The sequence below is a fragment of the Plutella xylostella genome, chromosome Z, assembly GCF_932276165.1.
Source record: "Plutella xylostella chromosome Z, ilPluXylo3.1, whole genome shotgun sequence".
In the NCBI taxonomy this organism is placed as follows: Eukaryota; Metazoa; Arthropoda; class Insecta; order Lepidoptera; family Plutellidae; genus Plutella; species Plutella xylostella.
Window position 1 is genome coordinate 2,150,346 of NC_064012.1, and position 288,358 is coordinate 2,438,703.

At 36.7% G+C, this 288,358-nt stretch overlaps 7 protein-coding genes across 17 annotated transcripts in view; 2 read left to right on the top strand and 5 right to left on the bottom strand.

Moving 5' to 3' along the window:
* Positions 1-758: 758 nt before the first annotated feature.
* On the top strand, positions 759-47,100 carry Fkbp13 (FK506-binding protein 2). 2 transcript variants are annotated; one of them, XM_048632361.1, is made up of 4 exons: positions 759-1,028; positions 44,032-44,120; positions 44,599-44,852; positions 45,717-47,100. In XM_048632361.1, exons 1-4 carry the CDS (start codon positions 841-843, stop codon positions 45,897-45,899), a joined length of 714 nt encoding a protein of 237 aa, XP_048488318.1. In that variant the 5' UTR covers positions 759-840; the 3' UTR covers positions 45,900-47,100.
* Positions 47,101-48,599: 1,499 nt separating this feature from the next.
* Positions 48,600-124,928, bottom strand: LOC105382700 (FH1/FH2 domain-containing protein 3). Of its 5 annotated transcripts, XM_048632366.1 has the most exons (21): positions 124,886-124,928; positions 113,633-113,713; positions 109,888-112,961; positions 109,549-109,582; positions 67,737-67,846; positions 62,290-62,348; positions 58,576-58,760; positions 57,845-58,323; positions 57,555-57,661; positions 56,783-57,403; positions 56,284-56,574; positions 55,676-56,193; positions 55,383-55,589; positions 55,135-55,257; positions 54,633-54,890; positions 54,155-54,372; positions 53,712-53,904; positions 53,329-53,471; positions 52,884-53,008; positions 50,803-50,866; positions 48,600-49,299 (listed from the first exon to the last, which is right to left on the bottom strand). In XM_048632366.1, the coding sequence occupies exons 2-21, from the start codon at positions 113,648-113,650 to the stop codon at positions 49,278-49,280; spliced, it is 6,849 nt and encodes a 2,282-aa protein (XP_048488323.1). In that variant the 5' UTR covers positions 113,651-113,713; positions 124,886-124,928; the 3' UTR covers positions 48,600-49,277. The 5 variants fall into 5 exon arrangements, with proteins under 5 accessions (XP_048488323.1, XP_048488324.1, XP_048488327.1 ...); XM_048632367.1 differs by lacking the exon at positions 56,783-57,403 and having other exon boundaries at positions 124,886-124,927; XM_048632370.1 differs by lacking the exons at positions 109,549-109,582; positions 109,888-112,961; positions 113,633-113,713; positions 124,886-124,928 and adding exons at positions 74,237-74,479; positions 105,544-106,024.
* A 14,772-nt stretch (positions 124,929-139,700) lies between these two features.
* Positions 139,701-151,600, bottom strand: LOC105382673 (paramyosin, long form). Of its 2 annotated transcripts, XM_048632515.1 has the most exons (16): positions 151,409-151,600; positions 151,279-151,335; positions 150,052-150,138; positions 149,285-149,451; positions 148,814-149,051; positions 148,586-148,705; positions 148,147-148,413; positions 147,580-147,826; positions 147,097-147,224; positions 145,135-145,247; positions 142,740-142,929; positions 141,787-141,921; positions 141,251-141,445; positions 140,971-141,066; positions 140,567-140,848; positions 139,701-140,398 (listed from the first exon to the last, which is right to left on the bottom strand). In XM_048632515.1, the coding sequence occupies exons 1-16, from the start codon at positions 151,517-151,519 to the stop codon at positions 140,195-140,197; spliced, it is 2,637 nt and encodes an 878-aa protein (XP_048488472.1). In that variant the 5' UTR covers positions 151,520-151,600; the 3' UTR covers positions 139,701-140,194. The 2 variants fall into 2 exon arrangements, with proteins under 2 accessions (XP_048488472.1, XP_048488473.1); XM_048632516.1 differs by lacking the exons at positions 145,135-145,247; positions 147,097-147,224; positions 147,580-147,826; ... (5 more) ...; positions 151,279-151,335; positions 151,409-151,600 and adding an exon at positions 143,220-144,181.
* Positions 151,601-173,989: 22,389 nt separating this feature from the next.
* LOC125491216 lies at positions 173,990-175,552 on the bottom strand. The gene has a single exon (XM_048632677.1). It carries the CDS (start codon positions 175,514-175,516, stop codon positions 174,257-174,259), a length of 1,260 nt encoding a protein of 419 aa, XP_048488634.1. The 5' UTR covers positions 175,517-175,552; the 3' UTR covers positions 173,990-174,256.
* Positions 175,553-183,608: 8,056 nt separating this feature from the next.
* LOC105385471 (epidermal growth factor receptor) lies at positions 183,609-283,453 on the top strand. 5 transcript variants are annotated; one of them, XM_048632865.1, is made up of 6 exons: positions 183,609-183,762; positions 253,818-253,916; positions 276,111-277,511; positions 277,855-277,987; positions 278,343-280,221; positions 280,535-283,453. In XM_048632865.1, the coding sequence occupies exons 1-6, from the start codon at positions 183,702-183,704 to the stop codon at positions 281,333-281,335; spliced, it is 4,374 nt and encodes a 1,457-aa protein (XP_048488822.1). In that variant the 5' UTR covers positions 183,609-183,701; the 3' UTR covers positions 281,336-283,453. The 5 variants fall into 5 exon arrangements, with proteins under 5 accessions (XP_048488822.1, XP_048488821.1, XP_037977701.2 ...); XM_048632864.1 differs by lacking the exons at positions 183,609-183,762; positions 253,818-253,916 and adding an exon at positions 269,209-269,452; XM_038121773.2 differs by lacking the exons at positions 183,609-183,762; positions 253,818-253,916 and adding an exon at positions 269,209-269,452 and having other exon boundaries at positions 278,343-280,215.
* LOC105385472 lies at positions 258,748-260,330 on the bottom strand. Its single transcript, XM_011555858.3, has one exon. It carries the CDS (start codon positions 259,939-259,941, stop codon positions 259,048-259,050), a length of 894 nt encoding a protein of 297 aa, XP_011554160.3. The 5' UTR covers positions 259,942-260,330; the 3' UTR covers positions 258,748-259,047.
* A 2,982-nt stretch (positions 283,454-286,435) lies between the features above and the next one.
* Positions 286,436-288,358, bottom strand: part of LOC105385449 (dnaJ homolog subfamily C member 22) — a 5,220-nt gene continuing 3,297 nt past the window's right edge. Inside the window, exons 5-6 of the mRNA XM_011555834.3 lie at positions 288,251-288,358; positions 286,436-286,735 (exon numbers count right to left, since the gene is read on the bottom strand). The exon at positions 288,251-288,358 is cut by the window's right edge and continues 16 nt beyond it. Coding sequence (XP_011554136.1) covers positions 286,505-286,735; positions 288,251-288,358 — 339 coding nt within the window. The 3' untranslated portion in view covers positions 286,436-286,504. The remainder of the gene's footprint in view (positions 286,736-288,250) is intronic.

Genomic DNA, 288,358 nt, shown 5'->3' on the forward strand with positions numbered 1-288,358 from the left:
CGAAGATATTGGTGCTGTAAGGTCAAGTCTCTGTACTGTACTAGATGTTCCCCTCAAAGAAAGTATTTTTTTAAAGAGTTATAGATTTTTTTTTTTTATCCTTTTTATCACTGAATAAAAATAGATTTGGTTAGTGGCAGATATACATTACAAGAATACTTATTCAGAAGTAACTACCTACCTAGTTACCTAGATACATAAACATAGAGTACTTAAACTTATTTATATTTATTAAATAAACTTATTTATATGTATTAAATAAATAAGTACATAATTACTCACCTACCTACAAATACACGTCATTATTATGTAATAGTAGGAACTTACACTTACACTACGGACACGTCATTCTTACATTTGATTGATAGTTTATATGAAGTTTATTGGGTTTATCGCTAGCAGGTATTATCTAGTTTCTGTAACTAATCTAACGAATAACTTGATAACCACAATTCCGGCATTGATATAAATCAAATAAATTATACACATCATAAAAAATCAAAGCATAAAACGAAACGTAATCAAATTAAAATGTTGGGTGAATTGGAATGTCACCGTCCACTGACGATGGCTACGTCACCGCTAGCGTGGCAGCAAGACTCTGGGTCCAGCGCCGCGCCGCGTAGGCAACTCGACGCAACTGCCGCAACTAGCGCCGTCACCTTCTAACGTACCCCTATCAGCGGAGCAAAAAGAGACAGCGCATACAAGAAACGCAGCGGACATCGCACGGCCACCACACTCGGCGGAATCACTGTTCGTAGAATCTGCCAGTTTAACTCGAGCCGTCAGCAAGAGCGCACGCCTTTCAGTACACCAGTAACTTTTCGTAAGTTCGCAATGAGTTTATTGTGCGTTTTTGTGGTGCTGGCTCTCGCCGGGGCCACGTCCGCGGGGCAGGACGTCAAGGAGCTGAAGGTGGAGGTGGTGAGCGTTCCCGAGGGCTGCACCGTCAAGTCGAAGCAATCTGACATGCTGACCATGCACTACACCGGCACGCTGGACGACGGACACAAGTTCGACTCGAGGTAAGTCTTGGCCCACTTTCTGCTGCTGAATTTTGGTCGCGAATTTAGGTTTATGGAAGCACCGTTTCACTGTTGGTGATGTCAGGGCGATTCCGGTTTCTCTTATAAGGATATTGAAAGCGTCATCGAGCGTTGACTCCGGGCTGCTCGTCGAGTTTGGAAATTCTATTCTTTGCTTAATTATTGTAATAAGTACATTAATTATAGTCTAGGTAAAAAAATATTGTGTTTCAGAGGTGTTGGCGATGACTGTTATTGGTTTCTACAACAATAACTGCTAAACTATAATAACGGATATTGTTGCTTGAATTATTAATTATACTTAATTAATTCGAGCTGCTGCTAAGCGATTAAAATATATTCAAGGTATTAACAATTTTTAGATATCGGCAACTGCGATAAAAATGTTTATCAAGAATGACCCGAAATTTATGGCGATAAAGTAACTAACTGGACAGGATGTTTGAAAATAGAAACAACAGTTTTATATTAAAATAATTAAAGGCTTTCGAGGTGTTCCACCTTCAGTGAGGACGTTAAATATCACAAAAACACTCACTACTTACACACAATTATAAAAACGTGTAATTTGCATACATGCAATTATGTTGATGAACCTCTGACTTACAACAATGCAACTGATGCAATGACAAAATACTGTTAAAATTGTATAAGTAATTCAAAAAGTGCTTTTAAAATTTTCGTTCATTGTCGATAACCCGCGTTACAACAATGGCCGGTCATAATGGCCGATGAAAGCATGAAAAATGAATGAAGATGTTATCTTCAACTAGTAGGAAATATATACTTAATTACATTTCCGTAATTACAATGTCTCTACTTTTCCACAATGTGTGTAGTATAACTCTCTATTTTGTAGAGCTAAAATTCGTGTTGCAAGCAAAATTAAGGTCACAAGAGTCATTAAAACTTCAAATGTTGTAGATAATAATGAATATAAGCAACTGTGGGAGATTACTAAGACGGAACCACATCCAGATGTTGCCTGCAGAGACCCTAAGTTTAACGACGAAGAAAAACTGGGTTTAAATTCCTCTCTGGGAGTCTAGAATTATTTACAAATACAACGTGACTGAAGCACTATAGCGCCATTCGCCTGACAAACACAAAATGGAGGCCGATGTAACTTTCTATTTGTTTAATATACTTACATCTTTGTAGAGTTTCTGACTTGTTAATTACTTTTAAGGATGCTTGAGAAATGTGTTTTTAATTTAACGAAATTATATTAAGATTACAAAAGCTATGTACAGAAAAAATATTTAAGCTCTCTAGATCTGTAGTTATGGCTAGCGAATTCCAGGTTGATAACAAAAAAATAATAAACTAGGTACTACAGTAATAGTAATATGAACTAGGCGATTAAAACCATAGTTCGTAGGTGTAATAAGATGGATATAACTTGGTATTGTAGGTACATCAATCTTACCATACATTGTCCATCACGTTGTTTTTTAACACAGCACAAAGGAGTTTAAAAAACCTTCTGAACATAGTCTGAACTCTTTTTACAAAATTAAGATGCCATGTCCGTTAGATAACTTTTAGAAATAATGTTATTAGTTAAATATTTTTGTGTATCTAATAAGAATAAACCATAACAATATTTGGAGCTATTTAAAAAAAATAGCTTTTTTGTGGGAACAAAAGGTTTTGATTAGATATTTGAAATATAATAGTAACTTCACTTTTTTGTACAGGGGCATACTGTAGCATACCATACTTTCTAGTAATGGTGTCCTTTATCACCCAGTTTAGTTTAGATCATGAATAACAACCCTGTTAGAGGCGTTAGGTTAGGCCGGCAGCAATGGTAGGCAGTTTAGACCTTGGGGATATGCACAAAGGTTCCACTCGAGAGAGCCAGGTGCAGGTTCTGTTACCCCCACCACAGAGAATAGAATAGAGAATAGAGGTGTTAGGTTAGCGACAGGTGATATTGGTATAAAAAGTGTAAATAAGTATTCAAACATAGGACCGGTATGGTGCTCAAAATTAGAATGACCTCGGATCGTGACTGGCAATTCTATAAAGTGTGTCTCTAGGCTGGACTACTTTGAACATCTTTAAAACCCTATTGACCCCAGTTTTTTTCTAGTACTTAAAATGTATAAATAGTAGCTTACGTTTCCAGCATTGAAGAATGTAGGTATTTGCCTTGCCTACTTTAAATTCCATCTAAGCAAATAGCTGTGTGTAGAAAATCAATAAAGCAGTCGACCACTAAACGTAAAGTGTTTCTTTAAGATTCTACTCGATCTCCTTTCCAAACCACGCGTCAATGATTGAAAGCGTAATGAAGAAATCGTGTACGGATACGACGGCTGTTTAAAATTTCACATGTCAAAGCACTTTCTTCCAACCAGGCAGGCATCGAGATACACGCCTTTGCCTCCCTAAAAAAAACTTTCACTGTCTATGGGAGTTAATCTATCGATTTATCGTGCGATTTGTCTCACGATTTTGATTGTTTTAATGTTTACGCGCCTTCCTGCTATTAAAGTGTGGCGTTGACCTCGCGTGTTGATGCCCTCACATTGGTGGTTATAATGTTATTATTCTGAGTTTTGCCTCGACAGTGCGAATTAGTGAGAGGCTTTCACTTGTGTTGGAGTGGTACGCACTGCTAAGTACTTTGATACTTAGATATCGACATGTACTAAGTATTGTTTAGTTAATTATGTCTTTGTTTTTTTTATACTTCATGTTTCCGTGTTAAGTTAAGTAGGTACTCATAAAACCAATTGGTATACATAATTGGATTAAATATTATGAATAAGTACCTGCATAGAATAGAAACCCAGCATTGAAGTACAGTAGGTACTTGGTTGGTACTAGTAGGATTATATAGCTCCCTCGCTGAACATTACTTCGTCAAGTGCTTACTACTTCTCTGATTCGTATCAAACCGCACACACAACGGTTAGCCTAATTCGATTAACAGATCTATTCTATTCGTATGCTCAAATTAATTACGTTTGGGGTAGCCATTCACAAATTTCTAAACCTAATTACTTTTTCGTATCGGGAGAGCTTAGACTCATTAATTTTCCTATCTATTGGAACCCGGGTCCGGCCTGGCAACACAAATACAAAGTAATTTAAATTCTTGATGAAATCGGCAGCCGTCACTTCCTTGCTAGATTATAGACTTGGAAAACTGCATCAAACTGGATTAGCAGTACATATTCGGCAGGTTTCACTACAATCACATATTTTAACGTGTTTCTAATTTTTATTTAACGTAAAATTTACAGTAATTATATGTAAGTATTTGTTGATTGTTAAGTACCAGTCTAAATACCACCATTTCACAAAGACTCAGTAACTGAGGAGAAAAAATGGCGAATGAAACATGTTATTTTATTAATTAGGAAAAACGAATTTTCAGTACCGACGCCGTCATAATGTTTTCAGTTTTTTTTCGTGAAAAAAAAACAATTTCTAGAATGTAACTTCAAGGCATTTGAATGGTACCCGTTATCCAAGAAAAAAAAGTAGTAGATAATAAAAATAATTTTGTAGGTTGCTAGCTTTTTTTTGTAACAATTGAGCAGACAAATAATATAAAAGATATATATTTTTTTTAAATATGAATTATAACCACGCAATTACGTCAAATTTAGGGAGAGCGGAGTATACTCCACAATTTAAGGCACTCATTACAGAGATGGGAAGGACCCCGAAACTTGAGCATAACTTAGATGATCTTATAACACTATTAATGTACACCTCAGAGGGTACACCGTCGTAAACACATTACACGAAGAATAGTCGAGTTCAAAACCTATTTACAAAACTTACTAAGGTAGATGACAATGACATAATTTTACCAGTTGCCTGACTCTTAGGCCCTATTATAACTTGTAAGATATCTCGATTAAAGTTATAAATATTATTGTGAACAAATCATAATGGCATAAGTACTTAAAAAAAATCCCTGCAACTTCGTCATGCAGGTATTGGAATGTGCTTATCATGTTTCATTGACGGAAACATCGCATAACTCAGCCAATTAGAGATGATGGTTGTCTCGTTGGATTTAGGCTTCATAATTAAAATCTGCAAAAACTATGCGACCTTACTATTGTGTTCTCGTGCGAATATATTTCGGGGTTTACACTGTAACGGCGTATTGTGCCAGTTACGAATACCCCATTGTTGTGGTGAAACAAAGCTGTATGAGATTTTCGATAAAATTAAGTTTTTAGTGCTAATAATGCGGCTAGTACGGTACGGTTGTTGTGAGAATTTAATAACATAACATAGTTTGTATGCTTAGTGAAAATGTCTGCTGAGTTTTTACTCCGTTTGAGTAGTGTCGAATAAACGTGAATAAGTATGGCGAGGGAGAGTCCTAATCCTAGTTTTTCTTTTTGGTACCTTCTTAATCTTGAATAGTTACAAAATTGTAACAAAACTGGCAATTGTACATAATAGCAATTAGCCATGCGATACGATATCAACGTTACGGATGCAAGTGATACTTAATACTTCATACGTGTATTGGCGTTGTTGGTCGGAGTTTAATCAAAGTGTAAAACCGCAACTAATTTGTACCGTACAGTAAAGTTTAAGTACTATTGTCGGTGGTGCGTTACTTTCTCGAATGCGGAACCCGACGGCCTTACAAAATTTGTTCATTTAATGAACCATGCATAGTGAGTGAATATATATTCCATGTTCTTTTAACTTATGTATCTTGTTGTAGGCAGTGTGAAAGTCTGTTGGTATATATTGTAATAAATTAAATTCTACTTACCTATTTACATAGCCATGGATTACTTATAGATTATTGAAAAGGACAGTTTCCTACTGGCATCGCTGGAGATGTTTCCAATCCATATGTCTGTACAGTCTGACAATGCGGACTTTGCAATAGAAACAACCTAAAGTTTGCAATGTCTACCCGAAAGAAAGTTTATTATGGCATCAATTTTATTTACTCGGTTCTTCATACTCATTTCCATTCATTTTTTGGCTACAGGGTAAAGAAAAAAGTAATCTTCTATCTTATACCCCTTGCAATGTTGTCGTATCTCGTTCCTAACCTTTCTTTGTCATTCGGATGGTAACTCAGGTCAGTCCAAAAGTTGATAACCCAAATGTCATTATCTATTGGGTAATCGGGTGCAATGAAAAAGTGCTCTTATCTTGACATTGACTGTTTTGGCTATTGACATTACATAATGACAGTAGATAAAATGACTACTATCTGTTGTTTGGCGACTTTGGTGTGACTATTGAGTATTTTGAAGATAAGCTTACGGATGAGATTATAACTAGCACCAGTAAAGTTGACCCAATAAACTACTATATTATTATTTAATATTACATTTATTGCTTTGCTAGCTTCTTCTCTTGGTTTAAATATTTACATAAAAATATGACAAAAACAAAACTTATTTTAAAAAAACAATCTTATTTTAGAAAATGTTGAAACATTTATATGTTTTGGACTAAAATTTCTAGTACATTATATTATACTTCAATGGTTGGAAAGTAAATAAAATTCGTTAGCAAAAAGTAAGTATCAGCTTTGTTTTTCTAAGTGACACTATATCTTGTTCAAATTGTTTATCAAAGCCCTACACTGCCCAGCGAGAATTGCTTGCGTTTATTATATATATTTAAGCAATGCGATTACTGGAAAATCCATACATACTGAAAAACTGTAAACTGCCCTTATAATGTAGAGGTACATTTCTATAAATAGTATGATATTTCTTCATATTGCACAATAGTAACTTTTCAGTGCTCGCCTAAATAAATAATTGTCAACCAGTCACCGCATACGACGGTTTGAGTTTGACAATCGAGTCTGTTTCAATTTCAACCGCCTGTGAAGGCTAAAAAAGTGCATTTCATATCGCTTTTTTAAAATTAGATTTACTGGTATAAAAGTTTAATATTTCATTGATTTTGGACCTTAAAGTTAATAGTAAAAAGTTCCAAACATGGTAGCCATTAGCCATATTTCGATCACTAAATGGTTAAATGGTTTTGTCTCCTGCCCAAAAACCCTTAAAGATTTTTCAGGTAAGGAAACAAACACGATATAATACGCAGGCATCTAATTGAAAATATGTTTTCAATTATCCAACGAATGAAAACTGTTTCGTGAATTGACTCAAAGGTGAATGGGAGAATGAGGGTTCCGCTTTCAAACGAAAAGATTGGTTGGGTCAGATTTATGTATGCGTGTATTTTTCTTGTATAAAACAGGTAAATTCAACCATCTCGGGTTCGCCTTTTACACGTAGCGGGCAACACTAGACGAATCGCATACATACGAACTTTTTAGGTACATTGTGTGCTTATTTTTTTCTCTGCCAATGTAATAATAAAATAATGATCATAATACCATATTAAATTTACATTATTTCCTTCCACACTATACCTACTTATTTACTTATTTGTAAGGAACTATCGTCGGATATAATATTCTTTGATTTGATTGTACACAACACCTTTCAGTGAGCTTTCAATAAACAAAAACAATGACAACGGATGGCTGAGTTACCAGGATAACATATATGTTTTAGGGGCATCGATATCCCAACCGTACACTTCTGTAGGCCAATAAAACAAGATTGTCGGATGTTGTGCACAAGTACAGGCCCAGGTGATACATAGGAGGCGAACTTTATAGCAGCAGCGAGGTTTGCCGCTCTTTCATATTTAATGTCGGAAAAAAGCGATCTATCGTGCCCGAGACATGGTTATTGCAGTATTTGAGATCACGAGTTGTACTCAATCAAGCCGGGGGTTGCTTCGCGGGCGGAGAATCTCCTTCAACTTCTGTGCGCCTGGTACTTTCGCCTGCCAGTTTGAATATTCCTTTTCCCGTCTAGATGCGATTTTGTTTGCGGGAAATTTACTAGACACAAACTGTCAATCTGGGAAAGTTGCAGCGCTTGCGATGAAGTTCGACTCCCGGGAAAATGCGGAAAATGGGATAGTTGCGTGGCGCCTGTTGACGATCTTACAAGTTTAATGCTGTTATTGTGAAACGCAAACAAATAAGTATTTATGGAGTGAAGTATAACGGTACTGTGAATAAAAAGTACCTGCAATATGAAATAAAATTATAGATTGTATTTTTTTAGTAACACTTTCCTTTTGAAATTGAATATAAAATTATTATCTCACAGTTTCCTATACTTTTACATACATATAACCTATCCAAGCTAGCCCAAGGAAAGACTTGGTGCTAACCATTTTCTCCGAGCCTCACAGGCTTTCATATCAGACCGTGTCTATGACACAGACAACATCGTTTAGAGGATGCCACCTGGAAAAGTGCCCTTAATTATTGACAGACACACCGCACTCGGAAAATGTTCCAAGCACGCTACACCCCGACCCCATGCATAATGAAACTTAACTGAAAGCATTAAGATCCCTTTTCGTTTGCCGCTCTTAACGTGACGTTTCAGAAAGCACAGGTATACAATTTTCAACGTGGTTTTTTATGGAAGAGGCATCGGATGCTGGGCACAAAATAAAATATTTGTCTAGCTGAATTTCCTGAAGAACCTCAAGTTTGCTTCAGGCTTTTGGCTAGTCGCAAGTTTTTGGTGATTTCTTAATACATCATCCGTTATTTCGATGGTTATATAATTATTACTTCCTGTAATAATTATGTACGTTGCTAAAATTATTTTCGTTTTCTTAAACAAATCTTGCCATTGATCGATCAAAAGTATTTAAAATGCAAAAAATAGGTAACTAGGTGTAATATTCTACCTGTAAATGATATTTTTTTTTACTTTTTCATTTAGGTAATAATAATTTCCTAATATAATTATTCTACTATAAAATAATTGTCTACGCTAGCGTTCATGCGTTGCTTGCAGAGTCTCATCATTATGAATCTGTCCTTGTTTATTCTTCTTAGCATGTCGGTAACTTAGTCCAGTATTGGTCACCATGGTCACATTATCTGTAATGAAAGGATTATCTAGACAGGATAGCGTGAGCCGCCGACTGACCAAGGTGCGTTGGACCAATATGAAGTACAGTTGACACGTCACTCGGAGAGGCCTCGTTCGGGAACCCCGATGCTCTTTTATCCAACTCTCAAAGCATCTCCTATAAAGTGGCGGGCCGATTGCCGGCAGGCAGTGCGAAGCTCACAAATATCTGAAGTCAACGCGCCAGATTAGGCCGTAACTTAACAGCACACTCAAGGAAGCAAGGAAACTCAAGTAATTTGCGGCCGCGACTCTAAACTCTTGTTTCTGTGTCTCAGCCCAAGTTGTAAAACCGGCAATTTTACTACTTAAACTTTTTAAGGTTAAATATTTAATCAGAAGTAGGAAGTTTCCAGAGAATGGCTGCATGCAAACGCTTTATGTGCCACCATTTAAGCTTGTTTCGAAACTGTCTCCCGATACGAACCGGAGAGAGAGGAAATAAGATTGTCTTTTGTATTTCCTCCTTTTTCGCAGAACGCGTTTTGTTACTTCAACTCCTGCCTTTATGGAATTTAATTTTATCAAAAGGAATAAATAATATGGAGAGTGATATTGGATTGTAACGCTTCTTTGATTACTGTGGCTAGCGTTTTTTACATGTAACATACGCAATTGACTAAAAAAACATTACGTAAGCTATCGGCCTTTGGGGTGTGAAAGTGGGTTCACGCATCTTGGGGCCAATCGCAACGGCACCGGACGGTCGCACTCACGAGATTGGACCCCGGTTTTATAATTAGGAGTTTTGCTGGGCGCATGTTTTTACGCAGGCACCTACGTACGTTTCTGAGTTAGCAGCTTTCACAAATAACCCGTTTGTAAAATGTCGGAGCCCTTGTCTGTTGTAGTTGCACCTTCAGCACTTAGTCCGTGCCTCACATTCACTTTGTCTCACGATGTTTCTATTAGCGTGCATGCTAACATAGTCTAACCTAGTTGCTATAGAACAGTGGACGTACGTAGTAATACGGACGTACAATATTAATTTGTTTATTCCTTTATTTCACAAATATACATATAAATAAGGGTACAAAGGGTGGACTTAATGCTAAAAGCATTTTCTACCAGTCAACCCACAGAAGTGAGTTACAGGCGAAACTATTCTAAAAGCAAAAAATGCTTGCAAAATAATAAAAAATAAGAAATAGCAATGAACAAGAGAGTAGGTACAATATAGAAATGACTGATATAAGCTGGGTCTATATATGCGATTAAAATTTACGAATATAATGATACGAGTGTATAATATATATCTCCAACCCGCCAGCCAAGCGTGGAGATGATGGCAATATCCCTTCAGTTGGTAAAGGCTCATGTCCCACCAACCTATACTCAGTCATTCCATTCTTCAAATAACCTGAGTTTTCCGCCATTGACTTGTAACAATTAAGTACAATAATTTAACCTTGGGTGTAGGTACCTATAATTCTTCAAACATCTCAATTTTCTTCAGCCAAACAACATCTCAACATCCACCGACCCAAGACTCTGACCTAGCGCTGAAAAAACCCGGTTCAAACCTGTAACCCGGACGCACCCTTTCCCGCAAGACAAGCATTTGTCCGGGCCGGGCCATCTCCTGTATTATTCACGCGGCGGCGCCCGGACATCTGGGTCCATCGGCGATTCATGGGGCTCCAGCCGGGTATATCCAGTTTTAACCACACCCGCCAAAAGTAGTCTTGTAGTTTTCTTTACTGACTGAATGGCGTAGTGGTTAGTGACCATGACTACTGAGCCGAAGGTCCCGAGTTCGATTCCCGGCTGGGGCAGATATTTGTTTAAAGGCAGATATTTGTACTCGGGTCTTGGTTGTTGATATTTAAATTTAGTATGTATCTATCTATGTATTTGTGTAGATATATTAGCTGTCCGATACCCATAACACAGGTTCTGCCTAGCTTGGGGTCGGATGGCCGTGTGTGAGATGTCCCCACATATTTATTATTTATTTATTACACTCCATCTGTTTGTATATTGTAAATCTAAAGTACTGCGACTTGCGACAAGTGGTCTAGTGCAACCGCATGTCTTTCGCCAAAAATTTGCACCTTTACAGCTTTTTAGCACTTTTCAACAGCCTTCCCGATTCTTCATCACTTTGTATTGCAGTTACGGGGCAGTTTAACGAATGTGCGAGAGAGATGAAGTACCGAAGTCTTGGCTCTCTCTCTCTGTGCTATAAATTCGCGATAGCCCACCCGTAATGCGGATCTTTTAAATAACTCAACGAAGGACCTATATGTTTTACGTGCTTAACATACGCTACTGGGGCCCTACTCTGGTTGTACGGATACAATGTTTGTGCGAATTGATTGTAACCAAAAACTTGAGAGCTGACAACACAAAAGTTTTGATCAAATAATTTTAGGTTTTGACAGGGATTTCATTGTTAATTTTAAAAATATCGGAACTTCAAAATATTGCTACTTTGTTGGTACCTATCCTAGTACTCTATACACTGCCAAGAAATGAACATTAGTCACATTTTATGAATATAACGAGATCAACTTTGAACCCCAATGTCGACTAAAGCTAATAGACCTTCTTTTACCATATCAGGACTTAAGATATTTTTTTTGGTTATTTTGATTATGCATTATTGCATATGGAAAATCTGTAATAAATAAAATAACACAAATATTCATAATCTGACTGCCCTGAATTCACAAAACTGGAGTAGGGTTCTGATACGATGAGCCTTAAATCAACCCGCTCTCGTATATGTACATACTTGGTACCATCCAATGTATGATGGAGTAATGATGTTATTTCAAATGTTTTCCTTTAAACATAGACATTTTATGAACAGGGGGAAAGTTCAAACTTAAAAAAAATATAAAAAAAACACGCACTCTCGCCTTGTACTAATGTACTCCCTTGCGGGGTAGGCAGAGGTGCATTGCTGCACCCACTTTTCGCCAGAGTGTTATGTTAGTCCCAATGTAATAGGGGGCGGGCCTATTGCCATTTTACGGGCACATCCAAGACCCGAGAACAAGTATCTGTGTTTAAACAAATATCTGCCCCAGCCGGGAATCGAACCCGGGACCATCGGCTCAGTAGTCAGGTATGGTTAGTGACCTATACGCCATTCGGTCGTCATACTCATACTTTTAATAATATTTTACCAACCTATTAAGTTGATGGTAACAAGCAAATTGCTAAAGTAGCCTAGTTGTAAGTCTGTCTTTTCTAGTAAATTTTACAAATACTGAAAGCCTAGGTTGTCGGAAATATGTTACAGAATATTGAGCTCTAAATGGCTGTTTCTAGATAGTTCCTAGGCCGCCTAGCTGCTAGGCAGCTGTTATGGAAGGATTAAAACTTTATGATGACACAAGCTAGAATATATCACATATTATTTACGTATATAGTTTTAGGTACTCTTTTATATAAGTATACCTAAATCAATTATATAAAAAACACACACACACTCACGCCTTTTACTAATGTACTCCCTTGCGGGGTAGGCAGAGGTGCATTGCTGCACCCACTTTTCGCCAATTATATAATATCAGAATTATTATAATTATTAATATACTGTTAGTTCATCTTTTAAATAAATTTAGCCAAACACTGTAATATTTGACCTGTAAACTATTTCACATTCCATGGCAAACCTTACATATAGATATTATTGCCTTAATCATTAAAATGTACTCCAATTTGTGTACGCTCTTGAAGAGAAATCCCAAGGCTTAAAAATAATGGACCAGTGTATTTACGAATATGTTTGCTTTTATTTTCAGGTAAGCACTAAGCTCGCATGAAGTAGCTGTAAAAGTTTTGCTAAGCTAAAACGTAAGTAGATAAATACTTAATCCTAACTAATATTATAAATGCGAAAGTAACTGTGTCTGTCTGTCTGTCTGTCTGTCTGTCTGTCTGTTACTCTTTCACGCCAAAACTACTGAACGGATTTGAATGAAATTTGGTATACATATGGTCTAGACCCTGAGAAAGAACATAGGCTACTTTTTATCCCGGAATTCCCACGGGAAAACTTTTTAAGGCGAAGCGGAGCTCGCGGGAACAGCTAGTTGTACTATAAGGACTCTAGTTTGTTGAAAATTATTACTGCTCGCTGGCAAAGTCACAAAGCTGCTTTAATAAATGCAATGCGGATTTATATTGTCAATACGCGCGAATTTCGCATTGTTTTTTCGTTAAAATTAGGCGTATTTTTTTTGAAAAGCTTTCCAAAACGTCAATAACAGAAGGCCAATCCTCTTGTTTGGGTTTAGTCGTCTGTCAAACGTCTGTCAGTTTGTACAAAATGTAGTATAAAATAAAATGACAATGGGCGTTTTGGGACCTATGTCCAATAAAGATGAGTCATACATCGTTGGATAGCTCTTTTCAAGTGAGCAAAAAAATATTATGACGACAAATCCGTATAAGTTATCCATTTTGAAATATAATATTCGTCGGAAGGAAGTATTTTTCTATGGCATTACAGTTAGGGCGTAATACTCATAAACACGTTTTTATTAAAATGGGAGAAATTACTTTCATATGGTTTTATTTACTGAGATAATAAACAAATATAATATTATAATGAATGATGATTATTTTGCTATAAAAATTAAAAATGAATGTGAAAAAATAACAAAAACATTAAAATTACAGAAATAAAATATAAAAACTTTCAAGGTACGATTATTCTAATTGGACAGTAAATCAGGACTAGCGCTTCAGTTATTCATATTTTGCAAAAAAATACCTTTTCAACGACGTATCATTCATTTCTATTGGTGATGGTCCCAGCTTCCATAGATTTGTGCCCATCATCATTTGATTTAAGTCCAATTCTAAATACGTTAAGCGTTTGTTGATAGCTATCCTTAATCTAAATAAGAGTACCTAGATTATCTAGATATTTTTGTTTATTTTTGCAACAGAATAACGAACGTTGAAAATCATTTACAAAGGGATAGTGAGTAGTATAGCTGCTCTCGTGTGCATTGATTTTTCCCAAAGATGATTGATTCACAGTTTGCTGACACAAATAGAAACAGTGACTGCTAACTGTTGCAAAAAATAAACGTTTCCAATTCAAAATGGCAGCATTTTTTTTCAGCCTGAGCCATTCAACTGTGCTCAGTCGAATTTCATTTCCAGTTTTCAACTTGGAAGCTTATTTTATATACTCGTTTTTATATAATGAAATAACCGCGGCAACTTCAGTTTGTATTTGTACTCAAATCAGTATGTCAAGTCGGCGGCATATTATTTCGGTCGCGTTACGTATTTTTATTCACGCCGTGTATGAGGAAACTGGCTACGGGGTTATTCTAGAGTTTCTTGCCTCCGTTCTTCTCCTAAGACAGAAAGAGCCCCCAAACAACAAGACAAAAACATTTGTCTTTGACTTTGTCTTCTAGCTTGACAAAAACGAGCAACAGCTGCCGTGCCGTGCAGTCGTTACGTTTGATGCTTAGGTAAACTATATGAACTTTACGAATGGTATAAATTAATAACACCCCATTTCTACATTAGCCCGGAATTCATAGTTTTTTACACTTTAAAATAGGTTTAAAATTGACGTTGTGACTTTTTGACTGACGTAAAGAGTGAGCGCGACACTCGTGTGTGTCAAAGACAATTTTGACGTTGTTGTAAATTTATTAATATAAGGAATAGTTTTTCGTAAAATAGAGTGACCCTCCAGTTTTGACGTTGTGCGGTCCCCGCCCCGCTCCCCCCACACACCCCGCGGCTGAATTATTAAAACGAGCCATCTAGTAAGTTGCATACCTGAATTAAAACTTATCTGCGTAACCATTGTGGTGGTATTGAATGAAATTGAAATCAAATACCTACCGGCTTCTTATTTATTTATTTATTTATTTAACTCTTTATTGTACAAATATTACAAATAAAAGTACAAAGGGTGGACTTAACGCTAAAAGCATTTTCTGCCAGTCTTATCTGTTCAAATATACCGTCAGCTGCATAAGTAGCTATACCTAGCTGCATAAGTAGCTATACACTTCTGTACCTTGTCAAACTGACGCCAATACTTCAATGAATGGATAGGAGGTTTGTTAGATAGACAAGGCACAAAAGTGTATAGCTACTTATGCAGCTGACTGTACCTAGATACACAGAAAACTCTTTATTTGTATTACAAAATTTAAATTTTGTAACTTAATTAGGGTCTAAAAGCGGATTTATCAGCTACCTACTAAAGCAATCTATATAATAATGTAAGTGCAACAATCCAAAATCCATAGCACAATTTTACTATCAGCAGAGTCGCTCGCTTGTCAAATTTGACGTAACTTGTATGGATCTGACAGATGTTTCGGTGGTGGTACGGTACCTGTAGGCAGATCTCTCCGGTGCACCGGATTATGTATGTAAGGCCCGGGTCTTCTATTACGCGCCGTAGATCGCGTCCAGCGTCATGCCGTAGGCCGCGTCACGATGCTCACTACGTCTACGCGCCAACGTCGGCGTGTGAGGGAGACCGCATCAGTACATTTCTATAGTGAGCATCGTGACGCGGCCTACGGCGTGACGCTGGACGCGATCTACGGCGTAAATAGGAGACCCGGGCCTAACCGCCATACGTGCATGGACGCCACTGCGTACGATAGGCGTATTCGGCTAAAACGTCTGTAGCCAGAAGGCATAATACCTCGTTGTGAAACCGGAGCTATGAAAGGAACCATCACATGGGAAAATGGATAGAGATTGAAAGCGGATTATATGCTGGGCAGTGGTGAAATTCCGTGCGTAGTGTCTATCACTTAGGTTAGGATGCTGGTTTTGAAAGCAGATAGTTTAGAACTAGCTATTTCACGCACCCTCCGCTTTGCTTTTATTATTATTATTATAAATTTTTTGTTCACATAAAAAAATATTGTAGGTACAAAGGTGAACTTAATGCTAGTAGCATTCTCTACCAGTTAACCATTTACCTGCTGTTTTCTGGGGTAAGGATACTGGTAAAACTTAAACTTGAGTTAAATCAATACACATTATCCTAACTATAATATTAACTGCCTGTCTGTCTGTCTGTTACTCTTTCACGCCAAAACTACTGAACGGATTTGAATTGGTATACCTACATACGGTCTAGGAGAGAACATAGACTACTTTTTATCCCGGAATTCCCACGGGAAAACTTTTTAAGGCGAAGCGAAGCGCGCGGTAACAGCTATATTTTATATAATCCTAAATTCACTTATTGTGCTTGTACACAGCCGATGTGGCGTGTGTGTGATATAATAATAATTATATCTTTCTACCTATGCATTGTTTCTGCGGTACTAGATAATTTACCGCACGTCAAAAACCTTTTTTGTACATTAAAATACCGCGCAGTCGAAAAAAGCGCCCGATTTTCAACATTCCGCATTTGAAACGGTTAACCTAACTTGATTGTTGGCGCGAGATCCAATATTTAGTCCTTTGGGAACCAGGTTTGCGGGTTTATACTCCGCTCGCTGGCAGTCAACTGTTTCGAGGTAAAAAATAAACACCCTGTTTTAGGAAAGTACTAGAGGCTTAATGAAAATTGTTTCTAAAGAAGAGTATCCCGGATAGGCCTAAGTCTGTTTAGGTCTTGCAATTTGTTGTGATCGGAAAATGATATTCTTAGCGTGTCTTTATAAACACTAGAGCTAGAAAAGTGTGTGGAAGAGATCAAAAGCGAGTCAAACATGCATAAAGGGATCCCTGCATAATATTCCTGGTATTATATACGACAAAATGTTACTATATCATTTTACATTACACGCAAAGAGTACACATATTATTTTACAACAGGTGATATTAAACTAGCGTAAAGTCAGACCCGCAAGGTCGGAAACAGCTGTTCTTTCCACTCAAGATGCAGTTTCATCGCCCTTTGACGCGCACTTTTCACCCACGCAATTATGACCTTAAAGCTCTCTATTGCTGTATCCTTTGCAAGGTGTGTTAGCTTTGCCTCGAATATTTCTTTGTACCCTAAGGCCCTGTTTCACAATGTCTGGTTAGTGGCTACTAGTGAGATAAAATACATGCTGTCACTGTCAAAAAATAATAACAGAGAGTGACAGCATGTATTTTATCTCACTAGTAGCCACTAACCAGACATTGTGAAATAGAGCCTAAATATCATTATTTTCTTCTTGAACGTCGTCGCTTCGACTTAAAAAGTTCTGGCACCCCCCACCGGAGAATTTAGGTTTTATACTTGTAGCTTGTAGTTACAGTCGACTACATAAATGGTTGAGATTAACAATGTACGACCAAGATGAAGTCTCAGGGCAAAAGAAACGGCAATAAACAATCTTCAATAATAATAATGTCGTATATATTTTGGACGGTTAATTTTCATAAAATAACATTCGTAGTCACATTATCTATGACCAAAAAACAAATCAAATATTGGTGTTTAGTGTGGTATCTACCATTCTTTTTCGTCGGGGGTTAAAAACTAATTAAATTGTAGCCTTATTTCATGTTAACGTCTTAAGAGTTCAGGCAAGCGCCCATCAAATACACTTCCGTATATACACGTATAGCTACGTAGAGAGAGGGAAAATATTATTGTCAAGACGTCGTCGCAACCAGGCCATGCAGCCTCGAAAAAATGAAAAAAGAAGAAGTCGCGTGTTTGAATTCGCATGGCGGCTTTAGTACAGTATCGTCTCCTCAAAATTTGTGGTTTTGGACTTTTTGAGATGATCGTCTTATTGATGTTTATTTATATTTTGGCGATTTCCCATGATGCTGTCGTTTTAGTTAGGTAATAACTGTAAAAAAGGTGCGTGATGAAAAAAAAGAAGCTCGTTGTTTTTGTTCGGAGTTTTTAACCAAAATGGGTCTTCCTCTGCCATCGTTATTCCACTTTTTCTACCGGAAGGGGTAGTAAGTTGCCACTTTTTCATACCACAGCCCACCGTAAGCCTCTCTTGACAAATGCCTAAAATAAACGGCTGTTTTTTCATCTGTTTACATTTTTTCCTTCACGCAATACCGGTACACTTACCCCAGTTTATCATGACGGTTACAAGCGTAACATTATTTAGAAAGATAGCGAAATAAGATACAGGATTCTAACCGTATTTGTCTTAGAATAATAATATACGAACTAAGTCAACCAAAGCCTCCACCCAAAGGTTGCCTGGAAGAGATCGCTTTTAGCGATAAGGCCGCCTATTGCTTGAACTCAGTGGAGTTTATACAGTGGTATCAATTGTTATTTGTGTTCTGTTTAGTCAATAAAGTAGTATTCTATTCTATTCTAAGTATAGACATACAAAAACAAAGCTAAAATCTGTCCGCTGTATTTGGTTTATCTTCTGTAAAACCGTTGTACTCGTAAGTTCAATCTAGTAATTTATATGTTTATAATAAATCCTAATCCTAACTAATATCCTAACTATATCCTAATCCTAATCCTAACTAATATTATAAATGCGAAAGTAACTGTGTCTGTCTGTCTGTCTGTCTGTCTGTCTGTTACTCTTTCACGCCAAAACTACTGAACGGATTTGAATGAAATTTGGTATACATACGGTCTAGACCCTGGGAAAGAACATAGGCTACTTTTTATCCCGGAATTCCCACGGGAAAACTTTTTAAGGCGAAGCGAAGCGCGCGGGAACAGCTAGTAATAAATAAGTCTAATAAAGTTACAAACTTTCGAACCGATCTAATTCAAAATAAGAGCTCTGTAAAAGTGGGGTATCATATGTCATTTGTCAAAATGCACCTTCCTTTGTGAACAAGTCAATGACAAAGGAATAAAGAGAGGACCTGGCATAAAAATCGGTACTTAAAAATATATCGTCGTCTCTTTTTAACTTATTGGTGTTATCGTACGTAAAAAAGGACAACAGTAGTTTTGTCTTTGCCTAAAATTACAACATTGCGACCGGTCGCCATGTTGATTGACATCCAAACACAAGGTACTTCAGCTGTCAAACAATTTGTTTGTTTACATTTTTCAAGAAAACCGCCGCCATTTTAATTGAAACCAAAGTTTAGGTAAGCGCATTTTTTTTGTGGATATGCCATGTCCTCTCTTTATTCCTTTGTCATTGGAACAAGTTCTATAAAATCAAGAATTAACTAAACAATCAAATCTAAATGCGGGGAATTTCCTGTGTAATACTTATTAACATCTAGACTAACCAATTTGATTTTATTACATGGATACACTAATTTGACTAGGACTAGCCTAGAACATCCTAATGCTAGAATTACGTTACTTTAGCCAAACCAAATTCCATTTTACATTGCATGTGAATCGTCCGCTCTATCATTGTGAAAATTCAACATTAAATTAATATCCTCTTATGATAAAGCAGTACTCTTTGTTCTAATAACATGCGCTTTTCCCTTGTAAAGTTAATAAAACATGGAATGTTTTAATACAAATTCAGTAAAGGCTTTGCATATGACAGTTGAGAGCGTAACTGCATGGCTTCAGGTTTTATTTGAAATTGAACTTAAGAAAAATAAAATTTCCTCTGAAATCTACGATATATAATAGGTATATCAATGAAAGTAGCGTATTAAAAAATTCATAATTCTTCTCAAAATATATTTTGTAGCAATGTAATAAATTTTCACATTTTACAATATGTAAGTACCATATATTATGGGACGTTGGCGATCGATGAAAAAAGTGGGAATTTTGCAATATTTTCGCAATTGGTTTGAACTAGTACAGTAAATGTATACCAAATTGGTGTAATCAAAGATTGTTACCAGAGTAGGTAGTGTAATATTCTGTAGTAGGCTGAATTAACAATATACGGACACGATGGAGTGTGAGTACAAAAGAAAATTCTCGACAAAAACGCGCCATTTCTACCGCTGAGATCTTATTTTCATTTAGTTCGGTTAGGTTAGTTTGAACTTAAAACGGTGTGACGGTAAAAAAAACGGACAGTTTTTGCATTGTTTTTGTGTTTGGTAGGTAGTAGTAGGTACATCGTCTAATTCGTATATTGTTTATCTAAGGTAATGGTAGCACGACATCTGTCATACTGCGGTTGTACTGGGGGCTAATTCTCACCACTACATTAGTTTTAAACACCTAGCTAGTACTAGGTACACGTATAAATATCGATAAAAGTAGCGTTTTATTAAAAAAAAATATTATCAAAATATTCACGTATATGTACACATACTAACATAGCTAATGCAATAGTGGAATAGATAGTGGCATACTTACAAAAAATAACTGAAAATTATGAATTAGCTGTAGATATACTTAAATAATGATTTTTCAAATATATATAAGTAGGTTCCTACTTACAAAATTTTACCGTGAAAAATGATTTCAAAATTATTTCACTGTGCAGTGTGCACTGAAGGGTTAGGTAGTTAAAATAATGTATGTACAAGCTCTAAGCAAAATTTGGTCCGATATTTGAAAGTCTATCCATGGCCTATGCGCAAAGACCTAGATCCCATCCCCCGGAAGTCTAGACGAAAAATAATATATTATTATGTAGCCTAGGCTTGAACACGGCTCTCTTCCGGAATATAATATTAGGTAACGATATTTATATTATATAACACACGACGTAACGTTGCATTATTACAAAGGATTTGCATCACAATAAAGTGCCTACGACGTAAAACTTTTTTTGGAATATACCTAGGTATATTCGAGGATGTATAAATGGTAAGAGTTATGCTCCCTAATACTGATCAAACAGTTGAATAAATATTTTCTATACAAACCATTTAGGTAGTTCGATTTCCCATACAATTTTAATACCAGATGTGGAATTTAGTACCTATGGAAGGTAAAAAAAAATTATGTCTCTGACGGATAGATTATATTTTTTCCATTATACTTATCACCTAGTAGGTATTTAGTCAAAGTTAAAATCTATGAAAATTATAAAAAAAAACCTTCCATTAAAATCACCCCTTTAAAAGGTCCGATATTTGTAATGTCTTAACTTATTTTGTTGTTGTTTCGTTCTATTACGGATCTCTAAAAGGGTTCAAGATAAACGAACAAGCCCGGTAGTATCTGAAAGTGATGGATGGTCGAACGCCTAATCCTATAAATACTAAATAAAGTCACTACCAATCTGCCTTTACCTTTTTGTTTACTTTTTTTTTAACCTGGGTTGTATCCCACTGCTGGGCAAAAGCCTCCTTATGAATTGACCACCGTTCCCGATCCTGTGCTTATTTCGGCCATTGAGGCAAGTAAATATCGAGGTCGCCGGTCGTCTTTTTGAATTATGTAAAATGATAATAGATACAATATTAATCGAAGTCTACCCGAATTAATCCAAATAAAACCTTTTCTACCGATTATTGTTTAACTTGAACTGAAATCTTAATTCGACGTAAAATTTGTTTGTTATCAAAAATACATCAACAACCATGAGAAGAAATGGCACCAAACTTCGTTTCCTTAAGAACTGAAAAAAAAAACGAAATATGTAAGTACCTACCTACTTTGAAAACGTTTAATAACAATCCCATTTCCATACGTCTTCTTTCTGTCGAATTCGAGACGTTGTTTTATTTCACGAAAGAATATTATGCAAAATGCACAATTTTATTCTACCCCCGTGTAAAATGGAGGAGATGCAGCCATCCCCCCTACAACTAAGAGTGGCCGATAGCTTTGTCAACTTTCATAAAAGCTTTTAATAAAACTCTTCTATTTTCTGTGTGCGGTCTGCGGGCATGTTGTGGAATATTCTGGACGATTATATCTATAAAAAACTGCGTCCAACATGCCTGAAACACTTCGCCGAAAAAGGGGCTATTCCACCAGAGATGTGCTATGCTATGTTGCTATATCCTAACTATATATTAATATATATTCATATTATAAATGCGAAAGTAACTGTGTCTGTCTGTCTGTTACTCTTTCACGCCAAAACTACTGAACGGATTTGAATGAAATTTGATATACTTACGGTCTAGTTCAAGACCCTGGGAAAGAACATAGGCTACTTTTTATTCCGGAATTCCCACAGGAAAACTTTTTAAGGCGAATCGAAGCGCGCGGGAACATCTAGTATTATATACTTTTGGTACCCTCTAATCATATTGATTACAATAGCACAGAGCACTGGTGGCAACGGATTTCCTTCGAATCGTAGCATAGATTAATAGCTGCAACTCTGGTGGAAATTGACCCTTAAAGACAGAATTAGATTTTCCCGGTTTTACAGCTTTTTCTTTCATAAGAACCATCTCCTGAAAATAACAAACCTTAGAAAATTATAATTCTCCAAATCCCACTGTGCAAACTTACATGTGTGCATGTCACTGCGTGTGCTGTGTGAAGAGCATTGAAAACCCAAATTTGGCGCGGCACGTCACCTGTACCGACCCTTAAACGTCCGTATATTCTAAGTAACAATAATTTCAAAAACATGCCTTTGTAATATACAAAAGCTCCCAACTAAATCGCGTAGCTTTCTCTATAAATGTCCAACATTTTAACAGTAAAAAGTATAAGTACATTATCATAGTCTAGTGGCCAGAAGCAGTCTCCACAAAGACGTCCACTGTAGTGCACAAAGTCCCCCGTAGCTAGCGCCTCCGTCCATAGTCTATGACAATATTGAGTTACCTTCAAATTCAGGCCTTTGTTGGAAACAAAATCACCCAACATGTCGGCTTGTGAGAAAAAACCGGAAGTGTGAATCGGACGCACATGATAGCTATTACCTACTATTTTACAATACTACTAATACACTACTTACTTTAAAAAAATTGGTTAGCAAACCAATTAGTTTCAAATATGATTATAATGTAATAAATGTGTAATAAATGTTTAATAATTAACCGACTTAAAAAAAGGATGGTTCTCAATTCGTCGGGATCTTTTTTGACTATTTATTTATTTATTTGATACTTTATTGCACAAATATGAAATATAAGTGTACAAAAGGTGGACTTAATGGTAGGTTACTGGTAAAAACCAACTTACCTCTTTCAAACCAATTTACTATGGAACCTCGTAATGTTTTTCATGAAAGTCAATACCGATTCATCAGAACGAATAACATCAAGCACTTTTAAAACACTTAGACATAATAGAAAGTTTATGAATATTGTCGATGTCTCTAAAAAAATCATCTCCATAAAAATGAAACAACAGCTTACAAGCGTCTATTAATAGAAGAGAAAATACCTATACCTAACTAATAAAATATATTATTTCTAGTCTTTTTAAAGTGAAACGAGTTTGTGGCAAGAATTTCTAGACTTAGTACCTCAGTTACTAGAGAGACAATAGCTTAGCTATTTGATGTTCTTCTCATACAAGGATATTGGATTTTTCTAGCGACTTGTGCAGATTATTTTCATATTTTTCGAGCTTTATTCCGCTGCATTCTTTATTGAAGCTGGACCAAGATATTTATCGGAAATGATTATAAAAAGGTGAAATTTTATCACTGAAATTACTACTACACCAGATTGAAACAGTAGACGGCTCTATACTACAGTTTGCACTCATTAGCCCGCAATTGTTGCGCACCGTATAACCGTCGAAAAACAAAAGACGCGTGTTTTTTAGGTTAGAAATTCCAAAATGGCCGTCTGATCGCGTAGTTGGAACAAAAGGTTGTGGGCGCCCGCGATAACGCTGCGCTGAATTTTTAACCCCGCTGTTAGTGGGTGGAAGCAGATGTGTTCCGGCCAACACGCCAGATATACGGGAAATTTAATATTTATAGCTGGCAACACCTTGTTTTCGCGACAACACTGTTTCTGTTATGAGATACAACTCGCCGTCTTCTCGCAAGATGCCCGCTTTTTGCCAATAATGAAGTTGCCTGTTGAATTGAATTCTTTATGTAGTTTGTCGCCGCAGAGAGCAGCCGTAATTAGGGCAGTTTACCCGACCGCAGTAATAACGTCTATCTATGTTGCCTTTAAAAATTATCATCTTCTTCTTAGGCCTGGGTCTCCTATTTACGCCGTAGGTCGTGTCCAGCGTCACGCCGTAGGCCGCGTCACGATGCTCACTATAGAAATGTACTGATGCGGTCTCCCTCACACGCCGACGTTGGCGCGTAGACGCCGTAGGTAGGCCGTAGGACGTTGATTGAAACGTTTACGTCAAAGTCGGACGCCGCATATAGCATAAAATAGGAGACCCAGGCCTTAGTGAGTCTATAGGTAGATGTAGGTATTAAAAACTACCTGCCGAATTCGTAGAGCTTTTTGACACTTTAAATAGGTTTAAAATTAACGTTGTGATATTTTATGAAACCATTCAAAATTCAAAAATTACGCTATAAGTAACTTCTGAACTGCAGCATCAACTTTGATGACGTAAATGAAAAAAAGGTAACACAATGGTATAGTGCCACAATCTTATCTGTTCCGGTGGCGACATCGCTGTGATCGAAACCAGTGATGCCATCGATTAAATTTTGCCTATTTCTGGTTTAAACGACAATGCATTTCTGCTATTACCTATTTTTATAATTAGGTACATTCATAAGTATAGAAAAATCAAAATATAGGGTCGATTCTAAATGAAAGAGGATATAATATATCAAACGACATTTGTTGTATAAAAAATTTGTCCACGGCGAACAGAAACAAAATTAGTCCTGATTATGTTCTGATATACTTAAGACATTAAATCTAGATTTTACAATTATATAGGTAATATCTGTGGGTAGTGGGAATAACGAGATAGATAGACTTAAAAGAAACTATTAAGTACTTAATTATTATTTATTCATTTATGAAAACTTTATTATTTTCATATATTACATTCAAATAACAAGAAACAAGAGCATAAAATTAAAAGAAATTCAGACAATGTACCTAAAATAGCGATCCTTGATTATGAAGGGACCAGCTACATCTGTTATAAATCTGGGGACGTGATGTGTGTAGCAGTGGTGTTTATGTGGATGTGCTTGAGCAGCATGTGAGCTTGAGATCGCTATTTTAAAAACTCCGCCTGTATACTTTTAGGCGCAGGCCACCGTACAAAGGCTAATTGCCAAAAATCTAATTCTTCCAGCCAACCCTTGATACTCGTAGTGGAAGAAGAAGATGATGATCATTAATCATCATTATTTCGTCTAAAATCACTGCAGGTGCGAGAAATTATTCTTGGTATACTACCTAAGGTATAGGTTCGCAGCTTCACTCACACCTGTAATCAAAGAAAAATAAAGCTTATACATATACTTTCATCACGACCCATCCCGTCCCCACTGCTGGGGTACGGGTCTCTCGGGAAAATATTAATAAAATTACATGTGAGTATATGGGTAAAATTATTCGTCATATTTGGCAACACTAACCTGTAACCGCTGCAACTCGTTCTTCCAATTTTTCAAACGGAATTAAAGGCGCCTGAATACGTTATTCTTCTTGCATAAAAGCCAATATATCTAGTATTACTTTTCTTGCATCACTTTTCAGCGCTTTTGGCATTATTACACCCAGAAAATCACAAAACAAATTAAATAACAAATTGACAACTCAAATAACGCACAGAGTATGAAATGACGTTTGACAATGACGTCTCGTTAGTACGCATTTTGACCACCGGAACAGATAAGATTGTGGCACTATACCGATTCTGAAGGCTGAAATTTTAAAATTAGCACTGCCAAAACGTTATTTTAAGTTTTGACAGTCGCTATAATTTATATCTGGTGCCTTCAAAGTCGGCTAGAATATTTCCCAAAAATAAAATCGATTATTATTTTATAAGTAGTTTACTTTTTCGATGAGGACAATAAATCTGATCTACAGTAAATATATTTTGAAATGTTTACCTCAATTTGCTGGACGTCAGCTTTCATGGTATAAATGGGTAAAGTATGTTCGCTCAGAACTGGATAGCAAGTGCAAGTTTTACGAGTTTGAGTAACATCGAGTAAACGCTCTGGTGCCTTTTTGACACTCTGGACAGCTACTTTTTATGTTATTTTTATATTTCCTATATTTATTGACGTTCATTAAATTCAGTATGTCAATACTTAAATGTTTTTTTTATCTTCTCATTTCTATGGCGCGGGAGACTAGTTATTATTCTGTCTCTATACGTTCTGGACTAGCTCCGCGCCATACAAATTTGCGTGTATTTTCACTAGTTGATCCGTTAAGAAAAACCTACACTTCGCCCTCTAAACGAATAAAAGGTTTTCAGGCGACAAAACCGTCGTTTTAGACAAAAAAAAAGTTCTCATCCAGTTTTCGCTACCTTATTATTGTTATTAATTAAGTAACTGAATTGTATTCAGGTTCTACTTGTTTGTGGCAGGCGCATTGTGCCTTGTATCATTGGAAAAATAACATTTTACCTTCAATTTGGAAAGGTGACAAGGCTGACAACTTTGTATGAGAATGGGAATTTATAATAAAACACCTATATATAAATAAATAAGCGTTGAGTTGCCAGCAAATATTGTTCTCTTTTTTTATACACTTAGGTAGGTACCTATGCTATGAATATATTTATATAATATGTAGGTACTAAAACATTGAGAAATATTGCAATAATCACTGACCCACATCAAAAAGGATACGTTAAATACACGTTTTATTAAACCCGTATATCAAGGAAAATAAATACAGATTTATGTTATCTAGCTTTTCTACCAGGTAACCGTGGCAGCCCTTTTCCCCATTACCTATAGGAGTTGAAATTATGAACAATATTGAGATAGGTGACTCATTAAAATGTTTTAATAGGGAGTCTTTCGCAGATAGATAGGGATTTTTCCAGAAAATGTAGGTATATATTGTTTCACAGAATCAGAAATTGAATGTACTGATGTTTATTTTTTTTGTTACAGGTAAGCACAAAATGGCTAGCTGCAATAGATTTTTTCAAAGCGACAAGGTAAAGTACAGCTACTTATAGATAATCTCGTTAGAGTAGCACTGTTAACGGCAATTCTCGAACTCTTTCGCAAAGCTGTTGTTTTATGTTATTATGCAATGCGGATTTGATATTTATTTATACACAATACTTACTCATATTTTTTATATACGTATTATTATTTAGGTTTTAAAAAGTATGTCTATTGTCTATGCCTTATAATCTACTCTTCTGTCTTGTCCCAAGAAGCGTCACCAGTGCAGCGATTATAAGATTCGAAACCTCCGTTAACGTTGCGTATCGACTGTCACTGCCAAAATGTAAGGCAAAGTTAGTTCCAAAATTGACATTTGTTTTTTCCATGCTAGGTGGAATTTCACCAAACGCTAAACGTATTTAGTTAGTACAAAATGTATTAAAAATTTGATTTAAATACTTTTTCATATGCGTTTGGTAAAAGTGACCCTTAGTGTAGTTTCAAAAATAGTATCGAATCCTGTGATCGCACTTCTGAAGTCACTTCGAATACGAAAAAAAATTATAGTTTAATATCGTGGAAATACCTAGACAGCTATTGAAGCTTAAAATAATTAAGATGGACAGATGCAGTAAAAGAATAATGGGCTCCCCCCAGGTTTATGACACAATCAGGTCACTGACCTTCTGCTTCCAGCGATTGATCTGCTGACTTATTCTTGTCTAATAAGACCTTATAATATTTAAAATAGCTGTGCCCGCGAGCTTCGCTTCGCCTTAAAAAGATTTTCCCTTGGGAATTCCGGGATAAAAAGTAGCCTATGTTCTTTCTCAGGGTCTAGACCATATGTATACCAAATTTCATTCAAATCCGTTCAGTAGTTTTTGCGTGAAAGAGTAACAGACAGACAGACAGACAGACAGACAGACAGACACAGTTACTTTCGCATTTATAATATTAGTTAGGAAGTTAGGATATACGAACAAGATGGAACAAAATCATGTGTCATATAAAAAATAAACAAAGCAAAACCTTGAGCGCATTTTATTTACTGTCAAACCGTTTAAGTTTAATCTAATGATAACCATTGTGCTGTGCCAAAGAACAACGTCACAAATCTTCTAGCTGAACCGCGAGCACAGGATTCGAAACCTCCGTTTACGTTGCGTATCGTCAAATGTCACTGTCAAAATGTAAGGCAAATTTGTTAGTTCCAAAAGTGGCATTTGTTTTTCCATATGTTTGTGTAAATTCGAAAATAGTATCGAATCCTGTGCTCGCGGCTCTGAACTAATTCAATATAAGAGCTCAGTGGTGGGAGTTTTTGACAAGACGTTTTTTTTTGCACTCTATCTTGTTCGTATATTGAGAACTAGCTGTTACCGCGAGCTTCGCTTCGCCTTAAAAAGTTTTCCCGTGGGAATTCCCGGATAAAAAGAAGCCTATGTTCTTTCTCAGGGTCTAGACTCTAGACCATGTGTATACGAAATTTTATTCCGTAAGTAATCCGTTCAGTAGTTTTGGCGTGAAAGAGTAACAGACAGACAGACACAGTTAATTTCGCATTTATAATATTATTTAGGATTAGGATTTAGGATCTAATATTGACAATCTAAGGTTGCGGTAATACGCCTTTCGTAGTGCTTACCTTTGTTTCTGTTGCACACAGTTTTAGCAATGTCCATTACAAACCTGTTAATATTCAATTCATTAGTATATTGCATCGTAGGGATACTGAATACCTATTACCATTTCCAGTAGCCCGAGGCATGGAAATTATTTAATCGGATAGTAAAGCCACTTCAACCGTGCGTTGTATTGACGGATTAACATTGGAACAATTAGCAACGGAAGCTGCAAATGCGAATAGTAGACTCAAACAAGTTAATAATAATTGAAATAAGCACTAAACACGGAGTTAATATCGTAACCGACGTTAAAAAACCCCGGCATTCAACAGAAAGTTTTGGAAGGTACGCTACTACAGACAGATATATACAGACACAAAGATACACAAAGACTTTAAACTTATGAAACCCCTTATTTTCCGTCGGGCTTAATAAGGGTATGATTCTAATTATACAGTATATAAGGGGGTCATTCTGAAGTATAGGTAAAATAAGGAAGTCATTCTCCATAGTAAAAATTCACGTGACCAACAAAGTTAGATAGTACCTACATTTCCGTGAATTTTCGAAAGTCGTAGAACAAAAGTTGACCCCCTGAGTTACCCCTTTGCGGCTTAGGGTGAATTCGTCCAAACATCATCTTACACGAGAATAACTATACCGGAATAAAATTTATACGCGAGTAAATATCTGGGATAAGTACATTTGCATTCTACCAAGTTATACCATGATTAATTGAATGAACGAGGAACGAAACTGTAATGCAACTAAAATAAAAATAGTTGCGTTTCAAAGTATGCAATAGAAATGACATGCCAACTTAGTTTGAATGGATTATAATAGTATGAAATTGTTTATGTTTTAATATTTTATTCGCTGTTGTTATTTTGAGAATTTGCCTATTAACTTACTTTTGTTTATGTTTTGACAGATGTGCTTATATGTCATTATGACGGTTTTCTAATCAGCTGATGTGCCGCCGCCATTACAAAATTACTCTCGGATAAGCTCGTTACACGGTCAATTTTGGCGGTATAACATTTTATTCTTGGGATAAGCTACTTATCTTGGTTTCGGGTTTGGTAGAATGCAAAATCGGCTAACTCGCGAGTAACTGCTAGTTTACTCGTGAGTAAAAAGTTACTCGACGTTGGTCGAATCCACCCTTAGTGTACCAATTTTGCAACACCCTGTAGGTACAAATTGTGCGCTTTTGCCTTATATTCCGAGTTAATACAATGTTGCGATCCCATAGGGTAGCCGCGGCGTAGTTGACACAATATTTATGAGGCAACCTCGATGCGTTGACAGCCAGGTTGGATGGTACTGGAGGGTTACTTTACCTTGTGAAATAACTGGAAGTAACAAACGAACGAGATCGCCATGCAGCATGCATCAATCAAATATTGCTAAGTCATGTCAGTATGTCTAGTACGTCTAGTACCTACAGGTTTCATAGTTTGTCGAATGCTATGAAAGTTTACAATTTCGCGCATACAAACAAGCCCATCTAGCTGATAGTATTATGAAACTTTTGACAGATAATGTTCGCAGATAATAGAAGAACATTTTTCGTGTTCCTAAATTGCACCATATAAAAAGTTGTTATTTATCCGACAATTCTAAATTAAAATACGAGATGTAGCAACAGCGCTCCGAAATTCCTGTTTTTCGTATGGTAGAGAGACCCCAGGCACAGTGGGGCTTTTCCGATTGACTCGGTATATATAACTTTGCAAACAACATTGTATTTCTTGTGCTTCATTATTCCTAGTTATTTTATTAACTTTGCAGTTAAATTGTGAAGTTGTTACGTGTTGTGACAGACTTATGTACTACTTTATAGTAAAAGTTTAACAGTACTTATATAAAAACTACTACGTAATAACGGAGGTACTTAAGTACCTATTAAAATGTACAAATTCCTTAAAACTTTCTATTAAGTGAATTAACGTTATTAGGTACATTTCCGTGTAGATAAAATGTGGCCAAGCAACGCTTTTTCTTCTATAATTATAAATTATAAAAGTACATAATACTTAACGCTATAACGATAAATCCATTATAATAACTTATCTATTATGAACCGGCGACCTTTGGTTAGTTTATTACATAAAATTATGTACTGAATGCATTCAACTATAAACGGAAAAGCCATATTAATTTGGATCGAGAGTTGGGACACATTAGCACCATAGTAAACAGTTAATCCGAGGAGATTATACAGAGTGTTGCAAAATTGAGCTGAAATACTAAGCTGAAAGGTCATTAAACGCTGCCATAGTTGATACAATAAACGAATTGAAAGAGAATAATTTTGACGTTTAAAAGATATTTTTTCCTCGAAAATATCCAAAACACAATAACTAAATACATGGATCAGAGTCAAATCTGCTTTGTCCAATAACTGTTTTATCAAGCATTTTAGTTCAGAAGGTGTGTGTGTTATGTACATGGGTGAAATCGCCAACATTTGTATATACGTGACAAAAACGTAACAAAGGGGAAACGTTATAAAAATGTAACAAAAAAAAACTATAAGGCTCGATCACACTACAATGAATAAATAAAACAATTTTTCTATAATTATGTAAATAGAAAAATATATTTATTTACATAGATATTATTAAGATATATAGAGAGGTTATTTTCATTTGGTGGAGCTGCGCAGAGATCTTGCTACGTATAAGTAGACACGGTATATTGGATCTTGATGACATGTTCAGCATAAGGATTCGTTTTAATATCTTCAAGCCCCTGCACTAAGGAACTATTCAGACAGTGCAATTCAAACTTGTCGCTTTGGTTTTGAGTTATTTAGGCCTGGGTCTCCTATTTTATGCTATATGCGGCGTCCGACTTTGACGTAAACGTTTCGATCAACGTCCTACGGCCTACCTACGGCGTCTACGCGCCAACGTCGGCGTGTGAGGGAGACCGCATCAGTACATTTCTATAGTGAGCATCGTGACGCGGCCTACGGCGTGACGCTGGACGCGACCTGCGGCATAAATAGGAGACCCGGGCCTTACCGGTTTTTAGTGCCGTAGCAGAAACGGAAATACAGTCGCGAACAATGGATATTATTATTAAATGTTATTATTTCTGGTTAATAAATGAGAATGGCCATTTCTCTAAGGCGCCATTACCCGCCAGAGCAGCCATTGATAAAACATATACTTACTGATACCATGCTGAGCCCATGACTACAGTAGGTATATCCTGGTGTAGGTGCTGAACGATCAAGTCTTTGTACTGATTAGATGTTTCCCTCATACTTACTTACCCAGAACACCTTTATCATTAAATAAAAAAAGGTTTGGTAAGTGGCTGCAAAGCGGGTCAGATTTGGCCATTCTCATTTAAATCAGTTACCCTCACTTCGTAGTTTCAGTGTATCGATAACATTCTTCGAAGTCTACGATAAGATACTTTACTACAAGAGACTCGCTCACTAACTAAGATATCATAAGTTTCGAACTAAACTCGCACGACATGTGAATGTACAGTCAGCAATACAAAAACATTGGCCCCCCAACGCCTTAATTTTATTATCTACTGTGTGATACCGTGACATGAAAGTACTTAACCGATAGAGAGATTGTTTGTCTGTATCGATAAATATTATTTGATTCATCTTTCTTCCATCTAGAAGTCTCATGACCAAACTGTTTGCGATGGGGTGGTATACATATCCCTTTTGTGGCCTGTAACACCTAGGTGCTTCTTGCGAGTAAGGATTTTACAGTCCTAGGACTCTCTCAATTATTTACCCTTGGCGGAGCGCTATGTTCTGTGATGAAACTTTCAAACTAAATTTTCTTTTCTTTCTTATTTTGTTTTAACGCCTGACGAAAAATGGAGGTGTTATAAGGTTTACGTGACGGTGTATCTGTCTTTGGTAGCACCTAAAAAGGAACAGTTGCTCCGAGTGTTCCTACCATTGACATACTATAATTATATTACTTGGTTCTTAGACATATTTTATCATAAATCGAAATCGGTGAAAATCTCCCTCTTCAACTCCGTGGTGAAGTCGGTTCTGCTGTTCGGTTGTGAAACGTGGAGAGTGACTAAGGGATTGATGAACCAAATACAAGTGTTCGTCAACAAATCCCTGAGGTCGATCTTCCGCGTCTTCTGGCCGAACACAATCCGGAACGTTGACCTGTGGAAGGTGTGCAAACAGTCGCCCATAGAGCAAGAAATCGCATTGCGATAATGGAGATGGATCGGTCACACTATAAGAAGGGGAGCCGATAATATGGCAAGCATCGCTTTCGAGTGGAAACCGCTAGGAGGCCATCGGAGACGCGGTCGCCCTGTGCACACATGGCGGCGCACAGTGGACGGCGAGCTGCGAGCGCAAGGCCTGAGCTGGACGGAGGCCAGAGCGGTTGCTGAGGACGGAGGACGGCGTGGCGCACTCTCGTGAAGGCCCTCTACTGGGGTACCTTAGGACGACAACAAACTAAGTTGGCATGTCATTTTTATTGCATGCTTTGAAACGCAGCTATTTTTATTTTAGTTGCATTACAGTTTCGTTCCTCATTCATTCAATTTAATCATGGTATAACTTGGTAGAATGCAAATGTACTTATCCCAGATATTTACTCGCGTATAAATTTTATTCCGGTATAGTTATTCTCGTGTAACGAGATGTTTGGACGAATCCACCCTAAGGGTGAATTCGTCCAAACATCACGTTACACGAGAATAACATGCAATAGAAATGACATGCCAACTTAGTTTGAATGGATTATAATCAAATTATAATAGTAGGAAATTGTTTATGTTTTAATATTTTATTCGCTGTTGTTATTCGGAGACTTTGCCTTTAAACGTACTTTTGTTTATGTTTTGACAGATGTGTTTATATGTCATTATGACGGTTTTCTAATCAGCTGATGTGCTGCCGCCATTACAAAATTACTCTCGGATAAGCTCGTTACACGGTCAATTTTGGCGGTACATAACATTTTATTCTTGGGATAAGCTACTTATCTTGGTTTCAGGTTTGGTAGAATGCAAAATCTGCTTACTCGCGAGTAACTAGTACTTTACTCTCGAGTAAAAAGTTACTCGACGTTGGTCGAATCCGCCCTTAGACGATCAAAATGTATGCGACTGTCATGTGTGTGTGTTGTATGACGGGAGTTTTTAACGTTGGTAATGTTATAAATTGTAAGCTACTCGTTGAAATTAAAAACTGGCACATTTCACTATAAACTAAAATTTCACAGTGTATTTTATAGTGTATCCGGATATCCGGTTAGAACCGGATCAATGATAGCCGCCCAGGCTTCCCTGTAAATGGGCGTGGCTGCCTGTGAGCTGGGATTCCTTTCAGTGGCTTTCATTTTACTGTAGGATTCAAATCCTTGCTCTATTGGACAGGTCACTCGGCTCAGGCTATTTTCAGTCTTAGATTAACAATATACGAGCTGGATGGAGTCTCAGTGTAAAAGTAGCGTCTCGAGAAATGACATCCCATTTTTCTACCTTTAATTTTTACCTCTTATTTTGTATTAGTTCGGTTAAAAGATTTGTGACTTTATTTATTGGTATAGAATAGACTACTTACTCATTATTTTGCACCATAAAAGAAAACATTACAATATCACAACTGTAGAATGGTTTGACAGTAACCAAAATGTGGACAGTTTTTTATTTTGTTTTTGTATGTGACACACCATGTTCTTCATTATCATCATCAGCCTATATCAGTTTACTGCTTGCACTTAGACCATCTAGTTCGTATATTAGAAATCTAAGTTCTTGGTCCACAAAAGCCGCGGCTGTGAACCGAGAATTCAGGTAACAATCGAACCTTACAGCTCAAAGAACCATCCCTTTTTGTCTCTTTATTTACCTGTTGTCAGCACATACGGTATACCCAAATGTGTGGGACGCCCTCTGGCTCGCTTAAGACCTTATTTACAGTGAACGATTACTGGCTGATGATGATGATAATGAATGACGAATATGTAGAACTACTAGAGCTTTATACGCCAACTTGATAATGTGTTATTTTGTCTACTCGCAACGCATTACCAAGGTTGCATATAAGAGATCGCTCTTAGTGATAAGGCCGCCTATTGTTCATTGTTTATAAGTATTTTTTTGTATGTTTTTATACTTGTAGTGACCAATAAAGAAATATTCTATACTACCAAACAATTTTGCTGAAACAAACTTGAACTCGAGTCGAATAGTTTGACTGGCTTCAGGTTCCATATTAGTCCTTTCCAGAGAGTTAGTTTATTGTAAGGTCTCTGTGCAGGTATCCTAGGTAACCTAGGTATCCCAGCCGTCTGTTTGTAGCAGCGACAGCTTTGTTAATCCTTGCGTCAATTGTGAAGAGAACAATGCCGCTGTGTTTGGTTCAATTAAATTACAATAGTGAACAATCTGATCACGTGTCACTAACAGCGTGTTTCACCCTGTATGTGGCTGAGTAGGGATTACTAGTGATTATAATTATACGGGGTGTTGGCTAAATTTGTACACAGACTGATAGGTAGGGCCATTCTGAAACACTACATAATAATCAATATTTATTTTTGCTCTATGATAATACCTAATATACCTACTAATTGACAAGTTATATATGCCAAGCTTATGCCAAGTTATTCATCCAATATTTTGTTTCCTGTCATATAATCTATTTTATTTCGTGGTATGAGTTGGTGTTTAGAATAAACATTGTACTTACTTAATTTTTATTATCTTCTGCATCAGAATGTAATGTGTAAAGTTTTATAAAACCAACTTCAGAACCTGTCGAGATCGGGATGCTCGCGAAGTAAGGCCGCCTCCTCAACGCCAGCGGGCGGAGCGGGCGATTTGAGCGGTCATAGAGTAATCCTAACTTCCTAACTAATACACTGCCGGGCAATGAAAAAGTTCCACTCACAAAATTCCGACCACAAACAACCCCAATTTTCTCAAAGATTGAATTTAAAATTAGAACAAAATATTACCGATTTTAGATGGTAATATCCTGATGCTCTATTAAATGTACTCCAATGTTGCAGAAGACGGCATTAATGTAGCCTTTTCCGTTTAGAAGTAATTTTGTGCTTTTCTCAGTGGAACCTTTTCATTGCCCGTGAGTGTATTATAAATGCGAAATGAACTGTGTCTGTCTGTCTGTTACTCTTTCACGCCAAAACTACAAGACGGATTTGAATGAAATTTGGTATACATATTGTCTAGACCCTGGGAAAGAACATAGGCTACTTTTTATCCCGGAATTCCCACGGGAAAACTTTTTAAGGCGAAGCCAAGTTCGCGGGAACAACTATACTATAATAATACCGGTGCGGTTAACCTACAAACTCAGTGTTGCCGGCACCGTACAAAGCTATTATTAGCCATAAGACCGGCTTTTCTACCCTAATTAAGCTATAATGTAATTTTGTTTTATAGCTAGTTGTACAAAAATAAAGAGTAGGTATTCTATCTATCTATGACGACCGAATGGCGTAGTGGTTAGTGACCCTGACTACTGAGCCGAAGGTCCCGGGTTCGATTCCCGGCTGGGGCAGATATTTGTTTAAACACTGATATTTGTTCTCGGGTCTTGGGTGTTGATATTTATATTTAGTATCTATCTATCTATGTATTTGTGTAGATATATCAGCTGTCCGACACCCATAACACAGGTTCTGCCTAGCTTGGGGTCGGATGGCCGTGTGTGAGATGTCCCCACATATTTATTTATTTATTTTATATTTATTTACTTAACCAAGACGCGTGTACTATCCGCTGCCGTCGTGGACGCGGCTTTACTGTACGAAGTGGAGTGAAAGGATCCTCAACTACAACTTGAGCGAAGCGAACTTGCGCCGACAGAAACATACACGCAACAGCCCATCTCATAAAATTTAGTAAAACTGACTAAGCTTGAAATTATAATAATCTTCACATCACGTCACATCACGACCCATTACGTCCCCACTGCTGGGGCACGGGTCTCCTTCCAATGAAGGAAGGGTTTAGGCCTTTATAATAATCTTGCTTTGAGTCAATTCAGCCAATCGCAGCATAGCATTGCTTGTTTGAGTTGTACTTATCTTGATTTCAAGTAGAAAACTCAAGTAAGAAACTGGGTACCCACCCCACGTGACTTAATGTCACCTTTCAAAAGGGGATTTCTAATTTATATATTTTTTTACTTACTTTGGGCTTACTATATCACTTTTATAACACCAATAATATAATTTAGATCTAATTCTATCTATTAAAATTCAATTAGGTTGCAGTTAAAAGCTTGCTAATTATAAGTCACTTTGCCACGTGTATCGATCTCTGCACGTCTGGAAATATATGTATTACTTTTCTTGTTTAATTTTATTGGTATGTTTAAAATATGTCGGTGATAAGGAAGGATTCTGTAACAAATATTTCGGTGATTCTGTAACAAATTCATCGTAGGCTCATCATTGAATGACAAATATGACTTTTTCATAAGTGGCATTCAATCATTCAATCAAGCCTACGGTAAACATACAAATACTCTCATACATAAAGTTAGCAACATACGCACACTGACTTTCTAGGACTCTAGGATATTCAAGAATACTAAAATCTGCTGCAAGCGATTCGTGCAATATTTTACACAGGCACGCAGCCGGAAAGTCACCTGAGCCGCGAACACAGGATTCGAAACCTCCGTTTATGTTGCGTATCGTCAAATGTCACTGTCAAAATGAAAGGCAAATTTGCTAGTTCCAAAAGTGGCATTTGCTTTTTTCCATATGTTTGTGTAGATTCGAAAATAGTCGAATCGAATCGAATCCTGTGCTTGCGGCTCTGAATTTTTCCATGATTTTTCTTAGCTTAGGGTTCAGTGAGAAATAAATAGCCTTTGTACTGTAATTTAAATATAAGGAGATGAACCAATTCGATGAACTCTGATTATAGCCAATACAGCGTGATTTTGAATTTACATGTTAATTAGAATTAGCTATTAACTTCACTAGAGCGGATATAACTAACTGAGGCCCAGTTTATCATTTGATTAAATGCATCTAATCATGAACTAAATAAGTCCTGCTTACTGTATGAAAATTCAGCCTTTCAACATAGGTCATACTTACCGCGATTGAGATTTCACTATAATAGATTTATTTTACAATTATACAACTAATAGGTAAATCAATAAAACACTAGCTAAAACCACTATTGAGTTTCCGCTTTAACATTTGTTAAAGCGGAAACTCAATAGTGGTTAAAGTTAATATTTATTAGCAATTTTTTATTTATTTTATAATTGTCGGGTCACTAACACCTATTTATTATTAATATAGCCACCTATTATAGAAACAGCCAGTCATAAGTCACCACTGTTATCAAAATGCCATAGGAACAAAAAAAGAACGTATGCCAAAGTAGGTACAGTGCGACAAACTTATCTTGTTCCGGTGAGAGCGAACTAAATTGATCCATATCTCGTTATTTACTAGTGAATGATATATTGATATAGATTAGATAGGTTTATTAAAACCGCAAGGGCTATTTACCACTACTGGCAAACTTAAAATCTTAAAGAATTAAAAAATATTAGACATTTACGTGAGCTCTCACCGGAACATATAAGTTTGTGGCACTGTATATCCAATTGATTAAAACTTTCCGTTTGGCAGTCCCATACATCTTCAGTTACGTCGGTAAACACACTGGCAAGCATTTAAATCGATTAAATCAACTCACGTGTAGTAATCGGGTGAGTCGAGCCAGTGAGAGTGAGTACAAAGGTTTCTAGTCTGACCTCACGACTTTCCAATCGACTTTGCTGGATGGGTATTGTGTACGTAACTGCATTAGGTACAGTCGGCCAAAGATATTTATTGCCTCCCCATTACAAGTAAAAGATACATCCTAACTAATATTATAAATGCGAAAACCGTGTCTGTCTGTTCGTCTGTTACTCTTTCACGCCAAAACTAGTGAACATATTTGAATGAAATTTGGTATACATATGGCCTAGACCCTGAGAAAGAACATAGGCTACTTTTTATCCCGGAATTCCCACGGGAAAACTTTTTGAGGCGAAGCGGACCAGCTAGTAGATGAATAATAATATTAAATTTTATACATACAAACAATTGTCTATTCTATAGGTTAAAAGTATTTTAGACACGTACCCCCCGTCATTCAGTAGATAAAGTGTTTGCGCTGGGATGGGCTACGTCTCTTTAGCTGAATGTACACTAACAACACTAGATAATGCCCGCTGATTTTTGTTCCATCATGAAAAAAAACTGTGGGATTTACGGGATAAGAAGTAGCACAGCTTTGTTAGTAATTAATTAATCATGAAATTCATTTGGAAAATTATGAAATCGGTTTAGTCGTTTTTAAATTTACCTGTTATAAATCTTTTGTATGATTACTGTATTGTATATGATATTTATGTAGCTAATAAACTAATAATCATAAAAGTAAAAATAATTCGTTTCGTTTCGACATTGCTGATATTTAATTAGGTGCCTTCGAAATCGCTACCAATTGCGCACGTAGTTAAATATTTAATTTACACTATTGTGGTATTTACATAATTATAATTATTCAATTGTATTATTAATATTATTATGTATCCGGATAATGCTGTGCGAAATAACTGAAAGTTAAACAAACAATATTATGTTTGGACAACACTATTTAATCATATAATGAGCAAACAAAACCAGTGAATTGTATTGACAAATGCGTTTATGTGTGAAATAGCAACCTGTGATCTATATTCAGGTTATACAGGGTGGTGTTTTATCAATGGTTGATTCAAAGTCAGGTCATTGTACCCGTCACCAATCCTAACTAATATTATAAATGCGAAAGTAACTGTGCCTGTCTGATACTCTTTCACGCCAAAACTACTGAACGGATTTGAATGAAATTTGGTATACATAAGGTCTAGACCCTGAGAAAGAACATAGGCTACTTTTTATCCCGGAACTCCCACGGGAAAACTTTTTAAGGCGAAGCGTAGCTCGCGGGAACAGCTAGTATAAATAAAATTGCTATGCTTAAAGGTAAGTGGCCACCTTTCGACATCGTACGAATCGCATTCAGTATTCTTTGTGCGACTTCATCTGCATTACCGACGCCGTTTCTCTGTGCATTTATGAAGATCCGTTTGATCCGATACGTAAGATACAGATCGGTGGACGCTTATGTTATATCATCATCAGTGCGTTATCTTTAAGATATTTATCATCAACTGCTAATAGTTGCCAAAAAAATATACTCTTCTTCATGTTCAGTCGCTCTCTTTGTAAAACCCCATTAATCTTTATTTAGATAAAAACTGCCAAGTACTTACCTACCAGTATATTTACCATAGGTAACCATACAATCGCATAACACTATTTAGCTCTAAAAATACTTTTAAACTTAATAACCCGCATAATGATTGCAAAATTGAATATTAAATATTTTTAAATCTACATATTAAGTACTTACATACATATCCTCCTTTCTTAATCATTTAAGAAAGCAGGAAATGTTTGTAAATATAATACTGTATTTATTATGATCTCAAAACTTAGGTATATTCATCTTACACAATACCTACCTATGTGCAAAATTTTATACAAATTTAATTTACATGTGGTACCTATTATTGATTTTTTTCTTGATATAAACGAATTACTAATATTGTAGTTTATCTATATTGTTGTATCTGTATTTTAACTTGTATAAAGTGGGATGTAATATTTTTCAGGCAATGTATAATAATATACAGTTATACATATATTCCCTTAAATAAAACCAATGTCACTATATTTTTTTACTAAGTATGCTCGCGACTGTTGTGACTGTTTTGTAAGTTTGTGTTATTAGGTATACATGTAATATTATATATATGCATGATTTATCAGATTAGGCTATACAAACTTAGATTAAGAATATACGAACAAGATTTTTTTATTCATAACTAATTAAAACAAATTTAAGAATATTTATATACATTAAACTCGACAATAACTTTTATTGTCTTCGAAAATTTATTTATTTATTAAGCTTACATATTAGTTGTAGTTTTACAATGAGTCCCACAAAACTGTTTGAATCCCACAAAACTGTTTGAGTCCCACAAAACTGTTTGAGTCCCACAAAACTGTTTTATTCAGTTCAGTGTTGGCAGAACAAGATGGTATTTCATATACAAAAAACAAAGCATAAAAATGTGTTGCATTTTGTTTACTGCATTCATTCATACTTGGCTTGAATGTATTTCAAAACTAGCTTTTAAAATAAAATGACAACCAATGAAATACAAGCAAAAAAATATTAATTTCGCTATGAAACTATACATTTCAGCTGCAGTTTATTTTGTTAAAAAAAAATAATTAAAAAGACTAACATATACAGAGTGTTGCATCATTTTTTTTTTCGCGAATTTTCAAATTCTGATTTCAGTTTCGGGCTTAGATATACCATGCTGCACATGTAGGTTTCGGCTTAGTATACCCTTTTTGCAACACCCTGTATTGTTTTCCTTTTGTGCCAAGTATGAATGAATGCAGTATAGGTACCATCGTCTGGGATGCGCTGACGACGACACCGACGTTAGTGAAAGTAGATTCATTTCCAGATTACGTTTATGACCTAACTGGTTTTAGACTTAGCCAACAGCCGTCGGAGACCTAAAATTTTAAATAAACAGCATAAAAAAATACATGAATATGTAGGTGTTTGTATAAATTTTGTATTGCTAAATCATATAGGTACCTAATAATAATGAAATGCTAAAAGAGAAAACCTACCTAAATATCATCACGACCCATTACGTCCCCACTGCTGGGGCACGGGTCTCCTTCCAATGAAGGAAGGGTTTAGACCTAGTCTACCACGCTGGCCAAGTGCGGGTTGGTGGACCTAAATATAAATGGCGACAAAGCATGAAGTCATTAAAAACCTTAGTTACTGCCGCATTTTAGTCGTTTTTATTTACAGCCTGACGTCATTGTCTCAATAAAATTTATTAAAATCGCAATATTAATTCTTATTTCTTTGGCCCTTAGGACCATGTTTCTGTGCACGCGACCTTACATCTGTTAATGAAATCCTATGATGGAGAGCCCCGCAGCGAAAAGTACAGAGTAATTATTATTCTCTGTTGGATAATACTTAACTAGGTATACCTATGTCTTTTATAATGTGTTTTGAAGACAGTATTGTTATTCTGTACGGTTTCAAATCCCTGTTTGATAATCGATTTACTTACTTAAAAAGAGCTCACCTAACATTCTGTCCTCAGCCTTACTGATAAAAAAAGAAAATTTAATAAAAATATAAAATACCTATTAATTTAACTATGGGTAAGAATTGATTTTATAATCAATTTTTCCTTTTCTACCACTACATTTTTAAAATTTCAATTATGATATTGTTTATTGTCAACATTATTATCCTGTTAATCATAAAAAAGTTATTGAATGTTTTAGCTATTGAGAACTGTTGTTTTGTCGCTCTCTGGCAAATAACTTAGTGTATTGTTATTTGTGTGTTAGTGTTGTTATAATATAATTATGTATAGATAGATAAAATATTATTTATTTGTACACAAGAACAGATTATACAAAGTTTATATACAAATACATAGGTACAAAAAGGCGGTCTCATCACTAAAAGCGATTTTTTCAAGACCACCTTTGGGTGGAAGAATGTTTACGTTCAGATAGGGTCAAGTGTACTAAGGAATTTATTAACTTATATAAGTATTAATTAATGAATACCTACGAAGTAAATAATATACTTACGTGACTATACTTATATATACCCATAACAATGATATATATCATATAATAAACTACATATACCTACATAAATATAATTTTACAAATGTATATAGTTTTACACAACCTACATATTGTAAAATATCTATGTATGTATACTTAGTTCTCTGTGTTTGGTTCACTTTGGATGTGCCGGCTGGATATTTTAATCCAATATTGGGCTTTATTCATAGTGTCGAGTGCAGCTTTGTCAAAAGCGATTAAGCCGATGCGAGGGCCCAAGCTCTCTACATACAGGGTTTCAATGGAAATTTCACTGAAAAACAGTTCAGTCTATTTCCTGATGGGTTCAACACAATCCAATATCGGATGCGTTGTTTACATTATGTCAGTACTGGTCAACTTCTTAGTATATCTCTGACTACTGTGCCGAAGGTCCCTAATTCGATTCCCGGCCGGGACAGATATTGGTTAAAAGACGGATATTTGGACTCAGGTATTGGGTGTTAATATGTTTATAATATGACTGTATCTATTTATAAATCTGTAGATAATACGATCGCCACTTCGCGAGCCCTCAGCAGTCCGATACCCAGACTCTGCCTTTTTTTTTTAAATATTTTTAATTAAATTAACATAGGTCGGTATTTTATTGTATTATTAAACATTTTACAGTACTATATCTAAATGTGTAGGGCACGGACATACACATGAATATTTTATATGTATGGAGTCTGGAGTGATGAAAATTTTAATTATAAAAAACTTTAATTAAGTATAAAATTATCAGCTTCCCTCTGACCTTTTTAGTCTCAGCCACAACGTCGATTGGGCAATGGTTCCCAAAACATAATATATCGCGTATTTTTTTATTGTACGCCTTTGCCAAGGGAGAGTACCTACTTTTCGCAGTTTATGATTTTTGTCATCATGACTGTTCAAGAAGTGTTCTTCTTCTTCTTCTTCTTCACGACAAGAACGAGTGTTCATGCATCTTCATGTCATAAATGTAGCGTATTGTGGATAGCTTTTATTTTGTTCATAAAAAATAGTTAGGTACTATTTAATTTGTACAACAGGTTTCTATAGCCAATAGCCATATTTCACGAAAACCTATTTAATTTCGCCGGGTTACTAAAGAATAACAGTTGATGCAACCTCATGTCATAGTAATATAATATTTATTATTACTTACTTATGTAACGTTAGTCTGGCAAAACATTTCCTTGCTGGCTTAATGCCCCAACGGCTTTCCATTTCGTCTTGTAGAATCTGTCAGATGATATAATAAGACTTGGAAATCGTTGCCTGCTTATAAAGTTTTCCATTCGGTAGAAGTCTTGAATTTAGATAGAGAGTTTTGTAATTTAATTTTAAGTAAATATATAGGTACTGTAAAAATAAACCTTTACTTGAACAACAGTAAATTATTTTAAATGAATCATTGTATGCTGAACTTTGAGAACCGTTGGTATAACCATCGATACACTCGGTCCTATGACGGGGTGATCTGATAAACGTCCTCGCCGAATATGCCATTACCCCAGCCATTGTTCCAGCCTAGTTTGTGGCACGCCTAGTAATAGTATGCGACTAGCGACATCTAGCGGCCAGGTCAACCGCCTCATCTGACAGTTAGTTACTGTCGGCACTAGCCAATTTGTCGAAGATTGTGTTCTGATATTGAGGCGGGCTTTTGTTTAGAAGCTTGCGTTGGCCGTTACATTTACAATACCACTTTAATAAGAAGTTAATTCACATTGAACCAATCAAGCACTGCTTTATATCATACTTAACTTCTACTTATCTTAACATTCTCCATTTTCAACTTAATATCTCCTTGTCCGCAGTTACGACCGCGACCAACCTTTCACCTTCCAAATCGGCGTGGGGCAAGTCATCAAGGGATGGGACCAGGGACTGCTCGACATGTGTGTCGGTGAGTCATTTCGTTCGTTAATATTAAACATAGAGCATATTTTTACTTACCAATCACCCGACAACTCTCTTAGCACAAGGTTGCTCGTCCTAATAAAATAGTAAGATTCGTAAGCAACGCGATCATCGTTGGTTTGCATAGAAGATTTAGTCACGCGACTGCATTCGCCTCTTTCCACGAACATGGGTCGCGTTGTTACGTCTATCAAAATTCGTTGATACTTAGCTAATATTGGTAACTACATTATCCGTGGATTAACCATCCATTGTAAAGCAAGCAATTATTGGATTAGAGCCACTTGCACCAACATATTAAATCTAGATTTAGTGTTAAATCTCGATTATATGGACTGACGTTTCTTAAATCGACATTTGACACTAAATCTAGATTTAATATGTTTCCAAGTGGCCCTTAAACTACTTATCTTTATCACACCAAGAAAAATAGCACGCTAATGTAACACCAACCCTTTTTACAGGCGAGAAGCGTAAGCTGACGATCCCATCCTCCCTGGGTTACGGTGAGCGCGGGGCCGGCAACGTTATCCCCCCCCACGCCACCCTCCACTTCGATGTGGAACTCATCAACATCGGTGACTCAGCCCCCACCACCAATGTCTTCAAAGAGATTGACGCCGACAAAGACAACATGCTATCGCGCGAAGAAGTGAGTATTGACTTAGCGTTCAAAGCCATGGATGCTGACGCAGACGGGGAGTTGTCCAGGGAAGAGGTCAGTGTGAGGTGGAGGCACGAGACTGGTGCTGGAAGCTTGGGGCTGGTCTTTCCACTGATCTTGAGTGTTTCATAACAAACAGATACTTCTTTTAAATGACTATGGTGCGTTCTGGGGCACTTTCCGGTGTACGGCGGAAGAAGGCATGAACTAACATAACATAACTTATCATGATACGTTGAACTGTTATTTTTAAATTATGAATTAACGATTTAGGTGGTTTAAGAATTTCATTTCAATTATAATGAATTTAATTAGAAAAAAATACTTACTCGAGATAACTTGAACTGTTGATAACGTAAGATTTTACGGTTCTTTTATTACTTACCTGAATTCAAAATATATTTTTTAGGTAGGTAATATAAATGTACACAATTTTAATAATATTTTCAACTAATATACTCAAATAATTCGTGGTGATGGTATCTATTTTTGTATCTACCTATTAACACGAGAATGATTAGCCTGTAAAATTCTAACATGATAAACTAGGACCAAGTAATAAAAATGCAAATCAGAATTTATCTCTGAAATAAACTCTTAATATCTGAATGTAGGTAGGTTTGCTAATATCCTTTTCTCTGCTTACTATTCTTGTCCTACAAATACTGGGAATTGCATTTTACATTTCTGTCTCCAACATTTACATCTTCGCTGTTGCAAAACTAGCATCTGGAAACATCTAACTCTTACGCAACAGTCAGATAACCACCTACGTATGTCTTGAATCTTAATAGTAGTTTTCTTCGCAATACATATTAGAAATCCAATAAATTTTCTGTTTCTCACTTACCCCGTAGCAGTAACTTATCTTCAAACTAACATCCCCTGTGCTGAGCTAAAGCAACACTTTCTGTTCAGGTCAGCGAGTACTTGAAGAAGCAAATGGTGCCCCCAGAAGGCGGAGAAGTCTCTGAGGACATCAAGCAGATGCTGGACAGCCACGACAAGCTGGTGGAGGAGATCTTCCAGCACGAGGACAAGGACAAGAACGGCTTCATCAGCCATGAGGAGTTCTCCGGGCCCAAACACGATGAGCTCTAAAATACGAGCTCCGTAGCCCCATGTGAACGCCTTTTCCAATTCCTGCTGAAGCGTTTCCCTAAACGCAACATTTCCGTCACTGTCCTTGTCGTAGCTTGCTACGTCATCTGTAGAGTGTTCCACTTCAATGTCTTCATCGTGGGCATCCCTTTCCTATTGGGCTACACCTTCGTCCTTCTCACTCGGCGTCGGTAATTCTTCAAGCGTTCAAGGGGTTACACGGGGTGTTGTGTACAACGAGCAGTTGCAAGTGTATTTATCAATAGAATAATTCAATTATCGGTGTTACGTTCTTTGGAATTCGCATGCTCCCAATAGGACAGTAGTGAGTCGAGGTCGTCAGTACCGCCTCGCATATGTTTATCTTTAGAGTCAGTAAGAACCATAAGGATATAATCAAGCATTTAAATCTTGGTAGCAACTTCTGGAACTGTCTACTCTCAACACTGTACTTACTTTATACCTACTTCGTTTGGCGAGGCTATGTACTTATATTTATATACTAACAACTTTACATTACATTGTATGACATTGTTTGATATGGTTGGTTTACAACTGTCTGTCAATTAGTCTTTGGTAAGCGGCAGATTTTTGGTTTTAAAATTTGTAAATCATTTTGTTATTTCTTTTATATTTTTACCGAGTTTACGTTTGTTACTGCTGCGTTGTAATAGGTTTATGTACTTCATAGTTATAGTTAATTGTTATAAATATTACTTTTAATTTTAATTATACATGGAACTGATTACGTTGCATAATATTTTTGATTTAATACTTTATATCCGAATGTTTTTAAGCAAAAATCTAGTATAATTTCATAGATATGGTGTGATAATTTCGAAGCATTTTACATTATAATAGTAGTTAAAATTCCTGACTGCATATATTTCTATTTTGCTTTTTTTTGTTTTGGGACCAATATACTTGACACATGTAAAAAATATATTTAATTTGTACTTATTTAGCACTTGTTTTATATCCAGTGATAAATACGACAATTCATTAATTTAAGCTATATTTTGTTACAGTTGGTTCTGTATTTGTTACCTTATTCTTGTTCCATGAGCAATTATTTATAAATTTAATGTTTCAATAGATAACTAACTACCTATTACTAGCGAATACTTTATACCTTTTATAAAATTGATCTATAAATAGTGTTTTGGAACGAATTAATTAAACGTGTTTACATGATACAGTCCTTTGGTGTTTTATTTACTTACTCTCTTTATACAATTTACCAAATTGCATAAGTTTTTGCTTGATCAGGTTTACAATGAAAACTGTAATCGTCCACTTCTGGAAATCTTAAGTTTATTTTAACACCTAACGTAACCATAAGATATTATACAAAAATAATATAAAGGGTGTATAGTATACCCTGCTTTCTACCATCTACTTATACTAATACACTCACGGGCAATGAAAAGGTTCCACTGAGAAAAACACCAAATTACTTCTAAACAGAAAAGGCTAGCTTAATGCCGTCTTCTGCAACATTGAAGTACATTTAACAGAGCATCAGGATATTACCAACTAAAAGCAGTAATATTTTGTTCCAATTTTAAAATAAATCTTTGAAAAAATTGGGGTCGTTTGTTGTCGGAATTTTGAGAGTGGAACTTTTTCATTGACCGGCAGTGTAAAGAGCTGAAAAATGGTGACTGATTCTTATTCTGGACATTCTTATTTTTTTTTATCCATCGCTACTTTTGTGTAATTATCGATTTCATTCAGATATCAACCAGTACCCAATAATAAAACGAAATGTTTAAGAGGTAATGTTTTATTTTCTATGAATAAAAAAATACAACCTACTGCAATAAATAAATAACCACAAACACTAGGATATACAGTACGATACATACATAAGGCATAACAAATTTAATTTACGTGACCAAATATGGCCAAGGATATGATGATAATGATTTGCCCCCATATGTGGCTTATTGTCAATATATAGCTATACAGTAGCGTTACAGTTTATGTTAAAAAAGAACCAATGTTATCTCAGAATGAATGCAATTTTATAGTTTACGCAATAGTACGCATGTATAAATATGTATTGCATAGATAATTAATTATATCCCAAAATGCTTACAAATAGAAATATTCAATATTACCTATAACTATTACGGATACAATGAAATACATTTAATATTGTACAATATAGTAGGTACAGATTAACTAAATTAAAGTTTATTAATTATTTATAATAGGATCGCTTATGTAACATTACTAAAAACTAGATTATCTTAAATGAGATTGATGCCAGTCACTTACATACACAATGTACAAACAATTACAATTTAAATTAAAGCGAATTATTGTGATTCAGATTTTGTCATAAGTAGTACCTATATAAAGTTTCTGTTACTTTAATATGCATACGCAAGACAATTACTTAATACGGTAAGTATAACTTCATTTTAAAATAATTATTTAAAAAATTTAGCTTATGACAGATAGATAAAGATTGTTTAACTTTTGCGCAAGTTTGAATGAATACAATTTAGGTGTCTTGTACCTACATAAGGAACAGAAAACAACACTATTAATGTTGCAAAATAAATTATTGGTTGGTACTAATCATATGTACGGTCAAGTGCAGAGAATCCTGACCCCCTCTCATAGTAACAATGCTTCTGAGAGGGGTCAGGTTTCTCTGCACTTGGCCGTACATATGATTAGTACCTGTACCTGTGAACGAGACAGTATGAAGGTAAGGTATATTATATAGCGGTAATATAAAATGGGGAGAATCTAAAAGACGATCAAGATACATGACAAAATATCACAGTAATATTATGTAAAGAGTAGTAAATAAATGATCATGCAGTTATGTGTGTAGATAGGTACATAAAAAAGAAAGATTTAAGTGGTCAGATCTGGCCACTTCCATTTAGGATTAAGTAGGAATATTTATTCTAAATAATATTTGGATTTTTGGGGTTAAGATTTAACGACAGGTAAGTACAACAGACAAAGGTGTCAAAGTAGTTCTTACTTAACTCAACAAATTTGATATACCTAAGCAATTAATAAATTTCCTGTAGATAACAAGTTAAACCCTTAGGCAGACGTTACAAAAATGGTCGGTTAGTATGCCGAAAGTGGGACTAAGGGGGTCATGCTGAACAACTTTTGTTATTTGCCATCAAAAAATTCTCGAAATAAAAATATGCCTTAGCCTTTTGGCTTACTAGGTATGTCACTTTTGCAACTATACAAGGCATCATACTTTAATTTATGCATTAAATTATTATTTAAATGAGATATTAGCATTAGCAGATTTCTTCCATGTTTAAATACAGCATATAATTTTGGTTTGATTCTGCCGATGTTATGGCATCAGGCCACAGATCGTCGTCCTCACAGTTATCTTTGCTGCATGACAGATCTGAAAATATAAATTATATATAATTATCCACGTAAGGTATCGTCCGTATCGCACCAAACGGATTGTCAGAAATGTATGGGGTAACGGCGCGGCGTCGGCAATGCCGATGAAGTGGACGCACTTGTGTGAATTGCTATACAAAGAATACTGAATGCGATTGGTACATTGCGTACGATGCCGAAATTTGGACGCGAGCATTTTTTTGTAGAAAATATTAATATAGAAAACTCCGCACAAGCAAAAAAAAGAACAACCGAAGTTATTTTTAATTTGAAGTTTGAAAAATATAACACAATAATTTTTGACATTTTATTTTTGTACATAAATGTTGGCTTTTCACGATATTTTTGTTAGCGCCTCAAAATGACCTTTACCGTAACTGTGAGTGAACCGTACAATACAAAGTTGTCAAGTATTTTAGTTATTGCTAGAATAATATTTTTAGTTGCCACGTATCTAGAGTCCATGGTCAGTTTTCAAAGTGACAATCTAACTACCCTTCTTTGCTTTGTTTCCCATGGAAGTAATTTAAGTACTTACGTAATGTACTTATTACTTCCATGACGCTTTATGTAAGTTGCTATGCATGTTACTGGAACTTTTTCACTGCTCGCGAGTTTATCGTAATTACTGATTAATTTTATTTATAATAGTACTACACTCACGTACAAAGAAACAGTTTCACTTTCAAAATGCCGACTCCAAATGGCTCCAATTTTTTAAAACATTTAACAGGTAATTTGAACAAAATATTTACGTTTTTAGTTGGTAATATTCTGATGTGCCGTTAAATTTACTTAAATATTACAAAAAGCGTCATTAAGTTAGTTTTTTTCCGTTTAGGAGTAATGTGATGATTTTGTCAATGGAACTTTTTTATTGCCTGTGAGTGTATATTTATTTGGTTATGTCGGCCCTCAGTTAATATTACCGTTGAGGAACCCTAAAAATAATTTCCGAGCTTCATAACTTGCCCATGTGCCGTTGTGTTTGCCGTTCAATTAAACTATTCAGGGCTGAAATCTGATTGTGACAGGTTTCAGCGCTGCCTGAGTTTACTCCGTTCTGTACTTGCGTAAACTCTGCGCAAAAATAATATACGGGAAAAAGAAAAATTGAAATTTTAAATACGAAGTTACAATGAAATACTCTTTTAGCTCCAATTTCTCCATAGTCGGTTAGATCGTCACCAGGGAAAGGTTGATCAATTATACGCCATCTCCATATTAAATTCTTGACAGATGTGTCAAAATTCAAGCAATAATCCCTAGTTATGTTCTAACCCACTATGGAGAAACTGGCACTTAGAACTATAAAATTATACCTATTTTGAATAACGTAATTATTTACAAAGTTGTATTTTATTTTAAGGTATTTTTCACAACAGCTAAATTAAAATTATTGATAATTATATTTAGGTAGGTATGTACAATAATAATTTTGGTTTACATCGCGTGTGGCGACATGTTTTTCTAAAAGAATACTGAAGTATCACAAACTTACCCAGGACTGCTTTCCCGTCCCGGCCAAGTGTGTTGGTTGGAGTTAGGACTCAATGTTCTCCGGTCTGAAACATTACATAACGCACACTATAGTTAATTCTGTTCTATTCTATCATATTCTCCGTCCAGTTTGGACCATTCCCCACCACGCTGGTCCACTGCGGGTTGGTGGGTTCACATATCTAGACGTGCTAAATCTAGATATGTAGGTTTCCTCACGATGTTTTCCTTCACCGTAAGAGCGAAGGTATACATTGTACTTAGATTCAAAGAACTCATTGGTACAATGTCAGCGCCGCGATTCGAACCCGCATCTCTGGCGTGAGAAGCGGGCGCTTACCCGACTGAGCTACCACCGCTCCACCGCACACTATAGGAATCAACTAATTCATGTAACTGTACATACAGGATTCTAATTTAGAGTCCTGGTGGCCTAACGCATAAGCCCTATTCTTGTAATACGGGATTCCGGATGCTGTGGGTTCAAACCCTGCCATGTACCTAGCAATGAATAACTTTCAATTTGAATAACTTGGAATTTAAGTATACAATTATACCACATCTTCTTGTGGTGCAGGAAAATATCGTGAGGAAAACTGCTTATCACATAAGTACCTATAAATGTTGTACAAGTACCTATGTACGTACCTATGTTATAAATTAATAAAAATTCGCAAAGAGTCACATAAATATCGACAGCACAAGGAGATCGCAAGCATCGCAAAGCTTTTGCATTCCCAGATTAAGATAGTGTACTGGTGGAATTTTTCTACTTATAATTAGGGATGTTAACTGATAAAGTTTCACCCTGTATACACGGTGTTGCAAAAAGGGTATACTAAGCCGAAACCAGCATGTTATATCTAAGCTGCTACATATGCACATGCTGGTTTCGGCTTAGTATACCCTTTTTGCAACACCCTGTAGAGGTAGGTACGTTGAAAATAGTTGCAAGCGCGTTAAGCACCACTGTGGTTTTTTTTACGAGCGTATCGCATCCTGACCTGATACCGCACAAAGTATGAGACTGACAGATTGTAGGAAGCGACAATCCCTACGGGAACACATTCGTCTTAGATTTACAATATACGAACACGATGGTGTGTCACATCTTACAAAAACAAAGAAAAAATTTACTGTTTTTTGGAAGTAATGTCAATCAGTTTTAAGTTCAAGTTTTAAGGTTAATTAGGTATTGATAAAGTTGTAACCATTGTACAGTGCCACAAACTTATCTGTTCCGGTGACAGCTCACGTAAATGTGTAATATTTCTTCATTATATAAGATTTCAAGTTTGCCAGTAGTGGTAATTCGCTCTTGTGGTTTCAATAAACCCATCTAATCTATATCAATATATAATTCATTAGTAAATAATGAGATATGGATCAACTTAGTTCGCTCTCACCGGAACAGATAAGTTTGTCGCACTATACCAATGAATAATGTCACTAAAGTCAAACCGAACTATTTCAAAATAAGAAGTCGGTGGTAGAAGTGGAGTGTTATTTGTCGAGTCGTTTCTTGTTGTTACTATATTGTTAATCTAAGACAATCTTAGAATGCTTTGGCTACCAGCATACGTAGCACGGTGCGCAAGAGATCTACGGCAATTTTATGTCGTGTTTCCTCTTGAGGCCACATGATGTGAGCGAACACTACTTTTATCGCCGTGGTCTCTTGCTTTCAGTGCTAAGTATACATCGCGGCGTGTAAAATATTGTTGCTGGGGGGTCCACAGCAGCTAACAAAAAGTATGAAACCAGAACTGTCATGTACTTAATCGGTAGTTATAAGTAAGTTATAATGCATCGAGGTTAGAGTTGTGGTTAACGCAGGGCTCCGAAACTAAGGAACTTACTCTATAATATGACAAAAAACTAAGTTTCGGAATGCTACTGCTGCTGCTGGAGTGTCGATTGCACGACAGCTCCCATTCGTTAGTTTTTCGTCAGTATAGAGTAACAATCCTGCTGCATGCCGCTTGGAATGCAACTAGGTATGGTTCGTTTTTGTTATCTTTAGTGACCCCCTGGTTAGTCTTCTCGTATAAAATAGGAGAATTCCATGGGGTAGAAACTTACTGTTGAATTTTTTGTCAGCCGAAAGTCGGTTCCTCTTCCTTTCCCTGTTCACAGGTCGCCGCTTGTTGTTGGTAGCTGATCGCACTAGACTCTCTATGATTTCGTCTTCCGCGGAGATATCACAGCTGAAAGGGTAAGAAAGTATGCCATTTTGAACTTCTTCTTTTTAAGGGATTACACTGATACGTAGATCTAAAAATATTTTCACGTTTCGAAAAACAATATAAGTCAGGGAAACCTTTTCGCCCGTGTTCGTAGAATTCACTACATGAACACAGGGTTTCTCGTCAGTGAAACAGTCTAAACTAGTTCTTGCATTTTTTTAAGTTTTAAGAATGCTGATCAAAGCTAAATTTTAAATATTATTCACTAGACCCATTGACTTATGTGCTAAACTAGACCTGTAAAAATCGCGAGTTTGTTTTTATTAATAAAAAAAACTCACTTCAGTCGTGTTCTGATGACGGTGGGTGGCGCCACCTTGCGGCGACTCTCGGAGATGCTGTCGGTGTAGGGGTCTGACTTGAGGAGCTCCTTCAGTGCACTGTCAGCTGAACTGTCGCCATTCTTCGTGGAATAGTTACCCACCTGGAAAAAAATACAGTTTCAGATTTATTAGGGATTCCGGTTTCTTCGAGCAAAACGCGAGATAATCTGGTTTCCGCGAGCGAAGACACCGCTGCCAAAAGAAGGTGGACACGGTATGTTTTCAATGTTCTTGCATCTTAGTAAAATGTTTTTTTTACGTACGTCTGCACGTAGACATTTAACTACTAACTTCTCAGAATACAGGAATCCCTTTTAATAATCAAGAAAAGATCAACTTACATCTATAATCATCTTCCCTCTGGTCTTATTACGCTCGCGATGGTTGGCCTTCTTCTCTAGCTGCAATAGAACCCTCTCCCTGGAGGTTCTATACTCGAGGGCAAACTCCGCGATCACCTTCAGGAACTGAGAAGGCTTCGTCTTCTCAATATCCAACAGAGGCACCCCTAAGTATAGCAGGAACTTGTTGTATCTATAACAAAGGAAATGGAACTCCTGGATATGTTTTTACGGATATGGGTTGGAAATTCGCAAGCAGCTTCAGTAGTAAGTTAGAATTCGCGTAAAAACATTTCGCTGAGCATTTTGGGGTACCCCTTACATATTCATATCATAACTAATCAACATAAGCAGAATGGCAGACAATGGATGTGTATACAGTAGATCAATAGAAATGCAGTGCCATAGAAATAAAATACTTCGATTAGTGCAGTAAAGTTTACCTGTTCATAACTCTCTTCTTAATGATGGTGAGGAGAATTATTCGTTCGGCTGCATCAGTTAGAAACTCATTGATTTTGGTCTTGAATATTTGGGAGCCATCGTGTTTGGCTACCAACTTCATGTGGTCCCAGGAAGCCTTGCAGTCCACCTCCAATCTGTGCAAATTGGAGCTCAGCATGTCGAAGTCTACCTTCGATGCCCGTATTACTGGACCAACCTTCAAAAATATTTAGATGTAATAATGTAAATACAGTCTTGTTTGTCAGCAACTGGTGGTCGGCAATCACTACTGTTGTAGTGAGTTGGGTTTAAGACATTGAGCTTATAGCAAAGTGAAGCGGTTTCAAAATAGGTAAGTACATGTTCGTTTGTTCACTTTCTTAATTTTATAAAGTACACTAGGTAACTTGTGCCTTTTATGATAGGGCCGGGTAGGCTGACGTACACTTACAATTTAACAAACAACTTTTAACTTACTTCGCTAAAAAAGTCCGTTGTATCTGGAAACTTGTCTATGATCATCTCGCAGACGTGATACAAGAGCGGGTGTTTGTGTACCGTGTCCTTGACCTCCATGACCTTGGACAGGTACTCCAGACGGAAGCCTTTCACGTGGCTGCCGTTGAGGAAGCTGCCCACCGACCTCAGGGTCGACAGGATAGCTCTGAACGTCTTGTTCACTTTGAGCAGCTCGATCCCTTGCTTCAAGTCCATGAGGGGTTCCGCCACTTCTTTCTGTGGAAGGAGAAAACATTTGTTAAGGGAATGAATTATTGATTGATAGAGAGGTATTACAATTTGTATTGACTTCTTTAGATGGTTTGTCTTAGAAATGAGCTCCAGCATCAAAAAACATAGGCTACTAATAATTTTCTCCTTAGGTTATATTATATATTGACAAAATCATGGTGAAACCACAAGTGAAATCGTTCACAAAACATACCATGCTCGTATAAAATGTAAAAAACATCGAACTTACTTCCAGATTATCAAAGTCAAGTTTGAACACCCACAGCTTGAGTCGAGAAGACAGTTCGCTGATCGAAGCCAGGGTCAGAAGAAACTGCTCGGCACTACCCAGAGGCAAATCTGGGTTGGCATACTAAAAAATAAGAAAAAAACCTTATAAGTAAATACTCCTAATAATATGGAATATGTGGCTTATGTGGAAGAATAGTATAATGAAACAGACGTCATAAAATATAATTTTAAAAAATCTCTACACACCTGCGCCTCCTGAATTTTCACTTTTTCTTCATCGGTGGGCAACATGGACAGTAACTTCTCTATACCCTCTCTGCCAATAACGGTTGCATCCATCTTCATTATGGCTGCTTTAATTGTCTGAGGAGTCGGCAGCTTTTTCATAGCTATATTGATCGCATTTGACCGCTTCGCATCTAAAATTAGGTTTCTCTTTGGTTCAGTAATTTTCTGAAAAAAAAGCTTAAAGTTAAAGCCGGTCTATTTTTTATTTTTATTTGGTTAATTTATTTATATTTTACGGTATGATCGCTCACCTCTTTTATAATTAAATCATTGGTCCTGGATTCGAAAAGATGTTCCAGCATCTTCGTATCCAAATTAATGTCGGGTAAGTCGTCCCAGATGAAGCCTCCAACCTTGGGTCTCATGGTGGCAGGGACGGGGTTTTCCTGAATCTCTCGCCAGAAGAGTTTAACCGTCTTCTTGTTCTTTTTGATGGTGGAGCTGTCAGAATCGTTTGAGAGCTCTGAGGGAGGCGGTGCTATAGGCGGCGGCGCGGGAGCTGCGTTCCGGTTGAACGAGGGTAAAGGCACAGGTGGAGGAGGGGGACACCCGAACTGCGGAGCCATAAGGGGGGGCGGGGGTGGGGGTGCTCCAGGTATCGGCAGTTCATCATCAGAGTCGTGTCTCAGCTCTGAGAAGTCGAGGTCGCACAGGAAGTATTCACGATTCAGACAACCGTTCTTCAACTCTTCCCAGTGCAAGTCGTTTTCCGATATTTTGATCTCTTGCACTTTCGGTGTCAAGTCAATGGTGGGACTTTTTATGACTTCTGAAAGCAGAGATATTAAATTAAAATTGTAAAAAAAAGAGTACTTGTTTATATGTTGGTATTTTAATACGTAAGAAGCTATTGCTTTACCTTTAGATTGTGACTTAGCTAATTCTTCTTTGGCTTTAGATACTATCCCCGCCATCTCAGCAACTTTCGGTAGTTTTTCTTCCGACGTGGGACTTACAGGGCTCGTTAGCTTTTGTGCCAGGTCTTTGATTGAGTGCTCTTTATTCAGAATTATTCCTCGTTCATCTTTGGTATCTGGCGAGTCTAACTGCTTTTGTCGCATAGCAGCCAAGGCATCCATAGCAGTCATGCTATGACCTAGGGTTCCATTTTGGATTCGTTGTTTTAGACCAGCTGTGTATCTTTGGTTTCCTGTTGATTGCAAATGTAAAAGGATAAATATTTGCAATTTTTTTAAAGCGGGTTTCAGCCATGGTGCTGTTTTTTAGTGATGGTTGAAAAGCAGAAAGATTTGAAATTACAGTTAAACAATGATAAGCTGTTGAAATCACAAATGACAAACAAGCAAGACTTTAAGCATTCGATTTAAATGTTAGTGAACGAAAAAAAAAACACAAACCATTAACTAAAATATCGGGTACATTTAAGTTCTTTGAGATTCTACTATTTTCCTCTTCTTTAATTTCATTGTACAACCCATTCAATTTCCTATAATTGGTATTATTTACTATACCATTACTATTGGCGTGAATTTCACTATTTATAGGATTATGACCATTGGTGTTCGAGAATCCATTTGAAACTCTTCGAATTTCTGGACTACTAGTAATTGTAAAACTATTATCATTAAAGCTACTATTTGTACTATTCGCATTTCCATTTAAATTTGAATAGTTGTTGCAACTGGAAAGACTTCCATTATTGGAGTAGTTTCCATTGCAAGGGCTATTTTTACTTTGGATGCTGTTGATCCGCGAACTAATACCATTGCTGGTGACGCTCCTAGTTGGACTCTCGTAATTTCCATTAGTGAATAAACCGCTATAGACATTAGAAGAAATGTTGAGAAGTTCTTGTTGTTGGGTAATGTGGTGAGCTTGTCGCTCGTATCGGTCTCTTCTTCTTCGCAGCGCTGTCGATAGTTCCTTGTTCTCTTTGACATCCTTTATAACGGGGAGGTTTGGAGATTTCGTATTCACTATCTTCACTTCTGGGTCTGTACGAGTCAGGACTGGTTGATCTATATTTAGATGACATGTTGTTAGTATGAACGCCACAAGTTGAGGTTAAGTCATGGAACAAAACATTCACACGTTAGAATGAAGCAAAACAAAACACACTATAGTTATAAAGAAGACAACAAAAAGGAATATTGGTAATGATAATGTTACCTTTCTCCTTTAGTGCGAATTTCTTTGACCGTCTCCTCTCTGATGTATTCAGACTTACATTGAAGCTTCTTCTCCTAACCGAACTTATAACAGAGTCATCTAGCTGCCTGAAAATTCAATACAGTCATATTAGAAAAATGTAGGTACTTTGTATTTTTAACTAATGACATAATAATATATTGTAATATTTCCTCTAATTTAACTAAAATAGTAGATATAATAGATATATTTAATAGAGATATTTAATAGAGATATTTAATGACATAATACAATCATTTAAATTTCCTTACTTCAAAGCAGCAGTTTCATCACCATCCTCGTACAACAAGACGGCTTCAAATATTTGAAGCTGCCTCAACAGGTCCAGATCAGTTCCTTGCTTCGCCATGTACAACTGGATGATGTCATCCATGCCCTGGTCCTGCAGGGCATCGACATGGTCGTAGTAGACATTCCTGTCCGGGATATTGTTGAGGCACTTGTTGATGAGACTGGTGGCGTAGATGAGAAGTTCGGTGTCAGAGGCGTCAAAGTCTTGGAGGATTCTCATGACGTTGTACCAGGGTTGTCTGGAGTTGGAGCTGTCGACGGCTGTGATGGCGTCGATGAGGAGAAGGCAGTTCTCATCGGTGTACTCGACGAAGACTAGGAGTAGCTTGAGGGCGGTCTTGACGACGTGTCTGAACTTGCTGGCGACGAGTGAGTAGAGCCACTGCACGCAGCGGTTGTGCGCCATGACGCCGTGCATGCCGTCTACGTATAGCAGGATCTGGAATAGAACAACGCGTCCTGTGTGTTACTGGGAAATGTAGAATTAATCCTCAATTGATTAAAATGTTTCTAAATAAATGGTATTTATTGCCCAGGAATATGGCGGTTAGTGATCATCTCAAACTGTATCATTGCTCATCTTACCTGATTTGATTTGAAGAACATTTGCATCTACTACGTCTCAAGGTTCAAGTAAACATTGGCCCAAAACACAATCCTTACAATGAAACCAAATTACAAAATTCCTCACCTGGCCAAGGGCTCTCAGTATGTAGTCCAGGTAGTTATGATCGGCCATGTTGCCGAGCTGCATGAGGCAGTCCAGCCCCTTGTTGGCCACGAACTCGTGCACCAGGTCGTCGTCCGACTGCAGAACTTGCTTGAGCGAGAATAGGGCCCGGCGCAGTTCCCGCCCTTGAGACTGGAGTAGTCTTTCTGTAATGAGATGAGGTGTTTGTAGAATCAGCGGCAAAATTAGGAGTGTCCACTAAGGATATTGTGCCAGGCCAAAGCGCAAAAGTCACTCGTATTTACACTAACGAGCATAGAACAACGCGGACTCGGGTGTACCCCTAACGAGCAATGAAAAAGTTCCAGTGACATTATGGAACGTCAATGGCAGGTGGAACTTGCTGCATTGGTGCATTGCTCGTGAGTGTGGTGTATGTGTATATAAAAATGGACCTGCTGCGCTCACATAGAGTGCGATATTTATTTATTATTTAATCATTATAATTTATATAGATGGAAACTGATTTGATTGATTAATTTTCAAAGTTCTTTATTAATCATAAGCAAAATACATAAACATTAGACTATAGTCTTAGTTTAACTTAATTTAAAAGGACCTACTTTTACCAGACTAACACGTCTACAAAAAGTTAAATAACAGATTATACTTAAGTTAATTATATGCCATTATTATCCTAATTAATATTACAAAATGTGGTAAATTGCGTTAAATTTGAATGCGCTTATACCTAGTTCAGTATAAAAATACCTATTACAATGCGCTTATAACAGCAGTACAAAACTAAAAAACAAACAGTTGGGGGAAACAATCACAGGGGAGTACGCTATGTACCTATGTTAAAAAACAATATCAATGAAGGAAGGCAAGTTTAAGTACCTATATTATGCATAAAGGCGATATAATCTAGTACTTACCTGCTTATAATTTATTTAACCACCAATATTTTTAATTATATTATGTACCTAAGTGCATTAACTTAATACAAATCAAGATATAACTTGCATGTTAACTAATAATACCTAATTAATTATATCCGAAATAAATGAAGGTAAGTCACAAAAACATCGAAACAAAATGTTACATCTCAATTCAAATATAAGTTGACTGACCAAAACTTATCGATTTGGGAATGGAATGTGCAGTGCGTCTCGTTAGTTACTTCGGGTGAGAGCGAGACGGCACAAGTGGGTACGATCTCTAGGCAGTGCGAGATCGACTTGGATCGGGCTCGAGGCGACATCGTAGATACGTCACGCATTGTCTAGTAAATAGTGATGGGGCAAGCGGTAAGTGCCATATCTGTCGAAGTATGGTAAGTTATGGCTACGACTTTGACCTATCGATGAAACCAAGCTATTTTGATGATGAGGATTTCTCTCGACATAAAATTTTTTCATCAATTTAAATATAAATTCTTTAATGGTAGGAAAATGTATAGACTTATGTAATGTTTTTAAATTTGTTTTAAATGGAGTGTTATACGCAATCTTGATGGCCCGATTTTGAATAACTTGTAGTTTTACGTAGTTTGTAGTACATGTACTGCTCCAAACCGGGGTGCAGCATAAGTAAAGCAGGGACGCATTAAAGTCGAGTATAATTTTAATTTTATTTTGTTACTAAGTTTACTACGGCGATTAAATATCGGGCTTAGTGCGTTCATTGCTTTGAGCCCTTTTAATTTTATTGTCTCAATATGTTTGCTCCAGTTTAATTTCTTATCAAACGTAATGCCCAAGTACTTAACATTTTGACTCCATGGAATAGGATGGTCATTAATTTTTAATTTATTTTTAGGTAATGCTCTTTGGCGGGTAAACATTATAGCTTCTGTTTTAGTTGCGTTAAGTTTTAGCTTCCATTTCGTAAAATAAGAGTGGAGTAATTCGAGTGATAGTTGAAGGCGATCAATTATTAAATCGATATCTTCTGATGATGTCAAGGAAGCTGTGTCATCAGCAAAGCATGCAAGACTAGTGCGAGGTTGTTTTGGTATATCATTTAGGTATATTAAAAATAAATACGGTCCTAAAATTGAGCCCTGCGGGACTCCCGCTGGTATTTTTTTACAACCAGACTTAGTATCTCCTATGTGAACACGGAATTCACGTTGGTCCAGGTAAGATTGTATGAGCTTTACCAGTGGCAATGGTATATCACTAATTACTAGTTTATGGAGGAGACCTTCATGCCAAACTGTGTCGAAGGCTTTTTCGATATCTAAAAGGAACATACCAGTAGATTTTTTTAAGTTTAAGTTATGTGCTATATGCTCTGCAACCCTAGCAAGTTGTTGAGCAGTCGAGTGTGATCTTCTAAATCCAAATTGCTCTTTTATGAGAAGATGACTGGAAGCTGCTAGAAGACGTGAATATATAACAGACTCAAAGAGTTTACCAATAGTGGGCAGCAAGCTTATTGGCCTGTAACTAGAAGGAACCACTTCGTCTTTATTCGGTTTTTTTATAGCAATAACTTTTGCTATTTTCCAGATGGTTGGAAAGTACGAAAGTTTGAGACAAGCATTGAAGATTTTTGTAAGCATAACAACAGCTTTTTGGGAAAGGTTTTTTTAACAAAGCGTTGTGGATATGATCGGGGCCGGGAGATTTTCGTCTTTTTAGTTGTTTTAAATACTTCCATATTTCCTTGGGCCGAGTTGGTTTACCCATTTTTCTATCCGAGTTGGTATTTATAATTTTCATTGAATTTTGGACGAGAATTTCCGTGTTACCGCTGTCCCAGTTTCGAGTTAAGTTCATGTTGTCATGAAACGCATTAGCGAGTGTCTCACACTGTTCTTCAATATTTGTAGTATAAGTACCATCCACCTTAATTAATGGTGGTATTACAGTTGGTCTTACTCTAAGTTGCTTGGCTAGACGCCATAGGTCTGATGTAGGATTATCGATTTTTTCGAGTTTTGAATTCCAGACATTATTATTGTGAGATAATATATGACTTTGTATTAATTTTTGTAAGTAGTTTATTTCAGATCGCAAAGTTCTTTTTATATTGATATCAATTGACCGTTGCTCCTGTCTGCGTAAACGATTTTTATTTTTGATAATATTTTTTATGTATTTAGGTAATGTTAGAACTTTATTATTGATACTGGTTAGAGGTACACTTTTATCCCTAGCAGCTGAGATACACTCCGTTAGCTGGGATATGGCTATATCTATTTCTTTAGTGGTGTTATAAACTTGAGAAGTTAAAACAATGTTTTCTTCAAGATAGGCTCGGTATGATTTCCAGTTGGCTTTGGCATAACAGTATTGTTTAAGTTGAGTGCGTAAAATAGGACTGTCCAACTTGAAGTAGATAGGAAAATGATTAGAAGAGAGGGCGGGGATAGCGTTTACATTACTTATATTTGTTATATTTCGAGCTAGGACTAAGTCTGGATTCGTCGGTTGCAACTCGGGGCGATAGTGTACAAGTGATGGAGTGGGCGATGCATGAATTACGTAATCGTTCTCAACCATGTGCTCAAACAGTATTTTGCCATGCGTGTTTTTGAACTTATTAGTTTTGTGCCACAGTTCATGGTTAGCATAGATGGAAACTGTACAAATAGGTAGGTATGAATAAAAAAAATATGCACTACTGAAAGTAAAATGCATAAAGTTTATCAAATAAAATTCATCGAAAAATTTAATGTGATTAATAAATAAATACAGGTACTGGGGTACCTGCGAATAAACTTACCAATGAGCGCATGCACCCGCACCGACAGCTGGGTTCGAAGGATGATAGCATTTTTGCGACTGAAAAAAGAGCACGTACAAAACGTTAACATTTTACCGAAATTTCAGTTTTTCTGACTTAACACACAATTTATATTTTTGAAGTTCATAATCAGCAAAAAGTATTTAAATCTATTGTGGTCTTGCACTTTGAAAGCAAGCGAGAAATATATTTAAATATGTTTAACAATGATCTACAAGTCACCCTATTTAAAGTTAAAGTAGAAACTAGCCACTACCAGCTACATGTCTAATATCATTTTCCAGGGGCGTATTTAAAGATTTCGCGCCCTGGGCTGCTGTAGTTTTCCGCCTCACCAAGGAATGAAAGAAAACCAAAAGAGCAGCCAGTGTAGAGTACCTACCGATCTACATAAATGTATAAGAACATTGTGGTCATTAGATAATAATATCTTCCGAACAAAAAAAAAGATTTTTTTGCATAGACAAGTAGTAGGTACATTTTAGAACGTTTAGAAATAAACTTGTACCGAGCGACTGAGTGAGGCAATTTCATTTTTCTTTAGATATCCTTCAAAAAAATACATAGGCGGAAAAAATATACTATTCCACCGGTTCAGAAAAGAGCAAAAGCCGGCTTTCATACTTAAAAATCCGACGCTGCTCGTCACCAAAATACCTCGGAGTGACCCTGGATAGATCCCTCACGTACAAAACCCACTGCCAAAACACCAAGAAAAAAGTCAGTTCCCGAAACAACCTTCTGCTGCGACGGCTTACGTCTACCAGCTGGGGCGCCTCTCCGCAAGTTCAACGAACAAGTAGCCTAGCACTCTGCTTCTCAGCCGAATTTGCCTGCCCCATATGAGCAAGATTCCCATTCCTCAAAGCCTGAAGACAAAAGTCTTCAACCAGTGCGTCCTGCCAGTGATGACGTATGGTGCAGAGACGTGGACAGACGGTAGGACTGGTCCACTGATTTAAAGTCGCTCAGCGTGCTATGGAGACAGCTATGCTTGGGGTTTCTCTGATGGATCGTATCAGAAATGAGGTTATCCGTCAGAGGACTAAGGTTACCGACACAGCTGTCAAAACATGCAAGCTGAAGTGGCAGTGGGCTGGTCATATCTGCCGAAGAACCGATAGCCGTTGAGGTAGACGAGTTCTTGAGTGGAGACCACGAACAGGCAAACGCAGCGTGGGACGCCCTCCTACCCGCTGGACTGACGACCTTAGGCGCGTAGTGCCGGTAGGGGAGAGGCCTATGTCCAGCAGTGGATGATTATTGGCTGACGATGATGATGATGATATAATCAAGGTCCACGCATGCTAGAGAAGTAGATTTTGCTCTTAACGACACAGTTCGTATAGTAACGGGATGCCTCAAACCGACACCGCTCTAGAAAGTCTACTCTCTGGCTGGGATAGCACCCCCTAGCATACGGCGAAAGCCAAAGTGGCATGTTCTGTTGAGAAAGCCAAATAAGAAGCGACTCCAGACATCCATTGTGAGTCAGGTAATCACATACTGCCGCCCTTTCCGCCTTAAGAGCCGAAAGCGTTTCTAAATAGTGAGGTGTCCTTAACGGATGAAAACACACAAAACGCAGGGCTAAAAGCAGCCCCAGGATCCTTTCCTACCTCTTGCTCCCGGTAACAGTCTCCCCTGGCACATTTGGAAGACTCTAAATCGGTAGCGAGCAGAGGTAGGCTGCTGCAAGGCCAATCTTTGCAAGTTGGGCTATACCGTTGGTACCAACCTATGCGACTATGTGGTACCGCCCCCTGAATATGGAGCATTTACTCTCCTGTCCCCTGTGCCCTTCCACCTGCACTCGGGAAGACTTACTCCAGGCCAACCAGAATGCTATCAAAGATGCTTCTTTTTGGTCTGGACAAATTTAAAAATTCGCATGTTCACTGACATGAAAGAAGAAGAAGTCTAGTGTGTACCTACCGACCTACATAAATGTATAAGAACAAATGCAAATCTATCACCACAAGTGATAGATTTGCATTGATAATGATATCTTCCGAACAAAATAAAAGATTTTTCTGGATGTCTATCCAGAGTACGTTTTAGAACGCTTAGAAATAAACTTGTGCAGGGCGACTGAGTGAGGCAATTATTTTTGTCTTTAGATTTCCTTTAAAAAATACCGAGGCGGAAAAAAATTGACTATTCCACCGGTTCAGAAAAGAACGAAGGCTGGTCAACATGTGGAAAGATGGCCCAGGGCCGTTCTAGGCTTACGACCTAAAATATTATTCTGTACTTTTTTAATCCTCCAACCTAAAGTCTAAGGGCGGCCTACCGGCCGCCCCTGGACCGCCCTTCGCCGCCTGCCGCCCCGGGCTGTAGCCCTTTTAGCCCTAGGGTAAATACGCCCCTGTCGTTTTCTCTAACCTATCACACCGTCTATTTCAGACATAAACTTTGATCTATTCTTTGGTCTATTACACCTTACATTTTATTATTGATACACCCCAAACTGTGAGAAATTTAATAATTTGTTGTATTTGACCCCGTAATACCTGACGCACTTGTTTAGCGACTGTCACTAATCTCACTAATCCTTTCACAAGGTGACAAACTACTGCTCTTGCGCTTGACACTAAACTTTTGCAGGATTCTCCAAAAGAGCGCCATATCACTTTTTCCCAAAGTTAACAGTCCAAGCCAAAAAACTCTCCAAAAAATCAATAAAAAACGTCACCAAAAAATTACACGATTCACGGCCGCCACTTGACCACTGACCTGTCGAACTCAAGTTCAATATCATCTTCAATATCCGACATGGTGTCTGCCTCATAGTCATCCAGGACCCCCGAGTCTGAAGACAGTTGTTTGTGGACCTCCCGACGGGCACCGCCGCACTGAACTCTGTCAATGGAGCCATCCGTGGCCTCCATTTTCCCCTTTTTTCCGTCCTTCAATGTACAGGGTGATTGAGATTTGATCGCGCGGGTTTCTTGTCGTTTTTTTTGTTGGAGTTGAATCGGGTTGGTTGTGTTTTGTGAATGTTGTTACACTATTTTGTAAAAGGCCTCGTTTTTCGAAAAAAAAAATTAACAAATTGGAGTTGATACTTATTACCTATTTTATTTTTGATAATGTAGGAAAGTTACATTATAGAGGAACATGACTCGTTTTTGGAAGAGTAATAATTGATTCTAAACACAATTATGCAATGGAGTCGTTGTTCTAATTATAATCGAATCCATGGCATAGATATTTGACTGAATATTCAGCGGGATCCAAAACTAAATCAAATTATTGTGATGTGTAACTTTAATTAGGTACATTCCTAAGACACACACAATATCTATAATTTATTTATGATCAAACTTTTATTTTTAGATAACAAAAAATTACATAAGTGAACTGATTAAGTTTTTTGTAATGTAAGTAATTTAATTACTCACCAGTTACACTCGGGTGACCATGCAATAAAATTTCACAATTTTCCTTGAATTTTAAAATTTTAAAGTCAATGTCATGTATTATTTTTAAGTATTTTAGTTATTAAAAGTAAATTTATATAGTTTAAGTAATATTTATAATTCGCTGGTTACACGTTGTTACACATGAAATGTCTGTGAAACTCTGCTTCTTTTCATGTGGTATGTTTTGACCTGGATTTAATGAAAAACGGGTCAGTAACCCATATGCAAATAATAGATTTGCGCTTTTAATTATGGCATCTGCTACATGAAAACCAGATTTATTGGAAACCTATATTTACCTAAAATGCGCCAGTGGTATGTAGGGAGAAGCTTGTCTTTTTTTTTTTAATAAAATCAATAAATTTTTGTTTTTTTTTGAATTTTGTCTTCGTTGTGCAGTCTCAAGTTCGAGGCTCGGTTCTCAAATTCTATTTAGGTACATTATGGTACTTATTATTTTAGATATTTCTGGATGCGATCAGAAGGTGTCACATTCCTAACTTTGGCACCAACAACTAATTACCGGCTAAAAGTTAGTGCATCCTTTCATCTGCTTACAGCAGCACAGACAGAATACCTGCATGGTTGTTTTGTTTGTTTATAACAACTATTATGTACTTATATATCGCTCCCTTAATCCAATACCGCCAAATAAATGACTTTTGTAAAACGTCGAGATTCGGCTGTCATGATGTGGCGATGTGGTAATCCTGTACCTTCAAGTCTAATCTTTATTCTATTGATAATTATCTTAGATACATTTTGAACTAGGTTTATTTTCTGCTATCCGAGCACCCTGTATAGCGAGTCGTCAGTGCAAGTTCATTGTTTCAATAGAAGACTGAGTTTTTGCGAGCGTATCAGAGAAACACTCATATAAAAAACACTTTATATATGAGACACTGAGAACACTCACGATTTCGCCTAAGATTTCAATGCTTTCTTTCACCTCTAGACTTATGGTTACTCAATATGTATTAAGTAATAAAAGATAATGGGAATAAGAATACTTAGTTTATTAAAGATCTGGGCCACAAGTCTGCTCAATTTTTGTTTACCAAATAACTATCAAACATGAAATTTCCTCATGTTTAGTTACATCCAATAGCATCTATATTTACTACACTTATGTAGATTTTAATAGGTATTTATTTTTCTTTCACGTCACAAGGATGCGATGACGGAAGGACAACGATCAGCATGGTGATCGTAAAAAAAAAAAAAAAAACTAATTATTAAGTATAATTAATAACTATGGAGACAGGAGAAATGAGAGCAAAACCATTTTGGCTTCAAATTAATAAAATACCCACTTAATTTGCTGCCACAAATGGAATCGGCCTTCGTTAAAATTATTAATAGAAATACCTACAATACCTACCGCAATAACTGCGCAATAGTTATTCTAGTTCCCCTATTCGGATGCAATTTATCAATACTAGATGTTCTTCCTGAATGCTCCCCTACGGCATTCTATTACATGCAATTAGTGCTTACATACACATGTAAATGCCTACAAGCTATTGCTGTAAACACAACTTATTTACTCTCGCTCAATGTCCGATATTAATCGAGATTTGGTAAACGTATTGAGAGGTTAATGGCCTACTGACTGAGGACTTTAGTTTAGACAAAGACGGATGGTAGTGGCTGGATGAGGAAGACTGAGAAGCGATTGCTGTTTTGTGGTCCATAAAAACGCAACTAAATTCACAATTTGTATTTACAGTAAAAGAGAACCAATATTGACCCACGAACTGTAAATCCACAGAAGGTTTCTCCTAACGAATAGTACCTATGTGTACGAAGTAAGTAGTATGTGAACGAAACGTTCGTTAAACAAAACATCACGTCCAACGCCTAGATACATTAGGTTACCTAATAAGATACCTATTACTCGTGCTAATTAACTGTGCACCTGACTGATAAAAACCAGAGGTCATGTTAACTAGCTTTGGCGTACCCAGCGTGACCCCTGGTTCTTGCAGATTTTATGCTCACCTGTCCTGTAGGCCTTCCAGCTCCTCCTCTTGCTCGCCAAGAGTGGAGTCCAGGTCCAGATACGGCCCGTAGTCGCCATCTTTGAACACCTGGAGTGCTACGTCGTCCAGCTGAAACAATAGAACAATACGGGTAAGGGTAAGCTAGGCTGGCTGAGCTGGAATTATGGTAATACATATGTACGAAGGTTCTACTAGACAGAGCCAGGTACTGGAATTTCGCCCCCTCTCAGAATAGAATAGAATACGGTTAAGGATTTATCTGAAGACACATTTAGGATAACATGCTTAGTTGTACTTATAGGTACCTACCTATGCATAGTTGATTACTGAAAATAACGAACTTATTTTGTATCGCGGGCATCGCGGCACAGGCTTATCTTAGTGCTGTTAGAGAAGTAAGTAAGTATTATGTTTCTTGGCTTTAAAAATAGTAAAGTTCTCCGAACAAGCTCCGGAACGCATCCGACGCAAAAGGTCCCTAAGGCGCTGGCAGCGTTGCCTCGCTGTACAGCCAGAGAGATCCTCTGCATCAAAAAGGCTCCAGAACAGATGTCTAGCCCCCTAGTCCTTGGCTTAGTGTAAGAAGTATGAACGTCTGTTACAATAGATTTTAATCTGGCACAATATGGGCACAATATTATTAAAACTGGTTATTATTTAAAAAAAAATTATAGGTACTTAGGTAATGTTACATACTGAAAATGTGTGTAAATTTTTTGTACTTATAGTAAAAAAAAATATAGGTATTCTTATTAATTTTCATCTACCATTGCAAAGTTTCTTGCAAAAAAACTTCTAATTAAAAGTTTGTGGCATAGCTACGTGAGTTTTTGAAAAAGAAAAATGGAATCATTTCTCGCAGTGCCCTCTTTGGGAGACTCTAGATACTACAACACCCTGTTTACTGTTTAACTTTATTCGTTACCACGCCATCTATATTCTATTATTTGAACGAGAAATAGCTGTTAACAATCAGAAGAGGATAAACATAATAAATTCAAGCATCGCGGCATAGATGGCAGTAAACTGAGGTTCTTGTAAATAAACTGAAGGTTTGAGATAGTAGATATTAAAATCTAATTAATAAACTCTATTCTTTTTTTTGTTCAGGTCTGTGGCCTTATTGTCTACAGCTGATGCTGAGCTGGTGCCTCTTTGACGCTCTGGACGTAATGTATTCTGTATTTTTTGTTGTTTCATTTTACAAAATCAAATGTTTCTTTATCTTAAAATCTTATCAAAAGTTACCAAGTTGTTTCAAACGAAAATTAATAATTATGGTTACTCGATTGGTTCATTAAAATACTTATCAGCAGTGCATTTGCATTGCAGGCAGAAACTACCTATACCTATTCTGGTGCATGTACTTAATTATTATTTATAAAAAAATCTTAACTGCGATGCGTAAAATCCCATCTTAAATCCGTGATGAATAGCTAATTGTGAGTTCCTAAACGACGTAAACTAAACAAATGTTGGTAAACGTTTGTTTCAGGTTTTGGCGGGAAGCCAAACTGGATGTGGAACGCATTTGTAATAGGAACACACCCGCCCTTTTTCCTAGTTCGAAATTTGAATATAATAATTGATTTAAAAACAAACGACAGTCCGTGAGCATAAACAATCGGATCAGACACATTTTTTAAGTTATAATGAAATACCTACTTATAATATATTTCCTTTTTGTAGGTAGCTGTATAGAACCCATTTGTCAATCATTTTTAAAGTTAATAACATTTTCTACAGCATTAATCTTATTGCAAGCTCTGCCCAGCTTGGGGTTGGATGTCCGATGTCCGTATGTGAGATGTCCCCAATATTATTATTCAAGTGTATTTGACGATACCGTAACATTTTGTCCGCAACGGCTGTTCCCAAGACCCATAGTCCTTGCGAACTGGTTTCCACCGGGAGGTTACTCTATACTGACGAAAAACGAACAAACGAGAGTTGTCGTGCAAAAAACGCTTACAGTCGTCAAAATATAATAGGCCTGTTTGGACAACTACACAAATTTGCTATAATTACTCTTGATTTACTTGATGAAATACATGAAAAGACACATAATCTGGCTTATCATTTAACGGCCGAAAAAAAAACTTATAAAGCACCAAAAGTTACTTAGGGCCACTTGAAGAAACATATTATTATCAAATCTAGATTTAGGGCCACTTGCACCAACATATTAAACCTAGATTTAGTGTCAAATATTATATGGACTGACGTTTCTTAAATCGAGATTTGACACTAAGGGCCACTTGCAGAAACATATTGAATCGAGATTTAGTGTCAAATCTCGATTCTGCAAGTGGCCCTTATTGTTTAGATTTTTCATGATTTAGGTTTGACACCAGCTGTCATCCCATACATTTTCGAGCTGTTCAAACGGGCCTATTATTTTTCGACGACTGTAACACAAAGAGAAGCGTTCCGATGCTTTAGTTTTCGTAATATAGAGTAACCCCACCGGGTTCCTTTGTGATGCACCTGCTTGTCTGCTTTAATTGACAGCTCGGGAATCAAAAATAGACGGACAACTTGTTTCTCGGGGCTTAATTCGCAGACTTAATAAAAAGTAATTATTTTAGAAAAAATATAATAAGTAGGTAAATGTTTAAACGAGTTATTAGTCTTTAGCGCGAATTAAAGTTCTATGAAAATGAAATTTTATGAAAAATGCCATATAAGAACCTATACACTAGCGAAGTTCACCGTTTAATTAAAAAAAAACTGTTTCCTTCATTTCAACAAAAACAATCTCGTTAAAGAACATCGAAAACACTTTTCTGGGGACAATTTAGAAATTTCTTATCTAATATTTAACCAAGATTATAATCATTATTTAATGTTGACAAAACGTTTACTCAAACAACAGTTTCGGAAGCCGCGAGTATTACTACCTTCGTCTTAATATGTATGTGACATTGTACAGCACATCATGATCATTATCATCACGACCCATCACGTCCTCACTACTGGGGCACGGCTCTTCTTCCACAGAAGGAAGTCCACCACGCTGGCCTAGTGCGGGTTGGTGGACCCCAGCACAAGCAAGCTTGTGCTGAGAGAGTTGTCGGGTAAGTGGGCAACCCGACTGTCAGGTGTTTTCAAGCTGCCCGAAGGCCTCTGACTATAGATTGGCAAGTTGCTTGGCGACCCTCCTTGCGGGGTGAAAGACGCGGAGGGGACGAGGTACCCAAGACGACAGCGGGTAGCGGGAGGGTAGCGGTGGAGGGGAACGCGTGCACTGCATGTCATTGTTACGGCAGTCTCGGCCGCGCAGCCGAGGCGGCCACATGTCTTATATAGTCTGTCATAATTTGAGTGCGACCCACATGAGATCATTGATCCTGAGACCATTAGTCTTAGGATGAGTGTTGAGGCCTTTTTAATATTATCATTATATTATTATTAGGTATCTATAATTCGTCAACAAAATAACGTTAAAAACAACAAATCGTATAATGTCTCAATATAGGGGCTTCTTGTAGAACAGCGTACCGGATCAGTCATGCTACGCGGCTAAAGGTTGGTACTGCGCAGTCAGATTCGAAAAAGTAAACAACAAAGACGAAGAGTCCATATGACAGTGCGTCAGTTGTCAGTTCTTGTAACTAGGAAAGCAACCAAAATTTATGTGATTTAATGAAAGTAATTAATGAGCAAAACACAGAGAAAAATTACAAAATTGATGAAATTTTGAAAGAAAATGGTCATATCGTGCTTCGCCTACCCCCATACCACCCGGAATTAAATCCTATTGAACTTGTGTGGCGGTACGTGAAAGGCGAGCTCGCAAGAACGTCGATTGACTCTTACTTAGATAAAGAGATAAAAGACTTAGAGTTGCTTTTCTCTAATTATTCGCCTAAAAAGTGGAGAAATTGTGACGACCATGTCATAAAAAATTAAGACGAATATTATAAATCTGATAGAGTATTTGACGATGTATTGGACAGGTATGTTATTGTTTATTTATAATTTATTGTAAATTAAACATAAATTGGTTTTTGTCTTAGATTTATAATTGAAGTTAATGAAAACGATGATGAAGATGAGGATGACGACGACGATGAACAAGTTCAAACAGAGAGTGAACATGAAAGTGACATGGAAATTGATTTATAAAATAAAACACTTTTACATAAATAAATTCAAATTGGTAGATATTCTGAAGGTAAACATCCAAATTTTAATGCTGTCAAACTATAAATTTTAAGCTAAATATGACATTTACGGGAACAGTCATAGAATAAAATTTTACTTACGTCAGAAATAGTTACAAGCTATCGCGAGATTAATCCGGGCACACTTTTCTACGTGTGTAGCATGTCGTGCTACCTCGCCCCCGCCACTTCTTTCACCCCGCAAGGAGGGTCGCCAAGTAACTTGCCGCATTATAGGCCTAACGCCATAGTTTTTTTTTCATAACCTCTTTCAGTATGTTTTAGTTCCATTTTCCTTCCTAAAAACACGTTGTTTTGACAGCAAAAATTTTTGAGGTAGTTAATTTGTGTTCAGCTTCTAAGTATCATTTTGGGTACCTACGTTCTCTGGTAAACGTCATGTGAACGTCGGGGGTTACTCTAGAGATACAAAAAACTAACGAACGGAAGCTATCATGCTATATCGGTACGTGCAATGTGCTAGATGCGGGTTTGCAGCGCTTCAAACTTGCTGTTTTCTAAAAAGCTAAAGTGACCCTCCTGCACTTACAGGCTCGTCCTATTTAGACGATGCATGTGATAATAATATTAGATAATGACAGGCGCGGTTGGATTTCGGTCCAGGTTAAAATTAGCCCGCATATTTTAGGTCCAGGTGTGTCATACTGATATACCACTGAGACACGGTGTTTTGGTTCAGTTGGGTTATTATTCTGTGGTTTAGAGGTAAATATTGTATGTTTTTGTTCTCTCAGTTAATTATGAAATTAAATCACTATTTGGTGCATGCATACCATTATAAATACATTTATAAAAAAATATGATTTAGAAATTGACAGCAGAAATTCAGTTGTTTCAGTATGTTCTTGGTAATATGCATTTTTAACAATAACAATGATCTCGCAATAAAAGTACCAAAACACTGGATGAAGTTAGCTTAGTGCATTTTACACGATAGAAGAAGAACAATATGTTTTCGTAATTGGTTTTTAAAGTGTATTAAATTGGGTATTAGGTACGGCTCTATCCCCGATTTATTATTAAAAGTAATCAAAATTTATTATTCTTTCGATTTTATGATAGGCCATCATTGACAGCTCCCGTTCGTTGGTTTCTGTCAAGTCGGAGTAACCTCGCAATCTTGAGTTTTGTGCAACGTGTGTGCTCATTTTCAGATGATTCATTATACTAAGTGATGCGATATGGATTACATTGTTATAATTTGGGCATGATTCATTGCGCGATAGAGGCTCTTCAATCGATTGCGTACAGCTGATGCCACCCTAAATTTTACAATAGTAGTTAAATTTTGACTCTTCCACCGCACGTATTAAGGACTGACAGTACAGTACAGTCGTACACTCACAGTACAGTATCGTGCTATAGATTATGATTTATGAAATACGCCCACTGTGATTGCCGATTGATTTCATAATTCGCCGTGCATGGAATTGTTCCCACTGTGTATAGTAAACCAAAGAAGACAGAAGGGCAACCCTACGATATTGGTAAGAAAAATCGTCCGTAAAATGATATTTTCTATTGTTTTTTTGTTCTATCTAGTAGTAAATTCCATCCAAAGGTTGTCTGGTAGAGATTGCTATAAGCAATAAGGCCGCCTCTTTGTACTGTTTTCTTTTTAAGTTTTGTTTTTTTTTGTAATTTTTGTTCTTGGTGCAAATAAAGTGTATTGTATTGTATTGTATTGTAAATAGGTATCTAGCAACAAAAAACAATCGAGGTAATTATAGATTATAACAAAATAATGTTAAAAAGAACTATAATATGCTGTTAAGATTTATCAAATACACGCTAATTACTAACATTGTTTGGAAAATTAAGGTGCTTATCAGAAATAATCGAAACAATACCTATTACAATACTAAAAAAACTCAAAAAAGATGAAATTTTATCATATTTTTTTCTGAAAGCCACGGTTTGCCGGTCACTTATTGAACTCAGCCAATACATTTTCACGCTGTAGCTACCACATCGTCTTCATCCCGTAATCATCAACAGCTGGGGGGCTACCACCACCGAACATTATCAATTAACAATCCATATGCATCGTCACTCGCCTGTCAAACACCTGTCAGATCCATACAAGTAACGTCAGATTTGGCCAGTGTAAATTGCTAATAAACACCGGCTACTACCTGCTACAAGTGGTGGCATAGATAGAGTACTCTTTATTTGTACTTACACAAAAAAATCAACATGTTGTTAATTACGGTACGGCCTTATCACTTAAAACGCCTGCCAGACAACCATTGGATGGATGGACTTACGAAGATTGGCTACAATCAAAGTAAAAAGCAAATCGTGAACTCACCCTATGAGGAGCATGCAACAGGCGCTGCACCGCCGCCACCTGGTACGACAGCGGTATCGTCGTGTTGAACGTGTGGTACAGCGGCCGCGGGGGCTCCCGCACATTGTACTCCATCAACGGGTCCAGGTCATTCAGGTACTGGACCCTGCACACGAAGGCATCCTCTGCCTGGATGCCCAAGTCCCGCATACCGACACTGACTCGACTGTCGTTTGTTTTCACTAGCTCAATCATTTCGGATCACTGTGTAAAGAAGGTGTTTGAAACATTGTGCGCCGGGTTTTGACTAGGACCTGAGTTTGGACCTTTTGTTTTTTTCTCCACGACCGCAGTGCTGTCGATTCGACGCGCGGTTTTCGACTGATCGGCTACGCGCGTGCTAACACGACTCCGATAAGGCTTGAGATGGCTTGATACGTACGTACCTGATTATTTTTTCATGTTATGAATAATTAAACCATAACGTTACGGTTTAGGCAACCGCGAAAATTGCAACGCTCTATATTTAAATGTTGCGCGATGCACGCTTATTTTGAAATGGTCTGTAAACCTGGATACGAAAATAGAAAACGATCTTCCTGATGTAACGTTCAGATATGACGGTTACTGTATTTTTTAGGGATTCTTGAAAAGGAAACTACATAGGTATATCTTTTATTCGTGGACAAACAAAAAAATAGGCTGTATTACTTGAGATGTTGTTTTTCATAGCTGGAAGGTGGGATAATAACTACATAACATTTTTTTTCTTACAGTTAAAAAAGATTGTTTATAAATGTGTTTTGCTATAAGTTAGATAGTTTATATTCATGTATATAATTATATAGGTCACTCATATTTTTACACCTTTGTATCAATGTAAGGTAATCACATTACCAAGTAGAAATAACTGAGTATGAATTGAATACTTACACTGTTTAGCAGTGTTTACCAGATAAAAAAATGTTCGGCTAATGTAAACTCATCAATATCATAATCTAGACAACTCTTTCGGAATTAGGTAGGATCTATGTATAAAAGTTTAAATAATTATATAGATCTCTACATGGTGTAATTAATATTTAAATTGTGTCCCAAAAATATACTCCTTGCTGCTAGTCTCAAATATAGACTACGCACTGGTCAAACTAATCCTAACTAATATTATAAATGCGAAAGTAACTGTGTCTGTCTGTCTGTCTGTCTGTTACTCTTTCACGCCAAAACTACTGAACAGATTTGAATGAAATTTGGTATACATATGGTCTAGACTCTGGGAAAGAACATAGGCTACTTTTTATCCCGGAATTCCCACGGGAAAACTTATTAAGGCGAAGCGAAGCGCGCGGGAACAGCTATCAACAATAAAAATAGAATTACAAGAAGTATAGCGTGCCATATCTGTATGTATAATGATAGTAAGGCGAGACGAATTGTGAACCTCCCCCTTTTTTCAAAGTCGTTTAAGAATTATACCTATTTCATCGAGAATTTTGGTAAAATCTAAAAAGTTCAATTATTATTATTATGATTACATTCACTTCTCAGTTATACAACATCAATTAGCTCAACCAAAACCTGCTCAATTAGCTAGTTAAAATTAAATGTAATGTGTTTAGTCTACTAGGACAAGTATGATGTCATTCTTAGAGTAAGAGTTTTAGGTTTTGCTTTTATGATATCGATAACTAACTAGAGACCAATAATACGTAACAAACAACTTAATAAATGTTAGGGTTATGTGAATATTTGTTTGCCAAAAAGTAAAAATGAAAGACGTTTTTTTTTTTTGCTATTGCTTGAAATTTTGCTGAGATAGATCTGAAGGTGTATGTATACACCTTTTTTAATTATTTTTTTTATAATTTTAGTTTTCATCCTTAGTTGAAGAGTGTGTGTTAGTTCCAGAATTGAATTGATGTATTATTATTTTTTAAAAAAACTTCTTCTTTTATTTCATTTTTGTACCATCTAAATGCACTCCCAACAACCGTTAAATCTTTCCTTACAAATCGGAGCAATTGAATAATAAAAGTAGTTCTCATTCCGAGGCATTTAGTCTACTTTCTTAGCTATCTAGCGGCTAGATTCTAGCCTATTACCTAGGTACAGAGAGCGGTGAGTTATGGTTCAACTGATCTGCAATCTTATGTATCTTCAGGCAGTAGGTCAGTGGATTTAAAGAGGAGGGCTCTTTCTGGTGAATGAGAATGAATTGAATTCAATATTTTTAAAAGTGGTCGTGAACCATTTAAGTGCTGACAAATATCTTGATTTAAGTAACAATTGCCGATATTTGATAAAAAATTCGGAATTAGAAAATCACCAATTTTATCGAAAATATTTCAGCCTTTTCATTTAGGGGTAGCTATTTTAGGTATATTAATATAAAGTTTTAAACAAATTGGTTTCATTTCGTTACGCATAGCAAACATAAGTTATTCAGGTTCTGTCGTAGCATAGTCGCGCTCTGATAGGTCTTTATCTAGATAAGTGCTTACAGAATAAGGGCCTATCTACATTAATATAGCCTAATGTATATAATTTAATCTGTACGCGTTTGTTTTAGGTTTAAGTAAGTAGTTAATGGGAATGAGATAAGTTTTATTTCTCTTTATTTAGCCTAGTTTATTTTCCAATGCTGGGCCAGATTGAATACTATACCTACCTATTATTTTATACTTTTCAATCCGGGACCGAATTAATAGGATTTTACAGTTAATATAATGTTTATAGTTTAGTTGTATGTCCTATCATCATGAAAAATCTGCTTCATAATAAATGGGTCCATTGGAAACATCATCATCATCATCGGCCTATAACCCTCGTCTGGTGGACATAGAACAAGGATTACCAAAACATGTAAGAGGACCTCGGTATTCCTCATTCATTCACTTACTGTCACAAGGTTTTTATTTAACGATAAAAAATTATAGTAATGCAATAACTACACTCACGGGCAATGAAAACGTTCCACTCACAAAATTCCAATACCAAACAAACCAAATTTTTTCAAACTTTTAATTCAAGACTTGAACAAAATATTCCCGTTTTTTGTTGGTAATATCTTGATGCTCCGTTAAATGTAATTCAATGTTGCAGAAGGCGGCATTAAGCTAGCCTTTTCCGTTTAGTTTAGGAGTAATTTGGTACTTTTCTCAGTGGAACCTTTTCTTTGCCCGTGAGTGTATATTATTTAACTATTGCTTGTAACGTATTTAAAATATTGCTTCATTTTACAAGGTAAGATGTTAATCGGTTTCCGAAGAATATTTTTTATCAGCCTGATGCATCGGAGATCGAACCTAGGACCGGAAGCCTGGCTTGTTGCGCCACCGGGACACGGCCGGCGAATCATTACCAGAGTTGCCATCTCACCTTATTGACTTTTCGTTAAAATTTCAAGAAAGAAACTATACTCGCGAGCAATGATAAAGTTCCACTTACAAAATGTCGACCCCAATTAATAAAGCATTTAATCTAGAAATTGATTGAAATATTTACCTACGTTTTTAATTGGCAATATTCTGATTTGTTTTTTTTTATATAAGTACTTAAATATTGCAAACGGCGACATTAAGCTAATCTTTTCCGTTTCGGAGTAATTTGGTGATAATGTGAGTGGAACTTTTTCATTGCCCGCGAGTGTAGTAGGATTGGTCTGGCAACCCAGAGAGCGGGGCAATGGCCTCACTGCTCTATTATAACAATCCTCACGGTTTTCACGACAAGAACTAAGCTGGCAAGGGCAAGCGTATCCTCCCATCTTTTTATAAAGTTTATCTACCATGGGCCTGTTTCACAATGTCTGGATATTGGCTACCTGTGGGTTAAAAGAATGACTGCTTTCATTCTCTGCAATTATGTATTAGATAGTGATGGCGTGTATTTCATCCCACAGATTACTCTTATGCACATTCAGCCATTGTGAAACAGGCCCTAAAAGTAGTAGTAGTGCAAATATTTGCAACATGACTGTTTTGTGTAAGCTAGGTAGGTATGTAGGTACTTTAGTTTTATTATTTATAGCTGTTCCCGCGCGCTTCGCTTCGCCTTAAAAAGTTTTCCCGTGGGAATTCCGGGATAAAAAGTAGCCTATGTTCTTTCCCAGGGTCTAGACCGTATGTATACCGAATTTCATTCAAATCCGTTCAGTAGTTATTGCGTGAAAGAGTAACAGACAGACAGACAGACAGACACAGTTACTTTCGCATTTATAATATTAGTTAGGATTAGGATTAGGATTTGGTTTAAAAAATATTTTAAGAATGGGTAAGTCTGAACTAGCGAGAGCCGCGAGCAATGAAAAAGTTCCATGGACAATAGCACCACATTTAATCTTAAACGGTGAATCATTTTTATAACACTCGTAGGTAATTCTTGTAGGTAGTTTCTCGATTGAAATGAAATATTTATGTAATAAATTATTTATTTTAACAATTTCTATCATGAATACCTAATGATCCATTTGCATAATTGTTATACGTTTTAGGGATCGTTAACATTTAGAGATAAAAGTAAATCAAATTTATCCACTTGAATATTAAAAAAAAACTGTTTTCTATTACGAGCTTACGACTGAGTTTATTTTTTGTTTTTTTATAGTAAGTGTAGTACTTATATCGGAAATTGAATGAGAACTTTTTCAATTATTTACAAAAATCTAATAAAATATATCGAAAATCAGTAAACGTCATAACTTTTTAATAACAAAATAACTTTGGAAAAAAGTTTTGTGAAATAAAAATATCAAACAAAAATGAGTTCTATTTCTTCATAATAAACTACTTCAACAAACAGGTGTTAAAAGGAATACTGTATAGTCTCTCCAAAACCCTCTTTATAATAAAATATTTAAATAATAATAAATATAATATACATACATACTTTACTTAAATGTTTACCTATTAAGATTTGAAAAGCAAATTATTTCAAATTACCATTTAAAGCGCGCATTATGTTTGCTCATCGCCGTCGTATTTTATTCCAGTGACACATTGACTAACTTAATTTCATTTATTCATTCAATATTCATATCCATTCATCTCAAATGATTATTATTACTACAAAGAACAAAATTTAATATCCATATTCATGAGTTTTATGACAAAATTTGCCCGTTTGACATACGTAATTACACTCACGGACAATGAAAAGGTACCACTGAGAAAAACACCAAATCACTTCTAAACGGAAAAAGCTAGCCTATTGACGTTTTCTGCAACATTGGAGTACATTGAACAGAGCATCAGGATATTACCAACTAATAACGGTAATATTTTGTTAAAATATTAAATTAAATGATTGAAAATATTGATCGGTCGTTTGGTGTCGGCATTTTGTGAGTCGTGTGAGTGGAGCTTTTTCATTGCCCGTGACTGTATTAATATAACCCCCCAAAGTCCACAGGACATGGGCCTTCTCCAAAACTGTCGTTATTGCCTTAATATCAACCCGATTGGAGATGTTCGAAACAAAAAAGTCACACCCAATATCTGACCCGGTCGTAAATCGAACCGGGGACCTTTAGAGTCTTGGAAATTAGGAGTTTAACTTCTTTCTTCATCCCTTTCGGCATAGTATACATACCACTTTTGCAACATTCTGTATATCCTAACTAATATTATAAATGCGATAGTAACTGTGTCTGTCTGTCTGTCTGTTACTCTTTCACGCCAAAACTACTGAACAGAGTTGAGTGAAATTTGGTATACATACGGTCTAGACCCTGGGAAAGAACATAGGCTACTTTTTATCCCGGAATTCCCACGGGAAAACTTTTTAAGGCAAAGCGAAGCGCGCGGGAACAGCTAGTACTTATATAAACAGAAACACTTTTTATGCATAAGTTTTATAAGCTTCCTTGCCTCTGATAGCAGTCGTGACCTATAATGGAGTGTACAGTTCAATGACCCATGGGTCAGCTAATACATCACGACCTAACTAACAACAGTACTTATGTATTCTATGGAATAACAGAGTTGGTATATAATGTTGGCACAATGAGGCACCACCCGAAATTTAACGGTTATAGTCCTTTAAGCATTTTTTTATTTATTCAGTAAAAAATCATAATTTATTATAGGTACCTTCATTTTGTATTTCAGATAATACAGGCTTGTATTTTGTCAGTGGACTGAGGATATTTTTTGCTTACTCACTGACCGCTTAGAGTATAGGTCACAAATTCACATAATGAAAACGCGAAAAAAAAACAGCTGATCTATACTAAACTCTATACCTATTCATAAAGCATTAAAAACAAACACACATGTCATAATAACACTGGCCATTCAGGTCCTAACCGGCGACCGTTAAAAGCTATTCTATTCTAAATTTAAATTCAAAATGACGTAACGTTAGTGGAGCAGAGAGAGTGGGCGTCGACGTGGCGGCCTATTGTGCAACTCACTAAGACATGCGCCTGTGAGAGATCCCATGGGAAATCCGGGAATTGAATATGACACCTAGTTTTATTTAAAAAAGACGCTTTTATTGGTAGGACCGCATTTTGTAACTATGTGATAACCCATCGTGTGTAGGTGCCGTTTTGGAAAAAAGTGCAGATCTGTCGCGCCATTTGTGTGTACATACAAATAAATAATTATCTTAATATCTATCTACTGGTTTCAGATTTATTATTCGTTATTGTGTAAAACTCCTCAGCAATATTATATTTCAAGAAATCCCTTACAAATTAACACTTGTTCATTATAAATTTTGTAATAAAAACGAAGATCCATCCTAACTAATATTATAAATGCGAAAGTAACTGTGTCTGTCTGTATGTCTGTAACTCTTTCACGCCAAAACTACTGAACGGATTTGAATGAAATTTGGTATACATAATAATATGGTCTAGACCCTGAGAAAGAACATAGGCTACTTTTCATCCCGAAATTCCCACGGGAAAACTTTTTAAGGCGAAGCGAAGCTCGCGGGAACAGCTAGTAAGTAATAAAGAAGTGGCAGTTACATATTGATAAAGTCGAAGTACATTATCAAATTTGCATTAAAATCAGTGGATGCTAAACATGTCGCGTCAAAATTAGTACATATTTAGGCATTACGCGTCCCATCGACTAACGTATGCATTTTCACTCTTTTACTAACATAACACTACGACGTAGGTGCTATTTTCCTTTGCAAAAATTTAACATTAGTAGTTATAGTAAAGGAACCTTATACCTTTGTTGTACGAGTTGAATTGAACGAGTGTCACGATAATAACCCTTATAACGGTTACGAATTATACCTTAGTAAAGTATTCTTTAGGTTTAGTCTGAAACACTTGAGGCATAAAATAGTGATTTAGCTGTTTCCCAACGTTTCAATAGTTGTTATAGGGTGCCAAAGAGAAAACTGTAGGCAGATAATTTTATGTTGATTGTATTTATCACATACAATTTTACATCATGGTTTTGGTAGCGATATTTAAGTGTTTCTGGACCTGCGGCACGGCTCCATCATCGCAGTCGATAGACTCATTGAATGCCTGTTCCAATAATCACATTATTTATTGACAGTCGCGACATAGTGTCGTTTATATCTACGTTTATACCGGACCCAGCAGGAGGACTGGGGGGTTACTCTCTAAGACAAATCACGACCACGACTCTATATCTTTGTATGAAAAATCATCGTAAAAATATAATATTTTCTGATAAACGTCAATTTTTAAAAATTACTCTCCGTTCGGATAAGGGGGGGCTCTTTCTGTCTAAGGAGAAGAACGGTGGCAAGAATCTCCTGAGCCATCTTTTCAAAAAAAGACTTAAAACTAGTTGGTATACAATACTTATAAGCTTAAAAATAATAATTATAATAATATGAGCAGAGCTAACTATTTATCACAGCCATGCATTAACGTCCTCTAAGTAATCATCAATTTTATAATAAGCTTTTTTACAGAGTTTCTCTTTAATGTAACACTTAAACTTATTCTCTGGCATTTGAGTAACTTCTGTTGGAAGCTTATTATAAAATCTAATACAGTACCCTAAAAACGATTTATTAACTTTCGCCAGATGCATCGCTGGAAAAGCCAGCTTATGCTTGTTCCTAGTATTAATGTCATGATTACTGCAAATTGTATCAAAAGTTGAAATATTCTTTCGTACATACATTAAATTGGAAAAAATTAACTGACATGGAACTGTAAGGATGTTAATTTCTTAAAATAGTTCTCTCAATGAATCCCTGGAACCAAGTTTGTATATAGAGCAGATGGCTCTTTTCTGTAATACAAATATACTTTCAATATCAATGGCTCTACCCCAAAGCAAAATGCCATACGACAATAAGCTGTGGAAATAACTAAAGTAAACTAATCTGGCGGTTTCAACGTCGGTCAGTTGCCTAATTTTCCGTACAGAAAAAGCTACGGAGCTCAACCTTCCAGCCAAATTGGCAATGTGAGGTCCCCACTGTAACTTTGAATCTATAGTCATCCCAAGAAAGACAGTATCATTAACTAGGTCCAATTCATTCCCATCTAGAATAATGTTAGTATCGCATTGTCTAACATTCGGCAGAGTAAATTTAATACATTTCGTTTTCTTAGAATTCAATAAAAGATTATTTACGGTCAACCAATCGTGTATATCAGATATAATAGATTAATTTCATAAAAAATATTTTCACTTCTTTTAACTTCAAGAAGCAAAGAAGTATCGTCAGCAAATAAAACTATATTAGTCAATTTTTCAACCATAAAAGGCAAGTCATTAATACAAATGAGGAATAAAAATGGTCCTAGAATAGATCCTTGAGGGACGCCTATTTTTACATGAGCCCCCTGTGATTTAGTATTGTTAATATCGACCCTTTGTTGTCTTTTGTCTAAATATGAAGCTATCAAATCTAAAGCCTTTCCTCCTATTCCATAGTATCTAAGTTTCGAAATTAAAGTCTGATGGTCTACACAATCAAACGCCTTCGACAGATCACAGAAGACTCCAATAGCATCGTGATGGTCTTCCCAGGCGTCAAATATGTGCTTAATTAACGCAGTACCGGCATCGGTTGTTGATTTGCCTTTTGTAAAACCATACTGCTGGCTATGAAACAATCGAGCTTCATTGAAATGCAAAAGCATCTTATTGAGTATGACCCTCTCAAATATTTTAGTCAAAACTGGAAGAACCGAGACAGGCCTGAAATTTGCAGGGTCCTCCATATCCCCACTTTTGAACAGGGGTATAATTTTACTCAATTTGATAAGATTTGGGAACACACCTTCAGCGATACATTTATTAAAAATGTTAGCCAAAATTGGGGCGATTTTATTAATAATAGAAAGAACAAATTTAATTGACATTCCCCACAAGTCTTCAGTTTTCTTCATATTTAAGGACTTAAGTGTTTTTATATTAATTTCCTTATCGGTTGAAGGTGCGTTCTCCTTCGTCAGGGTTTCAGCTAATGTAGCTGAAGAATCTAGGTTGCAAGTAGTCTCTTAAGGAATGTTCGTAAAAAACTCTTCAAAGACTCTTGCCACCTCGTCATTTGATGTTATTATGTCATTGCCTACCTGTAAAGAAAAAAACAATAAACACTAGCAGTTCCCGCGCACTTAGCTTCGCCTTAAAAAGTTTTCCCGTTTTCCCGACGGAATCCAGGGATAAAAAGTAACCTATGTTCTTTCCCAGTAACCTAGGTTTTTTCTAGACCGTATGTATACCAAATTCCATTCAAATCCGTTCAGTAGTTTTGGCGTGATAGAGTAACAGACAGACAGATACAGTTACTTTGGCATTTATAATATTCGTTAGGATAGCACGACAGCTCTCGTTCGTTCCTTTTCCGTCAGTATAAAGTAACCCTACTGGTAGCGATATTTGACAGTAAAATTATGTCATTTTAAACCTCTTAAGAAAATAATTTATTAAAACTGTAAAAAGGAATAATAGTGAGTGGAAATATCGAACAACAGTTCCGCGACGTCTAACTCACCAGTGAAATTGTTATTGTGGCCATATTATGAGTAATTTCTAATAAAACCGGCAAAAACCCCGGTGCAACAAAAAACATTAAACAACTAAAAATACATTTCTAAAACCTATAAAAAGTGATCCCAGTGATTTATCAAACCTTAAAAAACAGTGGAAAATATAGTGATCATTGATTAAAGTGCCATATAATAGAAATACATTACAAAAATTGCGTTAAAATTCAAACATCCATTTGTAAACAATAAAGTTTCACATTATCGCCACTGTGTCGCACCTATCGCGACTGATTCTGCCAATGTATAGTGAGTAGAGTAATTCTGCCAGTATCACAAATTAAGTAGACAAATTCTGCCAGTGTCGAAAATAAAATAAAATAAAAATGGCTTCAAAATTGCCAAATGTAAAATGCGCCGGATGCCTCACTAACATTGACAGTAAAGAACGTCTGAAATGCACAGAGTGTAATGACTGGTTCGATTTAATATGCGCAAATGTTTCCGAAAAGCGATTCTATAATACCATGACCAAAGAACATAAGTCAAACTGGAAATGCCAACTTTGTATAACAAAGAAACCTAGAGGAGACAATACGAATACACCTGTGCGAGCTGGAAGAACAGGTATAATGACAAATGAAGCAAGTACAAGTAAATTAACTGATATTGGCAAACATACTAATATAACTGAAAGGAAAAAGTCAAAGAAAAATGAACCACAAAACAAAAGCAATAGCAGCTTAGAAATTGATGATATACTAGGTGATACCCAATATACATCTACTATGATGGATGATGACATACTAGAGAGATTTGGAAGACTTCTAGACACTAAACTAGAAAAGATGAAGCTATCTATAGTCCAAGACCTTAAGGAAACCATTTTCGGAGAAATGAATAAACCCATAGAAGCATTGAAAGAAGAGGTAAACGCTGTTGTGATTGAACAGAAAGATTTAAAAGAAGATATAAATAAATTGAACCAAAAAATTAAGAACATAGAAACACAATTGCACAATGTCAACAAACCGAATAAAATTGTTCTATATGGATTACACCAACACAATAATTATGAAACTGATGATGAACTCCTTGATCGTATCTCAAATGTCTTTTACGATATAATGAAAATAAACATAAACCCGTTTATAGAGGATTTAAGACGCATCGGAAATCGCGGAAATAAAAAACCAGTCGAAATTGAACTGATCAGTAAAAGAATGACAAAATACATCCTTAACAATAAAGGCTGGTTCAAAAATACCGGGTTAGCAGTAGGAGCGTTCGTAGATGGAAACGAACTTCAGGAAAGGAATAGAATATCCAGGAAACTGAAAGAAGCACGAAGAAATGGGCAACATGCATACATAAAAAACAACAAATTGTACGTAAACGGAAAGGAAATAGAAATGGAAAATGATATAACAGACAAAGAGACAAAAGAAGATGAAAGTACACCAGATCTTCCTAAATTGACTAATATAGAACCTGAAACATATGAAGACGCTCAACAAAAAAATAAGTTATTTCGATAAGGGCATAAATGTATTATTTCAAAATATGCAGAGTATAGGTAACAAATTAGATATTCTAGATGCTTTCTTATTAGACTCACCATATCATATTGTTTCTCTATCAGAACTCTGGTATAATCAAGAGTACATAAACACACTCCAACTATCAGGATACACTGTAGCATCAAGTTTTTGCCGAAAAGAACGCGAAGGAGGAGGAGTATGCGTAGTCCCCGACGCTGCAAGCGTTCAACTGTGAAGGAGTGGTATGGCGTGAAATCTTACAAGCACTTGACAAGATGTCAGCTGGTATTCTGGAAAGCGAAGCATTCACAAAACAAGTCATCGTCAAAGCCTGCGTGAGAGACACGAGGCTAGTTTTACAAGCTAGGATATCAAGGGGGACTCGCCTATGTGAAATGGTAGTAAGTTCACTTATGATTCTCGTTAGAAATCACCAAAATTACTCTTAAACGGAAAATTCTATTTAACAGCGCAATGGTAGCTATTCTGAAGGCGGAAATTCTAATTTTAACGCTGTCAAACTATAAATTTTGCTAGCAAAAATTGACATTTACGGGAACACTCATAGAGTCGAATTTTAAATAGAGAAATTAAGGTTTTGACAGCGTTAAAATTAGAATTTCCGCCTTCAGAATCGACATCAATATAATATTAGTAAGTTACCAAAATCGTAAATATTTTGATCAAATTGTAAATTAACCCCCTTATTCATAGAAAAGTTACAAAAGGTTTTAACTAATATACTGTTTTGTCCCTCTCTGTCAAAGAACAAATTGTTCATTGTCGGAGAGGGACAAAACAGTTTATTAGTTAAAACGTTCTGTAACTTTTCTATGAATAAGGGGGTAAATATTTTAGGCCATTTAGGTTCGATATTTTTTTAGTAAGTGGAACTTTTTCATTGCTTTGCTTGTGAGTGTACCATCGCTTTGCTATTGTTTTGTTGTTCAGAATACCCACGGGACGTGTCGCCGAGGCGATGCCCAGTCAAGTGCAAGTCCCTTCTTCAAAACTATTATAAGTCTTCGTTGAAAGTTTTTAATATTATATTTATGGATTGTAAGAAAGGTATAAAGGCTAAAAGTTTCATGATAGTTTCCGCTAGATGCGCGAAACGTCTCTTTTTATGCGAGAAAACGTAGACTTTTATAGTTTTCGACAAACTGTCAAACCTGTACTAGGTCTACAGATAATCTCATAATATTACATCTCCATCACTTGTTTTCCAAAGGTCACGTAATATAGCCTTATCTTTGACGTAAGCGTAAAACGCGAAAAGGCTTCTATTTACGTCATGTGGTGCTATGTGATGTCTCGACAATGTTTACCTAGTCAGGTAGACAGCCATCGATCATTTTATAACATCACATCGATAACTATTAAACATAAGGCTACGATCCCAGAAGGCCAACTGTACGCTTATTAATAGGCGCGTAACATGCGCATGCGCGTGCTTCCGTAGAGTGAGGCTGAGAAAATACCTGCTGCGAACAGTTTACCTACTTTAGATGCAGCCTAAAGGTCTATTCAGCGATACTCAAAGATGACCTTAGACAGTGGATGGATAAGAGTGGCTGAGAGCAAACTGTTGTGGACTTATGGCGCTCCTTGAAAGAGGCCTATGTCCAGAAGTGGCCAATTGGAGGTTTCTTCTAAAAGGACACAATTTGCTTAGAATAGCCTCCTCTTTCACCCTAAAAAGTTTGTCGGTTCATGTGCTGAATAAGGAACAGGTGAATACGTCAAAGAGGTTGTTTTTGTGAACACCTGATTACCGGTTACATTACTGTACTTAGGTACCTCAATACTTAGGAAGACCAAAGATAGACCCAAAGAATAATACATCCGTGTGTTCTCGTGAATTTTTCTTATAAAGAATAATGATATAATAATAATAAAAAAACATAATTATTTTCAGATAGTTTTAAACGTTTTTCTAATAGGAACATTGCATACCTGCATAAATATCGAAATTTATGTTAATTTTTGAGATATTCTTACTATTTTGTAACATGAATTGAACTTGTTTACTGATTTTAAGCGGTCACTTGCGAATCATTTTGCAATATTTTTATTACCAGCTAAACGATTGCAAAAATATTCATATAAAAATGTGTGTATAAATAATCATGTAGGTATCTTCCAAACTTTAAAAAAACATCACCTTGAAATTAAAGTAGCACATCCTTAATTATAAATAAGTAATATGAAAAAAATAATCCCTATTTCCCTTTTTTAACTGTTATCGCGACCGCTATTGGATTATAATTAGTTTGTTATTCCACAGGTAACTTAGTACTTAACGGATTACCAAATCTGGCTCAAAACGGTACTAGGAACGTCCCATAGGCAGCAAGTAGTGATCCACTAGCTCAGTGACTCATCAAAATATGAATATCTGTATTTCATTCCAACTCGTCTTTCAGATTTGATCCCTATACTTACTCAGAAGGTCGTGCTATTACTACACTTGCCATCAATAAAATTGTTCCACTCACGACACCAAATAATAGCCCACATTTTTCCAATCATTTAAAATTAGAATAAATATTTTACGATTTTAGTTGTAGTACTCTGGTGCGTTGTTAAATGTACTTCAATATTCCATTTTCAGTTGATGAGTAATTTGGTGCTGTTTTTATTGGAACTTTTTCATTCCTCGTGAGTGTATTTATTATTTTTTTTTTATTTTTTTTTTATACACTCACGGGCAATGAAACGGTTCCACTGAGAAAAACACCAAATTACTCCTAAACGGAAAATCTAGCTTTATGACGCCTTCTGCAACATTGAAGTACATTTAACAGAGCATCAGGATATTACCAACTAAATACAATAATATTTTGTTAAAATTTTATGTTGAAAAAAATTGGGTCTTTTGGTATCTGCTTTTTGTGAGTGGAACTATTTTATTGCTCGTGACAGTACTCATTAATAATTCTCTAGAGCTAACAGGTATTGGTTCAATCAGAGATTAAACAGGTCTAAACCCTGCGCGCGCAACACTAGTGAACTCCATGTCACAGTACAGTTACCAGAGACACAGTCTACTCTACTCTGTGAACACGTCAATTGTCTATGCTCTATGGTCTCATCCCAATGATCTTCTGCCTTATTTTACTTAACAATACTCAGAATCCGTTGCGAATGCATCTTGAATATTGTAACATGGGGTTCAACAATGTCTTGCAACTTATAAATGCAGATTTAATGGTGTAAGTTTGTACTTTGTTTATTGTTCCGACCAATTTCATGGGAACTGTGCAATGAAGTTAATTTCGGAAGGCATCAAATTGAAATGTATAATTTATAGGCTTGATCACGAATAACTTTTAACCCTAAATGACCTGCGTAGGCGATTACCGGGGTTAGTTCCCGTGACGATGGAACAATTGTTAAAAGGATTCTTTCCAGTAGGGTAGGACAGAATTAATTATTTACGGTTTAAGAGTCCTTCGTCAAGTCGCGCGCCTTAGAGTCGCGCGCCGCGCGAGTTGGCATCTACTGTTTTTTTATATCATCAACTCGCGTGCCCATGTAAAGTACATGTAAAGTACGGTCAGATGCAAACGAATTGAAACTAAAAAATATAGTTAAATATTGTCCCCTGGCTGATTAGCATAAGAAGGTACCGACTAGACAGTCGCCATTAAAGTTGTAACGTAGCGCCTTAGGGGCGGCTAGCTCAGGGGGTGCTACGCTAACATAAATGAACCTAATGACTGATCATTTGGGTTACCTATCTGAGTGGAGTTTGAATTGAAACAACTGATTTGGTTTTACGAATACAACGAGGATAAAATCTTTGACTTTTATTTATATATAATGCTTAACCAACAACACGATATAATTACAACATACGGCCCAGACTATGAATACGACCAAGAACCGATAATCTAGTTTTATTGACAATTCTGATGCGACTCTTTATGCTTTTAAATGCTTTTGGATATGACAATTATGCTTGCGGCTGAAGGCCCTTTTACAGAGAGGTTGAGGAAGCAGGGGTGGAATAAACGTGGTACAGAATCCGGCAGTTCCTTTGGGTTCTGGGAGCGACGCGATCGATCGAACCGCAACCAGACTTAGTAGAAGTGCCAGGTCTTTCGAGAACTCCGTAGTTCCACCAGGCTCTTGCAAACGTGTGCGGGGGAAGACCACAACGCAAGCTTGAGGAAGGCAGACTTACTGAGCCGGTCTATGTCTTAGCGCACTAGACCTCCGGAAGCGACGCGGTCGACCGAACCGCAACCAGAGCTAGGTGTGAGCACTAAGACGACCCCACGAGTATTGCCTTTCTGTCCGCGCGTGCGCCCTTTTATATGCGGCTTCTGTAGTGGGGAGTGGCGGCACGCGGCGGCGGCGAATCTTGTTTACTTCAGTGGCAGTGGAATCTTCCATGACGTCATCGAGTGGCGGCAGCGGCGGCGGCGGATGTTGTTTACTTGCTCGCGGCCGTGGAATTTTCCGTGACGTCACGCTGGCTTCTTGTTTCTATGGTGCGCGGGCGTCACATTCTCCCCCTTCTTATGGAGATTTTTACCTGTAAAAATCACCGTCTAAGTACATGTTGTATACTCTGAAATCCTTTTGTGGTTTTGCCCCTCAAAACTTGCGAAACTTAACTACCTTCATACTTTTAAGTGCTACTTAGAAAAACTAATTTACTAACTATTCCAAGAATAGTAGTCCTATACCTACATAAGCGACTATTTTACTAACTATTTTAACCAAATTTTAACAAATAGTACTCCTTCTGCTTTTGACTTTGAGTACACAGAATAAAACAACAAAAAAAACTTTGTCAAAATTGTGACGAACCAAAAATACCTCAAAAATACCAACAAAAAAAATAAAAAAAATGTAGCTCCTTTGCTATTAAAAAGAAAAAGAAAAGGACAGGGAAAACCGCGCTCTTATTGCGATTTCCTGATATATTTAGGGAGACGGACTATCCCACTTCGGTGTCCCCCGTTCCTTTTTTTTCCACTCCTCTTCTTCTTTTTCTTCTTCTTCTTACCATTGGCACTCTTTATATGCATTACCCCTGCCTTTTTCTCTTGTGATGGTTTATGCGTTTGACATGCTTCGCATCTGCCCACGTATCTCGTTACGTCCTTATACATCCCAGGCCAAGTGTATCGTTGGGCGATTCTGTTCAAGGTTTTCTTCACGCCTAAATGTCCCGCACCTGGGTCGTCGTGATTTTGTTCTAAAATTTCTAAAGTTTCCTCACGTGGTACGCATAATTTCCATTCTGAATATTCTTCTAATTTCATGCCGTACAAGTGGTTCGTGATTTTTTTATATAGCTTTCCGTCTTTTATACAGTAATTTTCGTCTTTGTTTTGGTTTTCCGCGATTTCCTTAAATTTCTTGTCATACCAATTTTGTTTTTCGACTGCACTGGCGTATCCTGGGTTCCTAGACAACTCGTCGGCTATTTTGTTTTGTGTCCCGCTGCGGTATTGTATCTCGAAATCATATTTAGGATATTCTCCGATTTCCTTTTTTGCTAGGACTACCGGTGAGCTGTAAGGACTACTTGATTTTTCTATAATGCCGTCTTTTAACATCTTATGTACGTGTTCATTAATGATTTCTTGAATCTTTGGGTTCCGTGGGAAGTATCTTTGCTTGACGGGTTCCTTATGTTTAAGCTTTATTTTATGTTCCACCCATTTGTTACCGATTGGGCTGTTTTCGCATTTCTTGAACTCTTCATCTAGGACTTGTTCTAATTCCTTTTTTTGAGCTTGATCTAAACTATCTTCTGATGGTATTACTGTGCTTTTCATTTCATTTGTTTCGGCTAATTCAGGTTTAATATCTTTATTTTCCTCTATCTTGGTCCACTTTATGTCCATCCCTAGTCTTTTTAAGATATCCATCCCGATTATTATCTTTTTCGTGTTAGGTAACATGTTGACTTGGTGTTTTATTGAAATGCCGTCTATTTCTATGTCTAATGTTAGCGCTTTATTTATTTCTATTATGCTTCCGTCGGCTAGGATAACTTTCTTTATTGTGTCAAACTGCATTGCTCCTGCGTCTAATAATTCTTTGTAAATTTCGTGGTTTATATATGAATTTGTTGCCCCCGTGTCTAATAATGCTTCATATTTCTTCCCGTTAAGTTGTATCTCAATAAATATTCGATTATCGCGCGTTACGTCCCTGATTGTGTACGATTCATTTTCTATTGTTCTTGATTCTTTCTTCAGGCAACAATTAAAACTGGTTCTTCCCATGATTCCGCATTTACAACAAAATATTGCCTTCCGACTCCTACATCCTCTAGCTAAGTGGTCCGGCATTCCACACTTCCAGCAGTGTGTTTCGCTGTTGTAGTTTGGATTTATTTTACGACCGTTGTTTGACCTATGTATTCTATCGTCGTCAGGTGGTCTACGGTTGCTTGACAATGTTGGTTTTGTTGCGGCGTTTGGTGTTGACCTTGATTTATATCGTTCCGCGTTCAGTTTTTCGAAGTCTTTTGTTATCGAGATGAGTTCGTTAAGTTTACTGAAATCCTTCCGTTTGACGTAGTATTTGTAATTTGTGTTTAAGTTTTCGTAAATTCTTTCGAGTTTTCCTTCTTCTGACAGTTTCCCGTATCGCCTCATTAGTGTTTGTATATCGGTTAAATAAGTATTGAAATCTTCTAAGTATCTTTGCTTTCGCGCGATTATTCGTTCTAATAAACTATTTTCCTGGTTATTCGGGTAATAATGGAGTTGAAATCCTTGTATAAAGTCGTCCCAAGTATTCCAGAGACTTTTATTGTTCCTATACCATGCTAAAGCCTGTCCTTTAAATATCCTCGGTAACAGGTGTAATAATTTATCCTTATTCACTTCTGTGCCTTCTATGAATTCATCTAATATTTCTATGAAATCTACTGGGTCGTTGTGGTTATCAAATGTGATATTCCATCCCAAGACCGCCTGCATGATTTCCTTGTTCGCTTGTATTTCTGCTGTTATCTTGACTGCTGAGCCGTCTGTCGGGCTCCTGGCAGTCGTTGTGCTATTCTTTTCTTTTGACATTTCCTCTTCTGACCTGCTATCCTCCCAAATTTCTTCCCCCCTATCTGCTTGTTCCCTTAGTTTTTTAATTAATGTTTTTCTTAAATCCTCTACTGATAAATCTTTAAACTGTAACTGTATATCCTGTTTTTCTAACTCGTTGATTAAATCCTCCTTTTTTAATTTATATATCCACGATGACATTTATTTATTTCTTTTCCTATTTCGTTCCTTCTTACTCCGTTGTTATTTCTTGAATCCCGGGTTTATTTTACTTTTTTGTACTGACCGTACCTTTCTTTGTGACTGGTGTTTGACTACTGAAACCTACCGAATCACTTACTAAACTGAGTCGATTTTGACGTATCCTACTAAGTTACTCATAATACGACAAAAACCAAACCTCCCTTGTGGTTTGACCGACCGATGAAAACGAAAGACTACCGAAGTACCTACTTGTACTCTTGGCCTGAATTCCGAACAAAATGGTCTTCCCGTTTGGATTACTAATTTTGGGCAACAAATGTAACGTAAATCTTATTATTACGAAACAAGTGGGCCTACCCTTTTAGGGTTTTTACGTTGGGCGCCAAATGTAACGTAGCGCCTTAGGGGCGGCTAGCTCAGGGGGTGCTACGCTAACATAAATGAACCTAATGACTGATCATTTGGGTTACCTATCTGAGTGGAGTTTGAATTGAAACAACTGATTTGGTTTTACGAATACAACGAGGATAAAATCTTTGACTTTTATTTATATATAATGCTTAACCAACAACACGATATAATTACAACATACGGCCCAGACTATGAATACGACCAAGAACCGATAATCTAGTTTTATTGACAATTCTGATGCGACTCTTTATGCTTTTAAATGCTTTTGGATATGACAATTATGCTTGCGGCTGAAGGCCCTTTTACAGAGAGGTTGAGGAAGCAGGGGTGGAATAAACGTGGTACAGAATCCGGCAGTTCCTTTGGGTTCTGGGAGCGACGCGATCGATCGAACCGCAACCAGACTTAGTAGAAGTGCCAGGTCTTTCGAGAACTCCGTAGTTCCACCAGGCTCTTGCAAACGTGTGCGGGGGAAGACCACAACGCAAGCTTGAGGAAGGCAGACTTACTGAGCCGGTCTATGTCTTAGCGCACTAGACCTCCGGAAGCGACGCGGTCGACCGAACCGCAACCAGAGCTAGGTGTGAGCACTAAGACGACCCCACGAGTATTGCCTTTCTGTCCGCGCGTGCGCCCTTTTATATGCGGCTTCTGTAGTGGGGAGTGGCGGCACGCGGCGGCGGCGAATCTTGTTTACTTCAGTGGCAGTGGAATCTTCCATGACGTCATCGAGTGGCGGCAGCGGCGGCGGCGGATGTTGTTTACTTGCTCGCGGCCGTGGAATTTTCCGTGACGTCACGCTGGCTTCTTGTTTCTATGGTGCGCGGGCGTCACAAAGTAGATGCTTTGATTTCGGGACAATAAAGCCTATGTTGGAAGTGCGGAATGGGGCAAAAGGGGATGTGACCTATGACGCATGATACCCAAGATTGCTATCTCTCTCATCCCGTGCGCCAATTTTACCTGTCATAGCTATGTCCTTCAAGTTTTTGTTGCAAAAACCGGTTTAAAGGGTTAAAACGTCATCATTGTTTTAGTGACGTCGTTTTAGTGTTACTCCTAATGCGAAGCAGTTACATTAATTACAGTGTTGATAAGTAATAAGCCAATTTTTTGTTGTTGATTATTATTAGAATATTATATCTTAAATTATACATCTCCGAAAGGATATTGTGTTTTATTTTAAGGTAAAGTCCTATAAAATACCCTATACATTTTAAGTAGTTACCTTAAGCATAAATAGCATAATAAATTATAACTTTTGTGGCTGACTCTACATATTTTCACAGTCGAGCGAGTTGACGACAAAAAAAGTAGGTAAATACGGTAGGGGCAACTCGCGCGCGGCGCGCGAGTCAAAGGCGCGCGACTTGACGAAGGACTCCTTAAGAATGCGAAAAATAATAAATATCACACTGACGAGCAATGAACAATAAAATGCATTTGAGTGCAATTTATGCAGAAATATATTAAATGTTTCGAAGCTCCCGTGTAAGTTAGTTTATAGGGTGGAATTTTATCAGTGGCATTTCAGAGTTCGTCAGATAATGACAGTTGGTCATTGGTTTGGTGCAATGATACATACAGGGTGTTGCAAAAAGGGTAAGGCATACTAAGCCGTAAAAAGTCACGTGACCAAGTTTCTATGAAAAATAAATATTTTTTTCGCGAATTTTGAAATTCTGATCTCAGTATCTGACCAACCTGAAATGCTCAAATGATGTCAGCTATATTATTTCCATAATTTTTCATGTGCCTATGCGTATTTTATTTTAGAACGTTTCATTCTGCTGTGTCCTTGTTCTTCTCATACTGAAAGTGTGGGACTAGTACCTACTACTAGTATAAAAAAAACCTATTTTCAGGGAGCCCACTGATAAATCTCTACCCTATTTTTTACGATACCATAAATGACACAGTAAAAATGCATTTACTATCTGTAATTGAGGTCCATAATTTATATGCGGGGTAATGTGATGTCTTTCCATGTCACTTATTGTGGGCTCGACTCCCCATATAATAATTTGCAAGGACAAAAGGTTTCAGTCCGTTTCCAACGTATATTTAAGTAACTTTTTTTGTATTCTGTGGGATATTTCTAAAGTTGACCCCACGGACGCCTTTCAATTTAGTTATACGCATACTTTTGATTTTATTATGTGTAATAAGCGAGATTTGAATACGAGTTTTGGGAAAATCTCGATCAGATGTTACGAGTACCTACATAATAATCATTGTTAATATAGGTGCATATTTAGTACATGTATATTATGTGGCAAAGTGTAACCAATTCGGTCAAGCAGAATGTTTATGTACGGTCATGTGCAGAGAAACCTGACCCCCCTCTCATAGTAACAATGTTTCTGAGAGAGAATAGATTTTTATTCCGTATACTGTACCTTAGTAAATAGTTTTTGTATGTGTGTGTGTGTAGGTATTAAGTATGTGTCATCAAATCTTCCCACAGAACTTCAACGTTAAAATTATGATGACAATGGGAACCCAAGTGACGATTTAACGGTACTTGATGTTTTAGTCGCAATCTGTACAAAACGGTTTCTCAAGAGATTATAATGGCAGTGTTTTAAGCTCCGTACAGACCGGCCCAACGAACGCCCAACGATGGATATTTATCATACATAATACAGGCCAGATTGCAACAACGAAGGTCAACGAAACCCGTTCGTTGGCGTTCGTTTGGCCGGTCTGTATGCAGCTTTAGACAAGGTCGACTAATAGAGCGACAATCATGAGTACTATCAACAATAGCGATAAGTATTGACCCACAAACAACTTGGGAAGGCATGGAGAGCACTTCCCCGTGGTAGAAGTCGAGTGTTGTATTTGTCGAGACGTTTTTTTTGCACTGGCACTCCATCTAGTTCGTATTAAAATCCTAACTAATATTATAAATGCGAAAGTAACTGTGTCTGTCTGTCTGTCTGTCTGTCTGTTACTCTTTCACGCCAAAACTACTGAACGGATTTGAATGAAATTTGGTATACATATGGTCTAGACCCTGAGAGAGAACATAGGCTACTTTTTATCCCGGAATTCCCACGGGAAAACTTTTTAAGGCGAAGCGAAGCTCGCGGGAACAGCTAGTCCTACATAATATGTATCTGTACAATATTTTATGATCAAGTGTGCCATTCGATGGTCCTATTTTTATCGTTATAATAAATATGTAGTGCTTTTGTGTACTCACCTTTATAATAATGATGGAGGACAGTGGCGGTTTAAAAATATAACGATAAGAGACAAAAACATGAATTAATTCTAAATTCAACCTAAAATATAATTCTTTATGTATGTAATAGCATAAGTTGTTTTCTTTAAATAAAGATTTATTCTATTCTTATGCTACGAAAATCGGATTAAGCTCCTTTTATCCGAAGTCAAAATTAAGGACAATTATTATTTTTACAGTGGTAATTTTATTTTTATCCTAACTAATATTATAAATGCGAAAGTAACTGTGTCTGTCTGTCTGTTACTCTTTTACGCCAAAACTACTGAACAAATTGAAATGAAATTTGGTATACATACGGTCTAGACCCTGGGAAAGAACATAGGCTACTTTTTATCCCGGAATTCCCACGGGAAAACTTTTTTAAGGCGAAGCGAAGCGCGCGGGAACAGCTAGTTTTATATAAAGCAGCGAACATCTTGTGAATTTTCGAAAGTTTTTATGTATTGAGCTCCTAAGCCAATTTCGACTTACTTTTCCATATCTTTAGCCCTATAAACATAGTATTTTAAAGTCGAATATTGTGTGCAGAATTTTAGTTTTTTGCGCTTCAAGTGGTATTATATAGTTTATTGACCCCTGTACGTGATCATTACATCCTTAGACCATCATCAGTATCATGACGACAACTGAATTTCGATTGGTTGGAAATTTCTGTGACAAAAATTTAGACTAATAGTGTCAATTCGTTAGTAAGGACAAAATTTTAAGGCTAGACGTTCCTAGTTCCCATAGCCGCAGAACTAACTAACAAACATGACACCGTGTAGTGGCTGCAGTGTTACCTGTAACACTAGCTAGTGATGTGCCACGGTCGACTGTTTACAGTCTAAATACCTAACACGGGGCGCAAGACGCGACTAAAGTTTTCCATTGTGTTCACTAAGTCTTCTATGAGATTATAGCAAGGGCGTACCCAGGATTTTAGCTAGGGGGGGCAGCTCATACCTGTTCCAAGATGATGGTCGGTCGGGTTATATTGAAACATTATAGATAAAAGAATATTAAATCAAAATATCTGACTAAAAAGAAAAGATACTTTGTTTCCAACACTTCATATTGCGAACAGTAAGTAACACGTTTTTAATTCCCACTTGTAAGGAAAATTTACGTTTATTTTATCTTCTAGGGGGGGGGGCAGCTGCCTGTATTTTAGACACATGGGGCACAGGGTTTGCAATTTACCTACGGCTACGTAAACGAAAAACAGTTTCTGTCATCAGCACACATTGTCTGTCAAAAGTTTCCGCTAGAGGCGCCAGAAAAAGTAAACTTTAACTATCAAACTTTTACTAGACGTACTGTGTCCCATCTCTAGGGCCCAGTGCGGTCAGTATACATGGGAATCTCACACATGCCCGACCCTGGGCCCGTGGGCGGTATATTGGACGCAAAGTGAAAACTGCATAATATATATGTGAGTAAAGCACAAAATCGATTATAATAAATAGACTAACCACATGCTACTCTGTGGCGATCCAACGTGAAAATGTTATCCTTATTTATTATTCGAGAGCCTTTGACACCTCTACTTACCTATCTGTTTAATGAAATAATAAGTCAAAAGATAATTCCACAACAATGGGAAACTGCAGTGATAAGACTACTCTACAAAAAAGGTGACCCCAAAGAAATTGGTAATTATAGGCCAATTAGTCTTCTCCAGACAATTTATAAACTGTTCACTCAGTTAATACTTAAACGAATATCGCAAACACTAGACTTCAATCAACCGAGAGAGCAGGCCGGTTTCAGAGCTAAGTTCTCCACAACTGACCACATGTTCACATTGACCCAGATCGTTGAAAAATTCTCAGAATTCAAAAAAACTATATACATTGCATTTGTGGATTACGCAAAAGCATTTGATTCCATATTACATGATCCACTGTGGCATGCTCTAAAAGAACAAGGAGTCCCCAAACAATACGTTGAAATATTAAAGGAAATCTACTCTAAAAGCAAGGGAGTAGTCAAACTAGAGCGGAAGGGCGACCCCTTCGTTATCAAACGAGGAGTGAGACAAGGAGACCCTGTTTCCCCAAAACTCTTTACAGCTCTATTAGAATACACCTTTAGAAGATTAAATTGGGACTCTATTGGACTGAACATTAACGGAGAGCAACTAAATCATCTGAGATTTGCTGACGACATAGTGCTCCTGAGTGAAAGCCATGAAGAGTTACAATTTATGCTCAGCACATTAGATGAGCAAAGTAGAGCGTGCGGATTAGCTATGAATCCCGGTTCTACCTTTTTTGGCATAAGATTTATTTGCCTAATCTCGTATTGCATAGTAACGTTTGGTCAAAGTCTCGTTACGCCGAAAATCGTATGGCATAAATCTCGTTTAGTAAAAAGTTATTTCGCATAACATTGTTTAGCCTTATAATGGTATGGCCAAATCTTGAATAGCCTAATAATGCTATGGCATAGGTTTATTAGGTTTATACAAAGTAATAATATTCGTTTGGCTTTAACTTTGACGAAGCGTCTCCCTACATAGCGCAAACTGGTGCCTTGTATTGTTTCCGCTGTTTGGAAAACGCTCCGCTCCGCTTCGCTGCGCTCCGCTTTGGTTTTGATGAACATGTGCACCTAACACGCTCCTCCTCGCTTTGCTCGTCGTCGCACCTATTTTTAGGTTTCGATCTCATGGGGTTTGTAATAATTATATTGGTCGTTAACTTTCGATTTTTTGATCATACAATATCGTGATTTTCGGGATGTAGGAGAAAAATACCACAATTTGTACATTTACTACATACTTAATATATTATTTATTAAGATAACATTACGAGAAACAAGATTATACATAGGTATAGACGAACATAAATTTGAGCAAACGAAACTTAGGTGTTTAAAGATTGTGCCTAAAGAGTTTTAGACGAAACGAGCCTTATGCCACATAAGTCTTGGCAAAGTGATGGTTCGGCCAAAAAAGTTTAGACCATACGAGTTATGCGAAATGAGTTTTGGTCAATAAAGATTATGCGAGATGAGCGGAACCCATGAATCCCGATAAAACATGTATACTCACAAACGGCGAACAGAAAGACACACTTGTCCAAGGGAAACTAGTGAACTACGTCCAAAACTATGTCAACCTGGGGCAAAATATTGCTATGGAAAACTGGGGCATCAAAGAAGTGGAGAGAAGAGTAGCGAAAGCGTGGAACAAATACTGGTCGTTGAAAGATGTCTTCAAATCCAAATTGCCATTAGGACTAAAAAAGAAAGCCTTCGACTCTGTAGTACTGCCGACGCTGCTCTACGGCTGTCAGACCTGGCCTCTTACAAAAACAATAACCAACAAATTACAAGTTTTCCAAAGATCGGCAGAAAGAAGTATGTTAGGCTTAAAACTAACAGACAGAGTGAGGGCGTTGGACATCAGACATAAAACAAAACTCATAGACGCAGTAGAGATGGCATGTAGCTTAAAATGGAGATGGGCTGGCCATATATCACGAGTGACAGATGGACGATGGAGCGAAAGGGTGCTGCACTGGCAGGTACGGGACACTCGGCGCGGGCGAGGCAGGCCGCGGCGGCGCTGGGTGGACGACATCGTGCAGCTGGCGGGCAGGACCTGGACGCGGCTCGCGGCAGACAGGGACCACTGGAGACGGATGGAGGAGGCCTACGTCCAACAATGGACGTCCCAGACTACAATTATTTAAGAAATACTTGCATGATTTAAATAAATTTTTATGTTTTGTTTAATGGAATTTAAATTATTAATATTAATTAAGGCTTAATTTAGTAAATTATATTAGTTATTGCTATTGGTTTGTATGATAGTAATGTTTATTAAATTAATCTAATTATGCATTTAAATTATTAATATTAATAGTAATTTTGTAAAATATATATAATTTGGTAAATGATATTTAAAATTTAATAATTTGTTAAGTACATGAAATGTTGAATTTTTAGGTTAATACAATGAAATATTTATTTTAATTTTACACTATGAAATATTTAACTAATGATTGAATTATTATGATTTTAATGTATTCTCTATCGCATGGAATTTCTATTAAGTTTGGGAAAATAAAGGCTATAATAATAATAATAATAAATGCAAATGCTTCCAAATGCCCGGGACCCCATGGTCCCGTGATGGTAAAGACACAACATAATAATAATAATAATATTTATTATTCGAAAATTTTAAGGATGATAGAATATGACATTATTGGTCACCACAGATTAGTAAAATATACAAAAAAAACTTATAAACTAGGAAAAGCGATATCTAACAAGCAACTTTGAATACAATGAAATAACAAAGTGTAGGTAAATAATTTAAAAAAAATATGATAAACGTCAAATAAATAAATTCCAATGAACATTTAATGCTTAGAACCACTTTGCATATAGACATTCTTAAAATTTACTTCTAATATTTTTTCATGTTTAAAGGCTCTTTTTTATTGGATGCCACCACGATGCGTCTAATTGATGGCAGTATTGATTTTTCAAAGTTGAAACAAGATTGTTCAAACAACTTCGTAGTTCAGTGTTAGTTAAGTGTGAAGTTGGTAACGAATGCACCATTGAACATTATCAAACTAACAAACAAAACCTAAAACTAACTTTCAAAGATTGTCAGACACTTAGCTACAATTTCTGCATAGTCGGTTGGATCGTAACCAGGGAAAAAATGATCAATGGGAACAGATGTGTCAAAAGTTAAGCAATAATCTCTGGTTATGCTCTAACTATGGATAAATTGGCACTTAGTTTGACAAAGTATAAAATAATAATTGCAGCCAACTTCAACAAGTTAGAACTATGAAGTGGTTTGGACCGAGCTGTACGATACCATTGCATCGCCCTGACAGTGATTGTCCTATACCTACCTATCACGATTCGACTGTGATCATTTTATAATACAAATCTAAAACATAAAATCAACTGATTATTATTATTACAACTTGTATTTATTGACGTACTTAATTTAATTTATCAGGAGGAACGATAAATCTCCGTTATAAAGGAAAAAAATACACAGGAAATTAGTAATAAAATAGTTCCTAGTGTTTCACACCTTAATATGGCGGTCTCGGAAACCAATCATCGTAAATTATGAAGAGATCCTGTATTTGGAGAATGTTATAAAATATTTCTCATCGTAAAAAGGATTTTTATAGTACCTACAAATAAAAAACTCATATAGGTACCTATTTATCTAAGTCAACTCGGATATCCTCCAAGTTCTTGGTAAAGGATATAATAAATTAATAATATAATGTATAAGGCAGATTTTACTAACGGAACCTCAAAATACCAAGTTTACTCGTATGCACAGGTCGAGAAATATATGTTTAATCTCTGCCGTAAATCAGTTCTTTACCTACCAAAAAATATAACTGTAATTGTATTTAACGCACCCAAGACGTAATCTTAATGTTTTTATTGTACTTTATCCAAAATAGTCACCAATACGTTCCCACGTCTGATATTGACTCAAGTTTTTGTCTCAGCTAATTAACAATGTAAAGAAAACATAAACACATCATTAGCAGTGAAAAATCTACATTGAACCTGACAACGACAACTGGCAAAAAAATAAATGCTCTTTTTAAAACATACGGGCTCAAGTCTTCTCCATTGTCAGTTTCAAAGTAGCCACTCCGGATTTGCAGGTTTCGAATGCAAAATAATATGTTTGGTCCGTAAGAAAATAAGATTAAGAAACTAATAAATATAATTATAAAAAAAAGTTGCTCAGAATGACAGTCAACACCATGTAGGCTTAATATTGCCATACCCTTTTTGATAAAGAACACCCTCTATAACTTAATTACACCTAATTATTGTCTTATTGTTCTACTTGACCCTTGACATTCAACAATAAAAGTCAACATAACTTCATTATCTATGATCCGAAAAAAAGTAAACAAAATCGATTTAGCTGTTTGGTAGCCACGCACGGTACCTACCACAGACAGATAAAGAAACACGTTAAACTTAAAACACCGCTCGTATTGCGTAGGGGGGTTAAAATAGTTAGCTGCATCCCATATACCTGCAAACTGACAGTAAAGGCACAAAAGGGGATTTTAAGCCAATAAAGTGGATGTCTGTTACAGGGGGGTTACCTTATACTGACGAAAAATTTATGAACGAGATCTCTCGTGCATTCGGCACCTGTAATATAACGGGATAGAGTTGTAGCTTGCGCGTAACGTTCCGAAACTATATTTTCTTCATATAGAGTGACCCCTCAGAACCGGTGGTGCAAGAATCGAGATACATTGGCTATAAATAAATACTGCTCGAACTTTTAAATTTTGTAGCTATATAGGTATAGCGTTTCCGTGTACGACTGGATAAACCTAACCTACTTTTAAAGTCACGCCACATTCGTCTTCAATGTGCTTGTGGTAGCTGTATATTGGATATAAGACCTCGATTTTGAGCATGCATTCAATAATTGGTAAGTTTAACACTTGCGAGCAATGAAAAAGCTCCAGTGACAATAGAATAGAATAGAATAATATTTTATTTCAGACCACGTCCATAAAACATTGTCGTATTGTTCTACTTGGCCCTTGACATTCAACAATAAAAGTCAACATAACTTCATTATCTATGATCCGAAAAAAACAATAGCCAATAGCAACAAATTAATCCGAAACGAAAAAGTCTAGCTTAATGACGCCGTTTGCAATATTGAATTACATTTAACAGCGCATCAGAATATAACCAACTAAAAACGAATATAATTATCAATTTCTAAATTAATTGTTTTAAAAAAATGGGGTAATTTTTGGTACTGACATTGTAAGTGGAACTTTTCCCTTGCTCGTGAGGTAATTGGTAATTATTTATTAAAAAAAACGTTGCAGAGTATTATATTAAAAGTTGTATAAAACATTATTAATACTATTTTATTTAGTTATTCCAGTTCCTGATAGAGGTAGTTTGGTAGGTATTATAGTATAATACCTACATACCTACCACTTTAAATTTAACAAAAACTAAATAATTCCAACATTTAAAATAAATAATATAAAATTCAATGAATTTAGCAAAATGGAAATACCGAAAGTTGTTCGTTGAATTCTTTTGTATGGGGAGGGTCTAATCCCGTTAAAAAAGTGTTATCGTCCTTTCTTAGCTTTAACTAGTACGGGTAGGTACTAAACAAATATAGATAGCTCTGATAGTGTAGACAATAGTTCTTTGTGTAGTAGTTTTTTTTTAAGGTGTGAAGTGAAGTGTCTATTTTTAAGGGCGTGGAAACCAATGTTCGGGGCTACCCCCAAGCGTACATTGTGTATAAATTTATACGCTTTATATTAAAACCTATAATTTACTCTAGCAGAAATAGAATATCTTATTTTGTAATATTTCTTGATATCGTTTGAAGAATGATAAAAATAAAGATATCCCGTAGTGAAATTCTATATAAATTTTGTCTATCAATTAATTGTATGAGTTGTATCCAATCCAATGTAATTAATTCAAACAGATTTCGCAATAGTATTTGTGGGTAGTTCCAAAAATTATGAACTGTCACTGGAATCATCTTTGCTGAAACGAAGTATAGGAGACTTGACATAGGTAGCTGTTCCGGTGACAGCTCACGTAAATGTGTAATATTTCATCATTCTATAAGATTTTAAGTTTGCAAGTTGTGGTAATTGGCTCTTGTGGTTTCAATAAACCCATCTAATCTATGTCAATATATAATTCATTAGTAGGTAAATATTGAGATATGGATCAATTTAGTTCGCTCTCACCGGAATAGATAAGTTTGTCGCTCTGTATAGGCGACTTGACATAGGTGACATAATTATACGTATACTGTGGTGACATTGACAGTCATCCCAGAAGCCAGACGAAAGTCATGGTCACTGTCAGGGGGCAGTCTCAGGGGCCTAACTCCTGATTTACGACCGGATAGGTAATCGGGACTCTATAGCTATGTATGTATTTAAGGTTAAAATTGAATGGCAGCGCTCTCTTATTAGTAAAGTCACAGTAACCGCCAGAAGCCTTAGTACTGCTAATATTTAACTTCGAACAAGAAAACAGGGATGTTATAAGTTTTAGGAGTGTAGCTCGGAAATAAATTGGTGTATAAAAGAATTTGAATCCATTATTTGGTATGACACGTTACGTATTCAATGACATCGACTCAAAATAAAATGTATTGTGGAAACCTTTTTTATTGGAAATTCAAATTTAGGGTTGCTTGCGCAAATAACATTTTCCATGTTAATTTTTATAAGGTTTTAAATTCTCAGTACTTAAATAAAAAAAATTGCCTTCAGAATCGGTCGCAATTAAGGATTCTCTGAATTCTTATAGGGTAGGTATGTATTAGTACTGCTGCAACAACCTTATAATTATTGAACACCATTACAATCACCTGCTCACCTGTCGTACCATTTAGTAGGTAGGTAGGTAGGTAGGTACTGGATTTTTGTTTTTTTTGTGCGTAAGTTTCAATTTGAAATTATTTTGTAGGTATAACAGACTAATTATTTCGATCAAGTGTTTATTTAAGAATAGGTTTTTTTCACTCTATAAATACCTAGGTAATAATATTAATATGTATGTATCAATGTCAAGTTTTACAATACTCTACCTCAATTTAACTTTAATAAGTAATTATAGTACTTCTTACTAACAAAAACACTAACTCTAATTTAACGCATTTAAATTTATACATAACTCTATTAAAACTACTGACTTCTAAAAATACAACAAAATCGTGGAGAAAAAAATAAAAGGATGTTAGCCCAACCAGACCATAGGCAACATAGAAGAATGCCTGTACCTAGGCAAAGAAAACAACATGAAACAAGTTTACAAAACAATAGAGATAGCAAAATATTTTTACCATATCGGACCTCAGAGCAAAAACGCCGGCTGGCACAATGCAACAAAATTAAAAACTAACACACAAAATTATCATCACGCACCGTATTATACGCAAACTGTCAAAACATGGCCAAAACCCACTTCAATTCAAAAATCGAACTCATTAATTTTTTTCATAACTTTTCTTTCGTCTTTAGACAATGGAACTGCAACGTACGGCTAACACAAAGCCTTTTGGCTGACTGCCCCAAGTAGCCTGCTCTAGTCCCAGGTACAATCTTACACTATAACCCGACCAAAATAAACACCTTCCATTCACTAAGCAACTGGTGGGTGGTACACGCTCTTGCACGTGGTCGAGTATGCAAAAAAAACTATGGGAAGAAAGATGAAGCCCAACTGACTTTGAGCCTTTGCACAGAGTAAACAAGATAGAAAATCCGCAGATGTGACCTTTAATTTTAAATTTAATACTGTTTCTATCAAGATCAAGTGCTAGATAATCCAACTATTACATATTCGACAAGATGCCGGTCCGTTGTACCATACTAAATTTTTGTTATATCACCGATTAATTACATTTATATTATTATGCAAAACCACGTATTAATAGTCAAGGTTATAAAATTTATAAATACAAGCAGTTTCCACTCCAACATGTAACACCCATCTGCACTGATGACGGAAACCACATAATCTTTGACAATGACATCACTCAGTTGAAATGTCATCCGACTGAGAAAGACTGACAGAACTATGCCTGTCTCTTTCTGGCCCGTGTTTCTCACAGACATCTCCCAAGGATAACCTATGTGATTCAGTTCAGTGCACCCGGCAAAAGCCTTAGCCTTGGTGCACAAAGTAGACACGGCTTAGACTGACTTTGGTAACCTTGTCTACAATTTTACGTTGCATAATCCGATCTATAGACTATTTTTCAAAGGTTGTCCGGTTGAGATTGCTTCGAGCAATAAGGCCGCCTTTTTGTACTGTTTTATTTAAGTACAAAGTTGTAATTTTATAATAAAAAAAATTAATGCGTAAAATCAAGAGTATTATAATTTACTCTTTTCTTCGAGAACTGATGTAAAACCGTGATCAGCGGGATGATCCCAATCATAAATGACACCTGTTAAAAAAAAGGTGACTGAGCTCGTCATTCTTGACAATAAAAGTAATCTCGAATGACCACCGGGCCACCCCTTTTGACTAACTACACTTAGCCTTTTTAACACCCTGTATTTGCGTTGGACACAAAATACATAATATCCCCATATAAATTTAATAAGCTCTGTAATCTCTGAAATGCACTATGAAATCATATTGAACATTTATGTAAAAATTTTCTCTTCCAACCAAAGGTTGCCTGGTAGATATTGCTTTAAGCAGGTAATAAGGCCGCCATTTTGTGCTGTTTTATTTACAAGATGTTATGGTGTATAATAAATAATATTTTGTTCTTGGTAATATAAGAAAGGTGCATATTACCTATATATCTTTAAATTTTTATTATTTGTTTGTAACGTTAATAAATTAGTAAAAAAGAATGGCCAAATCTGACCCGCTTTGCAGCCACTAACGAAACCTATTTTTAATCAGTGATAAAGGTGTTCTATGTGAGGAAAAATATTATTAAATATCTAAACCACTTTTAAAAACGATACTTAGCTCGAGGGAAACATTTAGTATAGTACAAAGACTTGATCTTTCAGCACCTATATATCTTCGTTCTCCCGTGCCTCACAATAATAAAGTTTACACTAGGATATAATGTAGTCAATGGCTGCTCTTTCAAAACTACGAAATCAGCTCTAGGCTTTAGTCGCCTAAGTCTATGTAAAAGACCCACCATAATAGGACTTCCTAGTGCATAACAACCGGATATAACTGCATTTTTCATAAAGGTTCTGCCTAGCTTGGGGTCAGGTGGCCGTGTATGAGATGTCCCCACATATTTATATACATATATCTTTTGCTGACTGTACTAGGACTTAAGGTGGCCGTGTATGAGATGTCCCCACATATTTATATACATATATCTTTTGCTGACTGTACTAGGACTTAAGGAGTCTACACACCAAACCCGCCGACCCGCCGACACAGCCCGGCGGCTTGGTGTCGGCGACCCAAACCCGCCAACCCGCCAACATGTGTCATGGGGCTGTGTCGGTGAGTTAGTCGGCGGCAAGAAATCAGTACAACTTTTTTAGTTAGTGATTGCAGTGTGTACGAACGTGGAGTGTCGGCGGGCAACTGAGCGTGCGCGTACGCAAGTCGCCGGCCATGCCGCCGACTTGCACGCGCGGGTACGAGTCGCCGACATGATTCTTGAAACAAAGTCGCCGACACCAAGCCGCCGGGCTGTGTCGGCGGGTCGGCGGGTTTGGTGTGTAGACTCCTTAAGTCCTAGTACAGTCAGCAAAAGATATATGTATATAAATATGTGGGGACATCTCATACACGGCCACCTGACCCCAAGCTAGGCAGAACCTGCAAGGGCGTACCCAGGATTTCAGCTAGGGGGGGGCAGCTCATACCTGTTCCGAGATGATGGTCGGTCGGGTTAGGTATATTGAAACATTATAGATAAAAGAATATTAAATCAAAATATCTGACTAAAAATATTGCGCACAGTAAGTATAACACGTTTTTAATTCCCACTTGGCAGGAAAATTTACCAGCAATTTTGCAGCTGCCCCCCCCTGCTCCTACCTGGGTACCCCCTTGAGAACCTGTGTTATGGGTGTCGGACAGTAACTACATATAACAGTAGACTAAATATAATTATCAACACCCAAGACCCGAGTACAAATATCTGTCTTTAAACAAATATCTGCCGGGAATCGAATCTTCGGCATAGCAGTCAGGGTCACTAACCACTACGACTACACCATTCAGCCGTCAATAGGACTTCCTAGTGTATAGTAACCGGATATAACTGCATTTTTCATAAGTCCTAGTACAGTCAGCATAAGATATATATAGGCCACCTCAGCGCAAAAACTTTATTTTTAATAGCCACTTACGTGTCATGCGAGACATGGAAAATGCTTTACATATTTATAGAGATTGTGTAAAAGTATCGATCTTTATTCGAAGGTATCGAAAAATATTAGGTATCTGGCTCATCTGCCTATCTTCCACCCAATACTCAAAGTCAAAGTCAAATGTTTTTATTCATCGTATAAATATTAAATTTTCTGACGTCATTTTTCACAAATTACTCTCCGTTCGGATAAGGGGGGGCTCTTTCTGTTTTAGGAGCAAAACGAAGGCTAAGCTTAATAATAATATAATAATATGTATATGAGCAGAGCTAACTACTTATCACAGCCATGCATTAACGTCCCCTAAGTAATCATCAGTCTCAGGATAAAACTGTTTACGCTAGGGTAGCACATATTATAACTTTAGCTGACTGTAAATAATGAAGTCGTTCAAAACTACGAGTTCTCTGATCCAAATTTGGATTTACAAAGCTGCTTACAAAAAACACCTTCCCACGTTTTCAGAACCAATCAATATAATTATTATAATGATTGTTATTCATTATTATTACTGGATTGGACTTAAGCAGTTTTGCAGCTAAACTTAGTTTTTGTTGAAGCCTACGATGTCCATTTAAAGTGCACATCTCGTTAATATGCACCGCAATTCACTTTTAATTAACTTCGGTAAATATTTTTACTCGTTTTTAGGGTTCAGTTGTTTTTTCTTCAAGACACAATAGATACAAATGTAACACATGTTGATCGAGTATTGGATCATGTACAAGATTTTAAATTGATTTAATTTTGATTATTCTGGCGTTAATTGGGAGAGGCCTACATCCTAAAATGTTTTATCGGTTTTAAAATGTAAAGGCCTGAAATTATACAGAACCCGCGAGGATTAATATTTTATCTGCTTTTGAATAGCCGTACCTACAATCAGAAAAATTAGAGGATTGAAATAGTTCTTTGTTTTTCAGAAAAAGCCTAGGCAAAAAGTTTGGTAATTTCAATATATAATACATACACAAATCGAAGTTTAGTCTGAATTAAACCTACGTAAATAGTATTTACTTACAACTACTTAATAACAATAATATATAAAAATCCACTTACCTGATCTTCATCTCTGCAATCAATGATTTCACTCCTGTAAAAAAGAAAACAAAGTTTATTAAAATAAATAGATATAGGTACGTACATGTAAATTTTATAATATAAATGTTCTTTTTAAAAATGTAAAATAATTTAAATCATGTAAATATACTAATGTTTTGTTATACATAGGTTGTAATAAATTAATAAATATTTTTTATATAAATTACAACACTATTTACTAATCTACGACAATAGAGTAATTAAATAACTAAATGTGCAATGCAAAAAAAAGAATAGCATTTAACTACGACCATTAAAAGAAAAACTACCGTAAAACCAAAAAATAAAAAAGCTCACCTGCTCCGTAACTTTTTGATGACAGGTCTCTGGGCCGTGCTGTCGTGGATTTTCACTTGCGTGGAGTCGATCTCCTCGCACTCCGAGTTGTCTTCGTACTCCTGCCCGTTCCTGCGAGCCAGTAGCGAGTCCATAAACGGACTGCAAAACTGACTTGACGTCCCCAGAATGTCATCTATATCCGAGTACCTCGAGATATACTTCTCCCTCTTCTGGAAAACCATGCCAGAAGACTGCCTCTGGTATTGACGCCGGTTTTCGTAAGGCGACATACGCCCTCGGTAATTCTCTGGTTCTTTAGGCGTTTCCAAGCCCTCTGGACTTCTTCTGTCACCAAGAGGCTCGTCGTCAGGCAGAGATAATGGGAACGGAGGCACCGCGGGCTGCGGCACGTATACTTGTACTTCTTCTGAATCCGACGAGTCACTCTCCGCTTGAGGAGGAGGTGTTGGGAGTTTCTCCACTCCCTCTGGAATATTCTTGCCGCTTGACAGCCACCACGGTCTCTCGCCCGACTCCACGTGTCGGATTCTACGCCCAGGAAAGCTTTTTTGGTCAGAGCTTGATTTGCTCAGACTATTTTTCGGGTCTTGTTTGTTACTGGAGGAATTCTCACTGCTTGTCAGCCACCAGTCCTTCTGATCGCCAGACTCAATGCGACGCACTTTGAAGAAATCAAACTTTTCGCTTTTCTCACTTTCACTTGACGATTTTCTTGGTGGCGTCAAACGTTCGACTCCTTCTGGTATGTTAGCACTGCTGTCTAGCCACCATGGTTTCTCGTCGTCATATTTGTGTTTTTTATAAGGTTTCCCTGAACTCTCAGTTGTAGGTATGGATTGAACTCCATTTTTGCTTGATGAACTATCAGTGCCATTAGACTCAAGCCACCAAGCTCTTTCACCAGATTCAATATGTCGGATTTTCTTTGGTATGTTTTTCTCTGACGTAGAGTTTTGTTTCTCGCTTGGAGTGTTACTTTGCTTTTCTGATTCTGACTCCATCCACCATGCCTTTTCGCCAGAATCTATGTGACGAATTGCTTTAAGTTTCACCACGCCGTCGTCGTTCGATGCAACGATATTATCAGTATTATTACTTTTGCTTTTCGACCGGTCGCTTTCTGTAACAAGATTGGAAACATCTTTGCTGGTAGATTCAGAATTCGAAGTTTCCAACCATCTTGAATCACACGAATCTTGATTTCTTTTGAAAAGATTCGTTACAGGTGCTAAGGCACGAATCAAAAATGATTTGGCTTCTTCAGCCCCTTCACCTTTATTGGAGGGTGGACTACCTTGTTTACCAGATCTATCAGTTGGTAATGAAAGCTCATCTGCTGAGGTTCTGGATATTTCGTTAGTTTTTGACTTGGATATTGTCTCGTCTTCACTAATAGAAGATTGAGTAGAAAGCGTTATACTTGATTCAGGACTGTTGCTTTCACGTGATTTGGAATGTTTATGGTTTACATGACCGTTAGGTATATTTGAATTTGATGTTTTGCTAACACTTTTTGTAGGAGATGCTTTAGATTTTTCACTAGCGTCAGTAGCTTGTTCAGATTCTGTAGAACTGGCCGATTTACTACGTTTTTTTACTATCTTCCTCTTAGGACTGGAAGAGGAATCGGATGTTGAATCTGTACTAGATTTGCGAGCTTTCATCTTCTTAACTTTAGGGGGCCCCTCTGGTTTGGGCGCTTGCGGGGGCAATTGACTATTTGTTATTGTAATTTCCGGAGATACTAGTTCAGTTGACGGGCTTTTCGCTTTTTTCAACTTTAGATTTACATTGATGATGATTTCTGACGTTTCATCATCTTGATTTTTCTCATATACTGTGACTATTTCTGGATTTATTTCTGGAACACTGTTGTTTATAATTGGTTTGTATTCTTTTTCTTTGATTTCTGATAGTGAACTTGAATTAGAATTGTCTTTTGGTATTGGCTCAGTGCTACGACTTCTACTACTCCTTTCATTATAACTAGGGTTATTTTCTCTTGAGTTGGTATAGTGCGTGGAATATCTTCCAGCATACCCTGTATAGCTACTGCCACTGGGTGTATAGGTTGACCAAGGAGATAAGTTTGTCCTGGCAGTACTAGCAAATCTGCCAGTTCTTGTCGGGTCGTCTAATCTATCCGATTGCATTTCTTTATCAACCATTTCCGGCCTCTTTCTTGATCGTGTTATTGTTTTCTCAATAGTTTTAGCCATGTCTGCTCTTCTTGTTCTAACATAAACAGACGACCCAGGTGGCGTTGGAGATGTATGTCTCGTTACAACTGTGACCGTTTCACTTCTGTATTCACTGTACTTGTTACTGTTTGTTTCACCATTCACAATCACATTTTCAGCTTCTACACTATTCGAGTTGCAGTCCTCTTCTTGAACAACTACAATTGGTGACACTGACTTTTCACTTTCTGTTTTAGGCGTTTCAATATGATTCACAGGGGAAATTGATTTAGATTTATCTAGAGATGGACTTCGTAAATAATTTGATGATAATCTATTGGCTATCGCATATCGGTTAACTGTGATTTCAGGCTTCGTTTCTGCCCGTGATGAAGGTCTTGAGTAACTGGAAGCTCTCGGGTAAATTTTGTAGCTAGAAAGGCTGTTGTAGCCTGTCGACTTTTCAGTCTTGCTTGGAATGTCTTTGTCGCGATCCGAGGTAGGATCTGGGCTTCTACCTGGCAGGGTAGTCTTGGTCTTCCTATCAGGACTAATGTGCCTGGAAGACCGGGTGAGGCTGGAGTACTTTGATGAGGTTGATACAGGACTGACATCCCTGCTTCGGTTGGTGGTGGATGGTACAGAGAGTTTATAATCTTTCTTCTCATATTTGGAGGCAGGTTTCTCGTCCTTGGTTTTGTATGAGGAGTATCGGTTTGCGATGGTGGAAATGGGAGTTTCGTCGCGGGAGGCGGATCGATCGCGGCACAGGATGGGGATGCTCGAGGACTTGAAGGAAGGCGCAGTGTTGATGTACTTGGCAGTGACGGAGGTGGGCCGGTCGGCCGCGCGGCCCGTGTCCCGACTGCGCCCATAAGATGAGGTGTCATACTGGAATGCGAAACAAACACTATTAAGGAAACGAAAACAACATAATTATTCACCAAAGCAAAGATTACTGTTGGTAGGTCTTAAATAGAGTGACTAATTGAGCTTGAGAGAAAAATACTGACGCACTGAAAATACAAAGATGTTCTTTTCAGTGAAGTAACACGAGAAGTTTCCACGTCTTTCAGTGAAATGCTATGGCGCGGCCATTGAGTGTTATTCTTGCTGCGTCCCTTTCGCTCCTGGTTATAAATAGCGAAGGGAATGTCAGTAGGATGCAAGACGATGACGCGCCAGCGCTTATTGAGTCCAGCGAGGATTCGGCAATAAATATGAGGAGATGGCTCACAGACTGATTAATTGTTAGACAAGGATAGAGTGATAATTGTTAGACAAGGATAGACGGCAGTTGAAGCAGCTGCGGCTCGCGTTGTTGACATTGTTGCGGAATAGTTGTGTCTATGTTTTGTTTTAACATCATAATTATTTTGTTAATGACTTATTTAAAAGTATTTATGGTAATTAAGGAGCTTCTTATACTTTTTCCTATGTCTCGTTTGTATGGATAAGTTTTAAAAGACATCAGAACAAGTTAATTGAATGAGACACTTCATACTTACGACGTATGACTGTACAAATCATTTATAAATGTAACAGATGATGACAGTACTTACATAATTTCGAAAAGACATCGTGTGTAGTTTTCAGCTTAAATCCATGTAGTGTAGTGACTGGCCCACCGCATTCACTGAAATCTGAAAGAAGTTTACAATTACCATTTGATACTTAGGTACCTAATATTCCAATGCTACCTGTAGAAGAGCGGAGTCACCTGGTACAGGCATTGTATGCTTATAATGTGATTCCTACGAATTAGTTTTTCTAGGATATGTTACACTAATAAACTAGGGTTTGTATAAAGCAGCGTAAAGACCAGCCAAACGAACGCCAAAGAACGGGTATCGTTGACCTTCGTTGCTGCAATCTGCCCTGTATTATCCTAACTTTTTTTAATATTATAAATGCGAAAGTAACTGTGACTGTCTGTCTGTCTGTCTGTCTGTTACTTTTTCACGCCAAAACTACTGAACGGATTTGAATGAAATTTGGTATACATACCGTCTAGACCCTGGGAAAGAACATAGGCTACTTTTTATCCCGGAATTCCCACGGGAAATCTTTTTAAGGCGAAGCGAAGCGCGCGGGAACAGCTAGTGTATGAAAAATAATAATATGAATATATAAATAATAGTATGTAGGTATATTAATTAGAACATGTTACTTATGTTAGTATTTATGTAGCTATAGTATGTATGGTTTATTTAGGTATAATATAAGTATAGTTATGTAGGTAGTAGGTACGCCGCCCTCAAATTTTCTTTACTTTTATTTTCTTTAAGTTTAAGGTTGCCTGTAAGAGATCGCTCTTAGCGATAAGGCCGCCTATTGTTCATTGTTCCTAGTTTATAAGTTCTCTTTGTATGTTTTAATTTGTGGTGTTCAATAAAGATATATTCTATTCTATTCTATTCTATAAATATCCATCGTTGGGCGTTCGTTGGGCGTTCGTTGGGCCGGTCTGTACAAAGTTTTAATACAATATTTTGTTGGTAATAATATAATAATATGATTCAACACACTGCAAACGGTCACCTAATTAATTCCCGAAACTCAAAGCATTCAAACGAATGCTATTAATTTATCAGCCCACACGATATTCTCTACGGACTAATAATAACATCAGTAAAAGCTTGATGATGATGATGATGCAACGGTTGGACACTCGGCTTTCATTCCAAGGGGTTCCGAGTTCGATTTCCACGTAACAAATCTCAACAAACACACACAACTCTACTAACTTATAACCAGTCAATAATACACTCACGGACAATGAAAAGGTTCCCGATTTCCCGTGAGTGTATATCATATTCATTAGCTTTCTATTAATAACTCTACACAAAAAATATAAAAGTACATTATTTTAATATGTTATAATAATAACAATTATGTATGCTGTATGATATTTTTGTTTCAGTTGATATCTAAAAGCTCCTCTATAGTAAAGTCGCTAGAAAGTTCAACTTTTACAGTTGGTAGCTTAAAATAAATGTCTATTACATTGCAACATAAATTTATAAATCATATTTACGGTATAACTTCCGGAGTGGCCTAAATTACGGAGTCAATAGTTGATTCTGACATCGTGATGGCTGAAGCGAGCTTCAATCAGCCATATTTTCAGGCCATATGTTTCAATTGTGAGATAAATTTTATCAAAGGAATTAAGTTGTGGTTGTCCCTTTCGGACACAAAAAGATATTCGTGAAAAAAATCAAGAAACATTCAGAAAAACAAAACTGTAAGTAGATAGATTGAACCTGCTTTTACAAACGATTTTCAGACAAAATTTTATTGAATTTGCCACTAATTACTTCGTAAATGTAATTTCGTTTTGACTTCACGATAGGGGATCTGAAGCTGATACTAAAGGCCACTTTTACCAAACGCTAAACGTATTTAAAATTGTATTTAAATCAAATTTTAAATACATTTTGTACTAACTGACAGACGTTTGACAGGCTACTAAATACGTTTAGCGTTTGGTGAAATTCCACCTAAGTACGTAGATACCTATTATCTTTTGTTGTAGACTACTCCATTTATCTCCCAATAAATGTCAACAAATATCTTTCACAAGAAAACGGAATAAATTAGAACATGCGTACAATATAGGGGGGCAAAATCTAGAGAGAGTAGCCTCTATTCGTGATTTAGGAGTACAGCTTGATGATAAATTAATATTTGATCAACATATCACAAATATCTGTAAAAAAGCGTATCAAATGCTTGGTTTCATACTTCGTATTAGCAAGTCATTTAGGCAAGCTAATACTTTGTTAGTTCTCTACAAAACTCTGGTTCGTTCGCAATTAGAATATGCTTCGGTGATTTGGAATCCTCTTTATAAAATATACAGTGAGAAGATAGAAATGATCCAAAAAAAGGCGTTAAGATCAACACTACAGACTCACTCGTTCCAAGATGTCGTATGAAAATCTTCTGAAGCATTATAATATACCAAAATTATCAGCAAGACGCTCCGTCAATGACGAACTTCTGCTCTACAACATCTGCAACAATCATTACAACTGCTCAGAACTAGTAAGCGACATAAGGTATCTGGTACCTCGCTCGGCAACACCACGCAACATCTGCAAATTATTCTACCTTCCAAAAACACGCACAAATGCTGGTCGCCGCGCGCCTACCTACCGAATTTGTAACTCCCACAACCAAAACTTTCTGTCAGCAGACATTTACAACAAAAAGAATGTAGCATTCAAGAGGCTTATTAATAATATGGCTCATAGTTTGGCGAGATAACTTTTATTTTAGTAGTTACTAGGTTTGATTTTGACTGGTATAGCATTTTGTTTTTAGCTCTAGATTAAGTATCACGTCTTTTTAATATAAATAAATGTTTTAGTGATAAACTTTTAAGGTGATAGGCTTAAAATAGTTGTTATGTTAAATTTAAGTTACTTATAGTCTATTACTGTTGTTTATCCATAGAAAATAAATAAATAAATAAATAGACTAATTAGTATTGATACTCAAACAAACAACGAGGAATTTAAAATACGAACAACACTATTTTAATTTTAAAATCTTAAAACCTTGCATCAATACGGTTTTAAGACTGAATGAACTGAATTAACTGGAGACAAATTTTTATCAGGTCATCTTTGATGTTGGTACTTAATCATATACACGGGAAGAAGAAGACCTGTTATGTGCATATGGCTTTTGTTCTTAATGATTATGTTTGAACGGTTTCTTTAGAAATATTAGCAAGGTAGCGATGTTGTGGCAATAAATTGGAAGATTTATACCTTTTCAAATTACGTTAATGTTGCCAGTCTGAGTTTTACCCTATGGATATATAATATAGATAATATAATTATGAATGATAATATATTATATTATGCCCCCACATCTCACACACGGCCATCCGACCCCAAACTAGGCAGACCCTGTAATAATGATGGGTCTATAATAACCCAGTTTAGTTTGGGGTTAAAGCCTTCCTATGACGGCTGATGTATTTTTACAGATATATTAGAGAGACCTTAGAGTAACAAAGATAGAGACATATTATTTACACCCAAGACCCGATCACAATTATTTAGGTATCTCTGCAACGGCCGGGAATCGACCCCGGGATCTTCAGCATATCAGTCAACCACTGCACCATTCGGACATCCACTATTTATTGTGTCTGGAGTCTGCTTACGATCCATGCCAACTGGATAGGTTTAATGTAAGGCGCCCCATATAGAGCTTACTAACCTCTTAAAAGCTTTGTACTCGTACCAACCTAACCCCTAGACGTACGTTCAGAAGTCAGAACTAGGCCAGTAGGACTCGGGGTCAACAATCGCTGATACCACTTCTGAATTCAGCGGTGTTGCCAACTGTGAAGATAAAAATATACAGCCGCGGTTTCGGAAATTATATCCGCAACTGATATTTTTAATGGAGGTTAATATACCTGAATGGTTGAAGTGATTGGGTAGATTTTGGTAGTTTGTGTTTTATATGTTTTTTTACCTTATTACAGCACATCATAACTAGTTATAGTTATATATGTTTTGGTGACACTAATACAAATATTAAGGTGTTGAATTAGTCTGAGCTAAGTCAGATATAAAGAAAAGGTTTTTAACGTAAAAAACGATTATATTACGAAATTGCCACACCGCGATCGCTTATTGTCTAAGATCTATTTTTACGTCTGGCAATATTTTTGGCATAAATCAAATTGGCTACTTTCCATAAATTCATTTGCTCATTCTTTACACTTTTCGTAAACTATTCAATTGATTTTATTAGACAGTTTTGCAAAACATTTTTTTATTCATGATTTCAGATCGATGATTCATAATATTTGTCATGAAATTTCTGTCGTGGTCCTGACTTTATAATAAAAAAATATACGTGAATTCAGCAAATACATTGTGTATTTTCTAAATATCTGAAATATAGGGCGATGCAACAGATGGTAAACTGAGTACAGTGAGGGGCAGATAAACCTGACCCCCCTCAGAAGCATTGTTAGTATGAGAGGGGGGTCAGGTTTCTTTGCACCCGACCGTACTAGTGACTTCTGATGAGTAAGGATTTCCACATGTAGATTGAATGAAATTATGGTTCAGAAACGTGGGCTGATCCACACTGGATAAGTAGATTAGTTATGAAAATAGCAGTCTTAGAACAAAACTTGAATTAATACTCTGTGTACAACTGTAAAATGTGTATATTATAATGAAAAGTACCTTTCAAGATGCTGTGTATAAGCTCTATGATACACTCACAAGCAAATACAACATTTAAGTTTTTCAAATGCGCGGTTAAATGTACTTCAATATTGCAGACGCCGTCATTACGCTAGCCTTTTCCGTTTAGGAGCAATATGGGGCTAATGTCACTAGAACCTTTTCATAGCTCATAAGTGTATAAGTACTTATGTATTATGTACATTGTATCGAAACCTGAGACTTATTTCTGTCAATAGTACACAAGGCCCGAAATAAATTGTCCCACTCTTGCGGTTGTTAGCACTGCCGGATCGGGGCCAGAGTAGCGCTTCCCGGTGCTCAGGTGTTTACAAGTATATCCTATCTGAAGGTACATTCTCAAGTCACAAACACAGTGGTATGATTATCATGGAACCGTACAACTGGAATAATTCCCATCGAAGTATCAGAAGCTAGATTGATTGATAGAAGCAGAAGTGTCGAAAATTTTATCCTGTTTTGAAATCTAGGTATTTTTACAGTTTTATTGTCAGTAATAACAATATTTAATCATGTTAATATGTAAGTAGTTGAGTAGCCAAATAATTGCTAAGCAAGCGCAATCATTGAGTAGGTACTATTTCATTCAGCCCATCTTCAATAATTATCCTAATCCTAACTAATATTTATAAATGCGAAAGTAACTGTGCCGGTCTGTCTGTTACTCTTTCAGGCCAAAACTACTGAACGAATTTTTTTTTGAATGAAATTTGGTATACATATGGTCTAGAGTCTATACCATATGTATGCGGGCCGCAGTTTGAGTATAGCTGGTCTAGACCCTTAGAAATAACATAGGCTACTTTTTATCCCGGAAATTCTCGACGAAACGAAGGTTTCGTTTCATCAAGTAAAAGTATCATAGTAGTGAGAGTTAAAAGTTTCACTCCTTCGCTTTGTTTGTGATAGGTTTAATATCTGTATCTCTAACTGGTCCTATAGCTGTAACATTTAGTACAGGTTTTGCATTTTTTTGAACGAAATAAGTAAGTTAAGGTTTCAAACCCGAACTATACAAGACGTGAAACAGTCATGGGTGGGTGCATAGACTTATAGAGACCGTCGTAGCTACATTTAACATTTCATTCCTAAAAACTTTTTCTAAAGACGTAGGTCTTGTAATTGCTGGAAAAATATTTCTCCACTCCATGAAAAGTTGGTAACAAAAGTAAGCATTAAAATAGCTCTTAATTTCTATAGGAAAAAGTAAAATGGCTGTTACTTTTTCAGCGAATTAGGTTTCCTGTTTTTTGACACAAATAAAGTTCACATAAGCTGGAGACGACTTTTGCCATTTAGCTAATTTTTGGCAACAACCGCACGTCATTCCTAATTACTGTGTTTTAAGTACATATAATTATGTATTGCCTATATGTATCTTTATCTTTATTCTATTTTAAGGTTTTTGACCTACCCGACATCTAAAATATAATTTTAATAAGTATACGTCTCACTATTTGTCGTAATATTGTAAAAATATATACATCGATTTTTTCTTTTCTTTATGTTCTTAATTTATGAAACCATTTATGAAATTCATTTAATTAGACTTTAGAGTAATTTTAATTTTAACACCGATAACAAAATCACTCTTCAAGGGTATATAGTCGCTTTCGCATTCCAACCCATAACATAATATAACCGTTGGTTTTTTTAAATCCCTTTAGGTAAATAAAACAGAACTAAACTTGGTTCAGCCATTTGGGAACTAAGCTACCACAGACAGATACACAGCAAAACAAACACGTTTCACTCATAACACCCATCTTTTTCCGTCGGGGATGATTTTAATAAAACTTCAGTAAACCGAGTTTCGTGCACGACATATCTCGATTGACATGACGTCGCAAGCCATCCGCATCGTGTCCCGAAATAGACGCCGGCGCATCGCTGCAATAGGATATCCTGACAAATTATTTTTATCCCCGTATCCTTGTTTATTTCTTTCGACGGAGACCTTTTACGAGTTGCATTTGTGTAGTAAAACTAACATATTATGTGTGACAATCTGACCTACCATTGACAAAATTTTATTGCTAGTCCTGAAAAGAATACGGGGTTACAGCGATAATCTTAAGTATCCGATGTATATTTAACCATATTTCCGTTTCAATATCACCAATATAATGTCATTCAAACATGACGGAGACAGGACAGAAAAAAAAAAACATTTTTTTTATCGCTTTTTTTTAATAAAGCTTATCTTGCAGGCATTAGCTAAAGCTAACCAATCACAATGTCTTTATAAATCTGTTCGCCGCATGTATGTACGTAAGTACCTACGACCTACGAGTATATTATATAGGTACATAATATTATGTACATTTATTTGTATTACGACGACGGCGGTTGACTCATTCTCTTGGCTCCAGAAGCACTCTTGAAGTGCTAAAACATTAAACTAGTAGCAGTTACTCATTAGTTAGCCAAATTTAAATAAACGAAAGTTATATTGCAAGTATTTCATTTATTATTGCTTTGTACCTACCTACATACTCGTAGATCAATAGATTAACCCCCTTATTCATATAAAACTTACTGGACGCTTTAGCTATTGAACTGTTTTATCACTCTCTGTCAAAGAACAAATTGTTCTCTGTCAGAGAGGGACAAAACAGTTCAATAGCTAAAGCGTCCAGTAACTTTTTTATGAATAAGGGGGTAAAAGTACGAACACGTACGATGGTGTAAGCAAAAATAAAGCAAAGAAACCAAAAGAAACTGACGTCATTTTGTTTACTGTCAACCGTTAGTTCAAAATAATAACAACCAATGTACCAATGAATAAAATCACAAAATGTTCTAACCAAAGTACCTAATTCCAAATAGAAACTAAGATGTAGAAGAGGGCTGTTATTTGTCGAGATGTTTCTTTTGCACTGACACTCCATCTAGTTCGTATTAAATAAATAAATATGTTGGGACATCTCACACACGGCCATCCGACCCCAAGCTAGGCAGAACCTGTGTTATGGGTGTCGGACAGCTGATATATCTACACAAATACATAGATAGATAGATACTAAATATAAATATCAACACCCAAGACCCGAGTACAAACATCTGTTTTTAAACAAATATCTGCCCCAGCCGGGAATCGAACCCGGGACCTTCGGCTCAGTAGTCAGGGTCACTAACCACTACGCCATTCGGTCGTCAGTATTAAAATATCGCTGCGTAGAGTCTATGTACCTAGTAGAAATGAAAACAAAATAAAGGAAGGCGAGACGCTAGATAAACTTTAATTACAATAAAAGTAGGAACAAGATTCACAAAAAGCTCAAAGGTTTTAATTAAAAAAAAAAAAAAAAACACGCACTCACGCCTTGTACTAATGTACTCCCTTGCGGGGTAGGCAGAGGTGCATTGCTGCACCCACTTTTCGCCAGAGTGTTATGTTAGTCCCAATGTAATAGGGGGCGGGCCTATTGCCATTTTACGGGCACATCCAAGACCTGAGAACAAGTATCTGTGTTTAAACAAATATCTGCCCCAGCCGGGAATCGAACCCGGGACCATCGGCTCAGTAGTCAGGGCACTAACCACTACGCCATTCGGTCGTAATTAATAATTTTAAAACATAAATAATTATTTTATCTTTTTAATGCTAGGATTAACGATAACAAGACGGCGTGTCAATGCAAAAGAAACGTGTCGACAAATAACACCCACTTCTACCACTGGTGACGACCGAATGGCGTAGTGGTTAGTGACCCTGACTACTGAGCCGATAGTCCCGGGTTCGATTCCCGGCTGGGGCAGATATTTGTTTAAACACAGATATTTGTTCTCGGGTCTTGGATGTGCCCGTAAAATGGCAATAGGCCCGCCCCCTATTACATTGGGACTAACATACACTCTGGCGAAAAGTGGGTGCAGCAATGCACCTCTGCCTACCCCGCAAGGGAGTACATTAGTACAAGGCGTGAGTGCGTGTTTTTTTTTTTTTTTTTTTTCTACCGCTGAAATCTTATTTTGAATCAGTTCGGTTAGAAAATTTGTGACGCTTTGACCAAAACAAAATTCACAACACAGTAACTTTGCTTTGTATGTGCGACACAATCTCGTTCGTAGGTAAATCGTGAATTTAAGTTTTAATGTAAAAAATTAGGTCCAGGACCAGTCCAGACTTTAGACAACCTAGAATCTAGATACTGAATTCGCAAAGCGCATGCCTTAACCGCTAGGTAAACAAATAATTTAGATCCGTCAGACTATAAATATTCTATTTTTGGTTCACATGCCAGGACTAGTTTCTGGTATTAACCAACTGTTTTAGACACTAGATTAAAATCTTTATGCCTAAGTGTTGAAGTTGTTTCCAGACATAGAAAGCCGCTTTTGATTGATGTATAAAATAAATAAGGTGTGAATAAAAGTGAAAGCAAAGGAATATAATTTATACGGATATAAATACTTACTAGTTTTTAAAAAGATTTAATATTTTAACCTAATTTATAATTGTTTTTCAATTGGATCTCAAATAGCACAACATTCGCTTAGTGCTCGTACATAACAAAAGTAAAAGTATGTTTGAATGTAATATGTATAACTCAATGTAATAAAATAAGTTATTTTTATGAATGTAGCTAACTTTTTAGTTATTTTACATGTCAGACAAAGTATGCCAAAACATGACAAACTTATTATGTACTTATCAAACAAAAAAAATGGTACGTTAAATCATAAAGAAGAAGTACACTCACGTGTAATGAAAAGGTTCCACTGAGAAAAGCACCAAATTACTCCTAAACGGAAAAGGCTAGCTTAATAACGCCTTCTGCAACAGTGAACAACATTTAACAGAGCATCAGGATATTACCAACTTAAACGATAATATTTTGTTAAATCTTTGGCAAAATTGGGGTCGTTTGGTGTCCGAATTTTGTGAGTGGAACTTATTGTTTTGATAATCTTGTGTTTTTGGATTATTATTATTATCCATTGTACCTAGTGACAACTAGGTAAGCTTGAGAATCGAACTTGTTCGTGACTAGTGCTTAACTTTTAAGCCATTGGGGAATTTTTAACAGGGCAGTTAGAAACAAAACACTGTTTTAACCTTCACCTACATCCGAGATGTTGCCATCTAGTCTTAATTATAGAGCTTATGTAAATATTTACTTAGTTAAAAACACGGAGGAAGAAACAAAGGTTTGTTAAATTTTTATTACAATTGTATCTATACGTATAGATTTGGGTGTTTATTTATGAAAATTGCTGATATCTATGAATCTATGAACACAACGAGTCTATTCTCCTCCGCAATTTTCGCAAATAAATCGCAAACTGTCACTGTACTACCACAAAAAACTTTAAACACTGTTTAACCCGTTAAATACTAACTTAAGTTTTCGTGGTAAGGCCCTTATTTTCCATTTTGACCTCAAACCGCATACGCAATGTTTATAAATAGGGTCCGCTAAAAAAAAAACTTTTTTACTAAATATTAATAACTACCACCTTTGTTTCACCTGTATAATTATTTTGTCAGTTGTTTAGTATGAGGACATGTTTAGTTTACATCTCCTGACTTATAATTTAATAACTTTCCCAACACTCTGTAAGAGTTTGAAAAATATTGAAGAGTGATATAATATGAATCAACTTTTATTATAAGTACTGCGATATACTCGTACCTACGAATTTCCAAAACGTAATTATCAAGGTAAAAAAGTTAAATTTTATATTATTTGGTGTATTTTGTCCTGTCGTAAAAATTAACAGAACAGATTTCTATAAATATGAAATAAAATATTATATACTTATTTAAAGTTAACCAAATATAAACAGTCAAATTCATACGGGAAAATTTATCAACACCAATCAAGTTAGGACCTTATCGCACAGACAATAGAAATCGAAGTAGAATGACACGGAAGCGACTCAAAAATAAACTTAACTAACCTATTTACACCCTGTAATTCACTTACCGAACCTTACAGTTACACAAATACAATAACTAAACAATCATATTTAAACATGAACATATTTAAACATGTCACTAAAAGTAAAAGTACTGATCAGTACTAATAAGAAAGTACCTATCTACTGTAAATAAAGTTGAAGTATTTCTGTATTTACCAAACATGCGAATTTACCAAAAAAATATTTTTTGTGTTTTAGAGGTTCTTGAAAAATGTTGCTCATGTTTAAGTGTGAAATCAAGAAAAAAACTTTACAAAAATATTTTTTCAGTAACAAGTTAACAAAAGGTAAGTAGTAAGTATATATGTTATAATATAACTTCAAATTAAATAACACCAAAAAGCAGCCCCAAAAAACTAGGTACCACGACGACGAATCAAATTACTAGTAAATTGACGAGAATTTCACTTCATTTCCTTCAACCCAGTCAAAGTTCGTAAACTATGCAGCTTATGCCGAGTTGCGGAAAGGAACTTTAAGCTAATGTCTACATAAAATCTATGTCTTTAGCTTAAACATCCTTAGCTTTAGAACGGTATTCTGAGAGCAAACTTACCCGTCAACTTCGGCTTGGTTTCACTAAAACGATACGGTTGCAAGTGGCAAGAATGTGTGTGATTATAAATAAAGTGTAGAACTGACCTGAGAGACGCGTGCGCGCTGGGCGGGCGACGGAGACGACTGGGCGGGCGGCGGAGACGACAGGGCGGCAATGCGCGCGCGCACATTTCACTCTGCCGAAAGCTTTTAGGATCGACGCTCACTGGAGCTTTTTTAAACATTAGAAACACCGTGTAGCATTAATTACCTTAGTGGTTAAATTGTGGTAGTAAAATGTATTAGAAAACTAAGATTTGTTATGATAAATAAAGTAGAAAAAAAATGGTTTAATTTTGAGATATCAGACATTAGAGCTTAACTTTCGACAAGTGTTAGTGTTAGCAGTCCAAAATATGCCAGTTAATCCTGCCTATATCAAATATCGTGTCCAACAAGCTTTTAGATCAATAGTTTATTTTTTTGTGATAAGCACTAATAATAACTGGAAACTAGATTATTATAATACTGTAGAGTTTATGTTTTTTGAAATCTTTTTGGCAGAAGTAGGTTATAAACCATATACTTAGCTTTTCGTTAGTTAGTCAGTCTGGCCACATTTTGAAATAATTAATCAACAAAAACTATTTGCTTAGAGAAGGTTTGACAAATATTTGGGGCTGTATTCGGGCAATGAAAAAGTATCAGTGACAATAGCACCAACTTTCTCCTAAACGGAAAAGACTAGTTTAATGACGATGTTTACAACATAAACATTTAACAGAGAAACAGAATATTACCAAATAAACGTTAATAGGTATGTTCATCAAATTCTAAATTAAATGCACAAAAATGCGGTTCATCAAATTCTAAATTAAAAGTAAAAAAAAGGTTAATTTGGTGTCTACATTTTGTAAGTGGAACGTTTTAAATTATGCCTTCTCAGTGGAACGTTTCAAATTATGCCTTCTCAGTGTACGTTGTTCTTAACGAAGTCATCAGTAAGAACAGCTTTATCTCGTACTATTTTAAAACATTGTAAAATAGTCTTTATTTCTTAGTCATTACAGAGCGTAATAAAAAAATACGTTTATTTTCAAAATGCGTTACAACCACCTATACAGTAATATTTCATTATCGAACAAGTCAAGTGAAAAACAATAAAAAAATACATCATTCATACAATATTGTACAGAAGCCCACGACTTAAATTTCCTGTAGAAATCCAAACCCTATGAACTGCCTGGCATATCCCATGAATCATCACAACTGTTCACGTCCCCACTGCTGGGGCACGAGTCTCCTTCCAATGGGTTTAGACCTAGTCCACCACGCTGGCCCAGGGCGGTTGGTGGACCCCAAGAATATGCAAAATGAAATCTCATTTAAAACTGTATGCAGTCATAATAAGGAACAAACCAAGCTGTAGTATGACAAACTACTTGGCTACTCAGTTTTGTTAAGGTCATGCATTACTAAACCTAGTATTTGATGAATAAAGTTAATTTTATCGAGAAGATACTTTAGCAAAGTATATTATTTCGGCGATTTAAGGGTTCTGATATATGATATATTGTTTCCGGTATTCTATGTCCGGTACAGGTTGATCTGAAAATTTTGCATCGAAAAGAGGAGCCACTGTTCTGAGGGAAAAACATAATATTTAAAACAAACAAAACATGTATTCGGAAAGCTTAATAAATCGAGATCGTCGTTACGAAAAACGCAGTTTAGTAGCACAGGGGGGTTACTCTATACTGACGAAAAACGAACTTACGGAAGCTGTCGTGCAACGGCACGTTTAACACAACGAGATAAAGTCGTGGTTCGCTCAGCAGCGCTTCAAAGCTAAGCTTTACAAGCTTAGCTTATACGAGATAGAGACGTTTTTGGTGCTTTTGGGTCACACAATCTCGTAGCTTTACAAGTACTGTAGAGCGATCTATTCGAAAGTGCCGTCAACCTGTCAACCACAAAATGGCGGTGTACAGATTTGCGAAAGTTTGACATGACATGACATAGGTCATTGTCAGAATAATATTATGTACTCTGTGGTCATTCTTTTCGAAACTCATTCGAAAGGTAAAAAGTGTTCGAAAGTGCTGTCAAGTTGACAATAGTCGCACTCGCATTCGATTCTATTCGTTAGCTCGAATTTTCGTGATACGGGTACTGATTGCATGACAACCCTGGTTCGTTCGGCGCGACTTTGGTTTTACAGAAGCGTATTGGTGTTGGTGACATACACTGTGAATATTATTGTATAGGACATTTACAAGATATAAATAAAAAACCTAAGTCAAGCGAGCCGGACTTTTGTAATAACGGTTCCATTAGCTAAATATTTTTGCAGCATACATTTTTTGAATAGTAAGTATAGAAAAATCACTTCGCCTTAAAAAGTTTCCCGGTGGGAATTCCGGGATGAAAAGTAGCCTATGTTCTTTCTCAGAGTCTAGACCATATTATTATGTATATCGAATTTCAATCAAATCCGTTCAGTAGATTTGAGTAACAGACAGACACAGTTACAGTTACAGATTAGGATTATATTCTGATATGATTGTATTATAAATACGTAATACCACGCCTTTTTTTCTTTTTTATACTATACTTAAATGCTGCGTGACAGGTCTAGTTATACCTACCCCTAGTAATTAAAACTATATACTTACATGATATAGTTCGGCACGGTATTTGTGAGGCCTGCTATGCGGCGATTCTTAAATGGAACTGTCCCCAAAACCCCACGGGAAGCCCATTAGCGACGATACAAATCCTGCGTTAACCGACTTGTTAGGAAAAACAAACACACCTACTAAATATAACGAAATATTTATTTAACTCATATTTATTTGACCAATTTGGTCTTTAAAGAAAAATAACATCTACCAAGAGGGAAAAACACCGTGAATAAACCTACCGCAGGTCACAAAATTGCAGTCACGCTGTACTGGTGCACGCAGCCGCAGTAAAAACCTAGGCTGGACCTAGGCTGCCTCTCGCCCGGGAAGCAACAGGCTCAATCGATTGTGCATCAAAACAAGTACATACATTACACCCTGCACTGCCCGGGACGCTGACGTCCGCGTCACTTCAGTCCCAACCGCCGGGGTGATAAGACGTGTCCTTTCCGGGATCCATTGCGCAAGTCTACTGAAGTCACTAGACACTATTTTACCTCTACACATATTTTCGTAGTAATTGTTGTTTATCGCTGAGCGTTTATAGTATTTACAAGCTGAGTAATTGTTGTTTATCGCCATGTTTTAAAAAGTAGTTTTCAACTGTGTCTGCGGTTTGTGAGGTGAGGTGCAGATTGGAGTACTTTGGTAAGTTATTATTAAAGCTACTTATTTGTATGTTATTTAAATTATGTTAAATTAAATAGGTAAAATTGAGCTCGCAATTAACATTACTAGAGTGGCGGGTTCGATTCCCGAGCAGCGACGTGTCTATTTATGTGTTGTTTTGAAAAAGTAATGTAGGTATAGGTACATTAGTCTAGTCTCTTTTCAGCATTTTAATGCTTCTTCAGTGTAAATGTAACTTTCTCTCCATATTGCATCGCCTGTACATTGTACAAGTCCAGTGTCAGCAACACAACAAATTTGCAACTTATTTGGTTAATCCAGCAAATTTTACAGTACTCCTGGGCAGTAACCCACGTTGACAAACACCAATTTGTCTAACTCTAGTGTTACTCACCGACATACTAGGAAGACCATGAAATTAGTTATTTAAAGACGTAAATGTTTATTTCAGATAATATAAAATAGACAAACAAAAACAGGAAGAAACACTGTTTTAATTATAGAGGTCTGTGGTCTTGTTTTTGGTGAGTGGTTTCTCATTTTCATAAGATTTTGTCACTAATTTTTTTTTGGTATTTGGTGGTTACTACATTTACGTTTCCATATTTAGAATTTTGGTGTTATAAGTTTCAGTGTTTGTGTATCTGCCTGTGGTAGCGCCCTCCGAACGCTTCCGAACGGCTCAACTAATTTTACTTGAAGATTTGAATACATAATGGAAAATTATCTGTATGTTTGAAAATACTCTCAAGACACCCGAAAATTTATAAAAAAATACACGAGCAATGAAAAAGTTACAAAATGTCGACACTAAATAATAACCCCAATTAATATTAGAATTCAATTTAGAATCAGATCAAAATATTTAAGTTTTTAGTTGATAATATTCTGATATGCTGTTAAATGTACTTTAATTACTTCAATATTGCATAGACATAGACGGCGTCATAATGTTAGTCTTTTCCTTTTAAGAGTAACTTGGTGTTATTATTTCACTGAGGATTTTTTTCATTACTCATGCGTGTATTATTATTATCATAGACTTAGTATATACCCAGTATATACCCAGTATATACTAAGGCCCTGTTTCACAATGTCTGGATAATGGCTACCTGTCGTTTAAAATACATGCTGTCACTGTCTAAAAAATAATGACAAAGTGTGACAGCATGTATTTTATCCGACAGGTAGCCATTATCCAGACATTGTGAAACAGGCCCTAAGTCTATGATTATTATGTTATACAGTGTGTTGTTTTTCGGACCCGACAAACTTTAATGGTGGATTCTACGAGTAATGTCATCGAGAAAAAACCCCCATATGTGGGGTCAAATCTCAATATTCTACAAATGGCGGCCATTTTAAAGTTGATTTGAACTTTTTTATGTAACTTTTAAGCAGTTGTGGATATTTTTATTGGATAGAGATGACTTTTGGAGATAAAACCATTTTATTTCATGTCTGTAAGGCGTTTAAATCTTAAGATATAAGAAGAAAATCTAACTTAAGTTACTCAGACATGAGAGTTTTTCTCAATGAAATTACTCGTAGAATCCACCCTTAAAGTTTGTCGGGTCCGAAAAACAACACTTTATAATTGATTAAGCTAAGTGAATATTTTTTTCAGATGTTATAAAGTAGACAAGACTAAACAGAATCGCCTGAAAATTTATTAAGAGGATTGTTGATTGGGTTTTGGTGAGTAGTTTATCAATTTGACAACTTTTAATTTTTTATGAATGTGGAAGAAAATTCCCGAGAATTAGGTAATTCACAGCATAACTGTGTGTGCATATTATGTAAAAAATAAATTGCTGGCGCACACACAATAATTATGAAAATACATGCATATGCTTACGACTGTAATCCCCGAAGGGGTAGTCGCGAGTCACCCGCTTTTCGCTGTGCATTGTACTCACGTGATAGGTCGCGAGCCGTATCGCCGTTATAATATAATAATTATGAAAATAAAATTATACAAATACAGTTGAATGAATGAAATAATATTTTATTTTAAAATCCCATCCTTAGTACAACGTATTTGCTGGCGTCTATTTCAGTAGAGGATAAAGGTCAATTTCAGGCCTTAGGTGATAGCTGAGCGATTAAGCGTCAATTCACACGTACCACAACCACACCACGTCGCAGCGACATAATGTGGTCAAGCTGTGGTTACGTGTGAATTGTGTGACAGCGGCTTTTTGCAGTTGCTTTGTGGCAGCGACAAAATATCGATGTGGTTGCGTTGTCGCTGTCATTGCGATGTGGTAACCACGTCGTCATGTGCAGTTTTATACGGAGAAAAACTAGTGTTGCCCAAATTCAGTCTTGGTCTTGCAGTCTTGGTCTTGTTCTTGCGTTTTTGCAAGACCAAGACCAAGAACAAGACCGCGTATTTTTAGCAAGACCAAGACCAAGACCTGACCGTGCAAGACTTGAGCAAGAACAAGACATAGCCTGCAAGACTCTTGCGTCTTGCAGCTAGGACTTAGCGCTATTTCACTGAGTAGTTAGGTGAAACAGTTCGGTGTATAGGTAGGTACGCTTAGGAATTCTATGAGACGCAAAAAACTGTATCAAAGAATATGAAAAACTAGACCTATGCACATTACGACTAATACCATAAACATAGCGAATAAAAAATATCTATTAAAATCAAAAAGTAAACTTTAATAAATAGTAATAGACTAATAGGTAATTGCAAGACTTGCAAGACTCTTGCTGCAAGACCAAGACCAAGACCAAGACTGGGAGCGCAAGACCAAGACCAAGACCAAAACCAGGTGTATTTGCGCAAGAACAAGACCAAGACCAAGACCAGGTGTATTGGCGCAAGACCAAGACCAAGACTGGCTAAGTCTCGTCTTGTTCTTGCATTTGGGCAACACTAAGAAAAACAGGTTGCCGCGGTGCCGCCACCGCGTGGCGGCGTTGCCGTTGCGATGTGGTTGCGTTGTGGTTGCGATGTGGTCGTATTACACGGGTGGTTGATAACAACGGCAAAATGTGGCACGTGTGAATTGGATTATTCATTGTCAATACAAAATATACGCCCGACCACACCGCGTGGTTGTGGTGTGGTTGTGGTACGTCTGAATTGACCCTAAAACTACCTACCTCTTCACACAAATCATAACATGCGAATTCAAATCCCTTGATATATTAATACATTGTAGAGTTACAAAACACTAAACGTATTTAATAAAGTCGCCTGTCATACATTTGACAGTACAAATATATTTAAAATAACCCCCCTTAGGGCGGATTCGACCAACGTCGAGTAACTTTTTACTCACGAGTAAAGTACCAGTTACTCGCGAGTAAGCAGATTTTGCATTCTACCAAACCTGAAACCAAGATAACTAGCTTATCCCAAGAATAAAATGTTATACCGCCAAAATTGACCGTGTAACGAGCTTATCCGAGAGTAATTTTGTAATGGCGGCAGCACATCAGCTGATTAGAAAACCGTCATAATGACATATAAACACATCTGTCAAAACATAAACAAAAGTACGTTAAAAGGCAAAGTCTCAGAATAACAACAGCGAATAAAATATTAAAACATAAACAATTTCATACTTTTATAATCCATTCAAACTAAGTTGGCATGTCATTTCTATTGCATGCTTTGAAACGCAGCTATTTTTATTTTAGTTGCATTACAGTTTCGTTCCTCGTTCATTCAATTTAATCATGGTATAACTTGGTAGAATGCAAATGTACTTATCCTAGATATTTACTCGCGTATAATTTTAATTCCGGTATAGTTATTCTCGTGTAACGTGATGTTTGGACGAATTCACCCTTATTCATAAAAAACTTACTGGACGCTTTAGCTATTGAACTGTTAAACCGTCCAGTAAGTTTTTTATAAATTATTATTTATTTATATTTATATTTTCGTATGTATCTATCTCTTTATTTGTATAGATAATATCAGCTGTCCGAACCCATAACACAGGCTTTGCCTAGCTTGGGGTCCGATGGCCGTGTGTGAGATGTCCCCACATATTATTATTATTATTGTTATTATTATTAAATAGTGAAGAATTATTTTACCTAGTTCTCTTTTAAATACGCTAAGCGTTTGGTAAGAGTGACCCTAGTTGAAGATCGCCATTAATAGTAAAACGTTTTAGCTCTAAACTAGCGAAAGTATTTGATGACCTAAATATAAAAAGCGGTGCGACATTAGAGACATAACTAATTATGTACCTATGTACTTTGGTATTATAGATTGAGCGAATGCGTTTTATCTTTGAAAGTAATCTTTTAGCTAAATTCAGAGCAAATCATTTTAATTTCTATGGTGCCGAAGGGTGAGATGCCAAGTTTGATTCCCGGCTACGGCAAATTATGAAATTCGGATAATGACGATGGCAGTTGGACCCACCTCCTATTACCGTGAATTTTATATTAAATACCAACAGAAATTTATAAATCTCTTCCGGAATATAAGAGTGAGTTTTTCATATACCTACTTAAAATATATACATATAGTGAAGTAGTGGACTGACGACCTTAGGCGAGTGGCGGGTAGTGGTTGGATGAGGAAGGCCGAGGACCGAGTGTTGTGGCGCTCCTTGGGAGAGGCCTATGTCCAGCAGTGGATGATTATTGGCTAATGATGATGATGAAGAAACTATCAGTTATTGAGATATAATATTAAGTATATCGATGTTAAATTTATAGACTTACTTCAACAAGGTTGGAAAATATCTTAGAATCATTAGTATCATAATAATACTAGACTATCTGACGCAAACTAAGGCCTCCACCACACTACTCGCTTCGAAGCTACGCCGAATCACCCGAAGCTATGAAAATAAAGCTACTAAGTAAGACGGCGTGCTTCTTCACACTGTCGTATTTGGCTAACCGCGGTTAACATCGCAAGTTCTGTAGTGGAGGCTTTAAGGCCAACCATCCACGGGCCAAAAAACCGGTGGTTTACACGCTTGTCGATCATGGCCTTAAGGTGACAGCAAACATAAACTGATCGTCACCGTATTGCCTTTCACCGGAGCTTGTCCTGAGGCGACAGAATTACTTTACGATTCCAATTAGTGTGCGTTTCAGTAAGGAGTTACATACAAATAATACTGAACGGCTCCAGTTGATACGGTCTCGATCCCTTTCCGAGTTCATTATGTATGCTGTGACCTTTAGACCCAGACGTCAGACGTCATCAGGTCACGTGTTCAACAAAAGAGTCCCGATGAATCCATAATAATGACTTATCGCAGGCAGACATCTTACGGCGAACCGTCTGTAGAAAATACTCTCAATGCCAAAAGGTACATATTTTAACGCATTAGCATTTTGGACCGGATAATATCAGTGAAGTGGCAGGAAATGATTTTTCAAAGAGAATTTTCCTATTCGGTACACGAATTTATACCTAACCTCCTTTGCTAGACGGACAGAAAATAGTTACCTTATAATTAGGAACCTAAAAACAACGTTTTTTAAAAATATCACTTACCTACATAGCTTATCGATATTTAATTGATATACAACCATGAGTTTGACTTACCGACACGTAATTTATAAAATATTTTTTTCTTGTTTCAGCTTCAAAATGAGCCAAGAGAGGGTGGAGCGGTGCTCTAGATCCCCGTCACCTCAGATCGGGGGGATCCCCGCGCCCCCCGCGCCCCCCGCCGCCCCCATCACCATCACGCTCCCGGCCGCCATCACCACCATCACTCTGGGTGAATTGGTTACCCCGTATGCCCTCTCTTTCTGTCCTGTCATGACCAACGCTTCTCCTTCCACCTCCCACGCGCACAGATTATTGCCATCGCCTGAGAACCGAATCGAAACGTATCTCATATTTGATTGGCTGGCTTTGACCTCTTCTGCTGGCTGACTCTTGGCTCAGAGACCGGATGGTCCAGTTTCTGACACTAGTATTGGTATTCTAAGGCCGATATCTCCGGGGGGATCCGAGGAGGAATTCCCCAACAATCCCGACATGATATCTCCTGCAGCACTAAGGTTAGCTATGGCCTGCTTAGATGAATCCTTGGAGGAAGTCTCAGTGGAATCTTTACATCCATCGTTAGATTCACCCTTGGATGCATCCTTGGTGGACGCTTTAATAGCAACCTTAGTGCCTGATTTGGAGGATATCGTCGATATAATCTCTGATATTGAGGAGAAATATTCTGAACCGAGCCAAGACAGCCAGATGATGTTGCTCAACGTCGGCCTTCCAAATATGTATGTGATCGTTTGTTTCTTAGGCGGCGGCAATATCTGCTGTGAGGGTCTGTCCATGGGTAGACCTATTGATATGTCCACGCTGCCATCTACAGAGCCTCTACTCCGGCCGTTGGAGAGCGCTGTAGGTGGTCGGTCGGTGACTGCGAGACCACCTCTACCCGTGGACAAACCTGATTCCACGGCTGTTCTACGAGTAGCTGGAGAACAGCCTGGTGGGAGCGCCTTGAACATAGATCGTCACCGGATTTATGATATAGGGTTTACGGGGCTTCTGTGCGGTCAAGCGGATCTGGAGGCAAGCCAACCTTCGCACGTGCCATCAGACCGCCCGCGGCCTGGGTCTCCTTACAACACCTCAGTGGGCTTCATCCCCATAGAACCACTCAACCTCTCAGACCGCCCGCGACCTTGGTCTCCTTACGAAAGCTCAGGCGGCTTCATCCCCATAGAACCACTCAACCTCTCAACGGACAGGCCCAGGGAAGAGGGTCGGAGCGGATCCTTCTTTCAAGAGAGTTTTCTATCCGGCCTGAATTTGACGAGCCGGAAGAGGACATCTGAGACCCAGGCAGGCCCTGTTAACCCTATCATCCGGCCCAGGATAGAAGAAAGTGAAGGGGGTAACCAAGGTAAGACCATGACTGAGTATTAAGACTTGACTCTAGTTTTGTTGAGCATTACCTACGCTCACATCACAAAATAGTATTAAATTAAAATTCTTCAGTTTCAGCCAAACGGTGGAAAGGGAAAGGCAAAGGGAAGCGGAGCAAACCCAATCAATAATTATTTACAAATTAAGAAACAAATATAGAGAACCAGAAACACATAGTCAGAGAACCTGCCGCGGTGGAGCCTATCCTCTCAGGTGGTCTCGAGGATGTGGAACCTGCGCCAGGCAACCTGAAGAAGAATGAGCCCATGTCAGTGCATAAACACTTTCGTCCCAGTTTAGATACAAGTTTTATTAGATTATAGAAAATTCTTCTACAAGTGTAATTCGATGTTGGAATTATATGTAGTTAGTAGGTACCTAACTAACTACTGCGACTTGTTTTGATAATGATTTTCGGATTTAAATTGTATTGAATTTGACACAAATTACTTAGTTTTGACTTCGCCATAGGGCTCTGAATTAAAATGTTCGATCTAATGAGACATAATGAAACTAAAAGTGATATTAAATTATGCGATAATTACCATTGTGGTCGGTTGGAAGAATAAACTTTCTTACAAGCGTATATAATATTGTTATGTGTACTTACATACATATCAATAATATATATTAGGTATTATATTCAAAAATTGAAATTTTCAAATTTTAACGACACGCTAAGTATTGTAGTCGTTCCGTGTTGGTATTATAAGTAGGTAGTAAAAGTATAATTATTTTTGATCTAATTAGACCAAAGAATAAAACTAAAAGTGATACATATTTATTAATGATCCGATAGTGGTAATTTGGTCTACTACTTCTACTAGTATAATTGTATTTTAATGTGTACTTAATTAATATGATAAATACCTATAATAATATTCATTTTAAATAAAATTTATATGTATTTATGATTTTCATCATGGTGACAATCCCTAATCCAGCTCTAGTGATTGTCACCGTTTAGCTAATAAGAAGATGAATTTACGGCCTGTGTATTTTTATTAATATTCCAATGTATTTTGTAGATATCTAAAATATAACATATTTCAATCGAGGATGTTTCCTATGTACTAACATACTTTGTATATCCAATGTAATATTAGGAAACATACCTACCTATGTATAATGTTGTGTAGGTACCTATGATATATTTTGTTTACACTTATTACTTAGTAAAACTTGAAATGGATGTAACTTATGGGCTTCTTAAATGTGATGTAAAATACTTACAGGGTGTTTGAAAAGTACCAATACACGGGACTAAAGGCATTTTAGTCAATTTTAATTCCAGAGGGAATCTTTTAAAAGTTATTTCTTTAAAGTCTTGTCCAATATAATACTGTAGATATAAGTAAATTTGATGTGTGTGTGTGTATTTTAATGTGATGTGATTTACTACCTACTTACAGGAAAGTTCGTAGTTCATGTAAACAGGGTGTGAAAATAAGGGTACTTATTGTATAGTATTCCAAAAGGGGGTGACTAAAGATATCATTCTATTCAATTCAGAGGGTGGAGTTTGTTGGTACAATTTTGTCCTTTTACTATGGTACAATTCTGTATTATAGATAGATGTGAATTAAATAAATCAATATAGATGTGAGCAAAAATGAACTCCATCAACTTGGCGTTAAAAAGTATAACATTGCAAAAAAATACTTTGTACTGTCTTGTGTTTACTTAAATCCAACGTACAGAATTATTTTTTAGGGCTATCCATAAATCTTAGAACAAAAGATGTTCAGAATGACGGCCGCATTTTTGCTTCTATACCTCTTATGGAACATCCTGTAAAGTAATGTGATATGTACAGTATTTGATAAATGTGATATCATTATAATAAAAAAAAACATGTTATAATTAATGAACATGATATTGGAATATGAAATTAGGCGAAAACTTAATTCGTGTCCACTTGGGTACCCTATTCAATTCTATTCTATTCTCTGAGGGGGGGTACCTGCACCTGGCTCTCTCGTGTGGAACCTTTGTGCATATCCCCAAGGTCTAAACTGCCTTCCAAAGCTTGGATCATTTCCCACCACGCTGGTCCACTGCGGGTTGGTGGGTTCACATCTCTAGATGTACTAAATCTAGATATGCAGGTTTCCTCACGATGTTTTCCTTCACCGTAAGCGCGATGGTATACATTGTACTGAAGTTAAAAGAACTCATCGGTACATGTCAGCGCCGGGATTCGAACCCGCATCTCTTGCGTGAGAAGCGGGTGCTTACCCGACTGAGCTACCACCGCTCTCCACTTGGGTACTCGGAAAAAATACATTGTGGGCACAATAAAATAGTGTTTTTGTACGCATGAAAGTAGGTACTTACTAAGTATACTCACCATCAATGTTTCAGAGGAAAAATATCGATTATGTAATGTACCTATTTATGTTTTTTTTAAAATAATAAGTGTTAGTGATTCTATTTTGTGTTAGTGATTTTTCTACGAGTAGGTACATAATCTCGATGGAAAATTGATTTTTTTTTGTTAGACGAGAAAATCACTGAAAATTACTTATACTTATATTTATTATTATACTTATATATTTATTATATATTACGGTGAGGTGACTTAAGTACCTGGCCTCTTATCGAAAACTTGTTATGACAATTTTGGATTCAAATTGTATTGAATTTGACACAATAATTACTTCGTTATTGTTAGGTACTTCGTTTTGTCTTCGCGATACTTACCCCTTAAAATTGTACGTTTCTTTTTAAGTAATTAAGTAAGTACCTATTCAGTAGGCGATTCCGAGTATTCCAACTTGACCTTTCCCGTTTATTCATCTTATTACAGATACATATTTCAGTAAAAAGAAACATTAATTTTTGCTATAGAATTTGTATGTAGGTTTCTGGGAAATCCTTAGAAATAAACGGCCAATGTGACGGGATTTCCTACTGATTTACTAGAAAAATAATATCTTAATATAATGACCTATATTATGTGATGTGTTGATTGTTAATAGTAAGTGTCTACCTTTCGGCAACGTACTCAACGGACGCCAAACATTCAATATACTCTGTATACAAGTTCGTCCACTTCATCGGCATTGCCGACGCATACCTACATTTTATGAAAACCCGTTAGTCTATGGTTTGGTCCAATACCAACGATACTGAAAGGTGGATGCTTCCATTTAACCGTAAAAAATATCTTAAGCTAAATTAAGTAATAATTACCTAAATGTGATGTAGTGGTTGTTAAGTTGTACAAAACAACTATTGTCCAAACAAGAATTCCAGAATGGGACACTTGCCTGTACCTAAATTAGAGATTTATGTATATTGTATATATAAACTAGCACTACAGTACTTACCTATGCGCCAATTTCATACAATATTATTGTATTCATAAATGGAAAAAGCACTGCTTACCCAGTACTCGTAAAAAAAACTACAGTACTATTCGTATTGCACCTTTAATATATGTGTAAAATATAATACCTATATTATTATATTTCAATTTTAGGTACTTATTTTATAAAATATAAATAGGTAAACAGTACCTATAATTGTGTAAATATACTAAAAATGTAAACCATAGAAACAGAGTACGCGGCATTCAAATAATGTTTAAATAAGTATCTACTATTCCCATGCAACAACATAACAATGTTGTAGGTAGGTAGGTATACATAATAAATATAAAAATTGTAGATACTTACATACGCTATTGCGATGTGGTTGTTTTTGAAATGTCAGTAGTATTAGTAGGTAGTCAACAGACTTTTATTGCATATTTCAATTTTGGGAGAACTATGCCGTACCTATTGTTGGATTTGATAAAATGTGTGTAAATTTTGTAAGTATTTAATAACTGCGTCTGTGGTCAAGTTGTTGATACTCTGCTTCATGACTCAGAGGTCCTGGGTTCGTTACCGGGTGGGACCATCAATGTGTGATTCTGAATTGAGGTTCCAAGTTTGGCTAGGACATAGAAGGCTGATGCCCTGTTGTCCGAAACAGTCGGATCCTGAGCCTAACTCTCTCCAGTCGTGTGGGTCAATCCGTTCCATTGTGTTATGAGAGTGATGGCACAGAGAGCTCCTGTGTAATACTGCGCATACACTTGGACACTATAATCTACTCGTGGTAAAAACTCGGCTAGGTGGACATTTTATTAATATTAATAAGGTTTGTCGTATTAGGTACAATTTCATTGATCTAACTAAACATACAACGAGTACCTACATCGAATTGTAAATGTCTCTAAGTACCTACCTACTTGTTATTTTCTGTAAAACTCCTAACTTAATCCTTGCTAAAAGTATTTATTTCAAGTAGGTATTCCAATTGAAGACATTGTTTTGATGAATTTGATACCTTCCTGATTAGAGTCCCTTAAGTAAAATTAAGTGATGTTTATATAAATTTTAATCATTGAGTTGGGTTGATAAATTGCTAAGAAACTCGATGAGTCTATCATGAATTAAATTCATTATTATGTCAGTAAAATACGTGTATTAAGTATGTACGATGTTTTTATGTAAATAACTAAATTCAAAACTATTAATTGTTTCAATAAACATTGATTAAATGTTGTATATTTTGCATGCAGATAATTAATGCCACACTTCACAGTATACAGATAGGGTTGAAATGTTTTCGTTAGTTTTAAGACCTGTAAGTTTCTTGAGTATAATTAAAAAAACAAATGTAAATCGGAAGGGGCCTAGCTAGGGGAAACAAGTGGAATAAAAACCCAAAAGAAAAACAAGCTGTTTTTGAACTTTTATTTCCTTTTTTTGTATCTTTAACATAAATAGCTTTTATTTTTAAAGTATAAGTTACAAACGTACAATAAGTATTGCACAATTAATAAATAGTAATATAAAATATTTTTTAATATTATTCTACTGCACCTATGTAAGTAACGGTTCACGACATAGACATTTCATTTGATGCGGTGACTTTTATATTAGAAAAATAATGAAAAAAGCTTCTTAAGATTTTGGTTCCTTTATTTGGTATTGAAATTGCGTACATAGGATCGTAGCGCGTGGACGGGCGGTCGGGTCCGGGCGATGAAGCAGAGACACGTCACAGGGCGAGCCGGGAGCGGAGCGCCCGTCCGGGGGCGGTGGCGGGCGCCGCTGCCGGGGGCTGCGGCGCCCGCACCACACACATCACTTATCGAACGACTAGGCTTATTATACCCGACCGGAAAGCGCCCCGAGTTGTTATGGGCGGCGTGGAGCGTGCTCACATGCGCTCCGTGCTGACGGCGCGCGACTCCTGCACCAGGTACACCTGGGAGCCGGGCACGGTGGAGGTGGTCACGAAGGTGCGGTGCTTGGCGCGGATGAGAGACAAGTTGCTCTCGGCCACGTCGGCGCGGTCCTCGGCGGCCTCGAGCTCGCGCTGGAAGCGTCGCACCCGGGTCACGCTCTGCTGCGACATTCCCTCCTGTGGACACAGATTACACATTGTCAGTAGCCATTTTGGTCTTTCAACTGGAAAGGCCTGACATTTCCAGAAAAACTAATCGTAACCAAGATCCAAATGTCAAGTAAAGCTTTGATTACACATAACTTCTGATTAGACTTGTAGCATCGTACAACTATTCGAACGTACCTGTTCAGCCAACTGCCTCTTGTAGATGTTGACCTTCTGGGAAGTCTTCTCGAGCGAGTCCTGGAGAAGGGCGATGTTCTTCTGGTCTTCCTCGCACTGGATCATGACCTCCTTGACCTGGCGTTCCTTCTTGCGGAGGATCTTGATGGTCTCGGCGTGTCTCCTCTTCTCCTCGTCCAGCTCAAGCTCGTAGTCCTTCATGCGAGCCTCCAGCTTGCTGATGATGCGCTTGCCTCCGACAATGGCGTTGGCTTCGACCTCCTCCAAGCGGACAGACAGGTTCTGGAAGAGATACCAAAAAGATTTTGTAAACAATGTTCTGATGTTATCAGTCATGAGCAAGAATAATTCAATGATACTTCTGTGATGAGATATTTCAATTATGGCAATAAAGGAAACCTTACCTTGACTTCGATTTCCAGAGACTTCTTGACGGCCTCAACCTTGACAATCCTCTCCTGTTCTTCGTGCAGGATCTCGACGGTGTGTTTGAGCTCGGTCTGGAAACAAGTCAAACATTGTGTAAATACGAGGACTCTGTACTTTGGCAATTAACTTGTAAATCCAACTCGAAATGGTCTCTTGCGAAAAAGTTGCAAAGCGCCTGACAATATACGTTACGCTCCACAACATAAGTCTATGATTTTATTCTTCTGGAATCTTCTAGAAAACTTGTCGACTGACCTGGACGCGTTGATATCTCTCATCAGCGACCCTGAGTTCCTTGGTGATCTCGTCGTAGTCCGCGGCCACACAGGCCAGCTCCTGCTCGATCTTGGCCTTGCTGCTGGACAGGTTCACGTTGATGACCGTCAGCTCATTGATGCGGGTCGTCGCCTCTTCGTAGGATTGCTCCACGGTGCGTTTGGCGCGGAGGGCCTGTAGTGGTAGTGGTGAGGTGTAAGTATTGATTGAAAGGTAAGAATTGGTAGGTGCTAAGATTAGAGTAAGTAAATACCAAATAATATTTAAGAATTATTTTTTTAAAACAAAAAAGATAGTTTGATAGTCTCAGGCAACTCCTTTTTGATACTTAATACAAATAAGACGATAATAAAGTGAATGATGAAGAATGTACATACACATATTGTAGGGACCCATGACAGCTAACGTAAACTAAAAAACTTAGCGTTTTCTCTAGCTTAAATCTAGTTATGCCAGTTATTTCCACCTTGAAAATCTTAAAATACTACAGTAGATATAAAAGTATCATTAATTACCTGCTCGTAATTGCCACGGATCTCCTCAACTTCACCGGTGAGCGACTGTATCCTGCGCTGGGCGACTCCGTACTGGTCGAGGGTCACCTGCAACTGCCTCTGGACCTCGTCGTAGTGGCTCTGGATCTCAGTGAGCTGGTGATAAAGAAGTTTTATTTTATTTTAGATTTATTATTATTATTTAATGTGAAAAACATTTTCTACCAGTGAAACCAGAGGAAGAACAGGCGGAACTAATGATAAACGATATCAATGATAGAGGAGTGAGTGTAAGTATGCGATAGGTTGTAATGGATAAGTAAGTACCTATCCGGTAGTGGTTTGATAAGTAGAGCTGAACGTACAGTGTTGTGGAGCCCATTGCAGGAGAATTATGGGTTGATAATCATGTATACTTAACCAATATTGAAGATACAAATCATTTATATAAAAATTGTAGTGAATAAGAATGAGCAGCGTTCTTTGCGATAGGTATGGCCTGCAATGAACGATTGTTGGCAGATGGCGATGATAATGATTTAGGTAGGAAAGACATTGTAACAACGAAATCACTGGGAACGCTATGCCGAGTATGACGAAATTATATTTGACTCTAAAATCTGGATGTGATCCAACAGCTCAAAAATTTATTGGGAGCAAAATACCTAATGAGTCATGATTTATCTTGATATGGAATTAAATACCTAGCTTACAATTATTAATTTTGTAATCGTAATAATTATAAATGTAGCGATGACAAGAAGAAATATGCTCACACTCATTATGTTTAAGTACCTTTATATTATTTTTATTAAATCATCATGCACTTTTATAAAACTAGCTGAGATTGTTAGAGTGGGTAACAGAATTATTCTCTCCATCGATTGCCTATGTCCAGCAGTGATTGAATTTTATGATGACAATGTAATTTATGTATCCCGTATATTAGGTATTTTAATTATGCGAATTCTCACCTGCAGAGACTGCTTCTTGATGGTTTTCTGCAGATCGATGTTGGTCTTGTTGGCGACGTCCAGAGACAACTCCAGCTCAGTGATCTGGATCTGGAGCTTCTTCTTGATGCGGGTGATCTCTGTCTTCAGCTTGGTCTCGGCCTCGACCACGCGAGCGTTCAGCTGCTCGATCTCGATGCTGGTCTGCTTGCTGGTGATCAGAAGGTAATGTCAGTAAAGCTACAGGGTCTACAGGTGCTGGATATTTAAATGCGTGGAGGTCTAAATGCTACGGTTGAATAATAAAGAAAATATTTTTAGTAATGATTTCTTTATTCAACGGCAAAAAGTTACATGAATTGGATAATAGATAATTAATACTATTAGCTAAACAGGGAAAACTAAAGTAACGCTAATATACATAGCAACAATAAAGTTATCGTTAATCGTTAATCATTAACCCTCCGCTGGCTAATAAGTTAGTAGTAACGGCGAGTGTACCTTTTTGAAAACATAAGGCTCATGTTCAACTGATCAAGCTCCGCGAGAGTTTGCTTCAGCTCGTGCAGGCGCTGAAGATACGAGTCATCAATAATCGGGATCTCAGTGTGTATCCTCACAATACAAGTCCGCGGAGACGAAGCTCTTACAGACCTCATGGATTCGGAAAACGACTCCGAGTAAGAACTTTCATTTCTCTGCGACTGCCTCATCGAAACAGAGCTTGAAGATGAGATTTTCGACAAATCCTCACTACTCTTGGAAAATTTGGCGATCCTCTTATCCAGTATATTTCTCACTTGCTGTGAATCCATGTGCCTTATTTGTCCATCAGAGATGTTCCTCCTGCTCTCGTCGAGAAGCGATTGTGCGATCGCGTTAGCCGACTTTCCGCGGTACGTAGCTGCTTTTCCTCTCAACTCGGCCCCTACATTCATTTCGGCCTGGAGAGAACTCACTTCCCTCTCAATTTCTTCCATGCGTTTTTTTTGTCTCTCCGTCTTTATCTTTTCCCTGTCAACCTTCTTCTTCTTGTTTTTCACTGTCACACTTTCAGCACCGACGTGTTTAGAAACATTGGCTGCAGCAGCAGTCTGAACCACTGAGAAGGCTGACCGCTTTGCTACACGGAAGTCGTTGAGATCACGCTTGGCTTGCTCCGATATGTCGTGAGAGATCCGGTTGACGTCTTCCTGAGAGTAGGCACGAATCGGTTTGTCGAAGCGATACTTCTCCAAGCCTCTCTCGTTGTTCCACGGCAGGTGGGGCGGCTTTGAATGGATGCCCTGCTCCTTCGCGTTGATATAGTCTATCATTGGCTGGTAGAAATTTATCCCGTAGCCATAGTTATCTTCGTACACTGAGGTGGGCGGTCGGTTCCACTTATTGTAACAGGGCACATTAACGGGCGCCATTATGAGTTAACTGAAGAAGATTTATTGAAGCTCGATCGTTTCGAAAATATCGGTCATCCCGGCGTGTTTCAACACGGGACGAGGTCGAGTAATTAGGTCTGATTGCGGCTGAGCCTGATCTTTTGTAGATTTCAACAGCCCTGATGTGCCAATATTCGTTTTGCCACTAGCAATTTTCACCAATCGGATGAGCGGATAAATATAAATGGAATTCGTGCCAATATTTTGGATTATATTTAATGCTAATTACGTTTTGGTCGGATGTGCAACATGTGTGAAATGACGTTGTGTGGTAGTGATTTCAATTTCATGGTTGGATTCATTTAGTTTTTTTGTGAATATCTTTTTAATTGTTGTTTTGTCGTTCGGGGAGGACAGTGAGATTGACTTTTGTCTATCAATCATTGATTGGCGTGTATCCAGTAGTAAGTAATATGTGTCATGGTTGCGATGTATGAGGCGTGTATGGATGACAGTCGTCAGTCATTGGCAGGGCTCGGGAAGGGATCAGGGTGACGATGGATATGCTTGCAGTTCCGAATTGGCATGGCTCTTGTGTGCACTTCTGTGTTTATTATCTGTTCAGTCTTTTATGAGATGTTGTAGTGTACACTGTGCGTAAGGTAAGTATGTTTTTTAAAGTAGTTCTCTGTTTTATTAAGTTGTTTGTTTGAGTAAAAACATATTTTATTGTGTTGCGTATTTTGCATTTGCAGGTGTCATGAAAACTATTATAATTTTGCAACTTTCTCCTCGAGGCTCATTCTTGCTCATAGACAAAATATCTATAAAAAATATCAAATAGACCTTATTTGATATTTATACTTGACCGGTCAAATTCTAGTCTCGTGAATCAAGCTTCTATGTTTAGGTTCCATTAATAATGTCCTAACTTACCGAATAGACTGGATCTCTCCTGTCTCAAACTTTCCCGTTAAACTAGAAGTTGTAGTTTCTCCTCAACTACAACTTCTCACATACCCTGTCTCTGTCTAACTTACCGAATAGACTCGATCTCCTCCTCCTTCTCTTGCAGGCGTCGCTCGGCCTCGTGGCGGAACTGGCCGAGTTCCGTGGTCAGCCTCATCGAGCGCTGCTCCTCAGCTTTACGGCCCTAGGGAGGAAACGATACCATTTAGTCTCTGTTAGTCTTATAGGTTCCATTAATTATGATTGATGGAGGATATGGTTGGTACGGATTTCTCACGGTGTTTCAAAGTTACTGATTTTTTTCGATAGATGTTTGTTACACTTTTGGCTCAGTATTTCACTTGAGTTAATACCTAAGCAAGAACTAACGACCTAGGTATATACTCAAAGTTAATTCAGTATATTTATCACAGCTCTGCATTCCATACTCAAACTTTACTTATATTGCAGTTTTTAACTGACAGTGTTTCTATTAAACTTATAACACTCGAAATATAAACACGTGCCTCTAATCATAATTAGCTATAATAAACAATCTTCAAGAACACAAACAAACCGCCCATACTTAGTATCGGAAAGATGTACTCATAGAAAAAACAGAGCGGTCGATATTTGTTAAAAATAGTCAAGATCATGTAATAGCCCAGTTTACAGTACTTATTGGAAATTGGGTCATGAAAGCTTGGCCGAAGGTTGCACACAATTGAGAGATATTTTTGTATCTGGGTCATCAGGTAAATGTTTGTTTAACCTCCTTTCTTTCTAACTAAACTTATGTTTATTTAACTTGACATCAGCATGAAAAATGTATCATCTTCATTACAAATATTACATTGTCTTTGTGTGTCATGACATGAACATTGCCAAATAGTACAATACATATATCTAATTTGACATTGCGTACGCACTGCGAATTCTACCTATGTTCCGCCCAAGCGAATTTGGCATCACCGCCTATGTACTTCCTTTTTTTTAAAGGTTGGTTCACGCTAGAGATATCGATCAAGACTGTATAGATTTTGAGAGCGCTCAAGGCAGAGAAGTCTTGGTTCTACATCTACAATCTGTTCATTATTCGCAATCAACCGGTCTAGTGTATACGCAACTTAAGGGTAAGCATCCAAGTATCGGTATCGTTCGCAACGGACGCATCACATTCAGTACCTATTCTTTGTATAGAAATTTACACAGGTAATACTTCATCGGCTTTACCGATGCCGTTTCTCCATACATTTATGAAAGTCCGTTTGGTCCGATACGTACGATACCGATAGTTGCACGCTTACCTTAACGCGGTATTTTCATACCTCGTCATAAGAGTATATTGTCCTCGGTTTTATTATTAGCTTTTCTATTTCAAGAGGTAACCACAGTCTCCTGGCGGTTGCTGCTAATTTGTTCAACGTTTGAATGGCTGCCAGAATCTTGTTTTAACAGTGCATGTTCAGAGTGATTTAAATTGACAAAGTGTCTAATTAATCTTTTAATTTAATGTGTTACGACAGTTAATGCGCTTGTTACCTGAGCTCGTTAGTTTCCGCTTATGCTAGCTCCTGATTTAATCTGAAGCTCAGATCTTTTGTATAGCGAATATGTTTGCACTTTACAATTGGGACGTCCAAACGTTACTGTACTTTGAATGAGCATAATGTTTTATCGCGTTACCTAGGTCATGGTATTGGATGATATTTTGCAGTAAATATTTTATAAATAGATTAGGTTATAAATATATGAATATATTTTCATTTTTAATGTATTTTTATTCCAACCAATTTATTAGTAGGTAGGTAGTAGTTAAGTATAAGACTACTTAGTACCTTTTATCTCGGAATTCAATGGAAAAACCTTTTAAGACGAAAGTAGAGCTCGCGGTCACAGCTAGTCACCAATAGTGTTTTTTTTCCTCAGTGGTCACCAATACAATCACGAGCAATGAAAAAGTTCCGTTGACATGGAACGTCAATGGCAGGTGAAATTTTTCATTTCTCGTGAGTGTAAAAGGTCGTGTGTAAAAGGTAAGGTATGAGACTTACTGCCTCCGCCTCCTTGTAGGCAGCTGTGAGTTCCTCTCGCTCGTTCTCAAGTCGGCGCAGCTCGATCTCGAGCTCGTGAAGACGGCGGGTCAACTCGGTGAGGTTTCCACGGGCGTCGTGCAGTTCATCTGAAAGGAGATATGGGGTTTCAGACGCTGTGGCGAGTGTGCAAGGTGCGGGATCAAATGGTTGTGGTGGGTTTGAAGGCAGAATATATTATATCTGGACTGATTTTCCTTTATTTATACACCTGTATAATTTATGTATGTAAGACTAAACTGTGAAACTAAATGAATAAAACTAAACTTTAGTTACTCTCAGTACATATCAAATATAAATGAAAGAAGAAGTAGATAACTATGGCATCCAATATAAATGGTAAATTGTGAAGTTTGCATCAAACCCTCGACGTAACTAAGAAAACCTAAAAATCCTGAATGTCCTAAAATTCCTGAAATCCTACAGCAGTCAAATCACACTCACCGCCCAACTTCTTGTTCTCGCGTGCAAGTCCGTCCTTCTGTTCGCGGGTCTTGTCCAGCTCGTGGCTGATGCGCTGGAGCTCCGTAACCTTGACGCGCAGGTCGCGCTGGGAGGTCTCGTACATCTGGATGGTCTCCTCCAGTCGCGACTTGATCTCGATGTTGATGCGCTCCAGCTGTTCGGTCCTCTTCTGCAGCTCCCGGGCGGTGCCGTTGGCCTTCTCCAGGTCGATGATGAGAACCTCAACCTAAGGATTGAAGGGTTTTATTTATTTATTTATTTATTCTTTTATTGCACAATTTACAAAAGTAGATGTACAATGAGGTATTAAGTCCACCTCATTGTACAAGAGCATTCTCTACCAGTCAACCTGCAGGAGGTTCTGGGTTCATGTAAAGGTTTGAATGTTGGACGATTGTGTGTTCGTTGGATTATGTTAAGTTGGAGTCATATTAAAAAGACGAAGACGACTAAAATGAATAGACTCGGGAACTTATCTTTAAAAATGTGGGTGAACTTTTTCGCGATGTGAAAGTAAACTTGTATAATTTCACTTTAACAACAAACCTCGCTCTGCAGACGGGACTTCTGCTTCTCAACATTGTTGATCTTGACGATGAGGGTCTCGATCTGTTCCTCCTGTTCCTGGATGCGGATGGAGTACTTCCTGCGGATCTCCTCGATCTCCTCGGACCTGGCGGCGGCCTCGGCCTCGAACTTGGACCTCCAGTGCTGGGCTTCACCGTTGGCCTTGACCAGCTGGCGCTCCAGGTCCAGACGGGCCTCGGATTCCTCCTCCAGTTGGACGCGGATGGATTCCAAGTCGATCTCGGTCTGTGGAGATAAGAGTGTTGGTAAGTTTTTTTGCGAATATAAATACTTAAATTGCTTGAAAACAGGTTATTTTTTTGTGTATGACCTGATTTTTTTGGTTAAACTTGGTAATTGAAAGATTTGATCTTTTCTTGGACCCTTTATTTGATGATAACCAAAACTGTAGTTTTACCTGGTGCAGGTTGGCTTCGAGCAACGAGCGCCTCCTGTCCTCGTCCTCGAGACGACGGCGGGAGTCCTCGAGCTGGCTCACCAGCTGGCTCTTCAGGTACACAACGTTCTCGATGTTCACCTGGAAATTTACGAAAATATTTGATTAAACCCTCTTGCACGAGTTGAAATCAGTGATATACCAAAACAGTTAATTATCAGTCTATTGCTTGAGAACAATTTTAATTACCTTCAGGTCCTGAACTTCCTTGATGAGCTCAACGTTCTCCTGGGACAGCCTCTGCTTCTGGGAGGTGATGTCCACGATTGTGCGGTTAAGCTCCTCAATCTTGATGTGCAGTTCGCTGATGGTGACCTCCAGCCTCTCGCAGGTCTTGGAGATGGTGACCTTCTCCTTGCTGACATTCTCCACTTGGGACAACAGCTCGTAAACCTCAGCCTGGAACTTCGACTTTTCCTTCTCAGACCTGTGGACAAGGAATTCATCGTGCTATCACGTTGCCTGCAACCAGATTTTGTGTGTTTTGTGCCAATTTGATGTCCGTGTTGTGTTAGAGAAGACAAAGTCGCAGTGCTTCGCACGATTTAAGGAATTCGCTCAGCAAATTTATAGCATTGATAAACAACCTACTAATTAAATAGACAGGATTGGTTAGTTCAAGATGTTAAATTGTTGATCTAGGATAGTAGTTGGTCTCACCTCGCTTTGCTCTTGGTAAGCTGGTCGATTTGTTCCTGGAAGTCCACGACGATTTCCTGGTGCTTCTTCTTGAGCAGATGGGCGGTCTCCTCAGACTCCAGGTGGACATCTTCCAGAAGTTTGCGGAGCTTGGTCAACTCGGTGTCACGCTTTCTGTTGATCTCGAACTGGAACATTGGAAGCGGCATTTCAAAATCCAACCCCCCAACATTTTGTTTGGAGTTGAGGTTTGAAAACTTTTACGAGTAATTAGGGTCAGTTTCTAGTTTAGATCATATCTTTGGTGTGTAGTTAAATTGGGTGCTAAGTAACTAAACAGGCTTCTTTGTTAATGTTATAGTTATTAAGTTTTCCTGTAAGTTAAACATACACTTAAAAGTTTATGAATAATCGCTTGAGCATTTTTATCGCAAAGCCCATCCTGAAAAAAACATATTCGCTAAGCACAAATAATTATTAGTATCGTTTATAAATTATTGTTTTGAGTTCTTGATGTCTGGAATATTTCTGAAGTCTGTTTCATGCGATTTTTCTTGATGATTTTCTTCCAATGCATTTGTCCAACATATTAGTTTACTCTTCAGTGTTTTCAAAACTTCTTCTTATATTTTTTGAGATTCATCTTACATATAATTCCATATGATCTTTAATTTTCTTCCTTAGCCTCTCTTTGTTTTCCTCTGCATTTGTCATTTTCTTCAATTTGACCGGACTTAACCTATTGGTTAGTTTAAACCTAGTATTACATGTATAGTTTGTTTATTTACCTGGCTCTCAGCTCCGCCTTCAGCTTCCTCAAGCCTCTCAGACAGTTGGATGACTTGCACGCTCAAGTCTGCCTTCTCCCTCTCGATCTGAAATGTTTAATCAATATTAATGCCGTCTTCTTCTAACACCAATTGGTAAAGCAAGACAGCATGCGAAGCTACAGAAGACTTCAACAGATCAAAGACACCGTCATGATTGTCAGTGCATCACGAATCGATGAAACATGCATTTCCTGGTTCTAGTATTTGTGAGTCATATCCCTGAAAATTCGCATCATTTATGCATCACCTAAATGTATTGCTCAACGGTGACCGAAATAAAATGGCCCGTGGCTCACGGCGGTGGTGACTATTGGAGATATTTTCGCTACTCATACCGCAGTCTATTATTATATTTCAATATTGTGGCATTCTCGGCTCAAGGAAGCCGCTTCATTTGGCCCAGTTTCAAAAGCGGGAACGGAGTGCGAGAAGTTGATATTTTAGAGAATGCTTTCGCTTGTGATGCTAAAAATACCAGTTAGCAGTTGGTAGTTGCGACTGATCGCTGCGACACTTCGGTCCACGCGACCGTTGCGCAGAGATCAGAAATAGAACGATACACTGATCCAATAACGAGATGGCGATTCACGCACTATGATTACGTATCATAATGATAATGAACTCGGGGAATTCACTTTAGATGGTGATAATAGTTTTGGTTGAGAGGTTCTTAAGAGAAAATTTCAGTTTTTCATTTTCTTAAAAAGTCTTTTTATAGAGGGGACTATTGTAATAGGATCTTCAGACTCACTTTTTTTATATAATGTTACTGTAGGTTTTTACATATATAAAGATGATTTAGTGTTCATACTTGACTCTACTGATGAAATATAATAATAGACATGAATGTTAAAGTACTTAAATGAAACACTACTACATAATCCATGAAAAATACATACTTCATAGGTCGATAAAGTCACACAGGCATTCCAATCTCGAGATTATTGCACAAGCACCACTTTTCACCAGATTACTGTTAGCTAAAGCCAGCACTTTTCAAGTTTCCTCCATATTAGGAGGCTGGAACACTGAGTCCGGAAGCGGAGGGCGCAGGCTGTGCAGGAGCTAGGGGCCGGGGCGCGGGGGTGCGGGGCGCGGGGCGCGGTATTTATAGAGGCCCCGCCCTGCGCGCGCGCGCCCGCTATGGCCGTCGCCGCGCGCGGATCGCATTTCGCTCTCACTTACCCTCTGACGCAGCTCCCTTTCGGATTCCAGATCATCGTGGAGGAGACGGATCTTGTCCTGAAAAAGACAACATGATGTAGGATACGTTCACTGCACTGGGAGCACTGCACAGACTGCACTAGGCGCTGACCTCCAGCCTGGAGAGAGCACTCAGGTCGGCGCTGTACTCGATGTTGACGTCGGTAGTGCCGCCCCCGCTGCTGCGGTAGGTGTACTTGGAGGTCTTCGCCACCGTAGACATGTCGCTGGTTCGTCTTAGCTCGGCACTCGGCGCTACGTTACCGGTCGGGCACCGTTCGACTAGTGAGAGCGGGCGGGCGGCGGCGCGCGCGCAGGCCCCCGCCCCGCGCCCCTCCAGCCGCCTGGAGCCGCCCGCGCGGATCGAGTTACCACCCCCCGCACCCCGCCGCTCAGCCTTTTATAGACACGCCCGCACCACCCGTCGCTCAACTCGTTCATTTTCCCTAAATTTTCCTAAATTCCTGTGGAGAGTGCATGAATGGGCCCGGGCCCGCGGCCGGCAGGTGGGCGCAGCGCCCGCCCCGACCCGCGATGCGCCTGCATGCTAGCAATGAACTTCGGGCTCTACTCTTTCATATCAAACATTTTAATGTTCCGTTCGGGAACGATAAAACGTATTAGAAGATTATGGTGGGGAATATTGATGATGTTGATGTGTCTAGTTGTTTGGTTCTCAGCAGATGATATTAACGGCCTCATTGATCGCTTGCCCCAGATATCTGGATCTTGTTATTATAGCTTATTAACGCAGTGCTTGTAATTAATCAATTGATTGATTACACTGTGGCTTTAATTCTGGTCTCTACGATGTGATAGTTATCTATCTCATCACAGTCATCCTCTATGGCACTTAAGTTCCCTTTTGAGTTGTGTTGGCTACTTATTACGCTACTGAAACATCACAGATTGAAATACTCATACACATACACACTTATGCATTATACCTACATGCTTGATCTGTTTCTGACCGAGAGTTGGTGACACATTCTACCAAGGTGTGTCACCGTGGTGAAAAGGTCAGTCACTGGCCATCTCCGTTTGCCCAAATCTGAAAATACCAAGTACCAGTACTGTTACGGTATACGACTATGACTATAGCTGTAAGCACAGCGAAAAGCCTAGAGGGTTACTCTATCTATACTAACGAAAAACGAACGAACGAGAATCTCCTCCAATTTCAGTAGGAACCGACCGTAGTCTGTACGTAGGGTACGTATTTTGATGTTTTTTTTTTACTTTCCCACTGCTGCTCAAGACCTTTGATGGATAAAGGATTGATTATTATCAGTAGGCTACCCAATATACAATTTCTAAATGCACATGTTATTTAATTCGATTGTAATTTATAACATTTTTATTTAAATAAAATTATACCTTATCAAAACTAAACCTCATAATTCACAGTAGCAGGAACTAGGAAGTAAGTACTAGTTTACATAGTAATATCTTGTTCATAAAGGAACAATAACCATATCTGATAAAAAACAAGCACATCGATCGTAAGTCACAAAAGCGGTTGTCACTGAAATATTAGTGCAACCAGTGTCCTTTGAGCTCACCAAGTCCGCATTGTTCTATTTTTGAGCTAATCAGCTGAGTGGACACCTTTTGACACAGACATACCTACGTCATACATAATAATAATGAATAGGTATAGGTACCTAAGGGCGAGGTCTCATAAACGCGTTGCGATGCGTTTCGTCATCGCTGCTTAGTTGGGTAGTCAGAGTCAGAGTCATAGAGCCACCCGCTTAAATTTGTACTCAGGTCACAAGCATTTTTTTTATAATTAAGTACAATGCACTTAGGGAACACATCTAGCATCTAAATTTGCAGGTCTCCTCACATCAACAGACAGCAAGTAATATTTTTTTTTTATAATATCAAGTTCCTCCCATATCCTTATTCATAACATCATGGTTTTCTTATTATATGATATAAAACATACCTAATGTTGTCATATATAATTATCAAGATACGGATACCATAAATGCAGAGTAGGAGAACCAGCCGTCGGTGCACTTTACAACGTTTTAATATAAGCCCTGACCCTTTCAACGCTGTCATAGACACAAAACGAATAAGTGAAAAAATCTTTAATTAAGTACACCTTTACGTGAGGGAGACTAAATCTATTCATACGAAAATGGACCCTATCGCTTGTGCCAAAGAACGTGAATTACAAGACCAGTAAGCACCATTCAGTAATCCTCTTTGAACTTTTAGATAAAAGAAATCAGAAATCTGCCCTGGGTTCGTTTTGTATAGGTTTATTTATTAGCGATCGATAAAAGGGATATTACAATGTTGTCGCGTAGGAGGTGTCTCCATGGAAACTCAAAACAGTATTGGAATTAAATAAACACTAAATGCGAGATCTTGTTTCTAGCGGAACCTTTAGAAATATACAGTTTTAGATAAATCAGACCTTACGACGGAATAATCTGACGACACCGTAACTTAGGCGGTAGAGAAGCTGCTTCCGAAGCTTGGGGCCGCAGGTTCGAATCCCGCCCAAGGCAAACATTCGTGTGATGAGCACTTGTGTTTGCCTTGTGTCTGGTTGTCGTTTATCTATTTAATGTATCTATCTATGTATCTGTATAGATTACTGTAGATATATCAGCTGTCCCACACCCATAACACAGGTCTGCCTAGCTTGGGGTCGGATGGCCGTGTGTGAGATGTCCTCACATATTTATTTATTTATTTAATCCATAGAAATGAATTAACTTTTATAAATACGTAGGTATACATGTATGTTAAGTAGGTACTCGAATTTATCTAGATTAAATTTAGTAACTTTATTCGGCCTTTGAACATGCATAAATAATTTCCTGTAACAAAATGTGAAATATGCTAATAATATGTCAAAGTTTTATGATACCCAACGAGTACGGACGCTAAAGAGCTTAAAATTTCAACAACTCAAAATTGTAAAATTAATAATAAAGTTTTAACATTTTAGTAGACAAACAGATTTTATATGAAAGGGGAATTCTAAAACTTTTTGATGCGGAAGTGACAAACGACCACTGAAATGCAATAATATGACACAAAAGTTAGTGTGTCTACTCTTTGCAGAATTCATGAGCTTTTTAGGGTGTCCACGCTAGACGACTTTTTGTAGGACAAATAATGAGTAAATTATTCTTTGTAAAACACTTTAGTAAACAATACGAACTAAGATGAAGTGTCTTATAGCATAACAAAGCTAAAAATATTGTCCACTTTTTGTATACTGTCAAACCGAGATAAACTTTAAAGTTCATCCTAATCTTCTAACCGAATTAACTGAAAAATATAACTTAAGAGTAGTAGTCGGCAAGCCCTTAGGTACTCCCTTATTATAAGACGAAGACTAAAGATAGTTCAGTTTTATTCATTTGTATGAAAGCTGTGGACTATAACCGTTATAAACCAGTATAGTACTGTTTTATAACTCTTAGTCCTTCTTTTACACTCACGGGTAATGAAATAGTTCCACTCACAAAAAGTCGACACGAAACAACTCCAATTTTTTCCAACATTTCATTTATAATTTGAACAAAATGTTATTGTTTTTAGTTGGTAATATCCTGATGCTCTGTTAAATGTACTTTAATGTTGCAGAAGGCGTCATATAGCTAGCCTTTTTCGTTTAGGAGTAATTTGGTGTTTTTCTCAGAGGAACCTTTTCATTGCCCGTGAGAGTATAATAAGGGGGTTAATGTTTAATAGGTCGTATCGTTTGCCGGCGTGCAAATCGTCAAATCGTGAAATGTCGAGGTATTTTCAAGTCGCGACTCGCGATATGGGCTGTTATAATTTATCATCTTTCTATTTCAGAGAGTACAGTCGCGTAAAAAGGCGTTTTTGATTAAGTTGCGATTAAAATGGCAAAGTCTGTCTCTGAACAGAATTGTATATTAGTTCAGAAGACATGAAAACCTCTGCCATTGTAATTGGTTTGATAACTAAATTATGAAATTATTGTGAAGTACTCGTTTAATAATTTAATGCAGGTACTCAAATGACTTTGCTAAACCTTAAAAGTATTTGAATTATATATAGGGTATATCGTAATCGTTCTGTTTACCAAACAGGATACGTAACCATAGGATATTTATCATTGTATACTTAAGTTGTTATAATTTTTATTCTATTGAATAGAATTGCTGCCATTATACTCATTTCTCGAGTATATAATTTAACTGATACATTTCTGAAGAAATTGCGTGGAGGGGGGCCTTGTTAGCCGTCTCAAGTTTCAATAAAGACTAATTGGATTGCATCTAGCTATACTTACAACCTTTGGGCCTATTGTAACTTCTTACAACTATCGCAATCGTTTGTTTACAATTGTAAATTACAACGACAGAATGTATTGTGTAGTGGTTGGTGACTCTGACTGCTACGCAGAAGATCCCGAGTGCGATTCCCGGCCAGGGAACATATTTGTTCAGACAAATAATAATAATTCTACTCGCGTCTTATCTATCTATATATATGGGTAGATAATTATATCAACTGTCCGATACCTATATTACAGGCTATACCTAGTTGGGGATGGGAGGCCATTTGGCCGTGTGTGCAATGTCCCCACAAATTATTACAGTGCTTTTTTTGCAGTTAGAATGACTTCTGCGCGCGATAGTACGCTGCCCTGATTCTGCGTCTGCGCAGGTGGGCAAAACATTCGGTTATATTCGTACCTGCCCGAACTGGGCCGAGTACTCCCCCCCCTCCGCGCCCCGCCGCCGCCCCCTCTGTCGCCCGCTGACTCAAACTCTGAAAAGATGAAAATCTCATGACTCAATGGCGAAGCTCGGGCGTGTTTACTAACCGCCCAAGTCCTATTTTCGTATGGTCTCACACATTTATTTGAGTGTGAATAAATGTATTGGTATTTGCGACGCGTTGGCGATAATATTATTTATTTTATTTTAAAGTTTACTGTATAATTGTTACAGTGAGACATTGTAGGATTACATAATCTTACTTTGACCTATACAGTACCTAAACAAATTTTCACAAGTTTACAAACTTTTATGGATCTGACTATACAAATAGCAGTGTAACATATAATTACCATGCGATACCTATAAATTGTGTAATTATATTTTCACAGGGTGAAAAGTATACACATTTTTATGATGCTGAGTTTACATAGCGCTGTAAATTGTTTGTAAATGTATCATTAAGGCACGTCTACACAATCTGGAGTACATTGTGTAGACGAACACTATCGTGGATCGAACGAAACAATAATGATGACGCTACAGTGCGACAACACTAACTTTACAACAACTTTCAACGACCGAATGGTGAAGTGGTTAGTGACCCTGACTGCTATGTCGAAGGTCCCGGGTTCGATTCCTGTCCGGACCAATATAATGTTTAAAGACAGATATTTGTAATCGGATCTTGTCTGTTAATATGGATATAATTTGTTGTATATCTATGTACCTGTGTCGATATTTCAGCTGTCCGATACCCATATTACAGGATCTGTCTAGCTTAGGTTCAGATGGCCATGTGTGGGATATCTCCACATATTATTATTTAACAGGTGGACGATGAAATATGTTTTTTTCTTCAACAGCCTACAAATTATTAAGAAGAGTAACAAATACCACGTCAGTGTCAAAGATCACAATGGAATAATAAAATAGCTGCCCTGATAATATAAAGCAAAGTCTGTGTTTCAAAATGTATGAAAACAGGAACTAGAATTTAATAAACTGACCTCACATTTGTATCAACTTAGTCGCAAAATTAGCCTCACTTGTGCATTGGTGCAATAAATAATTAGTTTGTTTCAGCCCAGACGTGATATCTGCCAGCGGGGCCACTCTAGATTACGAAAATCAAATTTTCAAATCAAATTGCAATTGCATGGCAACATGACTTGTGTTAACACACACACTGGGTACACAGTTAACCCAATTAAGAAACTCAATTGAAAAGCCTATGATTCAACGCTTTTCCGAGTACTAGCGAGGGACAAACTTTATTGATTGAAGATGTTACCGGAATGAACCAGTTCCTACCGGATATTTGAAATCTTTTGAGAGATCCGTACCCAAATGGTACACATCTGTCGAAGAATCGATGACCGATGGGGTAAACTAGGCAAACGTAGTGTGGGACGCCCTCCGGCTAGATGGGGTGACGACTTGCGAAAGGCTGGTTATGATTGGATGCGGAAAGCTAAAGATCGCATCCAGTGGCGTGCTTTGGGAGAGGCCTATGACCAGCAGTGGACTGCTATAGGCTTATGATGATTGCATGGCAACTAAAACTATACATTATATATAAAGGAACGAACGAATGAGAGCTATCATGCAATCAGTAGAGCGATCCGGAAAAAACGCAGCATATTCTATTCGATAGTCTATTCGAAAGTGCTGTCAACCTGTCAACAACAAAATGGCGGTGTATAGATTTGCGAAAGTTTGACAGCTATCAGAATAATATTCTGTACTCTGTGGTCATTTTTTTCGAAACTCATTCGAAAGGTAAAAAGTGTTCGAAAGTGCTGTCAAGTTGACAATAGTCGCACTCGCATTCGATTCTATTCGTTAGCTCGAATTTTCGTGATACGGGTACAGTATGCTAAATACCACGAGGTAGAGTCGTGAAGCACTCCGAAGCTTAGGGAAAATAAAGTTTAGGAGCTAACCACGACTCTATCTTGTTGCATCAAACGTGACGATTAGATGACGACATGTTTGTTATACGATATCTACAGTGATTGCCAGCTCTATTCTATTCTATTCTCTGTGGGGGTGTCAGTACCTGCACCTGGCTCTCTAGAATGGAACCTTTGTGCATATCCCCAAGGTCTAAACTGCCTTCCTAAGCTTGGACCATTTCCCACCACGCTGGTCCACTGCGGGTTGGTGGGTTCACATATCTAGATGTGCTAAATCTAGATATGCAGGTTTCCTCACGATGTTTTCCTTCACCGTAAGAGCGATGGTATAAATTGTACTTAAATTCAAAGAACCCATTCGTACATGTCAGCGCCGGGATTTAAACCCGCATCTCTGGCGTGAGAAGCGTGCGCTTACCCGACTGAGCTACCACCGCTCCGATAGCCAGCTCTTAATCGTTTGTTTTTTTGAAGAGTGACCCCCCCAGTTTATTCCATTGCGTTTTGCGCGCCGAGTGAATAGAAAATGATTTTCCATGCTGACCCTTTGTTAATTTCACATATTGTTTACAGAATTGCAGCTTCGCGCGCGATGAATCTATTGTTCTATCTTCAATTTAAAATGGAAGTCACGTTTAATTCATGTTATGAACCCCTTTCCGACGTATTTCAGTGTAGCTGGAAAATAATTATGGTTACATCGAGAGATAATTACATTTCTGTTTTGCGCGTTGTGGTGAGCCATGTATTTTATTAACTATAATTTTTAAAAAGAAAAAAATAAACTTAAAAAGAGACATGAACTAAATTAAATAAAAAGTTTTAACGGAAGTCTGATACCGTAAGTATTAGACAGCCGAGTGATTTACACAGCTTGTGTAATTAACAACAATTATATACCTATTGGAATATAAATTAATAATAATATTAATAAAGAAACTTTATTTGCATAAAAACCTGCCTGCTACAAATTTAAAATAGCTTTCATGATCTACTTAAGGTAGGAAAATAACATTTAAATTCGTAAGTAAGAACGTAATAAACCGGTTTTAATCTGAGCTTTCATAACGGCAAGTAAAACTAATAAGAAGACTCTGAACTAATAGAACCTGCTGGTTAATTTGTTTATCACTGCTAAATTGAGGAAGCGAGCTTTCAAAATCTGCGCTTGCAAAAATTAATATACAACGCATTTTTCAATGTTACAAAGTTTAATTTTTGTTGCGAGAATTTCAGCGCACTGCATTCAATTAAATTCCAGTCAGAACCAGGCGGGTGCCGCTGATTTCATTATTGTTACTCTGTTTGTATTTCGTATTGACTAAGTATTGGGCCATTATTTTATTTTAGGGACCATTATCGGTCCCCTACAAAGAAACATTTTTTAAAAATTAAATAATGAAATTTAGGAATATAGCTACCGTCTGTAGCAATTAAATAAGACACCGGTCACAGAAAATATAATGAATTTATGTAAAATACTTTATTTATTTACAAATTACGGTAACTCTGTTGTTGTTTTTGGTAACGCAATTGTTTTTCATACAAAAATTGTCTGTCCCTCGGAGCGAGTCATATGAAACAAGCACAACGTGTGTAAAAAATTATAATGGAAACAATTTTTTTGAATATTATAACGAATATGTCATTATTTAAACTTTACTTCACGGTAATATTCATGATTTTATATGAACATATTATGGGAAAATTAATATTCCTGGCCGAGTCCCCAAGCCTAAGCAAAAATACACCTACACTAGGTTACCCTAGGAAATTCAATCATAAATAAACTTTTTTTCACTTTCTTACACCTAAGATCATTTGAATGGCTGTGTATTTGTATCGGAGTGCAGGAAGGAGAGCGGGACGGATAAAATGACCAAGTCTTTCGGATGAGAGTCCTGGAGAGAAGCGCGTGTATTTATTGTGACGCCACTGAGTTACCGGCGACATACGGTGAGTTTTATAGATATTTATTATTTTATTTCATGCAATATATGTAATAATTAGTAACAATTATTAGGGCATTTTGATATCCCATGTATGTGTATTCATTTAAGTACTAACTTCAAATAGGTTATTGTTTTACAACTGCGTTACCGCTACACTTCGTTACTTTTTCAGTAACGCAGTTGTAGCTATAGTAACTCAGGGGTTTTTCTTATAGTTTTCAGGTATCTGTTACTCAATTTATGGTACAAATATAACATTTGAGCATATTATATTGTTACAGTATAACATTTCAGACTCAATGGCGTAAACAGCGGCTGAAAAACAACGGCTTTATAGGCAAAAAAAATGAGAAATATTTCTTAGTATTAAGTTGTTATATTTTCAGCGATTTTAATGTTTGATATTAAACAAAGAGTTCTGCTTATTTTAGTTTGATAGTTTTTTTCACATTATGATTAGTTTTAATTGAAGAAAGTATAAAGATTGTGATTGAGATACCACTGTGTTACCAATTAACCACTGCGTTATCTATTTGTCCCTCGTTTCCTGAGAGTATTCACAAACATTTTAGCTACTCTATATTAGAAAGAATGTTAAACTAAATATAATAATTATAATTCACCTTATTTAGAGCTATTTCTAAAACTTTGAGCAAAAAATTATGATTATTTTGTCCTTTTTTCGAAAAGTATTGCATTAAAACTTATTGATTGGTAACGCAGTGGGAAACTTTAAAATAATAGAATGAATAACAAAACTGAAAGTATTTTGTAATTGAAACTGTTAGATTAATGTTTTTTTTCTTACTTTTTATCTGGTATATGTTTACGAACCAAAATATATGTTCCTAACAATAAAACATAATTTTGTATGAAAGTAACGCAGTAGTATTTTTTTCTCATCGTTCCTCGATTAAACGTCAATAACTTTAAGAAATAGCAAGAAAACATCGCTGCAAATGTATTTAATGAATAATATAAATGTTAATTAACATAAATAAATATTGAAAGGTTAATTAATAAGAAGTTTATTTTTGAAAAAAATATCTGTAAAAGTATGTCAAATTGTACCCAAAATAAAATAATGGCCCTATTAATAAATTAAAAATGCAATGCACCTATATTCATTCATTTGTTGAATAAGAAATTAAGTACACAAAAAAAGCTAATAAATCAAGCAGCAGAAATCGAACAATGCTAATTAAATAACGATCTATTTATTAAAATTTCATGCATAATATAAACAAAGTAGGCATATATTAATAAGTAATTTAATTAGTAGTTCATCAACTATTAATGTTCAGAATTGCACCCAGTCATTGGAACTTTTTCATTGTACCTACTACTATACAAATATTACAGTAGTTTTTTTATGAAACTAACATTTGCCTTATTCAATAAAACATGTTGGACCAGCATGTTTTTAAGTATGTATTCCTGTTATGTAATTATTTTTTTATTTTAATAACACGTAGCTACAATGTTGGCTATTTACATAGAACAACGCGGTCTCAGGTGTAATGCAGTATTTATGACGGCTTCATGTTTGCTGCAAATATTATAAAATATACGGGCATATTATCTTTAAGCTACAGTAAATATTTAGATTTCGCATGCATAATTATGAAATATACATACATGTGATATGGACGAAGTATTAGCTACTAAATTCCGGTTTCTCACTAGAGTAAATCTACCTAAGCATGAAATTAACTCCCACACAACTATTATTTAAATTTAGCCAATCAAAGCGCTGCATTTCATGCCCAACCACTGCTTATTTTACGCTATCATATCAGTGTGAAACTGACAGTAATTCCACACTTCAATCTCAGCCAACCTCAGATAAATACACACAAATGCTAACTGATAAAATAAATGTGAAAGTAACTGAGTCTGTCTGTCTGTCTGTTACTCTTTCACGCCAAAACTACTGAACGGATTTGAATTAAATTTGGTACACATATGGTCTAGACCCTGAGAAAGAACATAGGCTACTTATAATTCCGGAATTCCCACGGGAATACTTTTTAAGGCGAAGCGAAGCTCGCGGGAACAGCTAGTAATTATTATAAAGGCTGCCTACCTTTAGCTACGAGCGGACACCAACCGCCTACGCCGCTACGCCGTAGCGCTACGCCCGCCGTAGTCCATAGGAGCCGTAGCAGAGCCTTAAGACAACAAACATAACATATTTTTTTCTGTATATTTTGAGTCGAATTGGAAAATGTCAGCTTAGAGCTTTTACATTATTAGTAATTATTATATATCTACGCTTTAGTAAAAAAGCTATGCTACATTTAACAATTAGAACAAAAGAATGTAGGAAGTAGAATATTCCACACTCATTGATTATTATTTCCCTTGTACCTAATTAAATTCTGTACACAACATGGGACGTGGGTGTATTAGGATCCGTTCACACAAACTGGCTTTTCCTTCGGGCAAATTTTTAGCAAAAATAAAATGGAGATTGTTAATTTCATAGTGTCAAAATTGGTGTCAAGATTTTTTTATTTTTGTTACAGCTACATTTGTGCAAAGAAACAATTCCATTCGTAAAATAAAGACACCAAATTACCCGAATTTTCCAAAACATTTAATATCATTTTTGAACAAAATGTTTATATATGTTTTTGTTCGTTGGTAGTATTCTGATGCGCCGTTTAATGTACTTAAATATTGCAGAAGGCGTCATTAAGTTAGTTTTTTTTCCGTTTAGAAGTAATTTGGTCATTTTCCCAATGGAACTTTTTATTGCCTGTGAGTTTATATAGTATGGTACATAAATGTGCATTGTGCGTATTGCATTCAGTATTCTTCTTAAAGAAATTCACACAAGTGCGTCCACTTCATCGGCATTGCGGACGTCGTTTCTCCATATTTTTTTTAATGAAAATCCGTTTGGTCCGATAAGTACGATGCCGCTAGGTGGCCGCTTAGGGTGAGGCCACACTAGCGTAATTTTGTGAGTTGTGAGTCGCGTAATTTCGGTCGCAGGAATTCATTATTCGCTCATTTTGCGTCGCCGTGTGAATCAAAATAGGACTTTTCTATGAAACTGAATGCGGTATTACGCAACGAAAATGCGCTACTCACACCTCACAAAATTACGCTTGTGTGGCCTCACCCTTACCTTTATTCTCTTCTTCCTTCGACGCCGAGGAGTCTGAGTGCTGTCATGTCAATACAGAAGACAATCAGGTGGAACTAATGCGAGGTGTTTTGTTGTCGGCGTCTCAGCTCGTCAACTATGTAACCCGATATTTAATATGAAGGCTCTTTCACGCGTGTACAGTCTACGCCAAAATTAGTAGGACACTTGCAGTCAGAATTTTTTATTGTTAGGTACTTATAGTTAAAATATAGACCGATGTATAAAATACAATTTCAACTGTCTGTTAGATAAAGATCAAATTCACAATGGCAATAACAAATACAGAAAATTATACAAAACAAACAATAACACAACAGATTGCTGTCCAGAACGTCAAAAAGGCTCCAGATCAGCATGTGCTGTGTTGCAGTTGCAGTTCACGTTTCTGCACCTAATGCTATCACTAGAAGGACGCAGGAGTGGAAGGCCTCTGTCATCAACAGAAGAAAAACAAATGTGAATAACGTTGATTTGGTAAACCATCTCTTGATACCTTGCACTGACAAAGACATAGATGAAATTCATGTCACATTCATAATTATTTTACAGAATTTGATAAGTATGAAAATAAGGTCTCGCACTGTACTTCATTGTATAAATCTTCTTGCGCGTCTTTTGATATTATGTGCAGTGTTTACCGTGGTGGCTCGCGATGGGGCCACTAGGCCAGCGATCAACTATACTTTGTAAAATATAGGAAGAAACCTATAGCAGCTGTCAAATCCATACATGCTAGGATTTGACGATGATGACATAACCTAAATTACGAGTAATCTTCCATGCCAGCTTTTTTTGATGTGATTTTGCAGATGACAATCCTAACACCTGGATAATGTTCTGTACTGTACATCTAAAACTATAAATGTTTACGTTTTCTCCAATACAAAAACGCTTACTATACCTTTCATGAAACTATCGAAAGATGCAGCATTTTTCGTTTTTGTACATTGCAATTCCCATACTAGAGGCTCTGTATTATTGTCTAGCTGCGAACTGTCGCTCGCTGCATGGCCACACTCAGAATCCGAGGATAGATTCAAGGAGCATTTCCATACCCTTTACCCTTTATCACACAATGGCGTTATACATCACACATTGATTTAAACTTTAGCCACTCGAGTTAAGGCTTAAAACTATTATCTACGTCATGACATTGACATTGGAATGGGGTGATAATGGCCGGGGCTGCACTCCAGTCGCGGTGTATCGGTCGCCATAGCTGTTGCCTCTGCATCCTTAAACCTGACCATATCTGGTCTCCGATTTCTGTGCTTTCAACTGTTGATTTTAATACTTTGGTGTTAAGTGCGGTTGTCGAAAAACTCGAACGTAAGTTGCTTTAACACCGACGCGGCACCCATAAGGTGATTTTCGGGCCGTTGAAACAGTTAGATGAACAAGACGCAATCTTTAAACATGATTGATTCTTTGAAGATGAATATTATAACTATAACTTTTTCACGATATTTAGCAGGAAGGAAACCCTTTGTCTAATGTAAAATTAAACACAAGTACCTAAATAATCAGAGGGTTAATTTTCGACCAATACAGTTCCAATCCAAATCCAAATTGTACACAAATATGATACGTTGTTTATTTATTTAGTCACAGTCGCACAGTCGTAGGACAAATTTATCTAAGTTTACTGAGAAGTATAATTCCCAAATTTCAATATTCAGAAATGCCTCATTAGTAGGACTTTCGAGTCAATTATTACAGCTTAAAGTATCAATATTCGTTTGAAAGATAAATTTTATTGGCAAAATCAACTTTCCAATATCATTTTCCTCTTTCCACGATCAATTACTCAAGAGCGCGTATTAAATTCATAACAATTTCATATCGTTGGAGATATTTGTATAATTTTATTTATTAATCGGGAAAGCATTTTTACCTTTAATTTGATTTCGCTGTTTTCTCTAGAAGAGAGTGAAGAAGGAAGAATAACAATGCGATATACCTAGGTACTAACAGGGTGTTTTAAATATTTGCCGATTCTTAACAAAGTTTACAAATTACACTCACAAGCACTGAAAAACTTCCAGAGACATATATGGAATTGCAATGGCAGATGGACTCTCTCATTGCTCGTGAATCGTGAGTTTATCATAGTGTTTCATTTATCTGGAACCCATAAAAATCACTTTTTTATAATAGCCTCCTCTTTTTCTTCACTTAATGATGCAATAAAATGAGAACACCCTGTACATAACCCTAATATCTGTGATAACTAACTGTTATAAATTTTCGATGGCCACATCTAGAACTGTGAAGATATTACAGTTCTCCGCTGAGGTGCGGGCCCACGCGTTTCTAAATCCGTCCGACGGAGGAATGTTGAACACCTTGCCTGTTTGTGTATTATGTTAGCGGTAGCGGATAACCCGGCTGCGGTGAAAATGGGGTTATAATTTTTGCACATCAGACACGGTTTTAATTGTAGCGGCGCATCGGGTAAGAGCTCGGCTCTCTACGAGGCCGTGGGTTCAAATCCTGTGTACCTGTCGCTTAACTTCTTTCGGCAATGATATTCGGAGTGAAAAATTAATGGAATTTGACGTTAATTTCTTCGTAAATGTTATTTCGCTCTGACTTCGCGACTTCGCGATCGGGCCCCTGGCATGTACAGTCAGCTGCCAAAGTAGCCGTACACTCTGCCTATTCAAACATTGAAGTTTTGTTATGTACCTAGTTAGTTTGACATGGTACAATAGTGTGTAGCTACTTATGCAGCTGACCGTACCAATGTATTCAATAAAAAAACAATACCTATCGTGGCCCGCTGCTTAATAGAGTTGTGGCTAGCGCAACTGCGCTACAAAACTTTTCTAAGATAAAGTTGCCTCCTGTCTGTTAGGGGGGCTGTTTTGTGAACCACACATAAGGAATAGATAGATGACCATAGCCACAGACATATCCCTTTCACACGTGAATGTAGATAAATAATCATCACAGTGAGCCAGACTTAGGGGAAATCTGGAGGGTCACACTAGCGAAACTAAGTTTCAGAGGACTGTTGCGCTAACCACTCTGACTCTATCTCGTTACAGCAAACGTGTAACTAAGATATTGCAATTGTGTCGCATCTCGGTTTCTATAATTTTTGTTACATTACATTGATCAAGTCAACTATTTTGTTTAGTCAATGTCTAAAAATATTAATATGTAATACGTTGAGAAACCGAGAGGCGACACAATCGCAATATCTTAGTTACATCGTAAGTCCAAAGCGAACGAACTTTTGTGCTGTGAATAGGGGAGCTTATTTGACAACAGCTTTTCAAGCTAGAGTAAGCCTGCTGGATCATCTCACATTTCGTAGCGATGGGCCTTCCACGTACATGTTGGGTGAAAATTGGAAACTACAATGTAGACAGACAGACAGATTGAGTGTGTCCGTCAATATCTGTTTCCTATGTGGCTTCGAACATCGCACGCTGAACCCTGAATTTCATCGTATTTTTTTTTCAATACTATTTTGACCTCAAACAGATCTCTCTCACCCAAAATGTAGATTTATTTAACAGTACTGATTTTATTAAAGAAGTTATTTTAAAATTTACTTCAACATTACCTGACTGTAGATAGATAGTCTGTAGTGTCTGTACCAGATACTGGGTACCTTTATAAATTCTCAAATATATATTTTGACGATATAATCTACATGAGTATGTCGTGCCAGCCCGACGTTTAATGTCTCTATTAATTATATGAAACGCGTCATTACTAATAGAAACGTTGAGCTCCCAATGATATAATGCAATGCAAAATACTATCGTTTGTAGTGTAGATTTATAAAAATATGTACCTAGTTTATGAACTAGTTACCACGCAACACAATTTTTTTTTAGAATACTTAATTTAATAGTTCCCCTCTGAGGTCTGTACCTCAGTGAGTCGCGGAGGGAATGTGTCAAAACCGCGAGACTAGCTATTGGTGCGCGCTATGTCGCTTTGGCGTTATGATTGGTCCTTACGACTATAAATTGCTCGTATTGGTAGACGTTAGAGTCTAAGTCTCATACAGCCAGTACTGAATGTCTAAGGCTTAGACATTCGGTACTGGCTGTAGTACAAGAGGCCCAGCAGTACAAGAGGCCCAGCAGTACAAGAGGCCCAGCAGTACTATAGGGCCAGCAGTACTAGAGGCTCAGCAGTAGACGAATAAGGCGTTATGATTACGATGATTATCCACGCAGGCAGAACTCGAAGACATAAGCTAGTTAAACTGAAATAAATACTCTCGCTACGTGTACCACCGATGGCGCATAACACTCAACGCTTGCATTTCAAATTTAGCTTTTACGACCCACGCATTACGAACCACACAAACTGTTGGCGAGACGTTTACTGTTCCACTGAGATATAATTAATGCGATGTGGATAATCATGATAAATAATCTAGTAGGTCGTTAATTAGGACAGGAGGGAATCGATTAATTATATTATTATATTTCCAATAACATAGTGTACATACTTTGGCTTAACACTGCAAATTTCTATATAACTTGCCAAAAATTATGAAATGCCTACTATAAAACGTCATCGTTTTGGAATGCATCATTTGGACCTGGACCCCAATTCTCGACCAGTCTTTAATGTCTACTGTCAGTGGCGCGACGTAACGCCTTGTAAATAGTAACCATTTTGCAATGAATTCTAACACTAGACATTAAATACTAGTGGCCGAGAATTGGGGTCCTGGCCTTAAGCTTAATGACGCCTTCTGTAATATTGAAGTACATTTTACACCGGATCAGAATATTACCAACTAATTATAGTGTTCAAATTTTAAATTAAAAAGGTTTTTTGTCGACATTTTGTAAGTGGAACTTTTTAATTGTTCGTGAGTGTTGTACCCATAGACTTAATATATGGAGTACTAGCTGTTCCCGCGAGCTTCGCTTCGCCTTAAAAAGTTTTCCCGTGGGAATTCCGGGATAAAAAGTAGCCTATGTTCTTTCTCAGGGTCTAGACCATATGTATACCAAATTTCATTAAAATCCGTTCAGTAGTTTTGGCGTGAAAGAGTAACAGACAGACAGACAGACAGACAGACACATTTACTTTCGCATTTATAATATTAGTTAGGATATACTAAGTCTATGGTTATACCTTCATCTAACCCGCAAGCACAATACTACCTCAGTGCAGTGAAGTCCATCAACACAGATCAGAGATTATTCTGCTGTAATCACTACAGCTAACTGAAAAGACAAAATATTTCATAGATTTTGGACCTTGAATCAATAGCATAAAGTCCGAACTGTGTTAACCTCATTCGACCACTGCCGGTGAAGGGGTGAAGGGTGGCATTAATCAACAGTGTAACCTAAAATCTATAAGCTCTACCATACAATTTCGCTTGTAAATTTTCGTGTAGTATTAGATTCCCCGTGCATTTCCATCGAGAAGGGTTACTCTACCTTGGTAATAACCTTCTTCTTCTTCAGGTGCCATCTACTATCGTAGGTCGGCTATATCATTATGGCCACTTGGGCCCGGGAAGTCGCAGCTCGGAATAGCTCTATGGTGGACATATTGAACCATTCGGCGAGGTTCTGTAGCCAGTGGGTTCTTCTACGGCCAGGTCTTCTTTTGCCCTGTAGTTTCCCTTGCAGTGTGAGTTGCAGGAGGGCATATTTTTTTTCATTGCGCATTATATATATGGCCTGAGTATAATAACCTAATAACCTAACCAACGTTAAAAACCAACGTTATGCTAACCTAAAAGTCGCATACATTTTGAACTGCTTACCCAATTTTGATAAAAAATATGGCTATGAACACTCGAGGTGTTACTTACGTATAACCCTGAAAAAACAAATATGATTCAGCCGTTTGGGAGCTACGCAACCACAGATAGACACACACAACAAAGCACATATACACAGACATGTTAATCTTATAACACTACTCTTTTTCCGTCAGGGGCTAAAAAAACAACAAATTAGACGTGATTTGCAACGAGATAGAATCGTAGAGTAGAGTGCAGCAGCCGTCAGAAACTTAGTTCTTCTTAAGCTAAAGTGACCCCTCAGTTTATAGCTTGAAAGCCATCATCTGCAAAATGCCCACAGGGCAAATAGCCGCGGGTGTTTACAGTATGATACTGAAAAGCATAATAGAAATGGGATTCGAAAAGTAGTTAAGCTACGAGTGTAAAATACAAAAGTCTCGCTTTAAAAATGTTTTGAAATATGTTGTAAAGTTTGTTTAAGTGTTATATTTTGAAAACACATTTAATTTTACATGCACACCTGAAAGTATATTTATAGAGGGTACGTTAATTGTACAATAATTGACCTCAGGTATTTCAGAATAACTAATGAAAACTACTGAAGATAACCCATTCAAAAATTACCCTGTAGATATTTACGGATCGATATCGGTGTGTAGTAAACCAAACACCCTGTATATATCGGTGTGTGTAGTAAACAGTGGATTAATAAGGATTTCGTGATGGGCCCAGTAGACAGCGCAGCGAACAAAGCTCCCAGGCTCAAAATGATTGAATCAGATTTGTGGGCAGATATTCCCTTTAAATCATAGTTGATTTTGCACTGTAGGTATAGTGCGACAAACTTATCTGTTCCGGTGAGAGCGAACTAAATTGATCCATATCTCATTACTTACTAATTAATTGTATATTGTAAAAGATTAGATGGGTTTATTAACACCGCAAGAGCAAATTAACAATACGAGCAAACTTAAAATCTTATAGAATTAAGAAATATTAGATATTTATGTGAGCTGTCACCGGAACAGATAAGTTTGTGGCACTATACCTACAATGTGATTGTGTTTTGGCATCAAGCCCGTTTCTGTACGCAAATGTTTAAAAAAATACAATGCGCTATTTTCTTTATCATTTAATGACACGTGCATTAACCTGCAATGCTAATATCACTGATAAAATTTCACCCTATAGTTAGGTATAAGGACCCGAAGGAAGGCGCAAGAGAGGAAGACCAAGAAAGACGTGGCTTGATTGCGTGAAAGAAAATATGAGAGAGTGTGGAGTGAATGAGGATATGAAAGAGGATAGGATAAAATGGCGTGACATGACCAACAAAGCCGACCCTAAATAAGGATAAGGCAAGGGAGAAGAAGAAGAAGTTAGGTATAAGGGGTCCGCTACAGTATAGTTTCGTATGCCGTTGTTGCGACACACTCCCAACTTATGGGCTTGAATGACGTAGTCGCGAAGGATACTGTTTCGAAAAACATTTTCATTGCAAAATAATTTTCACATGTCATATTTTTTTCAAAGTGTGATTGTTTTACTTCACGACCGAAAGGCGTAGTGGTTAGTGACCCTGACTACAGAGCCGAAGGTCCCGGATTCGATTCCCGGCTGGGGCAGATATTGGTTTAAACACAGATATTTGTTCTCGGGTTTTGGATGTGCCCGTAAAATGGTCCGCCCCCTATTACATTGGGACTAACATAACACTGGCGAAAGGTGGGTGCAGCACCTCTGCCTACCCAGTACATTAGTAAAAGGTATGAGTGTTTGTTTTTTTGTGATTGTTTTATTACAGTTCTCAGCTCATAAATGTGTACAGGTGTGAGGGCGGTAGAAGTAGGAAACATTCGCTAACAACCGCTGAGAATGTATATTTAGACGTGGTACTCTCACAACTTTCGCAACGCGGTGAAAACTCATTTTCTTTGTCACGACGACCTGAGCTTCGATTCTCGTGTCACGAACACAGATGTGCGACCATTATGCAACTGTAACACTGGATTAATTCCCACGAAAGTCTCGGAAACATTTTGTAGCAAATAAATTCATATTGTCCAGTTCTCAACATCGGAAATTTAACAAAAAGCGTTTAAGTTAAATCACATCTCAGTGTCTCAGATAATGCCCGATGACTTAAATCTCGCTTAGTAATAATGAACAGAGCAGCACATTGCCCAATACATAGTTTGTTGTTTTATACATAGTAGGTAGGTAGGTACATAGCGGTACTACGCACTCTAGCCTAGTAGTATCTAGTAGCGTGGAAATTCCCTTCCCTTCCCCCCACTGGACTCGCAAACTTCGACCACTTTAGACAGGTAGACGCTAAGTAGGTACTCTTTAAATTGACAAATGGCTGGATGAGAAAGAAAAAAGAAAAACTGTAGTGGCGCTCCACGGAAGCGGCATAGGTTCCTATACCGCATTCTAGCCGCAATTAAACGTAAATTAATCTGGATTAGACTAACGATAACGCTACGAGATGGGCTGATAGAGTATCACATACATACAGAAACCAAGCAAAAAACTGTTTACACTTTGTTTACTGTCAAACCGTTTTAAGTTCAACCTAATGACAACCATTGTATCAATGAATCCTAACTAATATTATAAATGCGAAAGTAACTGTGTCTGTCTGTCTGTCTGTCTGTCTGTCTGTCTGTCTGTCTGTTACTCTTTCACGCCAAAACTACTGAATGGATTTGAATGAAATTTGGTATCTATATGGTCTAGACCTTGAGAAAGAACATAGGCTACTTTTTATCCCGGAATTCCCACGGGAAAACCTTTTAAGGCGAAGCGAAGCTCGCGGGAACAGCTATTAATGTCATAAATGTTGAAAATAATAGCTCAGTGGTAGAAGTAGGGTGTAATTTGTCGAGACGTTTCTTTTGCATTGACACTCCATCTAGGCCATATTAAAATATCGTTGTTATAAGATCTATTTTAAACACGTATAAATATGTATTGTAACGTATTTAATGCATGAGTATTTTTAGTAGTAGGTATCGTAATTATTACAATATACACAAAAAATAAAAATAATCTAGATACCTGACAGGAACTGTAAAATATATTTGCAGCGCTATCTACATCTGATCTAGAGAATATTCGATAAAACAAGTTAGTTCTGCTGCATTATAGTGCCCAGATTACTCACTAGATGTCTGTAGTGGTATTATAGAGGTAGTAAAACAATAAAGTTGATATAGCAGAAAAAGAGTTTATAAAATAACGAAGCCAAATCGAAGGGGGGCCTTAGGTGGTCATTCTGAATATTGTTTTTTAACGGATTTACACCTAATAACTTAGTACTTTTTATTAATCTGTGTATTATTTATGTTGACACAGTTAATTTTCTTTGAAAGAATATTCATAAACTATCGGACCAAAAACACAATAAGTATAATTTAATTGAATTCATTCCCGTAGATTATTTATTATTTGCTATCCAATTTACTGTTGTCTTTTTCAATTATTATTGTTTACTTACGCAAAAAACAGACACAAGGGCAGCACTGAGAATCTCATTATTTTTTTCAATTAAAAGTAACAAGGTATAAGATGGAATCTTACGCGGAAAATAAAGAGGAAGAAATCATTTGTTTTGTTGTTATTGCACTGGACCTACAAACTAGTACCTACTACCTACTGGTAAGAGCAATCAAAATCATTTATTTGCATGAACGTAGAAGGTACACAAATTTCTACCATTGTAGGGCTAATTTGCACCATAATATTATTCAAATTCAATTCAAATTCAAATCATTTATTTGTGACACATAGGTTATAGACAGGCTTTTATTAGGTACCTAACGTGAAAAAAGCGTGCAATGAAAAAGTTTCAGTGTCATATGGAACTTTATTGCCAGATGAAGCTTAATTTTTCATTGCTCGTGAGTGTACTTATATCTATAACATATACCTTGTTTCACGGGAAAAGACATCTGATACAAACAATAACTACCCGTATTCGAATGTAATAAGGGTCCTGTCAGATGTCTTTCCTCGTGAAAAAAGGTATAGACACCTAAGAAAATGTCTATGGTTAGAGCAGCGCTCCAAAGCTTCGGAAAAACAAAACCTTAGCGCTAAACACTACCTAGCTACCTACCCTATCTAGTTGTGCCGATTGCGTGTCTATTCTTGCTCCTTCGTTCGTCGATTTTAAGAGTGACCCCCTTAACATAAGGGCCAGCTGAAAACCAGCGCTGTGGCCTTACTGTCCACAGCATATGCTGAGCTGGTGCCGTTTTGACACTCTGGACAGCAACCTTTGTTTGATTTGTTTGTTCTGTATATGTATTAAGTATTCTCTTAATTTTGATGTTGTTTCTTTTTCAGTCTTATTGTTCTGTTTCAGTGTGTCAAGTAAATGTTTCTTTCTTTCTTTCTTTCTTTCTTTCTAACACACTGCTGAGCTTATCTGATATGGAGCTATAGTGGGACACGCTAACTTTGCACAAAGCCCAATAAAAGTTTATTTTGGCAACAATTAGAGGAAAACCACTATGACTCTTCTTCATTGGTTTAGGGCTACCACTACCAGTTTGGTTGGTAGGTACTTAAAGAAATAACCTATCCTGACCCACGTTAATATATCTATGTATATGTCGCAGGCATCTGGTTTAATCTCCTTTTTGATTGAACCACTAGCCTGTTCATTGGATGGCGCTACTCAATTGTATGACTAGGCCGAACGTTGATTGTAGAAGCGTCATAAAACGTCCAACTAGTTAGCTGACTCAAAATGTCAGGTGGTGAACAAAACAAATATGGCGTCAAACAGCTAAGGCTTTTGTTGACTCTTGTCTGGTCATGTTCACCCTAACCAGACATTACAAAGTTGCTATACTATATCCCATTCAACGACTTCGCTGAATGACGTTCAGTCAAGACGTCGAACGTTACAATCAACGACTTGACGAGTTGTCCTTTAGTCATACAACTGAATAGCGCCATCCAATGAACGGGCTAGTGGTTCAATTAAAAAGGAGATTAAACCAGATTCCTGCGACATATACATTCGCATAACTTTTGTACAGCTAAGCCGATTTTGATAAAATGTGTTGTATACTAAGAAAGCTCGGGGTGACATTAACTGTGATCGAAAAAAATAATCGAAAATCGGTTCCGCCGTTTAAACGCTACGCTACCACAACCCGATACATACGCACTGTTATACGATAGTTCTCGGGAGCCTTTTTAAAAAAAAGAAAACTTTATTGACACGGATATTTATTGATTTAAAAAAAGGAAATAATTAAGAATGGTCGCAACCCGCGCGGATGAAGTGTCTAAAAGGACTGACTAAGAGCGGTCATAGCGCAATACATCTGTAAGAGGGGGGGCTGCTGATCAAGCGGCCCTGTAAGCCAATTAGCTTACATATCAAAGGTATAACAACCCCCCGCATAAGAATAAACTTCGGGGTTGAAAGTCGAAGTTTATGTTAGGAAATTTTATAAGTCATTACGAAGTCTCGGATGAGGAGCTGGACTGGTTTCAGTTTGAGTACTAAGGGTGGAAACATTAATATTTTCAGGAGAAATTTCAGCGTTAAGGGGATAATTATTCAAATAGCGACTGCGACCAAACTTGAACATAAACACAAAAAAGAATACAATTACAAGTACAAGGGTTATCCAGAACATAATTGAATAGTGGGTCCCGTATTTCACCATATGTTGCCTGTTTATCATTTGGTCCAGGTCTTTTAAAATAGGTTTAACTTGAATTTCTGGGAATTCTTTTATTTTTTCTAAATTATAATTATTTAGAGAATCACGGGGCACACTTGTTTTAAGGAATTTTTCCATATTACAACAACTATCATTAATAATATTAAAATTATTCTCTACACGAGTAATGTTCATGCTGTACACAGGGATTGATGGTATAAGTTGGGTGTTTTTACAAAAACCTACACATTGATTGGGCAAGGTTAGTATGCCAGTACCAAATACATTTAATTCGTACATGTTTTCGTGACATTGTATAGATAGTTTGGAGGGTACTGATTGTGTGAAAATCCATTTACTATTTTTCATTGGTTGCCATATATCTATATATCCATGAATGAACTTGATATTACATTGCTTAGGGACAGTTTTCATAGGTTTCGTCAATATTTCAATTTCACAAATAGGATTAGTGCTAGAATCGTGTATTACAAAAATTTCACAAATATAATTTTGATTTATCATATGTTTGCAATGTTGAAGGTCGTCGAAATTAGAATAACGTGTTTTATCCAGAGTAACAGCTATATACTTATAAGTAGGCACAATCATCACAAAAGAATCAGTGAGATTTAGGTTGTGAGGCAAAGGTAACGGTATGCTGTGGTACAGATTATAAATTTTATTACTAACTAGTGGTATTTTTAATACAAACACAACCTTATTGTCCATATAATAACATAATAGTTTCGAAATGTTTATAAGAGTATTCATATTTTGTAAATACAAATCTATAGGAAGGTGTTTAGAGGTCGGTATATGATGGTGAGTCTTAACCAAATCTTCATACAATTCAGCAGGAGTTATAACAGAAGGGTGCAGAACATTACTACTGATTAATGCTATACTATTAACTACATCTTCAATTTTAAAAGATATGGTTAATAAACTACTTTCTAATAAGCTAAAAACATCGTTAATGGCTGCTCTATAAAGCAGCTTGTTACTTACGAGAGTTAAATTACTAAGTAAAGTAGACATCTTATCAAGAGATATCTTAAGTTTAGCTTCGTTCACATTAATAACATTAAAAGTGTCTTTATAGTTTTGTAAAACACTGTTTGTTACTAAAATATTATTTTTCATTATTGAAGCTATTTTAGTTTGATCGCCTTGTAAGAGGTTAATGGCGTCATCGTATCGGGCTGCGTCGTTCTGATCCAAAGTGCCGAACACATGCTTGAACACGGTGCCTATGCCACCGAACCAAGCAGACCGTTTAACAGGGTTTGGCATAAGATGAGCGATTGCCTCGAAGTCTCTAATGGCATCATGAAAACGCACCGTTATTGGTTCTAACATGTTGTGACATTCCGTGTTGTCAAGGACATCACGGCATAAGAAACGGGTAGTTCCAAGAACTTCATTGAGGTTATTTATATGGGGCCTAATATAAGAAACGTCTATGGGTATAACTACGTCTAGGTAGCCGCCTTGAATTTTCATTTGACCCATGTGGTCGAAATATATTCCAGGTTCTCCAGAGACTGGGTGAATGAAATTATCAGTACCATGCACTTGGGTTATCGCCCACCTGAAAGGTTGGAAAAAAAACGATTTACGTTACAACAGCTGGTTTTATTTGATCGAAATGATGTGTCACATGTTTCCTATTAATTAGGAGTGTGACGGTATGATTGTTATTTACTTTTATTATACGGAAAGGTCCTTTCCATAAAGGGGACAAGGCTTTCCTAAATCTGAGGTGGTTTTTCAGGTATACATAGTCACCCTTTTTGTATTGTGGAGGTGTTTTTGTATGGGAATCATAATAGGTTTTGGAAGACTGTTTCGACTGGGCGATATTTTCCATGGCCTTTTTCCTTGAATGACGGAATTTATGTTGGAGTTTTTTGATGTAATCTGGATATGTAGTGCCAGAATGAGCATCATATAGGGAATTCGGCAAGAACGGCTTGTGACCGAAAACAAGTTCATATGGCGTGAACTTGGTGGTTGAGTGGACAGTTGTATTATAGGTTAGCATAGCTGTATATACGTAGGTAGGCCAGTTATCTTGGTTGCTATTGACGAAGGATTTTAAATACTCCTTTAGAGTGGAATGGCTGCGCTCTAAGGCGCCCTGAGTCTGTGGATGGTAAGGGGACGACCATAATTGGCGAATTTTGAGAAACTGACACGTGGTTTTGAAGAGATCTGATGTAAAGTTTGTACCTTGGTCGGTTAAGATAGATTTGGGTATTCCGAACAATGAGATAAAATGAATGAGACAGTCACTTGTCTCTTCGGCAGTAGTACTGCGGATTGGATACGCAACGGAGTATTTGGTCAGATCATCTTGTATGGTTAAGATATATTTTAACTTGGCAGTGCCAGAGTCTGGAAGAGGCCCGACTATGTCGAGGGCAACGCGTTGGAAAGCTTCGGATGAGGTGGAAGTGATCTCCATAGGAGCTTTATTTAATTTCCGAAGGGCTTTGTTCTCTTGGCACGATTTGCAGGTTTTAACGTAGGATTCTATATCACTCCGCATTCCCTTCCAGTAGAATTGTTCCTGAATTCGACTGTACATGCGGGACGAGCCTAGATGTCCAGCGATAGGGATATCGTGATTCTCTTTGAGGATTTTAGCTCTTTCGCTTAGTGACGGATATATAATTTGATTGAAATAAACGTGGACAACGATTTCTGTGTTGTGAAAAAGGTAAGTAAGGATATTGTATATTTTTGTATAAGAATGTTTTTCGAAAGGGTTTTTGAAATCAGAAATGGAAATATCTGTTGGTTTTTCACTTTCTCTGAGGATATCGTCTCTTGTATTTTTTATTGTTTTGTATATATCCGGATAAGAGGATTCGTCAAAATGGTTGACTTTAGTGAACATTAAGTAGATTATTTTGTTCTTGTACTCGAGTTTTTTGAAAGAATGGAGTTCTCTTTCTGAGTTAATGATTTCATTTTTATTTTCTGAATCTAGGACGATTTCTGTGATATAGGGATTGGATTCGTCAAGGTCGAGTGAAGTAGGAATCAGAATTATCTTATAAGGTGACTTCAAAAGAGTCTCTTTGTGTTCTTTTTGGACAGTGTTGGAATTGGTCTTTGGATCGGAAGTAAATCTCAGGAAGTCAGAATAGTCATCGTTATTAATGGGATTGTTTTCCGTATTCGAAGGTGTCGACTCTACAGGGGCCAGTTCGATGAGTTCGGCTCCAGAAGATGGGAGGAAATCATTTGACACTGTGGGATCTACGGTCACAGGCGATGGAAGATATGGAAGGATATTTTCAAGATCTATATTTAGGTCTGGGTTTACTGGACTGACATCTAGATCGAAAAGCTGAATAAGGTCTTCGTCGGGAATAGGAGGGTCAATAGGATTTGGAGTCGGTGTTGGATCTGAGCTGCCACGGATAAGGGGTTTGCCTCCTATGAGATTGTCTTGTACAGGATTTACAGGGTAACGAGATAGTGCGTCTGCATTGCAGTTGACTTTGCCCTTTTTGTACAGGATTTCATAATCATATTCTTCCAATTTCAGGCGCCAGCGCACCAGTCTCGAACCAGGATCTTTACAGTTGAAAAGCCACTGTAAGGGTCGATGATCAGTGACGATCGTGAAGCGGTGCCCGTATAGATAGGGTCGGAATGTTTTGGTGCCAAAGATGATGGCTAGGCATTCTTTCTCGGTGACACTGTAGTTGGATTCGGCTTTATTTAATGTGCGTGACGCATAGGCTATCGGGAGGTCTTTCCCTATAGGACCCTGAGAAAGGATGGCGGAAACCGCGACGTTGGAAGCGTCACATGTCAGCACAAAAGGTTTAGAAAAATCAGGATAGGCCAGGATAGGGGCCGTTGTAAGTTTTTCTTTGAGAGTGTCGAATGCTAATTGCTGTTCGTTTTTCCACTCGAATGGGATTTCTTTTTTAAGGAGCGATGTTAGTGGCTTTGCCGTTTTGGAAAAATCAGGGATAAATCGTCTGTAATAGGATACTAGCCCAAGAAAGGATTTGATATCTTTAGGGCTTTCAGGAATCGGGAATTCAGCAACAGCCTTTATCTTGTCGGGATTAGGTTTTACACCTTCGTTGCTGATGACATGACCAAGGTATGCGACTTCTTTGCGTAAAAATTCGCACTTATCTGGTTGCAGTTTCAGGTTAAACTGACGGATTCTCTCAAAGACAGCGGATAAGTTATCAATGTGAGTTTGAAGATCATGCGAGTATATGACTATATCATCAAGATAAACAAAACATCTAGTACCTTGAAGACCGGAAAGACAAGTGTTCATCAGCTTCTGGAAAGTGGAGGGTGCATTTTTAAGCCCAAATGGCATCCTATTAAATTGAAAATGTCCTTGGGGGACGGAAAATGCAGTTTTCTTTCCGTCGGATACTTTAATTTGATGAAAACCGGAAGCAAGATCCAATGTGGAGAAATATTTACTTTGGCCTAATTGGTCTAGGATTTCGGAAATTTGTGGGATAGGATAAACTTCTCCAATCGTGACATCATTCAGTTTACGGTAATCGATCACGACTCTCCATTTTTTCTGACCAGATGCATCTATTTTTTTTGGTACAACCCATATGGGTGCAGACCAAGGGGAGACTGAAGGGCTGATTATTTCCTGTTCCAACATTTTATTAATTTGGTTTTCCACTTCTCTCTTATGACATTCTGGAAATCTATATGTCTTGGTGTGAATAGGGTTAGAGGTGGTAGTTTCAATGGAATGCTCTATAGCAGAAGTACATGTCAGTTTGTCTTCTGGCAGGTGGAAAATGTCGGAATATTGTGCGCACACGTCAAGTAGCAAATTGGATTCTTCATCATTTAAGTGATCTGTGCGAAGTTGATCAAGTACTTTTTTAGTACGGGGTCCTACACTTGGGGCGGACGTCGTACAAAAGGATAACATGGGAAATGGTTCAAGAGGTTCAAGGGATAGCTTGAGGTCGGAGTGGATTTCAACTGGTTCCTCGGAAGTATTTATCACCGTAATGTTAACTCGGTTGTTTTCTTTCACTCTGACTATGCAATTTGCCACGAGTAAAGAGTCGGAAATATGTTGATCGACAATTATACCCTCTTTTAATTCAGGGTTGGAAATAGTGCATTCAATGACTGTCTCTGTCCTTGGTTGGATGGAATAAATCGGATTTGTGAAAATTAACTTGACTGTATGTTTATCTAGTTTAAGCTTTTCCGATGCATAATCAAGGTAACAGCCCTTTTCTTTCAATAGATCTGTTCCTATGATGCCATCGTGCTCGAGATTAATGTTCTCTACCACGTGAAATTTATATGAAACTGAGTTATGTTTTGGAAATAAATGGACATTGACACTTCCCAGAGTGTGAGTGAGCTCATCACCAGCATCAATACCTTTGAGTTGGATAATTTCTTTTTCAAGTTTAGTTACTGTTGGTATGGACGATTTCTTGACAAGACAAACAGAGGAGCCACTGTCAACAAGAAAGGACAACGGGGTTTTGGATACAGATGTCTCGACTAGGATATGAGGTAAGCATATTTTCTTTACGTTGGAATTTATTTCATACACTTTACTGTTTTTCTTTTCCAGGTTTGGGTCGGAAACTACGGATTTCGCGCAACTAGGACCAAGGATACTGCTGGTCGTTATACTGCTGGATTTATTGGATACTACGGGTTTCGCGCAACTAGGACCAAGGATACTGCTGGTCGTTATATTGCTGGATTTATTAACACTAGGGCCACGGACATTGCTGGCTACTAGATCATTATCTTTTTTACGACTGGGGTCAAGGATATTGCTGACCACCTGGCTATACGTTTTAGTTTCTGGGATTTTAATAGCCGGATGTGGGCTCTTGGATATTTTATTGGTGCTCGATATAGGAGTACACGAGCTCGAGTCGCACCTTCTCGAGTCGGTGTTTAGTTTAAAATTTCCGGTTCGCTTTCTACTTCTCCTTCTACTTCCTGTTCTTCGAACTCGGACACTGTATGGATTGGACGTTGTGATTGTTGTTGTTGGAAAGGACGTTTGTAACGGTTGTTGTAGAAGGCCCTTTTCTGACAATTTTCGATAACATGACCTTCCTCTTTGCAATACCTACAAGCTAGTGTTGGCTTGGGGTTTTGTTGTAAATTTTGAACAGGACCTGGCCTTTGGTTCTGCTTAAATGGGGGCCTCTGCTGGAAGTTAGACATTTGTTGTTTGTTTTGTTGACCATAGGATGGGACACTAGCACGATTTGATGCCGGACGGGGATTTTTCTTTACCATAAACTGGAAAATTTTCTCTTCCGAGGCTGCCAAATTAATAGCCTCGTTGAGAGTTTTTGGGTTACGAACCCGGACACTGTTTGATAATCTAGGATGAAGCCCTAGTAGGAAGGTGTTTAAGGCTATTTCATGCATCGCGGCTGTACGGCCGGAAAGTTCTCCTTTCTTTGGACAGGATATGGTGACCTCAGTCAGGAGTTGTGCAAGACATGTTTCTAATCGAAGCGCAAATTGAGTCGCAGTTTCATTTGATTCCTGATGGCACTCCTGTAAGTCCATCAGCAAGTGGGAGTATGTTTTCTTCTCCCCGAATTGGATAACAAGAAAATCTTTTAATTGATTCCAATTGTCGAATTCTTTGATTGAACAGGCAGTTTCCGCTTTGCCTTGCAGTTGGCTAACTATGTACTGGAAAAGGATTTGCTTTTGGAAGTTGGATGCAATAGCCATTGCATTATTGCAGTTATTAATAAAGGGTTGCAACGTTTCCCTAGATCCGTCGAAAGGTTTGACAAATCTCAACAGGACATTTAAATCTATCTCTCGTACATCGAGAGTCTCCTGAGAATTCGAGTAGTCGCTGCTTGTACCGGCTTTAGCGGGAATTTTGTTATCAGTAGACATTATAAATTAATTGTTTAGACTGGAAATATGAGTGGGCGACGGGCAGAGGTATGACTGCGGTCCGATACGACGACGGGTTATGAACGAGATTAAATATTAAATCAGAGTGGATGTTAGGAATTTTCGGAAATGCTTAATTACACGTGTTGACAGTATGATAGTTTGAATCGACGGATGCACTGACACACGGATGCAGGTTGCACTGAAGTTAAATGTAAGTTGGAAACGACTCACAGTAGTATGTAGATGTAGGACATGTCCACGGAATACTGGGTACCACAGGATGAAGTTTAGCTCGTTCAGGGTTCTCGACACTGGATAATGGGACGGGATACCGAGACTGCATAAGCTGCAACTGTATGTATACGGCCTTCCTCAGGCCAACTGGATACTGGATATTGGATACTGGATACTGGATACTGGATACTGGATACTATGCACAATTTGATTTGGTACACTTCACTTTTCACAGGATTGAATATTCGAGTCCTCGGACGCGTACTTGGGTTTGTGGGATATCTGGGATTTCGTATCCCACCGCTGCCACCAAAAATGTTATACGATAGTTCTCGGGAGCCTTTTTAAAAAAAAGAAAACTTTATTGACACGGATATTTATTGATTTAAAAAAAGGAAATAATTAAGAATGGTCGCAACCCGCGCGGATGAAGTGTCTAAAAGGACTGACTAAGAGCGGTCATAGCGCAATACATCTGTAAGAGGGGGGGCTGCTGATCAAGCGGCCCTGTAAGCCAATTAGCTTACATATCAAAGGTATAACAGCACGCACATAATATACACAGATAGTTAAAACATCATCATTATATAACACCCCTCTTTTACATCGGGGAATGAACTACTTAGAGCTAGCTATTCTAGGTTCGCAAAATCTCGCTGAGAGCAAATTAATTACATTACATGCATAGCGTGTCGGATGGGTATATTAATTAATAATTAGATAAGACGTTACCATAAAGGCTCCCAACTCAGCACAGTGTCATCGAGTGGCAATACATTAGCTGAGTGAATGGGATAGAGTCCTATAAATAAAGTAGAGTCTTTTTGGCATTGACATGTCATTGTAAGATGTACTTAGTTAGGGTCACTTTTACCAAACGTATTTAAAATTGTATTTAAATCAAATTTTAAATACATTTTGTACTGACAGCCAGGAAATTTCACCTTAATATGACGTTTGATATTTTAATTTGTAACAAAAAATAAATATGTATGTACTTAGCCGCCGTTTCTTGTGAAACGGGGGATGTCTGGATAATGGCTACATACTTATATGGCATAAAATACATGCTCTCACTGTCTAAAACAAAGTGACATACATTCTGAAACAGACCCTTAATAAAAAAATAACGGTTACAACACAAACCATGTTAAATGCCTGCATAAATTCTAAAAACAAGTGAAATCCTTACAAATATAAACCACCCCAAACATTATGATATGAACCTGCTAAGTTCCCACACAGTCGGTCCCTACAACCCAACAGATGCTCAAAATCTTAAAACCTCCATCTCTGAATGACGGACAATACCCCCCCTCTGCCCTTGCCCCTCGCCCTCCCCTCTGGACCCCGCAGGCTACCTGTGCATCCCGGTGCAGCCTGCCAGACGCGATGCATGGGGCAAAGATTATACAGCCGAAGGGTTTGGTGTAACTGTGCCGTAGAGGTGAATGACTCTGAGAGGCAAATGGTTTTGTGAGAAATGTTATGTTTGAATGTAATTATTTTATTGACTACCGGTGTGAAAGGAAAAAAAATTGTTTAAATCAAATTTTCATCAGACTTAAACGACGATACATTATAATCAAAATTCTATTATCTACATTAAATCATTTTAAATGTTTATCATCATGGTTTGCCACTTTATTTATTTATTAAAAATAATAAATAAAATAAATATCTATTAAGGTTGCCAAATATATTTTTACCTAATGAAAATAAATGGCTCTTAAAATATTAAGCATTTCTCAACTAAACCATTCAGTATCCCTAACAAAAAACAATAACTTTGGTTCTAAAAATCTCACTATTGTTAAAAAACAATAACTTTGGTAAATTTTGCTTGCCACCTACTTTGTGTCACTTGTTTTAATTAAAAAGCTTCTAAATTGTCGTATCTGCGCGTGCGCACCGCATAATCTGTGTCCACCGTCGCTTGCGCAGGCCGCGCGACGGCGTCATTCGCCGCCAACCCTGCGTGGGAGGTACCCGCATAGTGCCGACCGAATAAACAATAAACACTGTGATATGACCGCTATGTGAACTGTGACGATTAGTGCCCAAAATGTGGAAGTTTGTACTCTTTTCGTGTATAGTGCTGTGTGCTGCGGAATTCCAGGAAAGAGGTAAGTCAACGAAAAGGTTTTAAGGCTTTGTGCACGACTCCGCGTTCACATCACTAATCTTTGTGAGGCTGCTGAAATTGTTGCTACGTGTTTCATAGTTTATTGTACCTACCTATGTACGTGTGTTTATGTAAACACAACTTCTTGTTTAGGTTTAAGTATTATTGTGTCTGTGGAAGAAGGCTCTATCGGTGTCAAGTTAACACAAACTTTGTAGAGACGACGTTTACCCCCCCTCTCTCGAGACATCGTTGGGAAAAAATGCCTGCAACTTGTAATGTGCTTGGGCTTGAGACTTGAGAGTTTAATGCTGGGAGTTGGGACCCAAGCCACTATCTTTGTTATACATTTCTGTTATAATATTTATACAATTAGAACCAACATGATTACTAAGTTGATAGACGAGGTGTTTAAACTTATGCCACGGTTTTGCGTAAGCGCATCAGATAAAGTAAGCAAAGAAAAGACGCTAAACAAGCAATTTCTTGAGTGTTTTGACTTCGGACTATGTAGGTATAAAATAAGCAACTTTTGTTCGCTGCAACCAGTTTAACTGTACCAATTTTATCAGGTCACTTAAAATGCTTTAATTGGCATTTAAACTGAAGGTTTTGTCAGCAGTAGGTACCTACATATACCATGCAGTTAAGCAATTTTAAGAACTGAAAATATCTATGTATGTAAGTACCTACTACCTAGATACTGTAGGTACCTACCTACCTATTTAGCACAAACAGAGATTGCAATTTGTGAACTTTGTGACAGGTATTTATGATCTTAGCATTTCTAGATTCAGCTGATTAAGGTAAATATAGTACCTACCTAGGTAGTATGGTATGGTATGGAAAAAAATCAGGTTCTATATGTAGCGGTAGTCAAAGTCCTGTGATTAACTTTTATGCATAGCAGTACCTTGTCTAAGCAAAACCTATGTGTAAATAAAATAAGATTTCAGATACATAAAGGAAAATAAATGATTCCAAAATTCAAGGCATAATTTAATAAGTACTTATAACATCGGTGAAATAAAACAGGCCAATATACTTACGTATCAAATAAAGTGGCTTAAATTTTTTATATTGTCTCTTCTATCAATTGTAGTAAATGTCACATCTTACTCCGTAAAGTTGCTAATCACTTACTCTATGGAATTATTTCTCGCACGTTTGAAATTCTGTCAAATATTTTACTGTTTATTAAATCATGTACAGTGTATAGTTAATTAAGTAAGTATAATTTTTAATCTAGAATGACATACTTATTCAACTGTAACCTACTAAGCTAATAGAAAAAAAAACCGAGTAGAAATTACACATCATCGAACCTTATTATCAATCGTTGTGCGAACATAATGGCTAATCTATAATCATATTATATTTTATATTAAATGTATCTGTAAAAAACTCATCCTTCTCACACATTTCTTAGCTGGGCAAGACGGTGCGGGCGCTACACACAGCACACTAATTAAACCCAATCATTTTATAAGTGGTTAAACACATTCCGAGCGCCAGCACCCACGGAGGGATAATAATGCTTTATGGTATTGGTTTAACCAGAAAACTTTACTTAGTATCAATTTCTCCATTGCCGGTTAGAGCATAACCACGGAGAAATGGTTGACTTTTGACACATCTGTCATGAATTTTATATGGAGATGACGTTTAATTTTTATAAATCAATCCCTGTCGGTTACATTACAGACTATGGAGAAATTGGCACTTACTTGTACACTCTCGGGCAATGAAAAAGCTCCAGTGACAGCACCACATAACTCCTAAACGGAATCTGCAATACTGACGTATATTTAACAGCTAATCAGAATATTATGATTACAAACTAAAAATGTACATAATGTTTTAAATTTTTTAATAATATTTTTTAAATAGGTGCGTTTATTTAACAGCTGATAATCGCAGAATATTACCAACTTAAAACGTTAATATTGTGTCCAAAAAATATAAATAAATAGGTACTGTATCGTGAAATCAGGAAACTGGAATACTTAGAGGGTATAATGAGTAATATACCGGTAGAAACCGCTGTGGACGAGTTGTTCACATTATCTCTTTTCACATCTAAATAAGGTTAGAGTTGATTTTCTAAGAGAAACCAGGAAAAAATCTAGACGGTTGATCTCAGGCCTAGTTTAACAGGTCTTCTGTATTTGGTCTAAGAAATTGCACTTAAAGTGCACCTTATAATGACGATTAATTATAAAAATTAAAACATTATCGCATCTTAAACACATAGATACAATGTACAAATTAGATTGAGACCCTACCTTTACGTACAACAAAAATAAATATATTTTTTTCAATAAGGAAAATATGCAGATTACTATACTAATGCTAATGTTACTATTTCATAAGAAATATTATGAACGTAACAAAATAGATTCTACAAGGAAAACAATAACCAATATGTTACTATTTAACCAAACATTTACATGTATAAAAAATAATGTAATAACTATTTCTGACACTGACGTAGTGCTTCAACTCCTATATATTACCCGTTGCAAAGTTAACTTTGTCGAACTCTTGACTGTATGTTTGTCTTAACTTTGAAGCAAAGCTCGGAACGTCTATAGTACAGGTTTGATAGATTGTCGAAAACGATAAAAATTTCAGTTTTCTCGCATACAAAGTGGCGCCTCTAGCAGAAACTATCAGGAAACTTTTGACAGATAATGTATGTACAGGTGACAAAGGAAATCCAAAACTTTTTTCGTTTACATAAATTGCAAAACGAGTACTAGAGGCCCGGGTGCAAAAAGTAGTAAGCAGTGCTGAATATAAAAGACTGTATCGTATAAATGAGCAATTTTACAGACGGGTACTCGCATGGAATGATTTTGCCTGGCAACGTCTCCGTCAGCCTGCACTGGCTGAATAAGGAACCCGAGAGGAGCTGGAGGGTTGCTCTACACTGACGAAATACGAACAACCGAGAGCTTTCGTGCAATCAGCACATTTAATACAACGAGATAGGCGCTTTGAAACTCAGTTTTTTGTTTAGATTGACCCCCATGAAGTGGAAATCGGACACCGCTTCACCGCCGGTGGCCGTCTGCTCCGATTTTTATACTACGATGAGCACTACGTCGAAATCCGTAGCTTTTGCCTTCCCATACAGTTGAATGAATATGTGGGGACATCTCACACACGGCCATCCGACCCCAATCTAGGTAGAACCTGTGTTATGGGTGTCGGACAGCTGATATATCTACACAAATACATAGATGGATACATACTAAATATAAATATCAACACCCAAGACCTGAGTACAAATATCTGTCTTTAAACAAATATCTGCACCAGCCGGGAATCGAACCCGGGACCTTCGGCATAGCAGTCAGGGTCACTAACCACTATCACCATTCGACCGTCCAAAGTTTTTGTGTTACCAAGTCAACGAATGGAGCTTTTTCTTACGTCTCTTGCAGCGAAAACTAATGCAAATTTATTTGGCCGCGCCACACAAATTTGGGTTTACTTTTCCCTGCTCGAGAACATAGTGTAAACTTCATAAAAGTTTAAAGAGTGTTAAAGCTAGTGTTGGTGAAGGACTCGGATCACTGCCGGTATCGCACGCAACGGACGCATCGCATTCTGTATTATTTCAATTATTTCATCAGCATTGCCGACGCCGATTCTCCATTCATTTATGAATCCGTTTGGTGCTACGTCCGATATCGATAGGTGAATGCTTACCCTAGTCTTCATTTCCGAATGTCAATCAAATGAGCCGGTACTCATGTCACTTCTCTTACGAGTAGGTACTCTATGGTTGAAAAAGAACTCAAGTCCTTTAGTTTCGAAATTTAAATAACATGACGCGAATCTTTTCCCAACACTAGTAACAGCCCACACTATATGCATTTTGCTTGAGATTTCTGGTGTCAATTTTAGGGAAATGCAACAAGGTATGTGGATATTTGTATGTAAAGTGCAGCAAGAGAACATTTTATAAGAAGAAAGCTTGCAACCTCCAACCTACGTTATGTAAATAATTTCTTTGTCGTATTTTTATTTTTACCTTTGTATTTGTATGGAAAATTTTCCTCGCATAGCGAATTTGATTTACGTAAATACTTTTGCAAAGCGACTGTGTTTCTTGGTACAACATAATCTGTGTTTAAAAGGTTTCACAGAGGGCGCTTCTTAACTCGACACGCTAAAGGACATTTCACGTATAAATGCATATTTTGGTTTAAATTATTTTTGCTTGTTGAGTTGGGAACCCGCCTTGGTAATACGCTCTTCATATGAATTCCGATTTTCTTAGAACTGGGTACAAAGAAAATCTTGACGAAGGTTATCTAAGCTATTTATGTTAAAAAAGTACTTATCTGAGGTTTTAAAATTGCGGGGAATATACAATGTAATCTTTGTATCGTTAAAATATTTATAACGGCCCGTATAGTGGAGAATTTAGAGCTACAAAGCTTTGGACTGTGCGCTCGTGCTTGAATTGAGTCTTACAACATATTTAAAAAAGTTATAGGATCACATATTTAACTTTGTCTTGTAGGTACATAATATAGTCCCAAATACAGAATTGAAGTCACTGATTTCCTCATATTTTTTCAGTCAAGAGGGTCTATGCATTCGAAATTAAGTCATGTTAGCTGATGTTAAAGTGCATAATGGCTTGTTTCACGAGACTTTTATGTGAAATACATTAGATGTAGGTGTTGACAAAACATAGCCATTGTAATCACATCGCAGACTGAAAAAATCACACACACATACATACATAACTACACAAAAACAAATTACATGCATAGTTATCCCTTCATTCGTAGCATCCGTATAGTCGAGCTAGCTTCAGTGATCGTACCTAATATTTGAAGCTAAGCAACATAATGGAACGGTCACCCATTGGATGGGTAACCGATTTTTCTGGGCGTTTCTGTGCTTCGGACGGCACGTTAAGCCGTGGGTCCCGGTTGCTGTTTCGGCAGCAGTCGTTAAGCCTAGTCAGAGGCCTTCGGGCGGCTTGAAAACATCTGACAGTCGGGTAGCCCACTTACCCGACAACTCTCCACCAATCTGCACTCGGCCTGAGTGGTGGACTAGGCCTTACCCTTAATTTAATTATGAGAAATATCCTCAGTCATAAATTAATTATCTATACTTTACTTTTTATTTAACCAATTTTTAAGTACTTCAAAACTAGCTAACATGTAATTTTATCAGTTTTTTTATGAATCAGTATTTAATTATAACAATTATTTATCAAGTTTATAGAAACCGGGTCTCAGCTGGCTTGTCTATTCAAACTACCCTTTATTTGGGTAGGTACCTACCCTGGTACTTGACACTGGTAGGTATCTGTCGGGAATCGAACCGGTAACACAAAAAACTCGAACACTTGTGTCCTGGGGTGTCTTTCAAATTTTTTTTGGGCTTCCTGGATACATCCATACGGAACCGGAAACTTTTTTGTTCTCACATACAGAACTTTACGTACTTGATATGGGACTGTGTTCTAAAGATGCAATTTAAAACGGAGTGGAGTTTGACAACGCGTGGTATGTGGATGATACATACAGTACGAACTTAAATTAACGATATACGAAATAGATGGTTTGCCATTTACAAAAACAAAGCAAAAAACTGTTGACATTTTGTTAAGTGTCAAACCGTTTTAAGTTCATCCTAATGACAACCATTGAATAAAATCATAAATATTCTAACCGAACTAATTCAAAATAAGAGCTTACTGATAGAAGTGGGGTGTTATTATTTGTCAAAACGATTATTTTGCACTGATACTCTGTCTCGTATTCAAATATGTATCATTGAGTACGAATCATAATAAGTACTTATTAGTAACTGATAAAAAATAAACGTGAAGCTTTCATCTTCACTCCTGCTGAGAAGTTTTTCACGGTTTATAAAATAATTACCTAGAAAAGGCGAAACTATCGTTTTTAAAATTACCGATAACGATAACAGAAACGTATTAAAACCCTTATTTTTCATCAGCATTGATATACCAATCGGCATCGCTATGCAAAAACGTGGCTAGTGTTAGTATCTTGAATTTTAAAAGGCATTTTATAACAACTGAGAATATTAATGCCATGTCTGTCTGTACTAGGCAAGGTCAGGTATAATGTATAATAGATATGTATCAAATGCGGCATCTGGCATAGCATCGCATAAGTTATATGAAACTAACCGCTTATTAAGTTTTAATCTGTCTTGGCTGTTGGGTGAATCTACGAATATACCAACGGATGTTTATAAGGCCTCCCAGTCTTAGATTAACAATATACGGACCAGATGGTGTGTCGCATACAAAGACAAAGCAAAAACTCTAACCGTTTAAGTTCAACCTAATAACAAGTATTGTACCAATGAATAAGATCACATCATCTTCTACGCGAACTAATTAAGAACACGGTGGTAGAAGTCGGCTGTTATTTTACTTTTCTTTTGCACAGAAATTTCATCTTGGTCCTATATCGTTACTCTAAGCTGCAGTATTATATTAGACTGGGTTTCCTGAGCTTCGTTTTAACTTTGTCGTGGGTTGTAGGTTTTCAGGATCCATAGGAATACAGGAATAATATGAAGACTTTTCAAGAAACGCTGTGCTTAGATTAAACGTACCACCTATATTTATGAATACTCTAGCTGTTAATCCAGGATTTCAGTTTTTTGCATGCCAAATTTCATGAAAATCTGTTCAGTATTTTGAAATTTTAAGGAGCTTTTTTATATGTCGGTCTATATTTTTATGTACAAAGGTTCCACTCGAGAAAGCCACGTATAGTGCCACAAACTTATCTGTTCCGGTGACAGCTCACGTAAATGTGTAATATTTCTTCATTCTATAAGATTTTAAGTTTGCCAGTAGTTGTAATTCGCTCTTGTGGTTTCAATAAACCCATCTAATCTATATCAATATATAATTCATTAGTAAATAATGGGATATGGATCAATTTAGTTCGCTCTCACCGGAACAGATAAGTTTGTCGGGAGTACTGTACAGGAGTTTCACCCCCCTCAGAATAGAATAGAATAGAATGGATGTGTCAGTCTGTAGACATCCGCACAGCTGACTGACTATAATGTCAAATTAATATGTTGTTTTAATTGATACGGCCGTGAATAATCAACAACTGTAGCCGGCACACATCACTATACGCTATGCCAAAGTCAAAGTTAAAATGTTGTCGTAAATTATACTATAGTGTTGCAAATTACTATTTATAGTATGCGATATGTTGTCACTGTGTATGCTGTGGTGTGAATAGGAAACTTATTATTACGTAGGTACCATAGAATAGACATTTAGGTTGAAATACTATGGGTGTTAAGGAAACACCATGAAAGGAAATGTAAATTTAATGTTAATTGCAAGGTCGAATAGGTTTATTTTCAAGTAAAAGTGATTTTCGGGGTCAAATCAACGTTGTGTTGCTAAATTCGTGACAATTCACTGAGACGGAGTCTACTCCAGTAAGGCTCAGTTTCACACTTGAGTTAATCTACCTAAGCAAGAACTTACGACCTAGGTATATACTTAACGATAATTCAGCAAATCACAACGCAGCATTCCATATCAAAATTATATTTATCTTTGCGTTCTCAGCTGTGAAACTGACGGCAAGTAGCAGAGACAAAACTCAACCACAAAAAATCTACTTTACCAATCGAAAGGTAAGTACTTAAATATATTGTTGACGACAATAAAATTCTGAAGGAAGAAAATAGCGTAACTTGTTTATAGTCGAAGTATTGTCTGCCGAAGCAATGACTTATCGATGTATGTTTTCGAATTTGTATGTATGTATGTTCGCTACAAGTCGAAGTATTTTATTTGCAAAATTCAGTTCATAAGGATAATCATGGACCTATTGAAATACTTAACCTTCTTAGTAAGGCTTAAAGGAACCCTTATGTGAGTAAACCCTAGGGCACTCTAGGTTCAGAAATAACCTCTTAAACCACTTTCTTAATGTCAACTTGTACTCTGCTGGATGAATAAATTAGATTGCAGTTTGCAGTGCGGCATAGTTTATTTACTTCTAGGATTGCGTTGGAAATTGCCGATTGACGCATCGGCAATACAATTTCCTTTAGATGTCCTGTCTTGACCGTCCGTCAAATAAAAAATAAAAACGTCGTATTTACGTTCATGCTTAAGTAGATTTTTGTCAAGTGTGAAACTGGGCCTGGACCTATACCCACAGCCCACCAGTGATAACCAAACGCTCTGCAAGCGTTTTACCAGATGGCGAATTTCCATGTGTCACCAAGTACACACAACTTTTTCATTGCTCATGAGTGTATGACTTATTTGAGCCTTCGCTTTCTTAAGATACACCAAGTTACCCTAAATTGATGTGATTCTTCAAAATCAAGAGCACTCACGCCTTGTTCTAAGTTTTACATCGTTTCAATTGTATTGTATATTCAATTTTAATTGCGTGAAAAAAATCAAAGTAAAAAAATACAATATAAGTACATTTTTGTAAATTTCAATTGATGTTCGTGACAAGATGAACCCTGGACTCCTGTGAGTCACGGGTAGTCGTCACTCTACGAGCCATAGGTCACGCGGGATTGGGTCAGACACGATACACTGACTCATTGTTGCATGATCTTAACCAACTGCGAAATTAAAGAGGTGTTTCTCTTTGCGATTTGCACGCACGCTAAGACTATAAGGCTTAAGCTGATACTAAAGCAAAATAAGTCATAAATTCTTCGAAGAGCGTTAGGTACGTATTTCTAAAAAAATATGATGTGTTTCATTCGAATAAAAAAAAAACTACTTCAACTCACCAAATAGAAGCTAGCTATGCTTATAGTAATTTGTCTATAAAAACTTCAATTTGGAACTGAAATTAAAATAGACTCCCTACATAAGTACCAAAAGTTCATGTAAGCACTAAGTAGTTGAAGCTACAGATGGTTAACCACTTCAATGACGCTATTCTAATAATACGTGGATCATTACGACAAACACAAGGTCCCATTAGCACACTCGAATAAAGTTGAGATGAACCTTGTCAAATTATGCTACGTAACGTAATCCAAGCGAAAAGCTAGCATTAGGCCGCGATTATACCAAAACAAACGATATTAGCCGATGCTGCCCGAACGACTCCGAAGATTGCCGAAGGCTGCCGAAGACGGGCTATGGGACTCGCCCCGGCGACCAACCGTGACTCTCCATGACTGGAGGGTTACTCTATACTCACGAAAAACGACTGTACGGGAGCTGTCGTGCTATGGGCACGTTTAATACAACGAGATAGAGTCGTGGCTCCCGCAACAGCGCTCCGAAATTGAGTTTTTCGTCATATACAGTGACCCCTGGTAGAGGCGATACCATTGCTGAGCGACATCTACATTGTGCTCCATTAGTGGCACCTGACCAACTGTCTCTATAACTGTAGCATTTAAAGAAAATTTACATCATAAGACGTAATACATAAATATAATATTATATATTATAATATAATAATATATAATATTTGGAGATGTCACAGCCATCGGATATCGGACCCCTATCTAGGCAGAGCCTGTAAAATGCGTATCGGACAGCTGAAAGATCTACACAATTACATATTAACACCCAAGAACCGTGTAAAAATATCTGTCTTTGTACAAATATAAAATCTGCCCCGGCCGGGGATCAATCCAGGGACTTTCGGCATAGCCGGCCTAACCACTACACCATTTGGTCGTCAATTAAATGAATTCAAATATATTTATTATTTTATTAATCCATTTATTTCAGCCAACAAGAGCCATAATTTGTTAGTAACAATGTTGTTTATTCTTTGTTAGTTACTTACAGCTAATAATACTTATCCTATTTATGCTACTTCCGATTAACATTTGTTAATTATTATTTTACACGAGTGTAGTACATTCAATGCCAGAAGAGTAATCCAGGGCCATTCCCACAACCACTATTGTTTTTAACAGTACATGCTTGGAAAAAATCTAGATTTTTATCTGTGTCATGTCAGCTATTTAAGGGGATCCCTAAAGCTAAAATGCTAAAGTCGGCTTGATATACTTGATTAGATTGGAAAAACGGTGGCTTCTATCACATTGATAAAAATATATTTTGTAGCAGAGGGTATACTGAACATGTTAGTTGCTTATAAATTGGTGCAGGATTATAATAAGTATGTTAAAAAAAATTGCAAACACACCATGTCTTTTGCCATTTTTTGACTTATTATGAAAAAACCCTCGAAATCAGAGGGCCCATTTTCATGGAATCTTATATGTATGTGTAGGTAATTAAATTCTTAACAAAGTTACCTTAAAGAGTTGGATTTAATGGACCAGAAGTCAACTTTTTTTGCAAAAAACTAATAAATTCCGGTTTAAAAATGATGACACCGTGACAGATTTCAGATTTCTTCAGTAGTCGCCCTGGTGGCGGCCTGTTAGGAGCGATACCCACGCCATTTTATTTTTTATCAAATATTTCACAAAAACTGATTAAATCAACAAATTATGACTACAAGTATTATAATACATATGCATTTGCTATGGAAAGTTAATTTTCTAATCATTTTAGATGCAGAAAAGCCGAAAATTCTTAGAAAACATTTCGCCTTTTCGATTTGTTTACATTTTTTACTATAGAGTTACAGATGCATAGATAAAGGTAAACATTGCACATAATGACACTTATTAGATTCTCCGAATAAGAACTATACGGTCAATGCAGTATGCCAAAGCGCGAGCCTGTTTATATTCTGAGGGGTAATTTATTTTATTTTAACGGTTGTGTATGGTAGGTAAGCTACACAATATACAGGGTGTTGAAAAGTAAGTTCATAATTTGTTTTATTTGAAACCAAAAACCGTAGTTAATTAAAAATATATATATTTTAAGATGTGGTAGTCTGTACACTACAGGTTGTTAAAAATAAGTAAGTATTTTTAAAAATTGAAGATCTAAAATTTACATAATTTTTTAAATCTATTTAACAAGCTTTGCAAAAAAGCGGTTAAGTGCGACTGTATCTCGCCATGAAAAAAATGAAATGTTTACTGTAGCTATGAATTTTATGCGTTACAAGTGGAATAAAATACCGCATAATATTATGTACAACTATGTAAGAGCCTAGTTTTAAAAAAAAAACTCATAAGAAAATATTAAATACACAGGTTTTTTAACCCCTGAAGGAAATAGAGGGGTGTTATAAGTTTAAAGTAAGGGCTGAATTTTTTTTTTAAATTAGGGTGATAGGTAATGTATATTTTTAATGATTTTTTCAAATACATAAATGTTATACCATTTTTAAATTGCCATAAAATTACCTATAGTTATAGTTATAGAAAAGGGCAGGGCTACCAGTGCCCATTCGCCACTGCAACCTAAAAGATCTATAAATTATGACTCCCCATGCCGAGTCTCACTCTACAGACCCAGGTCTTTTATAAACCTGATATTACCGATCAGAATGGCACCTAAATCCACTTTTGGCTAAGCTTTATACCCTTTTTTCAATACCTTGTATAAAATATCGACAGCGTCACCTTAGATCGTAATCATCGTAACTCCTCGTGACCAAATTTTAGAGGAGACAAAAATACTGTTTTATTTGTAGTTCTAGTTGGCATACTACCCACCTAAAGTTTTTTTTAACTAGCCTAAAAATGATTTGTTTAGACAGTCTATCTTCCTGTTCAACCGCAGCCTGAGTGCCAGTGACTCAATGACTGAAAGGAGGCCATTAGTGCTCCTAAATAAATAAAGCAGGCCTGTAGATTATCTTTCAGTGTACCGACACATCTGATTGCTGTAAGAGCCTGATAAGCTCTTCGAACGAGTCATACCTCTGTGGTGGTACGGTTTCGACCTTTCGGACAGTCAGTTTGGCATCCGAAATGCGGATTCGAATAGTGGGTACAATACTTTGCGTTCGTTCACTGTCGGAGCAGGATAAGAACCACGGGCGAGTTGTTGCGCTGGCTGTTTGCTTAAAAATAGTAACCGCGTTCAACTCTATCCCCTAGAGGGCGAACCTTCCATCTATACCATCACTTGTCTTCTTATCTGCAGAAAATTGACAGAGGTCATACGTGTCTAACAAGTACATTAAGGATGCGAAAAGAGAGGGTTTGTTTTCACTGAAGAAGTTCAGTTGCGGAGTTCCACAGCGGTAGGTCTTGGACCCCTCTGCTGTGGAACTTGGCATACAACACGGTCCTGCAAATCAAGCTCGCAAACGGCGTTAGCACAGTGCATTTTTCTAATGTCACACAGGTCGTGAGGTAGGCTGAGAGCCTCCTTCGGGGATGACATCCCAATGATTCATTACGAAAAAATTGCTGCAGCTGTGCTCGCCATGCAGTGCATGGGCTACTTCCGAATCTGGGGGGCTGTTGCAAAGGAGTCCGTTGCCTCTATACGGTACGGGTTCCGTGCGATCTATGATCCTTCCGGGAGCACCTGTCTTGTCAAGTCGAAGAGAATGGCTCGTATTCGACGCAACCTGCAGTACTGGTGGGATTGGTTGGAGGACAGGACAGCAGGAAGCTGCAGCAGCCGTCATGCTGTGATTCGACGCATAGATGCAAAAAAAAGTTGAAAGTAACTTCATGTTAATAAAATATTAGATCTTAATTTAACAACATAACATTGCAAAAGAAAAATTAACATTGTTGAGTATGTTATTGTAATTTACTAAAGTAGTAATAAAAACAAAGGCTTATTGCATAGTTTTCGTTCACGTTCGCCTACATCGCACGTTGTATATGAGAATAAAGGGTATAATTACTAAGTTTTCTTGTTTAAAAATCACGGTTTGGGGTTTAGAGGAAAACAAATGGTAAAATGCGGAATACAGTTTTTTTTTTCGAATAAAGAGGAAAACATGTGAATTCAAAAAACGTTTCTATTGACACCAAAGAGTACTTTTCGCCGAGAAAAGTGGAGTTACAATGTTTGCGATCTAAAGTGATGATAGAACTAGAACTTATTTTTTCAGTTCACCTGCTGTTGAGTGAAATCGTAATTAGGTAAATGACTCCTTGACATGAAAATAACTTTTTTTTTATAATCGTTATAACAAAACCGTTTTTTTTAATACAGCAATATTTGTAGGTGTACTTACAGTGAGCAAAAGAGCGCAGCAAGGTGTAAATTTTTTGGTTTTTAAGAAACAAAAATATTATTTCTATCATATCCCAAATACACATAAGTACTTTAAAAAAAAAATACACACTCTCGCCTTGTACTAATGTACCCCCTTGCGGGGGTACTTACATGTTATTATTTTTCTGGTGACCTCCCCATATCCCTTTGCCAGCTACGTAACCTTTTGTGACACCCTGTATATGCAGAGTTCTGCAAACTACTGTTCTGCTTTTGAAACACCAAAAAAAAACAGGTCGTCTAACTAAAAGGTCACGTGACCAAAAAAAAATTATATGAAGAAGCGTTTTTTTTATGAATATAAAAAATTACGTAGGATAAAAGTTTTTCAGAGTGACGCCTGAGTAACGCCCTTTCGGCTAACTATACTTTTTTTATTACACGGGGGCAGAGTTTAATACAACACCCTGAACTATTAAACTCTGATAATATTTTCGCGATTTTTTTACATTCTGATTTCATTTCCTGGCTTAGAAATAATAATATCAATAACATGCTGCACACGTAGGTTTCGGCATAGTATTAAACCCTTTTTGCAACAACCTGTATACATATCGGCACGGGTACGACTTTATATATAATTAATTATAAATATTAAAAATACTTTCAAATAAAAATAAATATTTTCGTATCACAAAACAATATTACTTACTTAGTATATTTTTAACAAAGTGGCATGTCTTCACTTTTATGTTTTCGAGTACTATGTTAAAATTTCATGTCATTGTCCGTAGAACGCCCCGCATACCTCAACCCCCCCTCACTAGATTTGACAGATTCTGATTTTCTTCCAGCTTTAGTGACAGCCTTAATTTACGTAACATCTTCTAAGAAGTAAGAAGACTTTGTGAAATGGTGGTAGAGTAATATTATGACATACACAAATGAGTATAAAATATTTCGTCAAAAAAACAAAAATTTATATTCTTGTTTAAATTTCACACTAAATATTATATTTAAAAAAATAAGTCATTTTGTATTTTACAGTATAAAAATAAGGAGTTAAAAATAATTGCGCAGAGTGACCGCAACGCTAATTACTTATCAAAATCGGTGCAAAAGTGGCGAAAATATCGGTGGACATGGACATACATCAAGAGCTGTGAACAATCGGCATCCTAACTTATATCCTAATCTGCGACTGTGTCTGTCTGTCTGTCTGTCTGTCTGTCTGTCTGTTACTCTTACACGCCAAAACTACTGAACGGATTTGAATGAAATTTGGTATACATATGGTCTAGACCCTGAGAAAGAACATAGGCTACTTTTTATCCCGGAATTCCCACGGGAAAACTTTTTAAGGCGAAGCGAAGCGCGCGGGAACAGCTATTAGTACTAACTAAACCGATACCTACGTCGTTGCTAACTCAGACGTTAGTCGTAACTCAGTTGGCGGCGACTAATCGTTTGCCTTATTACTTTTTACCTACGATATCATGCACAGTTTTATTAAACAAGTTTTCATTTAGGTACCTATTATATGCACGAATTAAATACCTACTGCAAAACGTGCAGAGATCCTTTACAGCTATTTTATTTACTACTCAAATATATCTATAATTAGTAAAGATATACATATAATATTTACGTATTACATAAAATATTTAAGTAAGTACCTTTAACAATTTTCAAATCAACACGCAAAAAAACCTTCAAAGCCGATTCTCAAATTTGGGCATTTAAAAACCTCCAACCACTAGAGTACCTACCTAGTTATGATAAAAACAAAAAAAAACAGCGGAATATCAGTAGGTCGTAAAACTGAGGCCAGAGCGCCGCGCGCACACCGTGACGACCCGCGCGCACATGGGGCCATGCGCCTGCGCAACGTATGTATCTCCCTCTCTCTCACACTGGCTAGCACGGGGCGCAATTAAGACGTGACAAGGGTTTTGCATCGCGCTCACTCACATCCCGCAGTCTCAAGAGCGAGCGCGACGGAGAACTTTTGTCACGTCTTAATAGCGCCCCGTGCTACATGGCCTGAAGGGCGAGCACGGGGCGCAATTAAGACGTGACAAATGTGTCGTTGCAAGAGCGAGCGCTCTTTAGGCTGCGCGTTGTGCTTGTGACTGAGCGATATGCAAAACTTTTGTCGCGTCTTAAATTCGCCCCGTGCTAGCCCTCTTAATAAACATAGGACCTGTAAGCGATTCAAAATACTCGGCTGTCGAACAGACTGTAAAGGTAAGCGTCCACCTTCCCGACATCGTGCGCAACGGACGCATCGTATTAAGTTAAGTATTATTTGTATAGAAACTCGCAAACGTGCGTCCACTTCATCAGCATTGATGACGAGATATCTGAATACATTTATGAAAATCCGTTGGTCCGATACGTACGATACTGCTGATAGGTGGACGCTTAACATTCTTTAGAATTCATTACACGATAGACGACTTTTAAAACGTTGGTAGAGAATTGCCCCGCTAGATGTCACTCTAGCTATGTCACTCTATCTCGTTGTATTGAGAGGGATGCAAACATGTTCCGTTTACACGGCAAAGATAAACCTAGACCACCAACCATGGAGCTACCGAAACTCGAAGATAATAGAAGAAAACAAGATGTATCAATTTCTTAGATTATCAATATACGAGCAAGATGGAGTGTAAAAGAAACGTCTCGACAAAATAATACCGACCTTCTTCCACGGAGCTCTCATTTTGTGACTTAATTTATATTGGTTTAATGGTTGTCATTAGGTTAAACTTAAAAAGTAGTAAACAAATTGCGCTCAGTTTTTTGCTTTATTCTTGTTTGTGACACACCATCCATTTCGTATATTGTAAATCTAAGATCAATTTCCAAAATAACAATTATTAAAATGAGTCACTCCCATATATGAGCCATAATCTATATTTAAGCATCAAGTTGCAAGAATTAATACAACTCTGCAAACATTGTGGAATGTGTTTATTACATAAATATTGATACGAAAGTATCATGTTCATATTGTTTGATAAATAATTTAGCTGATTTTTTAAGTAGTGACTCAGCTAGCACGTTCTTCGGTCAATTGATTCAGTGATTGAATGAATGAGTCTAAAACAGACCGGCTTTGATACTATTCTATGTGTCCAAATTGAAATCAAATACAGTTTGTATTATATTTAGATACAAAATGTTATCGCCGATCTACTTTCATTAATTTTCTTTGAATTACATAGAATTCAAAGGATTGTCAAATACGTTGCTTGGAACCAAATCCTTTGATAGATAAACTTTTGATTTGATACAAATATTTATTTACGTAAACAGTAATATTTAAATTTATGGAGATGGCAATCATAAAAAAAATTAAATTGAATAAACTTCAGCTAGCATTTTTCTTTTAATAAAAATAATACCATAAACCGTTCAAGTGCGTGTTGAACGCGCTCACGAAGGGTTCCTTAAGATAGATAGTCAGATATCTGCGTGGTGTCAGCATTTTGTGGGTGGAACTTTTTCTTTGCCCGCGACTTTGTTTCGCCTGATGGGTAGCCAAGGATTTAGAGTCGAACCGCCGCCGCCGCCGAGTCAAACTGACAGGTCCAGTTTACCATTTGGGTCATCATTATCAGCCTATAGCAGTCCACTGCTGGACGTAGGCCTCTCCCAAAGCACGCCACTGGATGCGATCTTTAGCTTTCCGCATCCAATTATAACCAGCCTTTCGCAAGTCGTCACCCCATCTAGCCGGAGGGCGTCCCACACTACATTTGCCTAGTTTACCCCATCGGTCATCGATTCTTCGACAGATGTGTACCATTTGGGTACGGATCTCTAAAAAGATTTCAAATATCCGGTAGGAACTGCTTCATTCCGGTAACATCTTCAATCAATAAAGTTTGTCCCTCGCTAGTACTCGGAAAAGCGTTGAATCATAGGCTTTTCAATTGAGTTTCTTAATTGGGTCAACTGTGTACTGAACTAGATATATTTTTCTTATTGGCGCCAATCAACAAGTTAAGAAACAACACGTGAAAGACACAATGGGATAGGTTTTAACCCCTGACGTTGACAGAGTAAGTTTTTAGTCTAACGTTTATCTGTCTCTGACTGTAATTTTTAAAACGAACGAACGAGATCTTACATGTGATTGGTACTTTTAATGCAAAGAAATAGAGTCGTGTTTAAGACTTCGTTTATCCTTCCCAGAGCACGTCTGTGACTGCGGTATCAGAAACCAGCTTTGAGACAGTCATCTAGTTCACCGTTTCCTTTATTTTTTCATGGCCAACACGCTACCACAGTAAGGGCACTATGTTTACATCTCATGGGAGATAACTTTCAGAATAGCTCTGCAGCTAGCGTTGAGAATCGGAACAAGAGTCCGAAATCGCTAACTAAACAGATAAAAGATTGGCCAGTGCCAAAAATTGCACTATACCTTGATTCACGGGGAAAGACATCTGACAGGACCCTTATTACATTCGAATAAGGGTAGATTTCTTTGTATCAGATGTCTTTCCCCGTGAAACAAGGTATAGTTGCCCTAATAAACTTACTTACACTTGTTTCTGTTGCAAAGTTAGCTTTGACTCAACAAGTGTTAAGATGATCTTGTGTTTCACTGTAGAAGCATTTACCCAACATGTGCCACAGCTGCACGGGTCAATTGTCTGACCCTTAACAGGCAACGCGACCGGTTTGGGAAGACGCACAGAACTGGCCACAGGGCGTCAGATGTGCATGTTTAAATTAGTCGCATTATTTTTAACCAGGAGCTACCCGAAAAGTTGGTTTAATTAAGTAACAGTTTAAGATGCAATGGACATTGGTGATATGGATGAAATGCATCTATTAGACATATTATTAGAAATTCATGGCTTGTTAAAAAGGACTTACTAAACTGAATGTGAATATTCAACTATTGGCAAACTTACGAAAATATATGTACTTTCTTTAATTAAACCAACTTACATCTTATTTAAGGCCGGAAGCCTGTAAAATAACTAGGTACTCTTAAGCCCATAAAACTATTTTGCTAATTAAATTAATTGAATAACAAACTGCAATCCATAAAAAAAAACAATATGATAACCAAAATATTAGATACTTACCTAATTTATTCTGCAACAACAACACTCGCAAGCATTGAAAAAGTTCCACCCACAACAGTAAAAACATGAACACAATACCTGCCTATACATTAGTTGTTTTAATGTACCTACTTACTTCAATATTGCAGACCTATTCCGATTAGGTGTAAATTGGAGCTAAACCTTACACCTTGCACCTTACTAATTTAATATCTTACCGAAAGTAGACTTAGTTAAGACATTGTGTTCATATATTATTACTAGCTGTTCCCGCGAGCTTCGCTTCGCCTTAAAAAGTTTTCCCGTGGGAATTCCGGGATAAAAAGTAGCCTATGTTCTTTCTCAGGGTTTAGACCATATGTATACCAAATTTCATTCAAATCCGTTCAGTAGTTTTGGCGTGAAAGAGTAACAGACAGACAGACAGACACAGTTACTTTCGGATTTATAATATTAGTTAGGATGTGGAGATGTGCGGGCGCTATGGCCAGATGTCTCGGCCGATGTCCCTAAGGACTAGATGCGGGTGACACGTGCACTGTAACTTTGTTATAAGTATAGTGGAGGTACAGATAGCTTCATTAGTAGCTATGCGCTTAACAAACCGCCCCCGCCCAGACAGTTAGTGAGTTTGACAAAATACAAAAGTGTATGTGTATATATATAGCTACGAATGAAGCATATAATTATTTATATATTTTTCAAATAATATAATAAATGCTTATATTACTATGTACATTTATTAATAAAACTTTGATGTTTGTTGCAGGTATGTGTACACTGGCTGTTATCACTAAAGAAGTAAAACAGAATGCGTATATGTAGGTAAGTATGGATTACTTTACTTATGTGTATGCTGAGCGAAAACAGAGTACTTTTTAAATAAAAAAATATTATTTATGTACCTATATAATAATTATAACTGGCAAGCCTCACTATACAATGATATTGTTGATAGTTTAATAACAGGTGATCTTTAGAGCGAACTATTGTCGGTAGTCTCAAAACTATAACCTCTTTACACCCCCAATAGATCTTTCGAATATTGAAACGGGGACTTGGTTTTTCTGTAGTTTCATACAAAAAGCAGCAACAAGTGGATTTTGGTTTCAAACTTATGTCAGAGCTTCCGCTCCCACGGTATTCGTTAATTTACAACCTTCGTAGCACCTTGCAGCACTTTCCGTTTCGAAAACTTATGCTTGAACCGTTAAAAAATAACGGGATACTACTCGTGAGCAATAAAAAAGTTCCACAAATTGCTCTTATTTTTTTTTAATTCAAATTAAATTGAAACACAAGAATATATTTACTTATTATGTTTTTAGTTAGTAATATTCTGATACGCTGTTAAATTATATTACAGGTGGTGTCCGCCGCGTCATTAAGCTAGACTTTAACGTTTAGGAGGAAATTGGTGCTTGTCACTGGAACATTTTCTTTGCTCGCGAGTGTAATGTCTCAAATTCAAAATTGAATTTGAATTTGTGTATATCTATATCTCTAGTAGACGTCCCACTCTGCTCAATCCAGTTTGACTTGCAAAACTAGTCGTCTATCTGTCACTTATTCTTATGAATACAAATTATCTTACACCTAAATCTCAATCTTTTCTTGTGAGACAAACAAGCGTTTGAATGTAAGGAAAGGAAGTATGTAATACCTTGGCTTCCGAACTATGACATTGTAGATAAAAAACCCCGAATATTAGCATAATTTTTGTCACATAAATTGTTAATTTATAATTGTTATTTTTACAATTTTTTAATGCAAGTAGAGCTATGTTTTCCTTCTGATACCTAATCGTCAGGTCGAACTATTGTATTATCTATAGGCATAGACATTCATTACCTACTAAATAAAACTTCTGTGAATAATAAATACTGTGTACCTGTCGCGATCTTGTTATGACCACCATTTTCGGATTCAAAATATATTGAATTTGACTCCAATTACTTCGTAAATGTTGGGCCCCTGGTGCTAGTCTATAATAAACTACCGGAGTAAGACAAACGCAGGCTGCAGAGTACCTAAAACTAGTGAGATGAGTACATGACGGAACAGGTTATACAGCGGGATGCGAATAACGGACAGCCAGGGCCACCCGACTGACAACTCGGAACATTCATTCCACTAATTGGAAGCGCACTTGATCGACTATCGCAGCACTAGAAGCCGACCAATCGGAATGCTGAGGCGCCAAATGCTTGCTGATCTGGCCAATCACAAGGTCGGGAGCAAGACGTAGTTTAGATGTTCGATAAGATTTAACTTCTATTCAGACAACCTTAGATAGGCTGTGTATTGGTTTCTGGTATCATGATGACAGAATTTTCTCAATTTTCAGCCTGTAAGTTAAAAGAAATCATTATAAAGTAAAAGTTAAAAGCATTTATTACCAAATCTCTGTTGCATTAGGAATGGCTGCAAGTCCCACACTACCAACCTGTATCGTGGAATAATGATTCATAAATTCGTGCCATTATCGATATTAAATAAGCTTGACTTCAATTTGGATGCATCATAAAGATTTAACAACGCGACGTACGATCCGATACCTCTAGAAAAAGACGAAGAGATTTCCATTGTAAACATTTATGGACTTTGTTGCCTGAAACGTGCTGTATTCATACACATACAACCATACCAACTTAGTTATTGTTTGGATTTCGAGGTATTAAACATTTGTCATTGTGTCTTTCTTGTAGACTACACGACTAGATATACATTTTATTTAACTTGAAGTAGATCTAGACTTTTCATAGAGGTACTATGTACACCTCTACAATGCATCTAAGACACCAATTCACGATTCACAATTCACCCAAAAACACCAATAACTTTTTGATAAAGTTCCCCAGGCTCCCAAACCCTTGACCCATAACACCACTTGCGCTGAAAAAAAAACAAATCCCCGTTTTCCCGCCAACACTGCACATGTGGCCCGCAAGCGCCCGCGTTCCCACACCGCGTGAGAACCGCGCATCGGCCGCCATCTTGAAAACTACGTCGACACGCGCTTTTTGTTTATCTTGTCTCTGGATGATGGCTGTTGTGGCTGCGACTGTGACATAATTTGTGGACGATCGCTGATTCTTGATAAGCTGAAGGCTGAAAGTTCTTGGGATAAAATGCTGTAAAGTTATTGTTGCGTGTTAAACTTGAGATAAGAGTTTTGTATTAAGTACATATTATTAACAATGGTGCAGCTTATATCTAATGTAGTTTGAACGCTTTTAACTCTAACTCTCTTACTTACAAATGACAATTTAGAATAATCTTTACCATAACTCGTATCCGGCGGAGGATTCCTTTATAATAACACGCCAACATTTGCTGAGTTGCTAGAAAATCTTGAAAGTCTACATCCACGCACGCTCCTCATATTTACAGGGCAATTAGTACTTCCCACGGTAGCCACAGAGACACCGAATCGGACGCCCGGTCTTCTAAAACACTGCCTTATGTATAACCGGACCGGTTTGCCGGAAGGGGCAACATCCGACTCGCATTCTAACTTCCGAAAACATTATCTCTAGCTGTTTGAAAATGGTCATTCGTTTTATAAGCATAAGAGTGACCATAGCTGGTGTGGTGATTATAATTATTGTAATCCGTGCAGTCCTGCGCCCATTCAGGCGAAGAGGCAACGTACTATAATCTCGTGAGACGGCAGTGACACACGCATGGCAGCGAGAGATGGCACGAGTCATAGGATTAAGTCGTGAGGAAGGATGAAGAGAAAGGATGCAACTGGTTATTATGCATGAACAAGACAAAAAATATGTATATTACTCCTCATACAAATGGTTCTTGATAATGTATAGGTTTTAAAAAAATATAGGTAGTTATGCCTTTTACTTGATCTATACATTTTTATATGAGTTACAGTTAGCGCAGTCAATTAAGCCATTAAAAGTTTAATTAATACTTATAAGTATTTATCATAACACGTTATTGTGACACAAAAATGTATCCGGTATCGGTAATTGCACCGTTAATAATATGAAAATATCTGGTGCCTCTAATACTTACATTATAGCCATTACCTGTCTAAGTCCAGGATATCGATCAAGCTTATTGATTACCTCTGCATTATATGCCATAGAGGCTCCCCTCATAGGTACGGTCAGGGGCAGAGAAACCTGACCCCCTCTCATAGTACCAATGCTTCTGAAAACCTGAGCCAGGTTAGCCCCAAACCCAAGTCGCTCGACGCCTTTGCCTTGTCGCTGCTCCAGCATTCAACTTTCTAGGAGCGGGTCAGAATCCGCACAGGCTGCAGCTTGCAGCTTTTACTGCCGTTCTGTGAAAGGAATTATATTTACACTAGCTGTTCCCGCGAGCTTCGCTTCGCCTTAAAAAGTTTTCCCGTGGGAATTCCGGGATAAAAAGTAGCCTATGTTCTTTCTCAGGGTATACCAAATTTCATTCAAAACTGTTCAGTAGTTTTGGCGTGAAAGAGTAACAGACAGACAGACAGACACAGTTACTTTCGCATTTATAATATTAGTTAGGATGATAATCAACAGCTTACGAAGTACGGCCTACGTGATCAATGGGGTGTCTTTGGCTGGTGCAGCTTCCTTAAACGGAAGGATGGGGTCTGGTTGGTACACTGCGTTGCGACTGTCGTGTCAATGTCGGACATTTGGTAGGTTACATGCCGTCGGGAATTATTGGGATATTCATAAAGTGGCACTTCTTAATTTAAAAATTATCTAAAATCTCAAATTCCACCTCTAGAATCGCACTTATTAGCGTTTTTGGGAGCATTTTCGTGATTATGTAAGTACCTAGGTAGTAAGAGATTAATTATTCATGTATTTAAACTGGCTAGCATTAGAATTAGAATGCTATGCTGTGTAGGAGCTCTGATGACCATAGCTTTTCTACGAAGACGATAAGGAATTTATGCGTAAGCGCATATTTGAATCTGACTTCTTTTTAGGTTTTCAAATAAATCAATGAATAACCCGCCAACGAAAAAGCAAGGTGTTGTAAGGTTAACGTGTCTGTGTATCTGTCTATGGTAGCTGTGTGCGTTAAAAAAAATTTGGGTCAAAGGTAGGTACCTAATATTACCGCTAGTGTTATTGGCCATACCTATTTCATCAAAACCAACTTAGCCGTTCATAACTTATGCGAATTTTTGTATTAAATTTTCGGGGTTTTTAACGTTGGTTAGGTTATGTTATTCACATACTTATTCGGTTTTGAATTATCCATTGAATACATTATTAAAGTTGTACAAACATTCAGTATGGTAGTAAAGGCAGTGTTTATCAGAAATGGATATTGCGTTCATTTGCGTAAAGTAGGGTATCCATAGTATAAGTACCTTGTACATAGTTATTAAACATTATTATTTTAATGCCGAAATTAGTTGGTTTTTTTCTGAACAAGACCTCTTGACTTTAAGTCAAGATAATATATGTTTTTCGTAAGGCTTAAACTTCCTTAACTGTATTAGAATGTACTACGCATACGAACACGACTAATATCCTTAACATGATAATCATTAATCACGTAACAATTTCATATTTCAGACTTTTTCAGTAGACGGTTTTTAGATTCAGAATATTGTTTTCTTTAAAAAAACCTTTTCTTCGGATGGTTTCTCGAAACACAATTTCATGGGGTCCCTACTAACAGACTCAATATGCAAATATTGGTATGCAGTGAACGGAGTCCGACTGTCTTTCTTGCCTCTACAATACTGGAATCCTATTGGCTAATGGACCAACACAACTAGTCCCTATTGGCTGGTCCATCAATGACCTTTCTTCCCATTCGCTTCAATGTTCATGACGTTAGAATGACAATCGAATTCCTTTTCTATGTGTATGGAAGTAAGGTATTAACTTGGATGGATGACCGATTTGGAATGGATTTTAAATTGAATTCGATACCCGTAGTCGATGGCTTGTAGCTTACGTTTTGAGCATACGTTATTTAAGGGTTAAAGACCGTACATGGTAAGTAGCGGCCATTTTTAGCGTTTGTTACCATTTAAGTACCGCTCTGATGGGATTTTCTGCGCTTTAGGGCTTTGTTTTGTTTGGGTCCTAATAGGGTATGGGTTACGCAGGGCATTTAAGCTTGTTAGTGGTTTGGTTAGTTGGTATAAATATACATAAATTATAAGTATTATTATTGAGAAAATATAGAGTGGAATGTTAAGATATTACTTAGAATATTAACGTGAGTTTAATGTAGTTTTAAGCATCCAGTTATTTCGGTCTATTTGAATAACTATTAGGTACCTATAGGTTATAGTAGTGAAATATGTATGTTGTGAAGGAATGATTTTATTGATATTACATGTACTGAGAGTAAAGTATTACTTTTACCTACATGTTTTAAATTAATTAGGTAATTTTGTGAAATAATCTTGATTTTCTAATGCGCTTTCTCAAGATTATGTTTTTTTAAATAATTTATCAATTAAACAAATACGGAGAGTCATTAGTTTTTTATTATTTTATTACCAATCGTACCGATTACATGACTATTCTCATTCTTTAATTTTTTATCAAGCTAGTTTAACCCTCCAGGCGAAGTATTTTCCAACGAACAAACATCAACGAAACACGAGTCAAAATATAATTACTAAGAACTACTTATGGAAGGCAAAACGCATTCTTAGAAGCGATTGTTAGTAGCTGTTAGTACTGGACACTTTGTTTAACTACGTACGGAGAGCGGTGTGAGATCGTCTTACCTGTTGGACAATTGGCACAATGGACAACACCCTGTAGATGAGTTGATGATAGGTATGGTATGGTCTGTTTTTTAATCTCATATACTAAATTGACAGATTATGTGAGATCGTCTTACCTGTTGGATAATTGGCACAATGGACGACACCCTGTAGATGAGTTGATGATAGGTACGGTATGGTCTGTTTTTTAATCTCATATACTAAATTGACAAATTCTGAACGGTTCAACAGCAGTCGATTGTCCCGCCAAAACAGACTTTAGATAGTGATATCACTGTGTTTTGTATTCCTAAAAGAAATTGTAAATAAATAAAAATAAAATAATATGGACATTAGCAGTTGTAACGAACTCATTAGATTTATAGCTTTATTTTACCTAGTCTATATAAAGTACCTAACTTACTTTTTAATTATAAAGCCAGGAACAACAAAGTAACACGGATACTACACGGATTCCAATGAAAGCTTCATAACTTTGTAATAGCTATTTCGTGTTTGTCGCGAAACTTTTGACGTATGAACCTTTGATAAAAAAAGGATAGTCTGAGGTTAAATCACGTGTATTTGGTATTGGAAATAGGAATACTGTGTAGACATTCATTTACATTTACAGTTTTACCAAAAAATATATATTTATTTATTAAAAAACACCTTTTACGTTTTCAAAACGTATTAGGATATTATAACAACCCTCCAAAAATATACAATTTACTTGATATTAATAATAATAAATAATAAAATAATATGAAAAAGCAATAAGTAGGTAGGTATTTAACAACAATATGGTGGCCAAAGAAGAACCATCATTGGAAACAATCGGAACTAACTACAGCACGGGACCGCTATCTCGATTCTCTCCATTACTACTCGTCATCGTATTACTTGCCACATTTCCCAGGCCACATTCGATTTTTTATCGTTTCTCTTAAGTATTGTATCGATATTTCCCATGCTGGGCGCGTGCATGTCCCGTTGGCCCTTAGCGGTATTCGATTTGAGATGTCGATAAAAAATATTGTAGTGATGTTCTGCCATTTGATGACTGAGGCACTTTCTTATCGACAATTCGTTGTGATTGCACTTTAGCTAATTATTTTATTTGTTGACGTGACTGTACATTATTAAAACGCATCTGTGGTCTTCATTTTCGTTTTGAAATAATCGCAATGTAGTTGTTATTAATATTATCTTCTTCTTAAATTTAAGAGCCTTGCTGTTGTCTGTGTGGTTCCCGCCACCACGGTCTGTTACCAGCCAGTTCATTCATTTATTTTTAAATGTAAAAATCAAATAAGTACTGCTATAATTAGTATGTGTCGTAAGTCGCCAATCAATAACTTAAGTAGGCAATTAGAGCAAATTATATAATAATAATAATGAAAATTACAATGGCTTTTTTTAAAGCTAATAAAATCTTTTTTTCAAGTGAATGTCTTTTTGCGCTCTGCAATGGCGTCAGTTACAGTCATTGTAATGGCGTCGGCGTTCATAATTCCAAATTCAAACAATGGTTCAATCAAACGGTTACTCAAGAACAGTGAAAGTGACACCTCCGTCACGGGATTAGGTGTGAATTATAAATGTGATGATTGACATTGAATATCTATTAAAGCACGTTATAAGTCGAATATTCGGCAAGACATTTGCGACAAGACAGCGTTGTTTGTGAGAAAACCGTGATATACAGGTCTAACAATGAGAATATTTACATAGATCGGATATTCGATGTCACTCTGCGCGTTTAATCTTTTATATTATAAGATACTAACCAACTACATAATACGCGTAATTTAAGTATGTCCAAATCTTTATTTGTTAAAAGTTGTTCTTAGTCATATATATATGTATACAAACCGAAGAACATGTCAATATCTAAAAAAGATAAATTAATAATATATTATGACATTATTATTGTTAATTTTATTAATCTTTACCTTCTTTTAACTTTACCATCTAAAGTCTAAACCAATACTTACAAGTCAATGATCATCATCATCAGCCGACGTAGGCCTCTTATTCTGTCACTCGTTCACTAGTAAATCGTTACTATTAATTACTAAACAATGATGCATCTATAGAACGATTACAGGTAGGTCAATGATTGTTTCACATAGGCAATTATTGTCATTATAAATACAATTCTTTGTACACTTAAACCACTTTACAAAGGAAATGATATGAAACAATATGGGTCACTGACACTGTCACTGACCTTTATTTACCTACATCCACAAGTACATAATATGTACATAAAGAAGTGACTTAATTTAATGTTGTCATAGTTGTATGTATTGTAAATGAGTAGTTGTAAATGTGAGACATCGTGTAATCAGAAGAATGATTGTCGTTTTACTGTACTTATACAGCTAAATAAACATCATTCTAAACTTTTAATTATTTTTTTTGAAATTTAAGCACGTAGAATAGAATAAGCTTAAAAAATATTATAATTATTTTTGTTTTATTCATAATATTATTTATCTTAATCAGTAGGTCCGAAAAGCATTAAAAATATCGATAGTTTTTACTGAAAAGTTAGCACATCACTACAGCCCTCGGTATGTTGTCCAGATTGAAGACCAAATATGGCAACGTGGACAGGACAGATACAGACAGACCAACGGGACATACCTTTATAGCAAACAGCCTTACAGCTTACTCATGACCTAGGCTGTCTAGAATCTAATTGCCAAGTCCTAACTGTAAAGGCTACTACTTACTGGTTTATGAAAAAAGTTTATAGTTACAGATCCAGCTAGCTTACGGGAAGGTTGGAATTGATTGATTTATTATGATTATGAATTATGTATCAGTAAGGTAGGTATCATAAAAGCTCTATAAGAAAATAAATGAATATCATTATTTAAGTAAATTAAGAGCTGTATCTACTGTTTTTTTATACAATAACTCTCATGGATATTATCTACCACTTAATTAGTTAATTATGTACCTACCTACTACATGTAAAAGTGAACATGATAGGTAAATGAAGGTGCTATAACCAGCAGCCTTAGAATGAAGCTAAATTTCTAGTCAAAATATTTTTGACTTCTGACTCCTCAACTTCATTTCTTCTCCAGACCTTCAAAACCTTCGCATCTTCAAAACACCAGCAAAAAATATAATTACAACTATGTTACCTTTCTTTCACACCCACTGTCGGGTCCACTATCTATCTCTTTCTCTCCATGCTCTACCGTTAAACCATAGAATGCGTATAAAAACTCGGTTTTCCAATTTTAAAATTAAAACGGATCAAGGGAGCCTGAACATGCTAAATTGGAATATAATATTGTAGAAATAAAGTATGTTTTAAGGTTTTAGTCGGCGTGATGATTGAATTTTGATCCGTTGGTACTTGGTACATAATTTGGTACGTAAATGTTTGATAGAGCGAGCGTGTTGATGCAACGAACGATGGTACCATACATATAATAAGATTGTCATTATTAAAAACGCCTATGGTAGTGAAAGGCCCATAAGTTTAAAACAATTTTATAAAAGATCCTAATAAAACACTTCCAAACCAACTAAACAGCCTTAACAAATAATTTATTACTAAAGTTAGGTATAACTTTTTTCCTCGCTTGGAGTAGAAACAATTAGCTGATTCCAAGGCCGTGTTAATTGGCTCAAAGACTTTATTCTTCAATTATGTGCGATGTAATTGTAAATGAGGCTCGAAATGTGTCAAGTGTAACAGGTGATTGTTACAATACAGCTGTTCGTTTCTTTGCACTAATTACAATCTATTAGCAGTTTTGAAGAAATGTTACGCTACTCGCGACCAATGAAATAGTTCCGCTTACAAAGTGCTGACCACAAATGGAACCTATTTTTAACCGACTTCAAAAAAAGGAGGAGGTTCTCAATTCGTCGGGATATTTTTTTTTTTAAACATTTAATTTGAAATTTCATCACAATATTTTTAGTTGTAATAAATTATTTTTAACCGATATTGTATCTAAGCCCGAAACTGAAATCAGAATTTCAAAATTCGCGAAAAAAAATATCATTCTCCATAGTAAAAAGTCACGTGACCAACAAAGTTTCTATGGAAAATATTTTTTTTTTTCGAGAATTTTGAAATTCTGATTTCAGTTTCGGGCTTAGATATACCATGCTGCACATGTAGGTTTCGGCTTAGTATACCCTTTTTGCAACTCCCTGTATACTCGTATTTATAATTAACATAACTATTCTATAACTCTACATTTTAACCGTCAATTTTGCGCTAGGAGGGAACCTACATATATGTGTCTCTTTTGTTAACTGTACATCGTTGGCTCTTGAGTCTGTGATTATTTCAAGGCTTTGATCTTCAGGAGCAGTATCTGAAGTATCAATTAAGTAATGTATCTATTAATATAACACTAAGTAAATTGCCACTACTGGCTTTCAAAGCCTCTACGTTGTATGGATATGATAATAATAATATGCTTTGATACTTATTTATTATATATATTATCAACATGCACGTAGATATAGATATGGTATGGATTTAAAAGTAGCATAGAATTTCAGCCAACACGTAAAGAAATATCTAGAATTTGGCTATTTTTTATGTTTTTAGATAAATAAACCTACAACATATGTTATAATATAAATACACAGGACTACTTTTCAGCTGCATATATATTATAATTAATGCCAGGCGGAAAATAAATAGTAAATTTTGTGTGTTTATACCAAAGTACATAATAATTTATAATATTACGAGCAGTTCCCACGCGCTTCGCTTCGCCTTAAAAAGTTTTCCCGTGGGAATTCCGGGATAAAAAGTAGCCTATTTTTCCCCAGGGTTTTCAACTAGACCGTATGTATAACAAATTTCATTCAAATCCGTTCAGTAGTTTTAGGCGTGAAAGAGTAACAGACAGACAGACACAGTTACTTTCGCGTTTATAATATTAGTTAGGATGCCAATTGAATAATATGATTTATAATATAATATTATATTATGTCCATAGTCAAAATAAGTATCGTCTACGTACTACTTCAAAAGTTCTGAGCACAATTATTACATCCATTATTATTATCCAAGACATTTTCAACCCAAGACCTCGCGTGTCCTCTAGTCTTTTACAGATGCCAAGACAAAAGGACTATTTATAGTGAGTAGTTAATAAAAATATCAGTTTCTACTTCAATATCCGTCTGATAAGAAGACGAAGGCTATTGTGTGGGTAAACAAAGACCTTTTGTGACCTCCACAGGGGCGGGCCATTGTTTGTTCTGTGGTCTATGCGATGAGCATGTAATCATGTGTTAGGGTTAGTCTTTGTAGATAATACCTAGTATGTACTAGTGGTACATCATATACTTCCCATAATGAAAAGTTTAGATATTAGGTAACTTTAGTTGTGGCCTACAGTGTACATTTCCGCGACAGAGCCACGACTCATCCTAACTATCCTAACTAATATTATAAATGCGAAAGTAACTGTGTCTGTCTGTCTGTCTGTCTGTTACTCTTTCACGCCAAAACTACTGAACGGATTTGAATGAAATTTGGTATACATATGGTCTAGACCCTGGGAAAGAACATAGGCTACTTTTTATCCCGGAATTCCCACGGGAAAACTTTTTAAGGCGAAGCGAAGCTCGCGGGAAGTAACGAGCAATGAAAAAGTTTCAGTGAAAATAGCACTTTTGCATTATTGAAGTACCAGGTAATCTTCTTCGATAAACTGTATTTGACTGTAACCTTCGATCAGAATGTGTTGCTGACGGTGGTTAGTGGTATGGTAACCGATGTTATTTTTTAATTTAGTTACAGCTTACGGTGCAATAATTCATTTTATGGACTGTCTCGACTGTCTCACTAAAATCATACCTGTCATTATAATAAAGGACATGACTGTGTATGTGACTATGTGTATGTTATAGACGTCGTAGTTTACCCAACCTGCATTTGAGAGATAACTAAAAACTAAATCAAGGAAAAAATACTTAGGAAAGTACTTACCATTTTTTTCATGCAAAATATTAAGCACTAGTAGAAAGCTCCGAGACTGCTTCAAGCTCTGACCGCTAGGAACAGGCTCAATCTGCAACCATGAATGAAATACTCATCCGAACCAAACAAATCAACGCATTCAGCACTCATGACCCTTCATACTACAGCATTAAAGGTGAATATCACTAGCCTGCGCCTGCGCACCGCAAAAAAACCGGCTCCCACCCACACACATGCACTTTGCTCATAGTAAACTTACGCCCACATCTACGCAACTCGTAGTAATACATTTAATATTATTATTTCAAGTCAAACTGGCTTTTGAAAGACCATTTCTCGACGAAACATCCTGTTTAATAAGAGTATTAATTCGTCTGCGGTTGTTAATTTTATCATTAGTTTTCCGCTTTAGCTAAGTGCTAACTTAGGTATGATATTATAGTGGCTTTCAATCCGTTATTTCCCGTCATACCTAACTGTAGTGTCGGGGACATGGGACATACCCCACTTCTTATTAATACACTCACGAGCAATGAGAGATTTTCTTTTGACGTTTAAAAGTTCCAAAATTGACCAATAGATGGCATTCGGCCTGTCGTTTTTTATGAGCTGCATTCTTCTGAGGGGACGGCAGATGTCATAAATGGTACAAAGCTGTAATATAACAGCTATAGTTATCGCATATGGTTGAATTCACATCCATTGGGTTTTTGTATTGACTGAAAGGACTGGAATCCATGGCGGCTAAAAAAAAATGCAGTGCTGTTGAGTATGAAATTTTACTAGCGCCATCTACAATCGGTTTTTGTCTACGGTTGTTGTCTATGGTTGAAAATCTCCCATTAAAAAGATCCACTTGCAAAATGACGACACAAAACTATAAACCTATTTTGATCTTAACCCTTTTAATTGGTAATATTCTGATGCGTTGTTAATGTAAGTAGGTACCTAAGTGCTTCAATATTGTAGACGTCTTCACTAAGATAGCATTTTAATCAATATAAGTGTAAAAGGTAAGCTATACAAATATGGAATGAAGTTGTGTAGTTGATGTCCTTTGTAGTGGTATTATTGCAAACTCTCATTAGATGGTGACTTTACAGAACATACAATACAATTTATTATACAATACAATACATCAAACAATATACATTGCCACATAGGTAACTACATCTATAACTTATGATTACCGTATGAATCAAAATCAACACACAAATTAAAGTACGGGTCGTACCGTAGGTACTAGTTAGGTAAAATTAATAGAAACTTATACATTCAATTGTAGACGGCCGAATGGCGTAGTGGTTAGTGACCTGACTACTGAGCCGATGGTCCCGGGTTCGATTCCCGGCTGGGGCAGATATTTGTTTAAAGACAGATATTTGTACTCGGGTCTTGGGTGTTGATATTTATATTTAGTATCTATCTAATATCTATGTATTTGTGTAGATATATCAGCTGTCCGACACCCATAACACAGGTTCTGCCTAGCTTGGGGTCGGATGGCTGTGTGTGAGATGTCCCCACATATTTATTCCTTGCTCGGGATTATACATGTATTATTAAGGTATTCACTGTTGTGCATAAATAATGCTTCATTATGACTAAATATAATGCCTGCTAAGTCTAACTCTACCCTATATTATAGACTGATTACCCTATTTTATTCCTAAAACACTCGTTTCTTCATAACATTCACTGGGGGTCTTTGTTTAAACGCATATCTTAAGCCAATGAAATGACATGTGTCTGGCTAATGACCAAGGATCAAGAACACACCTTCTACAAGACCAGTTTATACAGCAGCGGGGGTGAGGTACATGACGAGGGGAGGGGGGAGGTTATATGTAGCTCAAACAGTTTTGATACTTGTGTTTATTTATGAAACTTTAAGTATTGGAGGCTTATCCGAACGGAGAGTATTTTGTAAAAATTTACGTTCATCAGTAAAGTTTATATTTATACGATAAATAAAAACATTTGACTTTGTCTAGGAACTGTTAAACTACCATCACATTTTAACATTATAAATATAAATAAATAAATAAATGTTTTTATTGGCACTAAAAGGTTTACATTTTTGTATCTTAATCTATTTCATAACTGAGTTAATAAAGGTACAATGACTTAATTATAAAACTCAGTAGTTTTACATTTCAAGAAATTATAATATCACTAATAAAATATTCTATAGGTACACAACTACACAGTAAGATACTAAATACTACTAGCACCTAAACTAGGCAGAGCCTGTGTCTTAGGCACTAGTTCCTTCCATCGACTTAAATAAATTTGCAAAGTTGATAACATAAATTTTATAAATTAATAACATTTATAATGAGGGTAGCTTGCGAGTTTAATCTGTTACTAAAGTGGTGTGTGGTTAGACATTAAACATTATACATTACATTTTATTATTGGCTTTTCTCTGCTCAGGTTCTGGTATGATTGTTTGTACCTATGTACATATGTACATACAAATATTATTGTTATACATGCACATAATGTCATACTAAATAGCTAAGTATTGTATTTGAGTATTATTTAAATGCATTACCTAATATCCAAATCTTTTTTTACAGGTAAGCAAATTATTTGACATATATACCTACTTAGAATATGAGTGAGTAAGTATAAAATCTTTTTTGTGCAAAATTTACTAAGCTGTAGGTATTTTATTGCGAAATACAAAACAATCACCTGATTAAAGACACGTGTCATAGATAGAGTAAGTGCGCGCTGACACAACACGTTCATCAAAATCATTGTTTATTTAAGTAGTCAATATTTTTAATAAGTTTTTGCTAGGATTCACACATTTACCTGCACAGTACATTACAGTTTTTTGTTTATCTTATTTTTTACATCTCGTAATCACATTGCGGATGACGCATTGATAGTTTTGTGTTGTTACTTGTTACTAGAAATATAGCATGACCTCTTTTTAATATACAATGGCTACTTGTTATCCCACGGGAAGTCCCATTAAGGCCTAAATGAAGCATGTTCTTAAAAAAGGTTTTTGAATTACTTAAGTACTTTCCTTATATTTATAATTTTATTTCACAAAAACTAAACTCTCAATAACATATTCTCTTAGTGTTATTATGTTAAGTACGTTATTTATTTTGTTTCGGATCACAATTGGTCGAAATAAACATTCAAAGTATCAAGATCATTTACACACTGGCGGCGTGGCCCAGTCGGGTCATCCTACACCGCGACAGATTGTGCTCAGAAGAAATGTTGAAAAATACATATTTTATCTAATAATATTAATATACTCACATAATATTACGCTCACGAGCACAGCAAGTGCCTTCGCCTACCACCTTACATTGGCTATTGCCACCTCAGGTTATATTAGGTTTATCAAAAAATATTTGGCCTTACCACAAAACTTAGACAGTGATGATAAACAGATATTTAGCGCCGTTAAACACCAGATAAATCCGTATTTCTTTTTAAACTCATTTTTATAGAATACGTAATACAGATAGTGAAAAGCTTAGAAGTCTTAGAACCGTTAAAGCGCTTTTAACAATAATTTTAAGATGGCATGGGATGAAAGGGGATGAAAAGACAGCTTTTTGCTTCAGCACCCGCCTCACACATGTTGTGCCTCAAGGAGGATATCCGAGCTTTTTGTCTTACATCCTGAAAGCTCAAACTTTTTGAGTCGCCTTTTAAAAAGCTCACAGGATACATCCTGACATTTTGTTAATTTTACTTACAATAATTAAAAGAATTGGTAACTTTTTTAGCATTTTGTAAAGGATATAATTAGGAGTACGTATCTACCTACATAAGAGAGTACCTAATAATATACATACTTACATAATATAGTAACTCATATCTTCTTCATGAAGTATGGTAAAATATATGTATATTGTACGTAAGTACATAATGTTAGGTACGTAATGTAATGTAATGTACCTACGTAATGTATGTAATGTACCTACCTATAACCTGCCTAATACTAACTGCATCAGTTTTGTTTTTCAAATTAATAAAGAATTAATATACTTATATGGTACCTATCTCCTCAGATCATCTAAGAAACAAGTTTGTTTGTGTTATCTCAGGGTATCGCTATCAAGTATCAAGTTAGCATTCATTAAAAACCAGCTAAACTGATTCAAAGGTGCCTTAAAAATCTCTTAACGAAATAGTTTTTTCGAATATAATCGCAATAAATGGTGCTGTTAGAACATAATGAACACTGTAGGACAGAACGTAAAGATGTAAATGATTTTTTTTCGATCCGCCATATTTATTTTGAGTAGATGAACTGAATATGATACCTGAGACCAAGACCAAGATCTTGAAATGTGTACTTACGGCTAAATGATCATGAAATCTGTCTGAGTCCCAATTAACTGTACTTAATAATAAATAATAAATAAATATGTGGGGACATCTCACACACGGCCATTCGACCCCAAGCTAGGCAGAACCTGTGTTATGGGTGTCGGACAGCTGATATATCTACACAAATACATAGATAGATAGATACTAAATATAAATATCAACACCCAAGACCCGAGAACAAATATCTGCGTTTAAACAAATATCTGCCCCAGCCGGGAATCGAACACGGGACCTTCGGCTCAGTAGTCAGGGTCACTAACCATTACGCCATTCGGTCGTCATACTTACATCACTCCTGCCTCACAACGGCCATCGGTTCCTCGACAAACATTACAGGTTTACATTTTTTAATCAAATTGGAGTTCTGAAAGGGAATTAAGTACTTACGTAAATATACCTACCGCTTACCTACACCTGAAAAACTGATGAATAAAATCACTGTGCTTTTAAGTTTTACAATTTGTTCCCCAACTACTACAAGTTAATATACCTAATTAATGTAGATTGTAGACCATAATATTAAGATTATTAAGCAAAAGTTTAGGCCTAAGAATAGGTAATACAAACCTTATTCTGAGGTGTGCGCGTTTCATTTCTTCACATGAGATCTCACGGGGTCGTTGACCTGGCGCTGGCGAAGCTCAATTTCATGCTTGACTTCACTGATATTTGATTACATCTTGACTCTTTGCTGTAGGTACAGAACAGGACCCCACAATATTTTTTTCAGACTGTAATAATGTCGTTAGTTACTGGTAGGATTTCTTATCCCATATTAACATGGTAAGCCAGCCAGATTTATGCACAAATGATGAAATCTTTATCATTGTTCGATTTCGGAACACGTTTTCGTGGAGGAATAGTAAGTTTGATTTAAGTAGGTGCACCTAACTACCTGCAAACTAGAAAGGCCGGGTAAATAAATAACTACCTAGGTACTTAGGTACCTACTAGATTGTTACAAATAGAAACCCCCTTGCGAAATGATTAGTTTATACATGGTTTATACTCTGTCCATCGTACCTATTTATGGTTTTTTGACATTTGAAATCCCATACATATTTGATAACTGCAAACGAAAATCAACTTTACTTACCAGACATAAGCGTTAATAATATGGACAGAGTATAGGTAGGTACTTTAAGATAGATATTTAGATTTTATATGTATATTAATTGTGTATATTATTATAAGTATGAAATGTATTAATTGTTCTTGGTACTTACCAAGAACAATTTCAGTTACTATAAAAAAAGACCTTGTAAAATGTGTAATATATAAAAAAAACGACTGCACAAACATTAAGTTTTCTGATGTTTTTCTATGAAACAGCGCCATCTATGAATGAGCGTCCGTATCACTACGGATGCAGCGCCACCTAGTGACGATAGTCAGTACTAGCTCGTACCATCAGTGCGAAAGTTCACGAAGAAGTTTAGTAGGTTTCCGCTAGATGGCATTAAACGTACAAATTCAGCCAAGGATATTTTAAGTGTTTAGTTCCAATGTTATTTAAAAGAGGGCAGTAGTAGTATCAGGAAAAGATAATTGAATTTCTTACATGTCAGTCGGTATGCTAGTACTAAAAGTTAGGTGTTGTGTTGTGGTACAGTTGTATTTCTATACATATTCATTTTTCGTTCACATAATAACCGACAATATGTACCTACGTTATTAAGCTATGCCATGTTATATTATAGTAAGCCTGCTTACATTCGGAGGCTTACAGTTACTTTGGTTTGACCACGGCTTTATGAAGGAAGTGCAATATATCAGTCGAGTCGATACCAACTAATACCACAGTGGATGGTTTCCCGTGGGAATTACGGGATAAAAGCCTTATTTATTTATTTATATTTTGGCAACAAACAGTCATTTACAATAAATTTTACACATACAGGGTGTCCCAAAAGTCAACGTCATCCCTTAAAGGGCTGATAGGTCAGCTCATGAGAGGCCAGAATATCACAATATGACCTTAGTAAAAACTCGATAATTTTCGAGATATTTACACTTTTATAAATTTGCTGAAAATCGACACCTTGGATCAGTTTTTTGCGTGCCGCCGGTACAAAAATCCATATTGTTAGAATTTGTTTGGTGTTGCATCACCCTGTATAGCCCTGCTATTGATCGCAGTCAAAATAAATATCGAGTAATGATGTATGTTTAAAAAAAACACGGTTTTCAAAGTCATTAAAGGTAATCGTATTTTTTTATAAACAACTTTGACTCTACATACTGTAAAAAAAATATACCACGCAAACCTGGCACCTTATTTGAAAAGATTGGTCATTTAATGCAGTTTCCAAAATGGTATGAAACGTTGCTATTGTTTCAATTAACAAAAAAGTTATTGCTATTTTAGTACAAAACGACCTCGATGTAAAATTGTTTGAAGGAAATTTATCTGACTGAATTTATTAAGGGTAAGTCATGTTGGAATGAGTAAAAGTAAAATAGGTGGTGTGGCCGGGAGTGGGAAAAGAGACATCGTTGTCGCAGTTAATAAAAAAAACTTACTGATTTTTGTACCGGCGGCAGGCAAAAAACTGATCCAAGGTGTCGATTTTCAGCAAATTTATAAAAGTGTAAATATCTCGAAAATTATCGAGTTTTTACTAAGGTCATATTGTGATATTCTGGCCTCTCATGAGCTGACCTATCAGCCCTTTAAGGGATGACGTTGACTTTTGGGACACCCTGTATATAGTGGTATTATTATAGACCTATAGTGCCGACAATAATATAGACCTATAGTGCCGACAATAATATGTGCCTTATAATAGTAATAGCACTCAGAAATTATGTAGGTATTTACACATATAGTTATTATTTTATACTTCATGGTATAGTGTAATGTAATGGTTAAAGAGTTTTTTTCGTCTAACTGTAATATAATTTTGAATACAGTTACGTAGGTTCCTATCTATCTCATCTTACCCATGACTAGTTTGAACTAACCTAAAATACATCTATAGGTAACGAATTATAAACCGGCCGTTATACCGCTTACCTACATAACACAACCAACGCAAATGAGGCCATATTCATATTGAAATAGAATTTAATTTTATGCGACGAGGCCTTCAAGTTGGCTCGTAGGTACTGCAAGTGTCCATAAAAGGAGTTGATTCTAGTATCGAGATATCACGTCATGCTAAGACTTAGGACTACATCTGTGTCCAAACTTGGTCATGTTCTATGTTCATAATATACTTTCTGAGAGAATAACATTTATCTTGAGCTACTAAGTAGGAATATTTAGTGCTTAATTAGGTAGTAGGTACCAACCTTACTAATTAATTAATAGTAGCAAAGTGAAAACTATTATATAACTATATAAGAATTGTGTTATATAAGAATTGGTAAAAAAATATGTTAAAACTGAAACGGTCAGTATTGTCAATTGTCACGGGCATTTTTCTGTTCAGGCAGGGGTTGACTACATACACCCGAGTCCGCGTTGTTCTATATGCAATTATGCACCAAATAAAGATCCCAATTATTAAGAACACTATTAATAGGTACTTATTGATTTGATCAAAATATTGCCGTTTTTAGTTAGATCCTGATCCCCTTTTAAATCTACTTACTTTAATATTGCAGATGATGTCATTAGGTAATCTAGTTTGGTGCTATTGGTACTGGAGCTTCTTCATTACTCGTGAGTGTATGTTAGCGGAGCCATTGCTTTTCACATCACCATCACAGTGATCACAGCTAAGATTTATACTGACGTGACGAGAAATGATCCACTCTACTACTTAACTACCAACACTTACTAAATATACCTAAAGAAGTATATTAAATAACTAAATAACTACTTATCCATACCTATGAAAATCTAGGATCCCATGTAACAGGTTTTATAAATTGGTATGTTTTAATTGATGTATAAGCATAATTTTATTTAAGAAGGTATGTTAATTTATTGAATCATAATTTGATAAAAATACATACCTACCTTTCTACATAACCCTCACTGGCTAGGTATAAAAGAGTGTAACTTCAGAACTTCTGAATACTTATCATATATTTATTTCCATACTTTTACCGTTTAAGAAATGGAGATTTATCAAAAAGTTATGTTTTTTTTATGTAGAATTTGCTAAGTGTTACCTACTTAGTTACTACATCTACATATCTCTAGATGAGGAGGTTGAGACAGTTAGCCTCCATTGGAAGGAGACCAGTGCTTTATTAAGCATAGGGGAAATGATGGGTTGTGATGATGATTATCAGTCAGACTAAACATACCTGGGCAGTTCTTCTTTTTAACCTACATAACTTAGTCTCCATCAGTTGTGAAGAAAAAATCATGAGTTTTTCAAATATTTATTTATTTATTTATATTTCAGCGTGCATTGTACTAAAAAAAGAGACATGAACTAAATTAAAAAAAAAAAGTTTTAACGGAAGTCTGCTGTCTGATACCTTAAGTATTAGACGGCCGAGTGATTTACACAGCTTGTGTAATTAACAATAATTATATACCTATTGGAATATAAATTTATAATAATATTAATAAAGAAACTTTATTTGCATAAAAACCAGCCTGCTACAAATTTAAAACAGCTTTCATGATCATGAGGTAGGAAAATAACATTTAAATTCGTAAGTAAGAACGTAATAAACCGGTTTTAATCTGAGCTTTCATAACGGCAAGTAAAACTAATAAGAAGACTCTGAACTAATAGAACCTGCTGGTTAATTTGTTTATCACTGCTAAATTGAGGAAGCGAGCTTTGAAAATCTGCGCTTGCAAAAATTATACCATTTTTCACGAGGAAAGACAGCTGATACAAACAAAAACTTCCCTTATTCGAATGTAATAAGGGTCCTGTCAGATGTCTTTCCTCGTGAAACAAGGTATAATATACAACGCATTTTTCAATGTTACAAAGTTTAATTTTTGTTGCGAGAATTTCAGCGCACTGCATTCAATTAAATTTCAGTCAGAATCAGGCGGGTGCCGCTGATTTCATTATTGTTACTTTGTTTGTATTTCGTATTGACTACGTATTAATAAATTAAAATTGCAATGCACCTATATTCATTCATTTGTTGAATAAGAAATTAAGTACACAAAAAAAACTATTAAAACAAGCAGCAGAAATCGAACAATGCTAATTAAATAACGATCTATTTATTAGTATTTTATGCATAATATAAACAAAGTAAGCATATATTAATAAGTAATTTAATTAGTAGTTAATCAACAATTAATGTTCAGAATTGCACCCAGTCATTGGAACTTTTTCATTGTACCTACGCCTACGTGAGTTTAGTTATTTACGGATACTGTACAAATATTACAGTAGTTTTTTTTATAAAACTATAATTTGCCTTATTCAATAAAACATGTTGGACCAGCATGTATTTAAGTATGTATTCCTGTTATGTAATTTTTATTTTATTTTAATAACACGTAGCTACAATGTTGGCTATTTACATAGAACAACGCGGTCTCAGGTGTAATGCAGTATTTATGACGGCTTCATGTTTGCTGCAAATATTATAAAATATACGGGCATATTATCTTTAAGCTACAGTAAATATTTAGATTTCGCCTGCATAATTATGAAATATACATAAATGTGATATGGACGAAGTATTAGCTGCTAAATTCCGGTTTCTCACTAGAGTAAATCTACCTAAGCATGAAATTAACTCCCACACAACTATTATTTAAATTTAGCCAATCAAAGCGCTGCATTTCATACCCAACCACTGCTTATTTTACGTTATCATATCAGTGTGAAACTGACAGTAATTCCACACTTCAATCTCAGCCAACCTCAGATAAATACACACAAATGCTAACTATAATAAAATAAATGCGAAAGTAACTGAGTCTGTCTGTCTGTCTGTTACTCTTTCACGCCAAAACTACTGAACGGATTTGAATGAAATTTGGTACACATATGGTCTAGACCCTGAGAAAGAACATAGGCTACTTATAATCCCTAATTCCCACGGGAATACTTTTTAAGGCGAAGCGAAGCTCGCGGGAACAGCTAGTAATAATTATTATATAAAGGCAGCCTACCTTTAGCTACGAGCGGACACCAACCGCCTACGCCGCTACGCCGTAGCGCTACGCCCGCCGTAGTCCATAGGAGCCGTAGCAGAGCCTTAATATTATTTCCTTGGACAACAAACATAACATATTTTATTCAGTATATTTTGAGTCGAATTGGAAAATTTCAGCTTAGAGCTTTTACATTATTAGTAATTATTATATATCTACGCTTTAGTAAAAAAGCTATGCTACATTTAACAATTAGAACAAAAGAATGTAGGAAGTAGAATATTCCACACTCATTGATTATTATTTCCCTTGTACCTAATTAAATTCTGTACACAACATGGGACGTAGGTGTATTAGGATCCGTTCACACAAACTGGCTTTTTCTTCGGGCAATTTTTAGCAAAAATAAAATGGAGATTGTTAATTTCATAGTGTCAAAATTGGTGTCAAGATTTTTTTTATTTTTGTTACAGCTGGAATTGTTTCTTTGCAACATTTGTGCAAAGAAACAATTCCATTCGCAAAATAAAGAAACCAAATTACCCGAATTTTCCAAAACATTTAATGTCATTTTTGAACAAAATGTTTATATATGTTTTTGTTCGTTGGTAGTATTCTGATGCGCCGTTTAATGTACTTAAATATTGCAGAAGGCGTCATTAAGTTAGTTTTTTTCCGTTTAGAAGTAATTTGGTCATTTTCCCAATGGAACTTTTTCATTGCTTGTGAGTTTATATATAGTATGGTACATACATGTGCATTGTGCGTATTGCATTCAGTATTCTTCTTAAAGAAATTCACACAAGTGCGTCCACTTCATCGGCATTGCGGACGTCGTTTCTCCATAAATTTTTTTATGAAAATCCGTTTGGTCCGATAAGTACGATGCCGCTAGGTGGCCGCTTAGGGTGTGGCCACACTAGCGTAATTTTGTGAGTTGTGAGTCGCGTAATTTCGGTCGCAGGAATTCATTATTCGCTCATTTTGCGTCGCCGTGTGAATCAAAATAGGACTTTTCTATGAAACTGAATGCGGTATTACGCAACGAAAATGCGCGACTCACACCTCACAATATTACGCTTGTGTGGCCTCACCCTTACCTTTATTCTCTTCTTCCTTCGACGCCGAGGAGTCTGAGTGCTGTCATGTCAATACAGAAGACAATCAGGTGGAACTAATGCGAGGTGTTTTGTTGTCGGCGTCTCAGCTCGTCAACTATGTAACCCGATATTTAATATGAAGGCTCTTTCACGCGTGTACAGTCTACGCCAAAATTAGTATGACACTTGCAGTCAGAATTTTTAATTGTTACTTATAGTTAAAATATAGACCGATGTATAAAATACAATTTCAACTGTCTGTTACATAAAGATCAAATTCATTTCACATGGCAATAACAAATACAGAAAATTATACAAAACAAACGATAACACAACAGATTGCTGTCCAGAACGTCAAAAAGACTCCAGATCAGCATGTGCTGTGTTGCAGTTGCAGTTCACGTTTCTGCACCTAATGCTATCACTAGAAGGAAGTGGAAAGCCTCTGTCATCAACAGAAGAAAAACATATCTGAATAACGTTGATTTGGTAAACCATCTCTTGATACCTTGCACTGACAAAGACATAGATGAAATTCATGTCACATTCATAATTATTTTACAGAATTTGATAAGTATGAAAATAAGGTCTCGCACTGTACTTCATTGTATAAATCTTCTTGCGCGTCTTTTGATATTATGTGCAGTGTTTACCGTGGTGGCTCGCGATGGGGCCACTAGGCCAGCGATCAACTATACTTTGTAAAAATAATAATTTAAAAAAAATTAAAAACCGACTTCAAAAAACCACTAAAACGTAAGAAATAATTTAAGGTTTAGACCAATCCTAGGTCACAGTATAAATATACCTAAGCAGGTACTGTTCTTTTTTGATGTTGGTGCAGTGACAAAGCAGTTAATCTGAAGAAATATGGCACCAACTTCAAAAAAGAACAGTACCTGCTTAGGTATATTTATACTGTGACCTAGGATTGGTCTAAACCTTAAATTATTTCTTACGTTTTAGTGGTTTTTTGAAGTCGGTTTTTAATTTTTTTTAAATTATTATTTTATTTTGTTATTTTTAGTTTATTTGCAATAATTATCAATCAAAAGTAAGATGCAAATGATACCAATATGTCCTACTCGTTAATACGAATCATTCGAGCCCAAACACGAGGTAGTTGCTATATACCGTTGAGGAGTTCCCTTGACTGCCTTCCGTTTCCATCATCAGATCAGCTCAAGGTCACCATCATATCTTTTTGTTATAATAACAATATTTACGTTATAAATTTCATAAGAATCGGTTGATAAGTGCCCAAAATGGAAATTTATACCCCTGTTTTTACCCCTTTACCCACCCTTGGGGGTGGAATAAAATTCTGAAAAAAAAATGGGACCACCCCTGAGCTCAACCCAATACATCAAAAAAAGAATTTTCAAAATCGGTCCATAAATGGCTGAGTAATCGATGAACATACATAAAAAAAAAAAAAAAACATACATACAGACGAATTGAGAACCTCCTCCTTTTTCGAAGTCGGTTAAAAAACACAACGGCTGTGCACGTTTACAAAAATATAAATTTATATTTTTGTATTTAAAATTACGTTACAGAGTGGTAAATCCGCGTGACAGAGGTGTATTTCATACGAATCTTGGCTGTCTCCCGCCACTTCATCCTGCGCATATTCGATAATGTTACAAAAAATATATATGACGACATAAAATATAAAAATTTATTTAAACTCCAGAAGATATTACCTATTTAGTAAAACAAAATATATATTTTTAAATGATTTCAGAATTATTTTAAAAAAATGTTGAAAATTTGTCTCTTACTACCTAATGTTTTAGTAGTTACATTCTGTCACGTAGGTTGCCATTTAAAATATTTGTTTGAGCCACTTGTCCTTATTGCCATCGATCAGAGTTTAAGGTCTCCTTTTCCCCTTGGTAAGATTTCCCCTTTGAGATCCAGACACCGCGTATCGGCCACCCGCAAAGTGTGACAGGAGGTGCGTGTGTTTATTCGGCGACAGCTTCGTCACGTAGGTAATTGTTAAAATAAAATACAATTAAATTATTATTTTGTTATTTACTCATTGGTAATAACAATAACTTTGCAATCAACATGTGAATATTACACTTTATGTTACTGTTTAAATGCTAATCGACTTTGCAACACATTTTACCCCTCTGTCACACGACAAATCTGTCACATTCTTACGAAACACTCTAACCTGAGGAAATTCATCAAAGAAAAATTGAAGAGAAACTACACGTTTTGGTTAAAGTAAGAAGCGAAAGGAACGTCCAATACACTTGCGCTGCATTAATAAAAAGTTTCGTTTGTGAAAAAGGTAATTTCGTGCTATTGTTCTCAAGAACAGACGATGAATGTGGTAGACTGTTTAATATGGTGGAGAATGATTTATCGGATGTTTGATGATAACATTAAAGTCCTTCCAGCTTCTAAGGCAATTAAAAAAGGAAAGAGTATTTTTTTCAAGTTCTAAGAGCCACTGCTGTATTTTCGAAATATGGCTGGTTAAAACTTTAACAAATTACGTAATTTTCCATTATGTTACTTAAATTTTAGGTTGCCGAAAATATTATTTGTGCAGATAAACACTATTTTATGTAGTTGGAACAAATTTGTCCTTTAAGTTCCTGAAATACGGATATTTCACTCTCCAGAGGTTCTCAAATGTGATTTCATTAGTTATACTAATAATAAAGATATCTCCAGTAATTTTTTTGACTAACTTGAAACCATAATGATTTATAAGTAAGTTACTAAATTATTATTTTTAAATAAAACTGTTTTATTCCAAAACGCTGCCGCATATTTAATAGAATAACAACTATGTCACATCGTTTACCACTCTGTAACGATTGGTGTCTCCTGGTAGTCAACTTATTTTTGGTCGTTTATATGTTCTGTTATAAATAGTGCAACTTTGGAAAAATCATATTAAATTTAGTCATTGATGTTAACGTCTATGCTGTTAATTTTTGACTGTAATTAGTAGCGAAAAAATATTTATAGCAAAAACAAGCTTCATTTTAGCTGAAATTGTGACAGAGTGGTAATAACTACTTAATAAATATTTTGTTATTACTAAAAATCCATTCCTTCATATGTTTTCTAAAATGGTATTTTGTTTATTAACGTATCAAAAAAGTTTCATTTTAATCGACGAAGACTATTTCGTTAAAATAAAATAAAAGATTCTGTGACGAAGGTGTAATTTTCTTTGCCTTATCCACGTATTATGTTCTGAAAATCTTGAAAAAATAGTTAAACTTCGCGGCCAACCACCTTTTTCGATAGAATAGAAATGTAGCTATCATAAAAATTATTAGAGTTCACCAAAAAGCTAAAGTTATTTTTTTCAAATTCGGGATAATTTTTTATCCATTATGTAGGTTAAAAAGAAGAACTGCCCACCTACCTTATTTATTATATTAAATTACGGGATCAACTATACGATTAGCCAGTTTATTTTATACCTTCAACTATACTTTCCAACTACCACCACAAGAATTTAACATAATAAATCGTGTGAACAAGTCCATTAGAAAACTATTTAGTTATTAAATTTCCTTTTAAACCCGCCACATAACACCTGTAACTCACATAGGTAGTTTCATAAAAACGGCACTAAGTAAGTACTTAAGTAGGTACTTCAACGTACGCCACGATATCTATAGAAGAACAACAAATAAACGCTATGCCGAGGTGCCGAAGCATTTAGTTACCTACATTACATTACATCTTACGAAACGGACAAAAACTTAAAACATTCCTGTAGCCGGCCATCATCAGAACGAAGCCAATTAATTTTCTAATACGAGAGGCCATTCACATAAGAAATATATAATTCGTAGAATAGGCAAAACCGCATGTAGGTACTCGCCTAGTGGGTACTTGTACAGCCTCCGAAGTGGGGGGCAGAAAGGAATTCCATAAGTCAGAACAACCTTAACGGTAGAGAGAGCGGGACAGCGTCATACGTGTGAGCGGGAGGTCGAACCGACATGGTTGAACGACCGATCAAATAAGTTTTGAACTTGCCGTGCGCTGCGAGCGGCGCCCGCGCACCTCAATCCAATATGGCGGCCACAGCTTTCCCGCTAATTTTCACAACTCTAATTGTAATAGGAATTCTAATGGGCTTTTTATTTGTCTGTCAGTTTCCTGGAATGTTGGCACGAGTGGCCCTGTTTTCATATGTTTGTTTTAAAAAAATATGTTCTTAGGTATACATATAAACAACTTTTCTGTAGCTGAGCAAATAAGTAAATAGGCACTATTACGTCACTTAAGCTTTAATTTAAATATATATTACCATCAAATTCCGAATAAAACAATTTATACAATCTAAATTCCGATGAAAGTTTTCTCTACATTAAGCCAGAAGTACACTAGCTCGCTATCCTAGCTTTAAAAACTAGACCAATTTAGCAAAAGGCTTACGCAAGTAAAGCTCTAATTACCAGTACATAATATACATCACAAATCTTTTTACAATTTCATCTTACCAATATGGGTAGTAACGACTAAATCAGTGATACTCGTTTAAATCCCCTTCAACGGTCCACGTCCCAAACTAAAACTATTAGGGAACAAATTACCAGTGTTGAAACTGTTAAAACCTTTTACCCAGCCCCTGGTACCTATCTGCACTACATAAGTTATGCCGCATGACATTCGTATCTCATCTAGAAATTCTCAGCTGGTCACGACCAGTGGTCACGACGTAAGGGCTAAAATGGACCTACTAACAAAATAAATGCACTAAACACACGCTCGAAGTAGACGCTGGAACACACAAGGAGTCTGTTTAGCGCCAGTTTCATTTTCCAGCCGGGTTTCTTTCAGTATCTTACGGAGAATCGAAGGATGTTCGATTGGGTATAGATAGTGTTTGTTTGGTTTCGGGTCAGAAGGTAGACTCGTATAGGAAAGAATCTATGTTGCTTCTAGAATCCATGTTAAGTTCCGCTCAGCTTTTAATTATTATTTATTTCATAAGAGAAAAGAAACAGTTTAAAATTGTGATACAGTTTTGTATGTAGAACAGAATCGCATCTTTAAAAATGCATATAAGCAGCTGTAAACAGATATTACGTATGTTTCTCTACGTAGGTACGTATATACGCCGACATAAACCTGTCGAAATATTGTAAAAATAACGTTAATATAATTTCATTAATACGTTAATTGTATTCTACAACGTAAATGTGTTTATTTTACCCTTAAACATAATTATTGTACGTTACGCAAGCCGCCCATAGACTTGAAATCTTGACCGGACGTCGAAAAGTACCTTGTACCACAGAATAATAACTTGGTAGTACCAGTACCCAAGTATTCTATTCTGTACAATTTTGAAGTGTGCGACGAAATTACGGTCTTACACAGGAAATGCTATTACTTGATGGTATTTTAAATTATTTTCCGTAGTAAAATAGAGTTATTATGTAGAGTCAGGCCGTTTGAGTAAGACCAAGAATATAGCACTTATAAAATGGTAGTTTCTTCTTTCTATTACTCTTGTAATAGTCTTCAAGTCGTTTGGGACAGGGCTAGCATGGCAACACGAAACAAAATACTCGAATTATTATGAGATCAAAATCATTTTTGGTATGGTCGGGCAGATATTTTATTGCTTAGCGTGCTTTCAAGTTTTCGTCATGGAATATTAAATATCAATACTTTAAATAGATTAGCAATGCTTTGCGCTTGTTGAGATCTCGTGTTAGACCTTGACCCTTAAAACATGCTTGGGAACTACGCACGGGATATTTCTGTGAAATAATACTACATATAAGTACTTAAAGCTACATCTATACCAATATTAATAATATACACATATTAATATAATAGTTTTAGAATCGGGACAGCATAGATTTTCCCTGGTACTAATTTAAATTACATTACTTACCTATCTTTAAAGAAATAAATAAGTACACAGTCATAATAAAATAACATCAAATCGCAGCATGGTGTAAGAATGATTGAAAGCTACACCCAATAAAGGTATAATCATACAAAACTACAACATTAAACAACAAAAAGGCCACATAATTAAAAAGTTACAGGGCAAAGCAACCGGCCAGCCACGACCTTCAGGCCTTCACACGAGGTTGATGCAAGGAGGCCGGGAATCAAAGAAAGAAAAAAGAGGACGAAAAACAAAAAAGGTCGAGCCTGTTAGTATGGTCCTCCAATTTGTAACCCTGCGGTGGCCGCATCAAAGAAGCGTTCCGCCGTTTTAGGGTTATGTATCAAGAGCCATGTTGAATTAAAAATGGTGTCAATTATTAATTTGCGACTAAGTACTATATTTTCAGGCTGTGTAGGTAGTTAGTTATTATACGGAGTAATATGTGGTTCTTACTTATACGGGAAATTATATAGAAAATTTCTTACAGTTTCGTAACTAATAATTGTTTAGCTTGAATGTTTCTAATTCTATTAATAAGTAATCAGCTTTATAACAAATAGCACTCAATCCACAAAATTGTTGCAAAGAATTGGTTAATTAGTTATAAATACGTAATATATTAGGTTATTTATCGATAAATATGAATAAATTAAAACTTTATATTTTCGTACGGTTGAGATACTTAGCATTTACCTACTAGCAAAGATAAAGGCATTTATAATTATTGCTAGCCTTCATCCAGTTTACAACCGATAAATATCCCTTTGAACAAGAGTTTAATATCATTCTCTATCAAGCCCTTTAATTAAAGTGAACCCTCCCCTTAGGACTAACAAAAAGCTGTAACGTTTGATATCCATAATTGAAAGAAAAATAACAGGTACTTTTTAAGTTACTTGGATACCATACTTGAGATTAGCTTTTCATGGAAGGTTTAGTGATTATTATTATTTATGCTCCTTTTCCTGTAGAATTCATAGGTACTTTACTATTTCTTTTACGTTTTATATTTGCATTTAATTAAGCTTTAGCATTTCATCAATTTCTTCTTTTTCTCATTATGTGTACCTATCCAGTTAGTCTTACGTCCTAAACTTCTTAATATTATTAATGTCGCTCAAGTGAGTCACTCAATCAAATAAGTACTTACACACATGGCGACAAAAACATTTAAACACGCCATATCGTGTCATGTCCCAAATAAATTTCAAATTTGTCGATTTTATCACGGTGTGAATAAAACAAGGGTATAATTTTAGTCTATGTGGGTAACAAATAACATCCTAAGTGTATTATTAGAGATTTTTATAGGCTGATATCTGGTTATAATTGGGTTAGGTAGGACCCAAACCGATGTTTTTTTTTTATTCCGCCTTGAGGCATTGAGCCGAACATGTGTCCAAAAATGTATTTTCAATTAATTTGACGCCGGAATGATTTTACGATCGTGATAAAAATTAAAAATGATTGAATCTGTTGTAATTGTTGTTAAGTGCTTGTGTTTTAATAAGTTTTCGAATGGTGTAGTGTTCCGTTGTTTCTCATTACGTCTGCTTTTGAAATAAACATTAATAAAATATTTAATAGACAATAATTATACCTACGACATACCTAGTGGTTAGTGACCCTGACTACTGAGCCGATGGTCCCGGGTTCGATTCCCGGCTGGGGCAGATATTTGTTTAAATAAAGTATATTTGTTCTCGGGTCTTGGATGTGCCCGTAAAATGGCAATAGGCCCGCCCCCTATTACATTGGGACTAACATACACTCTGGCGAAAAGTGGGTGCAGCAATGCACCTCTGCCTACCCCGCAAGGGAGTACATTAGTACAAGGCGTGAGTGCGTTTTTTTTTTTTTTTTTTTTTAATACCTTCTTACTTTCTAAAGGATCTCTTAGTTTGTGCAAAACGATATAATTTTGATATTCCACATGACATGCAGCCCACTTTGCTAGTAAAAACGTATAACTTACGTGGTGACTATAATACTTAGGTTCGAGTCGAAAAGCAAGCCGTTACATATTTCTAACTACCTAGCTATTACCTAAGTACCTATAAAACCAAGCGAACCAAATCTTTAATAAGACAATAATACAACAAGCTAACGCAAAATCCCATGGAGGCAGTAAATATGAATATTACGATCATTGCAGCCTTTCAACTTCGCCGTAAATTTATACTGCTAGATCTGATACCTACTAGAATTAGAATTTAATAGAATAGAATAGAATACTCTTTATTTTGCACGGTTAAAGAAAACATTACAAAATCACAACTTATTTATAACATAATACAAAAAAGGCAGTCTTGATGCTTAAAGCAATCTCTACCAGACAACCTACTAGAACTATTACACTCGCGAGCAATAAAAACCACTTGACATTGATGAAACTTTTTCTTTGCCCGCGAGTATATATTTTGTAATAATATATATATGTTAAAATACTTGTAAATTGGAGTATTAGGTAATTGCCTCATTATGGGATGCCCAGATTGCTCTGATTTGAAGTATTTAACGTAAACAAATATATAAATAAAAAATATATGTTTTGTACTAAATATGAAAGTGTGTCTTTTGTACTCTAGGACATAATAATACGTATATACTTATCAGATTATTAAGGTTTTTATAGCACTAGAATCAGAATTTTTGCCAGTCGCATAAAGTTTAATTGTTATGTCACTTGGGAGTCTGGACTTAGGAGGCATTCATGCAATTTATGTCTAAACATTTAATGGTTTATCAATCGTTGGTAGGTATCCAATAAGATTTAAGCCACAGTTATTTCAAAATAGCGTGAGATGTAATTAAGCTAGAATTCACATTCCAGAGTAATTGGCCTGTTAAGACATGGTCTACAAAATTAAACATCAATTACTCACATGTAGAGAAATGGCTGAGAAATTCACACATTCATTTATTGGCTTGTAAAAGTACTGTTTGATAAAAAAGAAGAAAAGTTAAGTTAAAATAATACCTGAAATTTAAACGTGTTGCAGAAATTAAGTTTTTCTTTAGAAATTTCACTATCATAGATGAAGGTAGCCTGGAGGAAATTACTCATAGTAATAAGTTCGCCAATTGTAGCGTCTATGTTGTAGATTTTCTTCTGTAATTTCTGTGTTTGTTTGCAATAATCTATCTATCTATGAGCTTTATTAAATGAAAAATATGATTTTTATTTTTGAAATACTTAAGTTTACTTTGGTAAAATAAAGTCGTGGTGTGTTTGCGGGACTGAAAGAGAAACGTGCTCTTCAACCACGACCGTGCTATCTCGCTCGCGCATCTCACCTCCTTGCTTATTATTTTATTTTTCTTTTTCGAAAACATTATTTTGTGCCAGTGTTTTAGATATTTTTTGGCACATCGATATTTTTAGAAGAATGGAATGGTTTTCGATTATGAATAACTTTGTGTGCGTTTAAAAACAAACGTAAATTCAATAATTTTAATAACAACCATTAACAAGATTATAAAACGTAGACTAAAGATATTTCTGATTTAGAATTAATTCTAGTCCAGATATTTCATACAAATGTCTAGTCTAAAGCCGCTTCTAATCCAAGTCTAGGTTTAGTCTTCGTTGTATAATAAGGGAGTTATAGTCATGTCAAACCACGGCACATCCAGACAAACAAATAAAAACCGATCAAACATTTATAAAACCTTAAATTATTACATCGGGGATAAAAACTCAAAGATTTCATTTTAGCTGAACTTGCGCGTTGATGTCTTTTGTATTGAGACAAAGTGGTAGAACAAGATAATAATACGAAAGTGCCAAATTACGAATTAACTTAAAATAACCTCTTGCAATAAACATTTCTGCGAGGCTTGGTACACTTTTATATAATTTTATGATATTTTCAGTTATTCTCAGAATGTATTGCTTTTTGGGTAAGATAAGGCTGAGCAACTTATTAGGTATGACAGTTAAACAATAATTTATATATTTTAACGTTATAAATATTATGTCATATAAAACGTTTAGCAAACATTCCATAGACAAGACATATATGTTCAAAACATGTTCAAAAGCATATCCAGGGTCACCTATCAATGTACATTAGCCGAACGATCTTTTGGATGATGAAAGCACAACTTTAACCTATCCTAACGCGTAGGTTTTAAGGGTGAAACTTGAATGTGGACTGGAGAGAGCATGACTGGACATTAGAGCGGTGGTGCAGCGTCCATCCCGCATAGCTTCACAAACTCAATCCGAGTAAATGTGACGTGCAGGGCTACTATGGTGAATCGCTTTTCATAAATTACAATCTTGGGGTTGGATGGCCGTGTGTGAGATGTCCCCACATATTTATTATTATTATTTGCACCTTTAGAATCGCTTCCGATAAATACAAAATTATTTTATCTAGAAAGAAAATATATATATTTCACACACACAGAAACAACACAAACATAAGTTTAACACAAATAATGAAACGTTTAAAGAGCATTGATTATTATAGGTTTAAAAGTAAAGAAACAAAGGAGCATGGGTGTGGCTTCCCGGTGCTGAAACGGACTCTAGCTCAGCGTAATCTACACTCGCGAGTTTAGAATAAGTTTCAGTTACTATAACACCGAATTACTTCTAAACGGAAAAGGCTCACTGAATAACGCAGCAGAATACTACCGACGACGTAGCGTAAATATTGTGTTCAAAATGTTAATTAAATGTTTAAAAAAATCAATCGTTTGATGTCTACAAGTTACATACCTATTTATTTTTTACTGTATTGTGAGTTGGTAAAATTTTCTTAAGCAATTTGTACTTGTTTTACTATTGCGAAAAAAAATGTGCTTCGAATAAACGAACGTGAGCTTAAGATTAAGTTAGGTTACTAACTTATAACCTACATAACTGAAATAATGTGTGTACGCTAACACTTGAAACTTTAGCCAATTTGATTTCTCTCCGACTATAATAACTCAATAACATTTTGATCGACAGCGATTTTCGAAGATCCATGGTACCCCTCCTCGTACGGCCATGAACTTCCTGTGTGTGTATGTGTGTGTGCACACGTACACACACGCATCCTATGTGTGCGTGTGTTGCTGGTCCTTCGAAGTTTAAACCATGCGGGTTCGAGCGTATCGAATTACCCACTACGAACAAAAGCCATAAAGCTTCTTAAAGTAAGGTAATAAGAGCGACTACAGTTGAAGACATGAGAGTCAGCGATGGTACCGCAATCCTTTATTTTTACCCCTGCCTATCTCTGCCACGGAATCGGAAAATATTTGTAATAACTCGCTTTTAGATTGTTCTCGAGATAGGTTCGTTGTAAGTAGTTATGGAAGGCATGTTCTGAGATCAAAAAGCGGGCGGTAAAAGCATTTCTTTTTTATCTCCGAGGTTAAACTGCGCTAGCATTTAAGACGGTGTTCTCTGTATTTGTTACTATTACTAATAATTGTTATACTCGTAATTTAGTGATGCTAAAAAAATGCTGAGATGGCGTGATTAAGCTAGCTTTTTCCGTTTTGGAGGAATTTGGTATGGCTTTTCTCAGTAAAACTTTTTCATTTCTACAGTGAAAGATCTTACAAACATTAAGTTTAAAATATCGAATCCTGCGATATCTCAAAACCAATAAATAATGTGTCTATGATCGTGTGTACAGAAATCAATAAAATTGACGATAAAACTATGTTATTCCTTGGGATCGAGCTTTATCAATCGATACCTAAACAAATATTTGAAGGACGTCTTGCTTGTGTAAATGAGATATACAGGATGTAAGTGGCTTCCTTAACTGAAAATTAGAAGCCACATGTCTCAGTATACTAAAGTACTTTAGTTTGTACACTTTACCCAATCTCAATCTCTTAGTTCATCCATGGATCCAAAGGTAGTATGGCAAAGATCGCTTTAAGTTGATAAGAATACCTTTTGAATCCTAACTAAGTTGCAACAATAATAAATAAAGAATAAGTATAATTTCCATCTATCTATCTATCTACATTTGTGTTGTACCGTAACATTACCAAAAGGCAAGAAACTTCCTTTCTTTACAAACCTAAAGCTTTTTAAACACAACTAGCTCGCTTTATGGATGTAACACTCGTAACTACTTACTTGTATCTACAAGATAAACATTTCCAGTAAGATAAGTACAGAGCCTCCTTTCAAGATAATATATTTCATTCCCAGAACAACGCAATAATTATGAAAATAACCACGATTTAAGTTGTAGCTCAAGCACGCTAGTTTAAAACCCAGTTTCTAACTGGGGAAAAAACACTTAAGCATGAACTTACTTTACTAACTCTAATGATTTATTGAAAAAATATGTATAGGAAATAGTAAGTATTTTTAAGTTGCGTGAAACTATGTAACTAATGAATAAAAGCCGAGGTCCCCCATATTAGTATTCAATTCTAAGGTAGTTTTTGGTTTTGTGCATCTTACCTACTAACATAAAAATCCTGAACATGAACAACAAAGTGATTATAAGGAACCCATTTTAGCTTCTGAAGTACAGAACCCTAAAACCCCACTACTCTCTATGCTTATCACAATTTCGTTGCACAAAATTCCAGCGACAAATTTCGATGACGTTATTTCAAAATGTAGTCCAGTCTGTCTCAAATTACTATACCAAAATGTGTTAGAACTGACGCGTAGATTAGAAAAGTTGTTGACCTGTGAAAAGTAGGTAAATAACGAATGTACCTATACATACCTACATGCATCTACTGCAACCAACATATGTTATCTGGACCAGATATCTTATCTGTGGACAGTAAAGTGCGTTTCGGTTCACGAAAGCTGACCAAAAATTTCGGCATCTGAAAATTTAACATAAGTAGGTATATGTGTTTACAGTTTTTTTATACATAATACCTACCTAGTATATAAATGATTCGGTAAACTGGTCTACTTAAGTGAACCGATATCTAAGCGTATAAAAAGGATACTATATTTCTAAAATTCTTACAAATTTTGAATTACATACCTACATCATTTTGAAAAATGTGTTGCTGGGCGGTTAATGTTGCCCAAGTTAAGTGACGATAAATAATGCTGACGGCATCTTTAGAGCGAACTCATCGCATGCAGAAAATTACACATTACAGACTCGTGCCGAAAACGGTTAATTTAAAGCTGTTCCAAGTTTGAAAAAAAGCTAACGGCTATTAATGCAAAGTTTATTGAAAACGCAAGGTTTGTATTGTAAAGTGACTGACTGACTAGTCATTATTTTATGCTCAACATCACTTAATTCTAAATTCAATCGGTATCTCTTAAGAAATACTAATAGGTATTGTGTAGAATGCAATATAAGCATAGAAACACTCTATAAAATCATTTATTCAGAAAAGAGTTCATATAATAATTGCAGCTATAAGGCATCCAGAAATGCATAGCTGCACCCATATTGATAACTGATATTATATCTATAAGTTACATTTAATATGTACTTATCTATAATAGGTATGTACTTTCTCAATCTTGTACAACCGACTACTTAACAGGGTATCACAAAAATATATATTTTAGATAGTAAACAACAGATAGCCAATGTTGTTCTCCGATAAAACATAATTTGTTTGATCGCCTTAGTATAGATAGGGAATCCGTTACGATTCAATTGAGATAAGAGGGTAATGACATTTCGATAAGCTATACTTATAATCTCAGAAACTACGTATCATTTTGTAAAATGTAAGTTAGATCTTAGATAGAAATTGATGGATGCATAAAACTTGTATAAATTCTGATCGAATTCAGTGGTGTCTTGGCATATCTTATATATTTTCCGATGTTAATTAAATTGCATGCAGTTTTGTTTACCGTATTATAGCAATTTATATTCATTCTAAACTTCCTAACTTGTGAATTACGAATTTATCAGTAATAATAACTACCGGACCTATGGAACCTTTTTATCGCAGGCATTCACATTCGTGCAGTAGTCAAAACATGCTCTAAATCTAATCCGTACAGCCATAGACAATTTCTGTCGCGGACCAAAAAGGATAAACAATAAAAAACGACCTAAAACAGCCGTTTACACGGAAAACAAGCCCCGACAGAACTGATATCATCTATCAGAGGGAATAAAGAATAAAACTAAGTTCTGAGAAGTCCCTCCATGGTTGGAGAAACAGAGACAGATAGAGTTCTGGACAAGGGTGAAAGAGAGAGAATACTGGTCCAAGTAGTTTGCCTTCGGGTAAACGTTGAGATTTAAACTTGTGATGAGCAGTCGTTTGTAGAAAGGCTGTGGAGGTGTTAAACCTTAATTAGTTGTAATTATAAAAATATGTTTATACATTATACATGTTTAAATATGTTTAGATAATATTATGATATGTAACGTTGTAACGCTTCATCACAAAGTTTCGTTCATTACATATTAAAAATGAAAGGTTAACTTTCAAAAGTTGGTATCGACTCCTGCTTTTCTTCCTTTAGGATTTACCTAGTAACAGTTAAGTACATAAAATAATAATAAACAACAACAGCACTTTCAAATGTTTAATTCAAATATACCCAGTGCGCAAGCATTCAAAGTAAGTAAATGTTTGCTGAACCCGGACCGTTTTATTTAAGCCTATAGGCGGTCAGAAATGGGTCATGACGTCACTAGACACAAGTACTAGGAAATCATGGCTTAACGGAAAGTCAAAGGAATACAGTGCGACCTAAATTTACTATCAAACCTTCTGCGAGACGACGTCATCGCCACCTACTACAGGATTAAGTTGGTCGTGGCGATGCAAGCCCTGCTCATACTATAAAAGCTCTAAACGCCATAACTCTTCAAACAAAAATCTTTAGTAAAAGCGAAGCAATAAGGTAGAGATTCTTCTGAACGGAATCATGAACTACAATTTTTGAAGCTGAGTGGAAACCCGGCACGCGTCGATTGCAACAGAACCAACCTAGCAACTGCCGGTGAAACTTACCACAAACAAATGTAAACCTTAATTTCTACTTACTAAAGTGTCGTTTTCAATTTGAAATAATACCATCAGAACCTAGACACACTGCGTACAGCCTACACAGAATTGGGCAATGCATTTTACGCGTCAAAATTTAAAAGCTTCGTCTTTGAAGTTGAAGCGTAGAGATGTCGTCTTTCTCAAATAGTTTTAATTAAATCTCTCTCGTAGGTGTTATTTATTTAATCAAATGTTAAAACTGAGGGGGCGAATTAGAAGGTGATTTTTAAGCACATCCGCTCTTTACAAAATTTTAAGTGACTAATTAAGGTTTCATTAGTAATTCAAATGCATTATCGTAAGTTTTAATAGTAAGAGGTGTCGAGAAAAGCGACTTTAGATTAAGAATCACGCGGCACTTGGCCAGTTACAACTGTAACTTAAATATATGTAACGAAAAATATTTTAGTAAAAATCTATTTTAATAAAATGTAGGTTATGGATTTAATGTGAGAAAGACTTAATTAAAATGTACATTAAGTATGTATGTAAACGTTATCAATAGACTCTATGTTATTCACAGCCGTCAAGTAGCCCCTTTGATTATACTTAATTATAATCAAAGCGTAGTCCATGTTAGTTACCTATTAGACTTGCCAAGAATATGGCTAGGACTGAAACATTTAAAAAAAATATAAAGATAAGCTGAAGTACCTCTTTTTTTTAAATGTACAAAATTTTGGCAGCCATTCCTAAACATAAAAAATAAAATTACAGTAAAAGACGGTTGCCTGTAAGAGATCGCTCTTAGGATAAGGCCACCTATTGTTTATTATTCCTAGTTTATAAGTTCTCTTTGTATGTTTTAATTTGTGGGGACCAATAAAGATATATTCTATTCTATTCTTTTCTAAAAAACACCTAAAACCAAAAAAAAGTCTAATTTGTAATTTGTCAAAGGTATCCTAATAAAAAAACCTCACTATACTTTACCCAACTAAGACTCCATCAATAATCATATAACAAATTAATAAACATCTCTTAAACAACAGTTAACACATCGTTTTCGTAACACCTTTGCGGCCATATATGGGCGACCGTCATACAATAAGTTATCTTCCATTTGTTAGTTACTTATGTTGTCGTGAGGCACGCGCCAACCCACGTTCAGCTTTCTTTCTTTCTTTCTTTCTTACTTATTGACCGGCTGGCTTTGATTAAGCTTTTGACTTGTCACAGTAAGTTTAACGGCAGTGGTCGTGAAAGGGTTAAAGAAGCTTTGTTTGATTACGTAGTGTATTTTTGTAATTGAAGTTATGATTATTGAATTACATTACTAATAGATATACATCTGGATCATCTATGAGAGGTTTAATACCGTTTCTAAACGAAAAGTTTTAAGTTTTAGTCCTACTGTGAAAACTATACTCATTTGGAATATGTTTTGAAATATAAATTTGGTGCCTTCAGAAACGAAAATTTTCTAGCAATATTATACATAGGTAGTGTAAACGAGTAACTGTAGATATTTGTTCTAGAAGGCCTCACGTGGTGACATTTGCAAACATGCTATAGTAAAGTCTTATACAAATGTGTAATGATGTTGTACCTGCCTATAATCTCCAAATAGGCAGTAAAAACTCGGCCAACCCACCCATATCGATTCGGCTCATAATTTCCGACCCGATGACATTTGAATACAGGGAAATGCGTAGCCTTTTTAACTTAACGTATAATGTATAATATATTCCCAAAATAACATTGTATACCGTTGATTATACACTATAAAGCGTTAAAGAGTTGATTTATCGGTATTAAAGATACAAAATTTAATGTATTCTTCAAAACAGAAAAGTTTACCGAATTATTATGATGAATGCGTTGGTTTTTGTAAGGTCAACATAAGTAAATATTTATTTGGATTTGCTTGCTTCGGGCGACCGTGTAGTGGCGATAGGCACACATCTTATCTACAACATATCTGCTTTACGGTACGAATCAATATGCAAACATCACGGGAAGGATTTGTGTCCCACAGGAATAGGATAATATATATCAAATGGGTACAAGGTCATTTCACATTTTAGTAAGACTCAACCTCTACCGACCTACTCTTTAATTTAATTTCATCGATGATAAATGAAAATGGGTAGTTACTTCTGTAAAACTAGCTAAGTTACCCATCTCCTTGTTACTAATTGAAACTTTAATCCCTAAAAACAGTAAAATAGGTGAAATAGGTAACTGCTCAAGCTGGTTTTCTACTTGTCTCTTTTCTTAACGCAAGTGGAAATATAAATTACAATGCAATAAAAAAACACATCCATAGGCAAAAAAAATATCAATTTTATTTATTTCGCTCTACTTTACCGTATAACCTTGCAACATAACTTTACATAAGCCGATAATATTGTAAGCATAGAGGAAGAATAATCCTTACAATCCTCGATGTAGGATAGTCAGAATATAGAGCAAACTAACTGGGCAAAGTAAGTCGCAGAGATAAGCGTAATCTACTTCAGCAACGCTATCAAAGAGCTTATTGTCAATACTATTGCTTGGAGAAGGTCACCCAAAATATTTCATATGGAAAAATTTACACGGAGTCCCTAAGCAAATATTAGTGCTAGGTATAATATTTTATAACCTCAACCGAAAAAAGAGCAGTGCTTTGATATTTTGTTTGTAATTTGTTGAAGCTTTAGGGCTCCCATACACGGACCGCTTGAAGTAATACACCTATTTATCTAATAGATATTTGATGACTGCAAAGGAAATCCATATATATGTAGCCTACTGTAGTCTATAGACCTACTGTCCGCATCAGTCCCCATGTTGTCTACTGTCAAACGGGGATTTATAAATATTTTAAATTCGTCCTAATGACAACCATTGCACCAATGTATAAAGTCACAAATGTTCCAATCGAACTAATGCAAAATAAGAGCTTACTTTGAAAGTGAGGTGTTATAAATTTCCATTTTGTATTGAAGAAAGATCAGGCTCAGCTAACCGAGTCCATCGCGAAAGTAGTATTACATATTAAGAAATTAACTTCCGTAGCTTTTTTTATGTCACTCGTAGGCAGCGCCCACACTGCATCACTAGTGTCGAAAAACGTGGGTTTGTAAAACAGCCTTACGATATTAGGTGCGCCTTAATGTTAAGGTAGTTGAGGCTATTTGAGCTCGCCCAGATCATGTTTAAGAAAGGTCTTCAAAAGACGTCCTACGCACCCCTGATAGTTTTATTTCATAATTAATGTTCGAAATAGAGGGCCTTTGTTGTTTTGACCCACAGTGGAAATTAACTTTCATTGCGTTTTTTTGTTCTTTGACTTAGTAAATTATATAGGTACTTGTGCCTATTGCTTTTATTTATTTACACAAAGTACCTACCTACGATCTGATGAAAAAATACACTATGGTTAAGATTTTAAGGATACAAAGGTAAATTCAGCGTAAACTATGTTACGAGATGTGTTAAAAGTAAATTACATACTTTAACTTGAATGTCTTACATGTTAATCCGTGAAAAAAAACCCTTTCATCACTCAGGCTTTGAAATTAGATGTGATTTTCCTGAAAAAAGCTCTTTTTATGCCCGGAGAGAAGAACTTTCACGCCTTGGGTAACATTGTGCTACCCCTGCTTATAATTATCATTAAATTACTGAAGGTTGATACACTTCTGGGCAATGAAAAAGTTCCACTCACAAAATTCAGATTCCAAACGACCCACACTTTTTCAAAGATTTAATGTAAAATATAACAAAATATTTCCATTTTTAGTTGGTTATATCCTGAGGCTCTGTTAAATGTACTTCAATGTTGCAGAACTCGTTATTAAGTAAGCCTTTTCCGTTTAGAAGTAATTTTATGCTTTTCTGACAGGAACCTTTTCATTGCCCATGAGTGTATTAAATTATTAATTTTATTTTTCACTGTACATAATATGTATGTCTTATGAATCCTTTCTATCTTTTCAGGTAAATCGCGGACTTTTCGCCTAAGAAGAGTCAACTTTAATTAACTGAAAACTACCTAATGAGTACCTACTTATTAAGTCATTATAATTTAACAGTGTTAATATTTAAATAACTATGCTGATGGTAACCACATTCATTAACTGATGATCAATGATCTGTACCTACTTTGTATGTTTCTATGTGTATGCAATAAAGAGTAAAAAAAATAATAATAACTCTATAAGTCACCATAATAATATTTTCTTTCCAAGTCTGTTCCGAAAAATTACTTGCATTTTTACCTACATTTTAGTACAAGAAAAAATAATTTATTTATTTATTTATATGATTCGCCAACAAAAATTAAATTAAATTAATGCTTAATAAAAATACAATAGTTTAATGATAATCTTCAATAACAGGCTAATGTAGCATGCATTATAAGTAAATTAAATAGTTACTAAACCATACAACACACATTACACATAAACCTACATCATGCACTTCTCGTTAGAGAGGTATACTTATGTTCCTTGATCATGCAGATTATAGGTATACCTATATTACGCAGTCCACAGTACATAACTACTGATCCTAATTGGCGAACCTCACTGATCCGTGGGAATTCCCCGACAAAGTCCTATGTCTCAATCTCCCGATAACATGATTCCTACCAAAAATTATAACTTTTAATCGCACAGTCGCAATGTTCTCAGAAGGACATAACATATACAAACCCACTTTCACATGTTTAAATACATATTAGTATGGATTTACAGATATAAAGTGATACATTAAAGCAAACAGAGATCGTTAGGCAATAATTTATTAACGTGGGCAGATTGTACCATTTACTATCTAGTACTAATGGCAGGTTGAACTGATCTTATGTAACGTTCAAACTGATCATTATTAAATTTCATTTGGGTTAATCAGTCTTCTGTGTATTCATTTATTTATAAATATACATTCACGTATAAATAAGTATATACAAATATAACATGACATTTTACTTAAGTAATATGGAATTATAAACCTGATACTATCACTTTCACTTACTGGTAAACCATCAGTTAAAGAGTGTGAGTATGAAAAAAATATGACGTACCTATACTTATGCTACTTCGACCATTAAAAACTCAATAGTTGTAGTTTGTAAATGAGCAAAACTTACAATAAAAAATACAGTTCTCATAACACAATAAAATAATATATAATTTCATACAAATCGCGATACAGTCACAGGTGCGTAGTTCAAGCTGATAATCGCGTGGGTTGCCGTAATGATCAGTTAGGACAAGTAGAACACTAATGAACTCCTACGGCGACCTCTGCATACGTTTCCAGCGTGTAGGCGGAAGACGCAACTGATATTGCGAAATATTGATAAAAAAAAAACAAATGTAATTGCATGAATTCGTACAACGATAATGATTAATTGAAATTGTTTGTGTTTCTTTTAAGATATTAAGTAAAGTAACATAATTTTATCCATTGCCGTAGTTTTCCTTTTTAGAAATCTCTTTGCTAATAATGAAGCTCTTTATAAAATACCTGAAGACGAAACGATTCTACAGGTGTAGATAAATTGACTTTCGCTTATGATAAGTCTTGTATCAACCCTAACCTACATCGAGATCAACTCATTCTAGGCAACTTTAAAATTAAAACCGAAAAATAACGAACGAATCGAAACAAATAGCCACAACATTCCGATTGAGATGCTGAATCTCAGTAACTAAATGCCCGATCAGTATCAGAATGCAGTCATCTCACGCGAGATATGATCAGCATGTCCAAATATGATGAGGATTATATTCTGGCATTTCATCGGGGGCCTTAAGAATTCGTAAAGTATTCGGTTTCTGAAATATTCATGTGTGTTACCTACCTGGGGGCATTTGATTAATGGTCAAGCCCACGCCATGTATATAGTTAGGTAAGTATGTGTTTTATTTTTTGGTTTTGTTCTTATTTGTACGTATGGTTAGGTTCCATAAACTTTTCTTCAATAGTGATATCAACAATCCACCAACTACTTGAGTACCAGTCTACTTGGTTACCTCGCCTAAAAATCATCGCATAAATATGGGAAGCCCACAAAATCAGTAGACTCAAGTTGTGTTATTTAAGCAAAATATAAAAGGAACATATTTTTATTTCTAAGCTCGGAGGATTAAATAATAAATCTACTTCAACTTCATACACATACATCTTTAAAACGACAAAAAAGACTACGGTGATAGATAATAATGTGGTCTTTAAGTACAAAATGGAGGGTCTTCTAAAAGCCTTAAACGTTTTAGTGACAAGTCCGAAAGCTTGGACAACGCACGCCTTTAGATAAAGCTTAAAAGCTCATGATGTGGTAGGGTGACTATGAGTATTGAGCTTTAAATGGGAACAACAGTAAAGTTTGAAAATGGCAAATTAAATTAAAATACATAAAATGTAAATACATAGATTGTAGGGAATCCTTTTTATGTACAGTCATTCAAAGAAAATGCTAGTTATACCTCTAAAAAATAATATACATATGTACCGCATCAGCTGTACCTACCTATAAATTACATTATTTAAATTAAAAAAAAATTTTTTTGCCGAAAAACACAGCACATGCTTAGCTGGTGCCTTATTGACGCTCTGGACAGCAACCTTGTTATTGTCTGTATTTGTTGTTGTTTTGCATTGTATTATTTTCTGGATATTAGTTGTGGTTGTCCGTGTGTCAAATCAGTGTTTGTTTTAATATTTAAACAAAAATCCCGAGTTCCACAATGACTTATGGTCACCCTATCGCAGGATATTACAGACCGGGACGGCTCTGATTTACAATTCGCTTCTCCGATTTCATGGTCCGTCTGTCTGAAACTGTCAGTGATAAGGTAACGGGTCCATATATCGCGGTATTCAAAATGGCGTCCTTATTTCGAGTTATATTTATTTTCATGATTATTACTCATTTTAATAGGTTTGGATACTCTAAAATTACATTTAATCGTTCATTATCTTTAACTGAAACTACTTGATGTAGTAAATATGTTTAAAATTGCCTAAAATTACTAAAAACTCATGTAATGTGCCGTAAGGGCGACGCCGCCATGTTTTTCATAAACGCGACCCGGCTTACGTAAGGCCAGCCATATTTAATAATTGTGTTTTTTAATATTTATACGACGTTCAACTTTGTAAATAGTTTATATTTAGTTTATTATATTCTTATACTTACATTAAATTTAAATTTTAACTCTTTTTAAACTAATTTAACCCCTTTAAACTCAAAAACAAAATACCTCGGTATAAGGGCCTGATTTTTATACGTTGTTCCTAACTCCGAGTTACCCTCGGTATAAGGAAAAATACTATGTCATGATTTTTAGCTTATAACTTTACAAATAATAACATTTGAAGTATATGCTTGATTACATAATAATAATGATGAACGTGACAAGCTTATAACCTAATTCGGCGGTACAAAATATCCTCTAGGAATCTTAATATGACACGATAATTGTTGACCCAAAAATCATGGTTACATAGAAAACCTTAACTTAGTATGTATATTTGAAATGATAAAAAACAGTGTTATTTCATCGCTATTAACGTAAGTTATACATAATTTTACCAATATTTTATGTATGATTTGAGTAACAAATCTATGTTGTTTCTAAATCGATAATTTGATAACTCGGAATATGGAGTATTAAAATACTTGCTGAACCCCTAACATGGAGTATGACATTTTACATAGGTAGGTACCTCGGAAATCGGAATATGACTACATCACACCTTCGCAGTGTCATCCGATGCCGTCATCAAACCATAAAATCAAGATGAATTAGCGACTTTCTTCCTAAATATAAAAGGGGTGTGGATAGATATGCCTGACTTTACGAAACTACTACTAGATACTACCTACTTATTACTCTTTATAAAAGAAGAAAGAAAGATATTTGTAGACGTAAAACTTTATTTGGGTGAATAAAATAACACACACGACCGTGGAGTTTTTATATAACACTTATATACACAATTGCCTAATTTCATTTCTTTATTTTATTTCCATTATCCTTCTACTTCGAGGTCTGATGGCCGTTGTAATATTGTTATCCCAGAATTCCCAGATAAATGAATGTCCTGTATACTGCATTTCATGTTTGGTTTAGGGGTCTGGTTGATTTTTTCATTTTCTTGTTGTTGTCACTGAAAAATAAAGTAAGTAGGTAAATTGTATGGATAGTTGACAGAATTAAGCTTATCCTTATAAGTTGGTACCCATTTTCACAAAACTTAGTGAGTTTAGAAACGAAAACGCTAGAACAAAAACCTAGGTTAGTAACTAAACTGATGCCAAATTACTGATAAAAACATAAAAATATTTCCATTTTACGTAATTTCCTAAAATAATTCGCACACAAGCTTACCTTATCGATTTTCCAATTGCATATTGCAAATACAAACATAATAATTTAATAAAAGATGTTTGTTTTCTAATGTAAAGACTTAACAAAAATACTTTCAAAGAATAGCGGCAAACTTTTCGGCGGAAAATTGAACATGGCGCCGGCGCGCCTCCAGTCCAGCGCGCATGCGCCATAGAGATGTACCTAGTGCAATGTTCCTTGCTTCCGACCTATGCTTGAATGAAAAAATAATCGATGCTGGATCGATTCCTGGGTAGATACTTTTATTATAATCATATTCGTTTATGGTAAATACATTAGGTACTCATCGGAAATTAGTACTGATAAGGTATTTGGCTTTTGTAAGTATTCGATACTTTTCCTCATCCCTTACACATCTACTTTTATTACGTATCATCAACTTTTAAACATTTAAGTAAGAACATAAAATATCGTGGAAAATTTTTAGACCTTACTTAGATAAAAACTATAGTAAAAAATGTTTAAATCATTCGAGTTCAATAATCGATTATATTCGATTACTGTCACTATTTCATCAATTTACCCCATCTCTACTCTATTTTTTTTTAATCGCTTGGAAAAGTCCATAGAACATCATAGAAGCATTATGAATATTTTTTCTAGCCAATGTTACCAGTTGCAATAATGAATTATGAAAATGTTACATAAATAATAGAAATTATCACGAAAACCAATATAAATGGAGAGTATTTAATTCTTTTCATTATTTTCAACTACTATTTAGAATAATTAAATTTATTTGGAGTACTTTAGGGTTAAAAAAGTATATCGATATTTTAGATTGTAATTTCCTTATGTTCATGGCCACACTCATGGAGCCACTGACAGGACTAACTCGGAATATGGAACAGGCTACCTCGGTATATGGAAGAAACCATAATCCTACCTCGGTATAAGGGCAAATCGACATGTGTAATAAATTATATTTTTTTAAGTATAATTAATGTGTTATCAATGAATCTGTGTTAAGAAATATAAAATTTAACGTATATTCTTACAGAAGACAATATTTCACATCAATATTGATGGTTACAAATGCTTATTTTTCTTACTTACTTTCAAATGTTGTTATTTACCTCGGAATATGGACCCGTTACCTTACCTCCTAATAAGTGTTTTGATGTAGCTATATTTTATACAGCCTGAATCTTACAAATGTCTGAAAGCATCACGGTATATTTTTGTAACGTTATTGCCTAGTTTTTCATTTAAATACATAAACATAAGCATGAACTTAATTCTTGATCAACATTAATTACTTATTATAATTTTTTTCTCATGTCAGATAGGGTATATATTCTTTATTTATGCTGTGTAGTGGCTGTAGATATAATCTTAAGTCCTCAAAATTAAAACAAATTCAAATAATCTAATACCTATCCACTTTATTTTTTTACCTGAAAACTAAACTAGCCTGAACTTACAATAAATGACTATTCCCGCAACATAAATACATCAGAGTATAAAGTAAACCTGTTGAATTTACAAATTTTCGGCTATTTAAAGACACACATCACAGATGCATAGCTAACCACGCGACTCATAATCAACAACCATTTAAGTGATATTTAGAATTCCCAAAAACCATGCCCTTCAAGCTAACAGATTAAGTTCCTCAGTAAAAAAGACGTAGAAATAAAAAGAGGTCCCATTTTGTAAAACGGGTTGTAAACGGTCGTGTCCTATGTTGTGTTTGAGAAGGACCGAGATGGTATTTACTTTCATCGTATGTTTGGGAATTATTTTATTAATCCTTTATTACGGGCGAAAATTCCAAAAACAGTTTAGTATTACAATTTACCTTATTTTAATTTTTGTCGTGGTGCACTCCGTCTGATTTCAGCCTAAGTATTTTAAACCAGGCCTTCTGAAATTTTAGTATAACAATAATTTAAGATGAGGTTTGGTAGTCACACAGATAAGTGGAATAAAATGTCTAATATTGTATGTATTAGGTGCAGCCTGCACAAAATTGGCAAATTTGTCCGTCGGTCCCTGTACTTAACCCAATGATTATACATCCTTTGATTCTAATCTCAACTTGAAATGGTTAAATCACTAATTTACTGCTTGCTTTGACGTGAAACGGATTTAATAAATTACTACGCCTACACTTTACTACCCTTTTGAGTTTTTAATCAAACAATAAGCAAATAAAATACTGCTTCTTACGAAAAACAATAAGTATTCGTAGCCCTATGTAATAATTTAATGCAATGAAAAAGTTCAATTGAGAAAATCACGAAATCACTTCTAAACGGAAAAAACTAACTTAATGACGCCTTCTGCAATATTTATGTACATTTTACTATGCACCAGAATATTACCAACTAAAAACGTAAATATTTTGTAAGTATAACTTTCCTATTAAATATTCAAAAAAATTAGGGCCATTTGATATCTGCATTTTGTAAGTGGTACTGTTTATTTTCACGTGAGTGTAATAACGAATATTTCCATATTTTTTTATGAAACTCCTCATGTAAGTATTCCGAGCATCTCAAAAGCTCTAAGTTTACCCATAAACTTGTTATGTTCTGCCAATTTATTAAAGCTGTAGACTTGCAAAATAACACTTAGAGGTGCATAAAATTTAATGACATGTTATTAATATATGATGCATTTTCCGAAAGGGTCGGGGTCCATGCTAATCAGGGACCGAGCACTCAAAAACTGCCTCTGTTATCTACAACTTTCCGGACGATATTTCTTTAGAACCCAAACCCAACCATAAGGTCTTATTTCACACGGTCAGTGAGACCGCGGCAGCAAACTAAATGGACCCGAATCTTATCGTTCTTAAAACATTTAAAAAATGAAGGTTCTTACTCGTTTTTCCACTAAATAAAAAACTCTTTTTAATGCAGTTCCTAATGTGTGTAAATACATTATAATTATCATGTTTCTTCCATCTTGTTATGACACTGGGGTTTTATAATTGGAACACATTTAAGCAACATTTAAAAGTCTTAAAACATACTACCTAATGGACGGACATTTTAATGTTACCGTGAAAAATCCTGTTTATTTAAATTAATAATATTATAATATACCATATTTATAAATCGCTATCAATGTGTTCGAAAGTATAGAAACTAGAGTTGAGCTTTCAAAACTTTAAGCGCATGGGGATTTTAAATTTTCAATAGATATTTTATTAATTTTCAGATTCAGCTGAACATGTTGGTTAATTACTTAATATTTAATGATTTAGTGTAAGTAAGTATTAGTACCTACATATTCGATATGTAATGCGAATATGATATGTAGCAATGTTTTGAAAAGTGACAATGCTACATTAACCCAGCAAGAATCCAATATGCCCTTTGACCAAACATTGTCTGGATTCATTTGCATAATGTTAGGTACGTATTACAATTCAATTTTGGTGATATTTAAATAAATACTAAAACAATATAATTACAAATCGTTTATTTTGTGCCAAATCGATGGTATTACTATTTACCAATATTATAGATACTGTACAATATCGAACTATGGCTTAACTATATCGATAGGCTTACGTTAGATAATAGATACACACTAACGAGTTAATCAAACCGAAACACTAAAATGACAAAACGTAACATGTTCTAATGTTCGCTGGCATAAGAACAAACCAAGTATATTTAATATTCTTATTGAAAATAACCAAATTTTAACGGCCCTGTTTTTGAGGGTGACCTTAGGACAATGGGTACAGGTGACCTGTTGGCTTTAATTATTTTTAAACCTCCTTAAGAACAAGGCACGACAATATCGGAACAAGAACTATCGATACGTGACTAACAGACAAACATTTGTGGCTCTAAATATTACCTATACATATTATATATATTTTTAAAGAAAGCCTTGAGTTTGGCCGTTTCATAACAGCGTACCTAGTTCCAGAAAATTGTTGTAAATAAGTTTTAGTTTGGCAGGTTTTGAAAACATTTACTGGAATCAGTGGTACCTACACTTTAATTATAATTAAATGAAACATAAGCTAAGGCTTATCTAGCTTCCATGCTCTCTACGCCCGTTTCCTCCCTCCTTTGTCCTCTACATACCTAATTGACTCAACCCCGTACACATATTGACTTCTGCTAGCCTAGCACGAGGTACAAGACGTGACAAAAGTTCCACGTCGTGCTCGCTGTCGAGGCCGCGCGATGTGAGTAAGCATGATACATGTGCAGCATGTTATTTCTAAGCCCGAAATGAAATCAGAATTTCAAAATTCGCGAATAAAAATCTCATTCTCCATAGTAAAGAGTCACGTGACCAACAAAGTATCTATGGAAAATGTATATATTTTTTCGCGAATATTGAAATTCTGATTTAATTTTCGGGCTTGGATATAACATGCTGCACATGTAGGTTTCGGCTTAGTATACCCTTTTTGCAACACACTGTATATGCGAGTCTTAGGCCCGTGCTAGCCCTTCTGTGCGTGCTGTAACCGTTGCCGTTGCCTACCCCGCAGGAGTGAACGAGCCGTGCAGCCTCGACGGGGAGGCGGGCGGGCGCTGCGGCCCCGGCCTCACCTGCATACAGGGCACCGATGGAACTATCTGCAGGAAAAGTAAGTCTTCAGTCTTATGGCTGGTTTGTTTTAAGCTAAGTTATAATTATAGGTAAATTTTTTTATTTTTATTTTTTGATTTATTCATTGATATTCTTAGATGATATTTTTTGGCATATAGATCTTTTTTGTCTGAAAAATCTATGCATATTATCCATCTATTATCTATTGCCCAGCAGTGGGACACGATGCAGGCTACATAAAAAAAATAATATATATCTAGTTATTAGATGCTCGTATTATAATAATTTATTTATCCGAATGAATAGCTCTCCTATAGGTACTGATGTCGCTTTAAATACGCGATACATATTCGGGTTTCGTAGCCATTTGGCGAATTAAATGTTTATTTACATCGCAGTTTTAGGAAACAATGTGTTTTGAATAATTCATTGATTGTAAATACTGATCTTATTACGTCCCTCGAGCTATAATCCTCCAAAATTTAAACTCAATAGAAACTATTTCTGATGATGCCAAAAATTAGTCATGAAATAGTCATAAATAGTCGTGTTTTCCAAAAAAATAGTCGTATCATACTTTCGGAGTTAGAGCTATACTTTATGGAGGATTATAGCTGGAGGTCTCCAGCTATAATCCTCCAGCCTCTGCAGAACAAACGGTAAGGCCTATCGACTTGGTTAAGGTCTCAAAAAATAGTCGTGAAATAGTCGTAATGACTTCCCAAATTTCAGAAATAGTCGTCCAAAGATAGCAGAGATATAAAGGTACTTTGCTGCAGCCCTGGTGGAGGATTATAGCTGGAGGTTTTGAAAATATCGAATATCTTTGGAACTACTATGACTATCGGTTTGAATTATGTCTCAAAAAATAGTCGTGAAATAGTCGCTTCTATTTATTATAATTTTAAGCTTGATAAAAGCTGTTAAATAATGATATCAAATTCTTCATACAAATCAAAGTGGACGAGAATGCCAAAGCGAGCCAGTACACAAAAATAATAGCACCGTAGCATTGAAGTACTCATGTCGAATTTATCTATAAATCATTTATTTCGTCATACTTTGCATCAATAGTATCTAAACGAATCTTTGGTATGACATTTTATTGCTTTTGCTCTTAGCATTTACCTTACTGTGTACAGAGAAAACGTATGCCTATACACGCACACATTTATCTCTGTTATCTTGACAAACGATAGCGATGACGACTACGGCGATGTAGTACCTAGGTCAGTTATTGTCATCCCTTACTATCCCGTAATCAGACAAATATTGCTATCCTTGTCTCCTTTCTAACCGGCATGCATCGCACGCATAGAACGCGTGAGCGACTGCGTCACCGGTAACATCTTGACAAGCTATAGCAAACCGGTATTTATTACGTCCCTTATGTGACCGCCGCCGCGCGCCGCCACCGGTGAAGTTGGGGTTAGTATTTTGCATGTTTTGTTTGATAATTTGTTTACAGTTTAGTGCAAACTATGGTCACGATCAGTGTTATTGTTGGTTGTTAAAATATTGTGAGTGCTCTATATGCAAATGAATATTCAAGATGTTATATTCTAAAAGATATTAGTGGATGCAGATAAGAGTGTTTAGAGAGTGCTATGTTTGAATATTTGCAAGTAAGTATCCTTTTTAATACTCAATATCAAAGCAAGCCATCCCATTTTGTTATGCTCAGCTTATTTATTAACATGATTTTTTATTGAAGTATCGTAGCTAAATTATTTTTGAATATCTATGCTTAATATGTATGGGGATTGTTATTCAATTAGCAATTTTACACTATGAGCTAGTAAATTGTGCATACATGCAATCAAGGCATTCATGTACTTACATATCTTAGTAGATACGAAAATATGTGGGTATCATCGATTACCTACATATGGTAGTCCTGGTTAAATGTGGATATTTACCCCTCAATAGCAAAAAAAGGCGTTATTGTTTGTATTTCTGAATGAAACTAGGCAAATAAATATATGTCTAAAAAAAATTATGTGTAACCTACCTATAAGCCTACCCATTATTATTTCAGGTGAAAACACAGCCTATCGATGTAATGTGCCGATAAACTATCATGACTGCATTGATGTAATGAGCTAAAAAACTGCAATGGCTCCGAATACATGATTACCAGATAACGAATCCTAGGTAAGAATTTATCACTATTTTCATATGGTATTGTGGTTATGCTAGGATACAGTGTTGTGGTGCTGAAGTTGATAAAGTTATAACAGCCAATTTACTTGTCAAAACTCATTTGTACCTATCAGTTACAAGCGACAAAAACGTGTTTCTGAACTGTATTTAGTTCAGATTCTATGTATATAATTAATTCACACCCTGTGAAATTTCATACAAGTTTCAAACGCACCGTCCGACCAAACCGGTTTTGGACAAAAGCCAAATTGTTTACTCAGCTATCTCTTTCGCTCAAAAACAATAGAGGTCGGTTATGGGACATATATATTGAAAAAAGCAAATACACTAATGAACAGTATTTCTACTCTACCCTTTTCGCACAAAAGTTCGCAGTTTCAAGTTATTGTTGCAATAAGTTACTGATAAGAAATTTTACTCCACTGTTTGCTGTGGTCTCCAAATGACAATAAATTACCAAACAAATAGTCTAGGTGAAATAACGTTATTACTACTTGTATCTACCTACTCGTATATCATATATATATGTATATAATATTAAAAAAAAAAAACAAATATTTTTATTAATAAGACGTTAATTTGCCTTATTTTTTTTTCAGCGCAGCTTACGTGTGTTTTTCAATAACGTCGCAAGCTACAGTGGCTGTTCATAATTTTTGCAAGTTCTACACCTACAGGATTCAGTTATCTGGGCATTATAGATACCCTATTATCACCTACGAAGTTATTTAGGTATATTTATTAAAACCATTATACAAGGTGTTGCAAAAAGGGTATACTAAGCCGAATGCTACATGTGCAGCATGTTATATCTAAGCCTGAAACTGAAATCAGAATTTAGAAAAAAATATATCATTTTTCATAGAAACTTAGTTGGTCACGTGACTTTTTACTATGGAGAATAAAAATAATTAAATCCTAAACTACCTAAAGATGAATGAAGGAATGAATAACTTAAGTATAAATAAAAGTACTTTCGGCCTGTGATGGTAATTAAATGAGTTATATTTCATTATGACAATAACCGTGATTATACTAACCTAAACCTATTAATGTACAATCTGTGATTACTTTAACTTAAGCTTTTTATGATATAGGGCTAGAAAATAATTATTTTTAAATAGTGAAATAACTACATATTTAAGTTCATACCATGTTTTTTTTATTGAACTACGTCAATATTATATTATTTCTTAGCAATAAACCAACTGTGATTATTTTAAATTAAACTAAATATGTTTATAGCTAATAGTCAAATAATACTGAGATAATTGTATGAAACCTAATGTACCTAAAGATTGTTTAGTGAATAACTTAAGTATAAATAGAAGTACTTTCGGCCTATGATTGTAATTAATATTTCAAACACCGTATTTTATTCTTATCGCTTGAGTGCTACCCTGTTACTGCGTCTTCAATAAAACTAATCCCAATTTCACCGGCGGAGGTGGCGGCCACATCAACGCTAATAAAAAAACAAGAACAGCACTATTTGTGTGATCCCGGGATAATAAAGGACGTAATAAATACCGCTTTGCTATAGCTTGTCAAGATGCAACCGGTGAAACGTTCGCTCACGCGTTCTATGCGTGCGATGCATGCCGGTTAGAAAGGAGACAAGGATAGCAATATTTGTCTGATTACGGGATAGTAAGGGATGACAATAACTGACCTAGGTACTACATCGCCGTAGTCGTCATCGCTATCGTTTGTCAAGATAACAGAGATAAATGTGTGCGTGTATAGGCATACGTTTTCTCTGTACACAGTAAGGTAAATGCTAAGAGCAAAAGCAATAAAATGTCATACCAAAGATTCGTTTAGATACTATTGATGCAAAGTATGACGAAATAAATGATTTATAGATAAATTCGACATGAGTACTTCAATGCTACGGTGCTATTATTTTTGTGTACTGGCTCGCTTTGGCATTCTCGTCCACTTTGATTTGTATGAAGAATTTGATATCATTATTTAACAGCTTTTATCAAGCTTAAAATTATAATAAATAGAAGCGACTATTTCACGACTATTTTTTGAGACATAATTCAAACCGATAGTCATAGTAGTTCCAAAGATATTCGATATTTTCAAAACCTCCAGCTATAATCCTCCACCAGGGCTGCAGCAAAGTACCTTTATATCTCTGCTATCTTTGGACGACTATTTCTGAAATTTGGGAAGTCATTACGACTATTTCACGACTATTTTTTGAGACCTTAACCAAGTCGATAGGCCTTACCGTTTGTTCTGCAGAGGCTGGAGGATTATAGCTGGAGACCTCCAGCTATAATCCTCCATAAAGTATAGCTCTAACTCCGAAAGTATGATACGACTATTTTTTTGGAAAACACGACTATTTATGACTATTTCATGACTAATTTTTGGCATCATCAGAAATAGTTTCTATTGAGTTTAAATTTTGGAGGATTATAGCTCGAGGGACGTATCTTATTGTAGATTCACTAAACCCGCTCATGTTTATTTTCGACAATTAGGTATGTAGGTACTTATTGCGACTTCACATATATTATTTAGATTAAATCCTGAAAGAAATGAAGTTGGTAAACCTGCAACGTAGCTATAAGTAGGTACATAATAATGACGGTACCTAACAAAAAATGTCATGCTATGTGTATAGTATTAAGTGTTACTAATCGGTTGACTAATATCCATTAAGAGCAAAGTAATAAAGATGCAAGAAAAAAATAACAACATTAAATTTTAATTTCATATTGCCTAATAATTATAATTGTATCGTTTGTAACATGAAATTATAAACTAGTCTAGCCAGTGTGCGGTAGGTAACAAGTACCTACAGATAAAAAAGTTAATTGAAAGTTTCATAAAATAATAACAAATTTTAATAAAATAGTCCCCCACTATACTTGTTATGATTACTCGTATACCAAACCTTCGTAATTAAAACAAAAAATATAAAAAAGTTCATTATTCCATTTATAATCTGTACTTTTTTGTCGACAGCCAGGATGACTGTGCCTATTTTAGATGAGAGATAGATCTACCGCCGTCCGTATGACGTGGAGTAAACGTAGCTTATGTTCCTCTTCCACCAAGGGCTTTAATTTCCAGAGATGTTCCAGCGGTATGACGTCAGCACCAGCGTAGTTCACTTCGAAGGACTCGCTGGTCAGCACGTCACACCGCTCGTCGCTGGCTCGCAGCGCAATCGTGGTCAGACACGCCAAAACACCGAACTTGCCGTATTTAGCCAACTCCTCCTGAAGGTTTTTATAAGAGTACACTTCTTCGGCTTTGAGACCCATGTCTTCTAAGTAATACGATAAAGCAGAGTGATATACTTGGACTGCTTCCGTGAACTCTGTGGTTGTTTTGCAGAGGTCGGCACTCATGATGAAGTAGGTGAGGTCGGTGGCCGGCGACGCGCACCGCGCTAGCTGGAAGTCTACCGCCACGCAGCGGTCTTTGGACACCAGGAAGTTGGGGCACCACGCGTCCCCGTGGTTGATCGCGTTATGCCTGCTGCTGTCAGGAGATGTCAGACTTTGCAACTGGCTATAGACGTCGTTTGAAGACAACTCATCGAACTTTTTGTAATACACACTCGTTTTCGGGTCCTCGTATTCTGCGAGAGCTACTCGATCTATCTCTATGGCGTTCTGCAGATATTTTGAGTAGTATTCTCTACGGGTTTCTCTGTAGTACATCTCGGGGATGCTCTCTGCGATTCTTTGGAACAAGTCGGGGTTTTTGACGCGCAAGGCCATGGAGGTCGCGTGGAGATGGGCCAGCACTTTCAACGTCATATCTCGTTCAGACAAACTAGGATTCTCTGCCATTCCCTCGCAGCCGTATTCCGACATATCTTCCATGAGAATGTAATCATTTTCACCGTCGCAGTGACAGCTGTAGCACATCGGAAAGTTTTCTTGCAGTTTTTCTTTAGCACCCAAAGACTTCTGGAGAGCAATAAGTACTGGGAGTATTTCGCAGAAGAATAGAGCTTCTCGTTGGAAATACTTGTGGCAATCGAGGCTTTTTCTTAGTAGGAGATTGGAGATGAGGGCTTTGACTACGAAGGTTGCTTTGTGGGAGTCTCCCTGGACGTGGATCCGCCAGACCGCGCTGATGAGGCCCTCACCAGCCGCGGCCGCCCTGGTCACCTCCACAGACCTCACACTGTCATCACTAGCAGTCTTCACTCTGAACGCCCTGGCGAGCACCTCTGCCGTCAAATACTTGGAAATATCAGTGAGCTACGGTGCCCCAACCATGATAACTAATATCCAATTAGGTACTGCTTTTAAATTGGAAATTCATCTCATTTAAATATGGAATAAGCGATCAAACATTTGCTTTTTAGATCAACTTGTCAGTTGTGATTTACATTGTAAACGCAGGATTCTCTTTGTTAAAATATATAGGAGACAGATGTAAGCAAAAGGTGATCTTATGACTTTATTTCGGTAAATAATAATAATGTCTATTTAGTTATGTCATGTTCATAACAATGATGATAAAAGGGAAACAATGAACATCAGTGACATTGACCGTGATTTATTATGCTTTCTCAGATAAGTACAATAGTACATAACATCTTGTCAATAACCTTTCTGCTGTCATGGCAACTGATTTTTGCAACCAGTTGTGGAAAACTAATTAGTATTCGTCATAGACATCTACGTACAAGCATGCACAGCGACTGAAAAGAGCACAACTTATGAAAACTTGCCTATTTCTAGACAGAATCATGCGTACACTCATGCGGAATACATTTCCGTGACCCAGGATGTATCCTTGACTGTACCTGCAGGGCTAAAGCTAGACTTTCTCAAGACTTCACGGCTGTTTGTAGCCTAGAGCCGAGCGTGCTGCAGAAATGTAGCGATTATGAGAACAAAGCCGGGCACGATGTGCCTGTAGACAGCGACTAGTGATGGGACACGGCGCCGACGATAGGGCTGCGGTATGGACATAATATGGAATATTTTCAGAATACCGGATATTCAATATACCGTGTCCAATCACTAGTCCCTGTCTACAGGCACATCGTGCCAAAACATTTTTCTTAAAAACACTCCGTTCCCATGATACAGTTGGCCAAAATTCCAATTAGTGAAAACTAGTAATTGGCTTTCAACCGTGTATTCTTAGTGTAAAACTGTTAAATTTTACATGTAAGTTTTCCATAAATTAAAATAAAAATAAAATAATAAAACATAAGTTTGGCCATTTGAATAACATCACAACAAAAACTAAAATAATTTAGCGGAAATCAAAAAGCTATGGATTTGTCCGTGTGCGTAAATAAATAAAATAATAGCTATTTCCTTAATTACTAATCCAAACAAAATATTCTGACAATTAACCCGTAGAATAGAGTAAAATATGCTTTATTGCACACCAACATAAATTTAAAAAAGAAAATAAATAGTACAATCGGCGGTCTTATTACTAAAAGTCATCTCTTCTGAATCGAGTATATTATAAAAAACATACCTTTGAATACGAGTATAGCCATACACACATAAAAATACACTCACGAACAATGAAAAAGTTCCAGTGCGATATGGAACGTCAATGGCACGTGGAAATTTTTCATTGCCCGAGTATATAATAGATGATATTATTCCTCAATCATCGATAAACAGCCCATCACTAGCAGTCGTGGTAGCGAGCACTTACATTGATTACTTGCCGCGCAGAGCGTAGTGGAAAAATAAAAATAAATGCAGCATTAACCACTGCCTGCTCAGAACGAATTACTATACGTCTAGAAAGTACTGAAGACTGTAATAGATGCACTTAGGCTTCATCTTGTAAGCCCTAACATGTACATTGTACAGGTCATCTTCGGTAGGTCGGTATAATTTTTTACTATGAAAGATTTACTGTTCATAAGTCGACTGAACTATTTTAGATGAAATGTTCATGATATACCTCTCTAACAAACAATAACTTTCGAATCGGTCACGTGGTGACAGGCAAACACACTGTAAACTTATAACACAACCTTTTTTCGGATGCCGTTTGTTGAAATAGCAAAGAAACAGATAACGAAAAGTGGCGCGAAATAAGAACGCTACCAATAAAGAACCAATCCAAAAAATGTTCAAGAAAACTCCTCGCGAGTCGGGTGTTGAAGATACAGAAGCAATAGGTGTTCTGTTTGCCCAATTTTGGCGCGAAGCATTAAAAAAGTACCCCATACATCATACATAAACACCGACATCGTTGAGCATCAATATTTTACAAGATGTCCACGAACCAGCCACATCAACATAGCTCTCCTGTCTGAATACCATAAATCATTTATAACAAAAAAGTGCTACGCCATCGCACACCGTTGGGCCAAATGGACCACTAAAAGTCTAAAATAAAATTACAACGAGCCTTTTGTCTTACCCATGTCTACAACAGCCTTAATCTTTCGGACGCCAACCAAAAAAAAACTCTGGAGAAGGTGGCGCAGGTAAAATCGGCCATTTTGTTATGTTGGCATCTTTTATTTCTTTTTTTAAATGTTATTCTTTTTTGACAATCCGCATGTTTTATGTCTTGTTACCGCGTCTGTTAGTGGCCAGTATTACTAATTAATGCGAGGAACACCGGTAGCAGGAAATGTTGATTACTTTAATGCTTGTTGTTTTTTTTCGATGACCATAAATTAGTTGCTCCCTATCCCTCTTTACTGCCAAACTGAGTTATTATACTTATAGTTTTATAGTTAAACGTTACATTTAAAAGTTTAGTCCAATAAGGTATTTCCTTGATTTTTTTCTTAACAATGTTGAATTTATAAGTCAACCATTGGTAATAACGATAAACAGAAGGAAACAACCATGTTTGGTATAAATAGGTCGCTGTTAATTTAGCATAAGGCACAATATCCTGTGACTAAGCGGAAAAACATATACTGACTGTATTAATATGGAAAATATAATTACATGGATCGCAAGATACCTATGCCTATTGATATGTCATTCTTATACCGTACCTACTTATAAAATACATGTAGTTATGTATATTGCTATGCATTTATGTGTTTAGTTACATTAATTTAGTTGTATATACAAAACGATTTGTCTACGTTGATTTTTAGGGCACCTTGGTAATACGTAATTTTCATAACTTTAGGTAGAGACAAGATTAATATAAATAGGCCTGCCGAAGTCTATAATTTTACTAACAGTATTTTATCTGTCTCTGTTTGTATTGTGTTCGTTGGTATTTGCCGAAGATGTAGTATAAATTTTATTTAAACTCGGTAAGTAAATAACGATAAGATAGGTAATATTTAAATATCGTGTAATTATTATTAAGTGTATCGTTCAAGATAAATATTGTGAGCTATATTTAAATGGTATCGCACTAGGAATGTATGGTTTTCTTAACCTATACAGTATGTAAGTATAGCTTTTGGTGGATGTTAATAAAATCATATTATTATGCATAAGAAGCACACATTGTCCAATAAAATAAGCAAATAGAAATATGTAAGTACTTAGACATAGGCACCCTGTGGACAAACCTAACTTCATAAAAGAACAACACGCGAGTCGTTCCGTTAACAATTTGTTCGAAATTTGAGCGCGAACTATCTTTCAAATTCAAAAAAAGATACTCTTTTAAAAAAGGAACACTCCGATACCCCGAACGTCGAATTTTAATAATCCAAGATCGTCGACAATGCGATTCGCGTTTAGATTTAGAATCCGACGCGTCGCAAAAAATATCCTTTTGTCGAGGCCCGTGTGAACAGAGCCTTGCTTTTGTTGGCTCGATGTCAAGTGCATCTGTCTGGTAGAAAAAAGTAGAGTTACCTTTATAATTCCTACTTTCTGATAAGATAGGTTGAAAAGAGATTGAAAATTACACTATCATTGTACTTAGACTATGCAGAGGGTATGTCGTATTTTCCGCAAACACACAATGGTAAAGACTTACCTATAGCCCGCCCTACAACGAACGTGCCTTCCTAATTTGGGAACTCAATACCCTCTTTTATCGATCTGACATCAGTCTCAATCTCAAACTACAGAATTATTATGACGGTCAACTTTTAGTCCTTCCATGTCTCAGGGCATTTTTTACCTCCTTTCTTTTGTTCAATCCGCGATTTCACCGATCTTTTTGAAGGGCCTGAAAAAGTCAAAGTTGTGAACAAAAACACGGCTTCAATTTTGGAAATTATAGCGACAAAAAGCTAAAATTGCATTAGTTGAGTGCGCGGGCGCGGAACTATAGCGTTGTAAGGAGGCATTTTCGTTTACAAATTCAGATTGTTGGTAATAACAAGTTGAACATCGGAGGATCACGACGTCGGCAGAGCAGCGCCGCCGCCGCCGCCGCCGGTGCCCCGGAGCAAGGGTTCAAGCGTTCTTTGAATACTTCACATTACCATGAGAATTGCTGCGAAACAAACTTGGCTCCGATCCGTATCGCCGTGAGCCATCCACAAACTAGCGCTCGTATCCCCCACACATACGGACCATATTCGAATGGCGAATGCGAGAAACGTGCAATTCTTATACTGAAGCTCTTCATGTTTAAATTATTTTGGTATTTTTAGGCCCGTCTGATAAAAGACCGTGTTCAAATCTGTGAATGCATCTCAAAGGTTGCAAGTCGCAACATTGTTTGCCTCTTTTGTTAGTTAAATATATTTTTCTTTGTGTTATTTTTCCTACGTATGTATCTACGTAAGCCCAGGCGTACCTATACCATACGTACCACGTCTGGGCTTACGTATGTAGGTACCTACCTAACTGCGTACGTATTACGTAAAAGTTATTGGTTTCAGATCAGATAATGAAGTGTGTGGTGGGGATCTATTTAGGTTTAGCAAAGCCATAGCCGTTTAGCATTTATTTCAATCATACTTAACCAAGTCATTAACTTTTATTTTCCAACATTTGATTAATATTATATTTAACTTTGAGTTTAAAAAACCTTAAGCCTTATGGTGGGATATTAATTAATATTCTACAACTGCCTACAAGCGTCTGATAAGGGTCCTGTGATTGACGTAAGGAACTCTAACAAAAAGCTTTACTCGACTTTTGATACAAACAAAGAAAACCCCATGATTTTATCGATAAATTCATCTACCAATTCTAGTCGAGCTCCGATATAGATACCATGAGAAGGAAACCTCGTCTGAGAGACTCACGCCCAAGGGTCTTCCATGTCTGGACGGCATTTAAGGCAATATGATCGATTGGTTGAGATCAAATATTTCTAGTTAACTTATTGATACGATTAAAAATAACAGTCGGGGGTGGCAGCTTTGCGTTTTATTTCGAAATGTACCCTATATCTTAGCTCGTAAAGAAAAAACTGTGTGGTGACTATAATGAGCCGTCTCTTTGGCTTTTATATCCTTGTATTTGAGTTGAAATTTGGACGGTGCTACAGAGCTTGTCGGAAGATCCTCAGAACAGTGGGATACCGCCCTAACGTTTTGTGGAATGCGTTTTTATGATACGTTGTAATATACCGCACGATTATTAACAGTTTCTACGATTCAAATTAATGATCAAATTCCTTTTTCTCATGTTTCTTCGGTAAAAGCCATATTGTTTTTGAATGATTTCTAGTAGATACTTAAATAAAAGTATTTATTGAGGGGTGGATGTTTAGGAATGTGTTGGCTATTAGAGCTGTTATCTTAAGAAAGTATTTTCTGTACCTTCCGTTTAAAGGGATGTTATTTAGCACAGTCACACGCCTTTATATATATTTTTTGTTTGTTTGAAAGTGGTTTGGGTGCCTAGAGCAATTATTACTTGACCAAAATTACCTACAATACAATAAAACAGAAGCTATGCAAACTTTATTAAAGTCTGAAAATAATATGGAAACGTCCTATCTATTACATAATCCTTGAGTAAGGGCGGCGTATGCAGTGGCTTGTACCTGCTCGCACAATAGACGAAATCAAAGCCTCATTGTCAGAACACAATGCCTTCAAGTGGTCTGTGGTCCTTTGTCCGACCACCCGTCTGCCTGACGCCTCCTTCGAACATGCGTGGCTTTATGCCTCCAGAATCGTTGCCTTAGAAAATTATACCGATTTTTGGCGGCAATTAAAAATAATAATTTATGCGATTGTCGCTGGCTGGTAGTGATAAAATCTTTGCTTTTAAAAAGTTATTATGGATGCTAGATTTCAATCTAATATGTTTTTATACTTTATTAGATAAGTTTAGTTTGAATCGCGAAAAAATATGGACGCCATAAAGTTTGTGTTCTTCGCATCATCAAAAATATAAATTAATGTTTTATAGCGTGCCAAGCCACGTAGCACTTGAACGCTGGTAATATGCGTAGATCACGCACGTATTTTGATTTGAATACCATTAAAACAGACAATTTGTATTCGAAAAACGAACACATTCTGGGGACGACCGACCCGGGTTAATTGGGCAACGTAGAGTAATACTACTCTTTAGGGTGGTCTAATAAAAAAACGTATACCTAAAATTAAACTACCTAGGTAGGTACGTAGTAGGCTGTGTATACAGTAGTGAAAATAATAGTGAAAGATTAAACTTTGAATAGAGCTATCTTTAAATAAGAGCCACGTAGGTAACCATTACATTATTATTATTACTCCTTCTTACCTTTAAGTTTTTTGTCTAAATGTTAGTGTAGTTATTTATTGCACCAAAATATCTTCAAAATATTCACCTGACAACTAAAATAACATTCTGCCGTGTAATCTTTATTAGTCACCGCACTGGAATATTTTAAAGTAAGTCCGAGTGACTATTAGTTTTCATTCTATTAGCATTTTGTCAAGCAATTAACGAAACAGGCTTCTCTGGCATGGCGGCTCTACAACCTCGTATGTAGAAAAAAAAGAATGGCGTAAATTAAAATTAAGAAAAAAGTATGGGTCTTGTTCTAGGATTTGTCTATGGATTCTTGAAAATGGCGCGAATCGTAGCGAACAGTAGTGAACGGAACGTATCGTATATATAGATTATACAGAGTATAGGTTTATTTATAGGGTAGGTTGGATAAAAATTTTATAAAAAAGTATTTTTATCTATTATATAAAAAGTTCTAGCTGTATTTATACCATAATTTTGTCAAAAATCTTCAAAAGTTTTCTTTTTAGGTCGTCGTATAAATGAAGAAGAACAATACGAACTATAATGAGCGATTATACCATCGAATTGTATGTCCGATGCAAAAAGTGCATAGCTGCAGTTGTGCATACTAATAAAAGCAGCTGTGAAAACATGCATTGTCAAATCAAGTCCCTTGATTAGGAACATTGTAGGTGGGTAAAGTAAGTAACTAATTTCATTTGTTCTTGCTGTCTGTTCGGTTATAAATACAGACTACAAAATACACTCACGGGCAATGAAAAGTTTCCACTGAGAAAAATACCAAATTACTTCTAAACGGAAAAAGCTAGCTTAATGACGCCTTCTGCAACATTTGAGTACATTTAACAGAGCATCAGGAATAATCAGGATATTACCAACTAAAAACGGTAATATTTAGATAAAATTTTAAATGAAATGTTTGGAAAAATTGGGGTCTTTTGGTGTCGGCATTATGTGAGTGGAACTTCTTCATTGCCTGTGAGTGTACTTGGTTATAGTTTAAATTTTATGACAAATATTTCCAAAAGTATTACCCTTATTCAGTCAGCCACTACACTAACTTATATACTTACTTATTATTATCGATTCCGCGTAGTTTACACCAGATTACATATAAAAGTGTGTTTACGAGTGTTCACCGGCGGCAAGGCCGGGGCGCGTGGGAGGACTCCAAGGGCCCGCGTTCGAATCCCGGCCGCTACGTGTAGGATGCCGGAACTTCAACTGGAGCTAAAAAAGCTTGACTTTTTAAAGGCAATTAATTTATTAACGATAGCTTTAGAAAGCTTCGCTGTAGTGTTTTTCTGTATTCGAATTTAAAAGTTAGGTTAAGTACGAACTTAAAAACACGAAATTTAAGTACCAAGTAATTAAATTCGTAATTTTCTAATTATTAAATAATGACAGGTCATTAGGTACATATTTTACGCAAAACGTCGCATATTTCAATCACTTATGTGTAGGTACCTACAGGAAAGCTTGTCTTATATGATTAGGTACAAGTTTATAGTTGCCCATGCCTTCTAAATATTCAACAGACATACATTACAAGTACCAGATACCCAAATTTCCGATACGGAATCAACTGAGTGAAACAATAAATCATATAATTAGTCGGACAGCAATTTGAACGCGAAGATCGACATCTGTACACACCTCGATCCTGCCTCCCCGAGGCAACGCTCATTAACATACAGAATTAATACCGAAGAGAAGGTAGTATCACTCTATGGTGATATGTAAGAGACTTTACGAGGAGCGAATCCATGCAAAAGTTGTCTTTCCAAAAAAGCTCAGGGTTGGCAAAAGGTGTATGTAAGCTTTTAAAAGTTTATTGGGAATATCTTTCTGCTTTTTTGATTAGTATTAGGAAGGAATTATAAACCCTGGCGGTTATACAACTCATTACTCACACATCTCACGAAATACGTCTAAGGAAAAGGTTTTACGAAAGCTTTGATAGGTAATTTTCACAGAAACAGTTGAAAATTGGTCAAATTCAACATGGCTGTCCATCTAGAAGCGTCAGTATCTGGCCGGCACGAGTTACAATCTCACAATGCTTGCTTATTAAACTTTCGATACGTAAGTTTTTTTAGTCCGCTCTCAACATACCTGCATCCTCGGGCTTACCTGTGGAGGCTGTGTGCCATAGAGTTACGCGCTCACAGACACGGCAGCAGGCTGTGTGGGTTTGCTGACCTATAAAGTAGTTTAGTGTTTTCTTTCGGTTTATTGAAACTTTCAAAAATATTTGTTTCGTTTATTTAGTTACTTGTGGGATTCGAGGGTCCTATTGATTTAAATCATATTGAATGGTTGGAATTATTGACCAAAATACATTAAAAACAACATATATTCTATGTTACAAAAACCGCTCCAAATCCTCTTATTCAAAGTATATATAGTTAGTGCCTAAATACAATTAGTAGAAAAGCTCAGTAACAACATCACCACCTAACGGCCAAACCGAAGCCGAAAAGCCTCCTGCGCAGTGACGAAATCACGAAACCGGCCGTGTCTTTACCCGTGCAAGTCTATGGGCGGCGCGGGCGCAGGCCGGGGCTCCAGTCCGCGATGGAAGCCCGCCGCGACCGGTCGTGGTGATGACGCAGCATGTACGCGCTGCTCCTGTGCTGCCTGACCCTCGCGAGCCTGGCGCCCGGCGCGCACCCCGCCCGCCCCCACCGCCACCACCCGCCCCCGCAGCGCATCACACACCACAAACACTCGGAATTCGTCAAGGGGAAAAGTAAGTTCAGTGATACCTACACAGTGCCAAACAAACAACCTTATCTCGGAAACGCTGGTAAGTAGAAGTGCGAGACAAGGACGCATGGACTGGTATACCTGTCCAAGGTGTATCTTTTGTTGGACAGATTTTTTCCGAGCGGAGCGCGTATTGTGAAGCTGTGGAGGGCCCGCATTGTTTTTGTCAAAGGCTGTGCTTCAAGCAATTGTGTCTTGTGCTGTGTTGAGTGGTGTCGGTTACACGAGGATCAAATCCCGAAGCCTCAGGACATGAAACACCTTTAGTGTCTATAGTGTTACTTGTCAAACGATCGAAATAGCCAATCGTACTTTTTGTTTAGTTATAAAGCGTGCCTGATCGTTGTTTCTGAAGTAAACACGAAATGAAGAATGGAGGTCGTTATTTCATACGGCAAAGTTCTAGGAATTTTACATAACCACGCGTTGTGACCTCAGCTTGAAAGTCGAACTTCAACAGGGCAATAATATGAAACAATCGACGAACTTTGTATGTGAACATACTGCCTAACATTTTCTGTAAGCACTACTAAATACATACCTAGTATAAAGCCTAAATATTCTCAATGTGGGTGTCAAAATCGTCCCAAAAAACATAAGAGTTCGACCGAACTTAAGTATTCAGGTATCATGTAAAGTAATAGTAGATAATGCTTACAATAGTTTGCACAAACTACATAACATACCTACCTAGGTACCCGTACCTAGCAGAACAAAACATCATTTCAAAATCCTTCCTATAAAATATTTAAAACGTTGTTCGTCATAAATGCCTGTACATCACAACGATCTATGTACCAATATTGCTTAGGTAGTTTCGGTTAAAATATATAGACGTTGTAAAATTTAAATAATACTTGTAAATAAGGTAATTAACAAAACGTGTTTATACCGAGTACCTATATGTATGTGTGTTCTTTAGTCTCACAGTGCGTTCCTTCATGGTTTGATTTGCGTAGGATTGAGTAGGATCCTTTGTTTCTTCACATTATTTCAACTACACTTATGTGCAGAAAGATGTGTATTGTGTAGAATGCATTTTAGAACATATTTATCATGATAATAACCTTTAAGTATTCTAGTTATTCTAGAACTGCTTAAAGCTAATGGTTGTTGTTAATATGAAATCTAAGTAACTGCTATTAATTATAATAACAGTTTGGTTTCATAACTTTGGCATTCTGTTCCTTAATGGACCTGAGTTAAATGTGCATATTTAGTCAAAATTTACATGAAAAGTATGTTTAAATCATAAAACTTTTCCAATATATACTCTTACTTAACGACAGGTACTACTTTAAATGTATGAAGTTAAAGCAAAGATCACGTTATTTGAACTCCTTGTAAATACGTTTCTTGCTTCAGGTAATTTACACACAATACAATGTTGAGACTCATTTGAAATTTTGACAAAAGCGGTAAATCACCGAACAAAACTTGAACTTTGTCCTATTTTTAATTTAAACACCGAGATACCTACCAGTAACTTCTAATATAACTGTGTAGTTTAAACACTTTGCATTGTAAAAAAAATTACAAAAAATTGTACCTATGTCTACTTACAGAGGATACATATTTATCAAGATTTGTCGTGGATGCGAATGATAGGCTTATAAGATGTACAAAACATTTTATATAAGTGATCATAACTATAGCACAAGCCCAGTAACGTACCTACGTATACAAACGGATAGGCATTACATATTAAATTTAGCATCGAATACATATTTTTGAATCTTCAAATACCTCAACGATTGTCGTGACACTAAAGTGTGAGCTTAAATACTTCAAGTTAACCTGCTAGGTAGGTACTAAACATAACGGTCAAATATTTGTTAAGACGAGAGAGCATTTACACAGCAATGCTAGAAATTCCTCCGGCCATGTACTATGAGTAGTAAAATGCATTTCGTTATCTTTCATGTCACTAAACTTTTCATTCTTTTGACTTGACTATTTTCCATCTCTTTCTTTCCAGTTTTCAATTAACCACTTCAAGGGTTTTGCTTATTATAATAACATAATTCATGAACTGAGACCACTGATTACGTAATCTGGCGTCCATACTAATCGGTTACAAATACCATAGCACACAGTACTTGTTTTGTGTTGTTTCGCACTGAGGAAAATCATTAAATTAATAACTAAGAAATATATCGATCTATTTACGATACTGATTGCTAAATAAGGCATGAACAATCAGTCTATACGGAAAACAGAGACCTATAACTTTAGCATACGAGATTAATAACATAAAGTATTCATGCGTGTGTGAGTGTGTCGAACGCCTTGGTATTTGCAATAAGGTTGGTAGCAAGTAAGCCCGATAATAAAACTCCTTTCTAAGAAAATGTGGCCGTTTCGGTATGCAAACCTCTTTTCGTTTCTGTGACATTATCGGTGTCCAGTTACACGCATTTAAATTTTACCATGCTGTCGATGGCAATCCGTATAATGGTGTGAACTGTATTATGATTTTATACTTAATTTAATCGAAATATAAGTAGCCTAAGTTTCCAGAAACTTAAACAATAAACATGTAATATATCTACTCTAAACAAAAATAACATGAGGAATTTCCTATTAACTCAAAAACACGTCATAACGATTTTTCAAACTTTGTCCAATACATCCAGTTTTATGTTAAATTAACATATTCAAAAATAACAGTTTCTTAATAGTTGCGCTAAACGATAAGAATAATTTTACGAGTATTAGATAATGTGTTTTCTCTGAAAAGCTTTTAGATGGGTAGGAACTTACTAAATTAATAAATATAAAAACATATTTATTGTTATAAGCAACAATTATATGTTTTTAATTCCAAATTCTTTATATTTTATCTAAAACATTTGTCACTTAAGCAAAAATATAAGTTTCATACAAAAGAGTTCAACGCGTGCGCTAAAATTAAGTGCGTTCAATGTAATAATGCAATATGAATAGCAAACCATAGGGATTACAATATTGTATGCATAGGTAGTGATGCTTAATATCTATATTTATGTAAGTACCTAGGTTTTGTTTTACAAATTTTATATTTTTAGGTAAGTTCTGACGCGAACTTCTTATAGGTACTTGGTTAGTCATTGTTGTGTGTACTTTCAAAACTACATTGTTAGGATAACAAACGAAAATAAATAGGATTCAAAATTACGATCCTGTTTACTTCGCAAATAACTACCACCAAGCAATATTATTGCGGCAAGGGCTAAGTCCGTTGAATAAATTGCTAAGTGTTTATTTGATGCCAACGTTGGCGCAACGTCAGTGACAACAGCAAAACATCGCCAGGACGAGAATCCTTAAGAATAACACACGGCAAGTTTGAAAAGCTCTTTCCTGTCAGCGAATTAGTTCCTCGGCCAGTTCACTAACTCTGGCCGCGTTATAACTGAACACTGGTTGAGGTTGTTTTTGTACAATCGCCTGCATTCTGAAGCTACGAACCAGTTACTCTTACCACTGCACGATCTGGCTTGGCCTTTCACTAACATTCCTTGATAGGCAGCGTACATTGCGCGCTCACCAAACAACCAACTGAGTTAAGGCAAACAAACTGAGCATTTGATGACTGGTTGAAGGTTTGATCGAGTTTCGTTTCGCAACGCTAAAGTCTTCAGAAAGTGAGATATGGCGACGGTGAAGGGAGGCTGTTTAAGATAAAATTGTGCAAAAAAACGCCCTACATTATTATGCTGTACTTACCTTTTGCGTAATTTTGCTATAATTAGTTTCATAATTTGCGATAACGTTAAGTGACAACTCGTTATCGATGTCGTTCATAAGTTACCGGTCCTTTAATGAATACCTGCAATCAGAGATTAAGTAAATACCAAGATACATTGGAAATACCTACTAATGAAAGTATTTTATTAATTGCCCTTAGTCTAGTTTTGACAATCCATTCAGTTTTATATGATACAAAAAATAATAATTGTGTAGGTATATAGTTAGGAACAACATAATTATAATAGAATGATATTATGATTAAAATATTCTCTCGGTTCTATTAAAATAACAAATAAAATATGTTCAAGTATGGTTTAAAGTTAAATGTCATCGTCAGATAATTTATTTTCATGTTAGTTAGTGAGTTCTACAAAGGTATTATTAGGTATCAATAATGTACTTATTTTTTACATAAATACCATACTTGTACCGTATTGAATACGTGTTTAAATTAGTACCTATTCTTCTAATGGCTCAAGGGAATGCCGTGTTACAAGCATTAATGATAATTGTACGCAGCATTCTTGACTTCATAGCAACAAAACATATATTATAAAATTATGTGTAATTCTTGAAATAACTATGTAGATACCGCTTCAATATGTATACGTGTATGTAGGTATGTAAAATATAAGTTATGAATACAAATGTAGAACCTTTACCTATTAATTTCATTGAGATAATCTACTGGTAATATTTAATATTCTATTTAACTTCTGCAAATTTGTTTCTAACCAAAGTAAATTTTAGGTCGCCAATTATTTTTTCCCAAGCTATCACACTACCACAACTACCTCTTTATCGTTGATGAATTCATGATAAATTGAAGACAGACATTCAATGTTTATAATAAATAATAAAAATAAAATTAATAAATCAAGGCATAAATAAATAATAGTAAAGTGTTAGGTTAAATCCTGCCATCACTCGTCTCACCTCTTTCACATTGACAAATGCTCGCCAGTTACAAAATATAGCTGTACCTTACAATACAATACAGCAAAATTATGTGACACAATAGCTAAATATCACTGGCAGTGTTTTATCTAGTTCCAGTGCAGTGTACAGAGCGCTCAATCCTATCGGTTTAGTGATCAAACATTATAATTAGGTCGAGCGGACACCAGTTTTCATCTGCCCACATGACTATCCGCCGAATAGAATATACATACGGCACTAGCAAACATCGAATTATGACATGACATCTCCAACGCGCTGGGTGTCAGCGTGGGAGGTTACCCAACCAAATCGAAAAGTCCGTTTGAACTCACCAACAGTGTTGAATCTAGAGCCTGCCCGATTTGGACGACTACAGTAACGTATGGGTGGTATTTTCGAAAGTTCCTTTCCGCCCGACTGTCCAAACTCCAGCATGTTATATCACCAGTTTTTGTCTGGCTTTCGTTAAATTTCAAAATTGGAATTAAAGCCCTTTTGCCGAAAAATACTGGCCGTTTCGAAAGGTGGACGACTGATAATGAATTTGTCCTTGGAAGAAAACTCACGGCATTCGAATTTCTTTTAGACACTAAAGAGAAAAAATCAAAAGAGGTTTACCTTCCAGGGCTTTAGGAATCTAATAGGTATGTTCACAACGCGATCAGCTTTATTAAATTATAACTTTATTTAAGATTAATTAGTATAATTGCCACAATTCAAACATAAACAAATATCTACATAAACACGTAATACATACACAAACCAATTAATGCCATAACAAACAACTGAGGATCATTTATTATTTAAAAATGTTACGCAGCTATACCTACTTAGATACAACTTTTGACACAGATCGTAAGAATGTATTTCGACAACATGTAGGTTTGGAATGTACACAGTTGCATGACATAAAAAAAACTTGTGTATTTCTCTAAAGCAGAGTAACTTAAACATCGGTATCGTGGGTGGCTCTCGCAAGAACACTGTCCATCAAACATTTGTCTATAAAACACGGGGAACTCGGAAATATACGTCTTTTTATTGAGCTTTTGCAATAAAATCTATCCAAAACGCAGACATCAACTTTATGGCTCGAACGTTACCGTTTTATTTAACTTACCTTTGTTGATCTAAAAGTTAATATAACTGACGTATAATCTGTCTATTTTGTTCTTAAAATTATGGAGTATTTGAAATATTGGGACTATCAAAATGTTTGTCGATTTGTTATAGACATAGTACCTTCATATAACACGTAGGCGTAGCGTAGGTATGCATAAGTATACGATATATTATAGTGTATGAGTAAGACAATCCTAAAACTCTATCTTTAGGACTAAAGCCACTCAGAAATCAAAATATTTGAAGATGTACCCAACGTAACCGAATATCTACAAACATAAAACAAAAAATCCTATCGCATAAGCATCTTTGAAACTCTATCCAGGGTACTTGTGCGTCTCGTGACCATAGACAGATATTTCAAAAGCCAGGTATAGATCAAAAAAACCTTTTGTGTAGCTACAAAGGTGAGCTCGTTCAATAGAGATAAAATGTGACGCGAAAATTCCTTTTATTGAGACAATGTAGTCTGTTGTTCTGCGTTGCCAAAAAAATACATTTACGCGGCAGGTTAAGGAACGTGGCTTGAATAACTTGAGGCTGTACGTTTTTGAACAGGTTTCGAGCGATATTTAAAACTGGCAGTAGAATTAATCGATGAACTATTAAGTAGAATAGCGGTTTTTGTTCCACGGTCGGAACTAGCATTGGCCGCCCACTTCCCACTCGGCTGTCCCCTCCGCCCGGCGACTTTCGATGCGCCGCCAGTGTAGGTACTGTTATATAAAGCACATTTGGAGAAATCTGTGCCCACTCATGTCATTCGATAGACGTAAAAACACTAATCGCGCGCCATTTCACTAATCAACGCGATAGAAAACATTTTGAAATTTGTCCTCGACGCCCTTTGAAGCTTTCTTAAATTATTAATAGTATTTTAACATATATTTTCTCGTTGCTTCCAGTATGCATCGGAACGAACGGGCGCATGTCGGTGCCGTCGAACCGGGACATCCACTACCGGAACCTGCGGAACCGCTTCACGAACTGCACCTACGTGGACGGGAACCTGGAGCTGACGTGGCTCCAGAACGACACCATGGACCTGTCCTTCCTCAAGTACATCCGCGAGGTCACCGGCTACGTGTTGATCTCCCACGTGAAGGTGCGCCGCATCATCCTGCCGCAGCTGCAGATCATCCGCGGCCGGACCCTCTTCAAGCTCAACGTGAGGGAAGAGGAGTTCGCGCTAATGGTCACCATGAGCTCGGCGTTCACATTAGAGCTGCCGGCTCTGCGTGACGTGCTGCGCGGCAGCGTCGGCATGTACAACAACTACAACCTCTGCCACGTCAAGACCATCAACTGGGACGAGATCATCACGGGGATCAATGCCACCTATGTGTATGTGTATAACTACACGGTGCCCGAGCGGGAGTGCCCGCGCTGTCACGCCAGCTGCGAGGCCGGCTGCTGGGGTGAGGGCCCGGACAACTGCCAGAAGTTCTCGAAGACAAACTGCAGCCCGCAGTGCGCGCAGGGCCGCTGCTTCGGGCCCAACCCGCGCGACTGCTGCAACACGTTCTGCGCCGGCGGCTGCACCGGCCCGCTGCCCAGCCAGTGCCTCGCCTGCCGGAACTTCTTCGACGAGGGCACCTGCTCGCAAGAGTGCCCTCCGATGCAAATATACAACCCCACCACATATTCGTGGGAGCCGAACCCCAACGGCAAATACGCGTATGGTGCCACGTGTGTGAGGAACTGCCCAGAACATTTATTGAAAGACAACGGTGCGTGTGTCCGTAGTTGCCCGCCGAACAAGACGGCAGTGAACGGTGAATGTATTCCGTGTAATGTGACGTGTCCGAAGACTTGTCGGGCGGAGAAGCCGATCCATGCGGGGAACATCGACAGTTTCAAAGACTGCACGATCATCGACGGCTCGGTGGAGATCCTGGAGATGACGCTGACGGGCTTCCAGCAAGTGAACAGCGACTACTCGTTCGGGGAGCGCTACCCCAAGATGGACCCGGAGAAGCTGGAGGTGTTCAGCACGGTCCGCGAGGTGACCGGCTACCTCAACGTGCAGGCGCACCACCCCAACTTCACCAGCCTCTCCTACTTCCGCAACCTCGAGGTCATCGGCGGCCGGCAAGTGGCCGAGAACCTCTTCGCTTCCCTCTACATCGTCAAGACGTCGCTCAAATCCCTCGGCTTGAAGTCTCTGAAGCGCGTCAACTCGGGAGCTATCGCCATCATGGAGAACAAGAATCTGTGCTTCGCCGACAAGATAGCTTGGGGAAAACTGGTCAAGTCAAAGGACCACAAGCAAGTCATACAGAAGAACGGGGACCCAAGGGCTTGTGGTAAGTTTGCTAGCGCGTTGCGTTTTTTGAGGATCCTCGTAGAGTCATTAGTTTTTAAAGTCAAAGCGAAAGTCTTATTTTCTATTATATATCAAGTGTGAAGGTCGTCTTTGTAACGTTTGTTTAGCATGAACTAAAAAGACGTGTCAAAGTCGCATCCCAACACGGTCAGTGTTAAACTGGGCCTTCAATTTCATTGGCAATTTAGCAAGCGAATGTGTCAATTCATCTTTTTCACATTTCGACACACATGTACTAACAAAATTAACAGCTGAGCTACAGCTATGCGATATGGTCGTGTGTATGTGAGAGAGTTGTTTCCTAACTAACGTTTGTTTGACAGAAAAAGCGAATTTGGTGTGTGACGCTGAATGTTCGGGCGACGGCTGCTGGGGCCCCGGCCCCGACCAGTGCCTCTCTTGCCAGAACTACAAGTTTGGAGAAACTTGCATACAGAACTGCAGCGTACATCCTGGGTTAGTATATTTCACATTTTCCACTGTAGGACTTACTCAAATTGCATGACTGGCGTGATCGAATATGCAATGCAGACTATTTTCAGCCTTTACCCCGAAGCAAGATCTTTCAAGACAAGCAAAGCGAATTCCTTTTCATAAATCGAAACGCTCCCCATTTACATTCAAAATCCGAGGCAGACGAGTAAATACACATTGACATGCACGGGCACCAAAGTAATTTAAATAACAAACCAAAACATGCATACGAATGGAGTAGCACACAATTTTCGCTGGTGCAACGACCGCTCTTAACACTTCCCCTAGATTTGTAATTTCTGTTTTCATGCTAACATTTCCTTCTTCATGTTTGCAGACTGTACAAGTCGGGGTCTAGTTCGTGCAAGCAATGCGACGTGGAGTGCGTGGGCGGCTGCTCGGGCCCGGGCCCGGCCAACTGCACGGCGTGCCGGCACGTGCGCGACGGGCCCTACTGCGTGGCGCAGTGCCCCATGGCGCGCTACAACGCGGCCGACGGCACCTGCCTGCCCTGCCACCGCAACTGTGAACACGGCTGCACCGGCCCCGAGAACACCGTCGGACCCGGCGCCTGCAACTCATGCAGCAAAGCCATTATAAGCGTGGAAGCGCAAATTGAAGTCTGCCTCGAAGAAGATGAGCCTTGCCCCGATGGGTATTACAATGAATGGGTCGGGAATGTCAAGCCTTTAGAGGGCAAAGTGAAGGTTGTCTGCAGAAAGTGCCATCCGCTGTGCAAGAAGTGCACAGGGTTTGGTATCCATCAGCAGGTGTGCCAAGTGTGCAACGGGTTCAAGCGAAGTGACCAGTGTGAGGACGAGTGCCCGGCGGATCACTTCACGGATGACGTCACGCGGACGTGCACGCCGTGCCACCACGAGTGCCGCGGCTGCACCGGACCCACTTCCACTGACTGCATCAAGTGCCACAACCTCAAGATATTCATCAACGAGTCCAACAACATTGACAACAAGCCCGTGTTCAACTGCACCGACGCCTGTCCCGACCACATGCCCCACAAGATATACTTCGATGAGATGCTTCAAAATGTGATCGAGGAGCCGTACTGCTCTGAGGCTCCCAGCGCCATCTCGAGACCGGCGGCCGCGAGGACGTCAACAGTACTGGTTCTAGTGCTTGTGTTCGCTTTCCTACTGCTGATTATCTTGGCGATAATCGGCTACACGTGCAGGCAGAAGGCGAAGGCTAAGAAAGACGCAGTGAAAATGACGATGGTGCTGACCGGGTGTGAGGATAACGAGCCACTGAGACCGACGAATGTCAAGCCAAACCTCGCAAAACTCCGCATTGTGAAGGAAGCCGAGCTCCGCCGAGGCGGCATGCTCGGGTTCGGAGCATTCGGCAAGGTATACAAGGGCGTCTGGGTGCCAGAAGGAGAGAACGTCAAGATCCCTGTCGCTATCAAAGTGCTGAAAGAGGGAACTGGCGCCAACTCCAGCAAAGAGTTCATGGAAGAGCGATACATTATTAGCAAGGAGTTTCTCGAAGAAGCGTATATCATGGCGAGTGTGGAACATCCGAATCTGCTGCAGTTGCTGGCTGTTTGCATGACGAGCCAGATGATGTTGATCACTCAGCTGATGCCGTTGGGTTGCTTGTTGGACTACGTGAGGACGCACCGAGAGAAGATAGGCTCAAAGGCATTCTTGAACTGGTGCACGCAGATAGCGCGAGGCATGTCCTATCTCGAAGAGAAACGATTAGTCCACCGAGACTTGGCCGCGCGAAACGTGCTAGTGCAAACGCCAAACTGCGTAAAGATTACCGACTTCGGGTTAGCGAAGCTTCTAGATATAAACGAAGACGAGTACAAAGCTGCTGGAGGCAAGATGCCGATCAAGTGGCTGGCGCTAGAGTGCATCCAGCACAGGATATTCACGCACAAGAGTGACGTGTGGGCTTTCGGCGTGACGATATGGGAGATATTGAGTTACGGGGCGCGTCCGTACGAGAATATATCGGCTCGGAACGTTCCGGAGTTGATCGAGAATGGGTTGAAGTTGTCTCAGCCGGCTATTTGTACGCTGGACATCTACTGCATCATGGTGTCGTGTTGGATGCTGGACGCGGACAGTCGGCCGACGTTCAAGCAGCTAGCGGACACGTTTGCGGAAATGGCGCGAGACCCCGGCAGATACCTGGTCATACCCGGAGACAAGTTCATGAGGCTGCCGTCTTACTCCACACAGGTAAATGTTAGTTTTCGACCCTTTCTTTTATTGCATGGTTTTTATAAGTTGGAGACGCTCAGTTGATTGCGTTCAGGCGTTCAGTTGATTGATGCGTAATTAAAAGACAGCGCAAAGAAAAAGCTACATTATAACACATTTAGTGGATTAATATACAGATTCTACCTTCAGATCCGCCCGTATTACATTAGGACTGACATAAAACTTGACTAACTAGGGTGCAGTAAAGAACCACTGCCAAGTGAATACGACACATGTCTGCTAATGATGATATTCATTTAAAATCAAATAGTTAAATTTCCATTTCCATCTGTTACAGGACGAGAAAGAGATCCTCCGGAACCTGCAGTCTGCGATGGAGGGCCCCGAGCCGCTCGTGGAAGCGGACGAGTACCTGCAACCGAAGTTCAAGCCGGGAGCGGGGACATTGACCTCCAACTCCGCTGTGAGCGGCGTCGACACCCAGACCAGCTCACTCAAGCCCTCCACATCCACGTCCTGGGCCAACCACCCCGGCCCCGACTGCGCCACCGACGGCTCCCGGCCAGAGACCTGGGACCACGAGCTGCTCAAGTACAACCAGCACCCTGACGACCGCCATTACTACAACAACAACGTCTGCGCGTCAGACAGCTCCGGCTCCCGCTTCGGAGACTCCAAAACGGAAACTTTCGAGTCCAAGAACAAGGAAGCGCAAGTTGGCAACCTCAAGCTGAACCTACCGCTCGATGAGGACGACTATCTGATGCCGTCGCCGCAGCAGAACCAGAACGCGTCCACGTATATGGACCTCATTGGGGAGAACGGCGAGGGGTCCGATGCGAAAGACTTACGGTTCAGCGGGTTCGTTGGTATCGGTTCTAAGCGGTGCGTGGACAACCCCGAGTATCTGATGTCTGAGGAGAGCGTGCCTACGCAGACGGTGGGCATTCCGGTGGAGTGTGCTAGTGAGGCGAGTGAGGCGAGCGAGGGGGCGGGCGCGGGCGCGGGGGCGGAAGCGGGGGCGCCGCCCTACCAGCCGCAGCGGTCGCTGGAGGAGGAGTCCATGTCCGACCACGAGTACTACAACGATCTGCAGAGGGAACTACAGCCGCTGCGGAGAAACGAGACCACTGTGTGAGCGAGACAGTGGCGTGTGAGCGAGACCGCGACAGGTGACAAGACTGATCTCCCGACGACTACAGTGCGACGCACCCCCGTGCCATGCCGACGATGGCTAGTGTTAGTTGTTGACAAATCTTTTAACTATTTTATGTTAGTTATATAAAAAGAAACTGTTAATTTTTTTTCTACTTAAATCTTTTGTAAATGAAGTGTTATGAAACGATTTTTTGTAAAAAGTACGGATTTTATGCCTTATCGAGTGCGTTTAGAGGCACCTAACAAATTATAATTTATTAATTTACACGTAAGAATGGCTATGTACGTTCACGAAATGACGTAGGTTAAGTAGTGTGTAGGAAAATTTTATTTTTATTTTAAAACTGTGATAATTAGTTTAATTTTAAATACTGTATGGACCAGTGAAATGATTTACATTTGGGTTAAATTTTAACACTGTTCCTTTGTGAGCATTTAGTTGCGGCGATAGGTATTTTAAAATGTCTTATTTTACTCTGCGGCCTTTGCTGCTGATACCTAAATATTTTCTAATTTAAATACGCAGGAATGGCGCACAAATATGATTTTGTTCTTTCCATTTTTACCTACATTTTATAAATGTGTTTTACAAAATAGGGAACTACTTACATCTATTGTTTATGTATATTTTATTGATTAGTATCTTGCCATTCCACTTTGGACCAAGCCAATATAATAGTTAGATTTTATCACTTGCCGAAATCCTTTACGATATTCCATTGTATATCTTTCTGCACTGTTCATTTTACGCAAGTATAGTTATATATTACTATGTTATTTATTACTATTTTATGTTATTTTAGGAGTAACACTTTTATGTATAGCGTCAGTGGCAAAACTTAAAAGACATTAAGTATAAGATATATAAAGAGTTAACAAATTACACGTCGTAAGCACAAATTCGCTCAAAATATCCCCAATTACAATTCAAATATTTATACTACTTACATTGTTTAAGGTGTATAAGCCAAACCCTCATTTGCCATGTAAACTGTAAATAGATATATATGCTTTTATTGTACATAGATATTTTATATAGTAAATATACATACTTACTGTACATATAACAGAGTTATGGCCGTGTTTAACAATAATTATTATTATAATTTTATGGCAGTTGGAACTTTAAAACAGCAGCTTAAAATCGAGGCTTTATTTGTATAGAATCGTGAATCAGGAAATCTGCCTTAAAATTATTAAGAACACTACCCATTGCTTGCGGTTGACATTACAAAAACTTTGAATAACAATGTATGTATTAAAATAAGCATTTTTGTTGTTAACAATAGTTTTATAGCAGAATACTTAGTAATCACTGCTGCAGCTCTAAATATGATGATTGTGCCATTTCATAAAATCGAAGTACTTTGTAACTTACAAAGTAGATTAAGGACCTGTTTCACACTGTCTGGATAATGGCTACCTGTGAGATAAAACAGTTTTAGACAGTGACAACATCTTTTATCGCACAGGTAGACATTATCCAGACTTTGTGAAACAGGCCCTAAATGTGATAGTGTGTATACTTGCAGTTTTAGCTTACTTTTTTTACTACTTACATTTACATTTTATGATTTCTAAAGTTAATGATTTCCTATAGACTATCTCTGTTAAAACCTTCCCCTGCAATGCAAGTATATGCATAATCATATGTACATTTCAACAGGGTGCTCGGAAAGTTAAGTTAGTAAATAATATTTGCTTGGTATAGAAAAATCTATAGGCACTTAAAGTTTTGCAGCACCCTGCTCAATATTTATTAAGAAATAACGTTTCAGTTTGTTACTCTAATCAAAGATAGTAGATAGGTAGTCCCGATCCAAACAAATTAATTTAAATATGTATTTTGCAAGGTTACATTTAAAAACTTCGTTATTTTACTAAGCTTACTTTTTGTTGCCATTCTTCAAGTAAAGGGACTGGTTTTTATGAGTGACAAACTGAAACGATTTTATTTCAGATGAGCTATATAATAATATGTTTAAATAAGAAGTGTATGTAGTGTTATACGGCTTATTGTTTATATTGTGTAGATACAGTCGACGGCTGCGGTTTTATGTACTTGTACCTTGATAAATCGAATAAAATTAAAAAAATATGTGTCTGTTTTATTTAATACCTACATTTTAATCTATCTAATGTAAGGAAACCGGTGTACTGTGACTCTATGTGCCCTAGTTCTTTTATCTATAGAATATAATATTACTATGATTGATTGAAATATAACCTTGAACATGGAAGTAGAAAAAAAGGCGGAAGGAATATCGCTAACTAAAATCTGAGGCACCTTAAGTAAGTCATTGTTACGACGAGCCCGACACACACATTCACACTCAAAGTAAGTGTTTGCCGCCGCGCGCCAATCACGTCGCACCTACGCACACACACACTCTTATCGGGAAAGTCGCCCCCTCGCGGTACACGCGCTGTACTAGCTTCGCGTCAAATATATATTTTTTTTGCCCACTGCTCGAACTGTTAAGAAAAACCTGCACTACTTACACTCTAAAATCCACAATGTGCAAGAATCTGCACAATTTTTTGCCTTGTCGTAATAACTTACTAACTGCTCACAGTGGCAGTATAGATACACTAATAATAAAACGGAAATCTTAAAGTGAAACCATTTTCATAGAATAAGTAGTACAACCTTTATTGAACCCTCAAAATGTATATATAAAAATAACTTAAATCTACATAAGATATATAAATTTTCATATGCATAGTATACTTATACCTACTTACCTACCTATAAAATTTTGATATAAAATTAAGTATAAATAAATAATTAAAATTCAAAGTTTCTTCGTTAGATCAGATTCCATTAAGTTGCATCTCTAATAAATGCCAAAATATACTCAAGAGCAATGAAAAAGTTCCAGTGTCATGGCAATTTGCCTAGTGGGTGGAACTTTTACATTGCTCGCAAATGTCTTAATAATAATTAAGCAAAAGAAAAACTTTCTCAATACAAATTCGGACGGACTAGTTACAGCCTTGGATAAGCAGTTTAGCCTTCAATACTCTCTTTTAACTTATAAATATATAAATAAGGTAAGTAATAAAAAATATATAGGTAGTAAAAAATAAGACACGAATCCTACAGAAATACATTGAAACTAGTAGCCGCCACATGGCACCTTTATGGTCATTTACGAAGTAATTAAAGTTAAATTCAATACAATTTGAATCCGAAAAACGTTATCAAAACAAGTTCGCGATAGGGGGTGAGGTTTAGACAGAGCTCATTATAATAATAATAAGTGATAAACATCAGAATTCAATCAGCTGATGGTCTGTATGAAATAAGATATGAATTGTCAAACACAGTACGCATCCTACAAAACAATACGTTATACATATAGGTAACATGTATGTAGGTATGTGTAAGTTTAATAAAAATATATGGATTTTCTACATTTATTAGACAAAGTAAAACTATAGATAAGGATAAATAAAGCAGAATAAAAACTAATATTGATAAGTGGTACCTATATTATTCTAAATAATTTTTACATTAAACTGATTTCCAAAGTAAGTACTATGCCAAATTGAGCAAAATTATAGAATCTACTTTGTTACAAGTGTAACATAAATAAGTTATTTTTAATAACTAAAATTATAGTAAGATAAATATACTTATCATAAATGTTATTGGAATGTCGACGCTTACAATAAATATTAAATAATTACTAATGGTGCCCTAAATGCTTAATTTTAGGTAACATGATTTACTTAACATAAACTTGAAGTTGCCGTCTTAAATCATAAAGGTTTTAGACCAAGCACGGTAAAAAAGCATGAGGACCTTTTTTCCAGATATCAGCAACTTTGTCGATTAACTAAAAACAAAGTTAAAAATCCGTTCTTACAAAGTTTGCATGTTCCTAAATGCTTGATTAAATATTAACGGACACCAATAGGCAAAATTTGTTATTAAAAATATTAAATAACTTATTTACATTTGGCTTCGTTGAAATTAAATGCAAAAAATAAAGACTAAAAGAGGTATTTTAGTTTTAAAATCAGATCTCTCAAAATTCGCATAGCAGTTGGTAAATTTGGAAGACTTCGCATTGCTAGACGCTTTTAGTCATGCCATCTCAAATAAGTACCTAATATTAAAGCAAAATACAGATCTTGAGTACATTAAAATATACATAGTTAAGTACCGTTTTAAATTATACAATAGTGAGGCTGATTCTTTAGTATATGTTTATGTGCTCTACACATGAAAAAGACATAAGTATGTAGTAAAAAACTCAGATTTAATTTCTCTATCACGAGGTAAGAACAGCACTAAATCATACCTCTAGATATAGAGGCAGAATCAGCCTAAATATTTCCATTACTTATTTAAGAAAATTCAGTTAAGCAGTACTTAACTACTAAACATCTTGTGATTGTCTGTTACATAAGTACAGCTTAAATGTTCTCAAATCAGAAAATGGGACTGCCACTATACTACTATTTTTTTAAATGTATTACTGCTTTATTCAATAGTAAGTCAGCAATTTGCTATGTACTGAACCCAAAATAGTCTTCAATATTATGTACTACTAATGCAAGAAATAAACTTGTCAAAAGGATACTGGCATCTCGCTATGTTTGACGAAATACAAAGTTTTGGTTGGAGTGCTGCCATGCAATCGGTAAGTTTAATTCAACAAGATAGAGTCGTGGTTCGCGCTTCAAAATATCGTTTTCGTGACCTTAGAAAAGAGTTACAAAAAGAATTTACAAAGATGATACAACATTTCATGAATTAAATATACCGATAGCATGGCAGCTTACCAATCGAATCAAAAATAGATGGTAAGGCCTGAGCCACGACTCAAGCCTTAGGGTGCTTACATAGAGAATCGGGTTCCCTGTATCTACCTGTACCGGTAACCTGATTATGCGAAAGCGCTCACTGGCAGATTTTAAAATCCGGGAAATGCTCCGTTGAGCGCTTTCGCATAATCAGGTTACCGGTACGGGTAGATACAGGGAACCCGATTCTCTATGTAAGCACCCTTACGGAATAATCGGGATTTCATATAGCCTATCATACTATCTGACATAGTGCAGCCAAAGGGTATATGATGTTTCGCTGAGTACTGCGAGTTAGTGGTGGCGCGGACTTACGGGGGTTAAAACATCAAACCTAATCGCCATTAGCCTTGATAGGCTCAGAATTATCCTTCTTATTCCTTCGGTTCCTCTTGTGTTTGCTGTTGGACAGTATTTCGTAGGCCTGCTGTATTTCCATGAACCGTTCTTGTGCGGCGCGGCGCTGAGCTTCGTCCTTCACTTTGTCAGGGTGGTGTTCGCGGGACAGTCGACGCCATGTTGACGTGATCTCTTGTTGTGTCGCTTCCGGAGTCACGCCGAGGACCTGGTGTGAAGATGTTGGCAACATGAATAAATTGTCATTGCCTGCCAACAAGGCATAGATTTAAAAAGTAAAATAAAAAAGAAATGCACGACAAGTTGTACCAAGCGGCGAGTTTCATTTTTTCTCCTCACTCAATTAAAACCAGCAAATAGCAGTAAATACTGTTTTCTTCAGAAGTGAGGGATAAATTAGTATCTTTATCACCTAATTACAATTAATTTAATTGGTATACAATGTATGTAAATGTTACATTGCAACTTGATGTTATGTGTCTGAAGGATGGCATCAGAAATTTGGTAATTTGAAAGACAGGGTATACGTATACCGATACATGTCTTTAAAAAAACTAGAAGGTGAAGTAGATTAGAGGAGGACTGAACTGTTGAAGAATCGATAAACGTTGTAAGTAGATGAGCTCACGAGTGTCACCTCCACTGATTGTGTATTCTCGCTACTAACAAGATTTAATAGGTATTACAAAATGTATATTTTTGTCGTAAGCCTTACGTAAACAGTCTGGTTAAACACGGAGATATTAAAGCATAACACTACACACAAGACATAAGCAAACAATTTCAATAAGTTTATACCTACGCAATCCATATGGCATCAATTAAAAATAAAACAAAATCTACTTAATTGGTGTTTTATCTATTTTACGCACATCGTGAATTCTAACTTACAAAATAGCACTTTTTTGCCCTTAGAAATTCTAAGGGCAAAAAAAGTGCAATTCTGCTAATGTGCATATGAAATTCCGTGCAGGTTCTAGATATAAATATTCAAATATGCATTTGGTTAAAATACAAACCTATATTCTTGTGAGCAATGTTTCAAAACGTATGATTCAAACATAAAACTACACACAAAGTAAACGTATCGTAAAAATGACCGTGTAATCGATTCGAATTCAATTTTATTTCAATATGCATGATAATGATATATTACTTAAGTACTAATAAAACGAAAATAAATTCGACTTCAAATAGGTCTTATAAAACCGTTCATTCAATTCGAAATTGGTCAAATTCACTCATACGCCATAGATACCTCAAAGACAGTTGCTTTGTATTTCTTTCTATCTTGCGACTTGTTAGGTGGCATATAATCTCTAGAATTATTTGGGGGCACATCTGACCCACTTTCTCTGACGTCATCCGGGAATTGGAAACCTCTGTAGAAATTCTCCTAAAGACACAATAATGTAATCTTAAACGTTTGTTTATTTTGATACATAATAAATCCAAATATTTTAAAATCCACATTATTATTTTCTTTATAATCACCCTGTTAGGAATATGTTACGACAGTTAGTTGGCATAAGCATGCATGGCTCTAATATTAAGTAAGTATCAATATTATAGTTTTTTTTTTACCAATCGACTTCTTTGGCTCTCTCACTTTCCGATATTGACAAAGTGAGAAGGGTCATTGTTACGACCAATAGCAACGCAGAAAAACAATTTCAGTACTCGTTTCATAGAAAAATAGACTAGGTATAGTAACTTGACTTACCCTGTAAGCGTTTTGTTCGCCGTGTGGATCAGAGAGGTCTATGATCTGTTTCCACACCTCGTACCAGCCGTGGTGTTGAGCGTACAAGTAGGTCTCGTACATGGCCTG

Excerpts from the sequence above, each read along its gene's own strand:
- LOC105382673 (XM_048632515.1), bottom strand. The coding sequence starts at position 151,519 with ATGTCTACGGTGGCGAAGACCTCCAAGTACACCTACCGCAGCAGCGGG. Across the intron at positions 148,414-148,585 it reads TCGAAGCCAACCTGCACCAG|ACCGAGATCGACTTGGAATC; the intron begins GTAAAACTACAG and ends TTATCTCCACAG. Across the intron at positions 141,067-141,250 it reads AGAGATATCAACGCGTCCAG|ACCGAGCTCAAACACACCGT; the intron begins GTCAGTCGACAA and ends ACTTGTTTCCAG.
- LOC105382700 (XM_048632366.1), bottom strand. Across the intron at positions 62,349-67,736 it reads CTGGAAGGCCTACAGGACAG|TCGCAAAAATGCTATCATCC; the intron begins GTGAGCATAAAA and ends CTCTTTTTTCAG. Across the intron at positions 56,194-56,283 it reads AGCTAAGTCACAATCTAAAG|AAGTCATAAAAAGTCCCACC; the intron begins GTAAAGCAATAG and ends CTCTGCTTTCAG.
- LOC105385472 (XM_011555858.3), bottom strand. The coding sequence starts at position 259,941 with ATGTGCTACAGCTGTCACTGCGACGGTGAAAATGATTACATTCTCATG.
- LOC125491216 (XM_048632677.1), bottom strand. The coding sequence starts at position 175,516 with ATGTCTACTTTACTTAGTAATTTAACTCTCGTAAGTAACAAGCTGCTT.
- Fkbp13 (XM_048632361.1), top strand. The coding sequence starts at position 841 with ATGAGTTTATTGTGCGTTTTTGTGGTGCTGGCTCTCGCCGGGGCCACG. Across the intron at positions 1,029-44,031 it reads GGACACAAGTTCGACTCGAG|TTACGACCGCGACCAACCTT; the intron begins GTAAGTCTTGGC and ends CCTTGTCCGCAG. Across the intron at positions 44,121-44,598 it reads ACTGCTCGACATGTGTGTCG|GCGAGAAGCGTAAGCTGACG; the intron begins GTGAGTCATTTC and ends CCCTTTTTACAG.
- LOC105385471 (XM_048632864.1), top strand. The coding sequence starts at position 269,260 with ATGTACGCGCTGCTCCTGTGCTGCCTGACCCTCGCGAGCCTGGCGCCC. Across the intron at positions 277,512-277,854 it reads CGGGGACCCAAGGGCTTGTG|AAAAAGCGAATTTGGTGTGT; the intron begins GTAAGTTTGCTA and ends TTTGTTTGACAG. Across the intron at positions 277,988-278,342 it reads AACTGCAGCGTACATCCTGG|ACTGTACAAGTCGGGGTCTA; the intron begins GTTAGTATATTT and ends TCATGTTTGCAG.